This window comes from Amblyomma mixtum, chromosome 1 (genome assembly GCF_055824585.1).
Source record: "Amblyomma mixtum isolate Tamu chromosome 1, ASM5582458v1, whole genome shotgun sequence".
Taxonomy (NCBI): domain Eukaryota; kingdom Metazoa; phylum Arthropoda; class Arachnida; order Ixodida; family Ixodidae; genus Amblyomma; species Amblyomma mixtum.
The window spans coordinates 212,358,131-212,646,488 of record NC_143012.1 but is presented as its reverse complement, the minus strand read 5'-3'; the positions used below and the strand labels follow the sequence as shown (position 1 = coordinate 212,646,488).

Here is a 288,358-nt window from a genome sequence, read left to right as displayed (position 1 = left end):
ATTTCAGTGCACGTATAAGAACCCTTGGTGGTCAAAGTTGCCGGAGTCTTGGCGGCCCTCATAGCCTGAGTTACTTTGCGACGTTAAACGCCTATAAGCCATAACGTAGGTTGCGTTGGCTTCCGCAGAGAGTAGGTTGAAAAAAGTAAGCACCTCTCAAAGTCACAATTATTCTCGACTTTTTGACCTGAACCCGGTCTTCTTCAAGGCGGCCTTGAAGAATGCCGGACGCCGGTCGAAACGTTGAATCATAGTTGACTTAAGAAAGAACCGTGCGGGTGCAAAATAAGAACATTGCAGGGACCGTTGGCCGGAAAGACACGAGAGTTTGCCTCTGATCCCGTCAGTGCCAGTAGACTTAGTATTCAATTCCAATATCAGGTATGGTTCACAGGCTTTCCTGTTGTAATGTGTCCGGAAGCCAGATTGCAGTATGGTCGCCTTGGTGCCTTGAAATGGGTGGCCGTTTGTGGTTACTAGCCTTGAAAGAGGCAGGTCTGGCAGTTGTCATGTATGTGCACCGTGATTCTTTATTGTTAATAGGAAAACAGTTTTGAGTTTGCCGAATATACTCAGCACAGAACACTCGAGAAGGTAGACTACGCTGCTGGTGTCACATTTGAATTGTCCTGGAATTTTAAATAAGAAAGAAGACGCAGAGCACCGGACCTGTGTGTACACATTGTTCATCGGACAGAGCTTATAGCACGGTTTATTGCGAGGTGTACGTCCTCAGACCTCGCCATTGTCTAGTTTCATGGAAGTTACGGCATCTGTTATTGTTGGCCTCATATACTCGACGCGGAGTGGTTCGGGAAGCAAGTGTTTTCTTTTTTCACTCTGCAGGAGAATGTTGTAATGCTTATTTAGAATAGCATTAACATTAGTTTGTATTGGCCAATAGGTCAATATCAGATTAGTTAGTGGATTTAACTGCGCAGGCTTGTGCGATTTAAGAGTGCATGGCGGACTTGTTCTGCAGTTTTTTCAAGGCATCGTTCGAATTTCCTAACTAATCTAATATTAACCTACTCGCCATTAGCACCGAATGTTAACTCTATTTTCAAAAGGCATCCCAAAATTCTCCACAAAAGTGACAAAATGAAGCGCTGGCTTCTGGAACCAACCCGTATGGCATATTGGAAGGCAAGAAACATAAATGATGCCATAACCTTTTCGAGACTGAAAAATGGTAAGTCTCAGTATGCACACGTTGCAATAAACCACACTGTAAGCTCTGTAAGAGGTTCGCTACACAGCGTCATCTTTCTTATTCAAAATTCGGGAGACTTCAGGTCCCACATAGGCTACGCAGTCTACCTTCTCGAGTCTGAGGTATGCCGTGCACAGCATATTAGGCATACCGAAACTCCTCTCCGATTGAAAACAACCACAAAGCACACATACGATCACTGTCAAGGCTGCCTCTTGCAAGGCACGTAACCACAAAAAGCCATCCTTTGGACAGCGTCGAGGACACCGTACTGTAATCTGTCTTCCAGAAACATTACGGGAGGGAAGCCTGTGACTCATAGCTAATATTTAAAATTACCCGTTTACAATAAATTTACGCTTGATCGCGATAAGTTTCGCGACTTACACCGTATACGTAAGTGCAGTTATTCTTCATTTGCGTCTGTCGATTACCTTGCGCAAGGTGTCTTTCTCATTCCTCTTCATCAAAAGCGTCTAGCGCAGCGAACACCTTCTGAATATTTTCCAGCGGTGGCTTTTAACGCACGTTTCTGGGTGAAGCTGCGGCAAAGCTGCTCGTGAACAAAGTCTGAAAATGTGAGAAATCGCTGACACGTGTCAGAAAGTCTTTCAGAGACCAAGCGATTCCCCAGCTACGTCTCTGGTGAACGTCGTGCAGGGGAAGCGCTTGAAAATGCGCTTTATCGCCGTTCGCCGAGCCGCGTCACGCGATGCTTACGGTCTACAGCACGCTAGGGAAGTTCAGTCTAATTGCCGCTGAATACTCTGGGACAATGTTAGGTGCTCTAGTGGCAGCAGGGAAGTGCGCGCTCCCGTAGGCGAACCATTGCGAGCCTCTGTGTGTACCTGGAGCTACGGTCTTGGCATCCCGTCTATTCTTTACTTGGCAGTTGCGCGCTTTAATAGGACGCTGCACGTACGCTACCTCGAACAGCCCACAGCTGGACGTTCGCACTTTGGCTGTTCAGTGCAGTGTGCCGCGCACGTGCTTTCACGCGAGAGCGTATGAAGTTCGTTTAGTCGCAAATCCGTCAGTGCAGTCAGCACCGCCTGTCGGAAATAATCAGGGGCTCGTATAAAAAACCGTATTATGCCAGCTGTTTGCCGCAGAATGTTCCGAATAGTGTCAAACGGTTCAGCGTTTCGTGCAGCTTAAGCTTTCTAGTTAAATAAAGCCTAACTCAGAGCCGGGATTCGAACCAGCGGCCTATAATCAAGGCCCTAGTAAACAAAAATGGTAACACGGTAATTTGTTGTTCTAGTGATTGATGAATGATTGCTGTGTGATAGTATACTCTATGACAAATTGAGGAAAGCATTGTAGTTATTTGATTAAATGGCTAATAAAAGCAGCGAAATATGAAAAAAAATTGAAGAAGGGCGATTCAAAGGTGGCAAAATATCCTTTTCCTTATTTTGTGCCAAGACACGCGAGCGCACGGCTTCTAAAAAGTATGTGTGTGTGAGCTCTATAAACTTTTTGTCGCCAACTGTATCCTGTTTGTTAGTGTTGGGCACTACAATAATATCCCAGTGGGGGAGAATGCAGGGTCTGCATTTTTTTAAACTGCAGTACAGCGCCGACTCCTAAAAGCCTCCTGCATTGAACGTAACAAGTGTATTGCAAGAAATTTGTTGAAGGCTTTCGCTAAACTATAAAATAAACTTCCATAGCTTTTAAATAGCTCTTTCGGGGATTGTCACGAATCGGAATGACGTGGTAACTAGCGAGCTGGCAACAGATATCTAGTAGTCTCATTGCGATAGTTGTGCCTCTGAACAGTTGGCGAAAATGCCGGCGTTCACTGTTAGAAGCCACGGAGAGTAAAGCCCGCACCCACCGGAAGCCACACCCAGCAGCCAGCTTCACAGCGCACTGCCTAGCTAAAGGCTTTTATTTTTATTCTTTTTTATTTTTTTCTAAGAGTTTCCACGTTTCCAGCAAATGGAGGACGGCAAGAAGCAACATTTATCAGGCGCGCGTCTTCTGAAGTAAGCGAGCGACACAGCGCCGACTGAGATGTTGGCTGGCCGTGAGCAACTCTGCATACGCGTATGATCATTCTTCTAGTGATTTCGTCATAAGCAGCGATATCATTTTATCAACCTTATATCTTTTTATCTTTTTATACTTTTATAAGCGAGCCTTTTTTCTGTCCGCTTAAAATCTCTGAGACTGAATTGGACTGCCCTGGCACTCTAGGTATAGAATCGCAGCGCCGTGATCTGCCATTCCGCCACTGCGCAGATTTATCACTTGAGGGAACTTTTTTTCTCTACACTGTAGGTCTCCGTCCCAAGCTTGGAGATAATCCCGGGTTCGCTGATAATATACTCGCACGCTGCAAATTTAGAGCGTAGCTCTCAGGCACCCTTTACCGTGTTGAGCTAACGAACACGGCGGAGCATGAAATAGTGCGAACGAGGAGCATAGTGGAGAATGAAAGCAGACGGTGATAGCTCTCAGGGCAGGAGGACGGAGGCGAAGGAGGAGGGCGCGGAGGGAGAATGACGAGGAAAGCGGAGGAGGAGGGTATAGTGGAGGCAGGGGAGAGCAGTGCCGTTTTCCGTCTGGGGAACGCTGCGGCCGAGTGGAAGTGCGCCTATAGGAAGAAGCCGAAGCCTAGCGCCCCCCAAGTTGCGCGCTGCGTGTTCTGTGAGCGATCGCCTACGGCGTAAATACCTCGATAGCTTGGCTCAAACTTCGCATCACGCAATATCTTAATCATCGGGTAATTTATTAGTCCCAAAGTACTACTCCGGATACTCAGAGCCAAGGCAAATCGTCTCGTGCCTATTAGTACACCTCTCGTGCATAGCGAAAAGAAGATTATAAAGCTCATGAATACAGATAACAGTGAGTCGAACCCGCGGTGGCTCGAGAAGGTCAGCTTCAATGGCCGCTGTGAGAGACCATTATGCAATCGCCGAAGGCCAACACGCCTCGTGTAAAATTGCACCACATTGGTTGGTTGGTTGGCCTCAAGTAAAATGGCACATACCCACTACGGGGGAGTGGCCAAGGCACAGGCGGTGAAATCTCAGGCTGTGCATTGCAAAGCGTCGTCTTCATCAACTTATATCTGCTCCGTCCCGCGGCACTGCCCATTCATCGTCACCTTCCACGTGTCAGAAATCTATGCTTTCGTGCTGATTTGAATGCAGCAGGAATTCACGGTAGTTTTTTTTTTTTCAAATAAAATATTCGCAAACAATCATTCTTGAAGAATCTGAAAATTGACGGTTTGAAGGAAACGAGTGGAATATACTGCACCAAGAAAACAGAACTCACCTTGTTCTGATATTAAGAACTACCACATAAAAAATCAGATTCCAGAAATGATTTCGTTATTTGGTCTGCAAGAAAAGAGAAACGTGATTTCGGTTAGCTTATTCCCGTCCGCATTATATCGACGTCTTGTAATCCCAACATATTAAATAAACGAGAACATATCAACTGCTGTTCCATTAATCGCAGCGCCGGAAAAGCTGCAGCTGCACAATGAAAGTGAGCACTAAAGTCGAAAAGCGGTCCTAGGACGCTGTGTCCTTGTTAATAAAAAAATCTGCTTTTGTTGGTATTGATTCTGCACCAGATATTAAAACGACGAGAGTTCAATGAAGTTAGGCTTGTGGACTCTGCTTTATCAATTCAAGGAAGGAACTGGAGCGTGTAATGTCTAAATGAAAAACGAAATGCCCCTTTTTCTGGAGGCCGTCGTAGTTCCCTCCCTCGAGCGGTATAAATTTGCTGCCCACAAAGAAAGTTTATCTTTCTTGCCTTTGCTGTAATATCGGAACATAAGAGCTTAGCAATTATCGAGAAGTAATCAGTGGCTGTCATCTTTCCACCGAAAGCACAGCACAGAAGCATGACCCGAAGATTGATGGCAAATAAATTATACGGTGCACGAAACATAAAACTACAGGAAAGGTTCCGGAAGCACTTGAAAGTAAGACGTCAAAGCACAAGCACGCTAGTCATGGATTTTTATTCATGGCCAGGAAATTAAGCTTCTGACAGCTCTTTTCTGACAGCTTCTGACAGTCGCCGCCGCGGTGGCTCAGCGGCTATGGTGCTCGGCTGCTGACCCAAAAGACGCGGGTTCGATCCCGGCCGCGGCGGCTAGAATTTCTTTGGAGGAGAAATTCTAGAGGCCCGTGTACTGTGCGATGTCAGTGCACGTTAAAGAACCCCAGGTGGTCGAAAATTCCGGAGCCCTTCACTACGGCGTCTCTCATAGCCTTAGTCGCTTTGGGACGTTAAACCCCATAAACCAAACCAAACCAGCTCTTTTAAGACGACGGCCTGGCTTGGGCGGGATGTTCGAGCGGTTCACGCTAGCGCAGGTAATGTACATACAAGATTTGTTTCTTGGTTTGATTATGTACAGTCTTTGTCAAATGTTTAGAGCCCAGGGGGTTTGCTTCTAAGCCTTGTAGTGGGACGCCTGAAGCATTCGTGGCAGCCCTACCCATTGGAGGAGGCAGGACCAGAAATCATCTTACCTTCAGGAAATTTGGAGCGCTGGAGATGCATTCCGAACCACACAGTGAGGCTCAGAAGCAAATCCCCTGGGCTCCAAACTTTTGACAAAGGCTGTACGTGGTACAGGGAATACTAAGTTGACTTTGCGTCCCATCATTTCGCTTCTTGCTTGCATGTCCGTTACTTTTTTGCGCTGTCCTCTGCGCTTTTGCACCTCATCAATATCATTATGTACATATTAGTTGTAACAACCTAATTTAGTTAAATACGATTTGAAAGACTGGCGCTTTTGTACGCTATAAAGTGCCTATCTACAGATGGTCTTCCGGGGAATAATATTCACTGCATGCGTGAGCAGTTCACATTGGATATGGCTGTTAAACGATGGAAAATACTCACTTGCTGAGCACAAAATTAACACACGAAGAGCTTATGTTCATTTGCTGGCATGGAGAGTGAACATTTTTTTTAGTTCCAGATATACCAGCGTTCTCCGTTTCCAGTTGTTGCTTTTGCACTGCATATTTGCACGGCGAGGGTTCAATGGGGTATGGCTTGTGGGCTTCGCTTTATAAACTAAAGGAAAGAACTACAGCATGTGATGTGTGAATGAAAAACGAAATATTCTTTTTTTTGGTGGTCACCGCAGTTCCTTCTCTCGAATAGTAAAAATTTGCTGTTCGCAAAGGGAAGTTTATTGAGCCCGATTCGTACTCACCAACACTCAGTTTTGTGCTAGATGATTTCCCATTTTCTGAAGAAAAGGTCTCCTCGCTCAAGCCTTAATTTCACGAGGGTTAGGTTACTGACAACATTGAGTGTCACATTGCAAGACAAATCGCACTCTAGCTTAAACGATTGCTCTGCTGGGGAATAATTGTGACAGTGGTGAGCGGTACGCGCTGAAGAAAGCAGGTCTAATGAGGCGACAGCACAATAAAGATAAGCACAGCGTGCCAAATAATTGTCAGTTGTTAGTTCAGCGCTCTGTTGTCCGTTTCCTCCTTTCGTCTGCTCTCTTCTTTGGCCTTGGGCATTTCGCTGTTTCAATTATATCATGCCTAACCAACTGGTCTATCAGTTAGTGCTTTCAAATAACGATAATGGATGCAGTAACCCGATAATCACGAGCTGCAACCGGCGCATATGCAATATACGCGAGAAAACCCGAGGTAGCAACGGCCGACCTCGCAACTGCCGATATAAAGTTACTGAGGGCACTTAAGTCTGCCAAAGTGCTTTGCATTTAAAATCATCATTTTATTTTATTTCATTTTTATTTCTTGTTCATTTCTATTAATTGCTAAAAACACACCTGTCCATTGGAATACAGCCGCAAGGCGACGCATACAGTAGGTTCACCTTTTTTGGCCAAAAAGCAACGCGGATTGCTAGCCTTTGTATCTCGTGATTGCCTCGCAGTAGCAAAGAGGCACGCTATCATATTTGCTTAGTATGAACCCCATTGATCGCATCTCAATTATTATTTTCACATCTAGGGGGTCCTCAATTTTCAATCGAAGAGTATAGTATTTGCCGGCAGTGCAATGGAATCATGAAGCATGAGCGTGCGGAATTCAACATTTTCGGCCTCTCCCTTAGCCTCAGTAGTTTCGGGACGATGAATCCGATAAAACAAAACTAAAAACAAACTTATATGCTACTATTTTAATGGGACAATAATACGACTCTTTGAAGGATACATTGAAGCAAACAGACGATGTGACCAGATGCGTCAAGGTTTCGCGATTATCAAAAGCTTACCGCACTATGCATCGCGTACTCATTTTGATTAACTGCACAGCAGTTGAAATGCTGTTTATTTGATGTGTACAGAACGAAAAGATATGAAACCTCCAGGTTGACATGTGGGTCGTGTTTACGGGTTTATTTTGATCGGCATGGTAATTGCATCGGTTGTAAGAAAATCAAAAGAGTTGATGATTTACTGGAAACAAAATTCTAGTTCGAGACCTATCCTACAGAAGAAGAGTATTCCCAAAGAAAAATATGACTAAATAATTATGTAATTTCTTACTAATTTGCTTGATGCACAGAACTACACAAGTCACGGTAGCCAACAGTCACCAAACCAAGGACCATAGGGCATGTTATTTTTTAACAATAATTTATAGGGTTGGCCTAAATGAACGGTAATGGGGTAATTAATTATTTTTTACATAATTGATTAGAAAGGAGAAGAAAAACCATCACCTGACGCCTGTCGGATCCGAACCCACAGCCGCCGAATTTTGTGTCTGGTGCACTGCGAACTGAGCTCCGGCGACGGCTGTCCAACCTTCAGCTTTTGGGGGTATTAATGTGTAGTCTAATGGAACCTTGCCAGTGTTCGCCAGCGCCACCCTCCCCCATAGCGGCCGACTTAGTACGTCCTGGATTACCGCGAGTGCGATTCGAGGTCCTCGGTAACTATTGAGCAGACAGGGGAACGAAAAAGAGGGGCTTATTATCGCATATACCTAACGTAAGTAAACAGTACCAAAACCAAGGAGAGTAGGTGATATTTTTAAAAATAATTTGTGCTGTTCGTGAAATGGAGATTAATAGGGGAAATCCTTTCTTAGAGATAATTCATTAGAAAGCAAAAGATAAAACAACCACATGCCGCCGGTGGAAACCAAACCCAAGGCCTCCAAATTTCGCTCCCGGCGCTCTAGCATCTCTGCCTGGGGCAGCCGGGAGAGGCGCTCCGTCTGCGGGGATGAATACAGGGGGCCGTAACCGAAAGTGATGCTCGATTGCTCGTTCTGTGCTTCGAAGTGCGTCGCCTTGGCTTGCGTTTCGCGCTCGCGCGCTATACCGCCGCCGGTCGAACTGGACGGGACTTCGGTACCGAGGAAACGCTCGGTGCTTTACCTGGGTGTGCACATCGACGCGTGCCTTACGTTCCGCTCCGCGGCGACCAAAGCCTGCACGCAGATGAAGAGGATCACCGCCGCCGCACACAAGCTCACCGCTCGAGGCCAGGGGACCGCGCAACAAGCCGCGCTGCTACCCTACATTGACGCAGCCCTGGCAGCCGCTCTCTACGCACTCCCGCTCGTCACAGTGCGCAAACCGAACTGGAAACAAGTCGAGGGGCAACATTGGAAAGTCCTGCTCGTATGCCTTGGACTCCCCGCTAACTCACACTGCGCGGAGACACTTGCCGAGGCAGGTGCGTGGCGAACACAACTCCAGCCTTCGCACCGGGTGTTGCACCACATCCACAGACTACATCGAACACCGGACAGCAGAGCGCAACAGCAGCGCTCTATCAAGTACCCACGTTCGCTGGTCGGAGAAGCAATGCTCGAGTTCGAGCAGCTAACCAGGGCCAAACCCCCATACGGCCTCTGTTCGCCCTGGCCTGCTGCTTCGGAGGTTCAGGGAGACATCGTCGGCATCGCGGGAAAGCGGAGCACCCCACTCTCTGCAGTGCAGCAGTTGGCCGGTGACGTCATCTATGATGAACTACGAGACCACCTCCTCGTGTACACCGACGGCTCCGCGGCGAGCGAAAGGTGCTCGCTCGCAACGGCGGCGACCATTCCCGCCCTCCACCTGCACTGAGAGCAACACGTCACCTTTTTGAGCTCCTCCACCAAGGCGGAGCTTATGAACATCCGTTCGACGATCGACTTGCACCTCTCAATTGCTCGACCGCCGCCAAGTGCTCTGCCATGCAACTCTCGCGCCGCTCTCAGCCTCCTGGCCGCGGTTCCCCTCTATTGTGCGAAATACGCGCGCGCCTAGAGCACCTAGCGCATCACGGCTGCGCCATTCGCGCACAGTCGATGCTCGGTCACTGCAGAATTGCGGGCAGTGAACAAGCCGATGAACTCGATTCACAAGCGAGTTCATCAACAAGCCGATGAGCTGCCTCTTAGCTGTGCACGACCCCGCATCGGCTGATGAACAACGTTTATTCCCGATAAGCAGGGATATATTACAGTGTGCTGACGTATTGGGTCATGCGCAGATTAGGCCGGAGTGAGTGACGTCAGAATTGCCCACCTCTGCTGAACTAGCGACCCGACTTTCGTGCTGAGCGACATGCCAGCGGTCATCTGCGTTCCCCTCCGACAGCAGCATTCAGACCCGCGCTTCGCACGAGGTGGAGGTAGATGAAAACATTTATTCAGGGTCAGTATGTACAAGGAGGTATGCTCGGCGTGGAGCTTTAAGGGCCCCGATCTTACAAACACTAGGTGGAGTTCCTAGTCAGGAACCCCGTTGGCGGTTGCCGCCGCCCGCTCACGCCCTATTAAGACCGTTGGGACCTGTAGGTCACGGTAGCCGAGCAGGGTCGCCTCCTAGTCCTCTCGGGAAGGTTCAGGGATGAGAAGAAGAGATGGGTCTTTTGGCAGGCCCATACCATTTAAAAGGGGTGAACCACCTTCCCAAAGTAATGGGAATGTACTGGGCCCAGTGAATTGAAAACCGAAATGTTTGAGCATTGCCGGGCAGGACATTCATTCGATGCTTTTCGGGTGCCAGAGCTGAAGACATAAACAGCTCCAAATATCTTTACTCTGTCGCAAACATATTAAAAGCCTTTCGTGTTTTTCGTGCGGAAAAGGAATGATGACGGTGTATCATTTTTTTTTTTTTTTTTTTGGGGGGGGGGGGGGGGTAGCACTTAGCAATACAGCGATAGCGCCATGCCCAACCCAATTTTGTTGGCATGCCTCACGATATACCAACAGTTGTGAGAGCAAATGAAAATTTTGGTGATGGAGATATTTACGATATCGTCACGTGAGGAGCATAGCGCTGTGTACAAGGCGCCAGCAGACTAACGTGGCACTGAAGCAATCTTTATTGTGGGGGCTTGAACTGGCAAAGAAATGAACAGCTCCGCAGCAACGATAGCAACAGTCGTTCTCGGCGGTCGTCGAAGAACAGAAAAACTGGGGCAGGCGGCCACGCTCAATCTAAATGTGAGGAATATCTTTCGCATAAAATGGAATGCACCATCAATTATGTGAATCCACGACGAGGTAGTTGCGAGCATGGGCATCATTTCTGATATATCTGGTCTGATCTCGCGCCACAGTGATAAACTCGAGGGCCGGTATCTTTGAGCCTCATGAAACACTGCAAACGTTAACGGCTGCACGGAGCAAGATTACTGTTAGTTGTCTGTAGGACTGGGTCGAACAGCAGAATAAAAAAGAGAAGGCAGAATTCCACACTTACTACAAAGTGGTGAACACCATCACACGAATTCCCGGGCTAATAGAAACTTTCACACGGCAGAGGATGGGCTTTCCGTTCATCTTTAAGAGATCTTTAACGATGATAATTGAACGCAAAGCCATACGGCAGGGTCCAAAAGTAAAGCCCTTGGCCTCTTGTGTTTTGTCAGAGGCTGTAAATTGCCAATGCCGATGAATGGGAACAAAACTAGAAGGACAGTGAAAAATGTAGAAAGAGACTAAAAGCAAGGGCGGGTAAAATAAAATTAAAATTTCTTGTGTAGCTATCAAAGCCATTTAGAAAGCAGCCCGTTTTAGAGAGCAAAAGTGGATAGCATTGAGGCCAAAACTACGAACAAATGAACAATAGTTGGATGTAAAACGCGTAAGCCGCCAGACATGTGGCCTCTAGGAGTACAGTGGTGCCCTCCATAGAACTCAAGAACATCCGCACGTGCTGGAGTATGACATGAAACGATAACATTGGGTATTTGCTTTGTGAAAGAAGCCACGAATGGAGCGAAACACGGATAAGCAAGGTGCACTGGTCGAAAATCCTGACACAGCATTCAACTGCACTCCTAAAGATCGCTAGGAGTGAACGCATTCGCAGTTACCCGTTGTGTGGTCGCATATTTTACTTAACGCGCAAGAAAAAGCGAAAGAGTGCTTGATATTGAATGAGTCACCATCCTCCCGCAAAACTTTTCCTTCTAGCTTATAGAGCAGCAGAGATGTCGAAGGTAACAAAACGACAATCTTCCATTATGCTCTCAGCGTCTTCACCGGAGGGAGCCATGAAAAAGATATAGAACACCAGTCGCGATGCTGCTTCGCTGTCTTGGCTGCCTTGGCTAGATTAACTTTTTTTTTGCTCCAGTCAAATCAAAACAGAGGGGAGACTGGAAGGAAGCAGCGCGTTACCGTCTCCAGATGGGCGCAGCCCGAATTCTTCATGTATGGATGTCCTTGCGGTTTCTGTCGAGCCACACCCCCCCACACGCGCGCGCACACACACACACACACACACACACACACACACACACACACACACACACACACACACACACACACACACACACACACACACACACACACACACGCGCACATCGACGACGAACGGAAATGTCGTCGCCAGGCAGAATGCACGCAAAAGACCGACGCCAGTGGCCGTCGCAGGTGCGGGAATGGGTATTTTTGAAAACTTTTTGTGAATTACCGGCTAACTTTTAAGTACTCGTACTAGGCCAGGAGGGAGCTTAATGGAGTTTACTCTACATAATGCACGGATTTGATAGCCAGATTCAAAGCCTGAAAATCCCGAATTGGCCCGAGTTCTCATCTATGCTGGTCCAACAGCGAGCAGTAGGACATACGTCTCCAAACGGGCACCATTAATACAGGTAAACACCATTAAGGCAGGCCGGCTACTAGGGGTCCCAAAGAATGCACTCAGCCTTTGTTTACAATGAAACGGATTGCTCTAAGGAACCTGAACGCGAATATGGGTCTTTCTATGCGTCTCTCACGTTTAAAAACTTCATTCTGCGCCGCTTAGATTTATGGCATCCATTTGTATGAGGACTGAAGGCTTCGAGAGTGCCTATCTGCATACACTGGTGCTACGGCTCAAGCTGAGAAAAATGGCAGGCTTTCCACTCCATTGTGCATGTTGAACGTTGAGCTAAGAGAAGAGCTCGCTTGACAAATAGTTCTGTCCGAGGCGAGGACGTTTCTCGAAATAGGTTGCGCCTTTGAAACCCAGTCATTTGTCTTGGAATGAAAATTGCGTCCGCATTAGCTAACGTTAGGGTTTGCTTCCTCGTGCGTGAAAGGCTGTGGAAAAGCACCTTTACAAAAAATGTGTAGAGCCCAAATCACGCGCATGTCAACTTTTTATCTCTCAAAATCTAGTAAGAAGGCTAACATAGCTAATAAAATCTATCCCACTTATAACGCCCGCAGTTATGCCGAACGCTCGGTTATTAGGTAGAACTACCGCTGAAATATTTATTACGGCTATGGCATTGCGTCTCAGGTAAAATGAACGTCCATGACCGCACTAAGGAGATCCCGTAAATTCACCCCAAAAGTTGGAAAACGCACTTCTAAGCAGTGTGGTGATCAGAGATCATCCACCAGCTTCAGTGATGCCCCCCTTTCCCTTGCAAAAACAAAAACAATACAAATACGCCTTGCACCGACAGTTAAGCACTGACAAAGCGTGCCCCAAAAGACTAGAAGGGCATGTAGTGGGTGTGTGTATGTCTGCTGCGAAAAGAGTCTAGAGCAAAACGAGAAATGTGGTAAGGGAAAAATACGGGCAGCGTTGAGAACAAAATTACTGCACATGGTCAGTGATTAACTGAGAGCAGTCTGAGGAGTTTGAATTCCGGTCACAAGGTGCGCCTTGATGGCCCACCCCGTCATGTCGTGACTGCGCTGTCTGCACAATCGAACCTCTGCCAGTTTGCGCTGATGCCCATGCAGAATGCGCGCAGAACGCAGAGAGTCTACATCACTCTGGTGCCTAGCAGGAATTCCACACCAATTAACGAAGGCTCAAAGCTTACATGAGCTGATTGTGCTCAGGTGAAGTGCAAGTTCCCATCTGGTTTTTAGGTCTTTTAGCGCCTCCTCATCCGCGGAAACAATGTTCAATGTATGGCGTCTATATAGCACGCAGGATTCAGGAGGCTTAAAAATTTGTCAATTAGCACAGTATCCTTCAGACACGCGAAAAAGAACTCAGTTCTTGGGGCTGCTCCAAGGGGCAGGTTGACTAATCTGAAACAGCTCATCGATGGATGCACTTTGCCAAGGTTTCTGTCCACTGTCCGCGATAAGATATTCAACAGTTGTAGACCAAATCATTTTCTAACGGAGAAGAGTTTATGTACAAAATTGTTTCATATATTGTGAGATTTCACTACAGTAATCAATATATCCACAGATCTCCTGCCTGTAGGATTGCATTTTTATTTTGCAAATGGCGTTATTTCTATCGACATAAGCGTTCCCCTTTGGTTTTCTATTGTAGTTTTAACAGCTAGCTGCAAGTGATGGCTAAACTTTAAAAGAAAGTCTTCGCTACAAAATGGAACAGTGAACCCGTATCTTCAATATTTCCATAGCAGTACCTTCTAATTTTCTAATATTCAACACTTTTCTACAATAAGGTTGAACATGTTCGGGAGTTAGGCAGACATCCAGGTACTTACAGAAAGCTACAGCTCATTTCGTTGTTATTTGCGTAGTTATGAGCAACACTTCGAGATGTCAAGAAAAACTGATGAGCTTAGTTTGTTCGGTGTTAATAATCATCTCCCGAGCTCGGAAACACTCCTGAAGTTTATGTAGATCAGACTGCAATTTCATGCAGTCAGCATAATTAAGTAAGGATCAATAGATAACTGCATGATCACACAAGAGCATTAGCGTAGACTTCATATTAGTAGAAATGACATCTACATGTATTACCAATAGTCTAAGCCCGAAAACGGTGCCTTGGGCGACTCTCGACTTCAAATGACCGAACGAAGACATCGAGCAATCATAACAGATCATCAGAGTCTAGTGAGTAAGTAATATTCAAGCAAGGAATTTTATTTCTTCTGTTTTTGGCAGGTCAAATTTATTTATCCGCCGCTTATGAGGAACATGATGGAAGCGCTTCACAAAATCTATCAAAGAGCGCCAGACGGTTCATGTTCCTGCAAGCAGCGCTGAATATGAGAAGTTAGTTCAGGGTGGAAATTCAGAAGAGAGCCCACGTTGGAATCCGCTCTGGTTCACCAAAGGGTCTTGTTATTTGATAGGTTCGTGCGTGTGCGTGCGCTTGCGTGCGTGCGTGCGTGTGTGTGTGTGTGTGCGCGCGTGCGCGCGTGCGTGCGTGCGTGCGTGCGTGCGTGTGCGTGCGTGCGTGCGTGCGTGCGTGCGTGCGTGCGTGTGTGTGTGTGTGTGTGTGTGTGTGTGTGTGTGTGTGTGTGTGTGTGTGTGTGTGTGTGTGTGTGTGTGTGTGTTTCACACACACGGACGGCCACCAGGCAGTAGGAGGCCTCGCCAGGATGCGGAGTGTCGCAATGCGCATTCTGAGGGGAACACTTTAGTCGCGAAAGCAACACTACGCGAGTCTACGAGCCATTTCGCGGAGCTCACGAAAGGCCATACTGCGCATGCGCGAGGAGCAGTGACGCCACGTTAAGCACAGCTGGCACTCCGCCACCGTCGCTTCGCGGGTGACTCAGAGGTGCCGCCGCCGCTCTCGCTTGTAGCGCATGCGCAGTAGTGGCGCATAGCTAGCGTGCCGGGGCCGCCGCCGCTGCAGCGCGCTCTCCATTGCCTCGCTCTCTCTTCGTTGCTTTCGCAATCCTTCAGGTTCAACGAGAGCTAAACCACTGGCAATTTTTTTTAATAATCTGAAACTGCTGATGAATCTGTGCTCATTTTTCTTCATAGCTGTATGAATGTCCTCTCATCGCTTTCTTTTAAGCAAGACAAGCTAGCCGATGAAAGAGCAGTCACATAAAGGCTGCTAATAAAAGTAAGAAGAATAAGCAAAACGTTAAAATCCTTTAAAGCATCACTATGTTACGATCCCAACGACCGCTTGCCCCTCCAAATCTTCTGATCTGTACGCGCCCACGTGCGCGAGTTTTACAAACATTTCATTGCTTAAATCGCCAGCTTTTAGGCATAATTTTCGAGACGCGTGGTTGAATAGGTCATTAAAGGGCAAGTAACGAAAATAGGCTCTAGAGTGCAGCTAGAATCAAGAGCCAAGCACAAATATGTCAGAGTTAAAATCAAACAAATATACCTAAGCCAAGAAGAACTGCTGGTTGTATCCGAAGGGCGAATAAAAAGCCGAAATTTTTATTTGCGGTAGTCGACAATCATGAAAGAAACCGCTGTATCAATGTGTCGAGAAATTGATAGTTCAACGCTTATACAATCACCTAAATAAATTTAAGATAATATCCCCCCTCATTTTTTCCGTCTGGCAACTCGACTAACTTAGCTCTGATCTCATTGACAGATTTTATCAAGTAAGGTATTGATAGCGACGAATTTGTTGGCTCTGTCTTTTTAGATTTCACAAAAGCTTTTGATACGATTAATCGCTCTATATTGCTTGAAAAACTCAAATTTTAAGAAATCAGGTACCATGTCGCGACTGCTGAAAAGCTAGTTGCAAAATCGTCAACAAATAATCAATACTGGTGGAAGATTCTTCCAACCTAAAACTATTAACCAAGGTGTTCCTCAGGGCTCTGTTTTCAATATTGGCGGAGGATGCTCCCAAGCTAAAACTTCTAACCAATGTGTTCCTCAGGGTTCTATTTTAGGACCCTTACAGTTCTTACTATATATTAATGACCTTCCTAAAGCTATTAGTCCAACTCACTGTGTTTTATTTGCTGATGAAACTAACGTGTCACTATCTAATACGTTCATAGACGATCTGACTTTTCAACTGAATGCCATTCTAAGTATTGTGGCCAAATAGTGCACTGATAATCAGTTAGTGATTAAAACCGCTAAAACGAAACTAAAAGTTATCGAAAGTTGCCAAGAAATCCTTTCGTCTCTTCCTACGTAAACCCTTTGCTCTTGTAATGTTCTGGCTTCTGATAAATCCAATTTTCTCGGCATTATTCTTGATTCAGCTCTTAAATTTTCCGTTCGTATCGCTCGTCAAAAAAATCTGTTTGGCATCAAAGCGCTAAATAAGGCGCGCCGATATTTCTCATGCAACCTACTCCTATCTTTGTATTATGCCTTCATGCATAGTCACATCACTTATAGGGTATTATGGAAAAACTTATCATTGACTTTTATCATGTCTGCAACACTTACAAAACCAGGCCATCCGCTTTATTACCCGTACCCCTGTATGCCTTAGTCGCTTTGGGACGTAAAACCCCATAAACCAAACCAAACCAAACCTTTATGCACTAATGCTCGTTCACAATATTTTACCAGTCCACCAGCTTTTCCAGTATGGCCTTGGAATCATGTTCTTTAGGCTACAACATGCGCCCTATACGTTCAGTCTGTAGACCCCATCCTGCTGAACAATCAGAACTCTACCAGATTTGAAGCAAGAAACGATTTTCTGCTCCCCAAAGTCCATACCAATTGTGGTAAAACGACGTCGTTCTTTGAAGCAATTTCATTTCAGAATACATTGGCGCCCACTCTAAAAACATCAATTTCCTTGCCTGCATTCAAGAATAAGCGGCCGGTATTTTTTTGGAATGCTGACGTTTTATTCTCTTTTTATGTATGTTACCTGTGTTATTGTGCTTTTTGACTGATTTTGTGGCGAAGTATTGATTTGTTATTTTCTATATTTTATAATTATCCTCTAACTATGCTGTAATTATTTCTTGTATTATTGATCTATCGAGGGTCCCGGTACAGTCTTTGGCTATGGGATCCTGATCTCTACATTTATGATGTTTTGTATATAGCTTGGGGCCAACAGTCATTTTACAAGAAAAAAAAATAAGATTCATCTACGAATATCTACGAATTTTTCAATTATGTCAACTTTAATTTTACACACAGCTACGAGATTGGATTATACACTCGGCTACGAGATTGGCTTAAACGTTTTTAGCACCTACTGCCTGTACAATAGTGAATCGTCCACACCAGGCTTTAGAAATATAAACTTTATGTTTTCTTTTCCTTGAAATGCGTCTTGGTAGGAGTAAATTATCAGGCGAAGTTTCATGGCGTTCGCTGAGATCTGCCGATATGGGACTGAAACCTTTCAGAGGCAGCTGAAAGGAGCGACAGATCAACGGAATGAAAAATGGCCCAGCATTCACGTTCTCAAGCAAAACCAATCTGAACAAACATCGAACAACAAAAGACACGCTTGTGGTTTCACTTGTACATATAAAAAGAAATGTATACAGCAAAATGCACAATCAACGCAAATAAAAATTAGAAAAACGAATTAACTTTATTCTCCATAAGTGTGGCCTTTAAATAGCAACTGAAGACATTTTAGAATTCGATGAGCTTACATAAGGGTTCAGTTGTGCGGAATCTACAGGTAATGCACGCGGAGACGTGTTTGGTGCCATTTAAAATTGCCGATGTAATCATGAAACAAATTTGCGGTGGAGCACATACTTCTGCACAGTGCACAGCGACGGCTATAGGGAGGCCGATGATATCGTCACCAGGGGCGCTGCATGTGCACCGCAGAAACGTTTTTTCGGAGAAGAAAGCCAACGCCACTCAAAGACGGACCGCGAAGAGTTCCTTGACAGCATCGGACGACGCAATGGTGCAATGCGGGAGAGCGCGACGCAAATCTGAAACGTCCCAAATATTACCGTGTTTTTCTGCACTTCTTCGATGCTGTGAGAAGCCAAAAGATCGCCGCAACTTTAATTGGCAATTTCTTCATGATTTTAAATGCTAGCCTTAAACACATTTCTATGCTTAACCGGCAAGCATAATAATACTTTACAGCCAGAAATCGAGACAACTTCGCGAAAAAAGCATTTCAGCTTCCATTTAAGAAGTGAACTTCGCATGAAATTCCAGTAACCAACAAATGACCGTGACGGACCCATGTAACCGACCGATAATCACGGAGACGGTAATGGAATTTGGGTTATAAATCCTACATTCATTCACTTCTTGAAGTTACAGAAGCCGGTATCTTTCACAAAGCCTAACAAGATAGGTTTGCCTTGCATGGCTGCTTTATTCGCGTTCATTGCAAGATAATCGCGATTGCCTTTCACACTCGTAGCTACAAAATCAGCGTGTGTGAGTGGAAACCGGTAAACCAGAGAACGGAACCATGTGCTGGCTGCTCCCTGGCTTCTTGAAATGTACGCACAGTGAATTCTTCCCTAGACTGTGTTCGAACCGCAGATTGTTTCTAGCGGGAACAAACATGGTGATGTTCGTTGGTTTTTTTTTCTTCGCAATGTGGCGGATTTAGTACTTTTACGGCTCTCAAAACACAAATTGTGCTCCACCACACAACTGCGAGAATATTGGAGTCCCTCCACCGGGGTCGTCAAATGCTTTGTTTTTTTGGAGGACGATGCTAACGCGCATATGGGAAATATTTGATTGAAATGTTTGGTTTTGGTCAAAAGCCTTCTGTACAAGCTGTGTTGCGATAAAAATCCGTATAGACCAGCACTTACCCCACCCTCAAAGATACACTGATGGGAAATTGAAGGTCGCTTCTATCTAGAAACTAGAGCATTCCAAAGGCCTAGAGACTACTTTCACGGTTTCACGGAAAATGGAGCTTTTATAAGTTAAAAAAATGGAAATTTAGCAGTCACTATCACGGACTGATCTCGAAAGTAAACTCCGCGCTTAAACACCAAACTTCCGTAGCGGATCCCGGAATCTTTGCTTCACCGACATGGACTTCAAAACAAGTACAGCCAGTCTCTCTTGCTGTAAACGTCACGTGTTTAAATCGATTGCGCGAAAATTTTAAATTCAAGTTTCTCAGCCATAAATGCATCTTTTCTGCTCGACAGAGGTTAACGCACTCAGAAAAAAACAGACGTAATTTTACCCATGCAAACAATTCGCCTAAGTTGTCATTCTTGTCTCTTTTAAGTCCTAAAAGGCATAAAATGATAGGGTGAGAATCCTGGCCTTACGGAAGCTCACTGTTTGATGGGTGCGTTGAGTGTTACACTCGGGTTAAAACAGAATTCTGTGGTCTGATCATTTGAGACGGGGGATGTGCGTCTAACAGCGCACGTGAAAAACAGGAGAGTATTCATGATGAGGAAACACATGCATGCGCGTATCACGCACCAGTTCAAAGCAATTGAACGAAACGCAATCCTCACCGGGTCAAGAAAGGCGCCAGTTAGCTCATTATTACTAATAAGTTCAGTGAACGAGCACATGCTTAAGAGCATGACCACAGGTATGCCTTGCGTCCATTTTTTTCCTTGAAATTGAAAGTGCAGCTCGTCAGTCTCCTGCGAATGATAATGTAAAACTGGTGGTCAGCATGTCAGTCTTCTGCGATTGATGTAATTCGCAAAGACTGACGTGCTGACCACCAGTTTTGCCTCCAGACTGTCCACCAGTATTGCTATTATATTCTACGAAAAGTTTTAGGGGTGCTTGTACAATAAATAGCCTTCGTTATGTGCAACCAAGAGATTCCATTACCGCACAGTCAGTACTGTACAAAATGAGGCGAGGTCTTGTCGAACACCTTAACCTTCCGAACTCTACTATAGGCAACCATGACGACTTCTTCGCTTTTCTCCTGTATGGCTGAATAAAATTGAGTGTCCGAAAAGCAGGCTTTTGTAAACAAAGCAGACAAGCAGAACCCCTGGCTATAAACGTAAAAGAAAAGATATTGACGATTTATACCTTGTATTCCTACACGCGTACTATTTAGCAGTGATGACCAAATTCCTAGCAGAGCCACAAAAACATGGCTTTAAAGAAAATTAATTCAAAAGCAACTGTTCATACTTGTGATAACAAAAGACGGTATTCATCAAAGCCGGTGCTTTTTCTTGAAGAAAAAGAATACAACCCAGTTGCTGTCACAGACATTCGCGAAAATAAAGGCTCATAATCAAATCGTGTCCAGAATAAGAAAAACGAACAGCGGTGCACAACTAAGTCGTCTACGACAAGAAAACCTTGCATTTCATTTTCAAAAAAAAATAAAAGATTCCCAACAACTGACCTTCGTTACTTAAATTCATTTGGAACTAACGAAACGACGTGTAAAGCTGAATGCTGGCCCTGTTTAAATTTCAGGCGGAAAAGAAAGGAACCAAGCTCACCAATTGCAACCTTCATTACCTGAATGAACTGCTCAGTTTTCCCCCTCTTGCTCACAATAATTGCAAATAAAGCCCTTAAGCTCGGCGCTGAATCATAATTCTTTTATCTAAGCTGCTCACTGCCCGCATTCTTACTATACAGTAAAAATGCAATAGGGCAAGACTACTTGCATTCCTTAAAGTAATCGCCTACTTTCTACCGCATGGGTTCAGCTGAAGCAATCCGGCTCAGGGCAAACTCTCTTGTTAATTCTTCTTTGCAGTGGTCGTTTCAGCGTTGCAGCTTTGAATTTATGAATAGCGCATCACTGTGCTTCATTAAAATGTCTGATTATACCTATAAAGCTTTGGCTCTGCTCCCTGAAATTCTTATAAACCTGAATTCCGACAGCTTCAATTATGGGTTCTTTTAAATCTCTCTTCATTGAAATGTCTGATTATACCTATAAAGCTTTGACACTGCTCCCTGAAATTTTGATAAGCCTGCGCTCAGGCAGCTTCAATTATGGGTTCTATTAAATCTCCGCTCAGGGCGCATTCCATGAGATATATGCTAAATGAAGCTTTTCTTATAAACCATAATCACATTGAGTGATTTTGCATTTCGTCTTTCGTGGCACAGCTTCGCGGTTGAACATACCTCCGGATAATGACACTAATTTTGCATAAAAAATTCTTATTCTTAGCACATCCATATAGGTTTTTCTGCTCTTTCTTGTATTAAATGAAATCATTTCTTCCTCTTGCACACATATAAGCTACATAAGCTACCAGTCCTTCAGTTCTCCAGTTTCATTTTTGTTCGCGACAATCTTGTGGTTTGTTGATGTCACTCGCTTTTATCAATTTTACAATCTCAGTCTTATGCCTGGCCGGGCTGAGAAAGGAAAATTTGAGAGTATTTAAAGCAGGAAGCTGAAAGAAAGGAGGAACAAAGAAGACATACTACCTTAATGTGATAGATGTGTTTTTCTTTTAATTGAATGCCATGATAAGGTCGAAAAACAGCAGAGAACGACCATTAGAAAATTCCGACGTGAATGCAGTTCTTTGCGGTGTACAGCACACCTTGTTAACCATTTATGTTGTAGTATACCCTAGCCGGACCAAGTGGTGCCAGAATCATTTCACGCCGGATTACTCACGCTTTCTCTATTTAGTGATTTATCTGCAGGTATTCATGCGTCTCCTTCGGCACTTTTCTCGCACCTCCTGGTAACTATTTGAGACAGAAATGGTAATAGCACTACAGCAAGACGTACACAAGAAAGGCTGACACAGGACATGCGCTAATTGAGACAGAAATGGTAATAGCACTACAGCAAGACGTACACAAGAAAGACTGACACAGGACATGCGCTAATTGAGACAGAAATGGTAATAGCGCTGCAGCAAGACTTACACTAGAAAGGCTGACACAAGACATGCGCTAAATGAGACAGAAATGGGAATAGCTCTACAGCAAGACGTACACAAAAAAGACTGACACAGGACATGCGCTAATTGAGACAGAAATGGTAATAGCGCTGCAGCAAGACTTACACTAGAAGCGCTGACACAGGACATGCGCTAAATGAGACAGAAATGGGAATAGCTCTACAGCAAGACGTACACAAGAAAGACTGATACAGGACATGCGCTAATTGAGACAGAAATGGTAATAGCACTACAGCAAGACGTACACAAGAAAGACTGACACAGGACATGCGCTAATTGAGACAGAAATGGTAATAGCGCTGCAGCAAGACTTACACTAGAAAGGCTGACACAGGACATGTGCTAAATGAGACAGAAATGGGAATAGGTCTACAGCAAGACGTACACAAGAAAGACTGACACAGGGCATGCGCTAATTGAGACAGAAATGGTAATAGCGCTACAGCAAGACGTACACAAGAAAGACTGACACAGGACATGCGCTAATTGAGACAGAAATGGTAATAGCGCTGCAGCAAGACTTACACTAGAAAGGCTGACACAGGACATGCGCTAAATGAGACAGAAATGGGAATAGGTATACAGCAAGACGTACACAAGAAAGACTGACACAGGACATGCGCTAATTAAGACAGAAATGGTAATAGCGCTGCCGCAAGACTTACACTTGAAAGGCTGACACAGGACATGCGCTAAATGAGACAGAAATGGGAATAGGTCTACAGCAAGACGTACACAAGAAAGACTGACACAGGACATGCGCTAATTGAGACAGAAATGGTAATAGCGCTACAGCAAGACGTACACAAGAAAGACTGACACAGGACATGCGCTAATTGAGACCGAAATGGTAATAGCGCTGCAGCAAGACCTACACTAGAAAGGCTGACACAGGACATGCGCTAAATGAGACAGTAATGGGAATAGCTCTACAGCAAGACGTACACATTAAAGACTGACACAGGACATGCGCTAATTGAGACAGAAATTGTAATAGCGCTGCAGCAAGACTTACACTAGAAAGGCTGACACAGGACAAGCGTTAATTGAGACAGAAATGGTAATAGCGCTGCAGCAAGACGTACACAAGAAATACTGACACAGGACATGCGCTAATTGAGACAGAAATGATAATAGCGTTACAGCAAGACGTACACAAGAAAGACTGACACAGGACATGCCCTAATTACCATTTATGTCTCAAATAATGCACCATCTAGCCCAAATTGACGATCTTCTAAGCCTGATAACTATGTGTGACCGAAAATGAAAGGGCCAGTTTATCTCGCAGTATTTCTGTAAGTCTAGCTCAAGAAACATGCAAATGGTCTTAAATCCTTCGTTGTAAATGTGCGCAAGGATATGACAATTTTCCTGAGTGCTGCACTGGTATCCATGACGTTTAGCATCTTTGCAAATACATCTGATGTTGTTTTCGGAAGAGCCAAGCTTTCTCATTTTCGTTGTCTCTGTATTTTGTTTACTATAACATATCTCACCGGCTTTAGTCATGTCAATATTGCTGCGTATTCGAAGAACAAATTGCAGATAAATAAACTGAAACTACAATCCATCAGCGATCCTAAGGTTAGAGGTTCTTTCAGCTGAAGATAAAGAAGCCTCGAAGCCTTACGTGTTGCTACGCAAATAAATATAGCAGTAGCGTCAGATAGGACGCCCCTTCCGTCATGTTCCTTCTTTTTCTAACGGTAGTAATTGTCTGAATGGCCTCAGCCACATACATGAGTCGAGACGGGAAAGATACGGTTTTCGGGTGTCCATACGAGATTCAATCCGAGGAAAGGAGCTTCTGGGGCGAAGAAGTTCTTATGCAATGTTTTCCAAAAAGGTACCTGCACAAAGCTACTTAGTTTTCCCGAAAGAGCGAAAGCTTCTTCGACGCGCCTCACGATGTTTTTAGTTTATTTGTAGTAAATAGTGCCACGTAGACCAGCAAAAATAAACTTCGAAGGAGCAACCTGGGTGTAAGACTTTCTATTTTCATTCTTTGAAGAGGACCTCATGCAGCCACCTACGGCTCGTTCCAAGTGTCACACGTTAGCGATTGGCAAATACTGCCTACAATGCGCCAAATTACAAGATCTTTCGAAAAGGTTGCAGACACAGGAAACGCTCCAGAGTTCCATGCAACTTGACGAAATAGCCGGAATTTGTTGAGCCACAAGGACTGTGGCAAAAAGTTTTTTCCACATTCTAGAAACGGAAATGAATATTAAATCATGGCAGGCTACACGCATCTCAATAAATAAGCAGGCAACCAGCAAATGTTAAAAGTTAACTACTCCATTAGTTCACCACCCTACTATTTAGCACGTCTTAGCTATGTTCTAGTGCACTACACGGCTGACAATGTTATGCCGAAGAAAAGCACCCTTCCCACTCAAAAAGGCCATTTTTAAAAATATCAAAATGGCTTATGTGAAACACCCTGTATTTTTTGGTGCAGGGCCATCTTTACATGTGGTCGAGAAGTACTTGCAGCTGGGCTTATTGGTGCGTATTCGCGAAGACATTAGAACGCAAAATTGCAACACGGACAAGTAAGGCAACGCTCGTCCTGTTCCCTTACTCGTCCGTGGTGCGATTTTGCACTCTCTTGTCTTCACGATTACATTTGGTCTCCGGCGAAATAAGGCTTGGGCAAAAAGAATCAAGCCTAGAAAATGATGCTCAAGAACGGAATCATTTAATCAATGCGACGACGTTTTGCACAAGAATCATTATGTCCGTGCAGTCGTAGTCAACCTGACTGCAACACATACTAAAAGTACATTATTGAGTAGTAGGTTTATTTTAATGGAGAGCAGACCACAAGGAGATTATATTGACGTGAAATTTCCTTCATTTGTTCTGTTAGCTATATTGCTGAGAAGCAGGTGTGGTTTACTTGTAAGTGCATGCTCATCAAAAGTGCACGGACGGCCGGCAAACACGTGCTATGTGCACGCACAGAGCTGTGCCGCTCAGGTCACAAGAAGCTTCAAAAATGCTTATTCTGCATCACGGGTTCGATTCCGGCCGCGGCGGTTGAATTTCGATGGAGGCGAAATTCTAGAGGCCCGTGTACTGTGCGGTGTCAGTGCACGTTAAAGAACCCCAGGTGGTCGAAATTTCCGGAGACCATCACTACGGCGTCCCTCATAGCCAGAGTCGCTTTGGGACGTTAAACCCCACTAAACCAAACCAAACATTCCTGACTAGAAAGAAATTACAATGCTCTCGAAATAGTCTTGAAAATGCATGACTTTTGCTTGTTATATAACAATAGGCGTTGCGCTAACTATCATGCTTCGGTGCTCTCAGAAAAATACCGAACATGTGAAATCATATTTTTACAGCAGCGACCTACAGGTGGGCGGAGAACTGTAGAGATATTTTAATGAGCTGGATGACAAAATCGGTTTCGTCGAACTGCGCTGCATTCTTGTAATAGCTTGCCGGTAGAAAAAAAAAGAACTTTCCTTTTCTTCTCTCCTGCCTCAATCCGAGCTATTTGCATGGTGGAGGTTAAAGAGGCAGGGAAAACGCAAGACTTGCCAAAACAGAGGGTTCATTTCGCATGTGTATATGTCCCCTTCTAAAAAGCAAGAAACCCATCCCTTTCACCTTCCTTGACAGCCCGAACCCCCAGCAGAAACAAAAAGGCGAATGCAAACCCCTTTTTCTTTTCTGTGAATGAACATTATCCAGGTACAGTGCACATCATTCTCTGGTAAAACCGTATAGCCATATTTTGTCACAGGCCGCGTGTGCGCAAGATTGTCTAGGTCATTACCACCCTTTCTCACGTTCTCCGCAACACACGTGCCAGAGGGCGATGTCCGGACCCTCGGTCAAAGGAACCCGGAGTCAGACACGTCCAACAAAACAGGGGCGCCGAAAAGAGGTAACACGTCGGCGGTACAAAGAAAGAAGGAAACAAGTCGACCAGCGATCTATAATAACGGAGAGAAATATCTTTGCTCCCTTAGACACGGGGGCCGAAGAAAAGCGGCAACGGATTTATCTTGATATCCGAAAGAGCGGGAGCTAAGGAACCAAGCAAACGTGAACGCCCTTAATACTAAGCCGCGCGTGCCGCACATAGTTGGGATTTTTTGCCAGCGAAGGCCTCAACAGTTCAAAAAGCGCTGCCGAGTGTGCCAGGCCGCGGGTTCCTTTATGGTTTTGATCATTTGGCGTTTTGTCAGCTGTCAAGTTGCGTCGAAACGGCAAAAGTCCAACGAAACCTCGAAACTTGGTACAACCAGACTAGTCCCGATGAGTTTTTGTAGTTGTTAGTTATATCCAGGAAAGCAACCGCAACTGCGCTTTCATACTTCGTACTTAATTGCGCAAGTCCCATACAGTGCTGATGAAGGACACTCAACTTGCAGTATTCATTTGTTTTGCCACATTTTTACGGAACAGGACTCTTTCCGTAAGAAGTTCATGTGCAGAACATATCTCCCAATCTTGTGGCGGCCTCCTCTTCCCGAGAAATACTATATTGGACGCTTCTTCCCGGTGGCTGCAATGTCAATTATTCGCACTCGGGCGCGCTTACTATTCGGCAGAAACGAGTGCTTTGTAGAAGCTTTGCAGCACATTGCCGCCTAGATTAATTGGACTAAGAAGGTAGACAGCGAGCGCCTAGTCCTAAGCTGTGGTGGAAGCTGTCTGGGAAGAAGCGCTCCTTGAACTAGGACAGAGAAGAGGCGGTGCCCGGTGAGCACCACAGCATTTTTATATTGGTCTAGGAGCCTCGACTCACAAAAGCCATATGCCTCTCTTCCTCTTCATTACGACACGGTGCTCGTCGTGTAGCATTATCCTCTAGCTGACTGTAAGCGCAAGACTGAAACGTGGAGTGCTAAACTCTACTTATTTTTCTACGCGTAGAAAACAATCAAGGCCTTCGTGTCAAGCTGTGCGGAATCCAATGGGCATGCCACGCTAATGTGTTTCTGTTCAATCTGACAGCTCTTTCGCTTAGGCAGGCTAACGCTGTTCCTTTCTTTCATCTCGGTCGACTCGGTAAGAAAACTTTTCTTGCCATCCGGCTCACCAAGTAGAGCGATCTTCAGTGAGACCAGCCTACAGGCTTCAGTGCTCCTCAGTGTTCGTCCCACTCGATGTTGAGTTTGAGATGTGCATTCGGCCTCTTCTTTACCAAGGAACTCCTCCATGCAATCTTGAAAGAGGTATATTGCCTTCATTTCTTGTACTTTGCTGGTTGTCGTGTGCACAAATGAAAAATCTCTTAATCGTGAGAATTTGCGGGTAGACCAATGTGTTAGAATGTGAAATTGGCAAAACGCGAACTGGCAAGATGATCCCCGTCATAAAGCCAAATTAAAAACGTGATCGCCTTTGTTAGCACTGCCAACGTTAATAACGTTCTTTCTGCTCTTGAGCATTAAAAACAAAGGTATTGAACCGTTTGCTACCGTCATGCGCAACCAAGGACTTGGTTTCAATAAAGCAGCATATTTCGGAAACAATGAATGCGCACGGTATACTAGACAGTGGCTTTTTAGCACCGACATCAAGTGCAGAGAGTTTGCGCGTGATTGCACAGATGCACAAGTATGGTAGACAGCTTGAAAATAACCTGGATCGGGTCATATGCAGGTTTGTGCAAGACTAGTAACATTACAAATGCTGGCTGTAAAAAAAAAAAAAAACCGGTGAAGGGACCTAAAGGGCAAACGCAACAGAATCGTAATACTAGGCAAGTTGCAATGGTTTCGTAAAAAGGGATGCAGCCCGATGACTTAACGACGAACAGAAAGCTATCAGATTTTCATTCAGGTAACCGTTTGAACCAGTGGTTACATGACTATATTCGTCTTGTCGTAGCTGCTATTCTTTCTTTTTTTGAGTTCACATCATACAGCATATACCGTTCAGCCAACGGAGCCTTTGCTTCTACACTGTAAAAAAAATTTTCTTGAAAAATACAGAACTTTTCCGGCAGCTGCGTTGCCAGAAAATGTCTGTAGTATGTTTTCGGTTCTTAGTTTTTGTGTATAGTTTTTGTGTTTTTAAATATACGTTTTTTGTTTTGAGCATTTCTGTTTTTTAACATTAGTTTTCTGTTTTGAATACAGAAAACGTGAAAAATCTGTTTTCTGTTTTTTTCCAGACTTTATTTTTGGCTTACAAATTTTTTCAGGTTAGATTGTTTTTTGTCGTATTTGGTTGTTCGTATCCGTTAAACACCCATTATTGCACCAGGCGGTTCGTGCAAAATCATGTTTATTTGAAGAAAGCAGCCAAGGGACTTTGAATACATGAAGCTTGTAAGTGGGATTATTAGCACAGGAATTCGTGGTGCCAGGCCGTGGTGGCCCTTGCGGGCTTTCTCCTTTGTTCCGCTGCCCAAAATCCGCAACTTTCAAGGCTCTGCTGGAACGAAAGGACAGCCTGAAGAATAGCATACTAAAACTATCTTGGCCATTTAGGTCAGATAATAAATCCGTAACGAATATAACTCTACAACAATGACGGAGAGTGGTCCAAAGACAAAAAATCAGAGTCATATTGTAGGCGTCTGTTTTAATAATGCATGAATCCAACACTCTAGAAATTTGTAACTGCTGTCTGAGGTACCAGGATTGTGTATCAAATGGCGACGTTTATAATTTTAAATGTAATAATTAGCTACTCAGGCCAATCTCACTCAAGAGAGCACTCCAGATTCGATGTAAGTGCTATGCGCGGTACTTATGTGGAGCGGGGAGTCCTCTTCTATAGGACTCACCTGCCATCTGTTGTGTACGCGTCAGTGTGGGGAATATGAAAGTCTACTCGCAAAGTGTGGCACTGCGGGCCGGCCACACGCTGGTCACAAGCACGACGGAGTTCCCTCAAATTTCAAAAACTGGTTCCCAAGACAGAAGGCTTCGATCGAAACCTCAGGCGTTTACTGCCACCCTGCATTGTCGAGTAGACAACACACGGCTGCGGTGGCACTTGCCTTCGTCCTAAGAGAGGCCAAAGGCATGCGGACAGCTGAGAAAGCAACGCATTTTTATGTTACATTTCATCTTGCACGCATCTCTTCTCCCATTAAATGGCAACTGCAGCACTTGTTTAGGAATTTCGTGATATTCAAGGATTCAAATCTATGTAGGCTCTAGAAAAAGCATGCCAAGTGTCATTGCTCTAGCATTTTAAACAGTGACGTAATCGACGATTGAATTCTGAGCTTCTCCTCAATGCACCGGAGTAGTGCAGGGAACCTCAGCGTGACGTCACGGAAGGTATGATTTTAAATTACCGCTGCCGTCAGCCACACCCTGCGCTGACGCTTTAGGCGTTGCCAAACAACCCTTGGCAGTGTTCGCCTTCGGTGGCGTTAGTTTTTTTCCATCAAAGCAGGCGTTTGTGTGTTGGAAACGTACCGATACCTTCAATGACGTCATCATGCGCCCCCCACTTGGCGTAGTGCACTGCGGAGAAGCTTGAAGGGCGTCCGGATTTTAATCGGCGATTACTTCACTCTTTCAACTCTTAGCACAAAAAGACTTCGCATGCTTTACCTGCAAGTTTCCCAGATTCGACCCTCTTAAGCTCATTGATTTCTAGAACCTATGCAGCTTCCCTTTAAATCCGCGTGAACATAGTTTGATCGGCCTTAACGCAGCCTCTCGCAGGTTGGGGCTTTTTTAAATGGCGTCGGCATCCAGTATATGCATGCAAACAGTAAGAAATATCTGATAAAGGTTAAGATCACAATGACTAGCGTGCACGCGTGCACTATATTATCATTCAGTGTCAGGCGACGACAAATTCAGTAGGGCAGTATCATGCGCTGTTTACACAATAGCAGTATCACCTGTTTGTAAATCATTCATAAAAAGCATAATAGATTGTCCATGCCAAAAGGAGGAATTAGCACCACTTATCTTCTTTAGCAAACAGTCCGGTCGGTAAAACCACGCAGAGAACGCACGTGCTGTGCGTCTATACGACGGCAACCATCTTGAACAGACCGGCACCACAGAAAAACGAAGGACCGCACAAAACACAATGCACATTAATCCATGCGGAAAATTCGCTATGCTCGCTGTTTTGTTGTAGCAATATACAAATTGAATCATAATGAGTTGCTTGCATTTTTAATGCAAGTTTTTCTAAAGCGGAATGCCACGTGACTGTTAGTTTGAGCGCAGCCGCTGTAAGAGCAGAAAATGTCTTTTTATTCATGAACAGGTATCTGTCTTGGGTCGCTAACAGACATTTTCTGTGTGGCAACCGAAATTCTCTATAAAATGTCTGTAATTTTGCACACATTTTTTACAGTGATATGGTTCCTCAGAAGAACTCCAGCAAGCTCTCAGATGTCCCTGCCAAAGGAGGTGCCGAGGTACGCATGAGAACGGCATGCTTCCCTGTTGAACAACTTTGCACACAAGCAGCTCATTTTTGTTTCCGACGTGGGCAAGAAGACATCTGAGTTGAATTAACCTTAAAAACACATTTATCGCACTCCCTGTCTCCGCATGCGCTTCTGTCCTCCTTCGCACTCTTTCGCACTTCGAAGGTTGAAAGCAAACCTCCAACGTGCATCCAGAATGCGCAGTTCCTGTTAGTCAGAGACACAAACACACGCCTGTCCCTTCACATTCGCGTTCGGCACCGTATGCAGGAAGATCACGCCTACAGCGAGCAGAGCGGCTACGACAAAGATTTGTTTTGAAGAAGCTTTTCTGTAGGTATCGACGAATATTTCAAAGATTCGTCATGCCTGTCGAATTGGTCTCTATTGCACCTTCGCTTCAGCAGGATGGCCAGATTTCGACCGCACAGAATTTTTCGGCGTTCCCAAATACTTCGACCTCAAGTTGAAAATAAACAAACTGAAATTCAGGGCATGTGTCCCGACTTTGCTAGTTTGCCTATCCATCATGCTGTAATACCATTCGTTGCTGTTGCCATTATCGTAACCATCACAGTTGGATTAAATTTCAAATAATTCATGCCGCTGTACAGCAGTGGTGCCAAAATGTGCTTTCTGCTTGGGCTCCACTAACATATTTGTCAATAAATCCAATTTCAGGAAAGAGAATATATTTTCAATTCTTTTCTGATCGTCCTTCTATACATTTATTGTGCACTTCATTTAACGTCACCGGGGCCAATAGCAGTCGCAAAAGCGAGAAGTGGGGTACCTAACTCTATTTTTTACCATAAGCAGAAGCCTGACTACGCCCACTGCATGGCAAAGGCCTATCGCATGTGTCTCAAATTAACCCTGCCCTTTGCCAGTTGCGGCAACCGTACACCAGCACACTTCTTAATCTCATCCGCCCACCTAACTTTCTGCCGCCCGCTGCTACGTTTACCTTCTCTTGGAATCAACTCCGTTACCCTTAACGACCAGCGGTTATCTTGCCTTCGCACTACATGCGCTGCCCAAGCCCATTTCTTCTCCTTGGTTACGGCTAGGATGTATTTAAGCCGCGTTTGTTCCCTCACCCACTCCGCCCGTTTCCGATAGCATTCGAGGCTCTGGGTGCCCTTGCCAGAAGTGCCTGGTGGGGATTATGATGCACAGGCTGCTCTTCTCGAGCAATAAAAAAAATGGCTGAGGCTTAACTTGGTTAACCCTGGTCAGATGCGAAGCATATTGATGGCCAGGCTTGGTAATACATGGCTTTCCTTGGTTATTGGCGCGTGACGGCGATCTGTCGTGACGTCGTGTGTCACGTGGTATGTCACATGGTGTGTCGTCACTGTACCACGTGGTCTGCACGGCGTGCAACCACAGCGACGGCGCGAGGTGGACCCTCATCTTCCTCTGTCGTGACGTCATGTGTCACGTGGTATGTCACGTGGTGTGACGTCACTGTACCACGTGGTGTGCACGGCGTGTAACCACGGCGAAGGGCTGTAGTGTACCTCCGTCTTCCTTTGTCGTGACGTCATGTGTCACGTGGTATGTCACGTGGTATGTCACGTGGTGTGACGTCACTGTGCCACGTGGTGTGCACGGCGCATAACCACGGCGAAGGGCTGTAGTGTACCTCCGTCTTCCTCTGTCGTGGCGTCATTTGTCACGTGGTATGTCACGTGGTGTGACGTCACTGTACCACGTGGTGTGCACGGCGGGTAACCACGGCGAAGGGCTGTAGTGTACCTCTAGTAATATGCTTCGCATAAAACAAGGAATACCTTTCGGAATCCTCCTTATAGCAAGAGTGGTTCATCTGGATACTGCATATTTCACACGTAGGCCTACTCTTGTCTGAGCCGTACTGATATTCACCGAATATCACAAATTGCTGCGACAGTAAATTTCAATACACATTTGGTCCTACTCTTCGGTACCACATTGTAACGTTTGCGCACTGCCTGGAGAGCGGAACATCTTGCAAAAAAATCGAGTTACATACTGAGTATCAATACAGATCAGGTATGGTTGACATACCTAGCAGTCAGGCTATTTTCGGACTGCTGCTTTCAGATAGTGTGTCCTACGGCTACAGAGAGAGGTGTTTCGGTTCTTTCCGTCCAGATTTTTCTTTCCAATTGTCAATGACTGCATTCCTGGGAAAAGGCTAAGTACGTGGCTTTTACCCAGAAAGGCTAATGAAAGACAAATCGCTTCGAGCCCAAGAATCCTTCAGTCACACCTAAAGTACGCTTCTTTTCTCCTGTCGGGTGGCATAATGCTCGCTGCAACCCTCTCCTATACAGACACGGCTCTAAGGCACTCAGCGAACAGCTTTCCAAACATATTCCTGATGGCAGGAAGTTCTTGAAACGCTGATATAATTCCTGCTAAGAAAGAGCTGGCCTTAGAATGCCCACCAGTTCGACACGAGTATCGAGATAATGTGTGTCGAAGAATACACTATAATCAGCCTGATCGAGAATTGAGCTTTCATAGGTATCAGCTTTGCCGAATAGCTGCGTTAAGAAGGGGCAGTCACACGCAAAAGGAATAGGATAGTCTACTGGGTCGCTTATTGACTCCTTACTGTACTCATCGAGAAAGTTTGTGTGTGCAGCGGACAGTTCAGAACAGCCACGCTATTTTTTTTCGTCCTGTGCACAATGCACTTGGTGAAATAAGAATGGTGACAAGCAGAACGAAACACAAGGGGAGTCGCCACCGCATACAAACCCTCTGCAAATTGACGGCGATATGCGCCTCCTAACGATGACAAACGCAACATCATCGCGGTAACTAAACGGCGAGACGCCGGCTGAATGCAAGGGGTATTGTAGTTTTTTGTGCATTTGGGGTTTGGGTTACTTGACTGCGTCTTACTCATGGAAAACATATTTCGTTGAGCATCCGTTGGGAGCCGTTAGTTTTGTTTATATACTTTTACAGACTGGTTTGAGCAAAATATTCTCCAAGACCGGAGACTAGCAGACCGTATTTCCATGTCGTGAATTCTAGCCGCCGGCAGAACTTTTTTTTCAATTGCGCTTGCAAAGCGACGCCACAGATATCTCAGTAGTATCTGTCATGTGCCCGAGAGCACGTTCACTGCGATTCCCAGCGAGTACAGATTTCTAAACGGAATTGCTTTCTTGAAAAACAGATGCGGCGAACGTCGGCCCGAGCGTACTTGAAAGTGGTCCCAGCAGAAGTTGCCGCTGATCCTACTGGCACTCTGCTGAAGACAGCAGACATATTTTATAATGGGCAAGAAAAAGAAAGAAAAACATTCACAAAATCTAAAGCGCATGTGCCCATTGTGTATTTCTCTGTCTCGATGCGCAATTGCACTGTATCGCTGCGCCTTATTCACTTAGCCATGTGATGAATGCAGGAAGGAAACTTTAGGGATTTCGATTCGTTTCCTGTTTGCCAAACAACAAAAAGACACCGTCCGGTAGGATTGGGCTGGAATTAACAAGGATTTCTTCCTATTGTGCGTCACGGTTCGCTATTCTGTGAATGCAAAAGAACCTATAACTGCCGTGAGCCAGTTTGGTGCGCCCCTAAGCAGTACATCCCACTACGGCAGGATGTCGTCAGGAAAAGAAACCAGACATCTTGGCTCATTGGAGATACTTTGCGTTTTCATTGTTTACTGAGCCAAGACACTTCTCAATAGGCACAATGTTTCGCTTGGGAAGTATCCACCTGCTGCTACCCTATGTAGGTTCCATTACGGGGCGAAGAAATTGTAGCGCCAAACATGTATTGACTCGTCTGAGTTCGTGAGCGCAAGTGGCGAAAGAATACATTGTGTTTAAGTTTTATAACCACACAGTTGTTTGAAAAACTCGGCAACATCGTCACCAGCATAATATGGCACAACTTTGAAAACTCCGAGCTGTGTTCAGTTTGAAGCATTACATTTGTCCACCTGCCTTCCCAATGGTAAGTGAGCCTGTAGGCACGCTCCCCACTACTCGGCCACCGCTCTTCATGGCACCAACATGTGGTTGCCTACTCCATCTAGTCGTGGACGTGACGCCGAGGTGCAGCACAAGCACGAAAGTGGATTGCCAGGGTTAAAAATTCAGTATTTATTTCCAACAAAAACTAGAAAATATTTGCCGTGTAATGCGTGGTATCCCTGGGTTACCCACTGCAGGAATGCTTGCAATAATGTTCCTTGTTTTGCTTTCGTGCATACACAGGGAATGTTGTCACTAATAAAAGCTTTGTCCGCTCGTCTCGTTACCGCGGTACTCCGCAGCCCCATGGCAACGACGGTGACGTAGCTACTCTGTCATGCTTACAGTGTTCTCGCCTGTTATCGCCATTTCTACACAAAGAGTAGGTTGGGGCAACCGAAAAGGAAATAAAAATAATATGCCCCTGCCTGCACCACATACGTACAACAGGCTTAACCCAATTCGAAAATAAAAGAATAGGCCCGTAGGCAAATTGTAACTTCACCACCCGTAGGTGGAAAAGTAAATGAAAAGGGAAAAGCTACTATAGCGACCCACAGCCGGGGGAGCGGGCCCGGGGAGACTCCCCTGGGAAGTAGCGGAAGGGAAGGGCAAATGGATGGGAAAAGTGGTTGTAGGGAATGGGTTGGGACAATGGTTGGGAATGGGGACAGCGAGGTTTTTGCTCAGATCCTTCGATTGTCTCGACTCCATTGCTGGCCTGCCTGGCCAGGGCAGGGAGAGCATCGAGATTGCCCAATGGTGCGGCCCCACTCACGGGATGCCCGACCACCCACCATAGCAACGGGCTCCGACCGTCGCCATTTCTACACAAGCATTTAATTTTGCTATTTTTTTATTTCCGCTGCAATGATGCATTCTAGGTGCGCCCCCTCACAGAAATAATGGAAAGAGGACGCCAGCGTCCGCAGAGGAAAGTACATCCAAACAAACAAAACCTATCACACAGAAGAAGTACAAACGCGGACACCGCAACCTGGTGGGAGCGTGGACGGCAGCTCATGCGTGCGAGGCGACAAACCCGCGCCGAAACACTGCAGAAAATGCATAACAAAGAAACTCTGGCAGTTTCAATAGTTTAGATAGGCAATAAACATACTAAACATACTATGATAAACCGATGGAACCTGAACGCCAAGTGAAAGCAAAAATAAAAATCAAGTTCCAATGTCAATTTGCTCACGGTGCGCGCCGTCAGCAGTTAGATAATCGAAGTGTACTGAAGAAGCAGTAGTCGTTGATGTACTCGGCGAAAGTGAAATATCTCCCTGGCTAAGGAGTCTGGTATGAACAGTCAGTGCCGCGGATGCAACATAAAGCCTCCGGAACGGTGACAAGAGAGCAAAACCTCTTCGCACCATTAAAAACTAGCCCATACCAAGCTGCTGCTACTTACACAACGCCGAGTCACTACGCTGCTGAAGCGGCTTCATTCGCTGGCAGATGCTGTATGATCATCATAACAATGCACCCTTGTGTGCATTGTTAAGCCCCTTGTACAGGACGAGCGTACGCCAATAAGTAGCCCTTTAGCCTTAGTACAATTAGAAGATTTACTTCATCTACTGCCACTCTCCAAAATTGCTTGACCCGATGTCCTTGAAGGAAAGTTTACAAGACATTTACCTTTGCCTCGTCCGCTGTTCTACTTTCTGCTCCAGGTTATCACAATCAGTAGTGATGCGGAATTCGGCCACAGGTATTTAAAAAAATCAAATAGTTATAATCTAAAAACGAGTATTAAGAACTGCAATTTATGTATTGCTACAGACCTATCACGCTTTCTTTTGTAGACCGCCGCATTTCTGCAAAAGCGCTATCGAATCAATTGCAGTTCGGACTGCGTGATTTAATAGGACCTCGCCAAACCTGTAGCTTGAGAAACGGACACATAAGTTTAGTTTCTACGTTGCGCGTACAAGTTTTCAGTATTTTGACGAGTCTCAGGAACAATTAGCAATCTGCAAATCCACTTAGGAAATGCGTTTTATCCCGCTCCCTGCATTTTTTTCGTTGAAGCTTGTCAATGTGGGTTAAGTTGTTTTGCAACAGAATACGTCTTCTTAACAATAGTTGCTACAAATATGTGATTTTAAATGGTTATTTTTCGTAGCCAGTATCCGTTATATCGTCGGTGAAATAAGGTTGCTCGTTTTTTCCACTGCCCTTAATTCTGTACGTGGAACCGCTGTGCATGATTATTCTCAATGGTGGTGGCATTCGTCGTTTTCTTCTCAATGTCCAAGACAAAATTCCCTGATTGTTCTAGGCAGTCATGACATCACAGGTACCACGTGACAAAAAAGGATGGATCACAGCGCATCGCCAAATTTGAAAGTCATACTATCGGAGGAGCTGGGAAACTTCGACAATACCGACATCGCTAGCGGAGAGGGCAGGCTTCTCAGGGGACGTCAGAGCGTCAGCTGGACGAAAGTCGGAATAAATAAGCAAACGAATAAAAGACTTCATGACTGCCAGTGGGATTTCAGCCCTCTGCGGCCCAAAAAAACCAGCTGCGCTGCCCGCAACATCAGACCACTACGTAATCGCCGCAGCCGGACATCCCGCAAATTGAACTACGTGTCTCTCGCTCTGGGACTTGGCTGTCATCGTCTTCGTCAAATTTCATCCATTTGCAAGTCAGTCCTCCGCCAAGTGGTGTACACTCCGGCACGAGCAATCCCCATTTCGAGCGCGTGGCCGCTTTGGGCGCTCGAATTGCGAAAGCGAGATTGAAGGCACCGCCATCCCCTCGACAGTTAGCAGCTGCTCATGGTTGATTAAGGACATGCGTCTCCACGCACAAGTGTTTGCAGTGGGTCCAGAACACACTGTTATCCCCTCACTCTTAAGGTGACTTAAGCGCCCCCATTAGCTTATGCAGATGACTTCACGTCTTTCACTCCTGACAAGCCGAGCAAAGGCGAAATTCTTAGTATAACGGAGGAGTTTGACCCAGTTTGATGTTCACGGATCAATATTTCTGATGGTTGTGGTCTCTTTCGTATGTGGGGGTCTACGCCTCCTGAATATGCTGGATTTCCATGGACAAGTAAGCTATCCCAGTTCAATGGCGTCATATTATTTGGCTCTTACCCCAGTGCACAGAAATGAAAGAACGCGTGCCATTTCTGTAACGTTGCGCTCAAGCGTTTGTCCTTCATGGTCTCTCTCGGTATTCGGCAGAGCGACGGCCTGTAGAGAAGTTCTGACCACTAAAACTTAAAATGTACTGCAAGATTCATTGTCATAAAGTTCAGAGCAATTTCGCACGGCTATGGAATTCTTGTTTAAATCTGCATGCCGTGATAACCTTCTCCGGCATGTCAGCAATGGCGGCCTTAGTCTAGGCCATATTTATGTGCGACATGGAGTTTCGTGTTGTATATTTTTCCGAGAGCCTTCATACCCCATAGTTCGGGCTTTCTTGCAAGCAAATTCAGTTAATCTTTGGCTGCCCCTACTGTGTGTTCTCATCTGTGTGATTGTCTTTGCTTATTTGGGTTAATGCACGAGGTTTATTTCGCTTTTCCTTTAATACCGATTTTCTTTCCTCCCGATTTCTTGTTAACAGTGTCACTAAAGCAACTGTACAATCATTTGATTTCTCTTCTTTTCCTTCCGCCTCTCTGCTGCTCCGTATGGCTTCACCTGCCTGCACAAGACGTACTTAAACCAGGAAGTGAAATGCCTCTCGCCCCGTGTACAAACAATTCTTTCTGCAATGTACGCACTTAGATATTGCCCGTTAATACAGGGCTAGAGAAAAAGGGTATTTTCGTGTATTTGATAAAAAGGCACATCTATCATGTTCCAGAAGACATTGTATATTGCTTCATCAATTGAAAATACGCAACACTTTTGGGGGGGGGGGGGGGGGGGGGGTGTCCTACAGTGGGAATCGAAAAAAAAAAAACTCGTACCAGGGATACCGCTGCCTAACTTGGAATTAAGGTACAGCTTCCAAGACATTTTATTTCACCATCTATTGAGTTGGAGTACTTGAAAACGACATGTACATACAGGGTGATTTTTGCGATAGCGTAACGGGCTCAATCTGCTGAAAATCCAGCGACGGCCGTCATCCTGCATCAGTGCGAAAAAACCTGAGTACAGAGTAAATCAGAGCACTCAAGGAAATCACTAAAAGAAAATAGCCCCCAGAGGGCTTGAATCCATTCCCTCCGCATACCAGGCTTACCAGGTTTTGTTTATTTGTTTCTTTCCAACGTGGTTATGTATGCACAGGCAGATTATTTACAAAGCGCGCAGCTAGTGGCTTCACTGCCCTTGCTTGAATGAAGACAACACCACAAAAAGGGCGCAGCGATAGACACCGCAACAGCGAAAACGGTCCGGTAGAAAGTCTCACTCATCTTAAATGTGCCGGAGTTGGAGACTCATTCGTATAAAATGGCGTCTGGGTGAAACAATAAGTTCAGCCTCGTGGTCTAACATGCAGGCTTTCCACAGGCTATGAAGTTCAATGCCTGCAAACTCGTCACAGGGTTCGTTATCAGGTTGAGTAGCTACAAAGAAACGTACACTGTAGAAATATAAAAGGAAGCCTTTCTTTAGCGTCCCTTGCAGCACATCCGAAAACAAAATCGGATGCTTTAAGATAATAAAGCACATGCTTAGTTGTTTAACGTACACTGTTAACAGAATAAGGTACAAAAAATGTTTTTTGATGGAGCCATGTGTAAACAGAAAGAGCTTCGGTGGGTATTTAACACAAAAATGTTTAAGTGTAAGAATGAGTAGGCATTTTGCAAGCTCGCGTTAACACATCATGAGCCTTGATGCCAAAGTACACAGAACAATAGAATGGTTGCGAAAAGAGCATCGCTATAAAATATCTCTATAATCCAATACACGAAACAGAGTCTAAGTAATGGTCAGAAAATCGAAGTTTCAAAAGCTCCACAGAGTGAAAACTTCATCCATAACCCTAATAAGGAGGGACGATCGGTGTACTTTGAAGAGACCACTAACTTTAGAAACGGGGTTATGAAATTAAATTGGAAAAATGCTCTAATAATCGGATGGGAACAATCGCGAAAAAAGAAGAAGCGGCCGATTACCTGTCTCACATACACGTGAACAAAGCCAAATCTGCCTACACAAGCCGGCCTGAAAAGATATCACGTCACATCGGCTAAAAATTTGATGCCCAAGTAAAAGTCAAAATATTCGATGAAAACGCTGGTTGTCATGTCTAGCGGAGTGCAAGACCTGGAGTACATAATAAATGTTTGTTGCCAGAAAGGTGCTGCAGGCGTGAGCACGACCAAAAATCAAAAGCCCATGTGGGGGACAGCTGGGACAGCAGAAACCCGCTCCTTTCAGCAATGTGAACTTTACTTAAATGTCTGTAGCGGAACGCCAATATACTGAGAGGGCACACACGATCATCATATTCCGGCATTACGAAGCGGCGTTGAGCCCTATGTGCAAACCACAGGCCAAAAGTTTAGACCATGAAGGGTCATGGGTTAGAGCGTGTTAATGGGGCTCTTAGTGTATGCGCTGTCGTTTTTATGAATAAGTAACGTCTGCTTGGGATGTGTATTGATATTAGAGTATTTTTAAAATAGCACCATATATTAATGTTTTAATTAGGCGACAGATGTTGAGCGGAATGTAAAGGCGGTGGTACGGGGTTTAAGTGTACTGAAACAAACTATGAATATGTGTAAGATCATGCAGTGGCGTAGTATGTCGTAGATTGTAACCAACATGATGATTGGATATTGGTAATCGATAATTGTGATTGGTGATTGCTATTTCGTAAAGTTATTGCGCTTGACGATCGTGATCGGCAATACGATTTAGAACAGGTAATCACTGAGAAATAAGGAATAAAAGGAGCAGAAAAAGGAAAAGGGAGGAGAATACGCTGCCGCGACTACTATTATGGTGAAGCTCAGGCGTCCTCCTATTTTTTTAAGCATTCAGAAATTTTAATTCAAAAACTCTGAGAGATACGTCCGCATGGTCTGTTGAGATTCATGGTACTGCAAGCGGACCTTACGTACCTCTTACAGATTAAGGATCAAAGAACTCATTAAGTAAAAGAACTAATGAACATTTTATTTTTTTACGGGGCAAAGTTGTACTCCGAAATTTAAGGCAGTCAACATCGAAATTTGAGTTCTTCTCCGGCCTTGTCGAAACGTTGGCGAGGAACCTGAGGCTTTCCTCTTCCTTGTTTACTTTGTGATTATCGAGAACAATATGCTCACCTTCACTCACCATGTAGTTATAGTTAGTTATATAGGTTACCATACCCTCACTGATTAATTCTTGTAGCTCAGCCAGTTCTATTCTATCTATGCGGTTAGTGGCTTTAATGTCCTAGCTCTTCTTAACGGTATCCTTTAATTCCTGAGAGAGCTCACCTCACCCTGTCTAGTTTTCCTTTCCAGTTCTTCTATTGCGCACTCATTAACGATATCTGTGAAGTTATTAAGCATTCCTTGAACACTACCATCCTCCTCGTTGCCTAGAGCACAATATTTATACTGCAGAATTACTCTATTGCGCTAATTTCCTTATTTCCGCTAAGTCGATGATCGGCTCCTGCCGTACTGATTTCCTCCGTTCTCTCGCGAAGAGTAGGCTAATAACGAGACGTTTCCTTCCCACAGTAAATGTGGCCCACTGCGTAGGGTATCTTCGCATGCTGCTTGATGTGAGGATGCAGAATATGAAGTATATTTCATTTTCAGTCTTCGCCATTCTGTATCTTCAACATTCTATTCCAGTTATTCCGATTCTATTCGCCTTATGCCAACATGAAGGCGAAGACAACGTTAAAGGAGGGATCATAGAGGTATCCCCATGGAAGCTGGAGGGGGCTGAGGTCCACCACGCCGGGAGGCAATGCAGTAGAGCCCCCTCTGATGGCATCGTTTTTACAGGCTGTAAAATATTCCATTGCTGCTGCTACTATAGCTTATACTGCAGCTACTATAGTTCTCCATAAAGTCAGCAATAAAATTCCAGTACGGAAAGGTGTCAGGCACGGAGACACGATCTCGCCAATGCTATTCACCGCCTGCTTGCAGGAGGTATTTCGGGACCTGAAATGGGAAGAGTTGTGGATAACAGTTAATAGGGAATACCTGAATAATTTGCGATTCGCTGATGACATTGCCTTGCTAAGCCACTCAGGACAAGAACTACAAAGCATGATCAATGAGTTAGACAGGCGGAGCAGAACAGTGGGGCTAAGAATTAACATGCAGAAAACCAAAGTTATGTTCAACAACCTAGCAAGGGAACAGAAGTTCGCAATTGGTAGCGAGGTGCTGGAAATAGTAAGAGAATATGTGAACTTAGGGCAGGTGGTGACCGCAGATCCGGATCATGAAATGGGAAATAACTAGAAGAATAAGAATAGAGTGGAGCGCATATGGCACGTTCTCTCAGATCATGAATGGCAGTTTACCAATATCCCTCAAGAGAAAAGTATACAACAGCTGTATTTTACCGGTACTAACCTATGGGGCAAAAGCGTGGAGGCTAACAAAGAGGGTTCAGCTTAAGTTAAGGACAACGCAGCGAGCTGTGGAAAGAAAAATGATAGGTGTAAAGTTAAGAGATGGGAAGAGGGCGGAGTGGGTTAGAAAACAAACGCGAGTTAATTATATCTTAGTTGAAATCAAGAGGAGAAATTGGCTTGGGCAGGGCATGTAATGCGAAGGCAAGATAACCGCTGGTGCTTAAGGGTAACGGAGTAGATTCCAAGAGAAGACAAACGTAGCAGGGGACGGCAGAAAGTTAGGTGGGCGGATGAGATAAAGAAGTTTGCGGGGATACAGTAGCCGCAACTGGCAAAAGACTGGGTTAATTGGAGAGACACAGGAGAGGCCTTTGCCCTGCAGTCGGTGTAGTCAGGTTGATGATGATGATGATGAAAATAATCTTTTATCACTTTTCTTGCTCGGAATCAGAAACTTTGCTGGCCGTTCATTTCGCGTTGCTTAGGTTACGCAACAAAGGAGCATTAACGTAAAGGCTGAAATTGCCAATAAGACTAATTATCAAAACTCGATCACAATTTGAAACGTCACTCTGCAGTTTTCATGGTCTTGAGCTAGCGCCCTAGTAGCTCCATTATGATGGCTTTATGGAGGATTTTATCAAGTGTTAGCCTAAGTAAAGTCGTAATTTTTATAAAATTTTACAAAAATCTTTCGCTAGTTGGTCAATGATGGTAACCTCATGTGAGCTAAACTTTCGTTTCCTAGCAGTGTGATCGAAAAATAAAGAGTGGTAAGGAATAAATCGCTGTGTCGTGCCTAAAAACGTCCCCATGGAAAGCGGAGCTGTAAATGGTGGATGCGCGCCTTGGCAATCATTCCGAACCAATGAGATGAGTCGAGCTCACTGTGTGATTGACACGACAAGCAGCGCATGTTTTTTTTATTCAACACTGGAGAAGAGCTGCGGCTTACCCACTGCCAATTTTTCCTAATCCTCATAGAAAAGAATCCGAAGAGTGTGCAAGTAACTTTCGCTTTAATTCGGACCGATAAAGCTGAGCTCTTTCGTGGTTTTTGCGTGCTCAAGAATTTCAGAAGCACGTGTTGTCACTACGAATATATATTTCTAGGGGTGTGTACATCTCAATAAAAAGAAGAATGTGATTACATTTTTATGTACAACGTATTCTGCTAACAATTAACCACCGCTTGTTGTGCGCTCAGTTTGATCGCAAGCATTAAATTGGAGGTTTGTAATGATTGTAGGGTTGCAAGGGGTCAATTTTTTATGTCTGATTATTTCTGATTCTTGCCATCGGCCTGTTTGTCTGACTTCTTATTCCAGCGCCCACGAGGGCATGGGGCGAGCGAAGTGCAAACAGAACCGGAATGAAATTAGATTTGAAAAAAAAATAATTACCTATCCTTTCGGGGAAACAGTGCAACTCATTACCGTGCACACATTGTGTAATGTCTGAAATTATAGAGGCACTGAGCACAAAGCTTTACGCCCTTGAAACGTACTCAATAGATAATTTTGGTCTGCGGTGTTTATTAGAAAACACAGTCTCGTGTTTACATATACCTCTGTGTAAACAATACATCACAATACTATGTATGCATTGTGTATTAATGCCTACAATTATAAAATCGGCGAGCACAGAGTTCTTCACTCTTGAAACGTACCCAATAGACAAGTTTGTTGTGCAATCTTTATTTGAAAACTTAACCCCGTTTTTACATAAGGCTTTCCAGTCCGCGTGAATTATCTATACAGAAACATAAGCTGGGTGCGAAATAACGGCGATGCTTTCATCCTGCAAGAGTTGCCCTACATTCTGTACATTTACCGATCGCATGCTCTTTGTCTATTTTTGGCGCAGGCAAACTCAAACGACGACGCTGAGCCGCTCTTTAATCTCGTTACTCTGCAAACACCAATTTTAACAGCGCCGTCATGGTATGCTTTTGAAAACAAAACTTTCAGAATAACGTCCAGATGCGCCGGCGAATGACATACGCAGCCAAGCAAGCGACGTACAGCCTTTGTCAGAAGTTTAGAGCCCAGGGGGTTTGCTTCTGGGCCACATTGCTTTGCTCGTAATGCGCGCTCAGCGTCCCAAATCTCCTGAAGGTAAGAAGATTTTTCGTCCTGCTTCCTCCGATGCGTAGGAATTCCATGGGTGCTACAGGAGCGCCACAATACCGCTTTGAAGCAAACCCCCTGTGCTCTAAACTTTTGAAAAAGGCTGTACTTCAGCGCGCGCCGATCTTTCTTGGATAAACTCGTGATGCCGCCGCTGAGTAACGTCGATTTCGTGAAAACTGCGAACACACAAACTCATGCAAACTCCTGGAACTCAAGATGTCGTGCTTTGCACTCTGCATGGTTATCTTAAAAATACGGCCGCTTGTACCACTGGTTTTTAGCCATTGTTCTGAACCGCCTCGCTTTAATACGGTCATTCACCTAAAGTTAAGGAAAGAATGTCCTACGGCGCCGCTGCAGTGAGAAACCAAGCAAATGTATCAACCTTAAAAAGGACAGTCCCCAACGCTAGCCTGCAAGAGCTGTTAGTGTTTTCCGAAGGACGAAGAAAGTATCGAAAATGTGCATTGCAGCAGTGTGCTCTAATATCGAGAAGAGCAGGCTGGATGAACGCGTCAGAAGCTGATCCCTGTTTTGATCTGTAGCAATCTTCCACTTATTTCGACCTTATTGCTACATACGGCTGCGAGAGAGGCTTAAACTTTTTTTTTCAATGATATTGCCTTTAGAACAGTGGAATGCATTGTGATGCGATAAAAATCAAAATTGATGTTTTCGTTTAAATTAGTTGTGTCTCTGCAGGAGTGAATTACCTGCTGAACTTCAATTTTCTTTTCTCAGAAAAAAAGATTCCGGGCAAGAAGCTCTGAAAAATAGTTTCACAGTGTGACGGCCCCTTTGCGAAATTTGAGCACCAGCGGACCGTAGAAACACCAACGTTCACGTCCATGATCAGAATCCTTGTTTTACTTCGAGAATAAAGAAAACCTTCGCTAGATTCAATAATATGACGAATTTTACATAATATACCACAAAGACAAAAGTAAAACATAGAACACGGTGAATATTAAAAGATGAAATTCATACACTGGCAGAAACTTTACGGTAATAGCAACTGTTGTCTCCAAAAAAAAGAGACAACATGGCAGTGAGGGCACACAACCTCATTTGAAGCCGGCAATACGTTACATATTTAATAACTTATTTATGGTATTTAAGATGCGGTACAAAAAGAAGTCGATGCTTCCTTTTACCTTTATAACTTGAGATGTCGCATATTCTCACTAAAATAATTCCAGGAAAACCAGATAAGGAATGGCCATTCTTTAAAGAGATCTAAGGCGACTTGATCATTTCCGAAATGTGGGGCATTGAAAAATAAATTTCACGTGAAAGGTCGGCAATGCATAAATCATGCCGAAGCACACAGAATACAGGCCCAAGATGATGGACCCAGAAAAACAGCTACTATGGAAAAATTTATTTCCTTCAACTTTTTATCTCTGTTAAATTTTTTTAGTTTTCATTTGTTCATCAATTAGAAGATGGCACCTTTTTACAAATCCTTTTGTGGTACATAACCTTACACGACAGCTTTCAACGAGGTTTCGTCTCTTTCCTCTGGTTCATATGCTGCCTTAGTGGCAGCAGATGAACTAGAGAGAATTTAAAACGACACCTGAGCTTGTTGCTAGCGCAATGTGAAATAATGCTCTAAATATTTTTTCCTTTTATTCTTATTCCTCTCTTTTTCTGCAGCATTTTTATTTTTTTTTATTTTCTGGTCTTCTATACTAAATCTTATGTGTTTTGTTCTAATTGTCACTTTATTCTTCACCACATATGCGGACTTACAAGACAATACTTCTAATATTTGGTACTAATACACTGCAATGCATTTCGAGCAGGTTTGTTTTGGCGTTGTGCTGTTCCTTCTTTGTGCTGAGGCCCCTTTGCGGCTTCTTAATTTTGGGACGCACTATGGTATTATTATAGAACTAAACTGAAAACAAAAACTTAAACCAAAGCAAGCAGCCTTCGCGTGTTACGACTTCATTGGCGTTCACTGGCTCCCGGAGCAAATTATACCCTTCAAGAAAACTTTGCGCAGATTAACACAAGACGGAGGTACATCTCCTCCGTTCCACGGTTGTTATCGGGAGGGCTTCCGATAGGCTGGCCTGGGAAATTGTTGAGGTCCTCGAGATATCTGCTACTGAAGGCTGCGTGAGTAAGGCATTGGTAGCCCTTCTCAAAAAAAATAACTTGATTTTCTTCGCGATCGGTAGCCCTCTTCCTTCTTCCTGGTTTCTGGGAATTTCCCCTGAGTTCCGGTATGAATTGTCTTATGCCTATTACTGATGCTATATTTGGTTTGGTTTGGTTTTATGGGGTTTAACGTCCCAAAGCGACTACGGCTATGAGAGACGCCGTAGTGGAGGGCTCCGGAAATTTCGACCACCTGGGGTTCTTTAACGTGCACTGACATCACACAGTACACGGGCCTCTAGAATTTCTCCTCCAAAGAAATTCAACCGCCGCGGCCGGGATCGAACCCGCGTCTTTCGGGTCAGCAGCCGAGCACCATAACCACTGAGCCACCGCGGCGGCCTGATGCTATATTTGCTGCACTAGTGTGCTCCCACACGTGTTGCACTGCTTATTGTACGATTGTGCCCTTCCTGCTTCATAAGGCGATGTATCGTTTCTGAGAATACAGCTGTAAGTTTGCGCTCGTGTGTGTGTGCGTGCTCCTCCCACCATCTTGTGTTAATCTGCGCAAAGTTTTCTTGAATATGTCGCTACACTAACTGGACCAACGTGTTACTCTACTAAATTATACCCTCCAACACGCAGGTCCCCGACCGCTCCTACCCCACAAAGAGAACCATCAAACTTTTTTGTTTTCCACTGCGAATGGATGCATCCTGACAGCATGTTGAAGCACATGACTCCAATTGGACAGGCTCGAAATTGGAGATCATTTGGGTCATAGTAAATACGTTCACCAACGCGCATGCACAACAGCTCAGAGAAGGCAGTTTCTGGGTGACTATTTGCTCATGAAATAATGGCAGTTTAGTGAGTGCTTTTTGACTTTTTTTTTAAGCTGTTCGCAGCTCGTATAGAAAGGCCGCAATCAGCACCGATTCTCTGACAATTTTGCGGTCGTGCACAGGTCTGCGGCTGGGACTAGAAATTCCTGTTATTACGTTTTTTTTTTATTTTTGTTGGAAATGAAAGTGTGGCTCGCTATTTTTCTGTGGCGAACTGCTGATAAGCATGCTATCAACGCTCCTGCTCTGCGTTTCTGTTGGCCTCTAGCTGCCAACAGCAGCTGCCAAAGCCTCTATGACCAAAAAAGGAAAAAGTGACTTTGAAATCCTGCGAGTTTAACTGCGCATGTTACGGACTGATATCGCGTGGTCGGGCCGAAACACATCCAGAACGTGTTATAGACAAGCGTTTTGCCCTTTGTACGTGAGGCTCCACGCGATGCCACGAGGCTTCGCGGTCAAACCAAATTTCTTCGCCAGATGAACAAAGCACATGTGCGGGAGAGTTAAGCATCGGTATTAGCTCCCCCCTTGGCGGTGCACACTCCTTCTACGGAGAAGCCGGCTGCTAAATGTAAGCTACCCTACCAACAGCGTGCTCGCAATGTCAAACAGCAGTGGGAATGCCTCCACGAGAACTTTTTGTGGAACTGTACGAGCTAAGTAACAGCTTAGCACATACAAATGGGGCCGATATGGCCGAGATTCGACCGCGCGACACTGGGGTCAGTAGCCGAACGCCAAAAGCACTAAGCTACCTCTCTGGTCAATAAATACAGCTTTGCGCAGCATCGAGTGACATGCGGGCGTGGCATTGGAAAGACACGTGGTGGAGATCAGCCGCTCCATCATTTGCATCCGGTCTCAAACCATACTGCAGGAGCTTCCTGAGGGAAAAGAATGCGCTCACTCTTCACTCGTTCAGCGAGATTTTCTCGACGAAGCTCCAGCGGGAGGAGAAGGGCAAGACATGCACAACCGCATGGTTCGCGGCACCTTGTCCTATGCCCCCTTCTGATAAAAAACAACCTGCCTACTTCCCCCATACTTTCGAGCCAGATCCCACGAGAAATAAGGAAACGAGAACGCAATAGGTTTCTTTTTGGGAACAAGCATAACCGAGCACCACGTGCACATCATTCTTCGGCTACGCCATCCAGTTATATTTTGACAAATTTCGTGTGCACTCCAAACAGACTCGCTCACTCAAGATATTATCTGTCGCTCTCCGCAGCACACGTGCAAAAGGGCGATGCCCAATCACCACAAAAAACAACCCAGTTCACAAACGCCGAAGAAAAGAAGGCCGACAAAAAGAGGCAACACGTCCGAGATGCAGGGTAAAGGAAGGCACTGCCCGCGATCGATATTAACGACGAGACAGTATTTCCCCCTCCTCCAGTCTCGCGGAACAAAGCGCTGCGACGGATTTATTTTTACGACCCGAAGGGACGGGGCGACAGAACCAAGCAAGCAAACGCTATGATCTTAATTGGCGCGTCCCGCAAAAAGCTGAGATTTTGAGAAAGTGCTCCGGATAATCCCCAGAATCCAAGAAGCACTAGAGAGTCTGCGCAGGCCACGTAGCACAGCACGCTTTCTGATCTTATGGCGTTCTATTAGCTCAAAACGTGTGTTAAAATGGCAAACCTCTGCTGAAATGTCGAAACATGTCCTTACACCTGCCGGTGCTTAATGAGTGTCCTGTCAGTAAAGAGGTGGGCTACGTTTTTTCTATCTCTCAGTCGCCCTCAGTATTAAGGAAGAGTACTAAATAAACGGTAATCTTTCTTTAAATAGTTTTTTTTTTACGACGAAACTGTTTCCTCAAGAGTTAGCTAGAAACTCGCCGTTTGATTCAATGGAGTCTTGCCCTTTGTAGAGGGTCTTGAGGACGTTGCTAACCCGGTGACTGCAATCTCCTCGTTTCGTACCCGACTGCTTGCTACTCGGCAGTAACGAGCGGCTTCTAGGAACCTACAGCTCTTTGCCGCTTAAGCTAATTGGATGAGTAAAGTTTTGTGCAAGCGGTGAGGCCCCAACGACGGCAAAAGTTGCCTGGATAACAAGCGCGACGCGAACTGGGAGGGTCAACAGGCTGCGCTCTCTGAGTCTAGGAACGCTTCTCGGTCGAGGAACCGCGAAGCACAGCAGTCGTCCGCTTGAGTTATTCTTCACTACGCAGTGATTTTAGCCGTATAACGTTTACGAGCCGCAGGTTGTCGACAAAAGCTTTTTTTAAAATGGGCAGAGTAAAATAGTAGTTGCCTTGAAAACAAATCAATGTCTCTGTCAAACTGTGCTGTGTTGAAAGCGCTCGCCTCTTTTTATGTCTTCTAAAATGACCAGTTTTCTTTAAAGAACCTAACGTCGATCAACTCAACAAATTGATTTCTCTTGTCTAGCCGGCGTGCAAGTAGAATGACCGTCAATAGGATGAACCAGATGGCATCTGAGGGTCTTTTTGTTCGTCACTCTATGGTTCAATAGGAGCTGCCCATTCGTCCTATTCATTACCCTGGTACTGCTCTCTGCTCTCTCTAAAGGCTTCCACTGTTTTAGGTTCTTGTGCATATTCTGGTTTTATGCTACAGAAAAGAAGGATTCGGCTAACGATTTTTCTTTTCGCGTCGTTTTTTTGCCAGAGAAACGTGTTCAAAGTGACAAAATGAACCCGCCAACTGATATTAAAAAATCAGCGCAAAACTCAAAGTAAATATTACTGAGTTAGCTGAGCTTTAAAAGGGTTTCATATTGGGCTAGTTGGTAGTTAACATGGTCAAACATAATTGCGCTTTTGAAAAGACGGGACAAAAGAGGGACGACACAAACTCTCGTGCGCAAACTGTCAACTGTAAAACTTCAGTTGACAGTTTGCGCACGAGAGTTTGTGTCATCCCTCTTTTGTCCCGTCTTTTCAAAAGCGCAATTATGTTTGACCATGTTAGCTGAGCTGTTCTTTCGGTTTTGGTAAAATTAAAGCGAGCGCTGCGGTTAAGGTATAATAGAGCTATGGCGTAGCTGATTTGTTCAGCTATATGACGTAGCTTATTATACCAGGAACTGAAGAGCAAGTACTGGCGGCAAGTATTTCATCCTTCATCTCCGGTATTCTTGGACAAAAAGTTCGAATATTGGAATATTTTAAGATACTGTTATGTGAATATTGAACCTATTATTCCATTCTTGCAATGCGTAGAAAAAATTTTCTTTTAAAGTTTGTTCATGGCTCGCATCGAGCCGTTATGAATGCATAGAAAATCAACTTGGAACATTTTTCCACAATAGCAAGCACCTTAGCAGGAAAAAAATGCAAACCTGCCGAAGAGAGATCAGGGCATGTATTGATTTTTATAGAAAATATTAAAATATAAGAAACTAGCGTTCATAAACTCTTTCATGTTGAAAAATGTTTTTTTTTTCCAGAATTGCTAAGTATGTTTTTTTAACAGGGTTATACTTAATTACGACACTAAAACGTTACTGTATGGTCACTCACGAGGCGTACGCACCATGCGCTTGGGCGCTCTTTCCCCTGGCTTGAGGCGCGACTACACGGTACCGCCTTGGTAAGGGACCGCTGCTGCTTGCCCGTCTTCCCCGTAGGCCACCGTTATTGATGGAGAGAGAATACGTGACCTTTTCTCGTCATCACAACCTTCCCGTCGGCTTGTTTATGATTTACGGCGGTTCAAAGCGACTCATCCGGAAATTTCGCCCACCTGGGGTTCTTTAACTTCCAAGCGCATTGCACAGTACAGGTGCCTCTAGAAATTAGCCTCCATCAAAATTCTACAGGCGCGACCGGGGTCGAACCCACGTCCTTGCGGTCAGCAGCCGAGCGCCATAACCGCTGAGCCACCGCGGCGGCTCCACTGGCTTGCGAGCAGATAAATTCTAGACAGCAACCTATTGGGAATCGAAATCGAGAACCAAAAAAATATGATGTGTGCAAATGTCGACACTTTCACAGCATACCGGATACCTGCCACTGTAGCTAGGAGTCCGCATATGTCGACTGATGGACGGGTAATTGCAAAAGAAACTGGCCCAAACACACAGAAGATGCAGCAGAAGCTGTAAAAAAATGTGAAATATGATTGTATCGCACTCCGCTCTTAGGTCAGTTAAGCATTCCCATAGTTTTTTCTCTTTCCTTTTCTTCATCTTTCACATTTTTATGTTGTTGTTTTTTTAAGACTGCTGCTTCAAGAGAAAAGAAAGTAGAGTGATTTGGAGGCTGCTGCAATGCGTTGTGTGCGCAAACTACGAAGATAAAGAAGACACAGGACTTGCGATTTTCTCCAAATTCTTTATTGGAAAGGAAGCGGGTACTAAACTACGATACAACTAGGACAACAACTAAAAAATAGCAGTTATCAATTGAAGCTAAAAAAATGAAAACTCTCAAGACAGCCTCCTTGTTTCCTACCCCGGTAGAGGCGTCGTTATGCTTACTGTGACGAACGGTGAACCACCTCCCAGTCAGGCGCGCATATGCGAGTCCGTAGAGGAAGGGAATCTAGTGAACGACACGAGATACGCAAGCAAAAACGTCGTTTTGTGTTTTATTTGACAGGGAATGGATAAGAGGTCTGGATTTTACGCTTTACTTGGATTAGCAAGATTATTAGGAGGAAAGCGGAAAATGGGACAGCGTTTCCAGCTACTGTCAAGCAAAACACGAAGTCATGCTGTGTTTCGTTTACGTAACGCGGCACGTAATGAAAACGCAACGCTGAAGGGTCTCTCGGTTACTGCAGCTATTGTGCCTTCTTTTTGGCAACTATTTTGTTCATTAAATTTTCGCCCTTCTCGGTGAAGCGCACATCTCGTTTCGCAACCTTTAGACACTTTAATCAGCATCAAATGCTCTTAGCTTCCATTCTCAGCCACCTCAGGCAGGATCGGGTGAAATGAAAGAAAAATAAGAAGCCGAACCTGAAGAGCAACACGCTGTGAAACTTTCAAACTTTCAGAGATCCTTCCGCTGGTATGGGAAGCACCACAGAGGAAATGGCAGGAAACGTAGTTCAAGCCTCTACCGACGCAAAAAGGGCAGCGTCGTTTTCTACTGCCTTAGGGGACTTGACAATCGACGCTTTTTTTCCCTCAAACTTAAGATATTATACACTGAAATAACGTTCTATCTGCATAAAATATTGATATGGATTTTACGAACCAATATCAAGTTCGTCTCAAAACACTGACACGCCCATGCACTCAAAGCACTAGAATGGAAGCAAACCTGTGCGCATCTACAAAAGTATTAGGCACTCCGGATTGAAGCCAGTATGACGTGCTGTCGTGAGCGATACGATGTGCAGCAAAGGTTTTTACAAAACAGCCAGTTTTCTGGTTAATCCTCGACTATGAGAATGAATTTGGATATTATACAGCAAGAGAAAAGCTATCTACAAAACAATAAATCCGTGCTTCTTACACATAGTTATGAACTCATCAATAAATGAATTCTAAAAATCTTATTCCTTTCACATTGCTGACGACTGTACACTTCCGCCGCCGCGGTGGCTCAGTGGCTATGGTGCTCGGCTGCTGACCCGAAAGACGCGGGTTCGATCCCGGCCGCGGCGGCTGGAATTTCTTATGGAGGAGAAATTCTAGAGGCCCGTGTACTGTGCGATGTCAGTGCACTTTAAAGAACCCCAGGTGGTCGAAATTTCCGGAGCCCTTCACTACGGCGTCTCTCATAGCCTCAGTCGCTTTGGGACGTTAAACCCCATAAACCAAACCAAACTGTACACTTCCCTGAGATCAAAAATTATTCGCTTGACAAGCAATTTCCTAGACTCAACAGATTCTCAATGCCGGTCCATCATGCGAACTGGCTATTAGCTGTGCATTCCAATAAGAAAGAATATGTTTGGCGGTCGGTCACCGCAGCCTCTCTACCAACGCATTGTCCAGTACCTCGAGCTATGCGTTCAAAATCCCCATCTTCCGCTTTCATTCATTAAGTGTGCTACTAAATTTTTGTTTTTTCAGCCTGTCATCATGGCAGAGCAACTGAGCTGGTGGAGGGATGACAAAAAAGATTACAGGACAAAGAGGCGTACAACATTGTCGGCGCTTCTGGAGGATTGAGGTGCGGTGGGGAGAGCATGGCTGTGAGTGGATGTGCAACTCTCTAACTGTGGATGTCGGGAAGGGAAGTAAGTGGCTAGTAGATGATGTGTACAGAGGGCAGCTAGCTTTCCAACTATACCTTTGGATTTAAATTCGCTGCCTTTTTGTTCCGCTGCAGCGTAGCCTTGCGGTGGGCCTTGTTGAAGGTATAGTTAGATGGGTTTATGGCGGGTGGCGCTTTTGGAGGGTGCAGTTTGGTGGAGTTGGGGTGTAGTTGGGTGAGAAGGTAGACTGAGGGGGATCAATGGAGAGGCAGCCTAAAGTTAGGGGGGCGATGGAAAGGTGGCTGGTGGATAGTGCTTCCGGAGGGTATCCTTCACTCTTCGAGGTGTTCCACAGAAGCGCCGTTATTTTCACCCAGTGGCACTGAAACATTTTATTGGAGTGGAAGGGTAACGCATATATGCAACGGCGGCTTTATGATGCTACAAACGAAGCGGATAACACTGAGCGTCCCGCCGCGCAAGAAAAAAGAACCAAAAAGCAGCAAGAGAAGGCAGGTGCGCTCTCCGAATAAGCATAGCGGCTGATCGTGGAGGCTCTTCAAGTCTCGAAAGCAGCTGGGGGATCACGCGCGCTGTCGGCTAGAAGAACAGAATATGGCAGACACGGGGCACTTTCAACAGCCAGTGAACTTGCGGACACTTGAGTGCAGCTACCAGCATCTCTCAGCAGTCCTAAATGATATGCGCATTCCCACAAGGGCGTTTTATGGCCACACCTGCTCTCGACGACGAGATTTACTATATTTTTTTGGTTCGAAGACTTTCATAGAGCACGCAAGGACACGGAATTTTCCACCACCGTGGCAAAATAGAGCTTATTACCTTGGAAAAGATCCTGAGTGCACACAGAATTTTTTATTTTAGGTGCTTCCACACAGCGGCGCCACAGGTGACAAGGAAGACCATTTGTCATGCGTTGGCTTGCCCGTTATTACTGTTCAAACCATATATTTCGAAACGATATTGCTGGATGGAACACGACGGGCTGGTGATTTCGCTTGGCGCGTCTGCGCGCCGAACTGCATTGCAGAATAGTCCGAGAAGTGCTGCCTCTGCTATTCCAAGACGGTAAAGAGTAAAAGGTAAAAAAAAAAAAAAAACACGTCCCTCGTATAATTTCCTTGCTCTGTGCAAAAGCGCACAACGTCACTGTGTCGGGTTTACTCTGCCGTGTAATGAAACTGCCTTCCTAATCCTGGGGACTGGAGTTCGCTTGCTGTTTGCCAAAACCTAAACGACAGCGTCTAAAATGTCTCTGCTGGTTGTCACAAGCATTCAGTCTCTTTTACGCAGTCTTCTGGCACGCAAGAAGAAAAAGCAAAAACTGTCTCAAGGCAATCTGAAAGCTCGTGATACCTGTGCACTGCCTCAATAAGAGGCACATCCATCAGTTGCAGGGTTTCGTCAGCATTAGGAAGCATCCAGCTTGGCTTGTTTAGGGTGTTCTTGTTTCTTTGTTAATTACGGAGCACTTAAAATTGCAAACAAAGTTCCTAATCCGCACTATTTAAAATTCTCCGCAGTCACAAACACTTCTATACACCTTCTTAGTTCTATTCCAGTGCCAAAAACCGAAACTTATCGATTGATACGAATGTGGGCTTGGCGAGCCCCCCAACCCCCCCCCCCCCCCCCCCCCCCCAAAATCCCCAACTGTTACATTAGTTAAGTTGCGGTTAAGTAAACCTAGCAACCTCAGCATAAGCCAAATGTGGCATAACTTTGCGCATCCGAGTTGAGCTTGAGTTAATTTCCAAAAGTTATTCGACAGTCCCTTGCATCATTTGGTCTCCCTGCAATCGAGCCCCACAATACTCGTTCGCAGCTCATTATATTATCGCCAAGTTGGTGCTCGCTTCTATCCCGTAGTGACCGCGACGTTGAGAAATATTACTGGCGGGGAATTGTTATGCGACACCAAAAAACTGTTAGCTACAGAACTCGCAAAATAGCTCAAGCAAGAAGCGCAGAGTGCACAAAAATGTTACTACTTTATTATTGTTTCGCTCTTTGAGACGCTCCACTCTTATCACTGTTCGAAATTAAAACGCATGGCACTTGCGTAAGTAGTACTTTCGTCACAGCAGATGAATATAAAGGTGCATTGCAATTCCATTTAAGTCCATTATAAAGCAGCGGAACGTAGCCTTGCATCCGCGGTTGAATGAATGTACAACCTTATTTTTGGAGCTTAACTGAATCTGCACTGGCCGATCGATTCTGCGTGTTAAATTAACGATCGATATAAATCAGCTTTGTTTCACATGACAGTTGTGCAACATTCGCTTTCAAAAGAAGTTAGTGTGAACGAGATGTTATATTTGTTTGTTTTTTTCACCTTGGAAGCCATATAAGTTTCCATAGTCGCTGACTGGAAGACCTTTTTGTTCTCTCTACGCAGAATACAGCAGCAACCGTTTTGAGGTTTCTGAAATGCGTCCGAGAAACGGCGTATATGAGAGCATTAAATGACACAAACTGATTTGTACCTACTCTTCCACAACTTACGTAGATTCCAGGAAGGAGCGTTGTATTGAAGGTATCTTTGCAATCTCGCAAACAATACCGTCGAAAAAAAATAACCAGAATTTCTGTATTTAGGGATGATCAGAGCTCGCTGGTCCCTTATACTGAGTGCTTTGGTATTCATGAACCTAGACGTCGCCCTGCCGCTGTGGCTTCTGTCTTTGGCCTTAGACTCGTCAAATTAAATATTCTCGCTCTGTACCTGTACCAGTCGTATTGTGCAAAGTTTGGTAATCAATAATCTCATTATTATATCAACTGCTGTACGTTTGAAACGCCGCCCATATAACTCCCGTGAGTGAGTGAGTGAGGGAGGGAGTGAGTGAGTGAGTGAGTGAGTGAGTGAGTGTGTGAGTGAGTGAGTGAGTGAGTGAGTGAGTGAGTGAGTGAGTGAGTGTGTGAGTGAGTGAGTGAGTGAGTGAGTGAGTGAGTGAGTGAGTGAGTGAGTGAGTGAGTGAGTGAGTGAGTGAGTGAGTGAGTGAGTGTGTGAGTGAGTGAGTGAGTGAGGGAGGGAGTGAGTGAGTGAGTGAGTGAGTGAGTGAGTGAGTGAGTGAGTGAGTGAGTGTGTGAGTGAGTGAGTGAGTGAGTGAGTGAGTGAGTGAGTGAGTGAGTGAGTGAGTGAGTGAGTGAGTGAGTGAGCGAGTGAGGGAGGGAGGGAGGGAGGGAGGGAGCAAGCGAGTTGCTACTTGTCTTTCTATAGCCATTATATTTTGTCTTCTTTCGCGCTGGAAACAAGGAAACAAAAAGAGCAGGAATGAGTTCCCTCCCCGCCGATGTTGCCGCCATCATGTGCCCATCTTCATTCTTATCAGCTGTAACCACTTGTATCATAATGTAATGACATGTATATATTATTGTTGAATATATTAATCCACCCCTTATATAATACCCCCTGAAGGGGGTCTTTAAGTGAATAAAGTGATGTAAAGTGAAAACAGTTGTTCAGAATATCTTTCCTTTAGTGCAGTCAAAGCTTAATACTGGATCCATAAATGGTTTAATCGCTCACCAGTTTTCGAAACCTTTTCTCCTCTTATTACCAATGCCCTATTTTATAAAGGTCCGATCGTTGATTTGCAATTTGAGACCCATTCCACGCTCTCGCAGTGGATGTTATTTCAGAGACAGAGCCGCGGCTTCCAAACATGTCTGGTAAGAGACCCGACCTTCGCCTTGTGTGCGACCAGACCTCATTATTTACGGCATATAGCAGCCATTACAAAAAATTTTTGTTTTTTTTTTATTTTGATCTCTCTTGATGCGATTTAAATTTCTTTAGTTAATTTTATCTTTGTTATTATTTTGTAATTTTTTATTATATTTATTTTTGTTTTGTTTTCATAAACGGCGCCGCTCTTTGACATGGGGATGAGTTATGTCGTGATTTTCCTACGACTGACGGCTTGCGTCTTTCCCCGTATACTGCCGTCACGCAAATGGAGCAGGAAAAGCACAAAGGAACCATTATAGAATATGGCCCCAGCTCTAGTTAGACGCGCTTTGGAACTCCCTGAAAAGATGATCACAAAGAGCAATTTTCAGCCATTGGCTGCGTTTTCGCGAACTGACGTTAACGACTAGAGTGCTTGAGGTGCCACACAGAGGCGCATGGTAATTACACCGTGCGGGTTAATGTTTGCAATCAAGGTTTCATCGCATTTTCAGACCAGCAGATTAAGCGGAGAAAAAAAGTATTCATCTGGCAGGGTTCATTGCAGCATAGTTCATGAGGATGCCCAAGGCAGTGAAAGGCCGCTGACATTAACTTCAGCGGTGCAGGTCAAGAAGTCATCCGGGCAGCAGCAGAATGCGGCTGCTGGTTCCCAAATTGAACGTGCCCTATTGAGCTCTGGATCTGTCGTGCTTAGAGCTGCTCCTTTTCTAGCGACTATTGGGCTGAGTGGTAGTTTCAACTCATACCCAGTACTGAATGTCACTGCTTTAGATACTTGCCGTACCTGGGTTAAATACATAAGATGTTGCAAAAAAAAACCCTGCTTGAACTTCTGCCCATCCTTCGTTGACCATATGAGGGCTGTACTATTGTTTAAATAGTTAAATAGACGCTTATTGCATGGATAAACGCATCAAGGTGATCTGCTTATAAGACAGCGCTAACCATAGGTGATTGGGTTTTTCCGTTCACAAAACATTCTCTGAGGTTTTATACACGGGACACAACCGGCTGCTACGGCAGTCAGCAGCATTGATTAGCTTTAATTTCACCTGTTTAATCTTTCCGAACCGCGCCATAGGCCGTCGGTCATATATTACCAACGTTTTGAATTGGCCACCAAAAATTCAAGACGGCGCTCCTGGACAAGCTGCGCAATCTACCATTTTTTTTTCAGTTTTTCTTTATTTCATTCTATAAAGCGAGGAGGCAATGTGAAAAATGAAATTTTGACCAGCCGTAGTCCGCCGGGAGCTCCTCAAAGGCAAAGACTAAACTGAGCGCTTTTGTCGGTTCTTATGCTGCCTTTTCTTAGAGCAGTAGTGGTGCGTTATACCACCTCGCGCAATTGTTGTATTCAGCTTCGATAGCGAGACTTCGTCTCAGAGGCCCTTGACATCAGCGAGTGCTCCCATGTATTTCATTTCATCTTCTCGGTGTATTTTATGCATTGCGCTTAAGGGCCTGCATTGCTTAAGGGCCTCTGCAACGAAATGCCAAGATATTTCACCAATTACACTCACGCCGCAGCAGGCGACGACCACGGCTATGCGGTACTTTCAGCTGAAAGGGGCCCTTCAACTCTGTGGCATTAAAACCCTCCTCTTAGCCCAGGTGTTGGGGCACGGTATGAATGATGTCATGCGCTTGCGGGATATGTCTCCACAAGTCCTACTTTATGATGCGTGAAGTTTATAACAGTGATTAGCCTCTCGAACCAACAAAGGCATCAATGACCTAGCGTCAGCTAGAGACGTTAGCTAGATAACAAAATTAAGCATTTTCTAGATGCGAAAACTAATTTTCAAATGAAGAACAAATTTACCATGGTTCTGATTTTTAGGAGAAGAGAGTGGCTAGCGCTTTTCGAGTCGAAACTTCATTACAAATGCTTCCTTTCGCGCTGTTTTTTTTCTTTTCTTGCTCTTTTAAGAATACTATCTGCGTGTGCGCTCTGCCAAGAAACAAGAAGAGGAAAAAGTATTTATTTGAAGTGTCTGTAAATACACTTCAGGAAGGAGGCCAAAAGGCGTGGTTCCTGACGAGGGCCTTCCTCCCTGGGGTAAGCCAATCACATTCGGCGCATACATACAAAATAAAAAAATACAACAAACGTAGCGGTCACCGTGACATTTCTTGCCTTGTTAAAAAAAGCAAGAAAACTGTACAGAAATGTTGCAGGAGTTTCAGAGTTGTTGAAAAGCATGCTGTTGGATTACAGGGAGGTATAAAAAGAAAAAAATATAATTGTGTCAACTGCCATCCATTTACAGTATATCACAGGATGTACCGGAAGTCGTGCAGACAACAGTGCAATCACGTTTCTCTTGTATATTTTTCGACTTCTCCATTGATATAGGAGGTCATGAAAATTTCTGTTTTTATGCAAAAAGCTATTCATTTGGTATCTAATCGCATTGAGCCAGTAATTTGTTCTTGCTTTTGGTGCTCTTATTGCATTGTACCGAAGGTCATATGGGTTTTGTGTTAGCTCTGGTGTTGCAGAAAAATAGAGTTGAAGGTGAATTCTTTTGTACATCTTAAGAGCTCGCCGAAGAGTTTTTAATTGAAAAAGTGTCAAGAGCCCCAAGCTGTTCCACCACAGGCTGGTGCTATCTAATTTACCTAAATTAGCAGTTGCTAGTATGGCCTTTTTTCTGTAGCAAAAATACAGCATTTAAATTAGTCTATGTTGAGTCTCCCCATATCAGCAAACACTAGTGAAGATGCGAATGAATTAAACCGAAATAAAGTTGCTTTTTGAGCCATATTGGAATTAGAAGCATAAATTTCTTACCAAGGTCCACTGATCACGAATTTTGTTTCTTACTTGATTAATATGGTCAGTCCGCAGCAGGCATTCATTAAATATAACTCCAAGAAATTTTATTGACTGTACTCGTTGTAAATGTCTTTTGAATTGTATAATATGATAGGCCCATCTCCTATGACTTTATTTTTAGCTCCGAATATTACATACTTCTTCGCGATGTTTAATTCTAATCTGGTGGCCCGCAACCATAATGTAAGGTTTTCTAAGCAAAGATTTGTTCTACGCTTGATTGCTTCTAAACTCGCGTCATTAAAGAAAATATTTGTTTCGTCAGCGTGAACACCGCTCCATAACGGCACAAGCGAGAGAAAAAAATGGGTCCATTTGCGCTCCATGCTCGGTTTGGTGACGATAATTCATATCTTGACTCTTAAAAAGAGTAGTGAGTTTTCTTCGGCCCTTTTTATTACGCGGCTAATTATTAACCAAATGCAAGTTTTAACCTTTACAGCAATATGCACAGTACACGTTTTTCGTAATACACTGTTTCCAATACTATACACATGTTTTGGCAAACACTGCCGACAGGAAGCGAGACAAATCTTGTGAAGGGATTCTGTTCTTCAAGAATATATTATTGGCACTGTACACTTTTAGCTGCCTCACTCTGCTACGTTTTTTGAGTAAAAGTTCGAAAAAGAAGGAATACTGAAACTGGTTTTGTCATAAATTGCGCCTATTGAGCTCAATATTTCTTTAAAACTTTCATGTACGGAGCATTCCTTCACGCAAAGCACTTCTACGGAAAGAAAAAAAGACGAGTCAATTCAACTCTTAGCGGAGCATTACTAGCGGATCTGAAGGGCTCTTATAAGAGTCTGAATAAACTAAAGTATTGCCACGAGGCCTGATATTTGCGGGGAAGCATGAGTAGGCGTGTTAGCTGCGTTGGAGCCAAATATAGACTTAACGTGCGGGACGCCATAGCTGTCTTGTAATAGTGTGTCCTTTGTCACCAAAAATTTGTAGCACCCATCCTGCCATCCACGGTCCTTCTCAGAAACCGCTGTTGAGGTGCTGGTTGCTACGCGATACATAACAGCTATACTGCACATCAAGCAGCTTAGCCGTAATGCCACAGGCCGCGTAGGAATACAGTCGTGGCGTCAATGGGTAAATTTTCAAGCTGTCGGATGTCACCCGCTTGTAAGCGCATTCCATGGTGTCTTACACAACTTCTTCCAGCTGAACTCTTGAGTAAGCAGAACAGAGCGTGATAAACATCTCCCGAAGAAAATCCCTGCCAATAATGAGCGCTCTAATACATTGTGGTGCATAAAATTTGCACTTAACACTAGCGTCTACTCTTTAAGAGCCACAACATTCATGAGATTCCTCCTACGTCAAAGTTGACTCCAGACAAAGTTGGAGGGGATGTGCTGCCATGATAGCGGCCTCTCGAAAGCCGGTTTCTTTGCCCACAGATTCGTAATGAGAGTGGAGAACCGAGCTTGTTGAAGGAGGCGTAATAAGGGTAAAAACAGTCACAACAGGGTTTACCTGAAGTACTGCATTAGGCATTCTCACCAGTGAGAAAACGGTTAGGGGGCAGTGAAGGGAAATGTTCGCGACTGGTTTCTTAGTGGCAAAGACGTTGTAACTGGAGCGGCCCGCGTGAAGTTAGGAAGATTAACAGCGAGTATGTGTCTCTGATAAGGTCTCGTATAAACTATCATTTCCCAAGGAACGCACATGAACTAAAGGGCATCCTGAAGGACGTTAGTTCTTGAGTGTTGCCGAAAACTTGCAGACCTTCGGTGTTTCCGTCTGCGCAGGCCATTGAGCAGTTGTTGTCCATCGAGCCCCCGTCCACGTAGATGAGTCAAGCTCTAGACGACAAAATTCAAGGTAGAATTAAACTACACCCATTCAGTCACAATGCAGCGTACTAAGTCGAGGCTGTACCGAAAGAGACAAAATAATGGCGATAATAATTGTTTTCCATCAGCCAGATCACGTCCCGCTGCGACGAAGATTACGCTTTCGATTATCTTCAGTCATCTTTTCTCTGGGCAAGCCGCAGCAACTCTATCTCTACAAATTTCCCTCAGATCCCCTCCCCATCGTTTTCTTTCCCATCGCTAGGCTAAACTTTTGCTAGGCTTCTTTTTTTGATATTCAGTGTTCCCATTATGGCCTCCCCAATATATGCCCTGCCCCTGCTCATTTTCTCCTCAACATTGCTAGAACACCATTAACCTACGCTGCTCATGCTCTTCTCCACTTTCTAAACGCTTTCCTTAATAGCTTTCTTTCAGCAGCCCACCGCGCCACACTCAAATCAATTTAAGCCGCACCCCGCTACACTCTACCCCAGCCGCCACCCGCCGCCTCCCACTCTCTCTCTTCGTCTTCCATTTCACTCCCTCTCTGCTTTTAAAATAGGCAGTGGCCTCTTCTCCCCTCCGTTTAGTCCTCTGCTAAACAAGGTTACAGACGGATGGACGGACGGACTGATAGAGTTTTTCACCTTCGGTGTACACACCTTCGGTGCGGCCTACACGATAAAATTTTTTGTAGAACTAGGAGAGCATGACAGGGCCTTTCTATTGCTATTGCTTCATTGTGAGACACAATCGGTGACTTAGATAACGGTTCGGATCAGCACTGGTCTTTTTTCTTGCTACTTGTCTAAGGAAAGAATAGCGAAGAAGAATGACAATACTGCTTTATTTAACGACATTAAACACAGAAAGGAGTTGTCGGCAGGCGATGGTTCGCAACTAGTACAGGCGTTATCAGGCTTCTCTACAGCAGTCGAGCTGGGACCGTCAAAGAGAAATGTGCGTACATTTAAGACATGTAGCGAATTCACGGGCAATCATTGAGCTCAAGAACAGCCGCATAGCTTCACAGATGATAAAAGCGCAAGCACAGTGTCCGCTGGAAACTACCTGTAATAAGATTTCGTGTTATTGGGCTCGCATCCCACCGCTTGAATGTTCTAGACAAGGGTGCTCACCTGTGCACTTTCTCCAGAAAGCAGAGCGGTACAAAAAGAATGCGGCAGAAACGTGGTGTATTAGGCGAACACAGAAGAGAAAACACTGTCAACTTAATTCCACACTTGTCATTTCAAGGAGATCAAAATATACCCAAAACAAAGCGCAAAACCGGCAATGCATTAAAGCACGCATTCAATAAACAACCAAAAGAAGACACACTAAAACAAGATGATGACTAGATGTTGATATCAATATTACATTTTAGAGCCTAAGCAAGGAGTGCAACAAGTTATACTCACCTCACTGAACCACAATTAGGCTTTAGAGTGTATATATTTAGAGCTCTGTGCTTTTGGACAAATGAAAACAGTTACCACAGGAAATTCGCCTGGTCAGTTATGAGGAAGCCTGAATTATCGCAGAGGCTCAAATTCTTTTCCGGAAGTCAGGCTTTAAAAAATATAGTTCATTTTTAGTCTTCGCATGAAATACGTCGTGAACACCAGAATGCGCAGATCTGCAACCATTTTTGCAGAAAGCAGCAGAATAAGGAAGCTAAGGTAAAATCATGTGGCCATCGAGTATCGCGCCGCTACTAAAAGGATAATGTTTACACCTGATAAGGAATATCTTTCAGACAACAAATCTTATCCTGTTCGCCTCTTTCTCAACTAACACATCAACTGGACTGTTTCCATAAACTATCATAGCAAACGAGGTTTTACGGACCAAAGGTGGGTTAGGAGCTCGCGTCGAAGTGTTAATAAAAGTCGGAAAATTTCTTCTGTACTGCTTTTATGCAGTTGCTGGCAACCGGAACTATACTATTAAATGATTCGTTTTCACTGACTTGCATTATATTATTGAGTTTTTTTATTGAATTTGAATTTGAGACCCAATCGTGAAAGCTGAACTAGCTGAACATCTGAAGCTGAACATCTAAATCGTAGGTGTCATCATTTCTTTTTGTCAGAAAATGGGGATATCCTCGTCTTTCTGCACAATATATTCAGCATGAAGCGTACGATGTCACAGAAGTTCTTCAATAATTGCCGTTCTTGCATACGCATGTCACGCATAGTAGCCTGTCTTTAGACATTGCGCACTGAGTCTCCAAGTTTATTTGCAAGAACGCTCTAGTTCTCCTTGTTGCTCGCCGTTGTATACAAGCATCATGCGGCAGCTGAGGACGCAAACATTGCAAAGCGCACCGGTGCTGGACACTGCCTACACTGATGCAAACCTGCCACAGTTCAATATATATGCAATGTCCGCCCAGGGCCACAGTCCTCTGCACATGAGCTGCGGACTACAGTGCTGCCTTGGTAATAGGAGCAGGATCAGAATGAGAATTAGAATGTTCCTTTCGGAGAAAATATTAGAGAAAACTTTCAAGAATCATCTGTTGTTTTCCCGCTGTGGCTAGCAATTCATCCATTACAAACTTTATCAAATTATAAAACAATCCTTATCTGGACCAGTGCTGTGAACAACCGTAGTTAGTCTTGTGTGTTACATCCCTTAAAGAAATGGTAGCGTTTTAATGAGGAAACGAAGTTCAGTACATGATTTAGCTTACACGAAATGTGTTCGCTACTTTATCCACGATGACACTCCAATAGAGGCAGCGCTCATCCCGTTCCCTCACAACGTCCGTGTTGCCCTTTTTGCTGTACTAAGCCCTTCCTGAACATGTGCCAACATGGCTAGCTGCAGGTTTTTCTGATAATAAGCGCCGTCTGTATATCTAATGAGTTTAAGGTAACGCAAGATTACTTTATTATGCGTGCCTAGTGTCACGTTTAGGAAATGTGAATATTTATGAGGGGTGTAGATTAATCATACAAATTATTCGGTGGACTTAAACGGCTTTGACTCCCGAGCTCTTTGGTTTCCGAGCAAAAGTGATCGAAACGTGATTGGTTTATGGGGTTTGACGTCCAAAAGCGACTAAGGCTATGAGAGACGCCGTAGTGGAGGGCTCCGGAAATTTCGACCACCTGGGGTTCTTTAACGTGCACTGACATCGCACAGTACACGGGCCTCTAGAATTTCTCCTCCAAATAAATTCTAGCCGCCGCGGCCGGGATGATGGGAACGTGAGCCGTCGTGGCTAATTTAACGTGAACAGTAAAAAAAACTCGCGTTCCGAAAACAATATTATGACTTTTACAGCAGTGCTAATACGCATGATCAGGATTGTCTGGTTCACTTCCTCGTTTTGCATTTTTTTTATTTTTTTTTAGCAATGCATGAGTGTGTGAAAACTGTGTTTCTTTTTTTCGGAGATTTGCAACGAGTGCTTTATGACGTCAAAAATGTAATTGTACCATCGTTTAGTGCAGGGCGTTTGCGGGCAGCGTCCTCATAGCGTTCGTTCGCTACCAGGATGCTGTACGTCGTGCTACATTTTCTAGGGGCCGGCCTCACGCATATACGAAGCATACATAATGAGTTATAGCGTGAAGTGATTCTCCTACCGTGATCCGCTTCCACGGGGCCCCACTGCGTAAGCGCTGATAAGTCGAGACGCGGCAGGCGTCCATAGAGCTGACTGGCACTTGGCTCAATCTGACACCCTTTGGGCGTTCTGAGCATGCGCAGTGGATTCTCGTGGTTGCGGATCACCGTAGCGGATCACGCTGTTCTCAAACAGCATCACGTTTCACCTCGGCTGTATTCATGCCCGTCCCGCAACGCAACTTGCTGCGCTCGACGCTGGCAGCTTTACCACATATCCAGGTCCTGCTCCTGCGTAGACGCGAAGATTGCTCCATCTCGCAGTTATTCTGTGGTGCTTTCTTTAGTGTCGTTTCAAGGCGTTTTGTTCCAACTCGGCGCCCCACCTAATAACGACCAAGCCGGCGCAAGGCACGAGGGGTTTGCCTGGTTTTCTATATCCTTTCACCCACGCATTGTGTTCCGCTATCGGGAAAAGTCTGAGCATTTCTGCGTGTATAGTTTGAATCCCCAGTGTGAGAGTTTTCTTCGAAGCCATTCATGCAATACGGGAAATGGTATGAAGCATGGTACTCTAAAGCATAGCGCCACAAAAGTATGGCTATCACACAGACATTTATACTTTTGCACGTTGGTTCTCTGGTGCCCCGCACTCAAAATACAGGCGGCGACAGACTTAATTCCGGAAGTCCAGGTTTTGTTTCAATTGCTGTCCGTATTACAGCAATAAATATACATGAGCCCCAATGGGCTCGGCGCCTTCTCAGCCTTTCCCATGTGTGGGCGAACAATTTTCATGTCAACGAAGCATAAACGCATAGAAAACGGTTTGACTCAAGAAAAACCGCCGAAAATTTCAGTCATGCATATAACGAATGTTGTATTAATAGAACACTATTCTACATCGAAAAGTGACCCTCTACTGCGCAGGAGGAACTTTCAAAATTACTTTCAGTGCCACGCTTTTTGATTTCATCCCTCAATTTCACAACCTCTTTTTAATTGAAATCAAAACTTCGTCCAGCATGAAAACAATTACTGAATATCCCCAGAAACTGCGATGATAGAGGTGCTAACTCCGGTTATCTGAATGATTGCAGTAGTTTCCACGCAGAACCACCCTTCTCTCTGCTTTTGTGGGTAGATCCTACCAACAAATGTAAGACTTTACGTCAAAACTGTAACCTGCAAAGGTTGACCAGGTGCGTCAATGGAACATGTACGATTATGAACGCACATGTAGTCTTTGAGAGTTTAGCTTGAGTTATATGTTGAGCTGCGAATGGCTTGAACAAGCACCTGACTCGGAGAGAATGAGCTCATGAGCCGAATGTAGAATTTTTAGTTAATACAAAATGGTTACAATTATGGCTGCGACCCCATCAAATGGTCCCCATTTCAGCAGGAGAAAACTGAATGACACCTTGAAATAAAATTTAGGCACATTGACAGCGCTCGAGCGCTTATCTAAATTGTACCGAGAGTTGAAAACGGGATATATTTTCCAGGTATTGGGCCAAATATTGAAAATTTTTAAAGTTTAAATAGCTCAAAGTAAGACGAGTGAACGCGCCGGCATCATGAATCGAGCCGTGTCATTAAAGACATATTGCACCAAATAATGCACCAAACTGTGTAGAGATAATAGTGCATAAAAAAGAATCTTTCGGGTATTTTCTTTTGTAAAGATATAATTCCAGTAAAAAGGCTGTACAAGCGGAAGCCTCGTCAGGCATCGCGGGCATTGAAAGAATTATCGGCCATCTTTACGCAGCAAAAAGGTGCCTCGATGTGCACCAAGCGGGAAAGAAAGGAACACACATGCCTGTCTTTCATTGCACCCAGGGAAATGTTGTGAAAGTAATATTGCTGTGAAGCTGCTCAAGACAAAGGCAGAGAGACGCAGAAAGGCGCTGCGCTCCATCCGACGGCTCGAGCTTTCGCAACTCTGCATCGGACTTGATTATTACTGGGTGCGCTGAGCGTAAAAGCCGCGTTACGGTACGGTGCATCTCACGCAGCGGCGCGCATCCCTAGTGCGTAACGAGTGGGGATATAAACGCCCCTTCACCGCTAACGGCGAGATTCATGCCAGTATCTACGCTTCAAATGGCACGCAAGAACGCCATAAACGTTGCCTCTTTTCTGGTCTTTAATCTAGTCTTGAAACTCTGCAGTGTCTCAAAAAGATACAACGAACAAAATAAAGAACAGTGGAAGGCGAGTAAGAGACAGGGGGAAGGAGGGAACCACGGAACGAACGAACAAGTGCTGGCCGAACACATATACTATACAGCAGCACATCCATTATATCTTGTTTTCAAAATCACTTCCATGCCAGTGACGCTTAGTGAAGCACCCTTTTATTGGTGCTGATCCTGCACTGAATTTGCTGGCTGCTCGACTGCATTGGTGTCGTTAAACATCCCTCGAATAGCGGAGAGTTTAGGCGCAGGAATTAAGGTAGAATACCTCAGGATGGGGACCTCTCATATCGCAGTTTCAGCGACAGAACGACAGATTAGTGGTGTTCAATCGCTTGTTTCTTCTTAGCGTTCATTTGGCGGCTTTCCATGGACTAGTAAAAGCTGTCCACGACATCCTGTTCACCACATCTGCCATGGTGGTGATGACATGAACCGGCGTCTTGCCAGGATACTGTCCTGGATTACAGAAGAAAACGCAATAAAGCTGAAAACGCAAAATTCTGTGTGAAGAAATAGTCTCGCAGTAAATATAAATGGCCAAAGAATTAAAGGCTTGCGTGAAACGATTATGTGTCCTATGTGTTTTACTCGAATGGTATCGTCGACCATCACGCCTGCGGTATATTCTTTGCTTAAAGTAAGCCAAAAAAGTAAGCCTAACTTATTACTCTGTCCAAACGTAAAGCAACAAAATATGCAGCATCGGAACTCCGCTACCCATGGAGCTGGTCTTGCATATCGGTGCTCGATCAGAGACCAATTATGAAGCAATATTTATTGAGGTTACATAAAGCAAACTTACTGTATGTATTCCATCACTTCTCGCACCACAGCAAGATTTTTAGTCCGAAAACCATTAAAAAATGAGCGTTGCATTTCTAGTGCCATGTTCACGCATTCTTTGTCACACATTTAAGTCCCATACCGAAGTCAGTTATTCATGTCTTTCAACAATGGAAAATCAGAAGAGTGTCTTTTGCAATGAAGCTGTAAGGTATCGGTAGCGTTCGCGGGGGTAATCGGAACGCGGCTGGGGGCACTCAAAGCGGAGCGTCTCCTTTCTTGGAACGCGGCCGCTCGCGAACGCGCTGGGAAGTACGGGTGTCCACCCCACCCGCGGTATCGATTCGCACACGTGCTGACACGGATGTGTATTTGTGTTTGTTCTATTTTTATTTTGTGGTGGAGGGAATGTTCTCTGCACGTACTGGCACGACCGTGAGTTTGTATTTGTGGAAAGGGCGTTTTGCCCTACGGAAGCTGGAGGGCTGGCCAGGCTCTTGATAAACCAATCATGTGAACATTGTGACATGATTGGAAGCTACGAAATGTGGGCCGGGCCTTTAGGGCTTTAAAACCGGGCCCCGGAGGTGGAAGCGGGGTTCTGCGCTAAGGTGAGATGCAACGCATCTTCGGCAACGCCGAGTAGGGGCCTCCCCTAGTATTAGCCAGATCCACCTTTTTGTTGTTTGGTTTGTCCTTTTTTCTGCTTAATGTGTCTAGTGCCTTAACTTGTATCTATTGTAAATACTGTACATAAACCTCAGTTATTGCCTTTCTTTATCCCTGCGTGTCAACACATCTTGAGACCGTCTCTGACGGGGCACCGCTGGTGCAGAGATCAAGCTTCAATCTTCGAGTTGGAACAAACCGTCTCTGGCGGTGCACCCCTGGTGCAAGGAAAGAAGATCGAGAACCTGTGATCTTTACTGGCGCAGTCGACGAGGATCCTGCGGCCATCGGAAGACGGCGCAGGAAGAAGACAAGGCAGGGAGAAAGGTGACGACAAGGCGACAGGTCAGCGTTCGTGAACGGACCTGCGGAGACACGGCGGCAAGGACGCAAGGACCACGGCAGGTGTCCAGCGACGCGGGACTGCGTCCGGTCAAGGAGGCAGCGCGTCGAGAACTCGACAGTCACCGGCGGGTCGCAGCAAGGCGACAGCAGCGGGCACAGGACCAGCGGCGTCCGACAGCTCATCGCAGCGTGCGGTGAAAGTGGAGGTGGACTCCGACGCCAAGGAGCTGGCAATGCGGATCGACGCATCGAAACCGTGAGTTTCCTTGGTCGCATTGTTCACGTCCCTGTGTTCGAGCCGGCAGGACAGTTGAGGGATACAGACGGCGGTATGGAGGGCTATCCATGCCGGCCCTCACTCGATATGAGGTACCAAGTGCAATTAGCGAAGGCGCGCTTAGCGTACTTTCAGGCCGAACTTGCGAAAGTGAATAGAGGAAAGGCGCCGCTGTGCGAGGAGAAAGCACAGGATGTTAAGTGCGTCTTGGATGAATTAGAAGCAAAGCGCCAGCAGCTAGCGCTGGAGCTCGCTGAGCTCAAGGCGTCTAGGAAAGCTAGTGAACTAACCAGGGAGAACTGCTCCGAGTCGCGAGAGGTGAGGCAGCCTGTGCTGGAAGACAAAGGATTATGCTTGTCATGCACAGGTCAGGGAAAAAGCAGTGAAGACGCTGAAAGCAATCAGCCGGTATGCGGGAACGCATCTTTCTTAGGAAACGCCGCGAAAGGTTCAGGAAGTGAAAACAGGATTCCTGAAGGACGCGAAAATACCACAGCTTTTCCGCCACCACGGGCGTCTAGCAAAGAACAGGAGCAGCCCAATTCTAGTGATCTAGGGCCAATCGTGACCAAGGTGTCCGATAACAAACAGGACAGCGGTGGAATTCCTGTAGGCTCTAAGATTGTGACCTCTGACGCGGAGCTAGTAACAGCCAGTGAAAATCTGGCGTTGCCGCAACCGCACACTGTGTCGGGTATGGAGCATGAAGTGCCCCGTAGCGTTTCTGGTGGCAAGAGCCCTTCATCCGAGGCAAAGAGCGGAGGTGGGCCTGTTGGGCCGACCGGGCAGAACGCCGCGCAGTTGAACGCACCCGGTGTGTGCCCGACCAGGTCAGTTGAGGACCCGGAAATGAGTGGCGACTTGCCGCAAGGCAAGCCCGGGTCAAGTGACTGTCAGGGAGCTCATGGAGCCTCGGAGTCAGACTATGCCACGAAATCGGCAAGCGCCTATAATGCAGGGAGCGGAAATTTCATTGTTTGCCCGTGCAGGAAGAATGCCAATGGCTCCAAGCGAGGCAGAGTAACAGGAGGCAGGTGCGTGGCTTTCACGTTGAAAGGCGGCGCAGGGGACAGTACGTTCCGGGCTGCGGTATGTCAAATTAGATGTAGAAAAGCCGGCCGCACTGTTACAGTTGAACTAGGCAAGAGATATGTTCCTTGTGCAGCACGCGGTTCGCACCGGCGCGCCGGAGAGAGCGTGCCCTTAGGTGCGTTGTGTGGTCAGGGGTTTAGACCCATCGAGAACCGGGACGTGTTTGATCCTGGGGGGCACCAGCTGTTGGGTTCTTGCCCCGCTGTGGCGCCAGCCTAATGACCATAGCGACCATTCGGGGTTAATCGTGTCGAATGAGGCACGTGTGGGCTCGAACGCGCACAGGGACGCTCGGTGCGACTAAGGAGGCTCACGTGGCCCGTATCAGTGCTACTGTACGCTCCGGTTGCGAGTGTCGGTGTGTGTGTGTCGAGCAGGACGCGGGTGTGCATGCTGGTGAACTGGGTGCAACGCACCAACTTGGACGCTGTGTTACGGCGCACGGCAGGCATGCCACTGTGTGTATTTAAGTGTGCATTTTGCGTAATGTTGTGTGGTGCCCGTGTGCATTTTTTTGTTTTTGGTTTTGTTTGTGCCAGTGCTAGTGTATCCGCGGCATGTAACCCACAGGGTGGTTTTGTGACCCGTACCGATCCCTTTGTTATAATTCTAAAAGTGCCATTTGAGCCCTTTGTAGAATCTTGGGAAGGGCGTGTAAGGTATCGGTAGCGTTCGCGGGGGTAATCGGAACGCGGCTGGGGGCACTCAAAGCGGAGCGTCTCCTTTCTTGGAACGCGGCCGCTCGCGAACGCGCTGGGAAGTACGGGTGTCCACCCCACCCGCGGTATCGATTCGCACACGTGCTGACACGGATGTGTATTTGTGTTTGTTCTATTTTTATTTTGTGGTGGAGGGAATGTTCTCTGCACGTACTGGCACGACCGTGAGTTTGTATTTGTGGAAAGGGCGTTTTGCCCTACGGAAGCTGGAGGGCTGGCCAGGCTCTTGATAAACCAATCATGTGAACATTGTGACATGATTGGAAGCTACGAAATGTGGGCCGGGCCTTTAGGGCTTTAAAACCGGGCCCCGGAGGTGGAAGCGGGGTTCTGCGCTAAGGTGAGATGCAACGCATCTTCGGCAACGCCGAGTAGGGGCCTCCCCTAGTATTAGCCAGATCCACCTTTTTGTTGTTTGGTTTGTCCTTTTTTCTGCTTAATGTGTCTAGTGCCTTAACTTGTATCTATTGTAAATACTGTACATAAACCTCAGTTATTGCCTTTCTTTATCCCTGCGTGTCAACACATCTTGAGACCGTCTCTGACGGGGCACCGCTGGTGCAGAGATCAAGCTTCAATCTTCGAGTTGGAACAAACCGTCTCTGGCGGTGCACCCCTGGTGCAAGGAAAGAAGATCGAGAACCTGAGAAACTTTACTGAAGCACAATGTTTTATTATGTAATTAGCCTTCAGACACTTAAGAAAGATTTCTCTCGGGTATCAATCATGCAGTAATATATCACAAAAGACTCAGATGCGACTTCACACTAACCTTTGCCATGTCTTTGCACATTAACATCTCACTTGCAGTTTTCATATATTCTTTATTGGCACGCACAAATCACTGCATGAAACAAATGGAGCATGCGCGGTGGCGGTGAATGGGTGCTGCGTAAACGTACCCTTCTGTGATACTGCTGCCATTTTGGAAACAGAGAAACTGGACATTGGTCAATGAAGATTTTCTCGAAAAGAAAAACATTAAGGCTTTGTGGACTTCTGAGTACACATTTCACGAAAAATTTTACACTTCTTTTTGGTTTTCAGTTCCATGATGAGCGGCCGCTATCCTTATCTTTACCTGGCGCGGTGGACGTGACAGGACGTTCATATAACGTTCATATCAGCGACTAACGAACGACGCGGTGACGTAGATATGAGTGACTAACGAACGTGTTACCAAGAGGAGTGATAAGAAGAACGCAGATTTTGTCGCCGAAGTGGAAAATGTATGCTCGAAGACCCTAAGATGCAGCTATGAGCAACAAAAAATGAAAAGTTCACTTAATCGCAAACGTCAAGCGCACTATCTTCATGCACTTTCTACAACTATGAATAACAGAGCAAAAATGAACGTGACAGAAATACAAGTTCACGTGCAAATGGTGAACCTATGAGCAGAAAAAAAAATAATACAGCGCTTCTTAATATTTCTCCTGATTTTTCCCTCTCTCGCATGCGCTGACTTTCCGAGCTGCCCATCTTCATTGACCTCGTAAGTGTGTTTACATATCTGAAATGTTTACCTGGATGGGAGATATGGATATCGCTGCTATGCTCGAAGGTTGTGTTAATATATGTAATATTCGCCGCGCAGAGCAGTGTGTCTCAAGAGTCAGGACTACTAAGAGATTAAAACGAACAGCAGGCTTTCTGAGACTTGCAATTTTCCTAGAGGTCTGATAAGGCGAATGAACGCCATGGTAAAACTCTGAATATAGTGCACATATAACAAGCCTGAAAGGACTTTCTCAACGACGTTATTTTTTCTTGTGAGCATATGGCTTTGCCTCTATTTGTATACCAAATAGAAAAAAGTACGGAATTAACTGCAGCTACGCATATCACTGCAAATAACCGACTGATTTATTATATCTCGTAGTGATGTTGGTTGCCGGTTCGTGACGCATATGTATGCTTCCTGCAGTTTTGATGTGCAAGTGGAGTGGAGCGTACGAAGACAGGTGAATGCGTATCTGCATTGCGGGATCGTGTGCGTGTACGTAAAGCATTTGGTAGCTCAGCGGGATTGATTTCCATGCAGTCAAGACAGAAAGCACTCTCGCCGTGCTGTAGTGGTAAGGGCAAGCGCTGGGAGTTTGAAGATTGAAAGTTCGAATTCCCAAAGAGGGAAAGTGTTCTCTTTCTTTTTTGATATTTCGTTGCTCATTTTGCAGCACAGAACTGATTATTAACGCCGTGTTTTGACACGGCCGCTAAGACATCATTGGGTCAAGATCCAGACATAAAAAAACTATTCATTAGGGACACGCTAGAACCACGGTGGGCAATTCGTTTAAGAATGCAATTCCGAATGCATCAGGAAAAGTCACCAGAAAGTCGTGAGAACGGCAAGTGAGAATATGATAAAGTGACTACACTTTCTGAAAACAGTCATTACGCTTCTTCATAAGGATTGGAGCAGTACGACGGAAGGAGAGGGGAATTATGCACGTTCGCCGCCCTTTCGAGTCGACCCGCGCGCCGGGCGACCACCGATATCGCTCCGATTAGTCGCTGCTGCCGTCGCCGGCGCTCAGCAGTGAATTTGTACACAGGGCATATTTGTAGGGTCCAAAGCCCATCGGGGTGGTCACTTGAAGTCTTAATTCACTTGAAGAAATCAAACCTTGAGATACGGGCTCATGAAGCGCTCGCATGGCATTTATGAAAGGCACATAAACGATTGTTCCGATGGATTCGGTCAATGGAAGCAAACGAAGTGTATGTCGACGCATGACGAATACGCGGGTGGGGCGAAGTTCAGATGGATTTCTTTATTGGTCGGGTACCCTTTACTCTACGAGCTAAGGGGGCCGCGAAGGAGCGTCATTTTTAATCGATGGCATCTTCGGTTTTATGAAGCTTTCTCAAACAAAAATGGCTGGCAGCTAAGCATCGTTAAACACGAAATATAGGACTAAAGAACATTTTTTTTGCAGGTACACACCACTGCAAAGTACCTGACAGCGCGATTAAGGCGCCCACTAACCCAGTGAGGAATTGTGCGTCTTCAACTTCTTCAGCGTCAATCAATTTACCCGTTGCGAGTTAGTGGCAAAAGTTTTTGCACAACTTCCACAATATTGCAATGGTCAGCCACAGTGTTCTGTGGAAAACCTGTGGTAAAAGACCGCAAAAGCGGCCAATGGCCCGCAAGTCTGATTCCTACGTTGTACGGTGCGACGAAACCCAAAAATCTGTAATCACGATGCGCAGGTGTGAGAGCAGTAACGAAGCTTCCTTCCTTTGAATGTGAAACGCAAAATGCATAAGGTGAGTTGGTATAGGTGCTTATCCAGCAAGGAGGAAACGATCCCGCTTCTTTCTGTGATAAAGCAATTTAGCTTAAATGAAATAACAGCTACCTTAAATAAGTATGAAACACGGACACACGCAAGAAAGCCTCCAAGCGTTAAACCAAACGAATATTTTCTTTGAAAGCAATAGAAGTTACCTCGCGTGCACAAAAAGGTGTCCCGAATATATGAATAACACAGACACATAACAGAAACCATTATGGGCGGGACTAACTGAATATTTTCTTTTAAAAAGCAACTTAGCTTGCCTTAAAAAACAGGCGGAAAGAGCACTGCGAAGATGGGATTAGTAGTAGTAGTAGTAGAAGACGTTTATTCGGCCAAAAGTTACAGGCCGAGCATATCGACCGCCTGGGCGACCAGAAGTCGCTGTTCTTCCTCCCCTTCAACGCCAAGCCAGTCGAGCCAGGTGGTGATGGATAAAGAAGGTGGGGGGTAGGAACCCGACTGCTGAGCAGCCGGGCAATAGAAGAGGCAATGGGCAAGGTCCGCATAGTTACAGGGTCAGTTGGGACAGGAAGGGTCCGATCGATAGCGATAGAGAAAGAGGCGAGACGGGGTGATGATTGCATTCATTTGAACGTGCCGAAGAAGGCGAGCCTCCGGCACTGTGAGTGATGGATGAGGGGGAGGGTAAAGGCGTTTGTCGAGGCGGAGCTCGAGGTAGACCTCTTTTATGGTGCTGCGAAGGGTGAGTCTCCCACCGTCCTCCGAGGGCTTGGGCCAGGGGATCAACGGTGCCCGGAAAAGTGTGTCACGGGCGAGCTGATGAGCTAGCTCATTGCCGTCAATCCCTGAATGCCCAGGGACCCAGCGGAGGAAAATGATGGAAGGCTGCAAAGCGGAGACCGCTCGTTCGACCTCCTGTTGAAGAGAAGGGGTTAGGGTGCGTTTCTGTATGTGGTGTATAGCGGCTTGTGAGTCTGAATAGACTGTGTATTCTTGAAGAGAGGGAAGGAGGGCAAATGACTGGAGGGCATGCGCAATGGCGAGGACCTCGAGGGACAATGCATCCGGAGGGCGTAGAAACGGCCCGCTGGTGTGAGTTTCAGGAGCGGGGAGTTGGGGGTGGTACAGGGCGTAGCCGCAGGAACCTCGAGGAGCCACGAAGGAGGCATCCGTGTAAGCTACACCCTGGGTATCAAAGAGAGGGGAATGATGCTGTGCGGCCGCATGACGACAGCCGGCGTGCAGAACGGGGGACATGTTGGACGGAAGGGGGAGGATCCGAAGATTGGGAGCCGGGGTGGGAATAGGAGAGGTAAACGGGGCGCAGGGAATGGGCGAGATACCGGCTTGAGTCAGTAACCACTGACCCTGACGGGTAAGGGAAAGCCGGGCAATCTGCGAGTCATGATGGAGAGAGAGCAGAGAACGGAGAGGATGAAAGAGGCCTGTTGCAAAGATCTTTGCAGTAGAGGTAGTGATAGGGAGGTTGAGAGCTGCCTTGTGGAGGCCCACAAGGGCAGTCTCAATAGCGTTAAGTTGAGTCTGATTGAAGGAAACGTAGGGTGCAAAGTACAAGACCTTGTTGAGGGCCAGCGCGTGGGCAACTCGGCACGCATGAGCCTCGTTGAGACCTGAGCGCCGAGTGACCACGCGCCGCAGGAGGTGAGTTGCGGAGTGGCAGGTGGTGACAGCACGGTGGAGGGCTTGCACGTTCTTGGCTGCATCCAAAGGAAAGCCAAGAACTTTGCACTGCGTGACGACAGGAATGGGAGAGCCAGAAAGGAGGAGATAGACGAATTGGTTGTGTGAGCGCTGGTATGAGGAATGGTTGAGGAGAAGGAGCTCGGATTTTTCTGGAGCAGGAGAGAGGCCAGCAGTGGTGAGAAAGGAGTCGATGAGATCTAGGCCACGTTGCAGGGTGTCCTGTACGTAACCGGGAGAGCCAGACGAACACCAGAGAGTGATGTCATCGGCGTAAAATATATGATGCAGGTCGGGAATTTCAGCTAGCTGGGAGGCGAGCGGGGCCATAGCAAGATTGAAACGGGTAGGAGAGAGAACAGCACCTTGAGGAGTGCCTCGGGTGAGGTTGTGGGGGCGGACAGATTGGTGTCGACTCGAAAGCGAGCGACACGTTTAGAGAGGAATGAGCGGATATAACAGTACATGCGGGAGCCACAGTCTAGGGAGGCGAATTGGGAAAGGATGTGGTCGTGGCAAACACCGTCGTAGGCCTTGCGAACATCGACGGTCACAAGTGCGTGAATTTGAGTGGGGGTAGGGGACAGAAACGTGTGCTGGAGAACCAGAAACATGTCCTGTGCACAGACGTGGCGTCGGAAGCCGATGAGAGATTGAGGGAAGAACTCCCTCGTCTCGAGAAAATTGGAGAGGCGAGTCAGGGCCATTCGCTCAAGGGTCTTACCAACACATGATGTCAGGGAGATTGGGCGGAGGTTAGAGAGAGAGGGAGGCTTGCCCGGCTTTGGAATCATAGAAATGAGGGAGGAGGTCCAGGAGCTGGGCAGGCAGCCGCTGTCCCATGTATCATTGTAGGTTTTAAGGAGGAATTCTTTGGCGCAGTCAGGAAGGTTGCGAAGTGTGGTGTATGTAATGGCATCCTCACCGGGAGCCGAGCGTGTAGCATTAGCAGCCAGAGCCGATTCGAGCTCCCGGAGAGTGAAGGATTGGTCCAGATCGGGGTTAGGTCCACCGCAGTACACCGGGTAGGAGGGTGCCAGAGGGGGCGGGGGATAGAGAGAGGCGAGCTGATCAAAAACATCGGAGGGAGTTCCTTGAGTGAGGGCTTTAGCTAGAGTGGGAGCAAGGGCAGGCTTAGTGCCAAGGAGGGATTTGAAGAGAGACCATGTGGATCGCGAGTGCAATGCAGAGTCAAGACCGTCACAAAGAGCACTCCAACGAGAGTACTCGAGTGAGGCGCAGTGGGCGACGATCTCGGCCCGCAGAGCAGTGATCCGGGAAGAAAGTTGGGCATTGTGGGGTTGGCAGCGGAAGGAGCGTTGAAGACGTTTACGGCGACGCCATAAACGGAGTAGGTGAGGATCTGGGTCTGGGACTGGGTGACAAGAGCGAACACGACGGCTACTGGACGTGAGCGCTGCAGTGATGCGCGACGTCCAGTCGTCGTAGGATTGAACGGAGTCAGAGGCGAGATTAGCGCGGAAGGCGTGCCAGTCAGTATGAGTGACCGGATGACATCGAGGGATGTGGGAAAGAGAGGTGGAAATGTGGACAAGATAGTGGTCACTGAGAAGAGTTTCGGCTGTCACTTGCCAGTGAAATGAAAGTGAACCGCGAGAGAAAGTGAGATCGGGTGTCGTGGGACGCTGTGAGGCAGTGCCCGCTCGAGTAGGGGAGCCAGGAGTATTGAGAAGGGTTAGGTGGCGTTCCTGGGCCAGACAGTGGAGGAGGCGGCCGGGTTTGAGGGTTTGAGGGTAGCCCCAGAGTGTGTGAGGGGCATTAAAGTCACCACCAAAGAGGAGATGGGAGTTAGAAGGAAGAGAGTGAAGGAACTTGCCCAGGGCGGAAAATAAAGAGGAGGTAACAGGGGGGTTGTAGAAAGACAAAAGGGCGAGTGAGACGCGGGAAGAACGGTGGTAATAGACCACACCAACTAAATATTTAAGAAGGACGGAGGGGATATCAAGTGGCTCCACGAGCACGTCGCTACGTACATAAATAGACGCAAGTGGTGTGGCCGTAGCGGCATGGTAGGCGCGGTACCCTGGGACAGTGAGGGCCGTCCGGGTCTCCTGGAGAAGGAGAAAATGGGGCAGGGAGGGGCGGGATTAACTTAGCGCACTAGACGTACTATTTTGGTTCTTGGCGCAAACGGGTTCCCTAAAGAGACAGTAGCTTGGTTTGGGCAGGAAGGTAGCAGTTCGCGCTATGTTATCGAAAATCACTAAATCAGTAACTGTATAACTGTATACGCTTGCCAACAAATGAAAAGATTCACATGTCATAGGGCTGAAAACAAAATGGAGAAACTACTTTAAGGTAGCAATTCGTTGTGGAATTAAGGGAAAGGAAAGAGCATGTAAAGTAGTCGTGTGGCTTGGGCTGATAAGCAAACGGCAAAAAAACGCAATCAAAACTGTGTAGTAAACTTCTGCCCACCTTTAAATTGAACCACGCCTAACTTTCCCCCTCTTCGTTTTTTAATTTAAAGTGAAATTAGTTTTCGAGGAAAGGGAGGGGCGTAGTATGTGTCTCATGTCTCGGTGGTGGTGGTGAAAACTTTATTTACAACTGGGGAGTTTGGGACACACAGGTCCGTGGGCCCCCGCACGGCCCCACTGCACTCAAACGTTCATGTCCCGGAGGCTCATGACGCTGGCAGCCCGGCCGGTGGCGATGGCTTGCTTGGCCGGGTCCTCAGAACGCAGTAGGGTCTCCCAAGCCTCCCAAGTGGTAAGGTGCTCCAGGCCCTGCGGGGGAGGATCCGCCGGGCAGAGGAAAAGGATATGGTCTAGAGTGGCTTTGTGGTGGCGGCAGAGGGTACAGGAGGGGTTTGTGTGGACTTGGTGATAGCGCGAGCGTATATAAGGGGAGGGTAAGGTGCGTGCTTGAAGCCGCCTCCAAAGTGTCTGATGATAATGGTCGAGGGAGGGATGGGGTGGAGGGTAGAGCCGACGCTCGGCTTTGCAGGCCTGCGTCATTTCACTGAATGAGTGGATGCGCTCCCGCGAGAACCCCAGGTCGGAGGCCGCCGGTGCCCGGTTGAGAGAACATCGGGCTAAAGCGTTGGCGGTCTCGTTTCCGGGATTCCCGGAGTGGGCAGCTACCCATATCAACTCCACGTGGCGGGGTGGGTGTGCGGCGAGGGAGTTCAGTATGCGAAATGCAGGGACGTGAACTCTCCCGGGAGCAAAATTTAATATGGCAGTTTTAGAGTCGGATAGAATATATCGGGCCTCCGCGCGTGTGATGGTCAGGGCAATGGCGGCCTCTGTGGAGACCTGAACTATGCTATGAAGGAAGGAAAAAGGAAGGAGAGAGAGAACAATGGATGAAAGAGGTGGCGTAGTGGAGGACTTGAGAATAATTTCAACCACCTTGGGATCTTTAACGTGCGTTGACACTGACCAACACAAGGGCGCCTTTTGCGTCCACGCTTTGTGCGAAGTGAGCGCACACTAATTCATTAAAAGTTAAAGCCTTCTGTAGCACCCCGCGCGCTCACCATGTACAGCGTAATTATAGGTGATCTTATCAGGGCTGTCTACCAGTGCCTCTTGGCAGTGCCAGATTGCCTTCAACTACTATTGAGCTGCCTTAACTTCCTATTTCAATGGCACAAGATGCCGTCCAGCTGTTTGAGAAATAACTGAAGGAAAAGGCCTCAGGTGATTCCTGTTAGACGGTATGTGCATCCATAGCTCTAAGAAATACTTTTTCTATGTCTTTACACACTCCTTCTTGGCCTCAGCATAACCAACTTCCGACGATTTCTAGATTTAATATTTGTGGTTTATTTGTTGGGCTGCCCGGCGCGGACACATGCTCGCGATGTATTGTTTCTGGTACACAGGGTGTTTCACCCAATATTACACAATGTTCAGAAATAAACTTTCTGAGTTAGAAGATCGCTTTTTTCGGCATTGCAGTGTCATAAGTGTAGCACATCAGAATACAGGTAAGACGTTCTAACTAACAGGCTGGTTAAATAATATTAAAATAGTTAACTTTTCAACTGTTACCGTTAGTCTCCTGTATTATTTCGAAGCCAGCATCCGAGTGGATTTCGGTTGGATCTTTCGGGTCGTAATAGCGAAGTATGGGCGGTGAAAGTAAGGAGCCGGCGTAGTGCAGCGAAAGCATCATCACATTTGGAGAACCATGACGACAAGAAATTTTGGGCTTGTAACAGCGTCAAAGGTGAAAAGATGGTGGCGAAATTCCGGAAGAAGCGCCGAAAATAGGCGCATAGGCCAATGAAGCTCTGCAGTTCTTTGGGCGTCGACTGCATCGAAAACTCGACGACCGCATTCGATTAACCTCCATGCCTTTCCTCTTCTACATCCTCCTCCTCGGCGACCGCACGAAGTTTTGCTGGATCCGGAAGGATGCCATTTTTAGAGACGGCGTGACTGCATACGGTCAGTCGGCGAGCTCTGAAATGGCATTTTTTTGAAATTTAATTTGCAGCCCTGCGGTTGTGAGGCAAGTCAGCACTTGGCTCAAGCAAGCAAGATGTGTTGAGAAGTCGGCCGAAAGCACGACGACGTCGTCAAGGTAGCAGATACATTGCGTCCAGCGTAGGCCACGCAGGACATTATCGATCATTGCATCGAATGTAGCAGGGGTATTGCAAAACCCAAATGGCATAACGTCAAATTCATACAACCTATCAGGCGTGACGACAGCTGTTTTCTCACGGTCACCGGCGGCTATAGGTATTTGCCAATATCCAGATCTCAGATCGTGCGAAGAAAAAAAGTTGCTAAGGTTTAGCTTTGGTTAAACCTGGTAGGTTGCGTAAGCATCCATAGCGTTCCATTCGGGATCATCACCGGTTGTAGACGATTCGGCTTCGATAGAGGCACGGTGCGCCCGTCTAGCAGCGTCTTGAGCGCGCCGCTTAGCAAGGGGCTGTTCGCGTTCTTCATGTCTCCGAAGCCCGTTGTCGTTTCCTGTCTTCGGCAAGCCGACGTAGCCTCCCTTTCTGTTTTTGAGGCGGCATAACGATGGAGCCGGCAAGCGAGCGAACGCATCTTATACCCCCCCCCCCTCGTTCTCCAGCCTCCTCTCCACACTCCGCAGCTGACGAGAGCGCGGCGAAGGCAGCGCCTCGCGCCGCCCTTCAAGGTCAAACGTGCCTCGCGGCCGCCCCGACGCGAAGGGCTGAAACCGGTCGTAATATTGCTTTCGCAATAAAAATTCTTTCCTTGCACGCAATCGAGGGCGTCATCTATGTGCAGCAGAGGGTAGACGTCTTTCCGGTGTCCGGTGCTCAGCCTTCGATAATCCACTCAAGATATTATGTAGCCGTCTTATTTCCGAACGAGCACGACCGGTGAAGACCATGGGCTCTCCTAAGTAATTCACTTCAGTTTTTAGAATTTCGAAAACGCGGTTACTCTCGTCGCCGTGGCCCGGTAAATTTTGGCTACAACCTGCTAAGCTACATGCGCGTTCGGGAAGCTTGCAGGCAAAGCAGCCTCTCCAGTCCACCTAACTCGTCGGAACAGACAAAATTTGTTTGGCCACAGCGCTGAGGGTAACGTCATTTTCGAAATTCTAAAAACTCATATGGATATTATTAAAGGTGGGCTGCAAGCCTGTGGATAATTAAGGAGTCAAAAAGCAATAGTTAAAACTAACTATTCAATATCAATTAACTAGTTACCATGTCTTAGCTGCACTCTGATATGCTACACCGCTGACAATCTGGCGTCGAAAAAAGCGTTAATCTAACTCAAAAAGCTTATCAAAAATGTGTAAAGTTTTAGGTAAAACACCCTGTATATATATAATTTTAGCATACCCTAACGTCATGAAGCTATCGCAAGCTGTGAAGAGAAAATAATACGCCTCGAGACTGAATTCGTTGACTTAGTTACCCTGACGCCCAGACAGTTCTAGTATTCATCACTACGATGGTGTGAGGATTCCTTTTCGAATAAGTGGCTGCGCCTTTGTTTACGCTATAAGAGGGATTTATTATCGATACCGTTCGAACTGGCCTCTATTTCACTATTTTTATATTTCAGTGTTTCTCTTTTTCAGATTCTGGCCAAGAAATTTACTGCGACAAATGCCAAAATAATTATTCCCCCATAAAGTTTTCTACGAGCACCCTAATTTCTAACTTGTGTGTTTGCAAACATTATTTCATTCCGCGTTTTATTTTAAAAAAAAGCACTCTCGGTCGCATGTCAGAACAACTGCCTTTCACATGTTCATACCAAACAAATCTGGACAAAAGCATTTTGAGAGGACAACCGTTGATGACGGCAATTTTGATATAATGTAAGAGTTCACTATAAAAACCAGTATATCCGCAGATCACGGATACGGCAGCCTAGACGGCAAAAGAGACGGTTGCCTAGTACTTTTTATTTTCTATTAACGTTTTCCTATCGTCAAAAGCGTGCCGATTCGTTTTCTATGGCTATCGTAACTGTTCGATGTGACGGATGGAGAATGTATAAAAAGATATTTCTGTACGTATCAGATGAATGGATCATTACCTTATGTATATCCATAACAGTATCGTAAAATGTTTCAATTCTGACATTTTTTGTCTGAGAATATTGGACAAGACAGAAAAGAAACAACAGATTACGATACAAAATTGCTCTATCTGAAAAGCCACTGAGTACAGTAAGGTCACCAAGGTACGCGGCTGTTCTCGGACGGTTGTCTGCGCGCTTGCCGCTTTCGGTTACGAAGGAAGCGTTATTTCTTCCTTTAATATGCCTTCTTTTTATCAAATCTCAAGAGTACAAATTTTTCCCCTGAAAGTTTTCGTGCTGGCGCAGCGCGCAATGCCCCAGCACCGGCAGGAGCAGGAGACGCTTTGCAAGCACCCTTGGCAAACATCGCAACTAACGCAAGCCGTTGAACAAAGGCAGCCGCAAGGCCGTTTCGCGAGCCACCGGCGTATTCATGACCGGAACCGCCTTCCCGCAAAGTCTGCAGAGAACTAGCGGCAAGCGCGCAGGCAAAGCAGCCTCTCCAGTCCTCTAACGGCACATCTCGACCCAGGAGTGCCTCGCAATCCAGAAGCAGGAGCAGAGAGGCGCCACCTCGATCCCAAAGGGAATCAGGACAAAACTCATGGGCGGAGAAGACCAAGCTCCAGGGGAAGAAGACACCGCCAGGCGAGGCGCCAGTAGCAGGTAGGTCGGTTAGCTTCGCGGGTGTGGTCTCCAACCCAAGTAAAACGCTAGAAGCGCGAGTAGATGAGAACGCAGCAGCCATACGGCTACTAAATGAGAAAATAGATAAAATTTCCGAGGCAATTCATGAACTTGCGCAGCAGTTTCAGCAGTTGAAAAAGCCGCAACCGCTACTCAGACCAGCCACCCCGATGGCAATCCGCAAAGCAGGTGACCTCAGCGACTCTGCTGAAAACATCTCTGAAGAGATGAGCGTAGACCAAGTTAGGCCTGCCAAACGAAAGCAGGATGAAACGATAACAGTTGAGAGCCAAATTAAAAGGATAGTAGCAAAGGAAAATGAAAAAATGGAGAAGTCATTCGAAGAGCTCAAACAGCACGGGGCCATCCTCGGCGCTAGACTAGAGAACCTCGAGTCGGTAGTGTGCAGACAACTCGAACAGCTGACGAGGCACATCCAAGTCATAGGCCAGGCCTGTAATGTTAACATCCAAATTGATGGCCAATAGCACGTCGAAAATATGGCAATGGAACTGCCGCCATCTTGCCAGGAAACGATCGCTATTGCAACAGTACATCCTCAGCCAGGACTATCCGCCTTTAGCAATTGCAATGCAGGAGACGGGAGGGAACTGGAATATATCGGGATATAAGGGGTACGCTGCTAAGGATGGCAACGACACCAAGGTAGTAACGTATGTTAAAAGCAACATCGCGGTAATCCAACACGACATTGGAAACCAGGAAACGGAGACAGTATGCGTAGAAATTTTAACTGGAAAAAAGAATAGGGGTAGCATATTCCTTCTAAATATTTACAGCCCACCAAAAAAGATGAAAGTAAAATTTGGCCCCATATTCAGAAGGGCAGCTAAACTCGCGGGGAAAAACCCCCTGATCATAATGGGCGATTTCAACGCCCGGCACCAGGAATGGGGTTACGTAAGCAACAACGCCAAGGGTCAAGCCCTACTGGATGATATAGTGGCATCCAATTTCTACATAGCCAATGACATCTCCTGTCCCACGAGGACTGGTAACAGCGTTACAGCGGACACATCTCCCGACCTTACGCTATGTAGGAAGTGGTATTGTGAAATGGCGGAACCGACAGGAAGATTTGGGTAGCGATCACTTTCTGCTGGAGCTCGAGCTCAGCAGAAAAGTCAGCGTGAAGCCTACAACCTACAGGCAAGAGAAGCTTACGGATTGGTATAAATTCAGAGCTCTCAGAGAAGAACATGAGCATAGTGACATAACCTGTATCCAGAACTGGACGGCAACGCTGCTTGAGCATGTGGAAAGAGCAACTGAGGAGGTTCAGGTAGATGACTCCCAAGATAGAATGGACAGCAGGCTCTTCAGCATGTACAAAAGGAAGGAACAGCTAAATAACCAGCTGAAGCGCCAAAGGTGGAACAGAAACCTAAGGAGGGAAATAGCTAGACACAATGTAGAATTAGAAAGGTATGCTCGACAGTTGGAATCTCAGAGATGGGATAATAGATGCGAGGAAATGGAGAAAAGCATGGGAAAATCTAGTACATGGCAGTTGCTCAAATTTCTTATAGACCCAAACAAATCTAAGACGGCTATGAGAACTGAGCAAATAAAAGCTAGGTATAAGTTTAATGGCACAGATGAGCAACTTATTGACACGCTCAAGTCACTGTATATTGCTCCCCATGGGGCCGCTAAATATGACGACTATAAGGGACAACCAAATGAGGAGTTGGATGCCCCCATATTAAGAGCCGAGGTCAGGATGGAACTGCTGAAGCTAAAACGAAGGTCAGCCCCGGGGCTCGACAGAGTAGAAAACAGAATGTTGAGAAATCTGGATGAAGAATCAATAAATAGCCTCACTAGGTATCTCAACCAAGTGTGGAAAGCAGGCGCTGTCCCCGAGGAGTGGAAGAAGGCCAAGATCACGCTTATACACAAGCAGGGCAAACCTCCGAGCTTGGAGAACCTCAGGCCAATCTCACTAACATCATGTGTAGGGAAACTGCTTGAGAAGGTCATCCTGACCAGACTGACCAAATACATGGAGGATAACGGCCTCTGGCCAGATGAAATGGTCGGATTTAGGCCTGGGCTCACCACCCAAGATACAATGCTAAGACTCTATGGAGATATAGTAGATCAGCTGGACCTCGGCAACCTGAAGGCGATCTTAGGTATAGATCTTAAGAAAGCCTTTGACAATGTCAGCCATGACGCCATCCTTGATGGGCTAAATCAGATAGCTGTAGGAAAAAACACCTATAACTACATCCGATCGTTCCTTAGGGACAGGACTGCTATCATTACCTTTCAGGGCATCACATCCGATGAGTTGCCCATGGGATGCAGAGGAACCCCACAAGGGGCTGTCCTCTCCCCATTTCTCTTTAATCTGGTAATGAGGGACCTTCCCCGCAAGCTTAGAAGAGATAGAAGGCTTAAACATCAGCCTCTACGCAGATGATGTAAATGTCTGGCTAAACAAAGGAGGCGAATCAGAAATTAAAGAAAAGCTACAGAAGGCAGCGGATATCATTAACGAGCATGCGAAATGCGTGGGTCTCAGCTGCTCTCCGCAAAAGTCGGAGCTATTTGTAGCAATGAGCAAGCGCAGTCAAAGGATACCGGCAATCGAGGTTACACTTGAAAATAGAACGATACCAATTGTCGAGGAAATAAGAATCCTAGGCATGTATATTAACAGAAAAGGGAAAAACAAAAGTACGCTAGACAAGCTCAAAGCGCAAGCTGAACTTGTCGTCAGAGCCTTCAGAAAGGTATCTAGAAGGGGGGAAGGACTCTCAGAGTCCAGCAAACTAAGGCTCACGCAGGCCTTCATCGTTAGCAGGATATGCTACGCAACCCCATTCCTGAAAATAAACAAAACCGAAGAAAAGGCATTAGACACAATCATCAGAAAATGTGTCAAACGAGCGCTAGGGCTGCCCATTTCCACGTCCAATGATATACTGGAGAAAATGGGCCTGCATAACAATTGGAGAGAACTGACTGAAGCGGTTAGAACATCGCAAATCGAAAGGTTAACATCCACACCCGCAGGAAGGAAATACCTAGAGCTAGCGAAATGGGCAACCGTAGATAGCACAGTGAACACCAGAACAGATCTGGGAAGAGAAATAAGAGAGCATCTTATTATCGCTCCCATACCTAGAAACATGCATCCCATCCACGACAAAGGCAGAAGGAAAAGCAGGGTCGCACAGCTGACTGCTAAGCTAGGCAAGATGCCACAGGGAACCGTGGCCTACACTGATGCCGCGGTAGGCACGCTAGGAGACACCGTCTCCGTAGCCGTCGGGGACTCAGGCAGAACGTTACGCGTTGTAAGACACCTTGACTTAAAACCCCTTGTGGCGGAGGAGGTTGCCATAGCGATCGCTCTAACTCAGCCAGGTACCAAATACGTAGTAAGCGACTGCAAAGCCGCAATTAGAAATTACAGCAAGGGACGCATCCACGAAATGGCGGCTAAATATCTAAAAGACTTTATCCCAGCCCACAATATTCAAATTATCTGGACCCCAGCCCACTCGGGTCTGGTTGGAAACGAGGCCGCCCACAGGCTCGCCCGCTCCTCTTTACCCCGGGGAGCCGTGGAAACCTCATACGAATTCAGCACTAAAGAGGAAACCAATACCTTTAATAGCATCACAGACATTCAGAAAAAGAACAAAAGGATCTATCCTCCTCCGGATAGATCGCTTAGCTCGGCTGAGGCCTATGACTGGAGAAGACTCCAAGCTAGAAACTTCGCATCCCCGCTCTGGAGGAGCTGGACAGGAGGTGACACGAGGGAGGATGCGGAGGTGTGCGAGTTCTGCGGGCATATCGCTACACTCGAACACATACTATGGAGATGCCCCAGTGCCCCAGGATATGGCAGAATCAATAATGCAGAGGAATGGGAGACCATACTCAGAAGTGCCGACCTTAGCATACAACGATACGCTACCCGCCTGGCAGCAGAAGCTACGCGACTATACCGTTGCTAGTCTTCCAGCTGCGACGCTGCCCCTCCCCGGACGCCTGCGTGCGGACCCGGAGGGGCACGGGTCTTCTTCTGGCGGAAATAAAGTTTCTTCACTCACTCACTCCAGTCCATGTAACTGGTCGAAACAGATAAAATTTGTTTGGCCACAGCGCTGAGGGTAACGTCATTTTCGAAATCCTAAAAACTGACATGAATATTATTAAAGGTTGGCTCCAAGCCTCTAAGTAATCAATGAGTATATTAGTTAACTAGAGTTAGCACGTCTTAGCTGTGTTCTGATATGCTACTCCGCTGACAATCTTGCGTCGAAAAAGCGCTCTTCTAAGAGAAAAGGCCTATTTTAAGAATTGTGTAAAGTTTTAGGTAAAACATCCTGCATATATACTAATCCTAACGTACCCTAACATCATGAAGCTATGTCAAGCTGTGAAGTGAAAAGAATACGCCTCGAGGCTGAATTCTTTGACTGAGTTACCCTCAAGTCCACACAGTTGTTGTATTCATCCCAACGATGGTGTGAGGATTCCTTTTCGAATAAGTGGCTGTGCCTTGGTTTTTGCAGACACATGAGCCGAAAGAGGTATCTATTATCGATCCCATTCGAACGGACCTCTATTTCACTACCTTTTTTTTTTAAATTACAGTGTTTGCCTTGTGCACATTCTGGCCAATAAATTTACTGCGACACAAATAACCTTTCTACGAGCGCCATTATTTCTAGGTTGGGTTTTCGCAAATATCATTTCATTCCGTGGTTTTAAAAAAACAATCTTGGTCGCATGTCAGTAAAAGTGCCTTTTATATGTTCATACCAAACAATTCTGGACAAAAGCATTTTGAGCCGGCAACCGTTTATAGAGGCAATTTTCATATAACGTAAGAGATCACTATAGCAATCAGCCTATCCGCCGATCACAGATACGGCAGGCAAAACGGCAGCCAAGTAGTTTTTATTTTCTATTAACGTTTTGCTATAGTCAAAAGCGCTACCCATACATTTTTTATGGCTTCGATGCGATCAAGGAAAACTTAAAAAAAAAATATTTTCATGCATATCAGAAGAATAGATCATTACCTTATATATGTGCATAACAGTATCGTAAAGTTTTTCAATTCTTGTAATTTTGTCAGGGAATGTTGGGCGAGAGAGAAAATAAACAACAGGTTACGATAGAAAATGCTCCATCTGAAAAGCCACTGAGTACAGTAAGTTCACCACGGTATGCAGAAGAAAATGAAACTGCAAAGATAACTTATGATTGCATTTTTTCCCCTTATAGCAGAGTCTCGGAGATATACTTACGCCCACAACGAGTGAAAATGCTAAGCCATGTTGCTATTTCAAGGACTTTCAGCACCGGCCCCTGGCCGCTTCTGTCACTTTCCTCAGGTAGTAAACGGCCAGGTTCCGACAATTTGTGTCTTTTTCCTTTCTTCCAACGTCAAGATTTATGACACCTCTGAGGGTGACCCATTTACCACCTTTCTTTTCTCCATAACAACCTCCACCTTATCAAGAACTAGCAAGCAAACGGCGCAAGGACAAAGTCGTGATTTCGGGCACCCTGGCGCAAAACTGAGCGTCAATACCCTGTTTATTGCTTCCGTCGCGGAAAAGCGCAGCTCCTTGAGTGAATAATAAAACATTGCGCCGCAGTTCTCCCTGTCGAGCAAAGCACGCCTTGCAGCCCCAAGGATAAACGAAACAATATAATTCTAAAAGAAAAAAAAAAGAAGGAAGATAGTGAAGGCACTTTGCAACACAGCCTACATTGAGCGTCTCGCACGGGCCAACCTATCAAGGTAGTTTAGCCCGTTGGACCCAGCCCTTCTTTGAACATGATAGCAGCCATGGTCTTGAGCAAGCATAGTGGGTCTTCCTCCTTTCACAAGCACGGTATTGATCAGTCACCAGCCGCTGTGATTGAAATAACAGAGCCGCACTACCCAGCTGTTCTTTTCTCGCCAGTTCGACAATACGTAAGCGGCCTTATTCCAACGATAAGAACATTCTACTTTCAATGGTTCTGCGCTAAATGCAATAGTACGGAAAGTGATGACGGATCAACGAAATTTTTTCCCGTGGAGCATATTCCCTTCGGGCAAAAGCGGGCTAACTCTTGAATAAAGAATAAAGAAAGAATCGATAAGAATACGCCAGCTTAGTCAAGAAGCAGATGCAATGGCCGAGAGTGGAAATATGTATTTCGAATCAGAAGAACGAAAGTAATACGTCAGTGGTTACAAATTGAATGCGGGAATGCATATTAGAGGAACGCGCTTGGTATATAGTTAAGAAGAATAAGGTGACGAGGAGTGGTTTTTGATATTTTTGGTAGAGAGCAGTTGGAAAATGGAGTTAAAACCCGATCGAACTAAACGCGATTTTGCGAAGTTCGCGATTTAAGGACCAAATTTTGAATTCTCTGGAAGCACCCTTATGGTCTATTGGTCTCATCAACCCGAAATAACAAATCAATCTTGTCCACAATTCCGATTTTACGAAGTAAGAAATGAGTGTAAGAGTAAAAAAAAAAGTGGTGATTTGTTCCTTATTTTGAAGCAGCGTATTGCAGCTTCTTGGTAGCGTGCCAGCAGTAACAGCTGTGCTTCCTAGTTACGCCCTGGATTTGTTTGGAAGAGACTGGACGTTGGGCCTCTGCACAGAACAATGGACTGAACAATTGATAGGGCTTCACACCTTGGCTTTGAATTCGTTATACATGGTGGAGATTTCAAGCAGAGGGGATACAGGCGACTGGAGCCGCTTTTGCGGAGTTCGCGTACCCGCAGGTGCAGGTTAGCGGCAAATACGATGCAACGGTAGCGTTTGGAGACAGCTACGTTGCAATTTTAGACTTTGAAGGGACAAAAAAAAACAGTTCTCGATTTTACGAATTTCCTGATTTAACGAAATTGAATGGGTCTTACGTTCACTTCGCTACTTCGAGTTTTAACTGCATAAGGAGAGGAAGAAACCGGGAGACTTCACGGCGGCAGTCAGGTGAATGAAGCCTGCTTGTTCGATGGCTTCGGGCGAATAAGCACTATGAACAGCTCTTGTGTCACAGGCATAGTGGAACCACTTGGGTTGTTTGTAAAAAATTCAAACGTCAGATTAGCTCGGAATGAAAAAAAAAACGTACTCCTAATCCACAAATTGAAACAAACCTCACAAGCATAAGGGAGAAAGTTCCGCAAATTAAACAAAGAGTCTTGGATATATTCCGTCGCAGACATGATACTCTTACGAGAGATTTGAACTGGCAATATGTAGAAAAGTCTAAAACGCTTAAACGTTTTACTGAGCTTGCCATTACATGGCTTTCATTTATTTTGTTATTTCGAGTTTTTTTTCGTCTTTTCCGCATCACTTTTGTATCTTAAAAACGACAGCGCCTTTCTTCTTCTCTAGTATTCTTCTCACAAGGTACGGATTCCTCGCTTCGTTTCGCTTTTCCCCTGTTCACTATTTATTTTCTCTCCATATGTCCGTGTTCGGTATACCCTTGTTGCTGTTTTTGTTTTAACTTCGTTGTCTTTTCGGGTTGGCCCGGCTACGTGCTAATGACACAAGCAGTTACTGCCTCCTTACCAAAGAAAAAATTGATGGGGGTTCAACCCGGCTAAATGTAGTTTACAGAGCAGAAGCTTCATGAGCCTCGCGTTTTTCTTCGGTTTCTGATTCAATCTTGGCACGTATCCTCGCTCTATCCTTCGCCAACACGCCCGTGGCGACGTTCACGATCATAAAAATAATCACATTCAATCAGCCGTCCACGGCACAGTGTCGTAGCACTGGTTTCAGCGCGCGACTCCTCCATGGTTAGCTCTTACTATTAGACCACTGGCTGTTAAGCGCCTATGTCTATTTTAGAAATTATATTAAAACTTTCCCAACCTACTCGAGTCCCAACAGCGCCATCTGTGCACAAGCCATCCCGCTTATTGAACTCCATGAGCACCTGTCAATTACATGCATCACCTAACGGCGTTAACAAATCTGTTTTGCCAGCCAAGATAAAAGAATGAATCAGCTACCAGACTATGCTGGCATCTAACGTGATCCCTTGAGACTAAAAAACACCTAATTGTTTATTTTCGGGTTAAAGTGCTGTTAGCTACGCCATATCATGGCAGCGCCTTTTTTATGTAAGCTTTAGCTCACTTTTTGCGTAATGTTGATGTATGATTGCTGTTGTTTGTCAGCATATTAATGTGGTAGTTTTGTGTGCTACTCCATTTTCACCGCCCCCCCTTTCCCCCCCCCCCAACATCCCCCCAGCTTATGTAACCCCCATTAGGGGCGCTTAGGGCACAATGAGTGATGAGGATGATGATAAGACCGTTTCAAAATTTCAAAACAATTTTTATCGGTCAACAAGTCCTCCACACGGGGTTGTGGTGCTCTGTTTTCTAACTGTCGTCTTCGCACAACGTGTAGAAAAGCGAGAAGTGTGACTGAGCTTGATGAATTTAGGTGTCACCACGGGTGTGGTGAACTTGTTCTACGGTCTATTTAGACTTTCTTTTTGATGCCGTGGAGCACAACCAGTCAATGCACGCAAAAACGGTTAGTAAACACATAAGCGCTGCTTTACTTGTTTCTGTAGCATGAGAAAATAGATTTACTATAGCACATTACAAAAAAAAAGATAACACGCCGACACAAAGGAACCAATGCCACCTGTGTGTTCGTTCCTCACCGACAGTGTACCGTCTGTGCGTCTTGTGTGAGGGCGTCTTTACTGAACTAAGCCGTCCCTGCATGTCGCAATTAAACCACTATCCAGCCTCATTTGGTCGGCGAATTTTGATTCATTGCTCATTCGCATACGTCTGGCCGCTTCAAACGCTGGGAGAAGAGCTCCCAGCAAACACAAAGGTGCGTTTTGGCTGCACGTAAGATGGAAGTTATTGTGGAGTGTGCCTTTTTTAAAAAAAATTGTTTTGAGGAAAGGAGAGGCTCAGTAACTGTATCACTTGTACGTGGACACCTCAACCATGCCGTGAGGGAAGGTAGGAAGGTGGGACTCAAAAAAAAAAAGAAGAGAGAAGGAGGCGCCGTAGTGAAAATTTTCGGTTCAATTTCAACAACCTCAGCTGTTTAGCGTACACTGACACGTACACCACATGGGCGTCTTCCATTTCGCCTGCATCTAAACATGACAGCTGCGGCCAGAATTAACCTTTCGTCGTCGGGCTCAGTAGCCGAGCTCGGTAACGACTGAATGACTGCGGCTCGTTGATTACGACGGCGTTATAAACCCGTGAAAAGAAGTTACTTGTCGCGCACTCTACCACCGGTCAAGGGTGTTATTACCGCAAGGGACCAATAGAAAAAAGCGTGACTGCGAAATGTTGCTGCTTTGCTACAAAAAAAAAAAACGCCTGCTGCCCGACATGTGCTATAAGGGAAAAAAAATCTTCAGAACGCATGAGCGGCAACCAGAGAGCATAGATTTGTCATTGCCGAGTGGTTCGAAAGATCACCGTCTGAGGTAAAAACTGGGCTTGGTTTCTCCAGTGAGCACCATTAAGCTCAGATATTGCTGCCAAATATTTCTACAATACGCACAGATCACTATTTCAGGGTCCGTAATACTTTTGCCCCGGATGGTACATTTTTCTTTTTTTGTGAATAACATCCTTTGAGTTTGCATGCGTCTTGCTAACTTTCTTTGCCTGAATGACACCACTAAGAAAGACATGGAGAGAGAATAGCGACAAGAGCTACCAGACGTTGTCTTGTTTGGCATAGAGTTAACTTTACGCAAAACCTGAGCAGTTTCGACCGAGGGGAGAAAATTGTTGAAAACTTCTAGAAACGCCCCGCCTGAACAAGGTGCAATACCGTCAGCCTTGGCAATTTTTTGATAAAACTACCGGGCCTCATATTCAAATAGAACAAAGCATAGCAACAAAAGTGACGCAGATATAATTGTCCATCCGAGTCACAGATTAAGTCACATTGGCAGCAAATGCATATACTCATCCGTTGACCTATGGGACCTGATGTTGCATGTGTGCGTTGACGATACTCGGAGGTTATCGTCTAGGACGTTGGCCAAGAAGGCACATACGACTGTCTGCCAACGTGGATGTATCGTAATCATTTGTTGAATCTTTATGACAAAGAGGGACACCCGCTGTCGTAAACGCTCCTGTATAGCACCAGTAGGGGCGACGACACTGTGCTGGTATATGAAGAGACCTCGTGCTATAGCTGAGGTGCTCTTCCCCAAGCAGCACAAATTGATTGGTCCAACAGTGGCAAAAGAGTGGCGGAAATTGGCATGAATATTGGTCCTACACTGGCATTTGAGCAATCCGAGACTTTTTCCAACAATGGCCCTTCATTCATGCCAAGATTGTGCCTATACTCAGCCAGTCTAGCTACCAGCATTGACCCAACATTCAGCCAGTCTATCCACAAATGGCCAGCGTTCGTGCCAAGACAATGCCCATGTTCAGCCAATCTATTAATTATGGTCCGACATTCGTGCCAATACTATGCCCATATTCAGCCAATCTCACGCCAATAGTATGCCCACATTCAGTCGATCTGTCAATAATGGCCCGAAATTCGCGCCAATAGTATGCCCACATTCCGCCAGTATCAATAATAGCCCCAGGTTCGCTCTGACTTGTGCCCAGTTTTCCACCCTTGATCTAACTTTTATAGGTGGCATATCAATTGCAAGGCCAGTGGGAAGTTGTATGCGATCGGGGGTCCCACCTAGTTTTGTACCACACCTCTTGATGGCCAGCAACAATGCAGACATATACGGCTTGTTTTCCACTAGCCGGAGCTTGTATGTGTAACATTTTACATATAAGCAGTCAGCAGACATACAAAAAAGAAAGAACGGATTCAAAGAACGAAATTTATTGCATCTACGGTGCCAGTACATCGTGAAATGCACACTGCCGGAGCCGCTGAATCGATCAGTCATATCGGCACTAATCGTTGCACTCCTCTTGTAAGAACTTTTGCAGTGCCTTGAAACAAATTCCTCGCCAAGCTCTTGCACGATGACCTGGCTGTACATCGCAGCTGCAAAGAGGTGCATGATGTGATCATGAGTGTAAGTACAACCATCGCAGAAAAAAGACAAGAAATAAAATAACACATTGATATTAGTGGCGCGCAGTGTGCGAGAAGGTACTCGCAACATATGTTGAAAGTATAATTTCTAAATGACTCCTAATATAAATCCCCACACTAATAGCAAAATGCTGAATTGAATTTAACAATTTTTTCCCACCGTATTGCTAATTTCTAATCTCAATTTGCCGTGTCACACCCTCAAATGCATATTAAAAGTCACAAAAAGAGATAGATATAGTGTTTAATACAAATCAATCTATTTTTGTATTTCCTATCAAAATCATATGCCTATTGCGAGCTGGTTGTTTGCCTTTTTGTTCCAGCAAAGTATGGCACAAGTGGTAGCAGCTCCTCCCCATTGAACAGCTGTGAGGAATTTTTTTTTCGCTATGAAATATAATATTCCATTGCAAGACGGCTTGCACAGTTTTGCGAAATGCGCTGAACGCAGGAGACCGAATACACTTTTTTTAAAACAAGCAGATTATCGATGCCGCTTGGCATGCATGTAACGGGGCAGACGGAAATCTTACTTGAAAAACACACGAAATCACTCTTCCGATAGTCCATGGGTGATTAATTCCGAGACAACATGGATAAAGTTCGCTGGGACCAGGAATTCCGCTTTTTCTCGTACGCCTGCAACTGTCCAAGACAAAGGCACCCGGCACGGGAATATTACACGCGGCCAGAAAACTGCTGCAGTGGAAGAATAAGCGCTTCTGGTACTCATCTTGCACAAACGATAGACGACCAATGTCGTAATGAACGCAACATGAGTCGGGCCACACAACACTCCGCCACGGTGATTGAAGAGATAGTCAACGTTCGGTAAATCCATTTTTTCAAAGCTGAAAAATAAAGTTCCAACCATTCTGTGCATGCCTTTGCGCTAGACATTTCGCTGTGAAAGGTGGCATTCAGAAGTTGGCGCCAGTGCTTTGTCACTTTCTCTTTTCCTGCCGGAGAAAAAAAAGGTCGGCGCTGATTCAAAGCGGCAATTACGCCAAGAACCATATTCATTTCCGAACACATTTCAATATAAATGTATGGTGGTACTCACAAATAGAATCTTGCAGGCCAGGCTACTGAATTCCGTCATAATTGTCAAATCGTATCGGGTGCGGATTCTCGACAACGAACGGCGTCAGCTTGAGCGCGCATGCTTCGTCGGCACGCTGGTTGTGTGGCTTTTCGCCGCCTTGCTAGCTACAGGCGATACTCTTTGGGCGAGTGTTCGAGAAAGGAGGAGACGACGATGGGACAGGTTTCTTATATTTTTCGGAGAATTTGCTGCAGCAAGAGAAACGGCAGCTGGAAAAGGGGTAGAAGAAAATCTAGGGAGGGTGGATGAGCGGCGTGGCGCTTAGTTGGGCGCGAGGGGAAAACAGGTTAGAGAAGGTCAGTGTACCTAAAATCACAAAAAAAAAAAATAACTCCTAGCATGGTGAGGGCCAGCGCTCTTCCAACAAAGAGGCTCGGCCCGGCAAAAGGCGGCTGTATGGGACTTCAAAAAAGGGGTGGAGAGGGGGGGGTGAAATGAGTGAAAGAATTCCGGAATGTCCGGAGGGCGCGCCATAGGCAGTTGAGCACGTGAAAAGCGGCAAGGAAACGACAATGCGGAGATGTTGGAAGTGGAAACGTGGAGCTTGGGCATGAATTTCGTCAAAACGGCTCCAATCATTACCGTAATCTCTGCGGTCGTGTGCCTCTTTGGTTGAAGCTGAGATGAATGTGTTACTATGAAAATACCGGAAATATAAAACAATAAATAAAATTAGCGGGAACAATGCGTGTTCTTTGAGTGTTTCATATATGATACTTGTGGCGGACAAAGTAGGATGACATACGTCCAAGCAACACCATTCATCAATATAATCCAATGATTCGCTTCTAGAGCGACGAATACCCTACATTTTATACACACCAGTGTAGGCAGGTCGGTCTAAGCTTTAGTCATGCGGCCCACCCGTGCGTGTCTGCGCTAGCTCGAAATGACGCGGCGCGCTACTCAGCAATGCACCTGTTATGGCTCATTGGTATTAAGGATACGCGCAAAGAAAAGGCAAAAAAAAAACTAGTGGAAATGCGACCGGGAAAAAGTTCTGATCTTTAATTTGATAAACGTGATAATTTAAAGCAAAAACGTATGCTAGAGCTGTCGTTATAGAATACCCAAAAAGCACAGCAGATTAACAAAACAATTTGCGACATTAAAAAAACCTAGCCACCTTAGCTTCGCGGCTTCAGGAAGCAGAGCCGTTTGTTCGCTTATTATTTTTTTTTAATTTAACATACATCTACATTTTCTTTCCCGTCTGCTGCTTCTTCACGCAGTAAATGCGCAGCAAGTTGTTCACGTCAACTGTTTATTTGCGATAAAACCAAAATCCCGTTTTACTCACATCGTTTCTTCTCTCCAAACGCGCCGCGCAATAATTTATGACCTAGTGGAAAAAGCGATTTGTTTGTTTTTTTCTAGGGTGAGCATCCTGTGGGTGAGGCATTGTGTTCCGGATTGTGTAATACGATTCAGCGTTTCGTGCACCATAAACTTATTAGTTAAGTTGAGCCTATATCTTGAGACACGAATTTGAACCGGCAACCTATAATCGGAAGCTGTGGTATGCGAGAGATATGCGAGGCAGCACGTTAATTAGTGCGTTATTATACCATTCCTCGAACCGAAATTTCATTTTCTTGATTGTGGCACCTCTTTCTCTCTTTCTTTTTTTCTTTGCATACCATAATTACAAAAGACGCCGCTTTTCAAAATTCGTATACCTTCGTGAATGAATCTGACCTCTGCTCACTTTCGCGCAATCAATTACATCGCGCTTTTTATTGTAATTTCGCGTCAGAGTTCGACGCTAGCGCTGTTGTTGGTCATAAAAAATAAATAAATAAACAAGTCCGAATATTGAAAAAAAACGGATTGAGAGAAATATCCACAGATAATCACAGGGACATCCTTTGGTGTGTCATGGAGCGGCCCTGCCAATACAGGGAAAACAGCGGACAAGTAGGGCCATCGTTGCGGGTGTAATGAGGCGGCACTGCCAATATGGGGACGACAGCGGACATTTAGGGCCATCGTTGGAGGTGTAACTAAGTGGCATTGCCAATATGGGGAAAACATCGGACAAGTAGGGCCATCGTTGGAGGTGTAACTAAGCGGCATTGCCAATATGGGGAAAACATCGGACAAGTAGGGCCATCGTTGGAGGTGTAACTAAGCGGCATTGCCAATATGGGGAAAACATCGGACAAGTAGGGCCAATGTTGGAAATGGCACATTGTGGCAGTGCCAATATGGGGACAATGAAGGCAACATTGGTCCTGTATAGGGCCACACATAGCCAACAGACTGCCAATATTGGGCCAACGGTTTGTGCTGCCTGGGCGTGATCTAGTCCGTGCACCTTGTACAAGTGTAGTGCGTGTCGTGCAAGATAGCACTCTGCAAAACTGCAACAACTTTGCAAAATACCCTTTTGAACGTCCTCCATATACTATTGAGGACAATATTAACTAAGCCTCCCTTCAAACTACGAACTATGCTGCATTTCACGCGGGTGCCACAGGCTGATGCTGCCAAAGGTGGGAACTTAAGAGGAGGTTCAGTTACTTTCGTCTCCAGGAATACACATTTTGGGTCCGTAGGATTCATTACATAGTATATGTTTGCGATAGTGTGAATAAGTTGCCACTGCTTGCCTCGTTAAGGGCTTATAGTTAAAATAGGTGTGGACATGTTAAGCCCCGGTATAACTCACGAGTTCCGTACTACCGTTATGCGCGGGAAGAGCTCAAAAAATGCTTCCAGTGGCCGTGCGAAAGACCTATGACGTTTCAGGCTCCATTAAATTCAACGTTAAAATCCGACACCACGGCAAATTACACAGTATCGCTTTCATTAACAACGTTAACAAACAACACTACGTATATGCCTCCAAGTGCACTCCCTCGGCAGTAAATACTGGCAAGCACAACACTACTCGTTTTTCTGATAGATGGCGCGACGAATCTGGCGCTGTGTAGCCTGCAATGAGTGACGCGGAAGTTGAGGCACAGTTAATTGCATCGGCGGGGAGACCATTAGCGCCATCCTGCCTCTTCCGCAGATCCAAGTAAATGGCGCCTCGTAACCGTGGTAAACAAAGGCCATTAAAGTAAAGGTCAACCTCGGGAGAGAAAGCCGTGTAGGTATTTGATCAAATATTTTTAACTGGTAAACGCTGCTGCAGTTGATCGAGATGCAGCTTTCTTAGTTGGACTTGCGCTGTTTGCGTAGTCGCCCATCGTACCGAGGAGCAGTGAAGTAAATAAGTGTTTTGTTTTTGCATTTGATATTGTATTCAACCTTTCCAATAACAACTTCAGTTTTGTCTTTGAAGCCTAAAGAGAAAATTTCGGTTACAATGAGAAACAGTGCGTGGTATTAAGTGCCAGCTGCTCAAGAAACACACAACACGTGCACCGTGGCCGTTCTTCGTTCGCATCAGAATGAAGTGAAAAAAAAAATGATGTAACGAACTCCAAGCTTTGTTTTCAAAGAATAACGCTGCACACCACTAAACAGAGGTGGCCGACCATCATCAGCGTACGCTACTGCTCATAACCTAGTGCATTGTTGTGGTCTCTGCAAAGATAATTTCTTGCGGCAAACTTCAGCATTTAGGATAGCGGATGTGAGACCAAATTTACGCTAAGACAGCGACACAACAGAAGCGGCTAACGGCATATGATCTTTATTTTACTGAAGAAAAGAACGAGAGAAAACCTTGAGCAGTTTTAAAACAAAAATGTTATGAAGAACTCAAAAACTAAAACGTATTCATTCCTCGATCCTATCACCCACCTAAGTCTACAGTCATCGCCTTCAGAATTTCGCTAAATCACAAAAAAATCAAAGCATCAATAAATTGCGGATTCCGGCCTCATAAGTATTATTGAAGCCCAAATCACAACCAAGGCAGCTTTTCCCATTCTTTACCATCAGGTTTTTTTTTATTACTCCACTGCTTTTCATCTGGTTATCGTCTCAACTGCGCTATGGCATCTCGAGATCCTTTCCATTGCTCGTGCAAGTACGCAGCGCCCGCGGTAGTGATCGCATGCCATGGCTTTTGTGCGTTTCCATTTTGTTTTGTTCCTTTTTGCGCCTTTTTTCGCACATTATTTCGTTTTGTCTATATTGTATGACAACTGTTCGCGCTTTTCATGTATTTTGTTCCGCGCACAATAACCCCTAGTCGCTTGTCAGCATCCATATTTCATGTTTGCCTTATGCGTCCGTCAGGCCCGCTTTTGCGTGACGTGGCAGAACTTTATCCTCTAACGAAGCTTCAGCCAACACTCGTTAGATACCGTTTCAAGTAGTGCGATTTATACATTTCCCCCCCCCCACCCCCTCTCCCGCGCTGCGAACCATTTCCAAGGGTAGGGCTGAGCCATTTCTCCTGTTGTGTTTTACCAAACACTATGGCCACTTCCTGGTGGCCTATATTGCCCACATTAGGGTATACCAGGTCACCAATCTAATACTGAACCTCAATTCACTCGCTTGAAGTAGTCACCCGAACCGGAGATGCCGATTAAGGCTTTCTTTCTTCCCCTTTCCCCCACCCCGCTTCCAGCCAACTGCAACTTGCCTAATGCCTTTTAGGCGTTAGGAATAAAGCTGCCTGCAGAACGCCATCATGTAGCCAATCAACGATAATGCTGCAAAGATGCCACTTACGAAGGGCTAAAACAAAGGGCGATGGCTTATACCAATTATTTGTCATTTCTTTAAGTGGCGAATATTAAAACCATAATCGGATTTAAAAACCATAGCATGCCTGTTTACCCTTGTGTGCACATGATTCAGCAAATAAAGGCAGCGTCTGTTAACTTCATTTCAGTATGTTTGTAGTGATACATGAAACGACGGATTACAGAGCTACGACGATTACAACAATGTTGAAAAGATTTGTGATCTTGTTCTACTTTCCCAAGCACAAATTAAATGCAGCCTTGTCAAAACACACCTTATGACTTTGATGTTATTTCTTTCTTCAAATATCATTACATTGAAATGCACAGTTCATTATTTCTGTGAATATAGTCCTCAAGCACATACCCTAATGATTTGAACAGTTGAAAGAGGAATGTTAAAAAAAGCACTCAAGGCATCCGCCCTTGTCCTTCACGAGGTTTTCTTTGGCGTAGGCCAAATTTTATGTCTGCATCGACATTGCGAACTCCTATACATACTTGGCAAGTGTGTAAGCATCCCCTTTGAAATGCATAGTACCGCTTTGTGGATGCTTAATTAAGTGATAAAGTGCCCGCACATTGCATGCTCTTAAACATTTTATCGGAAAACAGGTCCTCTTGCTGGAGCACATTCACGCTGAAGTAACCAGTAGCGCTCAGTGGCCCATTTAACATAACCCCAGTAGTCAACCTCGAGAACAGAAACTTTTATTGCTTGTTTCTTGTGCAGGTTCTATGCTCATGCAAGTGTTCCATGTGCAGACACGTTCGCAATAAACCCCCACGATTTCTACTGTATCAAACCGTCTCATCTGTAAACCTGCATAACTATGACCGAAGTCCGCAAATATTACCGTATCTAACTCAAAGCCGGCAAATACTCCCATATGAGGCGACAGAAGCACATATTACTGTACGGCAACGGACGCCATTGCCAATATGCACCATCTACCGACAGGTGTGACACACACAACACGCGCAGATCTTTTGAGTCCGGAGGATTTCCGCATGCAACGGATCGACATACAAGCTAGCACTTTCACAGCATCCCTTTCAAACCATATTGCTACTGGTCGACTCAGAGAAGATGAGGCCGACGAAGTGAGAGGGCGCTTAGCGCGTGCTCGGGCTCCGAATCCTGGACGGTGGCCTGTGTTTTGGCATCCGGTGCGCCCTGTGCTTGTGTTCTGTTCAGCGTGAGTGCACCAGTGTTCTTCGTGGCGTGAACGCCTCCTGCCACGTAACATCTTGGTGGAGGTGAGGACTTTCCCCTTCCTCTCGTTCTGGACTATCCCAACACGGAGCTTCGCAGCGGTCGCTACACCGGGACCGCTACAATGACGAAGCCCGGCGACTCGCCAAGTGCCACTGCCACTACATTCATGGTCATGGCTCATCCCCGTGACCCCGACATCTTTTCCGGTGCCTCAACTGAAAACGTCGAGAGATGGATCTGCATGTACGAACGTGTCAGCACCCATAACAGGTGGGACCCCACCGTCATGCTGGCAAACGTGATTTTCTATTTATCTGGCACAGCAAGGCAATGGTACGACACCAACGAGGACGAACTAACGAGTTGGGACATCTTCAAGGAAAAGCTTCGCGCTCTGTTCGGACCTCCGGATGCTTCGAAGCTCGCAACCCAAAAACACCTTGAGTCGCGTGCTCAGTCCTCCAGTGAAGGTTACGTCACGTACATACAAGGCGTCCTTGCCTTATGCCACCAGGTTGACACCTCCATGTCGGAAAACAAAAAGGTGGGCCACATCCTGAAGGTGATCGCGGACGACGCTTTCCATTTGCTTCTGTGCAAAGGATGTGATACCGTGGATGCCGTTATTAAGGAGTGCCGTCTCTTCGAGCAAGTCAAGAGCCGGCGCATATTTCCACAGTTTGAACGACTTCCCCATACGGCCGCCACATCTACGTGTGTTTTGCAGCAGCCACCACCTAGCCCACCTCCCACTTCGTCTCTCAATATCACCGACGCAGTCACCCGGATCGTTCGCCGCGAAATGGAGGCCTGTGCACCTGCGGCCCCTCAACCTACCACCCCCAGTCACCCCTTGCCCGATGTCTCCCTCATTCAAGCCGTCGTGCGAGAGGAACTCGCAAATTTGGACCTCTCACATGCTATCTGTTCCATCGGGAACTCTAGCGTCCGACCACCAACCAGGAATGTTTTCCGTCCAAGGGCTTCGTACTTTCGTCGCTACCGTAATCCAGCAGAGTGGCGGACGCCTGATGATCGCCCAATATGTTTCAATTGTTCCTGTGTCGGCCACATTTCCCGGCACTGCCGCAATAGATGGTTTCCGACTCCTCGCACCGAGCTTTCCTATGCCAACCGTTCAGATATGCCCCCCCGTTTTCCGCCCCGACCACCTCATGACCAATCAGATTCGGCCAATGATCTCGCCAGCTCCCGACCACGTCGTTCTTCCCGCTCTCCATCTCCCCGAGGCCGGCGTTTCCGATCCCCGCAGCACCTTCGATCCTCGGCAGCCTCATACGACCGCTCTGACTTGGAAAACTAGCTGATGCAGCTCCTGGAGGTGACGCTGCATCCACGACCAGGCCCACAAATCCTCTACAGCCCTCCCACTTGAACCAACTAGACGTTTGTGTTGATGGTGTCCCCGTGCGTGCGCTTATCGACACTGGTGCGCATATCTCTGTCATGAGTGCACAACTTCGTCGTCGTTTACATAAAGTTCTCACGCCGGCTCGGTCTCGAGTGCGTGTCGCGGACGGTGGAACAGTTAGTGTTGACGGACTCTGCACTGCACGCGTTAGTGTTGCTGGCCATGACCTTCCGGTGCAGTTCACTGTTTTGAACCCTTGTGCTCATGACCTCATCCTCGGCCTCGATTTCCTGTCAGAACACTCCGCCCTGATCGACTGCTCGCAAGGCGTCCTACACCTCGATCTCCCAACCATCGATCCTGAACCCTTGCATTCTCCCCGACTGTATTCGCCCGACCAAGTTTCTCTGCCCTCACTAGCCGCCTTATTCGTTACCCTACGTCCTACCTCATCAGTGGCCGATGGTGACTACTTAGTCGCCCCTATTTCAGATGTCTTGCTGCACCGCAACGTTGCACTGCCCCATACTGTCGCTACAATCAGGGGAAACAGCGTGTCACTACCGTTAATTAATTTCAGCTATTCAGCCCAAGTACTTCCACCTGGCATATGCGTGGCAACGTTCTCCCCTATTGGCTCCTGCCAAGTTGCCCCATTGGACCCTGCCCATGCATCAGCTCCTGCAGATCCTGTTCACGCTCCTACTTCGACTGACGCGATCACGGCAATGATGCCCTCCGATTTGCTCCCTGCTCAATCTTGTCAGCTGCGTGCGCTTCTCGAGTCCTATTCCGACATCTTCGACCTCCATAACAGCGCCCTTGGCCAAGCTCTTACGTTACGCACCGCATCGACACCGGCGACGCTCCTCCGATCCGCCGCCGACCATACCGGGTCTCCCATGCAGAACGACAGGTAATCCAGGCGGAAGTGGCAAAAATGCTGGAGAAGAACATCATTGAGCCCTCTCACAGTCCTTGGGCTTCGCCCGTCGTCTTGGTCAAGAAGAAAGATGGCTCGTGGCGCTTCTGTGTGGATTACCGTCACCTGAATAAGATCACTAAAAAAGATGTCTATCCGCTTCCTCGAATCGACGATGCCTTAGACTGCCTCTACGGAGCCAAATTCTTCTCCTCCATAGACCTACGCTCTGGCTATTGGCAAATTGCTGTGGATGACCAGGATCGGGAGAAGACTGCTTTTGTTACTCCTGATGGATTATATCAGTTTAAGGTTATGCCTTTCGGCTTATGTAACGCCCCAGCACTTTCGAGCGCATGATGGACTCCTTGCTGCAAGGCTTTAAGTGGTCCACTTGCCTCTGCTATTTAGACGATGTAATTGTGTTTTCTCCCTCGTTTTCGTCCCACATGGACCACCTCTCACAAGTTCTTTCCCTCTTCCGTCATGCCGGGCTGCAGCTCAACTCTTCAAAATGCCGTTTCGCGCGTCGTCAGCTCACTATACTAGGCCATGTCGTCGATGCTACAGGGGTTCGTCCCGATCCAGACAAGATCCGAGCAGTAAAGGACTTCCCAGTACCCCGTACGAGCAACGACGTTCGAAGTTTTTTGGGTCTTTGTTCTTACTTTCGTAGATTTATTCAAGATATTGCCGACATTGCTCAGCCGCTCACCGATCTTCTTAAAAAGGATGTCAGTTTTTCCTGGGGGTCCTCTCAAGACCACGCCTTTGCCCACCTTATAAGGAAGCTTACTACTGCACCGGTCTTGGCACACTTTGATGTGTCAGCTCCTACGGAAGTCCGTACTGATGCTAGTGGCCATGGAATCGGGGCAATCCTTTCCCAGCGTCAATCCGGCACACATCGCGTAATTGCCTATGCTAGCCGCTGTAGTGCCGGAGCCCACATTTCGCTGGCGGGCCTGTCTAAACCAGCGCTGCGCGCCCGCCGGCGCTCAAAGCAGGCCCAGACTTTCTCGGACAAGTCGCGACATGCAGCGTGACTCATCCCGCCGCCGCGGCGCCGACACGGACCCTTCCTCCTCTCCTCCTCTCCGTCGGTGCGAACTCCTCCGACGCTCGCCGGCTCTCGACCATTGGTCTAATTTGAACGGTGGCCAGTGATTGGAGAATTTGAACGGCTGGCTGCCGTAACCGTTACCAGCGGCTATAAAAACGGAGCCGCGCTGAACCCGAGCAGCAGACGGGCAGCAGAAGAGCCATCACGCCGGAGCTACGCTCGCCGCCGGGGCCGCCCTTCGTCTTTGTGCTGCCCGTGGTGCTCTTGGCCCTTGTATCATGTAAAAGCCCTTGTACGTACTGTACATAAAGTCCATTTGACTCACCGTCGCCTCGACCGTTTCCTGGCTCGGACTCCCAGTCCCAACAGTGGTGGCAGAAGTGGGATGCCCCAGTCCCAACAGTGGTGACAACGGTGGGTTGCCAAAGACACAACAGTGGATGGCAGCTGCGGGATCGACCGGCGTCAGCTACCTCGGCGCGGTGAGTGCCTGATGTTTTCCCCTCAATTCGCCAGACTGCTCTAGCACACGTGATTGTAGTTTAGAGTAGGGCTGTGTGTTGCACTGGAGAGAGCTTTGCTGTTTCGAGCCAAGTCGGAGCGCTTTGAAACGAAAGCTGGTGCAGAGGGAGTAAACGAGGCGTTTTGGAAAGAATTACTTGCGCGTGTCATACTAGTAGCGCTATAGTAGTGAACGGCAAGGAAATTCTAAGAAAGGGCAAACTACAAGAGGTTATTGTGCGCGATGGAGAACTTCAAAGTGAAGGAACTCATCGAAATTTGTGAAGAGTTGGGCATTGATTAGGGCCCCGCAAAACGAAAGCATGCGATTCTTGAGATCATGCGGAAAGAGGAGGTAGCGGCTGAGGAAGCCAGTGAGGCCTGGGAAGAGATCACAGAACGCCGTGAGCACGAAGAGGCTGAAAAACAGAAGCAGCTTGAGCTCGAAGAGGCAGAAAAACAGAAGCAGCTTGAGCTCGAAGAGGCAGAAAAACGGAGGCAGCTTGAGACGAAACGGTATGCTCGCGCTAAGAAACTGATGGACCTGGAGCTTGAAGCGCATGAGACCGATTTCGAAAGATATAAAACATTGTCCGCTCTGCATGAGACTAACGGCCAGAAGCTGAGAGACAGGCCGCAGCCCTTCGTGATCGCCGAAGATATGGCGAAATATTTGGCGGAGTTCGAGCGCGTCTGCGAGAGAAAGCGCGTTGAGCGGAATGGTTGGGCACAGAAGTTGGTAGCCCTGCTTTCCAGCGAAGCGTATGACGTTGTCAAGCGCCTGTTGGACGACGGCTTGGCGGACTACGATGAGCTGAAAAGCTTCTTACTGGCGAGATATAACGTGTCACCGCTGGACCTTCGCCAAAGGTACCTGCGAGAGAATAGCACCCCATCGTTTAACGATTTTCCCTACCAGTTTAAAGCCGACATTTTAGAGTGGCTCGAAAATGCTGAAGGGTCGGAAGATCGGGACACAGAGGTAGAGTGCGTAGCTGTAGAGCAGAGCTGCCAGTGCGGCACAGAGGAACGTAGTCCGTACTTGGCAGATCTAACTGCTGCTGTAGCAGTGGGAATTGTCCCGCATTCGCCAACCGAGAAAACCTCTATGCCATCGGATAAGGTACTCACAGCATCGGACGATGCATTTACAGAGGTCTCGCCCATTGAAATTGTGGCGGAGTTACCGGAAAGCGAATCTCCTAGCGTGTCGAAAGCAGGAGAAGTTGCCGAACAGGGCAGAGAGGACGCCCGTCTGGACATGAATGAAAACGCCTGCGCCGACGCAAGCGAAGTAGATGAGGTCGGCACACCGCGTTCGGCAGAAATGCAGAAACCCGACACTTACGGTCAACGAAAGCAGGCGCATGGAGAGTTTGCGGACGCTGAGTTGTGCGTTGGTGTCTCTGGCGAGGAATGCGAAACGAGTCCCGTGCTTTCGCACTGCTCTGAGCTTTGCGATATTCCAGAAAGCAGCTGCAGTAGCGAGAACACCGCGACTGAGAGCAGAGCCGACCCTCATCCGCAATCGGCTGAAACGCGTCATGAGCACGACGCGAGCTGCGTGTCAACACTAATGTCAGGAGTAAACACTGGTTCGTCCGCGCCTGTAGAAGCCAAGGTGCTGGACGACAGTGGAGTACAGAACCTCCCAGACGACATGGGAGCTGTAGACGTCGTTCCTTCCGAGAAAGATGAGGACGAATGCGCACTCAGAGACGCTGAGCAGGAAGAGCGCAGCTTTGAGGAACTTAGTGAAGGCGCCAAAGACAGGTCTGATCTAGGTAGCGCACGTGAATCGGCTGAGAATCATAGTGACATTGTCAGAGAACAGGAACCCAGGCGACGAAAGCAGCATGTGCTTTCTCAGGAGAAAATGAAAGGCAAGCACAAGAAAGAAAGCTGCAACCGGAAGGAAGGTAACAGCCAGTTCCGAAAAGAGAGCTACCGCCACAAGGTGATAGCGAAACAAGAAGAACAGTGCTGCCGTCGAAAGGAGAGGAAAGGCAAGCTCAAGAGAGAGAGCTGTCACCGAAAGACGATGGAAGGCAGGCAAAAGAAAGAGTGGTGCCGCCGAAAGATGAAAGGCAGGCAGAAGAAAGACGGGCGCCGCCGAAAAGAGAGAAAGGGCAAACGCGCGAAAACGGGTTTCCACCATCGGAAGCGCCAGCGTCGCCGGCAAAATGACTTCAGTAAAGTCAGTCACGTTGTCAGCCCTGAAACTAGCGTCAGAACCAGAGCTAAAGAAATGTGCGAGGCATTACTATCGCGAAAAGCGAAGCGCGTAAGTGTGTCGCGGCACATAGGTCTGGGCAGTAGAATAAACTGCAAAAAGAAATCATACCAGAATTCGCGCGGGAAAGTGTATCCAGGGATGAAACCGAGATACAAGAGAGCGCTGCTCAAGAAGCTCAAAATAAAGGAGCGAGGCAGGGGTGAATCTTGCCCCGAGCACAGAGAGAGCAAGAGGCGCAAAGTCACATGCTCTCATGCGGGCTCTCTCTTTCCGCTGCAGTCACGGGAGCAACCGCGCTCCCACAGAAAGCGGCACGCGCGCGCAAGGAAAACACGAGAACGGCTCAAAGAGCGAGAGATAGTACGAGGCCGCAGTGACAGGGGCAAGAAAATTGCCAAGAAGAAACCGTCGAAGCGCTCGGCCAAACACAGTTATCGCGATAGAAAGCCGCGATTCGAGATGACGTCACTTAGTAGGCGCAAAATCAAAAGGCTAGGTAGAGGCGAACTTCACATTCATTGGAGAGGCAAAAAGTTGCGCGAGAAATGGACAACTCGTGGGAGGTCTGACTTGCCCCCACGAACAGAGAGAAAGAAAGAACGGTCCCATCGGAAGCGTTGCGCACTCGCTATGGGACGTCGCGACTGGCGCGCGAAGCGCAAAGAAAGGGGCAAGTTGCCAGTCTATGAAAGCGAATCGCTCTCGTACTGTAGCTCCCGTAGAAACTGGAAAGACAAGTACGGAGAGAAAGAAAAGCGCGTATACCGCGAAAGAGGCAGAGACATTAGCTACCGCGGTAGTAGAGAGAGAAAGAAAAGCGCGTCTACCGCGAAAGAGGCAGAGACGTTAGCTACCACGGTAGTAGAGAGAGAGAGAGAAAAGCGCAGCACAGCGAAAGAGGCAGAGTCACTAGTTTCCGCTGTAGCGGGTGTCGTTTACCGTCCGTTAGAAGCGAGGAAAACGCGAACCTAGAAGCACTAAGCCGTGTGTTCTAAGCAAGGCTGGCTTCGAATCCTCGTGACCTACATTTTGTCTCTTCGCGGTCAGCTGTTAAGTTCGCTCGTAGATCGGGGAAAAATTGATATCCTCATTTGTGGCCTCAGCTGAGTGTTCTTCTGGCCGAGTGATCTCAAGAGAGCGAATTTGCTTTGCATTCATTTCATTCCGTGTGACACTTTCAGTTTATTGCTTTGGAGTTCTCGTCTCCCACATGTGTCTCCTGTAGAAGAAGGAACAAAAAGGGGACTTAACTAATGCTAGCGGAGTTTTTATGACCTTTAAGTCTGGCGTTTTGACGGGTGACGGAGGGCACTTGCTCGTGTTGGGTGTTGCCTGTTGTCGGTCGGTTCTTGGCAACATGCAGAACGATCAACGGCCGATGCTGAGAAGCAAGCTCTTTCGAAGGACCGAGCGAGGCTGATCCAGTCACCTGGGCGACAAAGCTGCGGAGTAGTGATCGTGTCCTGGCGAGCGGGACCCGTTCTCGGAAAGGAGCCTGGAGCTACCTGCGGCTGAACACCGGACGAGAACTTGGAGGAGCCTGGCGTACGAGCGCGCCCCGCATCCGAGCCACGCGGAAGTAGCTCGTCTTCGTGGCGCATTGTCTGGCGGCGGTGGTGCTGTAGTGCCGGAGCCCACATTTCGCTGGCGGGCCTGTCTAAACCAGCGCTGCGCGCCCGCCGGCGCTCAAAGCAGGCCCAGACTTTCTCGGACAAGTCGCGACATGCAGCGTGACTCATCCCGCCGCCGCGGCGCCGACACGGACCCTTCCTCCTCTCCTCCTCTCCGTCGGTGCGAACTCCTCCGACGCTCGCCGGCTCTCGACCATTGGTCTAATTTGAACGGTGGCCAGTGATTGGAGAATTTGAACGGCTGGCTGCCGTAACCGTTACCAGCGGCTATAAAAACGGAGCCGCGCTGAACCCGAGCAGCAGACGGGCAGCAGAAGAGCCATCACGCCGGAGCTACGCTCGCCGCCGGGGCCGCCCTTCGTCTTTGTGCTGCCCGTGGTGCTCTTGGCCCTTGTATCATGTAAAAGCCCTTGTACATACTGTACATAAAGTCCATTTGACTCACCGTCGCCTCGACCGTTTCCTAGCTCGGACTCCCAGTCCCAACAGTGGTGGCAGAAGTGGGATGCCCCAGTCCCAACACCGCCTCCTATCCCCTTCCGAGAACAACTACTCCATTACCGAAAGAGAGTGCTTGGCCCTCGTCTGGGCTGTTGGCAAATTTCGACCCTACCTATATGGCAGGCCATTCACAGTTGTTACAGATCATCACGCACTGTGCTGGCTCTCTTCTCTGAAGGATCCTATCGGTCGCCTCGGTCGTTGGGCGCTACGACTCCAAGAATATGACTACGCTGTGATCTACAAGTCCGGACGGTTGCACAAAGATGCCGACTGCCTCTCTCGTTACCCTGTTGCCCACACTAATACTGTGACGAGCGCAAGCGCTATTGACCTGTTCTCTCTATCGCCGTTTATAACTATCGGCGAAGAACAGCGTCGGGATGCGGAGCTTCTCTCCATCATCGATCGCCTAACGTCCGCCCACACTGACCCTTCACTGAACCGCTTTGCTCTCGTTGATGGTATTTTATACCGCCGGAATCTTCAACCAACTGGTCCTGACCTTCTCCTCGTCGTCCCGAAGCACTTACGAACAGTCGGTCTCCACGAACTCCATGACCTCCCGACTGCTGGCCATCTAGGCGTTACTCGCACCTACGACCGCATCCGCCGTCGGTTCTTCTGGCCTGGCCTCTACCGCTCAGTGCGCCGTTACGTTGGTTCTTGCGATGAGTGTCAGCGTCGCAAGCGCCCTGCATCTGCTCCCGCTGGCTATCTTCAGCCCATTGACATCCCTCCGGAGCCGTTCTACCGTGTCGGCTTGGATCTTCTCGGCCCCTTTCCTGAGTCCACTTCTGGGAACAGATGGGTTGCAGTAGCCACAGACTATGCCACCCGGTACGCGATAACACGTGCGCTCCCCACGAGTACTGCCGCTGATGTCGCCGACTTTCTTCTTCAGGATGTCATTCTTCATCATGGAGCACCCCACCAACTGCTCACCGACCGAGGCCGCACCTTCCTTTCAGCAGTGGTAAACGACATTCTTCGCGCGTGCTCAACTAAGCACAAGTTGACGACCGCTTACCACCCCCAAACTAATGGCCTCACTGAGCGACTCAATTGCACGCTTACCGACATGCTCGCCATGTACGTCTCCTCTGATCACCGAGACTGGGACGTCGCACTCCCATACGTTACATTTGCATATAATTCATCCCGCCACGACACTGCCGGCTACTCTCCGTTTTACCTCCTGTACGGCCGCGAGCCTCAACTGCCGCTTGACACATTGTATCGAACATCTCGTCCCCCACATTCTGAATACGCCCGTGAAGCCATTGCCCATGCCGACCATGCTCGCCAAGTCGCCCGTTCCCGCTTGCAAGCCTCCCAAGCTTCTCAGCAACAGCACTATAACCGCCGCCACCTGGACAGTGCCTTCTTGCCTGGGTCCCTTGTATTGCTCTGGGTGCCTTCTCGCCGTGTAGGGCTCTCGGAAAAGCTTCTTTCTCGATATGTGGGCCCGTATCGTGTGCTGCGCCAAGTCACAGCCGTCACATACGAGATTGAGCCTGCCTTCCCCGAGTGCACTTCCCGTACTCCACCCTCCGATATTGTGCACGTGTCGCGCCTCAAGCCCTACCACCTACCTTCTTCTGACACTCGCTAAGCAGCACCGCGACGGTGCTTTTGCGCCCGGGGGTCATGCTACGGGTCGACTCAGAGAAGATGAGGCCGACGAAGTGAGAGGGTGCTTGGCGCGTGCTCGGGCTCCGAATCCTGGACGGTGGCCTGTGTTTTGGCATCCGGTGCGCCCTGTGCTTGTGTTCTGTTCAGCGTGAGTGCACCAGTGTTCTTCGTGGCGTGAACGCCTCCTGCCACGTAACAATATTCTTCACACAAGTCGAACCGATTCCAAATTCCTTGCCCAGCAAATGACGCTTTAAGTTCGCTTTTGTAGCTTTGTACACAATGCCCACTGCGTAGCAATGACTAATGGACAGGACTGATGCTGCACGAACTAGGGACTCTACTCGGGGAGCTTAGCTTCTCGTCATTTTGATATAATATAGAATGTTAGCATTACTGCTAGTCGCCGTCTGATGGTTTCCGTTGGTGAGCCGCAGGTATTGCCATCGGTGCCTTCAGCCTAGCTCTGCGTGCCGCTCATCTACCGACTGTTTGGACCGTTGCACTTGCCTCGCTTCAACTACGGGCCTAGCACGCTGCACTGTTACAGGCAAGGCCGCGACGTTCTGCGAGTGCATTCCGGGCGCTTATATCGTATCGTTTTCCTCATGTTCATGCAGTCCGTTGCGAGCGCTGCTCTTGGCTGTGCGCTTATTCTTCGGTGAGAGCAATCCGCCGCACACGCTGTATACATGGACCCGTCACCGCCTTTTTTCTAACGTTCGTGCTGTTCGCCCATATGCACTTTGGCGGCATTGTACTCGTCCTTTCTCTCTCAATACATTCCACTCTCGGTCCTTGCGCTAAGCACATTTGAACACAGGCATGTACATTCAACCATGAAATAGCGCAGGGGGCAGTGTTCTCGTACAGGTGGCAAACGAGAGCCTAAGCAGCGCATTTACTTTCGGCACGGCGCTCATGCCCCTATGGGCCAACGATGTGATATGAGAAAATGCTTTTGCAAAGTTCATTTACATCCCTTTCCATCGGCTGCTCTCCCGCACGGTACCCTTATTCCGGGGTAGTTTCAGCACGAAAGTAATGAATTGTGTTAAAGATTTTAAAAGTGTAGGAAACTGCAATTTGGGGAACCAAAAGGCATATTGTTTGCTGTAATGTGGCGGTCCTCAAATGTTTTTCTGTTGCACCTATTTATTTATTTAAATAATGTTATTTGTGCAAACTCTTCATTATTAGTTTGGAACCAAGTGCATTTCACAAAGTTCTAGGGGGCTTCAGACCCGACAGATCAAGTTTTTTGTGGCCACGTAAAGGTCCCTTCAGAGCTTGGCTTTTGGCACGGCTTCTCTACCATCATGCAGCAGGTGAGAACAGTGCATTATATTTTGTATCATGACGGGCAAGAAACAGACACCGGCATAGTTTTCGTAGATTTAAAGCTTTGTACATGGTTAATCATTAAATATTACGCAACTGAAATCTCTGTTGAGAATTACTACCATTTTTACCTGCATTGTATCCGCCAAAACAAACCAACGTTAGTTTCTAAATATCCTAGAGAATAAGCCAAGTATAACACATGCAAATCTAGGGGTACCGCAGGGCTCTCTCTGTGCTGGGTCTTACATTTTTCTAGACATGCACAAGAGAACATTGTTCAATTTTAGCTGGCGTTAGATGCGTTAAAAAGCAAATATGTCCTAAAGATTTTTTTCTCAAAGCCAGCCCAGAAATTCTGGACTTAATCACTTTTCAATGAAAAATATTGTATGAGCGCAATTTTTTCACATATTGCGAGATTTCATTAAAAGAGTTATTGTACCCGCAGATCTCTCGTTGACAGGCTTGCATTTTTTCGCGTTTAACGATAGTGCGATCGTCAAAAGCGTTTCAATGGCTCGAAGGAATGATTTGGCTACACGTCGGAAGAGTGGACCATAACCTTCAATATTTTTTAACAGTACATTACAGCTTTTCAATATTGAAACTTTTTGTGTGAGAATGTTCGAAGTGCATTGAAAGCTGGTAAACCCGAAGAAATCAGTGAGGATGAATATATCATAAAAATATCAGCCATTAATATTTGATTACACATTACAAGGCAACATTCTTATTCAATAAATAATGCAGCTATTTGAGAGTTGTAATTTTTTTTTCAAAACTGAGCTGGCAGTCACATAATGTAAATGTAATTGCTAACGCCAATATATGATTAGGCTGTGTACGACCAACACTTAAGCTTTCTTCTACTGAGTGAAAGCTGATAGATTACAGCGCACTGGTGCACTTATTGATAAAATACCTCTGCTAACTACATTTTATGTACCCACTCCAGCCCCTAGAATGGGGCTGCACTATTTCCAAACAAAACTGTCGGATCCGCCCGTTCAGTATTTGGTATCAGCGTTGGATCCACTTTAACGACGCGCGCTTTGATTCATTTTTTCTCGTTACCGCAAACAGTATGCACCTTTGCTGCTGATAACAAGCAAACCTACCCCCTCCGTGCTCTTATGGCGTGTATGCTTGCGATCAAACAACTCCTCTCTTGTCCCTGAATAGGGCTTTCAGTGTTAAAAAATTTACTGTACATGAAGGGCAACAAGGTCTGATCATTCAGTTAAATCCCATTGTATAATAAATTAGGAAAAAAAGTCTTTTTCTTGTTTTTAAATTTGCCCTTCAAGGCTTCTAATATCTCAAAGCCATTTCGACCTTTAGTGAAGACAGCAAAATTCGCATTTTTCAGAAAATTGGCTCTTTCCTTCTATCTTAGAGGGAAGTGCACATGCTAATTATTTCACTCTCGGGTTTAAATAAAGTCCCCAATGCAACAAAAACAGCAACAAATGCTCATGAATATGCAACAAAAACTCCATGCCTGCGCTAAGGAGCAACAATACTGTAGCCTTACCATCCGTGTTTTGAGCGAACTCAACTTGCGCCCTGACCGTGCCCAAGTGAGCGGCTGCCGCTCAGATCGACGTGCTACAAAATGATGCAAGCAATAATGCGGAGGTTGCTTGGAACTATGCGACCTCACTACTTCCTGTTGCTTTCTTGTTTCTTCTGTGTAATGGCTGAATAACAGCTCCGTCCTAATTGTCTGTCTCTGCCTGCCTTTCGGCGCGTGCATTCCATGCTGGAAGGAATGTGCTGCCGCACTTTCGAGACTTTTTTGACAGCGGTGTCGACCACTCACATGTATACTCTCAGCGAGCTCGCTTTATTATTTCAAAAGACTTTTTGCACCGCTACCATACAGTAGGGCAATTGCGCAATGGCGTTCTTAACATTTTCTTTTATTATACTGGAAATGAAAGACCATGTAGGGCACGCGTTAAAGAACGACTACTATATGACTACGACGCGACAAACACCAGAATACCACTCTGCTATAGCTGTCGGTGTAAAATATTCGCTAAGAATGTTGGAGAACATCAGGATCTCTTTATTAAGATATTGAGTACGTCACTTTTGAAGATGTCTCGATCAATGAGATTAGTTTAGAAAGGCCTAATGTATTGATCGCGGCGGAAGAGTAACTGATTTGACCGGACGTCGAAATCTTTCACTTTAGCCGTAGCTACCATCTTCAATCAATCAATCAAATCTTTATTTACATCATCCAGACATTAGGGGCGCAGACAAAAAGCTCTCACTGGAGCTTGATTGCGCGCCTGCGCCCCCGTACAAGGTTTCAAGGTTTGTTTAACTACATATATTGGCAGCAACTAACAAAATAATTGCGTTTGAGGAAAAATAAGCGAGACACATCTGACTCGGAAAAAAATAAATAAAAAGAGATAAAAAGAGACAAAAACAGCAAAAGAAATAGGATGCAAAAATACTGGTTTGTAAGACTAACACAAAGCATTTAGCAATAATGGCAAGTGGTAGCTGAGCATTTGACGTCCATACTTAGTTCGTATTTGGGGAATGAACCTTATATCGCGGTTTCTTATGGCATGAGTGTGTTCACTAGGTGTTAGTTGAGACAAAGTTTCAAGAAAATTACGGTAGGTATTACTTCTCCTATATCGTTTTATTAAGTAGACATTATATAGCTCGTGTATTGGAGTTATGTGGAAGGCATTAAAAAGGGGTTTTGTCGTAACCTCGCAGGGGATGCTTGCAATGCTTCTTATGGCTCGTTTCTGGATTACAAGTAACCTGTTTAAGTTTGAGAGTGTGGTAGTTCTCCACACATTGAAACAGTAGTTTAAAAAGGAAGCAAACATGGAATTATAAAGAATTAGTTTCACTTTTTGTGGCAGAAAATAGCGCAGCTTACTTAACACACCAGTTATTTTTGACAGCTTGTCCGCTGTTTTATCTAGAAAAGGGATTAATGAACGGATGAAACGTAGACGTAGAATAATTGTCAACTTTGCAACTAAAAATAAAGTGCGCTGTTTTTTCCACTTATCAGACTGCGGCCCCACTGCACTGGTCTTTACTGTTACCTAGGCTTGCATGGACAGGAAGCCTTGCTGAGGCTGCCTGTGCTTGTTTCCGGCAGTAGCGACTCGGAGCTCGTAATTTATAAAGATTTGTGCGAAATTATGGAACAAAACTCTTGCTCGCAAAAATAACTTTATTAGAACACGCAAACCGCGGCGCACCACACACAACTATAGGATAGAAGTTCAAGTTCTCGGCAGCGGGACTGAGGACAAGCCTTTTGTAAACCTATAACCCAGAGATCGCGCCAGGTAAGACGCTTCAATCTAGGAGGAAACTGAGGTGGTTAATTCCGAGGTGAACGGCAAATCGCTCAGCAGAAGCACTAGCGTAAAACATCAACCTGAAATAGGGTGGGGTGTGCTCACACCAGGACGCGCTACTAAGACCAGTAATGTCAGATTGGGTAGCGCAAGGATTAAACTCCATGAAAGAAGGTAGCATAATGCAGGTAACCATGGAGCGCACTTCTGCACACGCATTCATGGAATAACCTGCGCTGAATGAGGCAAGAAGTAGCACTTATAAGGCCAACACACGTTATCTCTGGACTGCAGACGAACCGATACGGAATGTGAACGACTGAGGAAAATCATCTCTCTGCAACGAATTACCTGTCAATTTTCTTTTTTCTTGCACCATTGCACGTACTAAGTGCGTTAAGAGAACGCCCGTTTCGACTCCTAAAACACTCGGCACGTCCGCAATGAGGTTGCTGTTTCGAAGAAAGAAGTCATTACGTTAGACTGCTCAATCGTTGCAGTTTTCGAAATATACCAAGGCAGGAAGTACGCCTCTGTGCGCATTTTAAGTGAAAATCCTGAAGCTTGAAAAAGAAGCTGCTTGTAGGCTTCAGCTAATGAGAACCGTAAAACATTTTCGTCTTCAACAGACAATCACAGTAAACAGGCAGCCACTAAGTGCCAATGATGATAGAAAGCACGGCTATAACTCAAACGCCTGGGAATCACCTAACGTCCCTGTCTCCAAATTCCTTTGTGAAATCATTGACTGCTGAGAGAAGCCAGACGTCCCTTCGGTAGCGCTCAGTGAATGCGCTAAGTCACAACTGGATTGTGGCAAGTTCGCTAGTGGTTTTGACTGCTATTCAGTTTGCATCTTGTGCATTTGCGGTGAGTTTCAGAGCCTGCCGTATGAACCCTTACGAAAATGGCAGATATGGGCCAGATATATTTTATATATGGCTGTATATACTCATATATGGGATCATATACAGTTAAATAGGTCCATATATGGTCGTATATACGGCCAGATATGACCATGGGAAACCTGATATGCCGCAATATACGGCTATATATGGGTGTATAAGACCACAAATACGGGCAGATACGGCCATAAGGTACCTTATATAGTGCCATATACTGCTATATATAGTGGTATTTGCGTCCTTATATAGATGCTCTTTCTTTATATGGGGACCTTCAAATCCTTATATGGAAACAATCTCGCATATATGGAACATATCCGACCTCATATATGGGATTCTTGTGCCATATACTTCCGAACTTAAATAATTAACTTTGTGTCAAACATGATATTATTGGTTAATTAAGATGGTGAAACACACCGCACAAGATACTAAGCTTTTTATGATTGCGGCTTCAATAAAATTAGACTGCTATTACGTAGTGGTGTTTAATTAATGTGAATTAAAGTACAGTGCTATAAATCACATTAAACTTTGCTATGATTTAAATGCACTAATACATGCATATATGCGCTTTCTATCTTCGGTGGACTTCAAACCTTCCTGACGAACTGAACCTTCCTGACTGGGTCTAAATAAGCGGATTACAAGTCCAGCGAGTTGGTTGCGATCGAAATCATAGTTTCTAGGAACATTGATAGATTATAGAGTCCCGAACGTACAACAAGCGCTTGGGGATCGAACTCAGCCCTTTCGCAAACATGATGAATACTCAAACCATCAAGCCGGTGGTGCGGTGTACGTTCCTTCTTTGGGCGCTGTTCCCCAAAACTATGTCGTTCTTAAGGAAGGGGAAACCTGCATTGTTTGCGGTAATGCCAGACTATAAACGTTTGCAAAACCGCTGCAGCATACAGGCATTTCTTGTCCAGGAGCCTAAATAACACATCGCTGCTTGCGGCACAGGGATGAAGATTAAAACGCTCTGGTATAATTGTCAGAGAAAAAATACAAAATGTTTGGAAATTCATCTATCTAGAGTTGCCAGCAAAACGTTTACAATGCAGACGAGAAAAACTCCACAGCTGCACGCAAATCTTTTACCCATCGCCTGTTCCGCGCCGCCGAGTCTCCGTGGTGTACTGACCAAGCTCGCCATTCTACTCCGACTGTTGTGCCACAGCTGAACAGTTTGTAAAAAATCTTCTGCAAATAGTTTTTGATACTATGCGCGTTGGTCTGTTTCTTTTCACCTCAACTTTTTCTTCCCTTCATAATCCACCCTCCCCTGCCGGCCGATATTCAGATGCCAGTTCTGAGACCGGCAGTCACGGGGAAGCAAGACATACTTTATTTGCGTAATAAATGAGTCGCCGCTGTGTCCACGGTCAGCCACCACTCACGGCAAAATGTTCCTTACCCTACTGAGCGAGAGATGACGCTGCTGAGGCGGTGAAAAAGCGGACCCTCGAGAACCCCCCTCCCAGAACAGCAGAAAAGCGACACATTGCCGCCTTCGGCAGTGCTCAGTTAGAAGATAGCTGGCGGGTGGCTAGTCCAGCTCCGTGTCACTTTCTCTCTTTCTTTCGCTCCGGAAGGCACGCCGAGGGAACCAGAGCTTGGCAGAAGGGCGCTACAAGCGCGAGTGAAAAGCAGCGTCTCCCGCGACTCCCCACAATTGACCGGGCAGACCTGTCACCCCTCCCATTGAGCCCTTTCTTTTGAAAAAAGACCAGTTCCGCACATGCTTTACACGTGTTGGACTGCCTGGAAATCTGTTTGCGCTGACGCTTGCTTTTTCCTTCGTGCTAGAACGCAGACGAAATTAAGAGGACTAGGAAAATGTACAAGGGCGATAGAAAATAATGTGGACAGCATGTTGCCTACGCACTGCGAAACTGGAATTCATGTCTGTAGCGTACTTATGTTCGAATTAGGCGCCGCGCTGTTCGCATTTCCTTCTATCGCGACAGTACCCTCTCAGGTGTAGGTTTCAAGAAAGAGTGGTCAGCGATTTTTTTTTCTGCGCCGACTTGAAAAAAAAAAGAGAACTGACAGTGCATCAGGTCCACTTCGTGGAGCAGATTGTTCACGAAACTGCCGTCACCGTTGCGGCGAAATGTGTGTCGCAAGAAAATGGCAAGTTTATTTATGACGCGGAATTCGAGCTTAATACCTTTTTTTTTATGGCAGGGAAATTTTCGCAAAATACTTAATTTTGTTGGGTAGCTGAGCAGTTCGATGTACGCAACTTTCTTTGCCAAATAGTTGGAATTTCATTACGTTTTTCGCTGAATAATAACGAGTATGTGTTTATTTGGACGTAAAATAAAGATAGGCGAGGCTGAAAAGAAAAACAAAACACGCGCGAAATGCGTTTACCAGATGCTGGCTGACGGCTAACAGAAAAAATGCTCTAGTTTGGTCAATTACTATGCAGTGGTTGTTACATTTAATGTAATGCCGATTGCAGCGCACGTGCATTCCCAAAAGAATTTATTTGCAGAGCCATCTCTCATATTCAAACGCTCGCTCATGTGCAAGCTGATATCTTTACTACTTTTACTTTGAGACATTTTTTACATCTAGCAAAATAACTTCGGAAATTGAGCCGGGCGTCACACAAAGGAACAATGAGGCGATCACTGACTTTGCCTCACACGCGTCTGCCTAACGCAGCTGTTGATGTCAGCCTCCAAAATATTTGTTTGAGTTACCTGACCGGCGGAGGGCTTTACTGGCAAAAAAAAAAAAATTGTTTCCTTAGCGCGAGCTGTACGACTAAACACTGCATGCTTAGTGAATTACAATGAAAATTCGTCAGAAATAATACACACGCGCAACATACCAAACCAATTTAGCAAGAGAAAACCGCCTACTTCAGCTTGCGCACAGAAGTTATCCAGGCTTGCCGTCTCGTTCTCAATCATTTCAAAGACAACAATTCCAAGGAAAACCATTTTTGAATGGGAAAAAGTGTATGAACGCATTTTTTTTATACACTGGAAGATTTCACTATACCAACCTCCCGTCGACATGCTTGCATTGTTTTTGTTTTTTTCTGTCTTGCTATTAAGGTTTTTGTTATCGCTCGATGCGAGCGATGGAAAAGTTCTGCAAGATTTTGCTACACATCGAAAAGATTCACCATTACCTCCAAAATTTCCTCGGCAGTACATTACAAATTTCGAGTATTGAATTTTTTTTTCAGGAATGTGGGACATATGTCCAGGAAATCTATAGAGTTCCATGGGCTGCTGTTGGCCGTTGATGTTGTGAGAACTATTGTGGCAGCACCCGACACAACAATACGTTTCTTCACTCCCTCAACGTCGCGGCATTCCAGTCATGACTCACAACGAGCGGCAACCCCTCTTTTGTGCACCCACGAGCAGGATGGCACGTGCTCACAATGAAAGAGAGTGTCAGCAGCGCGATCACCACGGGTACCAGTCGAGGCGTTGCTGGCTTCATGCGCTCCGCCGGCGACGTGCCCACACAGAATTTCGAAAATGGAAATGACAAGCAGGCATGAAAAAAGTGCAATATAATCGCTGTTTTACATTAGTTACAAGTCCGGATAGTGAAGCTGGCTGACTGGTTTCAGCATTGTAGTGAATTAAAACGAGGACGCAGCGATTATATCGCAGTTTTTCATGCCTCACTCACTGACGTCCCACTCATAGTTGAGTTATTGAACTTTAAACAGCAAGAGAAAAAATCGGTAATAAATTATTTAGCAGTTGTAGGAACACCACGTGGTACTCCATGTATAATAATGCCTCACGCATCATTACAAAGAAGAAAACACGCACCCAAAAGTTAGGTGTCCATACTCCTTTAAGTGCCCTTGCAGATTGAAGGACAGGTGTCTAATTCACTCACATAATGAAATCAGCCGCATACCTAACATCCACATACATAACATGGTCGGCTGGAATTGCGAAAAACGCATCGTTACTACACACAGACAATGGTAGTGCTATATACTAGATGTCTTCAGGATGAACACTGCTTTGTTTTATGTACATGTATTCCGCTCAGAGAAGCATTGGTGTAAGTAAACAAAAAAACTAAGCATTTCTTGCTGAGTATGTTACAGGACTTTTGTGTTAGGTATTTCCTCAGGGCATTAATTTAATTAGGGACAGCAAAGGAATTTGGCCATGATGTATCGCATTGTGATGGTAAACTTCAGGAAGGGTTTAGCGATGTAAAATTCAATAAATTACGTTACAAAATGTAATGTATTTTCTAGTTTTTTTCTATTGATCCAGAAAAGGATTTTAGATGGCGGGAATTCACCGGTATCAATATAAAAATTTTAAATCCGCTCTATGCAACGTGATACAAACCCATACAGAAAAACTTATAAGCGAAACATCGTGAAAAACTGCATAAGCACGCTCAGAAAAACTACATCGTACCCACAACGCGCACGCACGCATGTAAAAGAAACTGCCCTAACCCGCTGAACCACACAGATGTATAAAAAACCGTAGTCTGAAACTAAAGATGTCCTCTCCAAGAACGCCCCCAAAAACCACTGCCTATTATTCAGCGCATTCCCTCTCTTTACATAAAGAAACAAAACAACTCCTAGGACTCCTACCAGTGATGGCACCTTGAAAACACCTCAGATTATGTAAATCCGCTCCCAGTTTGCACTCATGAATTTAGCTCCAAAATAGACTCCGTTCCAGTGGACCCTCATATGCATGCGCAAGCATGCATGGTCTCCATGAAAAGAGATGAAATTTTAATTTTGATATATAAACACAGCAGTAGGTCGAGCCTCCCATCATTAGCGAAATTTGTTTACCGTTTGGGAGGGAATATCTTGGCGCTCTCCTAGCTGACTGCAAACTGAACGAGAGAGCAACGTCCACCTCCCCCCCCCCCCTTCCCTGTTACCCAGATGACGTCACTCGTGCTCGCCAAACTGCAGCGCATGGTGCCTATACTTAACTTCGACATCCCAGCCGGCTATTAAAACCCCATTCGAAACACCATGAGAGAAAAAAAATGCAATGTATATTATTTACTGGTCACATGTTAATAGCCCATTTTGTTCCGTCTACAGCATGGCAAGCGAACAGCGCATGTGAAAAAAACAAAATATTTTGCCTGTCTACTTTCAACTGTAGTGCAGAACTAGCCTGATTCCTGTGTCTGGGTGAAGGGTCTACCGAAGTACATATTTTTAAACTGGCTGCAAGTGAACACCTCTCTGCAATGTAGAAAAAGAAGGCGATATGCGTGTTCGCGTTTCATTCCGGCTGGATTGTACAGCCTGAACCTTATAATGAACCTGACGCTCACGATCCTTCTGTTTGCGTCTTAGTATGATGACTCCCCATATTACTGCAAAAAATACTAAATCAGAGAAAGATAGCTTTTGTCTCTAGAATTGAACTCCATTGTGCACGCAACCAGACCATATCACGGCGCTTTCCGAGCTCTCCAGCGCCGTCATTAGCTGCTTCGATGAGACCCTTGCTTTCGACGAATAAGCGCTAGTCCGCATTGTTCGCGTATGTGGTCTCGGCTTTTGTGGAGAGCGAATACACAAGTTTGGCGAATGCAAATGGTCATAAGTGAAGTTTTGGAAACTGCAACCCTTAGCGGAGGATTGCTGATATCGCAGGACGAATAGAACGAGCGGGAAGCACCGGTGTCACCCGGCATGCCGAGCATTGCTTTAGGGAGCCGTCAACAGTCGACCACTGGCGCCGCTCGTGGATAACAAATGAGATCATTTTCGTCGATGCGATTAATCGTCGAACATGCTTCTGGATAAAGCAGTTCAGCACCGAATATTTGTGGTATGGAAGAAAGCGGATCTACCACGACCGGAAAGCGCCAGTTCTCCGGCTATCAAGTGTTTCGTCGCAAACATCCGGTCTTCTTGCAGTGATCATGCTCTGTAAACAAGTACAGTTACAATCCGCGCATCAGAAAGGGAATATTTAACATAGCTTGCGTTTTATGCCATACAAACGATCACAGGTATGCAGACAACGGTGGTACTGCAGTGCAGTCGACATTTGTGTATTCCCGCTGAAATTTCACGCGCACGCTGTAAATGCTGAATGACGAGTCATTAACTTGAAGCACTAAATTAGCGACAACGCAAGCAGTGTGCTAAACAAAGAGGAGAAGAAACAAGTGAGCAGCAGATGTCGAAATCAAGAGGGCCGAAGCAGTTGCGGGACGCGGCTCTGAGGCAAGATAACGGCCACCGCCAATCACAGGGGCGGTCTCTGTTCGCATTTCGTAAGCATTTGAAACCGTCGAATGTCGGCCGGACGCCGAAGAGTGCTCAACTTTCCGCTAAGATATCTTTTTCTCAATCTCCGCAAAGCTCCGTCGACTAGAGTGGCGATCGGTTCGACGGGATTTCAAGCAACGACGCAGCAGGGGTATCGTTAGTTATATTTATTTTGATAAAGATACACGCGATATAAAGCCCCATCTCGATGGACACTTCTAAGGCATACACGCGAAGCGCCTGCGCGCCCAGCACGTGCCGCGACGGGCGTCGAAAAGTGGCATGAAACTCCATGCTCCTGGTGCTGGCTCGCTCCCCCTCGGGAGCCGACTGAAAAAAATGTCAAGCCGTGAACAAGAGATGGTTGGGGATCTGCAAGGATTCCAAGAAAATTTAGGGGAGGCTGAAAGAGCTTCAAGCCATGAAGAAAAAGAGTCCCCGAGAGCCCCCGCGGTCCTCCCATTGTTGTAAACCGGACTCCGCTTCTGACGCGCGCGTGAGCGCCCGTGCGCAGGTGCCGATGTCTGACATGCACAGATATGCACAGATATCTGCTAAGGAAGGCATTGGTGGCGCCACCCTTGACTGTCGTCTGTTGCACAGAGCTAGAAGCCGGAATCTGCAGTGTGCTACGCACTTTCCTGCCGGGCGAGCAATTTCCGGTTATACCCGTTGTTGCATCCACTTGTTTTCCCTTTGAAATCATGGTACAGCGCCACACTTGTGCGTTTTGAGGAAGAAGACACTTTTGACGGCGTTAAAATGACCTGCGCCAAGCATGCATGGGATGATGAGCCATCGGAAGGATCCAGGGTGCAAGTGAGCGGGAAATACCAAGGTTTCTGTGAGCCTGCAATAATCAATATTTCAGGTAAGCGTGAACAACCATTTACTGTTTCTCCCGTATTGCTTTGTTGTTTACCTTTGCCAATGCTGTCGGCAGTTTTCGATGATAGGGCTATAAATTAAGCTAAATGGTATCATAATGCATGATTTATTTGTAAGCTGGGCTATGTGCAGTCGGAGAGTAATCTCTCATTTTTGAGTAGCGAAATTTTTACCGCCACCGAGTTGCGTTCCTGCCAGCGGTAGTTCAAGTGCATGACATGAATTGTGTAACGCAAAAAACATAGACTAACCTCGCTAAGCACATTGCGGGGCTAGTTAGGGATGTATTTTCTAAGTAACGAGACGTAGACAGCAAGCTGTAATGGATTCTCTCATATGCACGTGTCAGGAACTGAACCCTTTTAATTGTCGTAAGTAATAGTGCTAAGTCTATTTTAACACGGGATCAGCATTGCTGCGTTCTGCGTATCAATTAGGTTACAATGGCCCCATTACATTTGCCACAAGGCTTGCGCTCTACAGCTAAGCAGGAGCAGTGGAATGAAGAGCTGGTACGCGTTTTATTTCGGGTAGTTAGTGCGAACGAACGTGTTTCAGAAACAATTGGCGTATACCTGTTTCTGTTCGCGGTTGTGCCAGGAAACTTTAATGGTAAAGCCCGAAAAAGGGGCATCGCGATGATTTGCTCTGTACCAGTTGATATTATTAAATAGATTCATCATGCGTTCCAGAGACCAGAGCAAAAAGAATTATTGAAATCGGGGCATGCAAGCGAAAGTTATTCCACTCTGAAAATTCGAAATGAAAAGCTCAGACGAAAACGCATTTCACTCTCCCATTTCACTCACCCAGTACCGACATTGGGCGCTACCAATCAGAACCGCGCCTAGCGCCCACGCAGCGGAAGCGTGCATGCAGTTGTTGCTTTGTCGGGGCTGTAGACAGCCGCGCATTTTGACGGCGTCTTCCCCCCGTGTACGCGGCGCTGTAGTAAGGGCAGGGGCGACTAACGACAAAGAAAGCTCCCCGAATTTACTTTTTTAGTCGGACTGTAAGGCTGTCAGCGGTAGCCCCCCTCCCCCCCAAACTCGACTCCCGTCTCCTGTCCGGCCTTTCTCTTCACATTTTGGGCAAGGTGTGTCGACTGGCTTTTTTTTCGCTGCCGTCTTGGTATGGTCACGGCCGGTCTCGACGCGCGCGCTTTCTGGTCTGAGCCAACGTTTTTTGAACAGCGCTGGCCGCCATGAAGGTTTGAAGTGGAATCGAAAGTGTCGCCCCTAGCTGTATTCTTGTTAGTTTTCGTTCGCTTTCCCTGCTTCTTTCCAGTTTTTGTGGCATGCGAAAAAGCTTGCAGTACTCAGAGACATAATATTTTGGATCCATTTCGCAAGTATGAAGGAACAATATGCAAACTGGACGCCCAACCAATGAGAAAGGCAGCACCCTATCTAGATGCCACCTCATTTCCGCTGCCGCAAATGGCCGCCGCGTTGCGACACCATCGGCTCGAAACAAGCATTTCTAGCGAAGATTAAAATATCAAATATTATGATTTCGGTGATCTCATTGCGCGTTCGGGACTCACAATGTCCCTTACTCTGCATACAAAGATTAAAGTACCCATGCTTTATGTACGTCGCAGGGCACCTTTAATAGCCCACAATGGATTTTACGGTAGGCTGTCTCAGATTCAGTGCATAATTCTGCGCAGATTTATATCATTATCGCTCTAAATTATCTCCCACGCAGCCTACACAACGGCCCTGCCGACCAAGAAGGCGCGGGAGCTCTCCGGAAAGCTGCTGTTGCTGGCCGTGGGCACTAAACTCAGCGAAATAAGGAGCGAGAAAGAAAAGCATCCACGATAAGAAGCATACAGAACTATAGAACCACAAGAGCATTAAATGTACCCCAATAAAATTTCCTGCGCAATTTCTGTGTGGTATTTGTGTTACTTGTGTTACCTATGCTATATGATTATCAGGAGCTTTAGAGCTGTATAAAACCGAGTGGTTTTTCAATTTAAAGCAGCGCTTAGAGATGTATTGGATGACATTTTTTAACGTTTACAGATTTTTATTTTACAAAGTGCGAGAGATATGTTGGTTTGGTCAGTGAAGGTGGGCCGTACAGCAAGACGGGCATTATGTACGTAATAAAGCTCAATAATCTGAAAAATGATTAATTATATTTAACTAATCAGCTTTCATAATTTTGATTTTGGAACGTAAGTCTGTATCGCGAAAATGAAGGCCGTCAGTAAAGAAAGATAACCTTAGCTTTTAAATTTTCGTAATCGTTAATGTGGTTCGAAATACTGAACATACACACTTGCAAGCTCAGTGAATTGCCTTGTCCGCTTCGCATATTCATAAACGCGTCGCTGCGCGTCGTATCATCGCCGAATTCAAGGAAACTTTTTCTACATCATAAAATACACAAACGGTGTCCGTGTTTGATGCATAAAAAAAGTGACCGACAGTTTTATGCATTTTCAATGCGGGTAAACCAACTCAGCGAGCTTTGAAATGCGCAAAATCTGGCGCTCGATATTTCAAACTCCTATAGCAATTTAAAAAAAAAAGTTAGAAACTGGGCTCACCTTTTACGATGACGGCCTTTAATTTCGGAACATAATATCGCCCCTTAGAATCAAAATAAAATGTTCATTAGTTAATGTTAGTTAATTAATTGTCTATTAAATCAGGTTTATCGCTTACATAATATTAACCATCCTGTATAACCCCCCGACACAGCACCAACGTATCTCTCAAAGTTTTAAAATAAAAATCTACGTCAAAAATTTAAGCTGTATTACATATCTGAAGTAGTAGCGGTAAGGACGTACTGCACAGTCGCTCACGTCTGCATGTGGCGAAAACGGCATATGTATGACAGCATTCTGCAGTGGTTGTAACTAATTTCATTACATCTTTTGTTTGGCCGCCCTCCATCACTGTTTGGAGACGCCGCGCCCCAGGTTCACTCTTTATTGGCTAATGTGATAGTAGCAGCCTGCAACATTGGAGAAGGGGAGCCTAGGTGCTTGCAGAGATTGCAGATGAAGCGCGCCGCAAATCGTTGGATTTCTTCAATTTTTTTTGTACCGTCTCCTTCGGTAGATCTCGCCGTATGAGGGCACATATACATAGGCTGTCATTTATTATATATTTCCGTATGAAAGCTTATAAGGTTTTAATAAGGGAGTAATCACTCATTTTCATTCCGCCAAGCAGTCACACGGCTACAAAGGGACCTGACACAGCTTCCACAGAAACTTTTGCTCTTTCTTAAAAAGATTCGTCCTGGTCTGGGGACATGGTGTATGACTGTGCTTGGATGGATGCGAATAAGTAATTAATACCTTAATGGAAGTCTGCTCTGCCTTAGGGGAAATTTCCTCTCAACATTTAACCAAAAGTATATAAGGTTATGTGCAGATCTGTCAGTATATGTTCGTATATAGAACTAGCTCCATATATAAGCTCCAGCCAAATATGGACATTACAGATTTATCTATATTTGGCCATATATGGCCCATATAAGTATATTCATCCATATATGACTGTTCGCAGATATGGCTATATACGGATTTGGCCGTATCTGGGTATATAAAGACCATATATAGAAATCCCATATATGGGCTCCATCAGATATGGTCATATAAGGATAGGACATATCTGGCTATATAAGGACCATATATACATATATTTCCATATATAAGTTCAATCCATATATGAATATATAGGGAATTGGGCATATCAGGCTATATATGCCAGATATATCCATATATGAGTTCAATCATGATATGGATATATAGGGAATGGAGCATATCAGGCCATATATGCCAGATATATCCATATATGAGTTCAATCATGATATGGATATATAGGGAATTGGGCATATAAGGCCATATATGCCGGATATATCCTTATATGAGTTCAATCATGATATGATTATATAGGGAATTGGGCATATCAGACCATATATGCCAGATATATTCATATATTGTCATATATGAGTTCAGTCATGATATGGATATATAGGGAATTGGGCATATCAGGACATATACGACCATATGCACATATATGAGTTCCATTCACATAATGGTATATAGGGAATTGGGCATATCAGGCTATATACGCCAGTATATTCATATAAGACCTTATATGCCCAATTCCCTATTTGTTCATATCTGGATTTTTTCATATCAAACCAGATATGACATTTCCGTACGGGAAAACTCACAGCTTTCTTTGGCTAACGACAGGTGAAGGGCATGATGTAAAAGGTGTGACCGCGGTAATAGCGGCTACAGTGATAAGTGTACTAAGAATGGAAAGTAATGAGCTTTATGTCAAGCGTATATAAATAACACATCTTGAAAAGCGTTGAAGGTGGGGAAAAACAGCACTAAATGTAATGCAACTCGAGCGAGCGCGGTGCAAATAAATGGCACAGTAACGATTATTATGTAGGCTTCGCAATAGGCAGCTAAATACCTGGCTTCGCAAAAATACCTCACTCTAATTTAGGCTTCTTTTTTTTTCTGCATCCGCCCCATAGCACTTCGGGGATTTGCAGGCTTTTCTGTGCTGCTTCTGAGCTGCTGAATCTCAAAGAGAAGCCACATTGTTTGCTACCTGCAAACTGAGCAAAAATTTCTCACGTAACAAGCATCATTTAATAAAAATTCTAAAAGCTTTCCATTCTCTTTCCGACTTTATCCTTGAATAGAAACATTCGAAGATTTGTTATCTATTACTGCTTTATCAGCCTCGTTTTAAGAATAAAATGTTTTAGCTTATACCGCCGGCAAGCTCAGTTAAAGATGGTCTTAAATCGTTTCTAAATGGACAGCAAAACAAAGGCCTCCAAAGCCGACTTCTTTCCTCAGAATAGTTTCTATAAGAAAAACAGTTGGGCAGTGTTTAACCAAGGTTATAGCTAAAGATCGAGCGATAGCATTTTGTCAATGGACCGCTCCAAATTTGGACGTCGTCACTGTGTCGGGGGTGGCTAATTAGGATTAGATATTGATTTTGGTCCAAATCGGCCAACGTCAAACTTTGGGGGTGGGTCTAATTTTACCTGTGAAATCAGTGTGAAAACACGGATTTGTTCTACGTAGAAGGCTACGAAGAGTGAGCGGTGCCGCTGGATGGAGCAGACGGAAGTTGATGAAGTCAATGCTCTGCAATGCACAGCGCCAGAATGCTCTGCAACTTAACACGGGGCGTGTTCGGTTGTGGCGATATCCTAGTAGCTTCACCCGATGAGGATATTGCAAACCATCATGCCCCGTATTAAGCTGCACAGTTTTCTTTCAGGGTATGACAGCTCTTCCAAACTGCACAGCTTTCTTTCAGAGTATGGAAACTCATCTAGACTATGATCGGTATGTAGTGTGCATGGGTGATTTTACCTGCGTGTGCGACCCATGCAACCGGAAAGGTACAGGTGGAAAGGCCGATAAGAGCGCTTGAATTTTATCGGTTATCACAATTACCGCAGAATTATTTTATGCCGGATTGTCATCCGCATTCACAATTATTAGTGGAGCCTCGAATTCGCGTCTTAACAGGTGTATTTCCTTAACAAGTGTATTTCAAGTGATGTCACGCCTGTTTCTTTCTCTGTGAATGTCATGATCGTTGCGCGGATTGGAGAATGTGCCCGTCCCAAACTTAAGCCACAGTGGTCACTGTGGAAGCTTAAGTTTTCGTTGCTAAAGGAAGAGGACTTCAAGCAGCGAGAGTGAACACCTTTGGAATCTTGCTTGAGCATGGCAGTACCATTCTTTGCAGCTTGGGAGATGCTTAAACGGGAAGTTCGTGGCATAGCTATTATGATCGGCTCCATGAGCATAGTGAGGAGAAACGGCTGCTTCAGAGCCTTTATAATTTGCACGCACTTGAATGCGAGGCTCCATGATTGCACACAGAGAAAATTGCAGCTGTAAAGTGCAACCTTCTTAGGTTCGCTGCAGTACACTCTCGTGCGGCCCGTGTACAGTTCAGCAGCAATCGTGCTTTTCACTCTGAGGAGGCAGCTAGACAGGCCTTGCGGTTAGGGAGCTTCTTCTTGGTTATGCGGTTGTTGCCGGCGGCCGCGGTGGTTTTAATCTGGTTGAGGGCGGCGCGGACTTCTGCCGTGATGTCAGCATCCATGTTGAAGGTATGGGGATTTCAGTGTAAGTATTGATGTATTCGTCTTTCAGGGTGGCGAGCAGTTTCACATTTGTGCCGTGAAAAGAGTGTATGGCGCGGATGAGGTTTTTGTAGGATGTGTATTTGGTGTAGGTTGGTTCCAGCAGATGTCTGAGCAGGAACCACAAGTTTTTGCATCCTAACTGGCCGTTAAGACGATAGCAGATTTGGTGCCATTCCTCCTGATTCAGTTCGACGGAGTAAGCTTCGGTCTCACGCTTTAGGCGAACGAGACGGAGCTTGAGGGGTTGATTGTGTTTTTGGCAGAGCCAGTGAGAATGAAGACTGCGCTGGGCCTCCCACATGTGAATGAGTTTGGTGTCGGGAGTAGGACCATCCTCGTCCTGGGTAGCCGTGGAGGTGGCGTGGCATTAGCGGTGTCTTCGAGCAGTCAGTTTCCCATGTGTTCAAGTCGTCTATGGGGGTTGAAGTGCATTTGGTGCGCACGTATCTGAAGTCATGCCAGTTAGTGCGCTTGATTGTTCGGTTTGGGGCATTGCTTTGTGTAGGACTGGCGTCCGAGGTTTGTCGAGGTGGAGTCAGTATCGGTGTCAGTGACCAATGGGGAAGACGGGTCGGGTGGAGGATGTGAAATGGTATTTGCAGCTTCTGCTGCCAGTAAGGCGGACGCCTTTGCAGACGATAGACGAGGCTTGGCACATGTGTGGTTGGCCAGCTGGGGGAGGGTCACGTGTCGTGCCACAGCGTCGGCAGTTTGGTTGTCGTGGGTGGGGGGCACACATCTGCCCTGTGGCCGAGCTTCCTGCAGTTGAAGCACGCCTCCGGGTTGCTTTTGTAGGGAAAGACCTGAAAAGTGAAGCCGAGATACCCCACGTAGAAGAGTGGCTTGGTGTTAGCGACAGCGACCACGAAATGGGGTCTGCGGCCCATGCGGCGTGCGGCTACTACGGGGAGATCGGGGTTGCGAGCTCGGAGCTCGACGAGGGTCACAGCGCCATTCTCGTGAGTGTAGGCTCTCCAGATGACTCCTCTCGCAGAGTTATCCCGGGCTGGGGCGTACGTGGCTACCGGAGTGTGCTTGAAATCATGAGTTAAAGTGTGTTTTTTATTAGCATACAGGAAGGCCTGGTTTTTGTCCGATGTGCTGATAGAAGGAAGCGGTTCCGAAGTGGAAGGCTCGGGTATAAGTTAGAACACCTAGAATTGATAACAACCTCCTACAGTGCCTTCGAGGATAAGATACGGCGCAATAATTGTTTAACTTCTCTGCGGAGATTTCAACCCTGCCTTGAGAGAAAGGAGGAAAGTGCGAGTTACAGACGAAAGACTTGGTGTACTGACGGGAGGGAAAAGATCGAGGATGAAATGAAACAAAAAGGAGAAGAAGGCGTGTAGCAGATGGCTTGAAAATGGTTTCAACCACCTGGTGATCTAGCAGGGGGTGTCTGAGCGCGCGATGTGAGCAGACATGTGTGTTTCGGCTCCGCTGGTTTTCGGCTGGGGCCGTAACCCAATTCATCCTACCCCGGCAAACTGGCATCTGCTGATTCGAAACCTCGAGCGGAACAAGTGGATATCATATTCGTACAGGTGGGCCCATTTTCTTCAAATTTAAGGCTGCTTTTCGACCCACCACGTCGTTACCGTCCTTAGGCCTAACGACAACTCCGACGCTCGGCCGGTTCGACTCGGCCTCCAAGTAAAAATGGAGAACTCCACTCTTTAATTACGCGCTTACGACACAGAGGCGATGGCATGGTCCTCGGCTCCCACCGTTGGCGACACAAATTTGATGCTTTCTCCCAAAATTTGGAGTCAAGCTTTGCTTCAAGCGGCTGCATGCCGCACCCAGGAAAAAGCCCTGATGGCAGCGTTCGGCGCCGGCTCGACCGCTGGCACATCGGTCAGAAAGGTGAAAGCTCCCGTCACGCGTGCCACGGGAAGCAAGGGCAAGGCGTTCACGAAGTGGAAGCCGCGTCCAATGCCAAACCTGCTCCTGAAGACTACGTTATAGTCTCAAAGCCCCGAGAACGTGTTTCTCTTCACGAGGCGTTCATGGAAACCGGCTGCGGTACCGCTACTTCGGCGTATACCTCGGGCCGGAACGGGCCCGCGCCATCTCCGTTCTGCCCTCGCGATGCCAAAACACTATCATCGAGCATACCCCGGACAACGAGGCGGCCGACCGGCAAATCGGAGACTTTGCAGTTAATACCAAGAAGGGATCGGTCAAGCTTCAGGGTTACCTGAGACAAGACGGCAGGAACACGTGCCGCGGAGTGATCGTGGTCAGTAACACGGAAACCACGGAAACTCTTCAACAACGAGCGTGCTGGCGCGCCGGCACCATCTTGGAAATCCGGAAATTCGGAACATCCAGAAAGGCAAGCATCACCGTCACGGGTAAGGAGAAACCTCGTTACGTGCATTATGACAACGTGCTCAAGGTGGATGTAGAATGGTGGCGAAGGCTGTGCTCAAAAACGGTTCAGCGCGACTGCAGCACAGCCGCTTTGGGGGGCCGAAACACTTATATAATGAAATTCAAAAGCACAGATAAAAATAATATAAAATTACAAAAAAATTAATATTTTAATGCCACGTTTTATAAAATAGGTGAATTATTTCAGCAAAACATTACGCCGGTTTTTTGTAATTTTTCGCAACGCTCTTGTTGCGACCCCTGTTGATGAGTGTGCGGTGCATTTGCAGAGCGACTTTGCAGGCCTTGTTTCGGTGCCCGGCCACAAAGGCCGCGGGACCGCGGGAGCTTACGAAGCGATTTCTTATCACCAGCTGTCTGCAATGGCGCGCCTTGGAAAGCGTGTAAATTAAGCTCGCCGGTCCCGAAGTGGCCCCTTTAAGAAGTTTTTGTCGTCCTTGCTCGTCGCTTCTCTGTCAACGTTTGACAAGATTTGCACCCCGATGCACGCCTGCAGCAGTTTTATTGCTTCTATCGTTTCCTTCGGTGTACGGCCAGTGCGAAACCTTTTTCCGAGGCTTCGCGCTCATCGTTTCAAGCGCTTAGCTCTTCATTTCAAGATGAACTTGCGGCATGTGAAAGAACCTTGCTCCGTTGCACATCGTGAAAGCGTGGTTGTGCCGTGGGTGTCTCACCAAGACTACACCGCTTCCCGCTGGACTTTCGCAGCTGAGCTCTTGCCGTTGTCGTCTGCTCTGTATGCTTTTGTCGGGCTTTTCGCGCCTGTTTCGTAGCTGTAACCCTTTCATACGTACTTGGCTTCATGTTATCGGGATATTTAAGTAAACTGCAGGGCACGCACTTGCAGTCATAAGGTGTGCAAAAGAGACCCATCATTTGTCCTATTTGTAGTTAGTTTCGTGCAGCCGACCGTCACCAACGTGAACTTGTTACCAGGCTCTCATGAGCAACCACGTGCCCTCTACTTCCCGCATGCGCCACCGCGGTGGCTCAGCGGCTATGGTGCTCGGCTGCTGACCCAAAAGACGCGGGGTCGATCCCGGCCGCGGCGGCTAGAATTTCTTTGGGGGAGAAATTCTAGAGGCCCGTGTACTGTGCGATGTCAGTGCACGTTAAAGAACCCCAGGTGGTCGAAATTTCCGGAGCCCTCCACTACGGCGTCTCTCATAGCCTTAGTCGCTTTGGGACGTTAAACCCCATAAACCAGCCGAACCAATCATCTACTTCCCGCATGCAAGGCGCCGCATGGTCATTTTAAAATCAACTGCGCTGCCTAACAGCTCTGATCATGACATTAATGGGTTTTGCAGCACCGTGAAGCCAATTCGAGGATCCCCTCGTAACCTACTGTATCGAAACTCAACCATATGTATATGAGCCGCATTGACTGTGCCTTAGCTGAATTCGGTTAGCAATAGTTACTGCCGTAGTACGTATACATAACCGTCCATGTAGTTTTAAACTCATTTCGCTGCATCACTCTCGCCACTTTTTTAGCACACAAAAGCAGCTAGCCGCGTGGTATCAAGCGAGCGTAACCGTACTCTGAAGCGCGGAGGCTTGGCGCGAGCATTTTCTGCCTTAGTTATAACGTACGGCATTTAGGTGAAATTAATCATGGCGTATTCACGTTTGGAGTATATGGTATTCATTTGTGTGCAGTTGTATAACGCGGACGCTGCATCATGTCCAGGTGCAAAACCTGGGTGCAGTTCCGCCGCAACCTCAGCCTGGAGAAGATGCCGTGCTAGCTGCGAAACCCGAGGGTTTGTTCCAAGCACTTCGAACTGTCTGCGTATCTGCGGCCAGGATGGATGCGTCTCGATGCTTTGCCTACTCGAGGAAATTGTGGCCGTATTGAATGCCCTTGCACTTCACGTATGTTTTAGTTTGATTAGAATTGCTTCAAATTACTTACGTTAGCGACAAGGAGGTCACGAGGTTGTGCGCAGGCCCTGTTATGGTGTAACGCTCTAGCGTTCAGCAGGTTTGTTGATGCTGAAACATGTTTTTAATATTCTAATGCAGGTGTAAATATACCTGCTATATTCTCAGTTGAACAAATGAATTGTGAAGAGCAATCCCAGTGTGCAGCATGGTCTATGTGTTGATGCGCCTACTTATGTCATGTCATGTTTGCCTCAATTGAAGCTGTCGTAGCATTGTTTTCTATACTTTTCAATTTCCTACCTGGCAACGTTCGTGGAACTTCAGGACTTTTTCCTATCTGCACTGTGACCATTGAGATGAATAGCCAGCTTAAAGGAAGGAAGGAAGGAAAAACTTTATTTTACTCTAGTCCTTTTTCCTGCGGTTTGGGAGCATCTTCAGAGACGTTTTCTCCTTGATTTTACCCCCAGGAGTCTTCTCTGTCGAAGTCGTCCGCCTCTAATCAGTGGTCGGTTGCCCTCAGTCCAGGGCTCCGCTGGCCACTGCCGTCCGTTGAGCTCACTGTACCAGACCTTCTTGGTCTTCACAGCGGTCGCTGGACAGCAGAGTCTCCCACTGCTCCGCACTCGGGTTTTGTATTTTGGGGACCACGTCTATCTTTTGGCAGGCCCATGTGATGTGATAGAGAGTAGGTTTTCCGTCGCACCAGGGACATTTGTCCGCGTATATGGTAGGGTGCATTTTGTTTAGTATATGTAGGTTTGGGGAAGAGCCTGTTTGTAATTGTCTCCAAGTGACAGCTTCCTCTCTGCTGAGAGATTTGTGCGGTGGGGGATACCGCAATCTTCTGCCTCTGTAGTTTTGTAGTATGGCCGAGTAATCCCTGGGTGCTGGCGCGAGTTCCGCGGGCACATCGGATGCTCGGAAAGTAATGTATCCTCGAGCTATCCTGTCGGCCTCTTGGTTCCCTGCCACCCCCGTGTGCCCCGGTACCCACACAATTTTGTGTGGGATCTTGTCGCTGTGTTCTTCCTGGTTTTTAATTCTGTCGCTCGCTGCGAGGAGTATACGGAGCGCGTGACGACCTATCCTGCCATTCATGTAATTTCGGCAGGCTGTTTGAGAGTCGGTGAGTATTGTTAGCGACCGCCCGGTTCTATAGCCCTCCGCCACCGCTAGAGCAACGGCTACTTCCTCGGACTCTGCAGCTGTGCAGCCTCGGAGAGACGCGCTGGTCATTTCGCGTAAAGACGAATCGACCACCGCCGCCACAGCGATTTTGGTGTCTCCTCCTCTCCAAGACGCGTCTGCATACACGGTCGTGGCTTGAGGAGCGTATGTTCTTTCGATGAAGTCGGCCCTCGCTTCTCTTCTGCCTCGATGGAGGTTGGGATCCATGTTTTTTGGTATTGGCGCTACCTTGAGGGTCTTGCGAAGCTCGTCGGGGATCGTTACCGTCCTCGTCATTTCTCGCATCTGCTCGCGGTATCCGAGCCTCTGCAGGAGCGCTCTTCCAGTCGTTGTCTGCAACAGCCTGAGTTTTTGCGACTCAAGCTGCGCCTCTCGTAGCTCCTCAAAGGTGTTATGTAATCCCAGGGCCATGAGTTTTTCGGTTGACGTGTTGCGCGGAAGTCGGAGCGCTGTCTTATACGCTTTGCGTAGCAGGGCATCCGCTTGTTGTATTTCGTTTTTGTTGAGGCACTGGTAGGGTAGGCTGTACGTGATTCTACTAACTACAAGGCTTCTGACTAGTTTGAGTGTGTCCTCTTCACGCATGCCATGTCGCCTGTTGGTGATGCGGGTGATCATGCGTGAGACTTGTAGTGTTGTTGCTTTGAGCAGGGTAAAAGTGTGAGTACTGCGCTGGTTGGATTGAACCCACATGCCTAAAATTCTTATTGTTGTCTTTTCGGGTATGGGTGTCCCGTCAAGGTAGACGTTGAGTTTTAGGTCCTCGTTGGTTGGGACGGTCCGGTTTTGCTTGCCTGTCCAGACTCTCAGCAGTTCCGATTTCTCGGTCGAGCATGCGAGTCCTCTTTCTGCGAGGTATTGCTCTACACAAGAGGCCGCTTGCTGTAGCCTTTCTTCCTTCTCTCCGAGACAACCCGTGTTTGTCCAGACTGTTATATCGTCAGCATACATTGCATGCCTGATGCCTTAAAAAAAACTACAGCTTGAGCTGCCTGTGACATGTGTGGTGTCCGGCTATCGCCGCCGCCGTCGCTAATGCGCATGCGCGCCAAAAAGTAATAAAAGGCGTGCGCCGCAACCTACTGGTGGGTTATTCTCGTCCAGCCACGCACCGACGAACATGCGGGAATAAACGCAGCGTTCGCCCCTGGAAACTTGTCTGCTCCTTCGCATGAACGCGCGCTCATGAACGCGCGCGTCTCATGAACCACGCGTCACAACAACGTGTATTTTTTGTATGTGTGCTTTATCACTGTATGTGTTTGGTTGCTGTAATAAACCATGAATATAAAAACCATACTTGCCGTACACTGTGTTGCAAACTGTGCACTTGAGCCTGTGCTTTGTGCATCATAACTCGATGAACTCAAAAGTTTGGTTTGGTTTGGTTTGGTTTATTGGGGTTTAACGTCCCAAAGCGACTGAGGCTATGAGAGACGCCGTAGTGAAGGGCTCCGGAAATTTCGACCACCTGGGGTTCTTTAACGTGCACTGACATCGCACAGCACACGGGCCTCTCAAAAGTACTCGCACCAGTATTTTCACCAATGTTTCCACTACGAATCATGCATGCTTAGCCAGCGTCTGAAAGTGTATGCTGCCTTTCTATGCTGCCTTCTTTGCCAGTCACTTTCATTGGGTTCCTAACTGCACATAATTAAGGCCATAGCTCGAGCACATTTGACTGCAAAGGTTGGTGCGCGCTGAAAAGCAACCTTCAAGAGATACCGGCTCGAAAATGCGGGTTCTATAAAAAGACCCCTTTATAATTCGCGCCAAAAGCATACATATGCTTGACGTCATTTAACGTCACTCATACGTAGGTTGCCCCCCAAAATGGGGGCGCTGGGGTGCCCCTTGAGCCGCCATTTTTTGGACCAATGGGCGTCTATGGAGCCTTCGCTACCACGGTATATCTACCTTGACGTGGTCGTGTCTCTGCAAAATTATTACAAAACTATACCGGCCTGCAGCCAATGTGCGGCCGTCGGGCATCACGCGGATGCATGTCCGAACCTGAGCCGGACACGTGTGGACCCTGCGGACTGCAAGCCCGGCTAGTGGAGAGGGTGCGGGCCCCTCACAACTGTGTACCCCGGTATTCTGTGTGCGGTACCGCCCATGCCACCAACTCACGCGACTGTGCGGCCAAATTTCGCACATACAATATGGTCTTCCAAATGGGCAAGAAAAAAAAATCGGCGCCCAAGAAGAAAAGCTTTCATTTTGTGCCTCCAACCTCCAACACCCAGAAGCTGGCGCCACCTCCCGGAGGCGCTGGGAAGCCACCGTCGACCTGGGAAGGTGTCGTCAAAACGGGACACCTGTTGAGTGGTTTGGACGGGGCTGCTTCTTCCTCCCCCTTTCTGACTCCCCTCCCAGGGGCTATCAGTGCCGAGCAGAATCAAATACCAGCACTCAGCGCCAAAAGGAGATACTGCTACAGAAAATTAACGAATTGGAATCTGAAATGCACAAGCCACCTTCTCCACCTCTCCTCCCGCGGCAGAGGTTGAGAGTGAGCTCGTGGCGCCGAAGGCGGCAGGAAGCGCGGAGTCCGCACTGCAGGCTCATTTCGAGGCCTGTTTCGGGCCAATAGACGAAGGATTCGCCGCGATAGAAAACCAAATCTCTATGGTGACCAATACCATCTCCAATTTGCAAGACCCGCAATAACTGACCAAAAAATTGCGCATTCCTCGCACCCCTCGCGCAGGCCCGGCGGTCCCTACAAGGACGTATCTGGACGCCCTCTCAAACCACCGAAGCGAATCCCGGAGGTAGACGACGATGACAACTGCTCGCTCTCAGGTATGGAGGACGCCTCCCTCCCCGCGAGTGCTGGCTTCGGAGCAGCGTCACAACAACCCGTCCTTAACCTAAAGGCTGTAGCGAGCAGCCATAATACCAGGCGCTTTCCAAGAACCAATTCGGCCACCCCCGTCCAAATTGTCCAGTGGAACTGTCGGGGCTTCCGCTCCCGCGCAAAGCGGGCGGGTCTCCGAATTTTCCTTTCAACTCTCGACTCGCGTTTTGCGGTGGTTGTCCTCCAGGAGCCAGGGAGCGGCGCAACCCTTAGAAATTGCATCACCTCCCAGCAGGACCCCTCTTCTTGCGTCTGTGTGCATAAAAATTATACGGCTAATATAGTCGACTTGGAACTTCGCACTGAATACTCGTATGTGAAACGCGATGCAAAACACCATATACTCAACACCTATTGTTCCCCAGACTCAGAAATGTAACGTTCGCCGCACTCTTTAGCCGCGCTCAGAAGGCTGCGGGCAGAGACCCCCTTTTAATTGTAGGCGATTTCAACGCCCACAGTACGCTTTGGGGTTACGTGCGTTAGGAGAAGCGTGACGCAAGCTAGCGCAACTTGCATCCGCGCTGTACCGAACTCTTCACATCGGCCCTGCATATCCAACGCTGGTGGGCAACTCCGTGACCCGGGATACGTGTTCGGACTTTACCTTTATCAAAAACATTACACACGCAGAGTGGGCCAACATGGAGGAAACCCTCGGTAGTGACCACTGCCTTTTCAATATCACCGTAAGGATTAAACCATTGTCAAGACGTCATGCACAAGCGCGGCTCCCTGACTGGAAAAATTCAGGGGGCACTGTGGCTGTCTAAAGTGCTGCAAGGCGAAAGCGTTTCCTGGCACACTGTTTTTCTTGTATTTTTCATATTCTAAGTTTTTATTTTATTTTTATTTTGTTTCTTTTTCTATCTTTAATTGTCTTTATTTTTTAAACCTTTTGTTTTGCTTATCAAACCCGTGCATTCACTAGATACGCCTTCATTCATGCCCACCCCTGAGCTTTTGAGGCGGAGTGGTAGCATTCCCACTTGAAATCCCAAAGTCTCTGGTTCGATTATCAGCCTCGACAGAGTTTGTTTTTAAGTAGTGATGCCGAAACGCGGACACATTTGCTAACATTCCTTGGTCACGACAGTATGAGGCATTAAAAGCTTTCGCCTTAATAAATTCCGGCAAAGATACATCCGGCAAAGCTTTCGACAGCCTTAATCACGAAACGTTACTCAATAAACTACACCGCTATGGTATACGTGGTACAGCCTACTTCCTTATATCTTCTTACTTATCCAGTAGAACACAATAGGTCGAAATAAATGGTTTTTCCTCTGCAGTGCAGCCCGTCATCTCAGGAGTTCCACAAGGAAGTCTTTTAGGCCCCCTTCTTTTTATTCTTTGCATTAACGATATTGTCAGCGTAGATCCATCTGCAAAATATATTACTTACGCTGATGATACCAGTCTGTTTTTCTCTGGTCATTCAGGTATTGATCTATCGAGCCGTTCTAACACGACCTTGGGCAAACCTGATCAAAGGGCATGTAAGAAAATTTTAAAACTTACTGTAAGTAAAACGAAAGCCCTACACTTCCACCCCAAAAACAGATTATTCGAGTTTTCCCCACTCCTACTCAACGAGAGACAAATAGAAGTTAAAAAATCTGTCAAAACTGATCAATGGGCATGTAAGAAAAGTTTAAAACTTAGTGTAAGTAAAACGAAAGCCGTACTCTTCCACCCCAAAAAACAGATTATTCGAGTTATCCCCACTCCTACTCAACGACAGTCAAACAGAAGTTAACAAATATGTCAAAACGTTAGGCTTCTATTTTTCAGATCATGGCATGCACATGTAGAATACATATTACAAAGCTCAAAGCTCTCGCGCACTATAGGTTCCATACGTCCATCTTTCAGTATTTCCTCTCTCGATTAATATTCTCCTATACAATGCACTCTTTTCCTCTATTTTAAACTATTGCTCACTAGTGTGGGCAACCACAACTGGAGAAAATATCACCAAGTTATTGCTGCTACAAAAAAGAGCAATCAGACTGATTTCTAAATCTCCTTTCGCCGCGCACACAGGGCCAGTATTTGAGCAACTAAAAATCTTTAAAATGGCATATTTGTATATCTACAGGTTTCCCTACTGTATAGACAATGCATCACCAAGAAGGACGACACGCTGAGCGGCGCTTCAACAAAGAACCCCAGGTGGTCGGAATTTCCGGAGCCCTCCACTACGACGTCTCTCATAGCCTTAGTCGCTTTGGGACGTTAAATCCCATAAAACCAAGCCAAACCAAACAAAACATTAATACACATAACGTCCGAAATCCAGAACGTTGGCATATCACTGGCTGTCGCACAAACTATGGCAAGCAGATGCTTCATCACAGGCTTCCTGTTTTACTCAATCTGCACTCACGCCATAGTCGGAAAGATTTTACAGGTGTTTCCGTACAAAAGTTCCGTCAAATGTTTTTATGAACAGTGTGTCTATGTCCTCATTTAGTGCTTTGTACATGGTGTACTTTGATTTCTTTTGTGCTTTAGCTCTAATTGCATTCAATTTTATTTATTGATGTAAAAATTGTCAGTTGATTTATCCTGCGCTGCCAAATGCCGTCAGTAAGGGCGCAGTCGCCCGGTCAAGCTGTTCTCTGAAGCAGCTTTTTTGCGGCTGCTCCTTTCCTTGTAAAAGAGGAAAAATAAACTATTATTATTGTTATTATAATTTGGTCTCTACCCACGAACAAAGATACCACGCGTGGACACAAGGATTGGTTCCACACCTTCGTTCGAGGTAAACTCAAATTCATATCTCAGAGGCAACGCCGGAGGTGGAGAATTACCTTCTGCACCTCTGGGAGGCGCGGCACAGCCTCGTCCGCAGATGGCGCCGCCAAAATCTAATAGAAAGCTTAAAATTAGTATCGCCGGGCTCACCCAGCGGGCTGCACAGTACGCGACCCAACTCGCCGACTCGAACTGGGTGAACCGCTGTAAGACGGCGGCCAGACAAAGGCGGCGCGTACGCATACCCCAAGTATGAAGATACGCCCTGCACGTGCGTCCTCTTCCGACCAATATGACACGTGAATACCATAGTGGCAGGCGCCATGCGCGGACGGAGGCACTGACCCGTCACTATGGAAACAAACCCGGAATCTTCTGCGTGGACGACTCCGGCCCTCACCATGGGGGGTGGTAGACGGCCGCAGTCGTCCACCAAAACGTCGTGGTGAACGGCCTAACGTTCCGAGCTCGAGACGTAATACATGCGGAGGAGGTCGCGATTGCGCTAGCCGCCGCAGCCCAGGATTCGCCAGCCTTCATTACCGACTCGAGAGGGACCAGCAGAAATATGCAACAGGGACACATTCCTTTCTTTGCGTATCGCATTCTTCAAAATAACAACTACCTCGGGGCCCCCGCGTCTCGAACGATCGTATGGGCTCCTGCTCACATCCGCCTCTACCTTGAAACTTTCGAGTCCTTACCAGCCGTGGTTGCCCTCCAAGAGCCAGTCCTGGGCGCCACAATTTCACATTACAAAACGTTCCAACAGGATCGCGCGCCTTGTCTTCTCGTTCACAAAGACTACACAGCCAACCTAGTGGATCTCGACCTCCAACTAGAGTACTCTTATGTAATGGTGACCCTCCTACCAGTCCGCCGCAGGGACCCACCGTTGCATATACTCAACGTGTATTGCTCTCCCAAACTAAAGCGAGTGACTTTTGCGGACCTCTTTAGCCGCGCGCTAAGAGTAGCGAGCCGCGATCCCCTGCTGATTGTGGGCGACTTTAACGCTCCCAGTCAGCAGTGGGGGTATCGCAAGGAGGAGTCGCACGGGCGTAAGCTGGCGGAGCTTGCGTCCACGTTGGGCCTCACCCTCCACACAGACCCTGTCCAAACAACCCGGCTAGGAAATTCCGTGACACGGGATACGTGTCCGGTCTTAACCTTCACTCGCAACATACGACACGCAGACTGGCTCAACACCGAGGATACCCTCGGTAGCGACCACTGCATCATTAACACTACACTACGCACACGCCACCTCAAGTGTCCCAGAACACAAGCCCATATCCTAGATTGGACGAAACTCAGGCAAAATTTTAACTCACTTGATAATACACTCCTTTCCGCGCAAGGCTACACAGCATGGTCCCAACAGCTGCTGGCACACCTTTCCTCGCATGAAACACACATCCAGCCCTCAGAGGCGGTCACGGACGTGGATAACCACCTTCTACACCTCTGGGAAGCCCGTCGCAGCCTCGTCCGCCGTTGGCGACGCCAGAAACACAATAGAAAGCTTAAAGCTCGAATTTCCGAGCTTACCCAGAAAGCGGCAGAGTACGCGGCCCAACTCGCCGACTCCAACTGGGTAGATAGATGCAACACGGCCGCGCGACAAATGTCCAGCCGAAACACGTGGCGTCTCTTTCGAGCCCTAATCGACCCAACCCAAACACGAACCGAAACACAAAAACATTTGCAGCGAGCCATGCACGCTTTTCATGGCAACACGACTCAACTGGCACAGAAACTTCGTGACCAGTATCTGTGTACAGCCCAAGACCCCCGTGGATCTGCGTACTCTTATGCAGGCTGAGAGAACACGGAGCTGGATCTACCTTTCCAGCTGCATGATCTGCGGGCGGCTCTCGCCAAAATGAAACGGGGCACTGCGCCAGGACGGGATAAGGTCACCGTCAAGCTTTTGACGAACCTGCCCGACTTGGCATACCAGTCCCTCCTGGAATACGTCAATGCGATTTGGCGCGGGGACACCCCCCTGCCAATCGAATGGAAAACGGCTTTGGTCACTTTTATTCCTAAAGCTGGCAAACCAATTGGCACAGATAACCTCCGCCCCATCTCTCTCACCTCATGTGTGGGCAAACTAATGGAGACGATGGTGCGGGATCGGTTATCTACGTATCTTGAACACAAACAAGTCGTTGCGAGCACCATGTTCGGATTCCGCCCACACAGATCCGCACAGGATGTCCTCCTGCAACTCAATCGGAAGTCCTTGACCCCCTCGAATGCCCCCATAATGACCGGGTAGTACTCGCCTTGGATCATAAAGGGGCATTTGACAATGTAACACATGACATCATACTCACTAACCTAAGTCACACCGACTGTGGCCTCAACACATTCCGATACATAAGCCAATTTTTAATGGATCGTCAATCCTACATTCGAATTCAAGATAGAGACCATGGTCCGTACCTACTCGGCACGCGAGGAACCCCTCAAGGCGCGGTACTTTCCTCGCTACTCTTCAATCTGGCCATGATGCACCTGCCGGCCCAGCTGAGTGGTGTCGCCGGCGTGCAGCACGCCCTGTACGCCGATGACATCACTCTGTGGGCCACGCAGGGCAGCACAGGAGACATTGAAACCAGCCTGCAAACAATGGCGACGATAGTAGACCGCTACGCCCGCCGCTGCGGTCTTCAATGTTCCCCTCAAAAATCGGAATTTGTGCACCTCCGCCCCTGACAGAAGTGTACAACTACAATATCTCTCTCTCTCTTGAGAGTGGTCCCATACGCGAAAGTGATTAGATACGGGTACTCGGACTCTACATCCACAATCACAGGTGGCCAGACACTACATTGGCCAAACTCCGTAAGGTGGGGGACCAGGTGGGCCGCATGGTCCGCCGGGTTTCCAACAAACGCGGAGGGTTACGAAGTAAGAATGCCTTGCGGCTGGCAAACGCCTTCGTAACTAGTCGAATTCTCTATTCGATTGCTTATCTCCACCTATGGAAACAAGAGGGGGATGCCCTTGAGGTCATCCTTCGCAAAATTGTTAAACGTGCCCTTGACCTCCCCATCACTACTTCAAACAGCCGGCTTATGGCTCTTGGGGTGGGGAATACTTTCCGGGAGCTCCGGGAGGCGCACCTTACAAACCAGTACACGCGCTTGTCGATAACGGAGTCGGGTCGCCGCCTTCTTGCTCGACTCCATATCCAACACACCCCTCCAATGGAAGACAGGTTCGCCTCCCGGAACTGTGGAGACGTGCCCTCCACGTGCGGCCTCTTCCAGCAAACATGTCACATGAAGACCATAATGGTTGGCGCCTGGCACGAGCGGAAGCGCTAGCCCGATATTATGGCAACAAAACAGGTGTATACTACGTGGACGCCTCCGGCCCTCACCACGGGGAATGGTACACGGCCGCGGTAGTTCACAACAGCAACACAGTTAACGGCCTCACTTTCAGAGCCCGCAGTGCAACACAAGCAGAAGAGGTCGCGATTGCTCTCACGGCCTCACATTCCAATTCAAAATACATAATCACCGACTCGCGAGGGGCCTGTCGGAACGTCGAACAAGGCTGCACTCCCTTCCTAGCCTATCGAATATACCATAATTGCATACGGGATACGGACCCCGCATACCGTTACCTCATATGGGCCCCTGCTCATCAGGGGTTTGCAGGAAGCGAGGCATCAGACGCAGCCGCCCGCGCGCTCTCTCACCGGGCTGTTTTCTCCTCCCCATCCAATGAGGAAACCGATCTGAATCCGGCCTATACATTCAAAGATATTACAACATATTATCAAAATTGTCATCGCCTTTACCCTAGCCCATGTAAAGGCCTGAAGAAGGCGGATGAGCGGCTCTTTCTCCGCCTTCTCACCAATACATTGCTGTGCCCGGCAGCGCTAAAACATTTTGACCCCTCCTTTAGCGGCAGTTGCCCACACTGTAGTGCAGTGTCTTCTGAGACCTATCACATGGTGTGGGCCTGCCCCTCCAACCCCGCTATTCCCCCCATCCCCAACCCAACCCAGGAGGACTGGGAGGCGACCCTGCTCGGCTGCCACGACTTACAGGCCCAACAAGCCTTAGTCGAGCGCGCCCGGGCGGCGGACACCGCCACTGGGGTCCCCTACTAGGGACCTCCACCTAGTGTTTGTAAGGATCGGTCCCTTACGGGCTGATCCAAACATACCTCTTGTTCATTCGTAATAAATGTTTTCACCACCACCACCACCACATGGGCCTCAAAGGCAATGAAACGGCAGGTGCCACCACCCGCGCACTCACTCTCCGGGCAGCGCTTCAGACCCTTCCGAAACGAAATGAATCCTGAACCCAATCCGGCCCTCATTTTTTAACAAATTGCTGAATTATACTAATCCGGCCACGTAATTTATCCTAAGCACTGTAAGGGCCTTACAGAGACGGAAGAACGCACACTCCTCCATGTTTACACGAAAACACTGCTCTGCCTGGCAGTTTTAAAGCCTTTTGATCCTGCATGTACAGCAAAGTGTCCGTACTGTGCATGGAAGTCCTCAGACATCTTTCACATGGTATGGGCATGTCAGTCAACCCGAACCTCGCCCAAAAACCCAACCACACCCGGGAGGACTGGGAGGCAGCCTTTATCGGCTGCTCCGACCTGGTGAGCCAGAAGGCCCTGGTCGAGCGCGCCCGACCCGCAGCGGTCGCCAATAGGTTCCTGCACTGAGGAGCGCACTTAGTGGCTGTTAGAGTGGCCCTTTCGTGCATACATCAAGCTTCCTCCCTATTATGTAACAATAATAATGTTTTTCAGAGAGACAGACAGAGTGATCTAGCATCCAACGGGCATTATTAACCCGTACCATGGATTGCCTTACTGGTTTCATAAAACTTGTAACGCGGCAGCGTTGAGGAGCTAATGTCGCAGGAAAGCCGGGGTCGGCATTGTTGGCACTGTACCATGAGGGCCTTGAAGTGAAATCTTGTGGAGGTATGGACAACCAAACCCAAGTCTTTCAGAGTCCGAGCCGAGCACGCTCGGAACACGCTACGAAGGCTCGTTGGTTCGGACTGAATAAAAGTAGACTGAGTGAAAGTGCTGTGGTGTTTGACTTGTGAAGTGTCTTTGTGTGCTGATGCGACTCCCTGGCAGCGCTGCAACACTCTGTCGTGTCCCATTCTTGAAATCGAAACTTATGCGTCTTGTTTATAAAAAATTTTATTTACATATGTACACATGCCAAGGCTACCAGATACATTGACATTTACAAAAACACATGAGATTAAGCATGTAAGGGGAGCCAATTGAAGAAGTACCATATACATCTCTAAGTAACTAACAAGAATTGCTCGTGGGCGATGCAAAAGAGGATAGCATACCTATTGACAGAAGGGTGAAGAGCCAATAATTTGACATTGACACATTGAAAAGGAGACTTTAGCTCCACACGCCTCACACATGAACACATTGACGATCCCGACACCCTTTTAGACACACTTCAAACCATGTACACATCTCCAGGCGGCCCCACACCTCTACCCCACTACACAGGACAACCAAATCCCACACTCGACACCGACATCACGGAGACGGAAGTCAGAGCGGCCCTCCTGATTCTCCGCGCCAACTCCGCACCTGGTGCAGACCAAATCACAAACTCCATGCTCCGTAATCTGGATGACCGATCGATCACCCATATTACGAAATACTTCAACCAGTGCTGGAGGGAGGGTAACCTCCCGCAGTCCTGGCGCCACGCGAAGGTAATATTTATACCAAAACCCAACAAACCACTCATCATTCTAAACCTTCGCCCGATTTCGCTAACCTCATGCCTCGGGAATCTCCTCGAGCATGTTGTGTTAGCGAGACTCACAAGTTACATGCCGGATAACAATCTTTACCCGCATAGCATGGTGGGATTCCGCCCTCATCTATCCGCACAAGATGCCATGCTGCAACTCACACACGACCTTTTTGACCTGCTTCTTCCAGGTCACACCAAGGCAGTCTTAGCTTTGGATCTCTCCAAAGCTTTTGATCGCATTGAACATCAGGCGATCATGACTGCTCTATCCCCATTGAATGTGGGTGTGCGCACGTACGCCTACATTCAAGCATTCCTGACTGACCGCACGGCTGAGATACACTTCGGCCCTCTGTCTTCCCCCTCCTACACACTTCAGAGTATCGGCACCCCTCAAGGGTCCGTCCTTTCCCCCTTTCTCTTTAACATTACCCTCATACTACTCGCCCGGAAATTGGCAACTATTCCCCACCTCAAGCACACTATTTATGCCGACGATATCACCCTGTGGACCACCCACGGCAGTGACGGTGACATAGAGAATACCTTACAGGAAGCAGCCACCCTCACCCAAAATTACGCACGGACCATCGGACTGTCTTGCTCCCCAGCGAAGTCCGAACTGCTCCTCATCCGGCCTAAGAACCGCCGCTGTCCCCGCTCTCCCATTGCCATTGAATTGAATGGTTATCCGGTACCTGAGGTTGGCACCCTCCGTGTATTGGGCCTGCACATCCAGAACGATGGCAAAAACACCACTACCCTCAAGATCGCACCTCATCCGCAGGGTTTCGGGACATCATAGAGGCATGAAGGAGCGCGACCTATGTCGCCTCATTCATGCCTTTGTCCTCAGCCGTGTACTGTACACTACCCCATACTTACAACTATCCAAACATGACATAAACGCTTTGGATGCTTTGATTCGCAAGGCATTCAAAGTAGCACTTCATCTTCCCCTCAACACACCCACAGACAGATTACTAGGCCTGGGCCTCCACAACACGATCGGGGAACTGGTGGAGGCCCACCGACAGCCCCAATACATCAGGCTCACAAAAACTTCCACAGGTCGGTATATCCTGGACTCCCTGGGAATCAAAATACCGGCCAACGACCCAACCCTCCTCGCCATCCCACGAACCCTTCACCGAGAGCTTCTCATCAGGCCGCTCCCGAGGAATATGCACCCGTCCCACCATGAGCAGCGCCGCAGAGCCCGTGCGAAGGCACTCCATCGAGCGTACGGCCCCGAGCCGGACGCCGTATGGGTGGACGCTGCCTGCACGGGTGATGAAGCGACAGCAGCTGCGGTGGACTCCTCTTCATCCACCCTCCTCACACTACCTCTCCCTCCAGACACGTCCCCAAAGGCTGCAGGGGAAGCCGCCATTGCACTTGGTATAACCCGCACGGAAGCCCGGTATATTTTAACTGACTCTAAAACTGCGATTCTAAATTTTGCTCGAGGCCGAGTTCATGTCCCTGCTTTTCACAAATTAGACTCGCCCGATGCACCCCCGCCCCGCCAAGTGGAGCAGATATGGGTGCCTGCGCACTCCGGGAATCCCAGAAACGAGGCCGCCAACCTATTAGCCCGAGGTTCTTTAAACCGGGCTCAGGTGGCCTCGGATCGGGGATTCACGAAGGATCGCATGCACTCATTCAGTGAGCTGACCCAGGCATACAGAGCCTCTCGCCAGCTCTACCCCCCGCCCCACCCCTCCCTAGATAACAGACACGCAACACTCTGGAGCAGATTACAAACACATACTCTCCCCTCGCCCCTTACCCTAACCCACTATCATCCCTCCTTCCCCACTCCTGCTTGCGCCCTATGCCCAGAACCCTTCGCTTCTTCCCTCCACATCCTTTCCCTCCTCCCGGCGGACCCTCCCCCGCGAGACCTAGAGAACCTCAAGACCTGGGAGGACTGGGAGACCCTGCTGCGCTCGGAGGACCCGGCCGTGCAGACCATCGCCACCGGCCGTGCTGCCAGTGTTATGAACCTTAGGAACATAAACACTTGAGTGCAGTGGGGTCATGCGGGGACCCTGGGGCGTGCCCCGAATTCCTGTTCAATTAAAGTTTTTCTCTCTCTCTCCAGTTTGGTCTAAAAACCAGGACAAGACGACCGTTATTTACAGAAATGAATGGGCATGACCATTGCCGGTGAAACTCTTCCTCACCCAAGAAAAAGAGTTGTTCGGACAAAAAATTGATCAGCTCCCATCGGAGTCGGCCGAGAATCGGCCACACAGTACGGCCATAGAGTAATATAGAAGTAAAGAGCGGACACTCCCGTAGGTCCCAGCGGCCGACTTTTGTGCACAGCGCACCTAGCGGACCCGGGGAAACGCACTGGCCTCAGAGATGATAGGATCCAACAGGAATCTCGGAGGCTCTACTTTCATTGCGTCTTGTGCGTTCTTCACTCTCGCGGAGGAGGCGGTGTCACATTGCCCAGCTGAGCAGCCGGCCACCAGCGTGACGATTACGGAGCACGTAACGATTATCCAGGTTTCGACGTGCAACGCTCGTCAAAAGCGTTTGGCTTTGATCGCTTGCCTGGACGCCGCGGCGAAGACGTCACCCACAAGCCGCAAAGGCGTTATGCCACGCATCGCGTGCGCTTGGCAAGCGGCAGTGAACCTACTACGGAAGCGAACCATACTCTTTTTATTTTTTTTTATTTGCACGACCAGTGCCATCTGGCGGAAACGGGGAAGCGCCGAACTCGGCCGCGAAAGGGCCCGAGTGTCCGCTCTTTACTTTTATGTTACTCTATGGTACGGCGTCGAAAGCCACCAGCGACCGCGGCGCGACTGCGCCATAAAGCAAAAATACCTCGAAGAGAAGTTTATTGGACTGATTATTCATACAATGGGACCATAGTCCCTCACAAAGACAAAAACAACCTTGAAGAGAAGTTTATTGGACTGATTATTCATACAAAGGGACCATAGTCCCTCACAAAGACAACCTGTGTTTGAAGAAAAACTTGTCTATCCTACTGAAGCCAAAGTCACCGGCTCCGCAATCTGGCCTTCAATTAGAAGAGCGGTTGAGGTGGGGCAGCCACATGGCATCTCTTCTCTCAATTTCTCTTTGTAACCTGCTTTTAAGGAGCGGTTCATGTTGCCACCAAGATGTGTGACCGACACTGCGCATTTCCTTTAATCAAAACGCAATTTCAAACGTTCAGTTTCCTCTTTGATCTTTAACTCCCTCCTTGATCCCTTCCGTTACGGCTCCGTTCGGGTGTCCACCCCGATGTGACAGCTGCGATGTCATTTACTTTTTTCTCAAAAACCGAACCAAAATAATAAGTGAGCGCCTGCTTTCGTTGTGTTCATGGGCGTTGCCATTGGCAACATTGTCTAAGAGTCCGTTGATTTTGACAAAAGGAAAGGCACAAAAACGACTCATTTGGTCAATGGGCCCCTCAATCTTGCTTTCGTGTATGTGGCGTTAGTGTCCACCTGCAAAAACCTGCTTTCGCTCAATATTCCGTGCTTCGCAATGCTTAACAACACCACCGTCGCTCGTATAGGCGCTGGCTGGAGCCAGTTGGCAGGCCCGTGCACTTTCCTTTTCATTCTTCTTTCAGTCGCAACAACAACATAGGCGCCGTGCAGTGCGGCGCGCCGCTTACTTTCGCTAAGCGCGATTTCCTCAGCACACTCTGGCGCCCGCTCAAGACCAGCGCCGGATCATCTCCAGGGGCGGTATTACGGAACTGTCAAATCAAAAACTTGTCAAAAACGCGTCAAAAACTCGTCAAAAAGCCCCGCCGTAGCCGCGCTCCTATTGGTCGGCCGTGGCCGGCGGCCATGTTGCTTTCTTGCGTCATGGGTGGCTGTCGTTTACGTCACGGACATGACAGAAGTGGCGACGTTGCACGCCTAATTATGCAGGCGCATTTTGACGATTTTTTTTGACGGCTTTGAGGCGGTCAAAAGTGGACCGTTCGTTTTTGACAGAAAATGGCGGCGGCGGCAGCGGCGTCGTATGTGGCTGAGGCGGCTGCGGCGACGCGAGCAACGGCGAAGGAGGGCGCACGAAGACGCGTTTGACTTGCCGGACGAGCTGTTCCAACGCCTTTTTCGACTGGAGAGGCAGACTGCGGTGCGGCTATGCGACGAAGTCGCCGATGAATTTGGAGGTTTGCGTGCGAATGCGCTGTCGGTGCAGCAGCGGGTGCTGTGTGCACGGCGGTTATTTGCGACCGGCGGCTTTCATGCAAGCTTCGGCAGCCGACGACACCTCTGTGCCACAGCTACATACAAATAAAACATGCTTATGCTGGCAAATAACTTTATTTTCCCCTGCAAATCGCACTTCGTGGCCGTCTTCTGTTTACCGGTCGAGGAAAAAGAAACAGACGACCACACATCACATACAACGCTTCACGCTTTGACACTTTTTTCATCGATCGTAAGAGCCGAACAACACAGACCTTAACAAGTTGGCTTCGTCAATTTTTGCGCACTTAGAACAACCGCACAGTACCTTGATTTTCGTCGCCACGTAAGAAAACAGTATCAAGGCGTGGAACAGCTGTTCACGTGCAAAGCGGCTTGTTGACGTTTTACCGCCGTCTGCGCACCCCCGCGGCAGCAAAAGTTACCCACCAGGAAGTTTAATAGCCTAACTTCTTGCGCTTCTTGTTTTTCTTTATATTTTTTAGCTTTAAACATCATTTTTTGGCAAAATAAAATAATAATTATTTTTATCACTGCGCATTTCTTTACTCTTTCAGCAAAAATTTAGCAGACGGTCCCTCGTCGTGCAGGCAAATGCTTCGGGGCGCCGCTCTGCTGTAATTGGCTGATTCCTCGTTGCGTCAATTTTGCGTCAAGCGTCGACGTCACATCGTTTCGTCATTTTGACGTCACTGTCAATAACTTTTGACAGGTTTTTGACAAAGTTCCGTAATACGGGTCCAGCGCTCACAGAAGGATTGCGCTCCAGGGGCTATCCTTCGCGTTGTAAGGGTGCCTCCTCCTCACATTGAGGAGGCATCCAAGTGCCATGTAGGGGGCTTCGTCCCACGATTTACATCATTCAATAAAGGTTTCCACCACCACCACCAGGCCGCCGCGGTGGCTCAGTGGCTATGGTGCTCGGCTGCTGGCCCGAAAGACGTGGGTTCGATCCCGGCCGCGGCGGCTGAATTTCTTTGGAGGAGAAATTCGAGGCCCGTGTACTGTGCGATGTCAGTGCACGTTAAAGAACCCCAGGTGGTCGAAAATTCCGGAGCCCTCCACTACGGCGTCTCTCATAGCCTTAGTCGCTTTGGGACGTTAAACCCCATAAACTAATCCAAACCACCACCACCACCACCACTCTGGTGCAGACTACAGACACACACTCTGCCTTCACCCCTTAACCTAGCCCACTATCATCCCTCCTTCCCCACTCCGGCATGCACTCTATGCCCAGACCCCTTCGCCTCTTCCCTACACATTATTTCCCTTTGCCCGGCGGACCCTCAAGACCTGGGAGGACTGGGAGACCCTGCTGCGCTCGGAGGACCCGGCCGTGCAGACCATCGCCACCGGCCGTGCTGCCAGTGTTATGGACCTACGGAACATAAACACTTGAGTGCAGTGGGGTCGTGCGGGGACCCTGGGGCGTGCCCCGAATTCCTGTGTAAATAAAGTTTTCTCTCTCTCTCGCTCTCAGCATCCATAAGGCGCGGTACCACATTTTAGTTCGTCAACAATCGCGGTCAACAAGTAAGGCGCTCGTGCAGGTGAGACCAGTTTCATATCCAACCGTGTTAGGCCAGGTACGAGCAGGCAGGAGATTCCGGCTGAACGTGGCGTGGATCGGACGCTGGCGCGAACGCTCCTCGCTTCTCCCATGCCCACCGCTAAATTCAGCGACGGTCATCACCGCTCTCACCTGGATTTCGTTTTTGAAGCTCGGATAAGGCCGTCGGACGCATCGGCAAGTACCTTTTTGCCTGTTTCTGCGGACTTTTCTGCGTTTCGGCTCTTGTCGGTACGCATGGCGCGCTAGCCCTACGCCAGGCCTAGCGTCTGACGGCGCTGTGCCGCATTTTCTGGGTGGGATTTTCGCCCAAAATTGGACATGGAAGTCACCGTGCAGGGGACTGGTATGGCCCATAACGAGGTTTCGCTCCAAAATGGTTGGTTCACCGTCGGTGAATCGAAACGATCGGGTCACGAACGCCAAAGGAGTAACCAAGCGGCACACAATGGAACCGATCGCGCCCAGGGACAGGGCGGCATGCGGCGCTCTGTCGACTCCTCTGCGAAAACGCTTGACCGACGACTTGCTCGACAGTCTGTGGCGTCGAACCTACCTCGCCTGCCCAAGGGCCTAACCAAGGTGATACTCCGCCCATCGGGCGGCCTCCGTATACTCGAGAGCTGTGGCCAACTCGACATCTTTCAACTGATTCGTGACGCCGCAGGCCTCACATTGGCGGAATCGTCGGAAGACTGCATGCTACTCAACTTCAAGCAACACACCATACTGGTGGCTACCCATTCCCCGGCACGAGTGGAACGCTACTTAAGCATCCAGGAGCTCACCTACGGCGAGAACAAGATCGCCATCACCTCTATGTCACCACGCCGGACGGCAGTGGTAAACGAGTGATCCAAGGCGTTCCCAAACATCTATCAGATGCCGTCATCCTAGCGAACCTTCAGCATCCCAGGAATCCTCTAATATGTGGAGTACGGCGCATGGGTGCGCAGTCGCAGACGGTCCTCATTCTCTTCAACGGTGAGCGAGTTCCCGGTTAGATCAGCTTCGTCGTTGGCATGATTCGCTCGCTGCTGCCTCTACAAAAAAAAAAATATGAAGTGTGTTCTTTGTGCGGACAACTCGGACATCGCAAAGACCTTTGCCCGGCCCGGACCCAAAAAACGCTCGTTGCCGAAGATGCGGCATGGCCAGCCCTCTCGAGGCACATATCTGCGAGCCTAAGTGTGCCTTATGCGGTAAGGGCCATGAACTGGGCAGCAAGAAATGCCGCGAGATCTACCGCACTCCATAAGAGACGCCGCTGTGAACAGAAACGCCAACTTCTGACCCAGCATAGCCAAGAGACACCGAAGTCTAATGAGCGACGCAGCAGCTCCAAAAGCAGGGGAAGGACTAACTATAGACATCGATCCAGCTCCTTTCCATGATTGGAACAGAGAGGCCGGTCTGTCTCTAAATCCAGGACTCCTTCACGCAACGGAACCCCGGTTTGAACCAGGATGCCGTCGGCACGCAAAATGTAGGCTGGGCAGATAAGGCCTCCCAGATATCTAACTCCAACCCCTCTCACCTAGAAGACATGAAAGTACTGGTAGGGAAATTACTTCGTGAGGTCGAGGACCTAAAGAAAGAAAATGCCGCTCTAAAACAGCAACAAATGCAGACTGGGTCACCGCCTACGACCGGTGGCGCCAATAACCCTACCCCTTCTACCTCTGCTGGAGCAGACGTGCATGTTGAATAAACGCGGGCACCCCCGCCTAAGCGAAATGCAGGAGGTTCCCTCTCCGAAGACCAAAAAGTAGCCGACAGCATTAAAAAAATTGAAGAAGCGCAAACGCAGACAAACAACGCCCTCATTCAAATGCAGCTTACAATGACTGCCATCATGGAAGAATTATGCAGACACAGGCAGGAATTACTTAGGCAGCTGGCAGCAGGAAGCAGAGAGCAGGTTCCTTCACCTCAAAATTCGCAAATCCGCTTCTTCCGAAGCGGTATCAGACTAGCATCAATATGGCGCCACAACCAAAGTACACCATCTGGAAGTGGAACTGCCGAGGATTTAGCCTCAAACGAGCTCTACTCCAACAATTCGTCCACAATAGAGACGGACCGGATTGAATCGCACTACAAGAGACACAAACCAATAGCAAGCTAGCTGGATATCAATCCTTTTCATCGGGAGGTGAAACGCTTGGAGTCACGACTCTTGTCAAACGAAATATTACGGTTGTACAGCACGATACCCCAGTCACAAATGTCACACACGTGCTAGTTGAATTAATTCCGCCTAGGAAACCCGACTACAGTCTGTTTGTGCTGAGTGTTCTCGGGGCTGCTGTAGAGCAGCCTCGAGTTACAGAAAGCAAGCTTTGGCCCGCACTTTCAGGCGACCCTGACACTTGCAGGCAATCACCCCGCCATTTTTGCGGGAGACTTGAATGCCCAATACCCGGCTTGGGGGTACGCACAGGAGGACATTAAAGGTCGAAACTTGTGGCTCACCGCACAACAGTGTGGAACCAAACCAAAAGTGTAGGTTGACTCTTCTTACAGACCCAGTTGTCCTCACCCGCTGCGGTAACAGTGTTTCCAGGGATACGTCTCCCGATCTGAATTTGCTAAAAATTCAGGCACTCCTACATAGATAAGCACTCAACAAAAGTTTGGCCGCGATCACTACATATTGGAAATAGTGGCCTCAACTGGCCCCAAACGTCGTAGCGCTCGAACCCCCACCCTTGTCGATTGGGACACGTTCCGCACTAAAAGAGCCACGCGAGAAGCTGATACACCCGAAATACTGACATATATGTCTGGGCACAGGACCTTTGTAAAGATGCCTAGGCAGCCACCTGTACGTTAGAGCAGGCTGATCACCTGGAGATTGCGGATAGCCGGCTTCTTCGCCTATGGGAGGCAAAGAGAGGACTACAGAACCGACTCAAACGACAGCGGTGGAACCGCAATCTGCGCAGAAGAATAGCTAGGCGAAACAAGGAGATCGAGGATCATTCTGCTAAACTTACTCAGCAAAATTGGGAGGACATCAGCAACCACATGGATCGCAATATGGGAGCCTCTAAGACTTGGAACTTGCTCCGTCAACTACTTGACCCTACAGGTAGTAGAACCACCCCGAGGCAGAACCTGCAAAAGCTTGTGCTTGCATACGCAGGCACACCAGAGGAGCTTTTCCTTGAACTTGAAGACAGATATATTGTCAATGCTTCTATCCAAGCTTTTCCAGATTATACTGGTCTGGAAAACACGCAGCTCGACTCCCCCATTACTGTGGAGGAGGTTAGGGCAGAGATTGCCAGGCTAAGTTGGGAGGGGTCAATCCCACAAGCATGGAAAACGGAAGAGATCATTCTTATTCCAAAACCAGGGAAGGCACTCACCTTTGAGAACCTCAGGCCAATTTTGCTCACGTCTTGTGTAGGTAAGCTCATGGAGCACGTAGTTCATATCCGCCTCAACCGGTTTATGGAAGAGAACGAGCTGTACCTCCCCACCATGATTGGATTTCGACCAAACTTTCTATGCAGGATGTAATGCTTCGGCTCAAAGAACAGATTATTGAGGTAAAAACGCAGGATACTAGAATAATTCTTGGACTCGACATAGAAAACGCCTTTAACAATGTCAGACATGATGCGATCTGAGAGAACCCTCATGAACTGTGGGTGGGAGACCGCACCTTCAACTATGTCCACGACTTTCTATCAGGTAGAAAGGCGCATTTTCAAGTAGGAGGTCTCCACTCACACGACTTCCCCGTCGGCAACAAAGGCAACCCACAGGGATTGTTCCTGTCGCCCTTTCTCTTCAACGTTGCAATGCTGAACCTTCCACACCAATTAGCGCAGATCCCGCAACTCCAATACAGCCTCTATGCTGACGATATCACCTTGTGGACGGCCGAGGGCAGTGATGCCGAAATCGAGGAGAGTCACCAGCTTGCCATCGATATCGTGTTGAACTACGTAGACCCCAGGGGGCTGCGGTGCTCTCCAGCCGAATCTAAATTTCTCATATTCCGCGAAATCAGATCCCCTGCGCAACCCCCACCCGCCATCGAACTCAGTATTCGTGGAGTCCCATTCCTCGAGTACCCAAAATTAAAATCTTGGGCCTAATTATAAAAGAACACGGCTTCAATGGTGGCATAATTCAGAAGCTTCAGGGACCTCGTAGCAAATCATGCGACTCATTCGCCGAATTAGTAACCGCCACTCGGGCTTGAGGGAAAGCAATACTCTCCGTTTAGTACAAGCCTTAGTGATCAGCCGCATAGCTTACATATGCCCTTACCTACATCTCAAGTCAGCTGAAAAAAAATTGGCGGGGGCTTAGCTTTGGTTAAGCCTGGTAGGTTGCGAAAGCGCGCAGCGCCTCCAACTGAAGGAACGCAGTGCGCCGCGTCTACAGGTCACGCGTGGCTACCGGCTTTTTGATGAAAGGAAATGGCGCAGTAATTCTCTGTCATCACATCCAGAACGATGGCAAAAACACCACCACCCTCAAGAAACTCAAGCATGTTGTAGGCGCGATATCGCCCCTCATCCGAAGGGTTTCGGGACATCACAGAGGCATGAAGGAGCGCGACCTATGTCGCCTCATTCATGCCTTTGTCCTCAGCCGTGTGCTCTACACTACCCCATACTTACAACTATCCAAACATGACATAAATGCTTTGGATGCTTTTATTCGCAAGGCATTCAAGGTAGCACTTCATCTTCCCCTCAACACACCCACAGACAGATTACTAGGCCTGGGCCTCCACAACACGATCGGGGAACTGGTGGAGGCCCACCGACAGACCCAATACGTCAGGCTCACACAAACCTTCACAGGTCGGTATATCCTGGACTCCCTCGGAATCAGAATACCGGCCAACGACCCAACCCTCCTCGCCATCTCACGACCCCTTCATTAGGAGCTCCCGAGGAATATGCACCCATCAGGCCGCTACCGAGGAATATGCACCCGTCCCACCATGAGCGGCGCCGCAGAGCCCGTGCGAAGGCACTCCATCGAGCGTACGGCCCCGAGCAGGACGCCGTATGGGTGGACGCTGCCTGCACGGGTGATGAAGCGACAGCAGCTGTGGGGGACTCCTCTTTATCCGCCCTCCTCACACTACCTCTCCCTCCAGACACCTCCCCAGAAGCTGCAGAGGAAGCCGCCATTGCACTTGCTATCACCCGCACGGAAGCCCGGTGATTCTAAGTGATTTAAGTGATTATAAAACGGCGATTATAAATTTTGCTCGAGGCCGAGTCCATGTCCCTGCTTTTGGCATACTTGACTCTCCCGATGCACCCCCGCCCCGCCAAGTGGAGCTGATATAGGTGCCCGTGCACTCCGGGAATCCCGGGAACGAGGCCGCCAACCTTTTAGCCCGAGGTTCTTTAAACCGGGCTCAGGTGCCCTGATCGGGGATTCACGAAGGAGCGCACGCACTCATTCAGCGAGCTGACGCAGGCCTACAGAGCCTCACGCCAGCTCTACCCCCCGCCCCAACCCTCCCTAGATAACAAACACGCAACGCTCTGGCGCAGACTACAGACACACTCTCTTCCCTCACCCCTTACGCTAGCCCCCTACCATCCCTCCTACCCACTCTGGCATGCGCCCTATGCCCAGAAACCTTCGCCTCTTCCCTCCACATCCTTTCCCTCCTTTCCCTCTGCTCGGCGGACGCTCCCCCGCGGGACCTAGAGAACCTCAAAACCTGGGAGGACTGGGAGACCCTGCTGCGCTCGGAGGACCCGGCCTTCAGACCATCGCAACCGGCCGGGCTGCCAGTGTTATGGACCTTAGGAATATAAACACTTGAGTACCTTCATGCTGGGTACATCCCGACAGCCGTTTTCCTAGACATCAAGGCCACCTTTGACTCTGTCTTTCACCATGCAATTCTCGCAGCCTTTGGCAGTCTTGGCCTTGGAGGAAGGCTATACAAGTGGATTGGGCATTATTTAAAAGAACGGCAAATTTTTATGACCACTCCAGACGGTCCAACACGCTTTCACGCTTTCACGCAGTGGAGAGGGGCGTACCACAGGGAGCGGTGCTCAGCCCTCTCTTGTTCAATATTGTCCTTATTCACATAACAAGAAACCTTCCGCGAGGGGCCGCATAAGAATTTATGCTGATGATATCTGCATCTGGACCGCATCACGTTCGCGCTATATTACCCAGCAACGTCTTCAGAGAGCGCTATTGCACGTTTCGATGTACCTGGCTTCCAGAGGTCTTCGTCTATCGCCAGAAAAGAGTGTTGCAATGGCGTTTACAAGAAAAACGATGACCCGATATCCGCTGCTCCTAGGCGGACGATCGCTGCCATATGTACGATCTCAGCGATTCCTGGGTGTTGTAATCGACTACAATCTGTCATGGTCACCTCAGATAAAAAAACTCCGCCAGAGGATTACTGCAGCATCGCAAGTGTTCAGGTTCATGGCGGGAACAAGGTGGGGTAGCAACTGCCTATCAATGCTTCTGCTTGAAAAAGCCTACGTTGAAGGAACCTTGCGCTACTGTCTACCAGTGCTTCAAAGATTATCTACATCAAGCAATAAGACTCTCAATGCCGCACGGAACAACTGCCTGCGAATATGTCTTGGCCTCCCAAAAGGTTCCTCTGCGTCAGGAACAGTAGCGGAGGCAGGATGTCTCCCACTAGAGGTGATTGCCGCCCAGGAAACTATGCGTACCCATCTCCGCCATGTCCTGCAAGGGAAGAAGCACTTCCTACACCGCGTCCATCTAACTCACAGCAACTCCAGCTTTGGCCAGGCAGTACATCTCCTGCCCCTTCCTACTATTAATCAGCCACAGAAGCTACTACCTCTGGCCTTTCCTCCATGGACACTCTCTCCTCTAAAGGTGAAGAAGTCTGTTCCAGGTGTGAATGCAAAGAGCCGCATGCCACAGGCAGCGCTTCTGCAAACTACTCTCGCCTACTTAACGGAGGAATATACGCAGCACATCCATATCTTTACCGATGGTTCAACTACTAAAGAAACCTCTTCTTGTGGCCTTTATGTGCCCTCAACAGACCATGCCCTTTCTTACCGGCTGCAGCGGAGGACATCCTCTACGACAGCTGAGCTTCACGGCATTAAGGAAGCTGTTTCTTACATCCTGCGCCGAACCGCCGGCCGTTGGGTTATCTTCACCGATTCAAAAGCATCTATGCAGATCCTGGCCAACCTGCTGAAGAAAACGAATCACCAGCCAGTTTCCCTCGACATCGGGTATATACATCATTTAGCTATTGCCGCAGGCCACTGCATAACATTTCAGTGGGTACCTGCTCACTGTGGCATTCTGGCTAATGAAAAAGCAGATGAACCGGCCCGTAAGGGCCATCAACATCGGAGATACATTCGAACTTTTTTCACGAAATCGGATGCGTCCCAAATGGCTAAAAGTTTTGCTTACGAAGAAACGTATCGGCTTTGGAGTTTGCCGACACATGATCAGTACAAATTTCTTCACTCAATCGACCCACATCTTAGATCAAGACTCTCACCCAGAATTCCTCGACAACTGGAAACACTTTATCACCGACTTCGTCTGAATGCTGCATATACAAACCGCTTGCGATACCGTTTTGGACAAACGAACAGTCCGCATTGTGACAATTGTGCCTCGATAGAAACTGTGGAACATATCCTACTTGTGTGCCCTGCGTATGCTAACGAGCGTGCGTACTATGAACATTGCATGCAGAAGCTCTGCCCAGTGCCCCTAACAATGGACAAAGTTTTAGGTCCCTTCGCCTGCTTCAGGCAACAGAGACTTGCAATGCACTTTCTTTTTACATATTTAAAAGACATTGGACATCTAGATAAGCTCTAAATTCACTTGCACGTTACCTTCATGCATTCTTCATGCAGTTAACTTCGTCAGCCCATTTGTCGGACTATGCGCTCCATCACTCCATAGGTTACATCAATACTCGCCATTGCATCCTTAGTACCCATTTCATGGCCGCATTTTATCTTCGTTTTTTTTTTCTTTTACCTTTTCCACGCTGTTCTCCTTCTGTCTTTTTCTCCCAAATTCCCCTTCCTATGCAGAGTAGCATGCCAGCGATTTTTAAACGCCGGCTAAATTCTCTGCATTTCATTAAAGAGTCTTTCTCTCTCTCTCTCTCTCCTGGGGCGTGCCCCGAATTGCTTGTGCAATAAAGTTTTCTCTCTCTCTCTCTCTCTCTGTCATCTCGGTGGACACCTTAACCGCACCGTAAAGGAAGGGAGGAACGCCACAACCCGTTCGGCGTGATGCCTTTTTTTTTGCGACTGAAAGAAAGAGAACTAGTAGAACGCCGCCGGGCTCGCCGTTGTGCGGCATAGGCGCGTTGCTTAGCCAACCGCTCTTGCCTTTCTTCATCTGTCTCCTCGGCACGGCGCCGGCGTTTGCGCGCAGCACGTCGCTCCAGCAACGCGTTGTACAACTCCTCAGACATGACAGCGGAGCGCGCCTGCGGCGCCCCGTTTATCCTCTCCTGGCGAGCGCCCTCACGCGGCGGGCCGAGGAGGCTGTCACGTGTTAGCCTCAGCGCCGAGCGAAGAAACGACTACGGCCCAACAGACGAGTTGGGGCCCCTGCTCTCCTCTGGTCGTGACGTCACGCTGTCACGTGAGCGAAGGAACGACCTCCACCGACGGCAGAAAAGTGCTAGCAGTATTGCTTTCGCAATAAAAGAGAAAGTGGAGGCTATAATCAGAAAATGCGTCAAACAGGCAGGTAGGCTACCCATGCACACAGCGACTGAGAAAGTGTTAGGTCTCGGTCTTCATAACACCCTAAGTGAGATTATTGAAGCGGTAATCGTCTCGCAGTACGAACGACTTTCGGCCACACCAACTGGCAGACATCTCTCCACACTAGGCATAACATACGAACGACAAGGCGGACCATCAACTGACCTTCCCAAACATATACGCCAGCTTCTGGCCATTCCTCCACTACCTCGGAACACGCACCCAGATTTCCACGCTGAACGTCGAGCAAAGAGAGCCAAATCATTAGGCAAACGCTTTCTTAATGATACCTCTGCGGTATATGTAGATGCTGCAGATTCTTCCCAAATATATTCCAGCTTCTGCTCATTCCTCCACTACCTCGGAACATGCACCCAGACTGAATAACAAAGAAGGACACTCTGCGCGATCCGATAGGACAACAGCCGTGTCGTCAATAAATGACAATGTTTAATTCCTGATATCTCATCTTTAAAGTGGTCCAAAAGAGTTTAAATGCCTTTTTTTCCCAAGGCGCGGTTGAGCTACCATAAACAGTAAGAGCGTTCTAGTACGTCGTAGGAGCAGACGTCGGTGGCTTAAACGCTGTGGGCAAAAGGTCTGTTTCGGTAGCGGTCGCTATCACTGCCTGGCTTGCTTCAATGGGCTGCAGATGTTGCAGAAAGAAAGAGGACCAGTCCATTGCCAGCCGAGCCTCTTCAGAGCAAGGTTTTTCTATGCCACTGATAACAACACCGCACTGAGGACGGTCACGAGGGTCTGCTTTCTTATGATGTTGGATCTCGAGGGCTCAACGTCACCGCAAGTGCTTTTAGAGCCGCTACTTTGCCTTTGCCTTTTCTCGCGTAATTTTCTTTTTACCAATTAAGTGTTCTTTTTCCCGCCTTGTTTTTGTTCCTTACCTGTGTTTCTATTTTTCCGCTTCTTGAGTTTTCACAAGCGTCTATATGTAAAGCCTCCATTACCACTTTCTTATTAGGTAGACAACTGCCTGCGAATATGTCTTGGCCTACCAAAAGGTTCCTCTGCGTCAGGAACAGTAGCGGAGGCAGGATGTCTCCCACTAGAGGTGATTGCCGCCCAGGAAACTATGCGTACCCATCTCCGCCATGTCCTGCAAGGGAAGAAGCACTTCCTACACCGCGTCCATCTAACTCACAGCAACTCTAGCTTTGGCCAGGCAGTACAGCTCCTGCCCCTTCCTACTATTAATCAGCCACAGAAGCTACTACCTCTGGTCTTTCCTCCATGGACACTCTCTCCTCTAAAGGTGAAGAAGTCTGTTCCAGGTGTGAATGCAAAGAGCCGCATGCCACAGGCAGCGCTTCTGCAAACTACTCTCGCCTACTTAACGGAGGAATATACGCAGCACATCCATATCTTCACCGATGGTTCAACTACTAAAGAAACCTCTTCTTGTGGCCTTTATGTGCCCTCAACAGACCATGCCCTTTCTTACCGGCTGCAGCGGAGGACATCCTCTACGACAGCTGAGCTTCACGGCATTAAGGAAGCTGTTTCTTACATCCTGCGCCGAACCGCCAGCCGTTGGGTTATCTTCACCGATTCAAAAGCATCGCTGCAGATCCTCGCCAACCTGCTGAAGAAAACGAATCACCAGCCAGTTTCCCTCGACGTCGGGTATATACATCATTTAGCTATTGCCGCAGGCCACTGCATAACATTTCAGTGGGTACCTGCTCACTGTGGCATTCTGGCTAATGAAAAAGCAGATGAAGCGGCCCGTAAGGGCCATCAACATCGGAGATACATTCGAACTTTTTTCACGAAATCGGATGCGTCCCAAATGGCTAAAAGTTTTGCTTACGAAGAAACGTATCGGCTTTGGAGTTTGCCGACACATCAGTACCAATTTCTTCACTCAATCGACCCACATCTTAGATCAAGACTCTCACCCAGAATTCCTCGGCAACTGGAAACACTTTATCACCGACTTCGTCTGAATTCTGCATATACAAACCGCTTGCGATACCGTTTTGGACAAACGAACAGTCCGCATTGTGACAATTGTGCCGCGGTAGAGACTGTGGAACATATCCTACTTGTGTGCCCTGCGTATGCTAACGATCGTGCGTACTATGAACATTGCATGCAGAAGCTCTGCCCAGTGCCCCTAACAATGGACAAAGTTTTAGGTCCCTTAGCCTGCTTCAGGCAACAGAGACTTGCAATGAACTTTCTTTTTTCATATTTAAAAGACATTGGACATCTAGATAAGCTCTAAATTCACTTGCACGTTACCTTCATGCATTCTTCATGCAGTGAACTTCGTCAGCCCATTTGTCGGACTATGCGCTCCATCATTCCATAGGTTACATCAATACTCGCCATTGCATCCTTAGTACCCATTTCATGGCCGCATTTTATCTTCGTTTTTTTTTCTTTTACCTCTTCCACGCTGCTCTCCTACTGTCTTTTTCTCCCAAATTCCCCTTCCTACGCAGAGTAGCATGCCAGCGATTTTTAAACGCCGGCTAAATTCTCTGCATTTCATTAAAGAGTCTCTCTCTCTCTCTCTAGAGAGTGGTTACGCGCGTCTTCCAAGGACACTGGTTTGTACCCACTGATGCTTAATTTTGTTCTATGTATTTATTTTTGGGAATTTTCCAGTGGTGCGAACAGACAGATACGGACAAAAATTCGCGCAGAAGGAAGGTTCAAAGGCGGCCGTTAAATGCAGCCCTGCATTAATACGTTTTCACTTCGCCAACCCGAGGCGCCAAATCTCTTCTCGTCTAATCGCCATGGCCACCCTCGAACACTTCCCGCCCGGTCTCTCTTGAAGAGCACGAACAGGAACGAAGACGACGAAGCGACCGCTATGCAGTCAGACAGGCCGTAACGACAGGGGGAGCCACAGCAGTGCAGGTGACGCCTTTTCATTTGCACTGCTCGGCTGCCGGCTGCCTTAGCTACTTCTGGAGGTCAACATTTTAGAGATTCCAATAAACAAGAAGCTGACAAAAACACAGTTCTGCATGTTAACTATTTTCCGCTGCGGCTTGCATTGTTCTTCGCGGCCTTAGGTGTGGTAGGAGCTAGCAAAGGGCTTTTTGTTCCTGATGCTGTTCGGATGAACCATTATCAATGGCAACAGTGAAACATGCCAATAATAATCGATAACAAGCTATCATATGCCCAATCCGCAAATATTCCTACGTGTGAGAATGGTAGTAAGCAGCACGAACTGGACGAAGCACCAGAGAAGCAAGAGCGCACGCTTCTTCTTTGCTACAGTTAGTCACCCCTTAGCTGCGATGTCCATCGACATTAACGGGAATCGTAATCAATGAATGATTTTTGTCCTGCTCGCAGGCGCGGTGAACAGGCGGAGGCGGCAGGAGGGATGATCAGTCGCCTTCTGGCACGCGTGAAGAGTCTCTTTGTTCGAGAGTTATGGTAGATGAATCAATGATACCCTACGAGCTCTGCGAAGAGTTCGGGGCTGAAACGTGTTTGCAATGCAGTTTCTGGGTCATTCACCACCGTCAGAGGGACAGTTCAATATAGCTTTCTGATCCGCAAAATTCAGAAAATTTGTTTCTCTTCTACAAGGCCAGGCGCACGAAAACAAACAGACTCGAGCAGCGAGCGCGAGGCGACGGTAGCGATGAGGAGGTCACTCATCCCCATTATCGCGAAATTGAGAGGGAGCAGTCGCTATGTTGAGATGAACACGGTGCAAAATGGGGTTTTCCGCTAATCCGTACGGGATATAGGGACACTCGAGGCTAAGAAACCCGATTTCAAAATAGGAGTTAGATAAAAGAAAATTCGCAATGTCTGTTTTACCGCGCCGCAGTAAAATGGGCATTTTTTATGTTTTTGTTCCATAATGTTGCAGTCAGTGTTTTATCAAATGTGGCTTAATACGAGGTGTTAGCCGTTTAAAACTACCTCAAGGATTGGCTCTTCTTCACGGTTCATCTGAAAATTTATCTCCCCAGAACGATAATCGCGAAATGGTTTTCCCACCCTTACCAACGTTACTTATGATAGTGTTTTAATGTAGTTAAAGCGAGTAAGGCTAGCGAAATCATGTGTTTAGCCTCGAGGTATTGCTTTCCTGAGCTGTCGGCTTGTCTAGCGAAGATATTAGATTCAGGTTAAGCTCTGATTGAGGTTAAGCTGACCTGATCTGTTCGCGTCGAAGATAGAAGTTCAAAAACGCGACGATGTGCCATGCACAGTGTGAGATTGTGTTGCAGTGAACCGGCAGGCGCGACGGATGCGATAGTAGCAGATGTTTCTCGAGCAGTGACTATCGAAGCTAATTTTCTCACGCCACCACGAGTTTGAATCGCAGTCGTGACAGTATTTATTTTCTTTGTTAATCCAACGTCAAGGTCAGGTATTCCGCTGTGAATCGGTTTTCTGAAGCTTTGGTCGTGAAGTAGAACTTTTTTCTTAAAATATACTGATGCCGTTGCGGCGGTCCCATTTCGATGAAGGCGAAATGCTAGAGCCCCGTGTACTGTGCGATATCAGTGCACGTTAAAGAGCCCCAGGTGGTCGAAATTCCCATAGCCCTCCACTACGGCGTCTATCATAGCCTGAGTCGCTTCGGGGCGTTAAACCCGATGAAACCAAATCTTAAACTGCACTAATACTCATTGATTTATTTTGGTCTATCTTTATATTGACGCGCAGGAGTCATAGTACCCACTGAGGAGCACAAGGAAGCACGCCATTAACCTTTATTACTAAAGAAAATATTACTCTGTGTCGGCATTTAGACTTTCAACTGTCGCCTAAGTGGCTTAACTGGCAACAGAGACTTGACTTGAAAGCCAGAATTAAGTGTATTTAAATGTTCCAAAACATATCCCAATGACGTTGGCCACACACCCGCGTCTAGTATTATATCTCACCAAGCAACGTCTACATAGCTATATCTATGACTTGAGCAATTTATGGTGTGCCCCAGTTTATAACTTCTAGACGAAGAAGCACGCCACCGGAAAGCGCGCAGACCAATTTAAAGCAGGCTACCTAAAGAATGGAATATGAAACAGCTGTTCTCGCGTTAACTTTTATGTATGTTTTTGCATTCGCCTTTTGTCAGTCAAAACGGAACACTTGTCTCTGAAAAAAAAAAAAACCTTTGCTCACTCGAATGATTCTTCTTGCTAAGGCTCCTACATCAGACACCGAAAGCCTTTTGTTTCTCTAACTGCAGCGCAGATCGAAAAAATATCTATCGCAACAAAGGCAACATCCGCGTTCAGTTTTAATGCACGCTTGAGCAGGTTTTAGGGAGGCAGCACTGGACGCCGTACCGCTATTCGAACTGTTCGTAATAAAAAGAATGGCATTCTCTCACAAGGGTTAGTTACTGCGGTAATGACTCGAACCAGAGCTCGATCGTACTGACGTAAACGAAATGTCCTTGCTCTTTGCGAGCGTATTCAAAGGCGTCGTGAGCACCTTTCAAAGGAAGTATGCACGCCTTTCCTGTTTCGTTTTCCTTTTTTCATTTTTGACTCCTGTCTCGGTCTAGTAACAAAGTGGGTTCAGGCACTGCATATCATTAGCTTAATTAGTGCAAAAACTGTGGCTGAAGGCTCTTTCTTTTCTGCGCTTTCTATCTCAGCTTAGCAGTTACATTCAGAGCATCAAATACGACCCCGAAAACTGTTTCTTCTTTTGACATCGTGTTGTCATTATGCGCATCTGTCCAAATATAGACTTTATTGTGAGCGAATAAGACCTCCGGAGGCACTCACGGGAAGCCTCTTGAAAGGATGTGTATTGTCTTTTAGAAAGTAGGTGCGCTTGACGAGGTCTACTATGCCGGAAAGTGAGACGAGCACACTATCATGTTAGCTTTGACATCCACTCATATTACTGATCTGAGCTTTCTGAAACATTGAAGGTACTAAATTTACGCTTAATATTTTAAAACAAAGGTATTACATTCAGTTGATAATGAATTCTTGCACAGGCATGTGCCTACAAGCGTGGTCAGCCGGCATACAGGAAGCTCGTTTCGGCACTTTGTACCAGCTTTTGTGTCTGAAAAAGGGTTGTGAATTTGATGACAATATAGTTATTTAGCTGTCTAATGCGAGAAGTAACTGAACATCACGACCGTCACACTGTGGTCACCCGGTGATAACTCTGCGAGTGCCGTTTCCTTAAAACTCGGTCACAAAGCTGTTTCAGTAGCAAGAACTTTTAACATTGCACCAAGAACTACTACGAAATTTTTTACTTCAGAAACGTCCATTAGCACGGGTTCTCTGCAGGGTGCCCCTTTTATCAAATTCGATGCCGATTTCATTATCATTAGCTCCCAGGGCACAACAGTGCATAAAATTTCTCCTTTCCCGAGAACAATAAAAAAATTCTAGTCCCGGACGTCTTTTCATATTTATGCTGATTTTGTCGTATTCTCTCTACACTTTTTTTCCCCACTTCCTCGTGCAGTATATGAAGTCGAATCCCGCGTGGAGAGAAACGACGTAGGATGCTAAACCTGCCACCATGCTTGTTTATTTTATGTAGATCCTTGGACCAAAACACAACACAGCCCAGAACTTAGTTCCGTAAGCCTTCTACCTTCTGTCGATTTATTTCCATGCAGTTTCGCAAACACCTTTAACTTCCGTGGAAACAGCAAACTAGTCCGAAAGGTTCCATGATTACTACCTTTCTCTGTGAGAACCATGGGATCCGAAGCTTTTATTCATCAAGTGCCAACCAATGAATCGCTCAGTAAACTCAAACAGACAACTATGCAATGCAAATGCGCTCCCCTGGATCGCAAAAATCCCGGCACTTCAATGAAAAAGCGAGCTTGCTACTCATAACGGCATGCTGTATAAATACATCACGATCACTAGTAGCTACTCCAGGGCATCCAGTAGAAGCGCATAGCTGCGGTTTCATGTTGTGTTTTTCATGAGTCACTTTTGTTTACATCGTCATCATCGCCTATTCTCTGGTTTTACTCCTACTTCCATTTGTCTTGCAACCAATAGCAGGTAAAATACTTGCTAACAATGCATCCCTCCTTGTTTTTCTGGTCTCTCTCTCCCAAAATCTCTCGCTAAAGACGGGCGCAGTTTAAAATTTACCACTATCCTGGTTTTGAAGGTAAACTGAGTGAGACTATAGTCAGACGGAAATTGAGCATGACATGGGAATTCAGACACAAGATTAAAGCATCGTTTAGCTGCAGCCATAGCTTGTACAATGCTGCTCAGAACTGTAAGTGCGGATTGCACTACACGGGATAACAACCTCGCTGCCTATTCGTAACCGGCCAACTCTCCCTGACCGAACTTGTCGTCAAGGGAATGGCCGAATGCAGTTCGGTGGCGGAGCGTAAGCTAGGTGTTCCACAGCGACGTGTTGTGGATGGTGTCAATGCCCTGACGACAAGGGCTTATTGATTATCGGTGAACGCAGGATTCCCAAAGGGTCGTCGTGCGGGACATGGCTTTGCCAGTGATGTAACGGCTGCTGTTAGGCGTAATAACATGACTCCACACCTGTAGTTTTACTTGTTGACGTGGTCCTCCATGAAAAAAAAAATGTACGATTCAGTTGCGTTGTTACACTCCCGTTCCAATGCACGGGGACAGTAGAAAGGTGAATGAACACATGAGCGCTGTGTCGCAACTAGTGCCTTCATTGCGTAGGAAACAAACATCAAACATAAGGGAACATGAGAAAATTTTGAAAGAACGCGAGTACAGAACAGACGCGGCACACACGTTATGCAAAGAAAGTGACAAACAACGACAAATGCTGCCGGTATAGATAGGCTTCCTGTACCGCTGCTGGAGGTGCGCAAGTTTCTTTTTATTCAGAGTGACGGATTGCTCTCGCAGCTACCACCGCCTTTGGCCTCGAAGTCAGCTATCTGAAATCAGAAAATGGTCTCTCCCTTAGCGAGCGCCAGGCTCTCGCTGATAAGTAGGTGGCATTTACATTCAGAAGAATGCTTTAATACATGGATTCTAGTAGCGAATCAACGGACTTTGCGGCGACGGCTACTTTCACCGACGTAGCAATCGGCACAAAAATGTGTAACCTTGTACAGCACTTCCATCCTGGGCGGAACAGTTTGGCTTCTGTTTATTGTTATATCGCTTCGAAATTCGCAAAAGTATGCGCTTTCTCCTGCACCAATTAAAATAAGGTTGGCGCATTCATGAGAAATGACCTAACGGTTCCCACACCATGCCATGTTTAGCCATATTACGCAGACTCTGCGAAAAACGAGTACTGCATGCGCATTGTAAGAGAAGGCTGTTTATTGAACCAACACTGGATTGTTATCATGGCCGCTCCACCGTCCCTGTAAAGCAAATTTTTTACGCATGTTCTACAGAACATGGTGACCGGACAGCTGAAAATGCAGTGAACTGCTACGCGATGTAATTAACAGCCTCTATATTCGACATCCTGCTACAGATATTTTATTACTCGATGACTTTGTTTCAAATATTTTAATACTAACAACATTTTCAACATTTTTAATGTTGTCTGGTCCTCTAATCTGCCTATTCTTGATCTTTCCTTCACTCATTAGCCACCATTGTGTGAACCATCGATGTATTACTAACTTCATCCCTGGAACTCGTTTCTCATTAACATACATGCTCGGGACAGACGAGACAGAACTCTCCACCCAGAAATACGTGTCCCGTCTTAGAATACAAACAGGGTAATTAAAATCATCAGAGACAAGAGTAAAGTTATCTTGGAGGCCAGTACCAATGAGCTGTTTCTTTCCCTTATTTTTTCTCGGGTGGTTTCGGAAGTCGGCAACTTCAGACTATATGGACAACCTCCACAACGAAAATCAATCTACTAAACGGTAAACGCATCTTTTTATGAACCATTCGTTGTAACTCGTACGCGAATTGGGGCAACTATCACCTAAAAGTATGTCAAACAAGAAAAAAAAAAGTTTGTTCCGTAATACTACTCGATCCCCAGCAGACGCCCGTTGGGAAGCCTAAACGGTGGGTGGTACTGAGCAACTAACGACCTCAAAAACGCTAAATTTAATTTGCTGTAAAATGCCGTCACTTTCTATGGTTATCAATAGCCCCCAAAAATTTTTCTGCGCAGTTAAACCAAGCAAAGACAATTCGGTTTGCCTTGAGGGGCCCTGAAACCTACTGGCTCATTCAGAGTGCCATGACAGCTCTAACAAAACTGTCTGTAATAACTTATTTCATTCTCTTACAATAGAACTACCACCGGCCCTGTATTATCACCAACACATGATGAACCCAATGTTCATTGATCCTAGCACTATCCACAAAGTTTTCTGACACGTTTAAAAGACCATGCAGCTCCGCCGTCATCTTAACTGAATCCAAATTTTCTTGAAGCACATGAATCTGCCCCCCAATTATGATTTGCAAAATTTAACAGCAGTCCATAGGCACCAGCACTATCTATCCTTACTGGAAAGTAGCAGCAGCTGGGTCTGTCTCATAAATGGGATTACAAAAATTCACTTCTCGTTTGCCATTCAGTATCACTAAATAGCCTCTCCTGCGAATTACTAGAACACGTCCTGTATTATAACATGGTACACTTTCTGGAAACCAACACGATGTTTAGCAAAGAGCAACCTTGTTCTCCTAAATTATTTTCACGTGAAAGGTAGCCGGGATCATTAACTAACAGTATTAAAGTTGTCAACAATCGAGGTTCAACAGCTGATTGGATATTTCTTGGCTTAGAAAAAGCGTTTATAAAGTTTTTCATGGAGAGCTTTTATTAAACTAGCAGAACTAAATCTTGAACCCAAACTAACTTGGCCGCAACACTTGCTAGTAAACCGGATACACTTTGTATCAGACAACAATCAGTGCTGCAAAAATTTGTTAACAGCTGAAGATTTTGCGGCAGTGATTAAGTTAACAGTTTTGATGATTCTAATTTCTAGCAACATGAAATTTATGCTATTTCGGATGGGTGTCGCTTGCTGACAATGGATCTCAATGGCTGTAAATGCAGCACTCTGACATTTCCCTAGAGCTCCCTCCACTCCCAGCCACTACTTCTTTAATAATATAGATCTTTAACGCCATCATTTCTATCGTTATCAGGCACTGAAATCTCTCCTCGTCTCACTGGATCCCTTTACATCAACGGCAAAATCAGCAATGCCATTTCGATGCTTCGCTATCTTCGTCATAATTTTTCTGCTGGTCGTATATGACTGAACCCCTCATGCAGAAAACACATTTTAGCAGAAAACTTTTGCATGCGTCATCCATCTGGGGTCCCAAGTGTGCCCAAGAAAGTAAAGCACTCGAAGATGTTCAAAATAACCCTGTGCGAGTCATTCTGATAGCAGTGACCATGCTGCCAGTATATCATCAACAAAACCAAAACTAAACCATTCTTCACTCGCTACTCGTCCAATATTTTCTCGTACCTTTTAGTTACAAAATATTTCCCCATTTTCTCCATTTTCGTGCCGTACTGATTCCTCCACCTTCGTGCGTCTCTTCAGAATAGATACACGAGCAGTAGGCTACAATAAAGCCATGTATGGCAAAAACCTGCAGTGAGTCTTCCTGTTCACGAACCTCCACGTATTGCTAGAACCTCCCAGGATCGATTGCTAACATCGAAGACATCCGTCATTTTCGAACCACCTCAGCTGACAATGACAAACGCAGAATTGGCTTTTCTGCATCTCATTCTTCTTTTTTATTGTTGTTTTTTACGGCAAAAACTTCCTTCTGTAATGCCCCAGTCATGAGGGCAGAATAAAACAAAATAAAATAAAAACCTGAGCGTCGTAAAGAGCAGGTATTGTGTGTGATCAGCTCTGAGAGCTCATACCGACTATGGGGCCATCGACCTAGGAGTTCTCATACTTCGTCAATCGTTGACTGTCGGGGCTATGTGTAGGGCATGCCACCTGAGTTTGGACGGTGAAATACTGAGTGCTCAGGCAATGTGTATCGCAAATTGCTTCATCGCATCCCACCACTCACAGGTAGGGTCTTCGACCGTATATCGATAACAGAGGATTGCTGCAACGCGAAAGCGCAGCCGATGGTTAAGCGTCGAAGTAAAGCTGCTTTACACCCGGCAGGCCATTCACAGCACTTAGGGGTGAGGTCCGCAGAATGTAAATGTGAGTTCGTAAAACCCTCCACGCTGCACGCGACCAACGTTCGTTTTCCGGCAAAAAAAAAAAAACGGTTTTTGGTACAGCAATATTGGACTGGTGTGTTTTTATTTTTCTAACGCACAAATCCATTATTCAGTGACACGTGTTATTGACTGTCCGTACAAGAATGTGCAAAGCTTTCGTCTACAGAATGTTTTTACTCTCGCTGGCTCCGCCTCTCTGTTGATGAGACAAGAAAAATATCCTCCCAGAACAGGCATGTCCGTGTATACAGGTCCCTATAAGCAATTGTTTCCCGCTCTCTTTTATGTAGCCGGTTGCAAATTCAATACGCAATAGTTTACACAGTTTACAATTCGCAGTATTAAGTGCCTGTTATATTGTTCCTCAGTGTCAGTCATATCCTTATTGTATTCCCCCTAATAGTCTGTGCGAACGGACAGCCACAGGATGGGTGCGCAACAATCACAAACGTCCTCGAAGTTGCCTGCAATAATAACCAACATCGCTAGAACTTCCAGCTTACGCATGTTAAGATCGAGATAGAATGGCACATATACTCCATCCTTGAAACTGGCACTTTTCTCTGGTATTGTTTTTTCAGGGGTCTTTTCAGCGAAGCCGATGAAGTCCGTTCAAACGCACACGGCACGGGTATGACGACACAGCGTGGAGAACCCGGGGCGACTGCGCGCTTGCCGTGACGTCGTACCAGCTGTATTATAAGAACTGAAGTGGTGCCTGCGTGTGTGCACGTCTGTTACCGTTGTCAATTAGCACGGATGAATCGCGGCAGCAGTGGCAGCAGGAGGAGCAGAAAAGCTAATACTTCTTGTTAAACTAATCAACTATACCTCATGAAGGAAGCCAACATTAGAGCGTTTTAGTACAGTGTTAGCGAGATAGGGGACCTAAGGGAATTTACGTTACCGTGCCACAAGCAACTTGTCCCCAAAGACAGCTTTACTTTAGCGTTCCGAAAACCCTAAACGCGATCTACGTGACATGGAGGAGAAAAGTCCTTCTAAAATGATGGCCACTGCCGCTAACTTGACAAAATATAATGTTTCAGAGTTCTTTGAGCCAATTAATAAAGCAGCGCTTATTTACACCTGCCGAATGACTTAGAAACTGAAATAAAATGAAATAATAAACGTATAAGAGTGGCGCCGTCTAGTCAAGACAACGTTAACAACAAAGCGTTCTAGAAAGAATATTTCCCATCACATTGCATCTAATGTTCAAAAAGCTTTCGTAAATTTATTAAAAAGTGTTGTGTTACATAATTTATGTACATAAAACTCCGTGACGAAGCTCAAAATCTATTTTTGTCTTCTTCCGGACGTTTGTGTTACGTTCCCGGCAGTTGCAGACGATAGCAGTGCAGCTTGAGATCCTATTAGGCTTGAGTGCTCAAGAGTCCAGAGCGTGTCTCAAAAACTGGCCTCAATTGCAGCTTATACTTTATCATCACAGGAAGGTAAATCATAGCTAAAAGCAAAAGCACCAGTAGCTGTCAATAAACATATCGATCGGAATCGCAGGGACTGCTGAATCGGCTGAAGCGGGCGGCTCTCGATTGGAAGGACGCCGCATGTTTTCAAAAGGCCGCAACGCCAACTTCTGAAAATTTCGTGCGTACGCTGACGCTATTTCCCTGTGATCGTTCTGCGCATGCGCACTCTGAATCCGCTATTCCGCTATGCACGCAATTACGCAAAGCCGGCAAATTTCCAGAGTCCTTCACTGCGGCGTTCCTCATACCCCGAGTCACTTTTGGACTTTAAACCCCATAAACCACCAACCAACCAACACTCACCAGAACCAAGACGAATACAAGAATTTTTTAATGTTTTTTTGTTGTGTTGACCAATGCGAAACCTGAATGATAACTGACTACAAATAAGAACAGAACAACCACATGCATCCGATGGAATCCGAACACAGAGCCTATGAATTTCGCGTACGGTTCTCTATCGACGGCGCAAAGACGGCGGCTCTGAATATTATACTTCCGGGGATATTTACACCTCGTCCAACATAACCATGGTAATGTTAACCGGTGCCACTCTCGTCCTTACCAGTGGACGTAGAACACCCTGTATTACTTCCAGTGTCGCGTGGAAGGTGATCGAACGGTCAGGGCAGACGCTTTGCAAGAACTTTTTTTTGCTGCTGTAGAATACATAAACACAGCTGTCGGTCGAATTTAAACAAAAGATAAACTAGAGCTTAACCTACCGGCATTTTTTTTTATTGTGATTGTGTTTTGAACGTTATCTTTGATAACATAAAGAACAAATCTTCAATGCTTCTCGTCATAGCTAAGACAAAATTCTCTAATCCAAATCTAATCCAAATCCCAAATTTCTAGTGGATATAGCTCAGGTCTGCTCCTTTTTTATTATCTTGGTGGATGCTTAAAATCCAGAATGTTTCAGAACTTTTTCGATAAAATGCACTGATGGCACGCGAAATCTATTACACTTAACTTTCCCAAGAAAATAGTAAAGGATTAGTAACTGTTTCTGAATGGCTACACTGCTAAATTTACCTACGCCTGCCTCCGTGATGCTCTTCAAATTTTATGATTTTTCACTAAAGCGTCATACCTTGTTCGGTCTCAGAAAACTGGCGTGCGAATTCTTTTTCTCTGCTCAACGTTCATCCACATTGAGTAGCCCCATTCAGATAAAGATTTACGTCTATGATGAGTGTGTCTTAATCTGGACTCTATTTCCATGCATTTTCTAGGCGGCTGGAGTAAGTTTGTCCTCACGAGAAAGGTACAAAATGGCATCTATAACAATGATGCATGCTCATCGGAGAGTAGATGAAGACTACAAAGGGGACCTGTGGACGAGCCAGCCATCTTATCACTGAACGAGAATGGCGCCTGGACCAAGATTACTGGCATCGATATGAGTTTCGGTGGCAGCTTGTTCATCATAACGGGCAAGTATAGGGACAGTATGGAGCCGCCCGCGTAGCTCTTTGAAGGTGCCATCTTGATCCTCGCGCCATGCAAAGGGGACATTATCTCTGGTAAGTAGTGCGCGGAGCTCGGCAACTATTGAAAATTTTTCTACCAAATGCTTGTAGTAGGAACAGAGGCCCAAAAATCTTCGTATCTTCGGAGTTTTTGTCGGCCGGGCGCGGAAACTGTGCCACAACAGCCGTCTTCTCGGGGTCTGGACGAACGTCCTCAGCACTGATCACGTGACTAAGCCGGAGCTCCTGGAAACCGAAGTGGCATTTTTGTGGCTTCATCATGAAGTGCCCGGAACGGATGGCCTGCAGCACCATTCCCAGCCCGTTGAGGCGTTCCTAGAAGCTAGGAGCAAAAATGACGACATCGTCAAGGTACACTAGGCCCGCCTGCCTTGTCAACCCGGAGAGAACGGTCTCCAGAGAGAACGGTGTCCATCATGCTTTGGAAGGTTGCTGGCACGGACAGATGCCGAAGGGCAACACTTTGAGATGATAAAGTACGTCAGGGGTCACGAACTCTATCTTCTCTCTGTCCCTTTCGTCCACATCGATCTGCCAGTAGCTATTCTTAAGGTTGAGTGAAGAAAAATATTAAGCATTACGCAGTCCATCCAACGCGCCATCGATACGTTGAAGTGAGTATACGTCGCGTTTCTTGACTCGATTTAACTTCCGATAATAGACTCGGAATCGAGAAGTGTTGCCTTACTTCTTCACCATAGGCGAAACTCAGTGGCTGGTGGTCGGCTGGATACGTCGTCGGTAAACATTTCTTGCACTTGACTCCGTATAGTCTCCCGTTCCATCGGCGATACTCGGTACGGGTGCTTCGATATCCAGCTTATCTCCTTGACGATAATGCGACGTTTGGCTACCGGAGTGCGCCCTACTTTTGAAGACGTGGCAAGGCACCTGGCGACATCCTGAACGAGCTCTAACAGGCGCTGCCTCTGACCCGCCGACAGGCCGGAATTGATGTTCATGGCAGACAGAACGTTGCCTGCACCTCGTCCTGCTGGCGAGGGCGATTCCAGAGCATAACTTTCTGCAGCGTCAACAAAGTCGGTAACATATGCGATGGCAGCTTCTTTCGCAATGGGCTGAAACTCGGTTCCGAAATTGGTAAGAAAGTGTGTCGCACAGCGATCCCGTAGGTGAACTAGGCCTCTTGCGGTGCAGATCCCCTTCTCGAGTAGAAGGCGCACGTTTCTTACCGCCACAACATCCCGATCACCGCGGGAAGCAATTAACACTTTCGTGTCATTCGCCTCAAGGCGCAGCTTGTGTCCCCCAGATTTTCAGTAGTGATGCTGGCCGACGAAAAAAAAACTGCGCATAAAGAGTGGTGAAAATGGGCCCCGCTAAATGCATGTCTGCATTTAAAATCAACAATCTACAATTTTCTTCACATCACTGGCGCTCCTAGCCAGTTAGAGCCGGTGATAGGAGCTGAAGGTGGCATCTGGCAAGAATACTGCAGGTAAGATTTCACATCCTTTGGGCTCACTGTATACAGCCAAATAAAAGTACGTTGAAGGCTACGCCAGAGCGCGAATGCAGAAAACAAAAGCAAGAAGTTTTGTTACTCCAGCGGAAGCAGAGTGTTGCATGTTTTTGACTCTATAAGAACTGCGATTAAAGGCAACATTAAGGGCACCAGCACTAAGAACAAAAAAATACGCTTTGCTCTGCTTAGTGCGTAAAGATCTGTCACCCCTCCCACCTCAAAAAATACAAAAAAAGTCACGTACCATTTTTAAGCGGCTGCTTCTGAAAGATTCATTCAATTAAACATGGTACAAGGGCCCAAAGAATAAATTTCTAAGCTTTCGGGTTCTCTACAGATTTTGCTACGACGCTATTAATACAACGAGCCGCTATCTTGAATCAGTCATAATGGCGCTCGGCTGCTGACCCGAAAGACGCGGGTTCGATCCTAGCCGCGGCAGTCTGATTTCAATGGAGACGAAATGCAAGAGGCCCGTGTACAGTGCGACGTCCATGCACGTTAAAGAACTCCAGGTGGCCAAATTTCCGGAGCCCTTCAGTACGGCGTCCCTGATAGATTGTGTCGCTTTGTGACGTTAATCAGCATAAGCCACGAACAATAAAATACAACTGAAATGGGCGTTTTCTTGCTATTCAGCTCACAAGTTCTGAAAACTCCGTTCTGTTTGTTTGTGTATGTGCCTGGTAAACACCTTCTAGCGCTGGGTTTTTTTCCCTGGTACAAGTATGTGCGGTCACCATGGGAATATTTCGTCTTTGATTGTACTGTTTCCTAATGTAGAAAACGGAAACGCAAAGAGAGAAATGCGTTGAGATTTTCCTGAGGGCAATTCTGCAGTGGCGCATTTTCAGAAGCATTGGACCTTCGCCTGGCTGTCCGTGTCGATGTTACCTAAGCATTCAAATCCTCGTTTACCATTAGATGACAACAAAATTATGGCCTCGGGAACGTTGTTTACGAAAGACAATAGTTACTGTTGCGTAATACAACGCCTAATTATGGACTAGTTTGCTTGAAAATTCACAATTCTCAAATTGGCGAAGTATTCGTATTAACTGGGTGCGTATTAACTTAGGCTGAACCAAAGAAGCGGTGGACTAAAGCGAGCATGCTTTATTGCCACAGTCAGTAATAACCTTGCAAAGGCTGAGCTAACATGCGTATGCTTTCTCATGATTATACATTGCCGCAAAGATTAGTAAACTTTCTCCGCTATGGACATTTCGTGAAGCAGGTGACGCGTATTGCCTTGTTACGCATTAGGTGACACTGGTTCTGTGAACAGACGGAAAAACGTAGTCTACCAGTCTACCATGTCAGCTGATAATGTGAACCTCTCATATACCACGGGCCTGTTTGTTAAAACTTAGCCCACTTGACTTTTTCTCTGTGGAGAGTAGTCGAGGGAGTTGTCGGTAGGCCAATAGACACGGCAGTGCTGAAACAACTGATCTCTGCCTTCTTTTAATTTCGTGCAAGCAACGCTGTACACTAAATGATGGTGAACGTATGAACATTTGATTATTTGGAGTGGATCATGAAAGGGCTAACTAGGCATAACAAGTTCCTGAGAACCTAAGCACCATTTTTTTTTTTTTTTGCTGAAGAGGTTCAATGGAAGCCTGCAAAGACACGCCGCCTCAAATCCAATGTGAGTGGAGGACGAAGTAAAAGAAAAAGGGCTATCCAGGGTTAATACAAAACCAGGGAAAACCGCACCATCTCTCTTCAATCGCACCCGTCGTTCAGGGCGTACAAGCACTCACGCTCCGCAGAGTTCAGCCTAGTAATTTTCGCACATCAATAATGCTGTGCGACTTCGGGTGGCACCAAACAGCGCAGTGCCCCAGGATGTCGCGCGATCAGTCGAGATACACACTGTTCAGTCGCGATACAATGGTATAGCGTTGTCATTGAGTTCCATATTTCCAGCACTCATTGCCGTCATTCAGGACCGGTTGCCTTAGTTTTATTTATATTTTTTAGTTTTAATTTACTTATCGAAAAATATTGGTGGCCAGTGACATGCACCCAGCAGGACCAGGACTCAGTGGGAAAGCAATCGACCTAGGCGTTGCGTTCCAGAAAACACTGCATCTGCTGGCGTCCTCCCTTGCCCTCCATGCATCGTCGGCCCTCAAAGCGGCGCGTGATTGGCAGACTGTCGGTGCTCGTAGTATATTTCGTGGGCATGACGTCGCTGTACGTGCTGCACACGTGCACCGTGATGGACGCACACGCCGCGTACAGCACGTGCTGATTGGTGCGTTCACCGCCGTCCATAATCGTACGTTTCATCGTGCTACCCGTCCCATCACATACTTCTTCATAGAAGAGAAATACCGCCTGACCGTCCGTAAAATTTTCTCCGTCTGTGATGGTCGTCGACCAAGAGCCCCAAGCGCCTTGTCTCCCTCGAAAGAATTTGGAGCAACGGCGATAACGCCAGCCGTAAGCTTCTGTTTCTTCCCTCGATGGCCGTTAAAGGCGCTAACGCACCCGCCACTGCGCCTCTCGTCCCCCTACACATGCATTCGTTCTCAGAACGTTTTCCACGCTTGAACTGCCAGGGCTCCCAAGGAAGGCATTCAACAGACTCAAGATGGGCACTCAGGACAACGGATAGACTGTCGTCCTGACGTTCCCATTTATACCCTGCTCCATTGACCCTTTTGACAGTTCTAACAAAGATGCTCCAATTGGCTTAAAATGGAATGTGATACGAATGTTTTTTTTTGTAGGTATTGAGCTTCGCGCCGCCGCCCTTCTATGGCGGAAGCCTTATTCAGACGCCCAGCTCGCTTCTGTTTCCGACTGGCTCGCTGTTATCGCGATGTTTTTTTTTGCTTTTGCCAGCGCTTGCCGGCCGTTCTTCGAGAGCACTCCTTTACGCCTTCTCTTTGATACAGGCCGGGAGCCCTCTATTCACAGCAAGACTTTCTGCTTGCGTCTCTGAATCTCTGTTTTTCTTTTATCTAGTTTCATTTCCGGGTGCCGTTTTCATCTCGTAATCTTTTGTTCCACTGTTTGTGCTGAGCTTGCTTTGTCTTTGTTATCAAAGAGATTCTTTTATTGACATCCTAGATTATACGTAGTAGGTTATGGTTCGATGCGCAAGTGACGGACCTGTGTGTTCAGATGTCACAGGGTACAGCTGAGGGGATTCAGCAAAATGTGAATGTGATTGGCGCGGTTTGAATAGGGTTATCCCTCCAAGAAGGAGCGCCAGGGTCAGTATCATGAAGAATGTCACTGAGGGCCCCACAAGGCTGGCAACACCTCCGATGTCTACGTGCACGCCATTAATAGTACTACAAGGCAGGTAACGGCTCACGAATGAAAATTTAACGTTCAAGACCCTTTTTTACGTCCGTCCTAATGGGTAATCTTCGCTGAAGGTTTTTCAGTTACTTGTGCCCGTATGGAAACACACTGATTTGACCAGGATGTTATATGCACATTCTCCTCAAGGTCGAACTAAATTAAATGAGCAGTCAGTTACCTTTACGCGTAATGTAAATGGAAGTTGTCTGGATTGTGTTTATTCCCCTGGACTATCGAAGATCTTTGCTTGCAGAAAGGAGCCGTGCTGATAAAGATAACGCAGAACAACTTTAAAATTCCTTTGTATGATAACACGCACAATATACAGGCAAATCCAATTTCACTGCGTTCTGCCTTGCTGATATATCTCACAGTCCCTGTATCAGGACCACAATGTGCGGACAAACGACATGGTCATGAAATTGATCCTCCGGTTCTTCCCAAACAATTAACCACTTTTCAAACAGCTTTCTCCTTAGAAGAACGTTACTTGCATGGATCGCCTGTCGTTTTTTAGTTTTTGCTTTTCTCACGGCATCAAATCTGCATTACTTCTGTATGTGATTTTATACTCAAGAGTGAGAAATGCAGAAAAAAAAAGATATCATTTGTATAAAATAAGTTCAAAACCTGTGCTTCCTAACCCACTCAAAGCTCGCCGACTTTCGGAAGCTAGTGCTGACCTCTTCAAAAAAGCTTGCAAATAATCTATATATAACAGCATTGCTATATACATTCGATTCGTGGCGCTCTGTTCTTTTCTGATGCGTTTCGTCCTTTGTCTTACTGCGCAAGAACTTACTTTTCAAATTTGATTCAATGTCGAGTTACTTAATCGAGTTCATCATTATTTTTTTATCAGGCCTGATCCAGTTGTATACTCTGTTCGAATAGAAATTGGCCCTTCGTAGTTAGGTGGCACACACTGTTTACACTGATTAAAATCTTTATCACCGTCACCCCCACGAGTTTAGCAGTCTGTTTGTTATACCTTCTGCGCTATGGCCACGAATAGAAGCAGCGGGTTGTAGCAGTACTCGGATTTCAGCGGTGTAAAGGCAGCTGTGGTCATAGAACACCAAAAAGCAGAATATCAAAACGGGCTCAAATTAAAATATGTTTTCATGTTGAGAAATATATGTGCTGCTTTATCAAACCTTCTGGCAGAGAACCTTCACTAACCTCTATTAGTTTGCTCGTGCTTTTCGAATTAGGCTCTTGATTAACATACGAACCTCAACTGTTTCTACACTTCGCAGTTTAAATAAGCAGGACACTGCTCATATAAGTACTTACTAATAATCAAGCCAAATCAAATTAAGTTTGATTTAAACATTGGTGCATTGCTGATTTCCACCTGTCCAAAAACCGTGAAGACAGCTTGACAAGGCCAAAGAACCATTTTGGAGCAGCAAAATATGCACAGTGCAATGCATTCAAAAATGGTTCAAATGCAATCGAGGAATGCAAATAAGATGTATGCCCTCTGTTCAACAACATAATTTACAGCTACAAAAGTAAAAGAGGAAAGTGAATAATTTACGCTGCAAAAGCAGAAGAAGAACGCGAAAATTATAAAACTGGTACACCAACATATCGCATTAGAACTCTGAAGCGTTGTACAATGAGATCCAGAGGGAAAGGCAAAGTGTATAATACAGCCACTCCGAAAATTTATTACCATGGTCTCCACAACGCTTAAGCAAAACTTAAGTATTAAGAAAGATGCCTAGCAACATATATGTCACGCAGTGCTGTACAAGTTACGTAAATGAAAGGAGCAAAGTGATTTTCACAGCAGCATATCGCTGTGCTAATCCGTGAAAGAAAGAAAGTGAACCAATTTTACACGAACAAAATTCTCACCAAAATGTATTATCAGATTATTCAGAACAAATTCAGGGGGGCACTTTAATGACCTAAAGTGCGGTGAGGCGAAAGCCTTCAGCGCGGTGTTGCTGCTTGTGTCACTGATTATTTTGTTAAGACGTTAAAGTTCGCCCCTAAGAGTGAAACGCGACAGCGTCTTGCAACGCTGCCAGGGAGTCCACAGAACGCCATCGCCCGTTCGGTTCTACGCCTTGCTCATCGGTAAATTGGTTTTTGAGGAAAGGAAATGTATCTGTCTCGCATACCTCGGCGGACACCTGAACCTCGCCGTAACGGGAAGGGAGGAAGATCGGAGGGAACGAAGACACCGTATTCTCTAGACGCGCCTTTGTTTATTCCAAACCATCGAGCTGGCATGGCTGAGTGGTGAGCGTGCTCGTCTGGCACTCCCGAGACCGGGGTTCGAATCCCGAACACGACCAATTGCCTACTCGGTTTTATTTATTTATCTGGCCCGATTAGAAAGGGTAATTGTTAATTAGGCTAACTGGGTAATTAAGCAATGAACTAAACTCATCCACACTTACTTGGAGCATCACTATACGATCCCTTTAATTGGTTGCACAGTCATCAGCCAAAGTACGATTGGCTCCGTTTGAAATTCGCGCACTGTGACGTCACGACTGTTTCGACCAATTGAAAAGCGTGACATTTCTGTCGACAACTCCTGCTTACAACGATGAGGCATTAAAGGCTGCCGCCTTAAAATTGGCTGGGTTTTAACGTAGTTAAACCAAGTAGACGAGCTAAAGCACCTGTTTATCCTGCTTCACTCATTGTTTTCTTTACTGCGTCGTCGGCGCGACTGGTGACAATATTTAATCGATAAAAGTAATAGTTGATGAAGACGGGTATGTGTAATGCATCGCGCGAGAGTGTGTACACTACGTCGATAGCAATATTAGATCGTGAAGACGACATGCAATGCACAGAGCGAGAGTGTGCCAGTTTAACACCAGGTGTGATCGGCCGGGGCGATAGGGTGGTGCTCTCGTGCAGTGGCCAGCGAAAATAATCTGTTCGTACTGGGAACTACTTGGAGCTACTGGGACTCGAATACGCGGCAGTATTTACTTAATTATGGATTGGCCACGGTCACCCTCAAGTTAACGATTCGGTGGACGAACTCGGTGAGCTGGTCAGACCTCGTGAAATAGTGCTTTCGCACTAAAATTATGGGGACACTTAACTCCGCCTTAAGGATAGACGCGGCAGCGTTAATGGGTATACGCGACTTTCTTTATTCCTTTCCTTCCTTCTTTCTTTCTTTATTTCCTTCTTTCTTTCTCTCCTTCTTTCTTTCTTCCTTTCTTTCTTTCTTTCCTCCATTGTTTCTTTCTCTCTTCCTTTTCTTCTCTCTCCCTTCCTTTCTTTCTTTCTTTCTTTCTTCCATTTTTCCTATCTTTCTTCCACTCTTTCTTTCTTTCTCTCTTCCTTTCTTCCTTTCTTTCTTCCATTCTTTCTTTCTGTCTTTCTTTCTTCCATTCTTTCTTTCTATCTTTCTTTCTTCCATTCTTCTTTCTCTCTTTCTTTCCTTCCTTCTTTCTTTTCTTCTTCCTTTATTTCTTCCAGTTTATTCCTTTCTTTTTTTCTTTCTTTCTGTCCTTCTTACTTTCTTTCCTTCCTTTATTTCTTCCATTCTTTCTTTCTCTCTCTCTTTCTTCCTTCCTTCCTTGCTTCCTTGCTTCCTTCCTTTCCTTCTTTCTTTCCCTCTTTCTTTCCTTCTTACTTTCTTTCTTTCTCTCTTCATTTCTTTCCTTCTTCCTTCCTTCCTTTCTTTCTTCTTTGCTTTCTTTCTTTCTTATTTAGACCATCTTTGTAATTGCACACACTCAATACCATACACCAGTCGGCATACAGGACCACGTTGTGCAGCACAAAATACATGAGCTCCCTTTAACCAAGTCGAACTAACGTGCCGAAGTAGCCTGGGCTTAGCGTGCCTGACTTTAAAAACAAGGGTCATTTTGAAGTTTCAACTAAGCGCCCAAATTTTCTTTACAGCGTAATTAATTTACGTTATATTCTTATACAGTACATCATAACGAAATTTCAGTTAGGCGTTCATGTCGCATCTACAAAAATTCAGGGGGCACTTTGACTGTCTAAAGTGGGTAGAGGCGGAAGCGTTTTCCGCACCACCTTCGCTGTTTCTGTGGCACTGGTGGCGTCACATGTAATTGAGTACTAATTACTAAGTGATGACAAATCACTAATTAATAGTTAATTACTGATTAATGCCTGAACACTAATTAACTAATAATTAATCACCATTAAGCTTCGCCTTTAGGAGTGGAACACGACAGCGTGTTGTAGCGCTGGCAGGGAGTCCACGGAACGCCACCACCCGTTCGGCGCGATGCCTTGCCCTTTGAACGCAACGCTTTTTGAGGAAAGGAAATGGCGCAGTAATTCTCTGTCATCTCGGTGGACACCTGAACCGCACCGTAGAGGAAGGGAGGAAGCGGGAGTGAAAGAAGACAGATAGAGAGGAGCCGTAATGAAGAAAATGAAAATTGTATTTGAGGAAAGGAAATTACGCAGTAACTGTGTCACAAAATTAAGGGGGGGGGGGCACTTTTTTGACCTAAAGTGTGGTCACTGATGTGTGGTTAAGATGTTAAGCTTCGCCCCTAAGAGTGGAACGCGACAGCGTCTTGCAACGCTGCCAAGGAGTCCATAGAACGCCATCGCCCATTCGGTTCTACGCCTCGCTCGTCCGTAAATTGGTTTTCGAGGAAAGGAAATGTATCTGTCTCTCATTTGTCGGTGGACACCTAAACCTCGCCGGAAGGGAATGGAGGAGGATGAGAGTGAGTGAAGACACCGTATTCACTAGACGCGCCTTTTTTCACTCCAAACCATCGAGCTGGCATGGCGGAGTGGATAGATGCTCGTCTCTCAGGCCGAAGACCGGGGTTCGATTCCTGAGCTCGACCAATTTCTTAATCGGTTTTATTTATTTATATGGCCTGACTAGTAAAGCTAATTAGGCTAATTGGGTAATTAAGCAATTAACTAAGCTCAGTCCCACTTACTTGGAGCATCACTATACGATCCCTTCAATTGGTTGCATAGTTGCTAGCCAAAGTACAATTGGCCCCGTTTGAAATTCGCGCACTGTGACGTCACGACCGTTTCCACCAATTGAAAAGCGTGACATTTTCTGTCGACAACTGCTGCTTACAACGATGGGACATTAAAGGCTTCCGCCTTAATATAACATGAGCTTTAATCACTTTCATTCCACAGCTGAACTTTTACGTCAGAACCGCCTCGACCAATCTTTAATTAGTGCGACAACGTGCACGGATTTTCCACCAAACGCTCGGTAAAACGCTACCATTTTACAAGATATGGTAAGCTGTATGTCAATGCCTGTCGAAAGCAATTTCTGTGCGGCCCCAGCAGAAACCATTATCCAGCTGACCTGGTTCACTGTGTATGAATTTGCGATGTAAGAGAACACAATTTCTTTATGAGCTCCTGGTAACGCATGGTTGAAAAGTTCAGTAGATGCGTAATTGTAAATTTCCTGTATACTAACTACCTTGAATAGAGCAAGCTATTCAGCAGTTTTGTGGCAGCTTGAAACATTAGCAATGCAGTACACCTGTGTAGTACTGCTATGTTTTTAAAGGAGTCGTGGCCGAAACTCAAGGGAAATAGTGAATATAGTACCGATTTATATTGTGAAAAGTTTGAGGTTTAGTGTTTCCTTGAAGAATATCTCGAGATTGATTGCGGAAACAAAAGCAGAAGATACCTTTTGACTTGCCGCCTAATATGAGCATCCCTACTCGCATCGACAGGAAAGGTTCCTAAGCGAACGCCGCCATTCAAACTTACAGGCTTTTTTTGCAGAAAACACTATAGCTTCCTAAAATGCTTTTTCTCGACCAGTCGAGTTAACTGCCGAGGGTGTAAACTGCAACTGAATCCTCACAATTTCAACATTTATTTTTATAAATCCTTCCTAAGTTGGAAACTAGACCAGTTGTGAGCTTTCGGGCACATGGCTAGTAATAGAATAAATTGGTAAATTCGTTTTTGAGGAAAGAAAACACCGCTGTACCTGTCACATATCTCGGTGGATACCTGAACCGCGCCGTAAGGGAAGTGAGGAAGGTGGGAGTGTAAGAAGAAAGAGAGAAAGAGGTGCCATTGTGGAGGGATGGCACCAAAAACAACAGGTGTCTGGAATATTTTCGACCACCTGGGGATCTTTAACGTGCGCTGACATCACACAGCACACGGGCACCTTTTGCGTTCCGCCCCCACCGAAATGCAGCCGCCGCGGTCAGGTTTTGAGCCCGGGTACACCGGCTCGGTAGAAGAGCATCTTAATCACTTAGCCACCGCGGCGGGTACATGGCTAGCTTCACTTTCACGTGTGCTCCGAAATATCTTACAAAAAACTCGCTCAAATAACTCTCGTTTAGCTAAACTTGACTTAAGTATCAACCAAGTTCGCCTAGTCTTCATTTGAGACAACTGTTGACGCTGATGTCTTTTCACTTCCTTCTCTCCCCCACTTCAACCAGTCACCCCCCCCCCCCCCTCCGTTCCAGTCCGCCCGATTTCAATTTTTAAGAATCTTTCAACTAGATTACTACATTCTCGCAGCGACCACTCATTCAAGGTTGAAATGCTATCAGCAGTAGCAAGAATTTATTCTGACTTCGTACAACTCACAGCCACCGAGAGGACCCACTTTCCCCCTTCCACTCTTGCAGTGACCTATGATAGTGCGCTGAAAAAGTCAGTCCCCGAAAGGACATATCAAGGACTTCATTTTCCCATGTTAATACCCTAGAAGCCGAAGATTTTTACAGTGTATGAATAAAACATAAAAAAAGTTGTGGGGAGCACTTTGCTCTTAAGTGCGATGAGGCGAAAGCCATTTCCGCTGCTCTTGCTGCCTCTGCTAATCTGTTGATAACGTCATAGGTGACGTCACGCGCATGCGCAGGCAGCTGCCGAGGTGGAGTCGGAGGGGTGGTGCACGCTCCATATATATACACAGTGGTGATGACGTCACTGCTGACATAGGAAAGTGCATTTCCGGTTGCGAAATAATCCACCATTTGATCGCGTTCTCAGTTTTTCTTAATTATCTTTAATTTATTTAATTCTTAATGAATTAGTTTTCTATAAACAATTTCGTGTTTCGACATACTACGGAATGTTGATGACGTCGTCAGTTTTTATAAATTCTTTGCTTTTTATTTAGAATATATTTAATTGATTTTTTTATTACTTTGTGTTACGACATATTACGCCATATTGATAACGTCGTCAGTTTGATTGTCAGCTAGGGTGGGACAACAACTGTGGACGCACTCACCGGCGAGTCAGGAAGCCTATAACGGCTTTCGCCTTATTAAAGCCGCAACCTGCTCGTACCAAAAAAAAGGAACGGAGTGAAGTGCTGACTTTGAGGAAATTAAGTCTCTAGTGCCACTTACCTCGCTTTTTTGCCCGTAAAGAAAGCACTCAAATTAGCTCAACTAAGTGGTTTTATGTTGTCTTTACTAATGGAAGCAGCAGGTGATTGCAGTCGGCTAATGCATGTTTATCGTTCGTTGAAGTAACATGGGCACCCACTCTCAATCTCAGCCCGTCAAAATTTTGCACTTCTGTGCAGATGTGTCGTCGACCGTCAACTCCGCAAAAAATGTAGGCTACTGAGACCGTTTTGTTTTGATACCGCCTTATGCGTTCTTTAATTAAGGCACAGCGCGTAAATATTTTTGTCGTTTATGGTGCGCTAAAGGGTACGACTTAATCAAAATACCGGGGTTAACGGCCGTAATTTCGCTTGAAGTTGGCGCTCCAAAGGCCGCTCTGCCTGAAGGAAAATTCTCAGTTTCCCAAAAAACTAACCGGAGTCCGTTAAATCTCTTTTTCGTGTTATAGCTATGCAAAAGCTAACTGCTCACTCTGCGTTTCTTACTAAACTAGTCAGACTTTAATCAGACCTCTCGGTTGTATGGCTTCAGGACTGACTATAGTCGTCTTCGATAAGCGAATTAATACATTTTACAACTGCCATGCTGAGAGGGTCCCTGTTTCTCTTGTGGCCGCGCTGTAATTAAAACGAAAAAGAAGATGAAGTTACTTATAGTTGCCACGTATATCTTGTGGCTTCAAAGAAGACGGTTAGCTTTTCTCACTATTTGCTTTATTTAAAAAGAAATATTTTTAAATATTTAAAAGGCGTTATTAGATTAAGGAATACAAGAGAATTCGCAGAGTTAACGCAACAACAGGGACATCAAGAATTTCTATGTGAACAACCCTTTAATCATATGAACAAGAAAGGAGATTAGCTATAGCATTCCCTTTGAAGGAGTTCTCAGAAACAGATTACTGAATAATGTCCGTGGCCTGTGTATGTTTACTTAGAGGATTAAGAATTAAATATGAAAGCATATCGGTCCCATAGTTAGTCCTTATGAGTGGTACTCTGTAACTGATGCGCCTTAAGACGCGTCACTACTGGAGTGTAGTTGTACATATTTAGTGGGATGAAGTTTGAAATATAAGAAAGTGATTTCAACTCAAATAATTCGTTCACTTCTAGGATAGAACGCTTGGAAAAGTACAAACATGTATGATCATTGTATGCAAAGTTTTCGGCATCATATTGCTTTCTTCTCTAACGTTATAAGCCTCGTGAGGTTAGTTTTCGTTGTAGATCCCCAAACAAGTAAACAGTAATGTAGATTGGATTGAATTAGGGTATAATTGGCACGTCAGCCATTTCGGAACAAGGTCTCAAATTTTATATAGTACACAGAGTGACCTTGATGTGCTGGCATGAATCCTATAAATATACAAGGTCGAACTCAAGCGTTCTTCGAAAATGAGGCCTAAAAATTTGTGGAGAGAAACACGCTCGATTGCACTATTTTTGACTGTAAGCTTAATTTCAAAATCATCAGGCTTTTTGCGTGCCTTAATTACAATAACCTTTGTTTTATTAACATTTATTCTAGTTTATTTACATTCAACTATAAAGAGAATTCTTGTAACCATGCATTTGCTTCAGCCTGAATATTACCAAGATGCACGCCGGAAAAAAAATACACTGGTATCATCGGCACATAAAATTATTGTTAGAGTTCTTGGGATGGCTAATATATTATTGCCATAAAGATTAAAAATATTGGACACAAAATAAACCCTTGTTGAAAACCCTATAATAATCGGCTAGGTTGTGGCTGACGACCATTCAAATATGCATACTACACGCGACCGGAAAGATAACTACGTATCAGATTTAAGGCAACTCCTCAAATTACATAAAACGACGGCTTATAAAGTAAATATCAAGTTTAATTAAATCAAATGCCTTCTTGAAATCTAAAAAAAAAGTCCCACCGTGAATTGTTCGTCATCCATATTAGAAAATGTTTTTTTCCTTTATGCTAAGCAGTGTCATTCCGTTGACTTCTTCTCACGAAACCGGAACTGTTATTTAACAAAAATTTGTCTGTTGTCGAAGAACTCACACTGTGTGATTTTCATCTAATATTCCAGCAGTTTAGAAAACAAAGGCAGTAAAGATATAGGTCTGTACTTGTTTATATTCCCATAAGGGCCACCTTTGTTTAAAACAACCACTCAGGCAATTTTCATGCTGTTAGCGAAAAGACCTTGAACTAACACTTTGTTACATATATGTTGCAAGGGCAAGCTGATTAGATCAGTAGCAGCAATAGTAGGCTCAGCCTTAATTTCATCTGCGCCTGCCGCAGTGGATTTGTCTAGGCTTCTTAGGAATGTCAATCCTTCATGTTGACTGCAGGGATTCTAAACTATGGAACTTTCAATTTCAGAAGCAATATACTGAACAATTTCACGATTTCTGTCCTGTTTCTGAGAGCTGATATGATTCACCAGAGGATAAGAAATGTGCATTAAACTTGTCTCCCAAAGCAGCGCCACTGTGTTCAATGCCATTGAACGTTAATGTGCTACTAATATGGGATGTCGCGTTTTCCATGAGGTCGTTAAGACAATCTCCGATTTTCTCAGCTCAGTTGGAGACTACAGGAAATTTTGTCTTACAGTATTGTTTCCTTGATTTTTTAATATCAGAGACTAACTTATTTCCAATTATCTCGTACCCACGACTTTTAGAACTACTATCTTACTGGAGCGCTGGATCGATACGAACAAGCAAAGAGACTAATCAACAACTCCGCATTGAGGACATGCACGGCGTTTCGTTTCACTATTTATGCTTTTTTCATGTTTTCGCCTGTTATGTGAGGCGATAGAGAAAGGAATTTTAATGCGGAAAAGGTGGAGAGGTCGGCCGGTGGTAACATGGCCCTGGCCTGCTACTGCACACAGGGGAAAGGGAAGGGGAGGAAAAGGAAAGTGCGAATGAAGGTCGATGATGGCATAATACAATGAATTTCACGGGTGATGTCTACACACACACACACACACACACACACACACACACACACACACACACACACACACACACACACACACACACACACACACACACACACACACACACACACACACACACACACACACACACACACACACACACACACACACACACACACACACACACACACACACACACACACACACACACACACACACACACACACACACACACACACAACACTGGCTAGCACTCGCATCGCGGTATGTGAAGCGATTGCGTGATTTGAAAGGCGGATCGAAACTCATGCATTTTGCGCTTGGAATGTTATTAATCCCAAAAAGTATGCGAAGCATTTACCAACGCGTGTGTACTTAGCTAGTTATGTTACGCATTACATAAATTCATTTAGTTGACAAGGAAAGGTAAATGAGGGGCTGGTTTGACACGTTCGCTCAGAAAATGACCTCTCCCCTTGATATCTAATCAACCCTTGTAGTAATGTTTGCATAACCTCCTTATAAACGGTATTAAATTAGCGCTAGCCAGTTTTATATTATTTTACTAGCTCCCTGAAAGAGCGATATTAAGACCGAGAGTTATCTGGGTTGCGTAAAGGGGGCTGCTTTCTATCTTATCCTTTCCTTCTTTTGAAGCGCTCATGGACACCTTTTCTTCTTTTTTAAGCGAACAAAAAAGAAACTAAACACATTTTATATGTTCGCTCCATAGTTGGCAGCTGGAGCCTTAGGTTGGTCCCATACTGCCACTCTGCAGCAGCAAATTTTAAGTCGCTCCATATGGGGTGAAAGTGAGGTGGAGTAAAGCAAATGAACATTTTTTCAAAGCAACCATATTGGACACGTTCAGCTTCTAGTTTGGAGAGAATAGCTGCGGCGCGCCAGATGTATACAAAACGCTATAATGGCACAGAACTTGTGCGACAGCTAAACGAGTTCCTTCGATGCGTTATCCAAAAGTATCGTGATTTATGGCGTCTAAATTGGCAAGACGCAGTTAATGATATTTTCGCTCAAGTAAGTGGCTGCTGCTGGCACTGATATCGCGGGGTAATAGCTAAGCCGACTTGCTTCTGCCATGTCAACTCGCTCATTCTAGAGAGTGAGCCTTGCAGTGATTTGTTACGCAACAATTTTCGTTTAAACGTTAGTGAAGTATTTAGGCTACCTCCAACATTTTCAAATTCAGAGCGTATGAGCTCAGTGCGCTTCCGGGCAAATTTGTGCGCAATGTGAACGCAGTACTGAGTTGCCTCTATTTCCTTTTCTTAAGTATCACTTAAGTTTTCTTCATAAAGCAGACTTCGGGTTTAGGCCTTTAAACAGCGACGTAAATAGCACCAAATCCAGATTTGTCTGTTTTTGTAACTCGCATAAAGATGTACCAAGTTCAGGTTCAATATTTTTACACACCTCATACTGATCTTTGTGTTCTTGTCAACCTATAGTTAGCGTCCTGTCGGTTAAGTATCTTGGTATATACATAGACAGTGATTTGGCATGGAATACTCCGGTGACTCTCATTTGTAAGAAACTCAGAAGTGCAGCATGCTTGTTGTTTAATTTGTGAACTTTGATGCCATTTTCTATTAGAAAATTAGTCGCCCAGGATCTGGGGTATAGTCTCTTAAGATACGATATATGTTGTTTTTTTAACTGCTCTCTCACATGGAAATGTCGAAAAGGATTTTTAAAAACATTGCTACAAGCGGTCTTTACTTGCCGCAGGAAAATTTGTCCAACAGTGACTTTACCGCAGCCGGTTTTTCTTCTTTGACAATCTTTTTAAACATATTGTAGTACTGAAATATTTTTGGAATAGCGCATACAGACACATAAATACCAAACCGATACCGTTGAGACATGTTCCTCGCTATCATAAACTGAGAGTGCGCACTTACTAGGGCAAAGAAACCAGAAAATATTACGTGCTAGTTATCTTTAACGAATTGCCGAACGATTTATTTTCTTTAACCACCCGCAAAAAACTGCGTGTTGCTGTTCAAGCGTTAGAGAGCCTTTAACATGTATAAAAATCTTATCAGTGCTTTTTCATTCTTTCCTTGTCAAAATTTTTATGTTCTTCATATTTACGTCTTTTAATTTTCTCTTGCCTCTTATGGAGCTCTGATGTAGTGCGAAGATTGCCGCGGCTGCCGGTTGTCGTCGCACAAGCCCACTTGTGGCTTCGGCGCTTCCATTTTTTGTGTGTTCAGATTATACTGAATAAAGGTTATTATTATTATTATTATTATTATTAATTAATTAATTAATTAATAAATTAATTGATTAATTAATACTCAAAGTTGAAGAGAGTTCAGGCATTTGATGCGCCGAACTGAGAGTAAAATGAAAGGCGCTAGAAAGCAGTTGACCTTAAAAGGCAACTAAGAGGCTGCCCGCCAATGGACGGCGAAATGCCTCTACTTATTTCGTTTTCGAAAGTGCTCTTACAACAACCGCTATGCATAAATAAATAAATAAATTAAGGCGCACGAACTAGCCTTCAAGGTGAGAGTGGTTCTAAACAGGTATTCTCTGCATAGGCAGTATGCATTGCTCTGTAATTTACATTGATCGCGAGGCAATGTGCGATTGCGTTGAAAGGGAATTGCCCATAGGAAAGGCAATGCGTTGAAAGGAAATTGTTTTTATGGAGCGCCGAAAATCTCTTGAACGAGTTAAAGTTCAGCGGTACAGTTCAATGAACCCTCGCCATAACTGCCGTTTTAAACGTGCGCGCTCCGTTTGAGTAGTGTGAATTTATATCAGATTCAGCGTTGTCCGTGTGCATACTCATCCCGGGACTGCAAATTTTTTCTTTCAATATTATTTCTGTTATGGACGTCTCGCAGGAGTGCGGAGCAAAAATCCGGGCTGGAGAGGGTTTATTTATTGCATCCATAATTTTTGTCATGAACTCAAAATTACTGTATTCCGTAACCGCTCTAGCGCGTCGATAATGCTCCGTCAGCTCATCGAATACACCCTTTTTAGGTGGTGGAAGCATTGCCCTGATGAAACACCAGACAAGAAAAACAAACGTAAACGTCGGCGGGAGACATGGCAGTGATTTATCTGTCTAAATGAGCACTGATCGCGTTCCTTTTCGTCTTTGGTTTTGCACTATCTACTGAGAAAAGATCTTTGCACTCGTGAAGTGTGTTAGCTTGAGCGGGCTTCTCTGGATGCGCACGATGATAGCTCGTACTACAAGGCCCATTCGGACAGGGTTCACTGTTGTCACGTGACAACATAGGGCATGTTCAGAAGGACTATTACGTAGTACCTCTCAATGCAACAGCTTCCACGGCCATAATGGGGCAGCATCTGTACAAAGTTTTAGATCGACATCATGGTGAAGTGGTGTAGGCCGGCGGCCTCAACCTCAATTCAGCAGGCGCCGCTGGGCTGCCAATAACAGTTGTGGTTTTAAACCTGTGCGCTCGCAGCGGCAACAACGTCGCGCAAATGGGGGTTACGCACTGACAACACATGGCATTGCTGCATTTTCTGATTTCTGCCCTACGACATTAATCACAATTCATCACGTCAATTCATTGAAGCGAAATCTGCACTAAGGAAACTCCGGCTGTAATCGCGGGGCGTGCAAATTTGACCTTCAGCTGTGTTAGAGGTCAAACCATGAAAAAGAAAAAAAAATTAATACCCATGACTGGGAGTCGAACCCACTGCTGCCGATGTCAGGTGCTGCCATCGGTGAGCAGTGGCGAATCACTTAACCACCGCTAGGAGTGGTACGAGGACTCCCGAGGATATATGAATGTAAATCACAGAATGACTAATTCCGCATATGTATACATTATTAATTATCTCTATCTCAACAGCTTCCATCCCTGAACAATCAATCCGAACACAGGAACCGAAGTGAAGTGCTGTCGCAGCAAATTTGCATTCGGCCTTCAACGTAAACACACTGCAATTTTACTTTCTTTTTTTACCGCTTTCAAAGCAACCAAGTTGTTTTGAAAGCGGTTCATTCAAGTGAGATAATGCAAGAGGTGGAAAATTTATCCTCTGGAGCTCGCGCTCAAATTCGGTTTAGGCTGCACTAAAAAAACCATTATTGTAGCTGCAATCGATTACGTGATGAATAGAAGGCCAGGGAGCACATAGAAAGAAGATCGCGAAGGGCTGGAACGGCACTGAAAACAAAAGATACCATTTCAGTGACCAGCTTAGAAGGCAACAATATGTGCACGAAGCCATCGAAGCTCTTTTTTGTGGAACACGGAAGTTTCGAAAGTAATGTAACGAGCTCAAAAGCTGTTCTTTCGTCTTGTACTCTGCTGCGCTTTCACACTTTACCGCCGTAGCCTTCAACTCTAAACTTTCTGCATGTGACGTGCTTCGTTTTTTATTTCCGTTTGCTTGCATTGTGTCCTTGTTGATGTACAAATCAAACCAGTGGGCTCTAGACACTGCTTGACATTATTAGCATATAAATGAGGAAAAGTTGTATTATAGCATCAGATTGCTACAAATTGATGAGGGTAAAAGCTGAAATGAAGGTTAGGAGAAAAAAACTAATTTCTTGGCTTTTCAATGGGCTTTAAACTCATCTCTAACTGGCCTTGCTGCTCCTCTACTGCACCAGTTTCCCTCCCGTACTCTCCTTCTGTCGCCCTTTTACTCTTTTCTCCCTGGAAAGGACGGTTTTACTGAGACTTTGAGTGCCAAAATGCGGATAGCCCCGATCCAAACCCAGTCCCTTTTATTTTCTCTTGAGCGAAGCAGGCTGCAAAAGAATGTCGGTTATTATTTGTACTTTCGAGCCACTTTAAGTGCTCATTGTTTGCTCCACTGCAAAATCAGTTCATTCAGACTACTTTCAACTAAAACATTGTACTTCTGCTCTCTATCAAAAAAAGAGAACTCTTAAAAAGTTCGGCAGTTTTAAACCCACAATGCGGCAAACACACCTGCTATATTAGATGTAGAATTGTGTGTACGCTAGCAGTGTTCCTTGAAATAGCATGCCAGGGGAAGTTATTTTTCCAATTGACAAAAGTAGAGAGCCATTCTAGGCGTGAGTTAGCAGCCGGAGGGCTCCCTTTCTGTTTGAAACAGCGGATATCGGACCGTGCTCTGGGGCTTCAACTTCAAAAGAACTCCTGGTCTCTGATCACAAAATGAAGAAGGGAGAGGAAAACCTCAGGTTGCTTGAGCCAACGTTTCGACAAGTGGACTTGTCTTCGTCTGGGCAAAGCGTTCATCATTGGCAGGGACTAAATACGGCCTTCGCTCCGAGGAGGAAGGCCCCGGGGGTGGGGAAGGAAAGTGGTGTGAGAGGGGATGCGTGTCTAGAAGGGGAGGGAGGTGAATCTTGATTCGTTAAGCTGCAATAGTGGAAAAACTTATATCCCGAGGGTGTGTAATGAACAAAGGCTTTGCAGGGGCTGCGACGGGGGGGTTGGCGCGGGGTGGACCTGAAAAACTCAGATAAGAGGATTAGTCAGCGTGGTACAGGGAAATGAGAACAAGGAGAAGGATGGCATGGTGCCTTGTAAGGAAGGCTCACCGCTGGCATAACCCGCAGCTCACATACGTAGTGAGATTCCGGGCATTGTCAGTGGTGACTCAAGACCACCGTGGGAAGCCCAATTCGAAAGCTTTGGACGTGGTAACGAGCAGAGCGTTCGCCCTTGCGAGCTCGCCGTGACACACAGGCCCTGGAGGAGTGCGCAGTGCGAACGCCCAGTTGCACTGAGAGACCTCTTTGTTGCTTCGATTGCGTCACCTGGCACCAAGAGGGGTAGCTGAACGTGCTGAAGAAAAAGATCAAGAGGAGGTCGCTCTGCAGAATAAAACGTAGCTGCTGCTGATTCGCTGTGCAAGGGGAGTTAGGTCCCTGCCACGGTCACAAGCAGGAACGAGTCTGGGATTCTTAGACTCTCATTTTAATGACTGAAATGTTCTTAGATACTGTTAAGAGACGATTGAAGGTAACTGTCAATTATGCCGATGCGCAGCACAATCTTACGCTTGAACTTTCTCCATCGCTCGCACCAAGTAGTGAAGCCGGCCATAAAAACCAATGGGAAACGTTTCCATATATGTCTTCTGCGGGGAGGCTCCCATAAAAAAAACGTGTTGAGGGAAGTTTGATTGTTTCAGGGGAATCTTACGATATATGAGAGAACTGTCTTTAATAGATATTTTCAGTTCAAAAACGAGCTTGTCAAAATTTCCTCGGTACGATGATTCTAATGGGTTTTTACCTCATTTTATTATCTGATTGTCATATCAAGCAGTGGCTCTTTAGCGTCATGCGGCACGTATCATACGACGAAACGTTAGTAGCGAAAGGCCGAGCTTGGACAACCTCCAGCACTCCTCATGATATTTTGCTGACAAAAAAATTGTTTCTTTAAAGAAAAAAAAGCGCCTTCCCGTGCGTGTTTTCGCTTGTATAGAAGCACCTTTCTTTCCTTTTTCAAGCTGTTGGGGTTATTCTAAACGGGTGAAGAATGTACAGATCTAATGCTAGCTCCGATTTTGTGCCTTCGTATTTAAATACAAGCGCGACCATAGGCGTTGAATAGCCAACCTTTTTTTTTCAGGCTTCATAATAGCAAACACTATACCGGACGTAACTTTATGAAATAATTATATTTAGGCCCGCATGAAACCGCTCTATTGATTATTTGATGCTTTCGCGAGGATATGGGTAGGTTTAGCGCAGAAAAACTGTCGACTGGCTTTGTACGTTATTTAATAAAATTTGTTTTATTTATTAGTCCCCGCATCACCTCTTAACTAAAAAGGAAGAGCGCCTGCGTCGTGGCAACACTAGCTTCAGAGAGCGCGTGACTTTTGCGGGCGCTAGGAACACGGTTCTGCCTTTCTTCACCTGTGGGAACTCGTCGCCTGCGCACGTTTCCGCCCTGCGCTCCACTCTTCGCCAGCAGGCTGCAACCTTGCGAGGACCCTTCCCGCGATCCTTTTTTTAGTGGCCACTCCTGTGTATGATGGCGCAGTCTTTAACTGGGCCTCGCTTTGTACCTCCTAAGCTAGCATATCCAGGAATTCCGCACAAGCGCTTTTTTCAACGAGAATTATTCCACGAACATAATTTATCGTATATCGCAAGATTTCGCGATAATAATAAATATATCTGCAGACATCCCCTCGGCAGGCTTACATTTTTGCTGTCGTCAAAATCTTTCCCCATTTAATATTTATGGCAGTCTTAACTGCTGGACGCAGTCGAGAGAGCAGATTTAAAAGAAATGTTTTCTTACGCATCGGAAGAATGGACCAATACCTTCAATATTTCCATAACAGCACCTCAATATACTCCACAGTCGCCTCAGAATTGAAACTCGTATCCAAGAATACCAGACTCCAAACTGATGATGACTGGAATCCAATGACATTGCCAGTCATTCCTGCTGAGACCGGCGCGTTGTCTTCTGTGCACCGCGTAAGTCTGCATAGACCCCAATCGCACGACCTCCGCAGTAACACCTCAAGTTCATGAAGACCAGGAGACTTTTTCACAGGATGGGCTCGCAGGCCATAGGATCTATTTAAGGCTAAGGAATGGACTCGCTCCTCTCTGTGCCCTCCGGCACATTTCCCCGTGATGAGTCTTCCCAAGTTGCATTCTATAACGATGGAGGGCGCCCGCGTCTCAGCGACCATAGCGAGAAAGACGGCGTTATTGGCGGCTGCGGGCGGGGCAGAGAGCTTTATTTCTCTTCGGTTCAAGCAATCCTTCGAGTGAGCACGTTTCGGCGCAACGCTCCGGTATCGGACAGCGGGGCTAAGCCGCTCGGGATCGTTTCCCGCCAGCTCGTCCACGGCTACTAAGTATTCGTGTCAGTAAACGGGCGTGATTATCCCGTGTTATGCTAGGTGACCTATCCAACCCGCGCTAGTACTGGCAGTCAGTGCAGTATATGAGGGCAAGGCGAGAGAAGGAAGGGAATGGAATCACCCTGAAACAACCTGGCTTATATGTCTGGCTGGCCACACTGCACTAAGAATAGAGATACCGGGAAAAAATTACCGAAGAAAATTGGGAGGACAGAAAAAGCGCATTGCATACAGAGCAAATGAAGTCCGTAAGATGTTAATCAAGTCATTTTGTTGAAGGTACTGCAGCAGACATCTAATGGCTTTGTGGGCTGTGGAACAGAGACAAGATTTTAAAAGTATTATAACATCCGATAAGGGTATTGCATCAAGGGCAATTATACGCCCCAGTCTGAAAATGAACATGTTCGAAAAGTGAACAGAGGTAGGCCACAGAACTAGGGTTACAGCGCCAAGAGCAGCTTGGGCTGTTGTTGTGATTTTGCCAGTTCCACTTCTTTGTCTCAGGCTTAAGCGGAGGTGTCTGGTGGCTCACCTCCGAAGACCTTGCGCCTTTTTGTCTTGCGCAGCCCCCGTGTGCAGGACGCCCGCGACACCGGTGGCCGACGGCGAGTCCTTATCTTTATGGTACGCGGCCACTTAGAGCGCTCGGTGCGCCGATGATACGAACACATGTGACACGGAGTCTGAGTGGGCCCGTTCCCGATTCCACCGAAAGCTACCCTTTGTTACAAAAGAAGATGGCGTGACAGAAGTAGACAAAAGGAGGCGCAGAAAACGGCAGGACTGGTGCCAGTTGCGACTGACAATTAGAGACGGCGGTGAGGTTGATACAGAGAATGGCAGGTTCAGTCCGGAAACTTCTAAAAAGTAAAAGGTCCGTTGAAGAAAGAAATGTTTTCAAGTAGTGCTTTTGGATGGGCGAGTTGGTAGATGATGTCATGTCATGTCGGCCAAGTCTCATGTGCCAAATAGCCCATACAAGAGTTCTACTTGAAAACATTTCTTGTACAATGGACTCTACTTTTTCGAAGCTTCCGCACTGAACCTGCCACTATCTGTCTCATCCTCATCGCCATCTTTATTTGGCAATCCGGAGTTTTCAGTGCCTGTTTTTTCTCTTTTCTTTTAGCCGAGAATTTTACGCACTTCCATTCAGAGTCAAAAATCAACTTGCCCCATTATTTCCTTGCCATCTCAACAGAGTGTACGTTCAAAGGAGTGTCGATATAAGTTGATGCCTATGCGAGCTTTCGTGTCAGTAGTAGTATGGACCTGCTAAAGTACCCCAAATTTTTCTCGTGTTTCGCATTATTGTTCCCTCTTGTATGCGTGCCCAGCCTCTTGACGCGAGAGTTCGTGGGAGCGTTAACATGCGCAGAAAAGATGCCCGAAAAGTACAAAGAGCTTCCATGTGAACACAAATATCCACGAGGATAAAAAACACGGCAATATTTGGCGCACATATGCCATAACGAACCTCCTCTACATTTGAAGGCGTAGTGAACACACACAGTTCTGGCTGAGAGCAGCGGAGCATGAATACATTAGGATATCACGACTTCGTGTTCACTAAGGTATACACATGACGAGTTCAACTGTTGAAGATGCGCACTGCGGTGCTCTCGGCTGTCTTCAGAAATAGCGCTGCACTCGCTGCTGAAGCATTCGCTAACGAATGCTTCTTCTTTCTTGTGTCCTACACGCACTGAAAAAAAATTCTTCGCGAAAAAGAAAGAGTATCTAGATACGTACACGTATGCTCTATAAAGGAGGTACTCATTTGTACTTGTTTTCAGTTTTCTTTTCACTGCTGTTCAAAATTCCGGCATCTGAAGGAGCGCACAAGAGATGCAGATTCGTGTTCGATTGCACGTAGGTTTCCTAGCGGGAATACACAGTGGAAGCCTTTGCTGGTGTTGCTGAGCATTTTTGAATACATTTATATCGAGCCCCTGTATGATATTAAGGTAATGTGAAAAGCATGCACAGTGCTCGTGGCTGCAATGGAGTGTTGTTTGAGAGTCAGAAAACTATTTTTTTATAAACGGGGGACTCTATTAAAATCACACAGTCGGCTTGCAGAAGCCATTAAATATTTTGAGAGCAGGAATGTTTGATTTGAATTGCACCGTAACGCAATAAAAAACCATATACATAAATAATAATTTGCATGCGCTCGACATCCTGAGTGCTTGATTTCCACCCTTATGCGAGGAAAATCTGTGAAATTTTATGAGGGAAAATCTGTGAAATTTTATGAGAGAAAGCCAATACCTAGACTATCTCTGTGAGAAATATCAATACAGTAGACTTGTTTGCTAGCCTACCTGCGAATCTCTACAGGTAGGACTCCTGACTGCAGCTGGCAAAGACAGGACAGCAAAGTCTGGGTGAACCGGTACTTAGCAGAGAAAAACAAGCAGAAAAAATGTAGGGGAAACTCAAGTTCCTGTTTAAAGGTAGGACACGATAGTGCCACGGGTTAATTCCTATATATGCAGAAGGCGATTCTCTACTTTACATTCATAGATCCCTATGAGTGCTCATATCCCTGCTGGCGCCGTGCTGCTGCGGCTAAGCGATGCGCCACTGCTCTGCAATGGCAGGTGCTTTCAGCGGTGGGCCTTGTATTGCTTATTATCCTCTTACTGAGTGACTAATTATTGATGTCCCTGACACCTGTGACGCTGGGCAGCATGCTCACTATCCGGTGGGCAGGTTGTGATGACGCCGCCAGGTCACGTGACCTAGATGACCCACCTGCCTCCCAGGTTGCTCTCTGGGCCACCTGCCAGAGCCATGCTCGCAATCTTTTGCTCATAAAGGTGACGGCAACAACGCTGACAGCGGATGTTGTGAACAACTGGGCTTTCAACGCTATCACGTTAAAAATAAAGCTATGCCAGTCATCACTGTGTGAAATTCATTGTTCGTCTTTCTTCATCTTGACCGGTTGTAATGCAGAAAAAAAGTGAGGTACTAGACTGAGGGCAGTTAAATGTCTTCTTTTAACTCCCTTCTAGTCGCCGCGGTGGCTCAGTGGCTACGCCGCCCGGCTGCTGACCCGAAAAACAGGGGTTCGATCCCGGCCGCGATGGTCTAATTCCGATGGAGACGAAATTCTACTGGCCCATGTGTTTCGTGATGTCAGTGCACTTTAAGGAGCCCCAGGTGGTCGAAATTTTGGGAGAACTTCACTACGGCGTCCCTAATAGCCCTCATACCCCATAAATTGTAAACCACTTATATTCCTTCTAAAACTTCCTTTCATAAGCACACGATTCGTCACCGTTTGGAAGTGCGTTGGAAATTGGGAGCTAAGTGCTGTATTGAGGACCAGACTGTAGTGCGGAGATGGACACACTGCGCTTTCATCCAGTACCTCTGCTCCCTTCTGTGTTTTCGTGCTTTACTCTGTGCCCATAACAAAGTGGTGTTTTTCCGCGTGGTTGAGGACAAAGCATGCATTCCTCTTTCTCCTGGTCAACTCGCGACGTGTTGTGTCTTTATTATTCCACGGTACATCTGTCGTATGCCCTCAAGAAAACTCTCCCTCTTCTTACAGAGTTTTTCTGGTCAGGAAAGCAGAAGTCTTGCAGGAGATCTCTCCAGCTTTATTCAGACAGTCATCATAAGTTAGAAATACTGACAGTTTTGCCGTTTTTGTGCGCTCGCTATACGTCGAACTGAAAGCCTTGATTTTATTATTCGTTCCAAGATGTAACATTCTATGAGCGCAGAACACATTTTTCAGTATTGCTGGTGTGCTTTAATCAAATTGAGTGTTGGCACTGAAGCAATCAACTTTTCAGAAAATAGCTGTCAGCTTATTTTTCAATATCCTACCTTCGGTTCCACGCTGACATCCCTTCGTTCTTTCCCTTCAGTTTCCGTTCACGACCAGATTACATTTAACCTAAGAAACATCATCGATCGTCATCGAAGATGCACCTGCAATTGTCTCATGAGAAATGCCTTTAAAAAGCTTCTTGACCCCATGGTCAGTACCTAAGCCTTTGTGAACGGTCAGTGCACTGCAGTCGCCAGTGGTGAGGAGACAATGTGCAAGACAATAATTTCAGTTCTACAAAAACAGATCGCGAACGAAAATAATGGGCCAAATCTGAAAGTATTTCGTATACGATTGGCTATGAACACGTGCTTGATCGTGCTATGTACCGCTGTTATTTCCACTAGATCCTCTTGGTCTTAGACACAATTACTAGGGCACAACCAGTAAGTTTGCCTGTTAACGAACGCTTTAGACAAGTCTTCGCTGCGCCGTTACCGGACAGTGAGTGAAGTGCTTTGGACTCGCCAAAAGATTCCCTTTCTGCATCTTAGTTTCTGCAAAGGTGCACTGGTTTAGGAGAGAGGGCATAGGGGCGCGTGCTAGTTGTTGATACCAGTTCAATACACTGAGCAGACTGCACCACGGCTTGATTCATGTTGCACCATAATCTCCGTGGACTGAACCTGCTGTTAATATATGGAAAGTAATTTTTTATTAATGTTACATGTTACAGATGCCAGAGCACTTGCTGCGGTTCCGCTATTCTAGCTATTACTGTGAGGAACTGCGAAATAATATTCATTTTTTTAGGGGCATGCAACGCGTGCGTGACACCTTCAAGAGTGTGTTGAATTGAGGCTAAAGTGAAGTGTCCTCAAGCCAGCGCCACCCCAGTTTAAGAACCGAAATAGCAGAATTTCTTTAAACGCACTCATTGATATTACCAGCAGATTTTTGAAGGAAGAGACGTATGAGGACTTCGAGGGAAGTCACATTCTTCAGATTACTGCGTCAGTAAATCCAACCAAAACGTCTCTCCTCGGGCACGTGGCGGGAATTTTTCATGGTAGCAAAATTTGTTTCCTGCTTTTTACGGTTTCTTAGGTGCATGAGCGTGCTCCCAAATTGCTTTCACAGGCACACTGTGGTCTCCGTTTACAAATGTGCAGATCTCTTCCAAAGGAGTATTTAGTGACAATTTTTATACCTCATAGGGTGGCAGTGCGGGTAGTTTGTGATGAATAGGGGATGTAACGACCGTCTTAGCTTGCCGTGCCTCCCCACTTCAACCCTATTCCATATTGCAGACTGAGGTATTGCAGCAGTGTGCGCATTGACATACTTTACCGAAAATGTTTTTCTTACAATGCGATCTATTTTGGAGACCACAACGTCGAAGTTCTGCCTTTTTTCTGCGCTGTAAATTATTCTTGCTCATCTATATCAAAGGGCACGAAAGTGCAGATATGAAGGCTTACAGCGATGAAGAGATAGGACACATTAAGAGACCCGCTGCCGAACACAGTGTGTCCTGTCTTTCCCGAACTGCATCTCTTCTCTATTTGGCACCAATTGGCCCAATGTGCAGGCTTGACAAATATGATGGCTGCCGGTACAACAGTGTATCAATTGAGGTGCAGGAATAGGGAAATAATGAAAATGTAAATGATGAAATGTTACATTTTTTCTCACTGCCTTGCATTTACCAAAGGCAGTCAGGATTTTAATTTCGACGGAGTGACGCTTCATGATCTCGAGTGAGTTAACAGGAGGTCTCTTCTTCCATTTCCTTCCTTCACAGATGTTTTTATTTGATCTTGGATAGCCGCAGAAATGAAGATGTTAAGTAGTAGAGACGATTTCGGCTAGGACTACCAAGGCTAGACATTAAGCGCGGTTTGTGTTAATCAGAACTGCGACAGGTGATCATATTGATATTATATTAGAAAAAAACGCAACAAACATTGGTCTTGAAAATTCTTGCAGAAAACGAACTTTATTTTTTTGAACCGCACATTTCCAGGTAATACGATTGCTTTTCCGAAACAGGAAATCACGACTACACGGTTTTATTTGTCTGCTAGTACAGTTTTTAGAGCATAGCCGCAGAGATGAAAACTTGTACTCTTCTATGCGCCTTATATTTTGCAACTGGCATTTATAACATAGACCGAAAACGGCAGATTGACTGAAATTTATCTCGTAAAATATTTTACAGGCGGTGCAAATGCTTTAATTTTACCCGTTAAACTATTACAATTTTTTGAGACCATGGGTAGAATAAAAAGAAATGTATATCTATCTGAATTATTTTTCTTGGTTCTCTTCATAAACGGGCAGCAAGATGAAACTCATCAAAAACGAGCTTTAAAAAATGCCTTCGCAAATAACGTCTGCCATCTTTCGGAGTTCTCAGTGAGAACTGTACTGCGAACGGAAATCTAATTTCCCTCTGCCACGTTCGCGAAGTGCCAATATTGGGGTCGCTTTGTCTTTCGTAATGAAGTCGTTTGCACAACTTCTCAAGATTCTTTTGCTTTTCTTAACTCTTACCAAACTATACGACACTGGCGAGGCACGTGGCAAACACAGGAACCATGCATGACACTTGCAATACGCAAAAGGCCGATTTAGAAATCAGTAATAGAATAGCTTCCGCATAGAGAGCAGTGCAGTAAAGCAACGTAAAAATAAAGAAGACATGATGAAATAACGCAAGTTGCTTACATCTGTTGTATGTTCTTGTAAACGGCAGATTGTTCACACTGCATTACAACGAAGGACAAAAAAGTAAAAGCGCTTCTGGTAACTTCTCCTCTTAGCTGTCCAGTAATGTTACCATAGCAAAGCTAAAAATGTTCTCGAGTTTTTAAAAAATAAAGCAGAGTGAGGCAAAATGCATCATAGGGCGAAGCATCAGATTTTTTAAATGCTGTGTGCGATGGCTTGTGGTCGTCTCTTCGGGTAGCATCAGCTCCTGGTACTAGGCACATGGTTCTGGTGTCATGGTGTGAGAGCTGAAGCTATCATGAGTCAGTAGTGTGTAATTACTTCTCGGCGATTGGCCGAGAAGATAAGAGAGCCGGTAGTAAAATTTGGGTGCGTTCTTTACCGCCTTGTATTACAAGCACAAAAGAACATCATCCGTCCTCTCAGGTACATGCTGTGTTACTAAGGCTTGCGATTTGTTGCTGAGGTTTGCAATCACTCTGACGGAGCTTGTCATAACACGTCTGATCACTCCGGCGGCCGTAAGAAGAACTGGAACTCCACCACAGCACCAGCTGGAAGATACCTCATTTCATGGTATCAAAACTGCTGCTCAAGTTGTACGCTGTTGGGCTGTTTACTTCAAGGTCAAAGTTTCGAGCAGGATTCTTGTTGGGAGCGAAGCACTCAATGTGGTTCATTTTAAACCCCTCGGGAACGCCATCTACCATTAGGTATCTGTCAGGCAGTGCATTAGCAGTTTCCTCATGTTTTGTATATATCTTCCACGGCGACAGCTGTTGAGACTGCTTCCTCAACGCACATAACTCCTGCTACGCACACGCAGTTCCGCCACTAAAATTCCTGCCGTAATGCGACATAAAACTTTATGTCCAGTTAACGGTGCGGTAATTCAAAGAATAAATCTCCTACTGGAAATCTTAGAAATGTAAACAAACAGGCTAGAACGGAAATCTTAGCTTGATACATAACGCAGGAAAAAGCGCGAAAGTATACAATTTAGGATCAAGCGTGGTATAGTATTTTCACTTTTGCTCGGTAAGTTATTCGTCAATCAAGTACTTCTCTGTTGATTGACCTTGAAGACGTAGGAAGGAAGACGATCTGTGTTTCATTTCAAGGAAGGGTAGAGAGTCTACTAAATTTCTACCTTTTTGAGTGAAACAAATTACATAAAGCCTACATAAAAAGGAAGTAGCAAGGCAGAAGGTTACACGATAAACGAAAAAGAGATTTTGACTATTTTCTGTTTATTCGACTATAAACAAACAAAGGTTATGTAAGTTTCTTTTATGAGAGACGAAATAGTGTACTCGCAAGTAATTCTTTGATTACGAAAAGATAATTAATCATGGAAATTGAAGGCAGAAGAAAGCGCACAGAAAAGTAAAATGAGTGACTTTCTCGCGCTTTCTATTTATACAATGACAAAGGGAGGAAAAAATATGTATTGTCTTCAAAATTCTGAAGAAATTGGGCTGAAATTGGGCTTCTTACTGCCAGAAAAGAAGACAGTATGAACAGGTACGTGAAAGTAAACTTCTTTCTGGAAGAAAAAAAAAGACTAAGCTGATCCAGCTAGAAGTAAACTTCATTGTATCGCAAGAAAGGAAATGTCTATAAGAAGTCTCTTTAAAAAAGAGAACTTGAAGACGAAAAAAAAGATATGGAGGAAAGCAAAGTTCAAAATAATGTCTCTGGCGCAGAGTACGGTCGACAACTAAGAGTATACTTATGCTTACAGTGCCTTTACGAAACCACGTTATGTCGGGCTACTGCAACATGCATGCGTTTAGTCAGTTGAATTGCATGCTTAAAGGGCCACTGCACCACTTTTTTGACAATTTCGTGGCATTCAAGGATTCAAATATATATAGCGCGTAGGCAAAGCACGGCATGTTTTTTTTCTTTCCACGAGTATTTAAAATAGCGACGTAATCGACGATTTAATTTTGCGTTTCACTTCAGTGCAATGTTGGAGTGCGGGGAAGTTCAGTGCATCGTCAGGAAAGGTTTGATTCTAAACCGCTGCCGTCAGGCACACACTACCGTGCCTCGTTCGACGCTGCCAAATAACTTTTGTCGGGCTTTGCCTTCGGCGGCGTTGGTTTTCTTTCTAAAAAAAAAGGTGTTTAGACTTTTAAAGCCTGCCAATACCTTAGATGACGCCCTTTACTTGGCTTTGTGCACTGCTGAAAAGCTTGAAGGCCGTCGCGATTTTAATCGGCAATTACGTCACCATTTCAAATGCTAGTCCGAAAGGACTTCGCATGCTTCACCTGAAAGTTTTACATATTCGACCCTTTTAAGCTTGTCGATTTCCAAATTACATGAAGCTGCCTTCTAAGCAAGCTTATGACATCGCATAATGATTGCCCGAATAAAAAACAGAAAAGAATTGCCTCCTTATTAGAACTGTAATGAGGCGTAGAGAAGTAGCTCAAACCAAGACAAACTAAAAACGGCGCAGGCGCAATCGGTGTCAGACTGTGCAGAAACAGAGAAACTGGCTGGCATTAACGGTAGCAGTAGCCATCGTGCCATTAACGGCTCAACAATACAGAAAAAGCGCGTGATTATTCTCATTTATCGAATAGCGGAGATACTCCCGCGATTCACCCTTTGTGAGCAGAAATACAACTGCTCTCGGTAAAGCTCTAATAATTAGCTTCTAATGACAACATTTCATCTGGTGTCCTGTGTCACCCACGTTACCATCCAATGTCGATTCAAATCAAAGCGCATTAGTGGAAAAACCGTATTTTTGGAAAGTTCTAAAGGTTAGTGTTTCGTAAACCCAAAAAGGCGGACAGACGTTAAAGAGGCAAAATGCTATACTTGTATGGCATGTGTCTGGTAGAAGCTTTGAGCCCAATTACATGCAGCAGATTGTCTTGATTACGACTGCAAATCGGTCTGTTTGTGGGGCATATTCGCCATGAACAAGGAGTACACTGCAGTGATGACTGCAGTGCTCGTACAACTTTACTTTGCGAAAAGCGCTCCACGGTCTTGGCGACCTACCAGCCCAACCAATTATGCATTTCCATGTTCTTAACCTGATTCGTACTTGTCGGTGACCGAGATTCTTGCCTTGCTATTATCTATGAGGTGGTGCTTCACTTAAACCAAAAGTACTTCTTGTGGTGCATGCGGGCGCGTTCGTGTGTGTGTGTGTGTGTGTGTGCGTGTGCGTGTGCCTGTGTGTGTGTGTGTGTGCGCGCGTGCGTGCGTGCGTGTGTGTGTGTTTGCGCGCGCGCGCGCGCGTGTGTGTGTGTGTGTGTGTGTGTGTGTGTGTGTGTGTGTGTGTGTGTGTGTGTGTGTGTGTGTGTGTGTGTGTGTGTGTGTGTGTGTGTGTGTGTGTGTGTGTGTGTGTGTGTGTGTGTGTGTGTGTGTTGCGCGCGCGTGTGTGATGTGTCTTTCTGTGTGTCTGTCGTGGGTATCTTTATGCGTCTTTGGGTGTCGGATTCGCTTCAACGCAGGCTGAGGTTTATGGTTCAATAGAAGTGAGACAGTTGTTCGCGAAGCGCTCCTCATTAGGTGTATGGAAACATGGTTTACATTCTTTTGCTTCTAACCACTGTCATACCGCTAAAGAAATTAATTCCTGCACAATAATAAAGCAAACATATGTCTTCCGGCCACAGTGACCAAAAGCGGTAATTTATGGAATGCAAAACAAGTGAAAACATTTCATGGCATTAACAATCGATAGTTTTCGCTTTAGTATGGAATTCTCCTAAACACAATTTGTAGTATGTACATTTTGCAATTTATAATAACTGTATGCAGAGCCCTCTCTTGGTGACTAGATGAGGTGCTCAGGAGCTCGTCTTATCCTACAATATGAAGCGGGAGAAACTTCCTCTCTTCAACCTTTTTCCGCTTATGTTTGTTATCCTCCTCGTCATGCTGGTTCTGATCGATACCCATTTTCTTTTACATTGTTTAGTTGTTTGTTTATTGTTAGTGGTTTGCTACGTGCAGCGGTTAAATTGTAAATGGCACAGATGTTTTTAATGCTGATGCGCCTCGTCCTATTTTGCGAGTCTATCGGGCATTCAAGTGCATCGTTTGTTTGCTTTTGCATTTTTCGAGGAGCATGTTGCCGTGCCTAACTTTGGCTTAGTGACAACGCGGAATTGAACGTTGGCACTTGTGTGTGTTTTTTTTCCTTTGTCCACGCCTTTCCTTGCGCGGAATTCCTCCAAGAGCATGTCCCACCAACTTTCCCAAGTCTTTATGCGGCTTATCCTGACAAGCATGCCTCATCTTTGGACAAGTATTTTTTTACCGAAGCCTGTAGCTTGGTTACAGCGGAGGCCAAAAGAAGAAAGCGTTGAGCAATAGCCGCACTGCACGCTGAGATGTACTCCTGGCGCATTACCCCAGGGACGATCTTCCACCGTCCACTATAACTTCCTCGCGAACTCCTCCGGAGCATGTCAAAAAGCGCCAGCGTACGTGAATCGCCTAACGTCACGGATGTGCGCTGAGGGAGCTCAAAGTGCGTTATACGACCCTCATGGGAGCCTCTCCCCGCGCTCTATTGCTCTGGCTAGCCCACATTTCCTCGCTAAGGGATTACCAGCGGTAGGTCACTCAGCAAAAAAGAGGAACTTTGTGTCCGTTCCGGCGTATCGAAAAGTCGCTTTAGCCACGGCACCAAGGCTAGCCGCAAAATATGGCAGCGTGCAGTTGTATCTCTTGCGTTCACTCTGCACAGGCCCCTGTTTTCAGAATGCGTAGAGACATTAACACTTATCTGAAACCGCCTTTAGAAGAAATGCCAGCGCATTGTCATTAAAGCCATCACGTATTGGGAAGAACAATGCTAATCGTTGCACATTCCTAATATTGTAGAAAATATTTAATCGCCCTATCTTTTACATGCGGCATAATTACAACGGGGAATCATTAAGCTGAAAAAAAAACTAAATTTCAACGCAGAACTTTCATGAGCAGACGTGCTGTGAATAGCTTGCATGCATGCCGGCACGAAGTAATAAACATTGTAAAGAATTCTAGACAAAAATATTTTTTGAGCGGGACACCTTTGACAAACGCAATTCTTTCGCATAACACAAAATTCTACTTATGCAATCAATATATCTGCAGATCACTCAAAGGCACTTTTGCTTTTTTTTTCTACTAACGTTTTTGATATCGTCAAAATGTTCCCAATGGTTTCTATGGTAGTCTCAATTGTTCGATGGAATCGATTGACCCCCTTTAAAAGAAATATTTTGCTAGATATGAGAGGAATGGACCATTACCTTCAATATTTATACTACAGGATCTTACAAGTTTCCTGTTTTCAAAAATTTTGTCGCAGCATGAAGGAAGTGAGAGCTTCAAATGCCTGAGGGAAAGTGCGAATTATCAGCAAAGTAAGTGAACAAAGCGCTTCTGCAGTGAAGCTGAATATTGGGTAGTGGTCTCACAGACCTCGCTCTCGTGACGCCACCGATGTCGCAAAGGAGTCAGGCCGAGTGGTGGCGCTGCGTGCACCTTTAAAGATTACAGGGAAAAATCGTTGAGCAAAGGCTCTCAGTTTACTGTATATGGACAATATTGTAATGCTAGCTGATAGCCAGGAAGATTTGCAAAATTTGGTTTATAGGTGTGGAGACGAAGGAGACACTCTAGATTTCAGTTTGACGCTATTAAGTCAGGGGTGATGCTTTTCAACGATAATACTAATTATGCGCTTAAAATACATGGCTGTCAAACACCCAAAAGGCTGAATGCAAATACCACGGGATATGGGTAAACGAACAACTGGTCTACACGGAAAAGTACGAACAGTCTGTTAGGGCAAACAGGGCGAAGAGATGAAAGAAAAATGAAACATAGTTCACTGTGGTGGTGCAACAAACATGAAGCACTCAGAGGTATTTTTAAAGAAATAATGATGCCAGGGCTTACTTTCAGGAATGCGTTTTTGGGCTTCACTCGCAACTAGAAATAAATCAGCGAGCTGTTGGAAGGTTAGCACTAGGTGCCCCATTAGGACTTACGGTGCAGTACAGGGCGATATGTTCTGCGCATCGTTCGAAGCAAGGGAAACCACTGCAAAATATTACATGAAGAACGCCTGAGGAAATTGGATGATAACCGGCGGGAAGCTCAGTTATATCAATACCTATACAGAATGAACATCGACTCATAATAGCGGAAAGAGACAAGGAAACTAACTAGTAAGTATGGAGGACATAAGGATCGAGAAATGAAAAGCGTTAAACAAGTAAACAGCAAAAAAGGTAAAAATTGGATCATTTGATTCTAAATCAAGCACAATGTAGAACTATATAGAAATTGAAAAAGGCACACCAGGTAGGAATTGTTCTATGATAACTCGAGCGTGAGTGCCCTACATTTTTAAAGCTAGACCAGTGTATCTCAGAACGCGCACCGGCAAAAAGAAATAAAAACCAAGAAGACGATACATGTTTAGTGTGTGGTAAATTGGTAGAAACAATTAAACATCTTATTCTCGAACTTGGTGGGACTCATCCGCATGTTGATGCACGCACAGTCACTCTGCCTGAGTCCCTAGGATTTAGAGATAAAAATTGTCTTCTGAATGAATCTGCTGTGGAGGCTACCAAATAGTCGTTGTAAGATTGGAGGCTCAAAAACAGAGGTGACATGATGTAGGAATCGTAGGTTTAAAGTTGTAGTTAATTCATTGGGGAATATATGGACCGATTTATAACACCGCTAAAGAAATATAACTAAAGAAATTAAAGCAATAAAAAGCCGAGTATGCTGGCAACTATCCCAGCCCGTCTCCAACGGGACGTTCTTCCATCCATCCCTTCTGTAGGGTGCATCCATGCGCGCGTATACTTCACTGGTAAACGAGCGCTCCTTCCGGGCGGCTCTTATGGGGCCAGGCCCTCAGATATAGCAAATATTTTCGCGGTATTCTAAAGAACCTCACTAAAATCGCGAAGTGCGGGCTAGCGGAAATTGATTTCCGCGCTCGATCCTCCTTCATAATAGGTTTGGTTGGTTTATGGGGTTTAACGTCCCAAAGCGACTAAGACTATGAGAGACGCATAATAGGTTTGTTATAGCGGCAAGATCGCGTACACTGCTTTACTCCTGTCGATTACGCGTTTTCCGTTCGCTTTTTCTGGCGAACACACATACACACACGCACGCGCACGCGCACGCGCACGCACGCACACACACACACACACACACACACACACACACACACACACACACACACACACACACACACACACACACACACACACACACACACACACACACACACACACACACCACACACACACACACACACACACACACACACACACACACACACACACATCGCGGCTTCAGTGAGCCCACTGCCCCATTCCAGGTCAGTTTAGCAACGCCAATTAAAACAGCGATGAACACTTCTTCCGTTAGTCATTGCATTTCATAGCTTTCTGAGCTTTCTGTGTGCATGTTCTGATCTGCATATTTAGTAACGTATAATTTAGAGCAGTCATGTTTCATTGAAGTAGTTTTTCCTTTACAAGGTACATAATTAGGACTACATAAAGCTAGCGAACGGAGACGTTTGGATTCAAAATATTTGCATCTTAACAGCATTCCACTCTGAGCTCTAAACGTATTTTTGTGCTCACTACTAATATCTGGCCTAACGCCGGCAACTACAACAAAGTAAAGGTAGTAAAGTTAGCCACATGTGCTTCAATTTGCATCAAAAAGAAACTTTTTGCAGCCGAATTGTACCCTCACCACCCCATTATCATGGACACATCTCTCCTCAGGTCTCGCATTCCTGGCTGCTAGAGCCATTTCAAGTCTGTATACTTGGTGCTTAACTCTTGGGGTCCGCTAATCGCGGTTAAAGTCCTGACGAAGAAATTAAAAACAGATAAAAGAGAACCTTTTTGCCGCACGAACTAAAATGTTCGTAAAGTGAAATGGCAAAAAGGTTCACTTTTCGTGCAGGTTCACTAGACTTCTTCAGTAGAAACGGCAATTGAACTTAAATGTTCGTAAAGTGAAACGGCAAAAAGGTTCACTTTTCTTGCTGGTTCACTAGACTTCTTGAGTAGAAGCGGCAATTAAATTCCGCAGAATTCTATAGACCTACATCAAGCCTAAAAAAGAAAGGTACCTCTATCAGAAAAAAAAACTGAAATGGAGATGAAATTCACATTAATGCGCCACTTTTCACCTGATGTCTTAGTGGAAAAATCAGACACGAAATAGGAAACGAAAGAGAAAACTTAATAACAGTAACTCTCCGGCATCATTTGTGGCCGGTGGCATTTCCTCTCCTTTCTGCAAAACATTTCTACTCTCAGCGTAAAATGCTTTTTACCGCGAATTTGCTGCGTAGACTTGTGACACTCAGCGGGTAGTGACAAGCCTCTGGCTGCACTTTTTCGATGAGTCGCATTATGTCTATTGAGCAGAGTCGGTAAAGACGGTTTTAAATATTGAATGCCTCCATAGCGCACATGGCGATGCAATTATTTGCGTAGTCTGCAGTCGAGAGCTGAAAGGAGGCAGACAATGCCCATAATCTGGCGCATCGAGGCAGCACGAAAAAGCAACGAGGATGAAAATTCTGAAAGATGGGCAGGTACGGTCTGAGAGGTTTTTGGTTTAAACAACGTGGAGCGTATCCACTCTATAATGATTCTTTTGCTGCATTGAACGCAATGATGTCATACGTTTCGACATCTGTAGTTGTTCGCGCAGTGTGCTGCTACGAGAAACTGCGATGCGCCACTATTGACGTGGCACGCAATACGTCCTCCCGACGCATCGAAGGCAGGGATACAACGGCCACAAGGAACGGAGAAAAAGAAAAATCTAATCTATACTTTCTCGCTGTCTTCCACAGCGCAATGGTGTTTACGAAATTTTCCAGCCTTCACGCAATAGATTTCACTCTGAAGGGCTCATACCACATTGGACCACGGTTCGCAAGGAAACTGACGCATTCCATTTTCATGGAATCAGCTCATACGGGCTTTTCCGCGAACCTTTCCTATTTCTCTGACATTCGTATCCTCTACCGTTTGAACAGGGAAGCATTTCGCTTTTTTCGAAAGCTTGCCTAGGTTCTCAGTGCGCTCTCTCCCAATTCTCGTATGTTTTCTATCGTTCCTAAAGAGGTGACGCTGACACAAAAATAGTAATTGAAATTGTTTTATCGGTCTTTTTTGGATTCCAGCAAGATATTCTTCCTGACAAAGGTAATTTGTTTCTGTTCCCCAGAAGAATATCGAGGGTTGAACTGCTTAAGGCTGTACATAGCTTTCATGCATTTGGACTGTGCCGCGCGTGCACCACAGGTTACCTCTCTGGAATACGCAAAATAGATTGAGGCTGCCATAACCCGCAGTGAAAATGTTTGTGCACTTGTGCGGAAAACTAGGATTGGTTTATGTATTTAATGTACTGCCACGAATGCGTTGTGTGCAAGTCGCGCAAAAAGGCTATATTCTCTTATCATATTTCTTATCATAGTTATTCTATATCACACACGCTTTTGCCTGTGTGTCCGCAGCACTGATCGATGAACAAGACACTAAATGAAAACCTTCCGAGAAGACCAGATGGCTCGCCATTGGAGCTCCGACGAAAACTCCGAGCCATTCTCGACAAACGTATTGGTGCAGTGAGGATAAATGCTGGGTTTCAATTTGGAGAAGTTAAAGAGGAAAAGACAAGAAACAATGCGTCTTAAGAAATAAAGGCCCGAGGTGAGCAATATTTTTTTACAGGCAATATATTCGGAGCGTTTAAGTTGACAACCGCTAAAACATTCCCCCTACCCTCCATAGAGAGGCCCAAAATCGTCTGAACTTGTGTTTTGTTACAGCACAACAAGAGTTTGTTTACGTAGCAGCAAGCTGTAGTTGAATTATAATGCTTAATATTTGCGTGATGCAAAATATTATGTATTAAAATGCATGATGCAAGCTTTTTGACCAATGACTCGAAATTTGAACAGTGTAGCTCAGGTGTTTAGGGGAATTCCTCTAAGGCGAAGTAGATTTGCCATAAGGGAGCAATTACTTATTGCCGTCCACCGTGGCACCGCTATGCAGCTACAAAAAAAGCTGTACGACTTCCACCAAAACTTCGCAGTTAATGAAAAATTGCTTCAAAATTCTCGTAGTCAAGGAAAAGATGCTGTTCTCGGAGGTTTCAAATAGTCGCTTCTGTTATAGACAGGTTATATAGAAAGTTTGTTCTCACTTTTTAATTTTCTACTGCTGAGGGTGACGTACATTCAACTATCGGACGCAACCAAGTACAATCTCGGCCATCAGCGTCATCCAGCTGCTAAATATTTTGTGAGCGTGAGTTCACCAACGAAGAGTTTGTTTGAGTGCCACGCCACCGTGCTCTTCATTTGCCCGCTACATCGTCCCGGTATCTCCATGTAGCCACGTGCAATATTTTCTAACAGGAAGGGTACAACGACGCCTTCAAGTTGCCACGTTTATCGAATAGAAGGCTTCCAACATTTCCGCGGAAGAAATCAATGTTCCATATCCTGTTTTCAAATTTCACTGATGTCATTTATAGCAGCCTGCGGTAACCGAACCGCGCAATCCTCTCTCTTCTTCGCTGTGCACAGGTGGATTTTCTATCAATATCGACTGGTGCATGCCACCGAGCGGAATTCAATACCAACAAATCGACAGGCAGCTTTGTAACAAAATTGAGTTTTACAACTGCAACACAGGGCATTTGTGAAAGCTACGAATGCTGTTTATATGAGAAAAAAAAACCAGCACTCGTTAGTTTCGTAATGTTTTTGCAAGCTTATTCTTACCAATTTAGCACTGTAGTATTAACATGTGGTCACTCACGTATCCGTCCTGACGAAGGCGTGGTATCGCTCCTCAAATCATATTCTTGTTACGTTTACAATACGTTTGCATTAACAGGCTAAGTTTACATTAACAAAACTATGAACACAGGCGTGATGCTTCGCTGATGTCCACTATACAGCGCTAATAGCGCTTTGCATGCGATTTCTTTCTATAGTGTCGTCTTTGCCGCCGAGGTGGCTCAGTGGTTATGACGCTCGGATGCTGACCCAAAAGACATGGGTTCGAACCCGGCCGCGGCGGTTGAATTTCTATGGAAGCGAATTTCTAGACGCCCGTGTACTGTGCGATGTCAGTGCACGTTAAGGAACCCCAAGTAGTCGAAATTTCCGGAGCCCTTCACTGCGACGTCTCTCATAGCCTGAGTCGCTTTGGGACGTAAACCCCATAAACCAACCAAACCAACTCCTCAAATCAAATTCTTGTTCAAACATCCGGCTTGATTTTCTAGTTTCTTCAATTGAGATAAAAATCAGCCTAAGTTACTGCGTTCACGTTCTGCAAAGCTAGAACTTCGCCTTGTGCCTCTATCACCCGCCTGTCCTGCATCTCATGTGATTCTGACCAGAAAATTACGGCCAACGAAGGCACCACTCCTAATCTACAAGGACGCCTTGTTAACTAGAGAAGTAGTTTTGCAATCTATGAACTATGGGACACGCTAGCAGAATAAAAACTATTTGAAGTAAACTGTTAACAGAGCAGAAATGAATGCAATCGCCGAGGTTGAACACAATCCCCCATGCATAATTCGGTGCTAAAGACACCAAATTTGGGTCCTCTCAGACGCAACACTTAAGAGAAAACACACACACACACACACACACACACACACACACACACACACACGCACGCACACACACGCACACACACGCACGCACGCACGCACGCACACACACACGCGCACACACACACACACACACACACACACACACACACACACACACACACACACACACACACACACACACACACACACACACACACTATGAAGTGTTAATGCTTCCCTTTCTCCAAACCGGGCATGGTTCATGATTTTAACCACGAAATTAGTTTGTAGTTTACTAAACCTGTCTTAGGATAAATGTCATATAGATGTAGAAGGCCTGATCTTTCCTTTGAGCGACTTGGGCGCTAGAACGCGTTCAAATAATATATCTTTACGGCCATTTTGTCAACCTTCGCCTAATTTTTATCTCGTGGAAAATTGCACGGCACCAGAATTCCACTTTCAAGCGAGTGGAATTCGCCACCTCCAAGAAATTGCTGCGGTTTTCCATGCTATATTGTGTCAAAGTATTTAGAGAATTGAATTAAAATACAATTATAAATTACACAAGAATCGATAGCGGATTAAGATTATTTCAGAATATTTAGAGCGAAATGTGAAACAAATCGTATTTTAATTTATTGTCCGTTTCAAGAAAAGATGTTCAATCCTCTCGGCCTTCCTTGGCTTTCGTTATAGTTTGCATGATTCCTGACAATGTACGCACTTTCTTGAACATAATGACCCTGTTACGCGCTATAAGCCACCGCAGTCATGTAATTATGGTAAAAAGCTTTTCGATGAAACCAAGGGCAACCTTCGTTCAAAATGTCTCCATTCCCTGCGATTGCTTCGGAGACTATAAAGAATGGAGGCGTCATCTGGAAGTGGCAAATAAAAGCTGCCGGAGTTCGTTGTTCATAATTTCAAAAGCTCTAGTTTGCGTTTCTGTTTCTAGCTTTTAACTTTTGCGGGACTTTTTTTTTTCATTCGGAGTTTAACTGCATAAAGTTACAGAACCATTCCAACAGAGTGCAAACTGGGTGTTGAGGATGTCCGTCCCGCGGTTTGTAACTGCCGACTAGGTAAAACCGTTGCTAGAACGTGGTTAGCACCACTGTCGTTTCTATGTCGATGCATACATTACGCGTGCCCAACCGGTAAAGTTGCCCCTGCACTGCGCTGAGTGGTCTGATAGGTCACGCTTGAACGGTCTGCGACGCGGGATCCTAGCCTAGTCCCCAGGCGCCTGAAATCAATTACGTGTGCGTTCCGTGACCTCCCATTTGTCACCATTGACGAGGGCAGCATAATGTACGCTGACATGACCGACTGCGGGGACAGACATTTGCGGGCCATAAATACAATTACCTCACACCGTTTGGCGCTATGGCGTTTGGCGCTACGGTGACCTGTGTGAGCTGCCACGGACCCTAAGAGAATCAGCGATGTGAGCAGCAGAAGCGGAAGCTAAGCAGAACGCAAAGATCCACTCATGCGAGCAGCAGAACTGGAAGGAAGGCATAGAATACTCGAAGCGAAACCGCAGGTGGAATGGTTGCCACCCTCATTGGTTAGATCTGACCCCGTGTGTGCATAATTGTGTAGCGTCAGCTCGGTATTCGTTGTCAGTCAGCTCGCACCGGCTTTTGGTCACCAGTAGCGGTTTTTTCTCCGATTCTGCAGCATTGTGACTATACTTTTAGATGCAAGCGAGAGGTTTGTGCGAAAGGTGACGTTCATTCGTCGGGTTTAATTAATTAGCACAGTGCGGAGTGCTCCGCCGTGGTCCGATTTACAAGTGGCCGTCTGTAACTTTCGGGTCAAATTGTTTTTACACACACCACCTCGATATGGCCTGTTTTCCCGTGTTAAGTGTTAAATTTAGAACATAGTGCTGATTCACACAGTGAGAAAAAACTAGTACTGCCTCAAGAGTTAGATTCGTTGTCGTGCACAAATGTATATGAAGGCAATACAGAGGGAAGTCAGCGTGTCTCGATTTCACTGTTCCCCTAGAAGAGCAGAAGCTGCTCAGGCAGAATTTTCATGCAGTCAAGTAAAAAGAGTTCCAAGCTGTGGGAGCGTCAAGTAAGAATGCAGAAAAAGTTGTACAACGCTAGGTAAAAATATTTGGAAAGAGCAAACAATAAATGAGACAGGACAATAAAAAATTCTGACCCCGCGGTGTTTGCGTGAAATGGTTTATTCTGGAAACAGCCAGTGGTGCTTTTTCAAGAACCACGCTATGATATGGAGCATTACCCATGACAACAATGCTATTGGCCGGAATGTTTGGCAAAAACTTGTAGGTGAACCACTTCTTAAAGTAGTTGCCATCCATCTCAGAGTGGTAGCCAGCGTGGTTTCCCTTTTTTGCTCTGAAGAAGTCAGCAGTGTCTTCCACGAATCCTGTTACACTGCTCCCACCATGTACAAGAATCAAACGGGCCCATTTGCCCGAAGGCGCAGCCAATCCCGTTGTTAAACCTGTGACCACCCACTGAAGACATAACTCACTCGGAGATTCCAACGTAACATTTCTTGAGTGCATTTCAGTCGCCAAAGTCCGACTGCTGCAGTCCCTTCTTTTGATATCACCAGCTACCTATGAAGTGAGAGGTAGCTGAATATGTTAGATTGAAGGTTCGGGTCTCTGATTAAAATGACAGTCATAACAACTACACTTGGCGCGCAGAAGACGACCCATACACTACCGATTTCGGATTCACACTGACTTTCTTTGTAATGTTTACGTCATGACCTGCTCTCACTTTTTGTTCATTCGCAGAAACGTCTCTCATCGTTTGCAAAACACAGCTTCCAAAGTTCTATGTGAAATTCATGAAAACCCCAGATCAGGAATCGGCGCAAGTTTATACACCGTGTGTGGCTATCCCCCCAAAAAACAATAATTGTCAAGGGGTTCGGTTCCTATGGTTCACGAAATAATGGTCGCGAATAATTTATCGGACATCGTCATTTTACGTAAAATACTTTTACAATGGCGACACAGTTTCGAAAAACGGGGTTTATAAGCTGAGTCGTCAAAACCAGGTCTAGAATTTCCAGCGTACATAAAAAAGCTGTATGCAGAAAGTGCACTGAGCTTGTTTCAGGCAGGCGCTAGTGATTCATGTTTGCCTACAACATGAGGGGTGGGGGGGGGGGGGGGGGGGTGTTGAGGCTAGTTTCGAGAAACAATTAGTCCTGGCGGCGGAATTTAGACTTTCTCCACGCCACCAGTGGGCACGGTGAATTCGACGCATCCTTAAAGCCTTGTACGAGTGCATTCTTTTTATGTCAGATAAATCTGAAAATTTTCTTTTGAGGGAAATCCTAAAAGTCAGCTGCACAATTTCTTTTTAGGGCGAAGGTATTTACTGCACTGAGTATAGTTTTTTAATGAGTACTGTGAATTAATTTGTCACCAGAAACACCGATGTCGCCGATATCACCGGAGGAGGGATATATTTGTTTCGCAACAGAGAGGATATAGAACAACTGCTAGAAAAAAATTACACCTCGACACATCGCATTTCAATTAATAATTTACGTCGCCAAATTTTTCGAGAAGCACGTAACCGTAGGGGTTAATCGGCCGCCTACAGACTATTTGCAGGGTTATCTTTTTTAACGTGTATAGATTTTTATTTTTTCAGTGTGAGAGACATTGGTGCAACCTGCTGAGCTCGATTGTACACAAAGGAGGACATTGTGTGCATGATATGTGTTAATATGTAGACGATTAATTAATAGAACTCTATCAGTAAGCTGCTTTATTTTTCATTTTAGGAGACAAGGCTCTATTGTAAAATCCATGGCCGCCAACATCGAAAGTTAGCCCTGTTTTCAAATTTTCTTAATCGCCGAGTTGAATAGAGTTAGCGAACATAAAAAAAAAACCTACCTGAAAGATCACTAAACTGCGTCTTCCGAAATTCTTATTGCCACCTAATGGTACCAGGTGGCACCACAAGACAAGGAGTTTCAGGTTCCACGCGTATTAAAAGCTAGAACTCTGCAGGGGAACGGTGCCTCTGCTCTCCGTTCTCTGTTATGAACGGATAATGTTACAGTAAATAAAGGACACTGTCCTCGCTGGCCTCAAATCTCAAACAAGTAAAGTTTTTCTAGATGACCTGGATGACGTGGTTGTGTTTTCTGAAACATTTGACCAACATCCTGAATGCATGCAGACTGCATTAGGTGCGCTGTGATCACGTGATTCAGAGCTCGAGCCCGAAAAATGCTGTTTTGATGCCTACGACTCACCGTTCTCGCCATGTTGTGAGCGCCGACGACGTCAGGCCTGATCCCTACAAAACTGCCGCCGTAGCCAAATGCGTCATTTTAGCTGCTATAAAGAAAACGCTCAACGCTCTCTTCGTCTGTGCGCCTACTACTGCCGCTTTATCCTCAACTTCTCCCAGATTGCTGAACACCTTACCCATTTAACGCGTGACGGTATACCTGTCGTCCAGACTACCGAGAAAAAGGAGGCTTTGACAGAGCTGCGCCGACGTTACACAAACCCTGGTTTTGCTCACTTTTACGAGGACGTTGCCACCAAGATCCACACCGACACCAGCATCATCGGCCTTAGTACTGCCCAGAACCAGGAAGGCCTGGAACGAGTGATTGGGCATGGGAGTCGCGTTCTGTTTCGTGCCAAAATCAATTGCTCTGCATCGAAAAAAGAGTACCTGACGCTCGTGTTGGCTACGATTAACTTTCGGCTTTACCTCTTCAGCCACCATTTCAAAGTTGACAGGAAGCGATTCCTTGTGCTGGCTGGTCAAACACCGGGGCACGTCGGGTGGCCTAGCAAGGAGGACCCTTCATCTGCCGGAATTTGATTACACAAGTACATTTAAATTTAGAGGCAAACATGAACACGCCGATACGCTCTCGTGCGCATCCGTCGAGCTGGCTGATGACAGCACTGAAGTTGACAGTCGTTTCGTTGAAGTGATCAGTGATTCCGGCGTAATGGTAACGTAGCGAGCTGATGTGGACTTGAAACCTGTCATTGACCACCTGCAGGGTCGCGCTGCTAACCTATCCCAACAGCTTTCCCGGAACCTGTCCTCTTTTTCCATGAACAATGACATCCAATATAAAAAAAAACTCCAGGAACAGTAACCAAGCCTTTACTTCATAGTCGTGCCGTCAGATATCCGCGACGACATTCTTCTCCACTCATGACGACTCCACGTCTGGCCACGCGGGATTTACATGCACTCTCGCTCGAGTGCGCCAAACTTTGTATTGGCCAAAAAGTTGCTGCCACCATCCGCCGCTACCTCAGAGATTGCTGTGAGAGCAGCGAATCAAGTCACCTCCCCTAGAGCCCACGAGTTTGCTCCAACCAATTGAACCGCTTCGAACACCATTTGACCAAGTTGTCATAGATCTTATGAGTACATTCCCTATATCATCGCCCAAGTTGTCATAGATCTTATGAGTACATTCCCTATATCATCGCCCGGCAATAAGCGGACCATAGATGCGGCCACTCTTTGACACGCTATGCAGAAACCAAGGCGCTGCCGTGTGGCACATTCTCTAAAATCTCACAGTTGTTCATGCACCGCACTATTTTACGATCAGCGATCTCGGCCCGTTTTTACAGCGCAGATCATGTACGAGTGTTCCTATTGAGATTGGGCGGTAGGTAGCCGCAAGATTGCTACCTACCACCCGCAGTCCAATGGGTGCCCGAATGACTCAACAGAGCCATACCTAATATGCTCTCAATGCACGTATACAGGTACACAGTAAGACTTTGGACGAAATCCTCATGTGCGCGGATTTCCAGTAGAATACGGTCGAACAAGAAACCAGTCCCTTTACTTAGCTCGCCTCGTTAATAGATGTGAACTCTAGAACTCTGCTGATGTACGATCCCTCTGAATTGTTGGGTTGTTGAAACTGCGTTAGCGACATCGACGCAACCTGCTTGGTGCCATGCCCGGGGAAGCGCAGAGTAGAAGTTCTGGAAGACGAAGAGCTTTATTTACAAAAGGCTACATCTTGCAAGGTATGTGCACCAGATATGGTACAATTTGGTGCTTGCCCTCTACGAGTAGAGCAAATTTTCTTCGGGTCCCTCCTACATTGTCGTTCTAACAAAACGTCATGTGAAAAGCCGTGTGAAAGGGTCGGGAGGATGGCCTAAAGTATCGAAGGGCAGCTTGGTACGGGTTTGCTAATGATCTGCGCAAGCGGCGGCTCTTCAGAGATGACATTTTAAGCTGCTGCTAACTGGCCAGGCCACTCGTCGCGTTCCATCAGCTGCTGGCAAAATGGCCCTCAGGCCCCGCTCGGCCATGGCGCAAAAAAAGAAAGCAGAACAAATCCACGGCGCCAACAAATTTCTTGTCCGGCCGTCGCCCACTGCTCTTATTTTCTTTCGGTTCTGGATATCGCAGACAGTCATAAACCCACAAAACTAGGCTCGAGTGCATACGCTTTCCGAGAGGCTGTTTACTGCAGCTGCGTGGGAAGCACTTTGGACTAGACCTAGGGTTGAAATCGCTGCCCACGCAAAACAAACAGTGTGCGGATTGCCTGCAGACTAGAAAAAGCACGGGCTGCACCATCAGACAGCCGTGATGGGCGTGTGAAAATGAATGTGGAGTGCTCCGCTAGAATCGACCGATACTGAGAAGTAGAGTACCCTATGTCAAAAGCAAGACGTGCAGCCTTCCCGAAATGCTAAGTGTTACCACAATCTGTAAGCTGATGGGTCGTATGAAAAGAAGCCTGAATAGTGTGTTGTCGGAAGGAACGCAAGAACACTAAACCAAATACCTGCGCTTCCAAGGTAAGTACATTTAAGAAAAGCAAGAAGTTGTGTTCAGTTGAGAAAATTTTTATCAAATCATAAAAGGGGCATAATATCTTTGATAGGTCACACGGCATAACGACACTAAATGTGCTGGTTTCTAGGATTCAAAACAATAGGTGACCTAAAGGTTGAAAAGGTGACAGCTTTCTATTAGATACAGCCTCTTCCTGTACATCAAGTGTTTCGGGTGAAAAAGATCTATTACCATATACTACAACACTGCTACACCAAAGAAAATTATTAAAACAGGAACTCCTAAACTTTGAACTCCTCATGACTATTAAGTGAGAGCAATACTTATACCGCAGTAAGGTGAAAGTTTGGGTGAGTTAAATTGTATTTACAGTGAAGGTAGCCGGAACAACGATTATAAAACGAAGAGACAAGACATGACACGAGCGCGATTTTGCAACTCAATATTTATTGGAAGAGCAGAGAATATAACCCTACCTGGTGAAAGATTTCTAAAAAAAAGAAATAGCAAAAGTAGGCACCAAGAAGATGAAATGAATATTGCTTAGCAAAGAAATTAAACTGAAGAGAAAATCCGAGTAAAAAAAAAGCATATGTGCTGTACTGTCTTGAAAACGTCGTTGTCACATTTGTCAAGGAACACCAGAAGTAAACTACTTCCTTCTGTGGTCTAGATATGTTATTTCTTTTGTAGTCAGAGCAACTGATGCTGAGCTAAAACAAGATTCTCCCTGCCTAAATATTTAAAGCTTGGATAACAAAACGTGAGATTCGCTCTATATACGTTGCCAATAGTAATTCTTCTTGCTCCTTCAGTTGCCCACCACCATTCTATTCCTGGAAGGGGTCCACCAGATGTGAGGTCTTTGGTCCTCAGAGGGGTGCCTGCATCGGCTCGTGCGTGTCGTCTTTCTTGCAGGTGCATCGTCATCAGTAGTGAGGATGGTGTCTAAAGGGCAACCTTTACTGGCTCTGTTAATCTGCATTCGTATAGGCGGATAACTACCTGATGTTTATGTGCAGTTCACGCCTTACAGAACAGGTCGTCAATGCTTAAAAGGTCTTGCGTGAAGGTGGGAGTGGCCTCGACTTTACCTTTGTATTATCGGCTGAGGATAAATTGCAGTGTCTTGACGTTTTGCTTTGTTTCAGATCAATGTATGTCAGCGGTATCATTCTAAATCGTTTAAACCCCTACTACATACAGCCTTGGGCTACTCATAAGTTGTGAATGGCAAAGTTCGTGCCCTCGTTCAGTCCTCATGAAGTCCTGCGGGCATGGCGTGCCACAAAGCTTCTTTGAACAGGTTAAGATATTAAAGGCCTCAGGCTAAACGGACAGTGCCATCAGATCTGCGGTCGAAAAATTTATGTCCTGGGTAAAAGGAAATCCACCGAAGGAAGAAAATGGCGACTAAGAGACAAAAAGGCCAATGCTGGAGCTGCCGTACAAACACCGGCATCCACACAACCTCAGAAACGTGGCTAAGCGCTGTAATTTCCAAGTAATATTTTCGGCCCCCAACAAGCACCCAAAATTTTGCGGCCTGGCGAGTAGCAAAATAACCAATCGGAACCGAAAAAGAACACAAGAATCTAAAGTCATTCCTCAGGGTATGTTCACGCAAATCACGCGTCGTGTAGGAATTTTCAGTTTCCGGTTGCAAGACCTGCGTAGGAAAAGGAGGACTGTCTGAATGTGCGACGGAAAGAACATAAAAATTTGCTCTCAGGACCAAAGTCCTCGCATCTGGTGGACCACTGCTAAAAATGTAAAGGTAGTGGCTCACATTATGAGCAAGCTGCCCACATTATGAGCAAGCAGCCCACATTATGAGCTATTAGCAACACATATGGAGCGACTTTCACGTGATATTATCCATGCTTTTTACATATCTCGGCAGCGTGAATCTTGTATAAGCACGCCATCAGTTCCTCGCACTGCGCAACAACTGTCATATCAAGACCACAGGTGGAACTAGTTTACTTCTGGTGTTCTTTTCCAAATATTAAACCGATATTTTCAAGATAGTGTGCCACGTGTCTAGTTCTCAGCTTTTCAGTTAAACAACTTGCTCAACGATATTCATGATATATTTTTATCCCTGCCTTTCCCCTTTTCGTTTTCTTTTTATAGATCTTTCACGAGGAGGGTTTATATTCAGTGTTCCTCCAGTAAAGATATACTTGCGTAGCAGCGCTCGTGCCACGTAATTCCTTCTTCTTTTCTTCCTCGCCTTCCACGCTGCCTTCACCATTAAACTTATACCGCCCCCGACCCTTCTGTTGGGCGGTATGAGTGAACCTGCTCCCGAGGCATATTACCCCAAACGGCGACAGATAACACATTCTAGCGATCACCCCCTCAATGAAGTGCACCTTCTTACCTTCATACGTTAATGTGTATTGGACAACTGCGCTACCATTGTTTTCATTACGCGGAGCAAGAAGACAATATGGGTTTGAAGTTCACATGAAACAACATTTGTTGGTGCGCAGATTGTCAGTGCGCGACTATTTCGCATTCTTCTGAACACCTAAACTTCTACAAAGCTCAAAGACACAATGACGACAATCTAAATTGACCTGTATAGATTCAATACCGCGCACTAGTAGAGACTGCTGTCACTGAAATCGTATGAGGTGCGCTCGTGTTGTAGTTTCTGCAGCAGTTCTCTCAGGTACCAAGGTGCTGTTTTGTCATTTAGATCCCGATACTTTTACCAAGACATATCTGTGCAAACTTGTAAATCCATATTTTCGACTAAAATCCAGAGCCAGCATATTCTGCCATAGCTCACCGATAGAGGAGTGTCAGGTAATAGAGAGGCGTAAATAGACCATGGCGAAAACATGACAGAATTCCTTATATTTTTTTTTTTGAAGATGGAAAGCAAGGACGTGGAAGCGGCTAAAACGCCGCTTTAAAAGCTGGGTGGTCCGGGATAGAAGGAGTCGGATAGGATTTTAAAATGAATATTGGAATCCATATAAGGGCCTACTCTGATAACAGCTTACCAATTAAAAAGTGGCTTTCTGCTGAAATTTTACACTCCGATGTAACGTGACAACTGCGTCTCACGGAGCGCACACCAGCTTCCCAACCATGATAACACCTACCTAGTTGTTTTCCAATTCACTGAACTAAGACATGCACCTTATTCGCGAAGCTCTAGTGTATGACCATGTAGCCTAACGTTTAGCCAACTTTCAGAGATTTTAGACAGGAGCTCTTTTGACACCGTTTGTTTTTTTTATATATATATATAAACATTTGCTGATTTTGAGAGGCTAGGTCTTGTAACCGAGCGGAATTATGTGCATTATCGCAAACTGCGCTAACTCATCATCTTGTGGAACACGGAAACACTGCACTTTTATCGTCACGACAATTTGAAATCTCAACGAGATTGGCCTCGGCGCATTATGCCACTGAAGTGGTTTTGTAGCCATACTAATCAGCTCTAAGCGGATGTGAATGAAAGAATTCCCTGCCTTCCGCATCAATAATGGGATTATATTTGCAATTACCAAGGCAAGCTTGCGATCATTGCTCATGCCTCACGGCATGGAGAGGAGTGACGGTGAACACATCACAGCCTTCAGTGGACAGAGAAAATAATTCATGGTTGGCACTGCCTGCGATGTTTACGAAAGTCGCCCCCGGTCTGTCAACGGTGTTAACCAGCTGTACAGGGTCGCATTGCTTGGCATTTTCTTGCTGAAGTACTGGCAGCGCCCACAGTACGCAGGGCAGCATGCCATTGACTCCATAAGCTGCCGCTAGATGAAATTTTTGAGTTCGAGCTCTGAAAAATCCAAGCAAAAGAATGAGCCTCAATTACAAGATACTAAAACTGGCGTTAAGTTCGTATGTGCGTCTCATAGAACATGTAACATCTGCTCTTATGGTCGGTGATAAGCTGGGCTTAGCGCTACGCTAGGGCCACGGGCAACCAACAGATTTAAGCACGCATTTTAAAGTGTGTCATGCGAAATGCCGGATAAAAACACTCCACTTTGAATTACGCGATCCATAGAAATGGAAAGCGGAAAATGAAAATATACTGTTCCTCCAGCGGCACTGCGCTCTTTAAAGCTAAGAAGAGATAAATGACTTTCAGGAGATTATCTTTCAGCAATAGTTTTTCTATGTTAATAATTGTCCTTGTTCTTGTACGTTAACTTTTTGGTCGAACAACGGTAACAATAGATAATGGGTCAAATAAGACGTGCTCGGGGATGCGAAAGTTGACGGACGTTCCATGCATTAGCCTGCATCTATGGTTAGTGAACGCTGGGTAATGCAACTATCCAAAATGGTGCTTGCTCGGATACCCTGTAATGTCTTCTTGGGTATTGTTTCCTCCGTAACTCAATAAAATGGAGCCGCCAGAAAGGATCATTGGTTATGGTGCTTGGCTGCTCACCCAAATGAGGTAGGTGCGACCCTTGCCCCGGCGGTCGCATTTAGACGGAGGCGAAATACTAGACGCCATTGTATTGTGCGTTATCAGTGCACGTAAAATACCCGAAGTTGTCTAAATTGGCCCTTCCGGAGACCTTCACTACAGCGTCCCTCATAGTTTTACTTGCTTTGGGATGTTAAACTCTATAATCCTTACCATCAATAAAAAGGAAAATAACTACTTCATGACGACCAGTTGTCATTGAATATGGCTGGCACTCCTGAGCTCCCTAGCGTTTATTTATTTGTGCATTTATTTATTTCCCTGTGTGCGTGCGTGTTTTGTGGTCTTGGTGCTTATAGGGCACCGCCTCTCAGTTTTGTCATCACTAAGGGGTGGCCCACGAAAGAAAAGCTTTAAGTGCGCTATTCTGATCAAGAGTCAGACCGAGCACACAACATTAGGCTGGAAAAAATATTTTAACAAGACGTGTCTCCCATCTCTGCAGCGTATTAATTGTGCGGTATGTGTGAACATAGGCTCTGTTTGACTGCAGAAAATCCAGCTTGTGTTGTGGGAGTTTTTTTTTCTTTTCTTTCGGTGTTTTTTTCACTCCATGTACTATTTTAAATATGAATGTAAACCGACTAACCAGCTTCCCAGCCTACTTTAAAAAGAAACACACAATCCTGCGAACTAACCACTATACCATCAAGTAAACACCTCCCAGTCCCTCAGTAACACACAGCGTAGGGAGAGGAACACGGAGTCCTTGGCGCAGCCGTAGTACCTTCCCAGGCCGCCCGGCTACGCCTATTGGCACGAGTGGAAAGAAGACACGCAAGAAATGTTATCAGGCAAACGGCGCGCCGCTAATGGCTCAGAATGTGACCTCGCTTTTGTAGCGCTATAAGCTCCTTAAGCAATCTGTAGTGCACAGGGGGCGAAGCAATTGTTCCAATGTGCGCCTACAAACTGCTGCCGTCAGGCGCTTATTGAGCGAAAAACAGGAGGCCACAATCTGACCATTCCGAGGCGTGCCGTCTGGCTGATAACACTGCATGTCTAGGTCCACTGAATGCCGACTAGTTAGCTGACGAACGCCATGTGTGCCATCAACACAGAGTGAAAGCTATTTTTCAATTTACCAGGATTGGGAGCTGTTCTGCGGCGCAGGCATTTTCTGCCGACTAGGGCAAATCGATGAGGGTGTTTCTTTACGGACTGCGTAGCTACGCTAGCTCCGCGACCACGCCTGCAGGCAAGCCGTGATTAAGTACCCTTCGGGGCGAGGAAAATTTGTCGAGCATAGTTGCACAGAGCAGGCGCGCGGGAAGGATGCCTGGGAGGGGGGAAGAACGGGGGGGGGGGGGGGGGGAAGAACGGGGGGGGGGGGGGGTTGCAGCAGATTCTTGCGTATTCATAAAGGTGAAATCGATGTGTGGCTGATGTTATTTTTTTTGACATTCAAATTAATCTTCCTTGTGTGAAGCCCGCTCTCCAGCTTTGTTGCCGTCTTGGTGCTATATCATTAAGAAAGCTTTCCTGAACCATTGCAAGGAATAGGCGCATGGTTCGCACGCTGCGACAACTCCACTGTCCTCTTCACCCTTCCTGTCAGCAGTAAAGAGGCCACAGAAGGAGAGATGTGTTGCTGCTTGCGCGGAGGTGCCCCTGTCGACGTACAATTCATAGTTGTGAGCTGACCTCAGTCGCAGAACTAACACAAAATTTTTGTCGTGCACTGTCGAAAAACCGCTGCTTTAGGATCGATTCTTTTTATTATCAGCAAATTGAGCCCTTCACAAACTATTTCGCTTGCATTGCGCAGGATGCATGGCCCAATTTTTTTTACACTTGGCACATACTATTTTAGCAGGTAAACCATGCCAGCGGCTGCAAAACAATGTAGTCTTGCTAAGCCGGCAAGTAAGCATTCAAGAATTCTCCGGACAGTTGGAGAGTTTATGTTATGCAAAGTATCTTGGTGTCTGTGACAGCGTTGCGTTCCCGTTAGAACCAGTGGCATATATACGGGGATCGTTACCCCGCACCTCCACCAAGAGAGGTTGCGGAGATGTTACGGGGAAGTCTGCATTGACGACTGCACTGCGATGGCCAGCACTCAGCTCAGACTCCACGGCCCAGCTTCACACTGTCATCGTCGCCGTCGTCCGGCGCACCATCACTTCGTCGTTCACGATTCGTTCCCGAATCATGCACGAGTCGAGTCTACTTATACAGTAACCAGTTCAATGCTAACAATATAACGAAGTCATGTATATTTTTGCTAACAGCAGAAAGGTGTAACGGTCAGCCCTTCGCCTCTACCTTTGCCCTCTTACATATTGAAACAGCCATTTCAACTAGCTAGCCCTCATACTTACATTCCCGTTCATGAAATCGACCACGATCGATAACGAAGACGAGCAACCGGCAATCGAAAACACTCGTTTCCGCCGAACAACCCGCACTCTAGAGCCGACTTACATGACCACTTCTTGCATATCACTACCCCTTCCAATGAAATCAGACAGTCTGCATCCTTATGGATAAAGTCGCAAACAGGTGAAAAGCAAACAACGACACAAAAACGGGACACACTGCTGTCAGCCATTTATTCTAAAAGTTAATTGGCTCATTTGAACCCACCTCTATAGCTTGACAATCACATCAAGTAATGTTCCGCAACATTCGTACGGTCCTCCTTCTATGTCTTTTTATTGCGGGGCCCAATAAGTAATGCCGTGTTTGCTGTACTCAATCAACATCTAAGAGGTACTAGACAGAAAAACACATGATTCTTAGCTGAGCATTAAGCTCTGAGCGAGACGGTGGAAATCCAGATTAGCGCCAAGTGATTGTTCATGTACACTGCATTAACCAGAACAACAGACCTTTCTTGTACTTCGTAGTTCTGTGTGATATACAATTTAATTCGGCACGAATTAAAACGAACATTCCTCTTGACGCTGAAATCATTAAGGGTTTTTATCCACAACTTGAACAAAATTGCTTCTTTTTTTGCATTGCCCTATGCAATATGGAGTGTGCTTGCTGATTGCGCAGTAGTCATAAGGACTGACATCGGAGATCTTAATAAAGAAATGGTAGTGCTTACGACGTGCAATAAGAAAAATACACGACACACGCTGTGCACTATAAGACGGAAGCCAACAGTGACCAAAACAAAGTAGCGCAGGGTGCTTTTTTTCTCTCTCATTATGTGTTGTTTATCAATGACAGATTAATAGGGAAATTGTTTTAAATGTAGCTGATTATAAAGCACAAGAAAAATCTACAATGCAGCGGTTGGATCCCAACCCACGACCTCCGAATTTCGAGTCCGCTTCTCTACAAACCATGCTACGGCGACGGCTTTCCCACCTTCGGGAGTATTTATGTGTAGTGTAACCAAACCCTGAGCGGTCATCAGTGCCACCCTCGCCCATAGCGGTGGACAGCTGCTACGGAATATTCGTCTTCGTTTCTTTTTTTAGTGGCAGAAGTGAATTATGAGTATCACTGCCATCGGTAAAGAGGGAAGCATCGCGCAGGAAATTCCTGCATATGCTGGCAATTAGCAGCAAACGTATTCCCCTACTGTTGTCCACGAAAAGTACTTTGTCTTTCTCATTGCATGTTTTCAAAATGAGTTTCCTTATTTCCTTATTATTTTCATTGTTGTTCGCATCTGTATTTTAAAGGCATTTCAAACCTCAAGCAAAAGAATGAAAAAGGGGAGCAATTCAGCTCTGTATGAAGCAGCCATGGTTCACTGCGGCAGCCTAAAGCATACAGCGGCTTCTATGGGCATGGTTGTGCTATGTTCAACTGAGGCACTGGCTGGGTATTGGTTGGGCAATACTTCAATCTTTCTCCGCATCTAGAGGTATAGAAATAGATTACAAATTGGATGAAAAAATGGCTGAGGCTTAGCTAAGGTTAAGTCTAGTCAGATGCGAAGCATATTGATGGCTAGGCTTGGTAATACATGGCTTTCCTTGGTTGACGTTCATCCCGCTCTTCATCGGTCTCTGTGGCACGCTGAAGCTTTCGCTTCTCGTTCAAATCAGCCCTGCTTCTAGGCGGCATCCCAACACCTGGCCGCCTCGTAAGTGCCCGGAGAGCGAGGCAAGCTCAGCTTTATACCGCTGCTGTAGCGTCACGTGGTCAGCTGCAGCGCCTCTGATGTGGAGCCTCCACCGCCGCGGCCGACCGCGCGAGCCGGCAGCCCATCTCTCCTCTGCTGTGACGTCATGTTCTCACGTGGTCACGCTAAAGGTCAATGGTAGCTCCACCGCCGCGCTCGACGGGCTGTAGTGTAGCTCTAGTAATACGCTTCGCATAAAAGAAAACCAGGTCAGTGCACGTTCGCATGATCTGAACGGCACGCAGTGCTGACAGTGCACAGCAAACAGGATTACGGCACGTACGGTCTTCAGGAGAGGCTGCCCAATCGCGAGTCACTATTTATCAAACCGGAAGTGCGCTTAACGTGCTTGGGTTGCAGCTGTGCGTAACAGAGTAAGCCCCCCGCGAGGGTCCAGGATGTTTCGCTCGAGATATATGGACAGAGATTATGGCAGCAAGCGGGCAGGAGCGTTTATAAAGGAGCACGCGAAAGCCATTCTTTCCCTAGTGAGAAACTGATAACGTTAGCCTACTACGTGGCGGCATCCATTGTTCGGACGGCCGCCGCGGTGGCTCAGTGGCTATGGTGCTCGGCTGCTGACCCAAAAGACGCGGGTTCGATCCCGGCCGCGGCGGCTAGAATTTCTTTGGAGGAGAAATTCTAGAGGCCCGTGTACTGTGCGATGTCAGTGCACGTTAAAGAACCCCAGGTGGTCGAAATTTCCGGAGCCCTTCACTACGGCGTCTCTCATAGCCTTAGTCGCTTTGGGACGTTAAACCCCATAAACCAAACCAAACCATTGTTCGGACGTGTGAATTATGTCCAGTAAACAGGACGGTTTGTCACCGCGAGCGCGATAAAAGTACATCATGCATTGCATGTCATATCGCGAAGGGTTTCCGGTAATTTCAAACCAACCACAAATCAAATCTCCGGCGCAGAGAGCTAAGCCAGCGAGAGGAATATCTTGGACATCAGTCTTGGGCTACAGCTTCAGTACAGACTTTAGTGAGATCACGTTCATGGCCTGGGCGAGGTGTTTACACTGTTAGAGACTGTTTAGCTAGCTCAGCCCTTTACACCGCCCCTTTTTCCTTGCGTATTAAACACAATCCACTGTTGTAATTTTTTATTCGGTATAAACTTTCTAGATCCGTACTAGATGACTGTGCGCATAGTGTACGTTTGAAATGAGCATCAAATAGGATGCAAAATTCTTGACTGCACTGGACTAGTTTGTTCAATGAAGAATCGTGCACTTAGCAGTAGAACTCAAAATCTATCTTAGCTTTGACATTAGTATGCATGCCATGTTTCAGTCCGATGCTGTATCTTGGTTACAATGTCTTCCCACACGCTTTCCTGAAATATCACTAATTGTGCGTGGCACTTAAACATGCGCAGCAATCCGAAGGCATTTCAATTGTAATCCTATTCCAGCTCAATTATAATTGCATTCCACTTTTATTCTGTCTATTTTTTGTTGTTGATGATGAAGGAGTAGTTTTCATTATTGGTCACGGTGGGTTAGCAATTCGCATTTTCTCGCGTTTGATGATCTAACACCGTTTCGAACACTAGCAAGTTTTATAACCCAACCACGTTTTGAGCATCAATTGGTTTTCGTATCGCTGAGCCATCTAATTCTTTTGAATTAAAAACAGGAGATGCAGTCAAAACTACGTGTCGCAGTTTGTCTGTTGCTATATGTTCGCGAAGCTCTCCAAGAGGCCTATGTTGGGGTCTGTGTAACAAGTATGATAAAACCAAAGAAATTTTTCAGTAGCTAAGTTATTTTTTACAACCTTTTGTGATACTTGACACTTCATTGCGAGAATGACTCTGTTTGGCAGCTTTAACATCAATTAGTATTATTATACAGGTGCGGTGCCCTGTAAACGGAAGCTGTGGACAGGGCGCGACACCTAAGAGAAAGGTGTTTGTTAATGGGGTTTAATGTCCAAAGTCCACTCAGGCTATCAGGGACACTATACTGCATGGGTCCGGACGGCTCTCTAGCATTTCGCTTCCAACGAAAGGCGGCCGTCACGGCTGGAATCGAACCCGCATCTTCCGGCTGAGCATGCAGGTGAGGGAAAGATTTTTTCATTAATGCTGAGCACATGTAACACGAGAAGTTGCGGTCGTGTTCCCTTTTATTCCGAAATGTGCAAATAAAGCGAACACACTCGCTGAGAGGGGAAAGCCGCGCCCTGTTATCTACTTCTGATTGCAAGGCGGCACAGCGGGTGTTTATCGCTGCCTGAATAACACCAACAGGCTTTCAAAAAGCCGGCGAGCAAAAAAACAACCACAGGAAGTCGCACAAGCGGTGCTGTTGATGATGAACTGTGCAAATAAATATACAACGCACTCGCTGAGAGAGGAAAGCTGCACCCCGTTATTTACTTTTGACTACAAGGCGGCACAGAGAGTGTTTATCACTGCCTGACTAACACCAACGGGTTTTCAAAAAGCCGGCGAGCAAAAACACATCGCCAAAAATCATACATGTGATGTCTTGCTCAGCTGTTCCTACTACTTATTACAACTAACGCTCTTTACTTGCTTTTTTTTTAATGTCACTTACTTTTATTTAGACTTTCCAAACTCAGCGGTGAACGGTGTCTTTCACTGTAAACATTTTTTTTCTGTTGATTATATGTAAAAAACGTATACCTCATAGGTCAAAACTGACAATCATTAGTATGCCGCGAGAAAAAGCTTGGGTCGAACGACAGCGGATCAAAATATGAGCTCTAACTGAGAAAAAAAGGGAGGTTGTTTAGTAGAGAAATCAAAACACCCGTGCTCGTTCCCGGTCGCTATTATACGATGACGCCGACTAGGTCCCAACTTTTGAGCTGTTTATGCAACCTTGTTTTTCTTTCCCATTGAGAGGACTTCCGGCCGGCCTAGTTTTCCAAGAGAGGAAAAGGATGTTTACAAAAGCAGTGGCTCATGTTTCTTCAAGGATATTGCAAACAAAGCCCCCGTTTTGACAACGTCAGCCAGGGGTGCCATTCTTCGCGCGAATGAGCTGCGCTTTCCATTTCATTCTTTATTGGAGCTGCAGTATTCATTGCAGAAGGCATCTCATTTTGGGCGCTTTGAAATTCTTACGCATGTGCGAAAACATCACGTCAAGCTACATTTGTTTTTGTTGTTTACTTACTTTTCAGCAATGTGTTATCCGACAGGCACAAAGAAATAAAAAAAAGGGAAGGCACGTAAGCATACAAGCACCGCGTACACAGCTTGCAATGAATAGACTGTTTCAATGCAATGCTTGTTTTCACTCTGAAGTGTATGTTTCGGACACAGCTCTATGAATACCATAAAAACTTTGCGCCGCTAACATCTGGATCATGTTAGCATGCATTTGACCTGGTTAGCACGAATAGCAGTTCATGCTCTTATGTGGCATTAATCAAAGAGCCCGCTGCGAAAAAAAACTAGCCATTTCACCAAAGTATTAACAGGCGATTCCGCAGCCAAACTAATCAAACGTCCATTTTATTGGAAGCTGTTTTCAAATCCAATGTTTTTATAACCTGCTTTGAAGCTTGCTAGCTTTCTCTATAGCAAAACCTGTTTCACTCAGTGGGACCACAGTATTTTAACGTGTGTCTTTGGGCTGATGTGGTTCCGTGAATTCCTTCAACCCTTATATCATCAAGTGCCGACTGAAAAAATTCTGAACTCACTCATCGCAATCCAGCCCTGCCATCAAAAGCCTCCAATGCACACAAGGGTTTTGAAGTTTTGCAGTATGTGTGCTCGCTCGGCTTTCAGATGGCCTGATGTGTTTGCATGCGTTCAATATGTAAGTTAAATAAGGTAACTAACGCAAGCCATTGTCTTGTTTACGTAAGTTTCAGCAATGCTCTATACCGTGGAAACAAGCTGTGTTTCTAGTCGCGTCGCTGTAGCATCGAGTCCATTCTCCCAGCGTAACAAAGCCGTACGATTGTACGTGAATACGTATGTCCTTTATTGGGAGACCTGTGTGCGTGTTGGTACTGGCTTAGGAGCCTTGTTCTAGGTACTAAAATAGGTTGTACGAAGTGTTCAATTAATTAGCCCTTGCCTGCACTCAGGCGAAAGCTGGTGTCTGTTAGTCTGCCACTACCTACGTCGGAAAGAAAGCAAATAGGCACACAGACAAAAAGATAGCCTAGCTCATTCAAAAACTGACTAAGAGATTGCTGCGAACCAGTCATCAGCAGAAAAAAGTAAAAAATAACGGTAAAGCCACGCAAGGGAGCAATGCAGGCGGACTCTGAAAGTTTGTAGTCGGATACATGCACCGAAGCCCATACAGCCGTGATAAGCACAGAGTATGACGTAGTTCGCATTCAAATCACACCTTTGCACCTGTGGAAAGTTTCCTTATTTACTTTCACTCATTTAATAACGAAATTTTCACATGTGGCGCAGAGTTTTAGAGAGCACATTAGGTTTTAGATGACGCGCAAGAAACAAACTTACCGTGAAACTTTATCTAGTGGCAACCTGCGTTTCAAGAGTGGGAAACTTTATTTTATATCTACAAATCTCATTTGACGTCCACTAAACAGTAAAGGAAAAACGCCTCTATCGCGCTCTTTGTGGTACTAAAAACATGAGTTGAATTACACTTGCGGAAGCTACATTCACATTTCTAAAAAACAAACAAGAAAACAAAGGATGAAAGTTTTTTTTAACGTCAAGAAATGTTCTCGTTTCTTTAGCTTTGTGTACACGTGAAACTTTCGGATTTTTTTTTCGCTCCTCAAGCGCTCTTTTAGGTAAGGGATATCTGTTTTCGTCCTGTCCACTACTCCATTGGTCAGGCCATATGCAGCGAAAGCAGTAACTTGTGCTTAACCGGATCGTGATGTTCTTTGGTGAACTCAGAACACAGGGCAACAAATTTACGTAACAATTCCTCAGGACGAAATGTAAGAAAAAAAAATGAAGGGGACACTTAAGTTCCGCCTTAAGGGTATGTCGCGGTATCGTTATTGGATTAATGCCCATATATGTATAATTGGTCATTCTCAGCTTTACATTAATATGTCCCATGGGAGTCCTCATACCACTCCTTCCGCAAAGATGCAGCGGTTAAAGGATGCACCACGGCCCCGCGACGGCAGGTGGTGAGCTAGTGCGACCTAAGTTCCTCCTCCCTAGCAACCTCTCGCGATCAATCATTAACATCCACCTGCCAAAGTGGTCAGTTTGCTCTCAATCCGGTAGGCAAGTTGTGATGATGCTACAAGGTCGCGTTACCTAGGTGACCCACCTAGGTTGGTTCTCCGACGGGTGGCCGGCTGGGCCATCTTACGCCACAATATTTTTCGCTCACAATGCCCACAATGCGGACAAGACCAGCGCCGGGTTTTCTGGGTAACGGAGCCGATGTGATCGGCTGTATTTTGGACGTTCCATCTTTTCTGTGCTTTATCGGAGCGCTTACAGGAGAAATATGCTGCTGTGTGCTTGTTTTCAACTACTTTCAGGATTAGGTAAGCAACAATACATATTCAGTGTCTAAATTTGTCTTTGTTCGCATGTCAGCACATTGAATATCACACAGCTTTAAAGTTGTGATTGTTCAGTCTCGCTAATGAAAAATGTGCTATTTTTTTTCTGTGTGAGATTCTCGAGTTAGCTTATATATTTTCATGAATTAAGAGGGCAGTATATTCAAATATCTATCACAGACTTTTATGTGAAATTTGAGATAATTCATGAGCATGGAAAGCATTTATTTGGCTTTTGGAAATTTATTTTTACATATGCAGGGTGTTTCACCTCAGAGCTTGCACAATTTTTAACAAGAGGATTTTTGAGTTAGAAGAGCGTTTTTATGGCTTAACATTGTGAGTGGTGTAGTACATCAGAATACACTTAAGGCGTGCTAACAAGTAGGCAAGTCAACTAATATGGCGCAGTTAACTTTTTAACTGTTACTGTTAGGCTCCTTAATTTTTGAGACGCTTGTAACTCCTGGCAAATAATATCCATATCAGTTTTTAGACGAGTTAAGCGCACTGAAGAGGTAGCTTTGCCCGCAGGCTTCTCGAAAGTGCATCTATTTTGGCGCGGTGAACCCAGCACAGTGCGAGACTATGTTGCAATTTAACACCAGGCGCGATCGGCTGCGGCAATAGCATAGTGCCCTCACGCAGTGGCCATCGAAGCTGATCTCCTCGAGCCGCTGCGGGTTCTGAATCCAGTAGCGTTAATATTAAGGCGAAAGCCTTTAATGGCTCATTCTTCCGTCCGTCCGGCGTTACTTCCAGCGCCTGGGGTGACTCATCGACGAGCGCAGCTGATAGGAAAAAACGAATGGGTTGACCAAATGTAACCCCGTTGCAAATTTTGATGACTGTAGAGGGAATAGTTAATTGATTATAGCTAATTATAGCGAAGAAAACTAAGAAAGCGACGAAATGCGTCGATATAATGCAGACGTTGATATAGCGACGGGAACGGTGTGACGTCACATCCAGTGGAATTCGTCACAGCATAGTGAAAATTATCAGAGAATGGCTGGAAAAACAACGGATTTGTATGAAATTAGATTTAAAAATGTAAGATCTATAATTTGGGTAAACATTGCTCACAACCGAGGAAAAATGGATGATGACGTCACATCGGTCGAAAAGATGTCGAAGCACTGTGATCCGCCGCCAAGCAACAACTGCCGACGCGCTGCGCATGCCCAGTGTGATGTCACCGGCTCCTCCCGCCATGCTCTCTCCTCTGTCGTGAAATGAATTCAAGCATGGCAAATTGAAATCTGTGCAATCAGTCGCAAACGGTTTACGCCTTCCCGCACTTAAAAATCAAATCAAATCAAATCAAATCAAATATATCTAAGTGCCTCCAACGAATTTTTTTTATTTCTACAGGAGCTGTTGCTATGCTAGGATTTGCAAAAGGCCACCTTCTTAGGTCAAGCTTGACACAAACTAGGTAAGCCGGTTAGACCTCGTGAAGAAGTGCTTTCGCTCTACAGACATTTGAACGACAGTGCTTCTGAAGACTCCATATAAATTGTTCTTTTCTGTCTGTGTGCTCGTTGTATGCATGCGTGCATACGCATTTCTATATAGTGTCTCGTCATCTTCCTTCGAAGTGCATGTAATGTTTGCGAATTTAGTTAGTCATTGTAAACACACAACCTTATGTCCCTCCAAAGCGGTAGTATTACCGTCGCGCCTTAAATTTCCGGGCTCCATTTTTGACATGATTTCGTCAGCAGGAGCGGGCTCCATCTACTTCAGGGAAAGGATAAACCAACCTTTTCGTTCTTTAGAAGCAACGGCTTAGATCGTGCACGTTGTTTACCTATTGCTCTATTTTAGTTTAACAATAATCAAACAGCAGGTTAAGATTTCTCTTAGAGGCATTTCTGCGCGCGCTGCTACTCAGAAAAATTGACCCCCGATTTGCCTGCTTCAGCTAAATGGGGCTGAAGTGGACGTTTGACCACTTTTCACTTTGGTTTGCTTTTTGTTTTGGTTTGTGTATGTTTGCTATCTTTGTCTTGCTCTCATTTGCTTTATTAAACATTGTGCATTTGAATCTTCGGTTTTTGCAGCGAATTTACAGCGAAAGCTGTTAGAAGTGTTGCTGAGCCACAAAGCTCCGAATTCTATCGTGGAATCTGCAGGGGAGTTGTGAAACTTTAATTACTTAGTGAACCAATTAAGTGCCATCTGCAATGCACTGCACAAGGCAAGTAAATAAAAAAATATTGCCCCTTCTAACCTTGCCAGGGGCGTCCTGTGGCTTAGTTGCTTCACCAGGCCACATCGCGACTTTTTTGCTAGTGGTCTGTCTATTGAAAGTGCACTAAAGATGGTGCTCTTGTGTGCTGGTCACGACACCGCCCCCCCCCCCCCTCCTCCACAGTCTACCCCCCACCCCACATAGCCTAGTAAATAAAAAGTGTTGTCGTAGTTATACTTGCCAACTAAATTATATATATTTTTTTACTTGCCTACTTAAACATGTTTGTAAATGAGGGATTTTTGTTTGCAGTATAAAACTAGCTTCCAAGCCTATTTCAGAGTCTCAGCAGGTAGGCTATTCAAAAGAAATATTGTCCACTCTTCTAATAGGATGACCGACTGTGCCGATGAAAATCGGGTCTGCAATTAAGTGAATATTTCCTACGCTAACGAAAACAATACGAACATCTATCAGAGCGAAAGTTACTATCACTGCTCATTTGAGCCCGATGTCAGAGAACGCTTCTTTAGAACGGTACTGCTGATTTAGATAGTGTACTTTGATACTTTTCTGACCGATTAGTTCAACTATTAGATTAGTTCAGTATAATAAAAAAGAAAAAGAATTTAATTCAGCTAATAAAAATTGAATATTTTTGCTCGTTTCTTCGCGAGCGGAGGGGAGAAAGAAATATGAGCATAGGCCGATGTAACCATGAATGAAAATATCCGGATTCACTAGGCATTGCACTTTTTTATTAGATCGCAATAAAAACCGCCTTGAAGTGCAATGAACTACTTCTTGCTTATGCGTATTTTCTACGCACAGCTCGTTCTTCAAATCCTTCTAAGAAGTCACTTAAAAAAGTAACGAACCATACTGAGCATCGTTACCTATAACGACGTACCAATCGATACAATACCGTCACAAAGCCAATGATTTCACCGGTGTTGCACTAGGTTCATTGCCTTATAGGCAGTCAGCGAATGATTAAGCGACGCAGTTAGAAAGAGGAGAGGAAATAACGTAATGTACTTTGCGCGCTAAGAATGAGGCAATGCTTCAATTTATCCGGCTGCAGAACAGAAACACTGTTTCTTCCAGTGGCTGCACGGACCAGTGGACTTTTGTCAGTAGAGACGTAGATTTTTTTCTTCCTTGCGTGTTCTTGCCCCGTTATTTATTGAGGAAATGTTTCTGTGGTGCAGGACAATGAGTGAGGTCAGTGCCCCTGTAAGTTGTGCGGGGCTGTGCTGATTATCATTGTACAGTACACAGCACAACGGAAATTGGATCAGGAGTGATTTGGTTAAGCTTATTGAAAGAAGCACTGAAAATCCCCACACTTTCTGGATTTCGCCATGTGCTTTTTGTTATGGAGTGGAGCTGACATCTCTAGGGGCAATTATATTGTTTGGGTTTTCAAAGCTAAAATTAAGTGCAGGGTTTAGCAACCATGCAAACATAAAAGGGACTGTAGACATGACACTGTATGTAATAACAAACAGGCCGGCCGCACTAATATCAATTTCTTTCACAGTGCTCTGCAGTCAAATTTTAGTGAAAATTTCGGCAAAGACGCTTAAGACTGCTACGTGACAGAATGCGAACGCATTGCTGCACTCTTTACGCGGCATGTCCGTATATGCATAAAAGTTCTTTTCTACAGCTTTATACGTTTGCGTGGCGCTTGCGCATCTCACCGCAAACGTTTGTACCCTCTCGCTGCACGACATTGAAGCTCGCGTTGTTTCCATGTCGTGGGTTCAAGACGTGGAAGTTTGGCTATTTGGGGCGCCCAGATACCACACAGAATGCTGTACGACGAATGGTCGAATCACAACTTTGCTGCGAATGCCGCGAAAAGTGGCGCCACACGTGCGTCATACGGCCGCTTAATGACGTCATCCTATTTTTCTTACTATCGCTGCGATTTTCTTGTAGCATCGGGAAATACACACAGTCACTCACACACATTCACGCCACCATTTTTTCTGGCAATGGAAGAAGTAATGATTTCGCATTAAAACAAAAGAAGGATGGGATAAAATTTCAGTATACCCCAACACCAAGGCTAGGCTTAAGGAACAAACTACTCAGACGATCGCGGTAGCTATCCTTCAAGGGATGAGTAAAAGATAGCGCTAGCAACACTATAGGATTTATTTCCACTGTTTGCTACCAATAACTACTGCCTATATTTGCGCATGTTCCGAAACTTGTTTGCGATCTTCATGTTTTCGCTGTTTCGTTTGTACTCTAAATTTGTGATTTTGTGATACTCTAAATTTGTGATTGTGCGTTTATACTCCTTGTGACAGGTTTATTTTCCTGTGCCCGCAGTTTTAATCTTGCTCGTACCAACTCCATCTAAACTGCAAGAACTCTTATTTCTTTTTTAGTTGATGAAATACAGCAGATTTTGTGCGACTGAAGGAAGGCAGACATATGGATGACTCAACAGCGGATGCACTCCGTCTGTCCAGACGTCCCTGTGTCTGTGTCTACGGATTCTCGCAAGCAATCAGGTGTGTTGTCCGCGCTGAATGCTTTCGATATACGGCGGCAGCACTTCAAAAATAAATTCAACGGACGAGGCTCAATATTTACAAAAATCCTATAAGAATGAGTGTTATTCTTTCTTTACTCGTATTTTCATCGATAGGCAAGTATTGTCCGTTTATTCAATAATCGAAAGGACATGATTCTTGCTGAGTATTGGAGCATCAAGAAATGCATTCCCAAGCTGGAGTTTTCCTGCACTACGTGGGGTAGACTTAGTGGCACCTGCAGCGGAAAGCAATACTGCGGCTCCGAGTGCTGTCGTGTATACCAAAAGATTTCTTATTGGCTGAATATATATATACGCTGTTTCAAGTGGAAAGGTTTATTTTGGTAATCTGCATTATGTCGTTATGACATTCTTGCGTTAAAAGATTAGGGCGTTAGCACATAAAAGATGGGACATCATTGCGTTCGCAAGAACACGAAATATTTCTTAACATGCGAAACTCCTGATCCGAAATACACCTCTCTAGTTTAGACTTCGCTCATTGTTCAGCAAAAGTTAATGTCTTAGCTTGCAAGAAGAAAATGCTGAGTGAAATAAATTTCTTAAACTTTCCAACATGTAATATCTGTTTGACAAACTGTGCCGTAACCATGCGTGTGCAAAAGAAAGGTGTCACGGTGTCACAATTGTGCTTCTGACTTGACTTTGTTTAGTCACATATTGTTCAAAGAGGCCGTGCCGGAATACAACTTCAAGAACTGTATTATGAAAATGCGCTGGGCTCCTCTGGCGGGGACGAAATTAAAGTGTAAGCATTGTGTGAAGTGCCTTCTCCGTCTCATGCTCGGTGTCCTCTTTGGTACATTGGCATAAGCAAAGGTATGACAGATGCTGCTGCAGAAAAATATAAATGACAAAACAACCTGTCCAGGGTACGTGCAATTGAACATGCCTGATTTTAAACACGGAGCATTTGGCAACGCGAGCCTTATGACGTACCACATTCGTTGTAGCTTAGAAATTAAGTCACTGAAGAGCAATTGCACATTGTATGGAATGATAAATTACGGCATCTCAAAAAAAAAGGAATTCTACTTTTGCTGACAAAGAAATCTCTACAAGCTTGGAAAGACCAAAAAGAATGAAATAGAGTTGTCGCCACCGTTGGCAGATTTCGCAAGTAAACAGCATTTCGTCGGCACAGTTGCTTTTGTGTAAAACCCAGAGGTTAGGTTATACTGCTAGTCAGGTCAAATTATAAGCACGGACTCCTTTTCAGGGTATGCGTCACGAGTTTGAATAGAGTGAGCGTGAAGTTTTTACTGCGAAAGGTGTAGTACGGTCAATGCGTCTAAACGCCGGCTCCGTAGTTGGAGGCTGAAACCTCATTCTAAGTGGGAAAGGAGGGCGCAAGAAGGAAAAGGGGTCAGCTAGAATGAATAATGAAGAAGGGAGATAGAGGAGGATGGTTGCAACAGAGCATACCCAAACGGAGCAGGTGAGTATTCAAGGAAGAGTGAGAGGGGGAAGCAAACAGCTTCTTAAATCCTCAATTCACGATCAACCTTGTACAGGTGTGCCAAACATCACAAGGCAAGGATAACCTTCTCGGTTACCCGCCTTCCGGCTACGGAGCTTTGAGACGCACTAATTTCATTATGCCAGTCAACTTGTGCATCGCGTGGGAGTCCGAAGAAGGAGTTCGACGTACTACAGTTTTCAGACAAAAAAGAAGCGAAATAGTTATACAAGACGAACATTTAGAATCTTATAATACCAGAATAATGCCGGTTAAAAAACTGGCATTGAAGAAACAACTTCACGCAACGATGATGGAGGGTGCAGGCAGCGACAGCATATGCACACAAAAAATAATAAAAGGCAAATGAGCTGAAACTAAATGTTCAGGAACATTTCAAGACAAAAAACGTTCTCAGTCCCGGTAACACAGAGGAGAACCAGGTTGACGGCGAGGAAACTAGCAGGATCACGAAGGAAGGATGGCGGAGGGTCAGTTTCGCGGGAGGCACAGGAGAGGCTTGGCCACTGGAATAAGCACTGCCTTGACTGGGCGAAGGCCGTCTTTTTATCTTTATCTTCGCCGTCAGCGTTGCGCACCGCGGCCGTCCAGGCCACCAGCCTACGGGTCAGTTCCCCGACTAGCCCGTGGGAACAAGTCCGAAAGTCCGGGTGACAGGCCCGCATTTTCCTGGATTTAGGAGGCAGCTTGTGACTACTTTTTCATTAGCCTGTCACCTCGGCATTAGTGCAGAAGCACTAATGCCGAGGTTCATAGCTTTACAAAATCTTTCCCTTCTTGTCCGGCCCGGAGCGCGAGCCTTGTGCCTAGCCTGGACTAGGAGGCGTGCTCCGTGCCGTGGCACTGCCCGCTAGTCGTCTTCTTGTACGTGGCAAAAATTCAGTGTTCATTACTCTTGTACGCCGTGGTTACGCTCTATATACGAATGTTGTAAATATTCTTGGTCATGATGCTTCTCGGCCTTTTGGCTAAGCACAAAGCATTCTATATTATTAACGTATATTAGAGGGCGGAGTGGGCATGTAAGCAACCTTATGAACAATTTGGCGGCAGTGTGGGAAATAAAAAGGCAATGTTCAAACCAAATCTTTATTTTCCTTGGAATAAGGATGGGGCAGACGCAAAAAGCTGCTCCAAGTGGCAGCTTGACGAGGCGACTGCCCCTACATCTTCGCAGCAGTTGACATCACATCATGCATAATTTTCATACATTTGAAAACGAAATGACAAACGCACTCAGTCAAAAAACAATCACTATGGATAAATGACATCAGTGGCTATGTAATGGTAAATCATACTATGTAATTAAGCAGAAAAGAAACAACGAATAGAATAACATACATGAAAACAAGAGCAAAGAAGGAAAAATGGAAATACAAAAAATACATGCAAAATATATGCAGACAGGAACTCACGCAGGCTTCTGCGTGTTTTGAACACTTGTAAATTTTACACAAGATAAAGAGGGAGGTTCCATCACAAAACATTCTTTCACAAGAACATTCCCTCCAAGCATTTTTTGTAAAGGCAGCAGACATCTATTCTGGAGTTATTAAACTTGTTTAGCACCATTCAGAGATTACATCTTAATGACTGCAAAGCGTAATTACTTTTAGGCTTTTTGAGTGCACCATTGGTTTGTCAATCGAGTTGCATACGTACTTGGGTTGGGGCTCAATTGTGACCAGTCTGTATAAAATGTATTTGTGTTCTTATTTGCTCTGCAGTAGGTCTGGAGTAATCTATATTGGTATAAATTACTTGCTTTAATTATTTTATATTGGGTGAATAGTTCCTGCGTGTGTGAAGCAAATGGTGCATTAGCAATTATCCTTACCACTTTCTTTTGTGTTCTTACTAATTTGTCAATGTTTGTTTTTGTGGTGGTTCCCCAAATCAGATTATAATAGGTCCAGTGTGGAAGAAAGAAAGCGTTATAGAGCAGGATCTCTACCCGTTGAGGCAATATATAGCGAGCTTTGTTTAAAATTCCCCTAACTTTGCACAGCTTTTAGTGGATTTCATTAACATGACTATCGCAGCTAAGTGTGTTTGAAAACTCAACACCCAGCACTGTAACTTTATCGACTAGGTCTACAGTTTCTCCACCAAGTAGTATATTCAGTACAATCTTGTTTATGGGCCGGTAAAGCACAGATTTTGTCTTCGTGGTGTTTATATAGAAAGCATTTTCATTAGTCCGCTTAAGGAAATTAGACAAGACCTGTTGAATTGTTCGTTCGATATCTACCGTAGTCTCACCGGTTATCAAAAGAGTTGTGTCTTCAGCGTGACATATGAAGCAAATATGAGGATGATTAAGCACATAATGTAAGTCATTTATACACAATGTAAATAATAGTGGCCCTGATATACTGCCTTGGGGGACTCGTGCTTTAATGCTTTTAAATTCAGATGAAAAATTACCGAGCGATATGTACTGTTGCCTGCGCTCCAGGTAAGAAGCCATAAGGTCAATAGCGACCCCATGTATTCCATATGACAGTAATTTAGTGAGTAAGATTTCGTGGTTCAAAGAATAAAATGCCTTAGATAAGTCAACATAAATTTCTAACGTTAGCATGTTGTCACTGAAGTTTTTCAAGATTTTTTCTTTTTGGTTTAGTAACGCAGTTTCGGTGGAGCAGCCCTTTCGGAAGCCATGCTGAAAATCGTTTAATAAGCTTTACTTATATAGATACTGTGATACCCTGGAGTGAAGAAGTTTTTCTACAGGAACAGCAAAATAACAGGAAGTGACAAAATTCATAACATGAAACAACATCAACAAAGTGGGATAACTGCAGTCGAGACAGACATATTCGAAGAATACAAAGCAATAGAACCAACAATAAAAGCGAAAGCAGCATTACTACATATGCTTCAATCGAGGCTGAACAACTGCGAAACGTAGGCACTGAGAGGTAAGCAATCGACGATATGGTCAGGCAATAAATTGCAGCTTCGAATTGCCTGTGGAAAAAGGAAAACTTAAAAGTACCATTGTGTGCTGGATATGCTCCAAAATGTTTCGAATGTTTTTTCCTATCATTTATAGTTGCCCAAAGTGCTAAATATTGGTTAGAGTTAATGTTTAGGGCTCCAGCCATAAGAAAATAAACAAATCTTGGCAAGCGTTTTTCCCGAGAATACTAACAGGACTGTGAACGCAGAATATTTCTAATAGGGCAGTACGGCTTTCTATGGCACAGTGTGATTCCATCAAGCAATACATCATCAATGTTTTAATGTTCCAAAATGAAACGAAAAATGATGAGACGTCTTATGAAAGGCCTTCGCAAGATCACTCTGCATTAGAGCAATCCAGCTAACAGGTCTTAGCAGTTGCTAATTCCAGTACCGAACGCGCAATATGTATATAACTTGGGATACGGAGGCCTCGAATACCACATGTTTGAAGGTGCCAGATTAAGTCCTGTACCACAAGGTGATAGCAGAAAGAAAGGATATCCGCCAATATTTTATAGTGTACTTTAGTCAATGATACACGATGGTGCCCGTCAATACTCCCGGACCCGTTCGTATCTGCTCCTTTTGGAGTTATTATGAAATGTCCGGAACAAAAAGTGATAGGCATAAAGCCAACAACGCAGGCAACTCTACGAGCGCCAGGTAAGGCTATCAAATTGTGTAGAATGCGCAAATAAATATAACAGAACGTGGAGGTTTCTGGCCATGCGTAGCGGATATAGTTGATTCGAATTCATCCAATGATAGAGTGCCCTCGATTAGTATGCGCTGCGCTTCGCTGAACTTCGGTGAAATTGGCCGAAGCGCTTTAGCATAGTCCGAGAAGCCATTCGCTTGAACGGTCAGTTTGTTTTTTCGTTTTTTTGCTAAGCAATGACACCCGGCGGTTTCTGGGCCTACGAATCATTACTGCATTGAAATGTCAGGATGTAAAATAACTCTTAAATAAGGTAGTTGTTTGGAGAAGTTAGGCGTCGGCCAGGGTGAATCTAGAGTCACAAAAGCAATCCCAGTGAATGCCGTCAGATACTCGAATGGAGGCGATAAGGCATGCAAAGAAAATGGAATTGAGGCGTAGATTATAGTACAGATGGGGCTGTCATTTCCGTTCCACATAGCCGCTGAGACAAGTGCGACCAACGAAGGTTCCGCCAAAAGACGGCCTACACAAATAACACAGAGGAGGCGACATAACTGGAATGCATTGACAAATGCCAGAATTCTGCAACGAGTGACTTCTCCTCTCGGGAGACCCTTCCAGGACATCCTTTTTGTCACGAAGAGCAGGTGCCTTAGATTGAACACCGCAAGCTGACGCGAACGAAAGTGTATGGAAGTCGAACGGAGTAGCTCATCAATGTGGATTAAGGTTAATTCAAGTGGTGTTCCATGCAGCAGATGGTATTTATTGATCTAAACATGCTGTACTTCAACACATATGATCCATGCAGGGGGTTGTATAAATCGTGTAAATGAAGAACGGCAGAAGAAAAGGCTGTTCAAGAACTTGCACACAGTAGTACAAACGAAAAGGTTCAATACTCATTCATTCTAACAAATGCTTTTCAAGAGCTTTACTGAAAATACAGGAGTACAAAATGGCCCCCCGAAGAGAGTTTCAGTCGAAAACGGCTGACGGGATACTGTGCTTGAATGCCTTAGTCCTCAAAGAAATTGGTTCAAGCAAATGATTTCTAGTCTAGGGCGTTCGTCTTTACGGTAACTGTTCGGAAATTTCGGGTTGAGGTAAGTTTAGCTTATGTGTTTAAAGATTATGCAGAAACAATGAACAGAAATTTTGTCTACGTACTTCAATTGGCGCGATATTCTTGGTTTTCATAATGTTTCATGTGAATATCGCTTCCTGTACTTGTTATAAATAAATTTGATCACTGCACTTTGGACCATGTGAAGTTGATAAATGTCTTTCTATATGAAGGGATCCCATAAGACTGAACAATACTCTAATTCTCATTTAACAAATTTTGTGTATGAAAGAAGTTCCAGCTAGCTTATTGCATCTCTACGCTTTAGGCTTAAGTAGCACAGCTTCTAAAATGCTTCAGCACGTCCGGGGCGCGATCACCTGGCGAAACACGGGAACCGACCTCGGCAGCGACCACACCATCGTGGAAATCAGCATACCGGAGCACAACGACACCAGCATCAAAACACACAGATGGGTAGACTGGGATGCCTTCCGAGACGCCAGAAGCCAGAAGACAGACGCTGACGGCGAGATCGAAGACATAGAGACGTGGACGGCCGAAATCACCAAGAGCGTACGCGACGCGACCAAAGAAATTGAAACGGACGCTGCGATTGATAAAGTAGACAGCCGGCTAGCGCATCTCATCGAAGCCAAGCAGTCAATACTCAGTCGCTGGAAGAACCAACGGCTCAACCGCAGACTCAGAAAGAAGGTGGCGGAGGTCAACCGAGCGATCGAGGAGCACTGCTGCGCTCTATGCACGCAACAGTGGATCGAGATCTGCAACGCGGCAGACGGGCAGATGCATAACGGGAAGACGTGGAACCTGCTGCGGCACCTGCTCGACGAAACCAAGACCAAGTCGCACCAAAGGGACAGACTCGCCAAGCTCATACATCGGGCTGTCGCGGTACAGGGCGCCGATGCTGTCACCAGGCGCATCAATGACAAATAACTGCCCACTACGCCCACCGAACAACACGCGCCGTACGGCGGCCTACCCAACGCGAAGCTCGATCGTGACATCGACGTCGAGGAGGTCCGCGCGGCCCTGCACGCCCTCAACAGCCGGTCGGCAGCGGGCCCGGACCTCGTCACGAACAAGGCGCTCAAGAACCTCGACGACGGCTCGATTGAGAACCTCGCAAAATACTTCAACAAGTGCTGGAGAGCGGCCGCGCTACCAAAGCAGTGGAAGACAGCCAAGACTATCCTGATACCCAAGCCGGGGAAGCCACCGGACACGGACAACCTTCGGCCCATCTCGCTCACGTCCTGCGTGGGCAAGGTGCTGGAGCACGTCCTGCTCAACAGGTGGCAAGACTACCTGGAACGAGAAGGGCTGTATCCGGCCACGGTGATCGGCTTTAGACAGCACCTCAGCACGCAGGACGCGATGCTGCAGCTCAAATACCAAATCATAGACAATGGCGGCAGCGCCCGCGACAACACGGCAATCCTTGGTCTCGACCTAAAGAGTGCCTTTGATAATGTGAAACACTCGGCGATTCTGTCCCAAGTCTCTAAGCTCAACATGGGCGAAAGATCCTACAACTACATCAAGGACTTCCTCACGGACAGGACCGCCCAGCTACGAGCAGGCGACCTACAAACGCAAGAGAAGAAGCTCGGGAGCACCGGCACACCGCAGGGATCGGTCATTTCGCCGATGCTGTTCAACCTGGTAATGATCGGAGTGGCCGAGAAGCTCGCGGACATCGAAGACGTCAGGCACACCATCTACGCGGACGATATCGCACTGTGGGTGACCGGCGGCCGCGACGCCCACATCGAGGGCGCTCTGCAAGCCGCCGTCGACGTGATAGAAGACCACCTGGAAGGCACCGGCTTGAGATGTTCGCCGAGCAAATCGGAGCCCCTCATACTCTCACCTACCAACAATGACAGATGCAAGACCAGACAACGCGAATGCGAAAAAATCAGAATCGTAACCAAATCCGGCAACGTAATCCCCGAGGTCAGCAAAATCAGGATCCTAGGCATGGTCATCGAAAAGCATGGAAGAAACGGCGAAACCATCGCCCGTCTCACGGCAAAAGCGGCCAATGCTATGCGACTCCTCAAAAGAGTCACTTCCTGGAAGGCTGCCATGAGAGAGGAGAGCCTAATCAGGCTCGTCCAATCCTTCATCATCAGCCACGTCGCGTACGTTGCAGCCTACCATAGATGGCTGCAACACGAACGCAAGAAAATTAATGTAATCATCAGGAGAGCGTACAAGGCGGCGCTGGGCCTGTTCGAGTCCACGAGCGCGACCCGCCTCTTACCACTCGGGATCCACAACACGCTCGAAGAAATAGCCGAAGCGCAACGGACCTCTCAACTGGAGCGGCTGTCCACGACCAAAGCCGGGAGGAAGATACTGGACGACCTGGCAATAAGACACTCGAACGACGCGGAGACGAAGCTCCCCGTCCCCGAAGAGGTCCGACGCTCGACCAGAATCGACCCCATACCCAAGAACATGAACCCCGAGTATAACAAGGAAAGAAGAGCGGCGAGGGCCAAGGCTCTCATCGACCTGCACGCCAACGACGAGCACGCGCGGTACGTGGACGCGGCCGAATACCAACGGAACGCCTTCGCAGCGGTCGTCATAGAGGCGTCGACCGGCGCCACGAGGACGGCAGCGAGCGTGAGAGGCGCCGGAGCGGAACAAGCGGAGGAGGTGGCCATCGCCCTGGCCATCGCCAACGCAGACTGCTACACGGTGCTGAGTGACTCGAGACAGGCGGTGCGAAACTTCGCCAAAGGCCAAGTCTGCAGGGAGGCCGAGCGCGTACTACGAGCGACTAAACTGCAAGACAGAAGAGTAAGAATCAAGTGGTTTCCGGCGCACGCGGGCGACGCGTCGGAACGCAGTGCGAACCACAATGAGACGGCACACGCAGCGGCGCGAGCGCTAACCAACCGCGCCCCGGCAACACACCGTCCGACGTGTTTCGGAGCCAAGCACCGCATGACCGACTACAGCGAAATCACGAAGGCCTACCGCCTGGCTCGCAGGACTCTCCCACCCCAGCACCCGAGGCTGAGTCGAGCGGAGGCGGTACTACTGAGACAGCTCCAGACCGGATCGCTACCGAGCCCGGGACTGATGCATCGCATGTACCCCGAGACCTACCCGACCGATACGTGTAGAGTCTGCCGGAGGGAGCCGGCAGATCACACGCACATCTTGTGGGACTGCATCAGAAATCCAAAGGAAGCAAGGTCAGGAACAATCCCGCCGCGGCTGCAGGCAGCAGCGAAGAGCAACGACCATGACCAACAGCTATGGGCCGTCCAGCAGGTCCTCGGGGCGCTCGAAAGGCAGGGACCCAGCAAGCCGGCAACGGCGAGCGGAGACCCGCGCCGAGTAACGGAAGCCTCGTAGACGACGTAGGCCCTCGTCGGAGCGCGCGAGCGCCCAACTGCAGGCACAAATAAAGTTTACTCCAATCCAATCCAATCAGCACTTCTGCCTGCCTTCCGTTTTTGTTCCGGTACATGTTTTAAGGTGATTTCATTGCTCGAACTCTGATATTGCCACGTCTGCAACAATAGCCTTTCCCTAACAAATTCGCTTCGCAGCACAGAGTAGCATGCAGCACAATTTTTAGACACCGGCTAAACTCTGTTTTTTTTTTTTTCATTAAAGGGCTTCTGTCTCTCTCTCTCTCGCAGGTCGGCGGCTGCTCGGCACGCAGCTCGTGTGCCACGCTGGTGTTTTGGGTGAAGAAACTGATGTTCCGCTCTGGCTGCCTCTCAATGCTGTTGCAGCTTCTCAGAGCTTCTTAGTGTTGGCGTTTCTCTGCCATCTAGGCGCGAGTTACCAACACGAACTGGTACATGACAATATGCATGTTGAATTATTTACTTCAAAATCGTTAGCTGTTAGCAAATTATGAAAATATAGAAACTAATGTACACTTACACTCACAAATTCTGGATATTCTGGCAATACAGGCAACAAATTGATATTCTACAACTCGACACGCGCCCAGGTGGCAAGAATAGTGTAAATCTCCAGCGTGTTAGTCTTCAATCTAAAGGTAGCAGGAAAGGAAAAAAATGTTCTGAGCTTTTAGTATGTCACCGCACTTCATTGCAAATTTTCGCGAGTTCTGAAGGTTTAAAGAAGTGAATTCAATTCAATTATTTTAAACTCGAGGTTGAAGGTACCGAGGCGAAAAAGAAGCAAAGGACTGCCGTAGTTTGGACCCTATTTTCAACTTCTGTACCTCAGAACAAAGAACCACCGCATTCCATTCGTCTTCCTTTCCAGAGACTGATTTGCGCAACGTGCAGTGCGAGCTAATAGCAATAATTCTTGATTCTACTTTTCTTCAATTGTCTCAAAGCGCTAAAAGCAACTAAACGGTGACAGACTGGCACCACTTGCCTCCTTGAAGTTTTTCACACCTCGAACTCGTCATCAGACTGAAACGCTTCCTACAGCAATTACAGCAACACCGAGTCACTCATCAAGAGACTAGCTTCATTTTTGCACTTGAACAAATGACGGAGGGCCAGAAAAATATTGAATGCTGTCATTTTAAACTTTCAGCCACACTTTTTTTTTCCATCTGCTCATTTACCTTATCCGGGTTGTAAATAAGTAGACTGTTCCCTTCGATGCTGCAAGCAAAAGGTGTAGAGCAATCTGCTTCTCGAACCGACTTACCCGTTAGTTTGGTTGCCCAGAGATTAAAATGATAGTTTCATCCGCGACGATCTTGATATTCATCATGTTTTCAAATACAAGGGCAATGACATCTCTATAGGCATAAAAATCGTATTCTTTATCATTGCGAGCATGGTATCGTTGGACGCATCTCTCGGGGGCAGGTATCTTGATGTGAAGGCGCGGGCTGTGTTCGCCCACCCGGCTTGGGGACACACCCGCGCATACACTGTTCATATCTCCGACTGGTCATTGCGTTGAAAGCAGGCAGAGGAGGGGGAGGGGGGAGGACGGAGCTGGCACAGCACAAGAGACTGAAAGTAGCAGGAATGTAGACTTAATACTAAGCTCCCGACGGGCTCCCTTAGGGAGCCTATATCATAGCTCTACTGGAATGCTGTACCAACCATTATGTTCACAGGCGCGGGCTGCATTTCTAAGCGTTTGTGTCTGTGTGCGCGTTTAGCGCACTTTTAGTGATTGTTTTAAAGAAATATATCGGCCGTTGGTGCGGAACTGAAGTTTAGGTCAGTTAGTATTTGGTCAAGTCTGTGCGAGATCTTTCTCAAAAATAACGCGTGCTGAAGAAACAGCACATGCAAAGCTCCGACGCAGCTTAGGTGCTAAATGAAATTACGAAGTTTATTTAGAGGAGCCGCCGCGGTGGCTCAGCGGTTATGGTGCTCGGCTGCTGACCCAAAAGACGCGGGTTCGATCCCGGCCGCGGCGGCTAGAATTTCTTTGGAGGAGAAATTCTAGAGGCCCGTGTACTGTGCGATGTCAGTGCACGTTAAAGAACCCCAGGTGGTCGAAATTTCCGGAGCCCTTCACTACGGCGTCTCTCTTAGCCTTAGTCGCTTTGGGACGTTAAACCCCATAAACCAAACCAAACCAAGTTTATTTAGCAGACACTGGAATACTGAAAAGGTGAAAACGAGTCAAATTGATTTTACACGCCAGACAAACTAAAAAACCTGGCTCGTACTCACACTACACCAGTCGCCGCTCGTAGCCCGCAATCAAAGGCAACTTCCATCGTGAACACAGACGTAACAAGAAACACATGCTCTGATGAATTGCAAATACGCCTTATAGCTAATAAAGAAGGCGACCGGTGTAAGTGGAAGTATAAAAAAAAGATGCAAAGCTTGCAAAAACATATTCTGCGAGGCTGCGTAGATTTAGGAGTATTCGAGGAATAGCGAGACGAGGTGGGGGGTCAGAACGAGTGCCTGGAAGGTAAGCAAATACCACAAGTGGGATTGATCTCTAATGTGGATGTGGGGGAAAAGAAAAATAATAGAAGAATGTATAACATAATAATGAAAAACAACAAAACAAAATAAAAGGTTGACACCGCGCGAGAAGGACTGCGCGAACACAAGAAAAGGAGACATAGCACTGTCAACTGTACGTCCGGCGGCAAAATGCTTTTCCGGATGCAAAATCCTAGTGTGTGTGAGAGGCAAGCGCCGCTAGCAGTTAGGCCGACACATGAAGGGATCTTAAAAAGAAAACTGAAATTGCCCGTCGGATTAAAAAACAAATTTAGGAGTGTGGAGGTTGTTGCGAGATGATCGCTCTTGTAAAGTTTGGTCCAAAGTGATCGCAAGTTCCACAAAAAAAACAGCGAAAAAGAAGACGCAGGACAATGAGAAGAAAAGTACACTGTCAGCGGACTTACAAGTGATTTTTTTTCTTGCTCTTCCCCGTACTTGTAGCCACTGTCTTGCGCAAGCGCACATCTGGAACGAAGAAGGAAAAGAAAAAGCACAGTGAAGTTCGGCCGTCATTCCATCGCGATAAAAAGCGCCAATCTTTGTGACCCTTCCTTTCACTAAAGAAGCAGTTCTTGCAGGCGCCGGGATTTACCCCCGTCGATACTGCTCGTGCGTTGAAAGAGGGGCCAGCATGTGCTGCAATCCTTCACACGCAAATCAACATTGCATTTACCCCTCCAAAAAAAAGCTTCCTTCTGTTCTGGATTCTAACGAACGCCGACACGAAGGCCATTCAGCCACTGGTGCATATTGAGAATAGTGCACTAAAAAGGCGGCTAAAGAGAAGCGGCAAATTAAGCAAGAAACTACTATATTATTCTTTGCGAGCACTAAACCGGTTCTTCTTTTCTCACTTAAAAAGTGGTGCGAGTTGGGAGAAAATGACGGAACAAATTCCCGATGCCGTCGTACATTCACAAACCCTTGCACCCGGGGAAGACAACATCATTTATGTGACGTGTGTTTGACAGAGATCTTTGACGAAGCAGATGCGCCCCGTCTGAAGATGAGAAATGCCGCTAGGAACAACTACGTTGCGCTGGGCGGAAAAAATGAAAACTGTGGCGGGACTGTCTCCACCGCTGTCGTTTTCCAGGCGCATTTTACGGCTTTGATCTCTTTCAAGTGCACATTGTTTCTGCTGCCGGGAAAGAAACTCTGGGCAAAGAAGCCGGTTTAGACTTCTCGTTTCAAAACGTACTGAGAGCGAGATGTTTCTGAGAACTCACGCCGCTATGGAACCTGCGCGCGACGACCTTCAGGCGACTGCAGCGGTGCCTCGAATTCGACACTGCCTGAAACGGTGAAAGCGGTTGTGTTGCGTCCTTCTGCTGGTCGACTAATTTCTTTTGCTTTATTTATCACTTTCCTCACATTCTTCGCTCTGCGTGATGCGCTGCTTTCTTTATACTTCTAGAAAACGTGCCCACTGATAGTGAAGGAGCGTTCCACAAGAAAGGGATAAAATGGTAATTTCCGGCGAGAAATTCACGTCCCCAGGCGCACATGCAATTGTCCGCGAAATGTGCCATCACGTGCACTTCACTTTTACGAAACTGTCAGGTTTTTAGCAAGGCTTGTTTCTTGGTCAAAATGACAATTGATATCACGCGACGCTAATCTGTCATCCAACTTGAATTACCCTTCTCCTTTAGTGTCCCTTTGTTTCTATACAGTAACAACAAACACTAAAGAGTACGTTCCGAAGTGACAACACGTGATATTGTTCTAGCGGAGCTGCAAGTGGATGCATCTAGGGAAAAATAGTGTTGGACATGACATGTAACCAAAGAGTGAGGGGACAAATCAATGTCATTGCCATGGGTCACTCATTTTGTCGCTCCTTGTCTACGCGCTCAAAGAAGATTTTTGCGTGGCCGTATATGCTGCTACATTAGTGCTCTAACCCGTTTATAAAGCGGGAAAACTAGCAGTGTCTCCGCCTTGCGCTTGAGGGTCTAGATCCACGCCCACTGACGGATGTGAAGATTCTTGACTACAGGCCGCGGCGATCGTCGGCAGTGAAGGCCTCCAAGGACCAGTTTTGCTTCTTGATAACTTCTCGCCCCCAGGATAGGCTGTGCCATTACCGAATGTGTGCTGACTTTGCACACTGGCTTCATTTTCGCGCTGTTTTTTCTGCTTCATATTTACATCTCCTCAGCCCTTTCCCCCATGCAGGGCAACAAACCAGGTTATTCTTCCGATTAACCTCCCTGCATTTCCTTCTCCTCTTCATCTTCCTCCTCCTCCTAGCAGGTGCATTTACAATGCAAAAGGCGACATGAGTTGAGGGCTGGAGCAGATATGTGCCGCTGATAGTCCGCGCTCAAACACGAGAAGCCGGCCACACGTGCCTCGAGAAGAACCTGCGGGAGAAAAGTGAACCTAGGCGGCCTAAACTACTACTGTGCGAGACTGCTTCAAATGGCACACCAAGGACTATGTATGATCGAGAGTATCTCACTTTATGATACGCCCGCCCCGGAAAACATTTCACTGCAGAACTTACTAACGGCGATGAGACATCAAGACTCTTCTACGCTCAAACTTGCCATCAATGACGTTCCTCTGCTATTATTCTCTATGCCTGCTTTGAATGTCGACATCATCCCAAGGGATCAAAGCTGCATTGGAGCAGCTTGTCGTCATCTCATTCGACGAGACTCTGCACTCATCCCAAGGGATAAAAGCTGCTTCGGAGCAGCTTGCCGTCATCTCATTAGACGAGACTCTGCACTGTAGCTTCGACGTTACCCAATGAATTGTGTTAGAATGAGTACATATGTTGTTAAAAGCAGTCTTTTTCTTAGCCCAAAAAAATGGAATTTTCACGTAACAGAAGCGCACCTGTGGATGTCGCCCTCACGGCTCTCGTAGCCCTGGCGATAATCAGTCCATTGAATAACTAGTCAGCAAAACAAAACGTGACTAAATATTGGTTAAATTCGCTAGTATGTCTGAATTCTTAAGACAGTGGGCCGAGGAAATGAAATCTGTGTATGGAGGCCTTATTCGTGAAGCGTCGACGCGAACTCGCCGAGTTTACTTTCCAGACGAAAAACTTTCTCTCCGTTAATGCTAACAGTATCTCTTTTTCTTATCGAGTTTCGTCTGGATACTTCTGTGCATAATTAACGTTTGCCAAGCAGAACAAGAAATGTCACAATGGAAGGCAGGCTTCTAACTCAGACGACGAAAAGCAGTAAAATATCGTTCACAGTAACTTCGTTTTCTCTCAAGCTTGGTGGCTGCGAGTAGCGCTTTATAGCAGCGCATGGGGAAAATGCGTATTTATTCCTTTATAATTTACGAGTTTGTTTTAGCGTGTGCAGCATGGAGGAGAATGCACACTCAAGCAACAACGCAGCCATCCTTGTTTATAAACACCGGTAAATCAAATTTGGAGAGGAACGACTGCGGATTATTCCGTTAAGTGGGTGCGGAAGTTCTGCAGCGACTTCATGGCAAACGCTTTAACTGCGCCCTAACAGGTCGGGAAAAAAGAAATATCAGTGTTGCACGCGCGCAACAATTTTTCACCGAGATAAATGAAAAGTTTTGCAGAAGAGTTGAAATCTGGGTTAGCTGGTACATACTTAAGAAAAACCAGCCAAAAAGACAAAGGAGAGACGAGGCACACACAACGACTGGGATCGTTGTGTGTGCCTTGTCTCTCCTTGGTCCCCGTCTTTTTGGCTGGTTTTTCTTAAAAAAAAAAAGATAAATGAAAAATTTCCTTTATTGCTGGACGTAGTAATGCTGTTCATATAGTGCCTTTAAATGCATAAATCAATTAGGATATCTAATACTTACAAGAAAACTTCGATTGAATAAACCTGAGACGCGCAAAAATTCAAAGATATAATAAATATATCCAGCCACGAAATTAGAGAATAAAAATATTTAATACGCGTTTCATGCGGCAATTTATCTGAAAAAAGTATTCAAAGTTACAGAACTTCTTATTAAAACCTTCCGACTAGTAAGAAAAAATTAGCGAGTTGCACAAAGTACATCTGGCTACTCCTCAGTGTCGTCCAAAGCCACACTCGGATAATCTTGAATACAAGTCGATTCTCTTCAGTGCTGGTGGCACGAAATCATTCAGAACATGCTCGATGCCATCAGAGAGGCTCTGGAGGCAGTGAACTTCCTCGACAGCGGTGAAAACGAATGTTACAGATGACTGAGGGTGCTATGACTGCGAGTTCTTAACCTTCGTGCGCAGTCGAAGACGGAAAGCGACCAACTGGTTGCTTAATTCATAGTCAATGCGAAGTTAACGAAACAACCGACTCCGTTTCGCTCACCGCGCACTGCATGATCCCTCGTAGCGGTTTTCCTTTGCCTTGATAACTGAGTTAAGACCCGGCTGTCTATTAAAAAGGTAATTTCTTATTTTGCCATTGCGAGCTCTAGGTATAGGGTTTACGCAGAGGAACACTTACCACTGCGATGGTGCTCGGACTGAAAGCGCCACATAAAATTGATTGCATACACGGTGGCCGTCGTATGTGGAACGAGGCTGCTGCGATCTTTGATCGGCCTCTACAGTTACCACGCCAGTTGTCATGATCCTCCTGCTAGGCGGCGCCATTGTTTTTGCCTTTGGCAACCGCACCCTTGCCAGTGCACCACTGCGTTCTGGATGTGGACCGCTGGTTCTCCGTCTCTTTAGCTCCGTTGCTGAGTGCACTGAAGTGAAGGGCGAGTATAGCGTATCGTCAGAGTAGGGCACGGGTGCTCAACTTGCTCAATTTTCCGTTCTCTTAAATAAAAAGGCATTCCGAATAACCTTCCCGCAAGAAATTATATTGAATGGTACTGTGCGACGTGCCATAATATTGTTACTCGAACCACCTCACTCAGCAATACTGAGCTGAATATGCGGAAAAACAATTTTGTAAAGACTGTATTTGTTTTCCTACATGTTCAACATTCATCATCATCATCATCATCATCATCAGCCTGACTACACCCACTACAGGGCAAAGGCCTCTCCTATGTCTCTCCAATTAACCCTGTCCTTTGCCAGTTGCGGCCACCGTATCCCAGCAAACTTCTTAATCTCATCTGCCCACCTAACTTTCTGCCGTCCCTTGCTACGTTTGCCTTCTCTTGGAATGCACTCCGTTACCCTTGAGGACCAGCGGTTATCTTGCCTTCACATTACATGCCCTGCCCAAGCCCACTTCTTCCTCTTGATTTCAACTAGGATATCATTAACCCGCCTTTGTCCTCTGACCCACTCTGAAACATTAGTATCGGCTTCTTTGCCTTCAAAAAATTTTGAGAGTATTTGAAATGGCAGCTGTGAGAACATCATATTTATAAAACAATTTTAAAGCAACATGATTTCGTACATTTATTGGTGCTGTATTTTTGTGAAGAAATATATTCTTAGTAGTTTTTTAAGTCTTATGAATCGAAGCACGATACCCTTTATTCCAGAGAAAAAAATCATGATCATTTCTAAAAAATGTTTTTACAAATTTTTGCTAGACCACGTTCTGCTGTCACTCGCTAACTTAGGGCGCCAGCCATGGCCCGAAAAGAATTTTTTTCTCAAAAAATGCACAGGCTGCATATGTCTACCACAAAAATAGCATGCACCGAGCTTTAAAGTTAATCTAGCGCGAAGTCTGGACAATCTGGCATAATCTAAATGTACTTTAATGGTGATATGCCAAATTAACGACATTTTTATTGTGAGAGCATTACTAGTCCTTTTACTAGCAAAGTAGGCTGCCTGTGTGGTAATTCAAAAGATGCCACTGAAAATCCGAGTGTTGGGAATAATAATAGGGTAACGTCATCAAACGTCCGCATAACTCACGCAGCAAGTCGAGCACCGCCAATTCAGACAACCTTATACATGTCGTTATACATGTGCCACTGGTCGATCTCCCTGTGGCATCAGTTTTCCCGACATTCGTACCAAAATTATGGTGCAAACGTTTGCCGTACAGAGTTCGGGTTGGTGTCATAACATTTCTCGTTGCAAATGGTTTATATGTGCTAACCAAGCTGGAGTGTAGTTTGCTGCACGGATTCGAGCCGTCTGCATATGCACCTTGAAATATATGCTTTCACCGATTTTCATAATAAACGTGGTATGCAACCGTTCGCAATGCAGAGTTCAGAGTGGTGTCATAACATTTCTGCTTCCTTACACCTTACAGGCGATAGTCAAGTCAGAGTCTAGCTTGCGACAGGGACACGAAGCGATCACATATGCACTTTGCATTGAACGCCTTCACAGGATTTCATATCGAAAATGTGACGCATTCATTCGTCGTACAGCGTTTTGGGTGGTGTTACACGCTCGCGTGTGTTTGGGTGGCGTAATATTTCGAGTAAAAAACTCATCGCCTCAAAAAAACTCAGTTCGAAAGCCGCCACCAAACGTCTACGACCTGCGTCCACGACATGCATTCACACACAGAAGCAGCCCTAAGCGCCTCTGCCGAACAATTTGTCTATGTGGGATATTTGAAAAAAAAAATCATTTTTTCCCCACAGCCCATTGCCAAAGATGAATAAACATATTCAGAAAAATATTTGAGTAATGATTTTGTTGACTTTCTTTGCTCCAAATATGCCAATACACCACTATGATCTGTAAAGGTATTTTGCTTCAGGGAAATCTTCAATCCCAGACACTGTCTTATATTGAACGAAAACTCGGTTCTCAAAGATGTATTATTCTATGTGTTTGTTTTCTTCTCCACTGTCGAACATGTTAGGAATGAACACGTGCTCAGTGTGCTGAAAAAAATGGGTAATACGGCATGCGAAAGCAGTACAATTGGTTTTCACATACGCTGTAAAAAGACGGTCGGAATAATTTCAACCACCTTGTGCTCTTTATGTTCTTTATCCGGCGACAAACCATCGGCACACTTGCCTTCTTGCATTTCGCTCGGATCGGAGTGTGGCCGTCGCAGGCGACTCGACGCACCGAACTCGTTCAGCAGCCGAGCACCTCAGGCAATAAGAAGTAAGCTTTATCCTTCTTTTTCTATATTTAAAATGTAAACATCATGATTATACGAATATGCTACTGTAATTAAATGAACAAGCATCAACTTGTACGCGTTTAGAGGACAGTGAGCCAGCTTTTCGATCTTCCCTTCATAATTTTTAGAATAAAGCTTTACTCAGTGGCATTAAAAAGAAAAAAAAAATCAAATAGATCGACAACCGAATGAAAGCTCGCTTTAGGTATAAAGCTACCCCTATGTAATTTTCAGATAGACTTTCTGATGAAGGCACTTTATTATATATTTCCAAATTCCACAGTGTTTCAGAGCGTAGCTATACTCAACCGGGGTACATCTTCGGAAGAAGCCTCAGGTCGGTACTTTGAACTTCAAGATCAAAGCGGGATTTAATCGAATTTGCTACTGTCTAGCAAGGTGTCTAAGCTTAGCATGCGTACCATGATCAGTCATGAGTTTGTCCATTGGCTAATTGTGCAGTTATGTCGAATAATTACTGGATCGAATTAATTACAGTTAATTAGTTAATTGCCATTCAAACCAAGCTTTGCGCTATAGCATCAAGTCATATACCGTTAAAACGCTTAGGTCAAGTGTAAATGCACTGTTCCAGTTGGCGACTCGAACTTATTATTGCTACGTTTATCATTTAATTAAAATTAAAACCAAACTTTGCGTATAGCATCGAGCCATATACCATTGGAAAGCTTAGTTTGAGTGTAAATGCGATGTGCTACTTAGCGACCCGAATCAATTAGTGTTAATTCGTTAAATACACTTAAAACCGAAATTTTCTCTATAGCACCCGTCGTACATAATGTTGGAAATCTTAGGTCAAGTGTGAATGCTGCTAGTTAGCGACCCGAATGTGCTAGTTAGCGATCCGAATTAATTAGGGTTATTAGGCAAGTGCAGTTATAACCAAAAGCACCAATAAGCACGGAGCGACGCTCTACTGACTAGACTTAAAAGTTTTACCACTGCCAACTTTCATCTTTTCTTTTCCGCGCCTTCTGTCCGTAATATCATCCGCTTGCGGCAACCTTTACCTCTGTCACTCCTGGAAAGCAACGTTACCGAGATCCGTCTGGTTTCTCCCTAAGTTGGTTTCTGCCTAAGTTTCACAAAGGTGCGTTCGTCCTTACTGGTACATAACTTAACACGGGCTCCTAACTCCAGAATTATTTTATTTTTCGGAAGAGCATGCGCCGCAGTACTTCAGGTTACCCAGCAGCCTCTAAGGTATTCTACCTAAAGTAAATGTATGTCTTTAAGCGCTGCTCGAGAGCAGGGTCTCTGGCCGATGATCCCCACCCCGAACTTTCACCCTCCTCCCCCACCCAGACCCCCTTCGACTTACTGTTGATCCTCTACGAATCAAAATTTCTCTGTTGCAAAAAAGCGTGACTATGGGCTTTTTGACCGTGGCACTGGCCTAGTGTTTTTAGCTTGCACCTCACAGGCGGGAGGTGCCAGGTTCAATCCCAAGACCCACCTGATACCCACCGGTTTTTCAATAGGTGCTGCCTTCCCTAGGATTCGTGGTCGGCCTTGAAGGGGACACATGCCCTGAAAAGATTCTTTGTCTCAATCTGGCTTTCGACGGTCTTTTAAAGGGCCACTGACCAGGGTCCGGACATTTTTGAAAAACAAGCCCACTGCATAGATGAGGCATCGAAGATAACCTCTGCAAAATACTAGAGCCATGCGCGCCCCGAAAAGCTGCGAAAATTCAAATCAAAGCCCGTTCGTTCTTTCCTTCCTTCAAAAACGGGCCCGGCCCACTACTCTGCACCCCGCTGACGTCAAGGGGGGCTACTTTCGCTAAAGGCACTCCATTGGTGCATCGTTCTGACTGACGGGAGAAGGTTGGGCGTAGCCTTGGCGTCGCGTCGTCTGCACAACGCTTTCCGCAGCGCCTTCTGTTCTGGCTCATGCCTACAAACCCGCATGAAGGAACAAAAAAAAAAACTGCGGAGGGAGCGTGCGGCGACAGCCTTGAACCCTAGCCATAAAAAGTAAAAAAACAGTAAAACTGAGGGAGTTGGCTCGCCCCCCCCTCCCCCCCCCCCCCCCCCCCCCCCCGCCGTGATCCCGTCACGAGACGCTCTGCGTGCGCGCTCCCTTCTCAGTTTCTTTTCTTCTATGCGAGCCCCCCAAAACAAGGTTTTAATTAGTAGTGCAGCAGAGCCTTTCCCTCGCTCGCCCACTTTACCGCTCCGCACACATACCGCTTATCTTTCGTGCATCTTGCGTACGCCTTGACTCCAATGAATGACATATGCTTTGCAGCGGAGAAAAGACACAAACACACAGAACACAAACACGCATGGAGAAAAGCAAACGGGCGGTTGCCGGGTCCGCGCTTCGCCGTGTGTTTCGAACACAACCGACTTCCGCCCCTCCGCTCGTGAAACGGTGGGGAGGCCTAAAAGAAAATGAAAAGGTGGCTCGTTAACTGGGAATGACAAACAGATGTATGAAAGGATGCGCTCGCTAACAAGTCTAGGTGGTCGAGCCGATCGCGCCTCTCGATCGTTCAGTGTGCGGAGAAAATGCAAAAACCAAGAAAAGAATTCTATTGAAGGCGGGGCCATGACGTCGCCCTGTGACGCACTCCACAGACACCACGCCTCCGGCTTACACCGGAGAAGGAAGGGGTGATTTTGCCTTGCCGAGCCTACTCGACGAGGAGCGGGAAAGAAAAATTTCGAGGAGGGAATGGAAGGAGAGGAGGCTCGCTCAAAGTGAGGTAGAGAGTGTCTGCTGGCCGCGGGTGGGCAGGGGGCCTTTAACGGGTGGAAGCTGCAAATCAGCCATGTGTGGTAAAGCCCATTTAACGAATACCAATAAGCGCATGAAAAATGTTCTCAGGGAAAAAAAAAATGAAAGAAGAAACTTATGCACCGCCAAGACTGGTGGTTGCAGCTTGAAATTTAGATACCCAACAAAGAGCAGCAAACAACAGTGCTGAATGAAAGGAAAGAACTGTATACCTTTCAATCTCTAGCGCCCAATAAGCACTAAAATTGGGCCACACAATTCTAAATTCACAAAGCATTGGCATTACTTTCAGGAAAACCATCTATCATTTCTACGGGATACAAACGAGTTAGCGGTTGCTATAGCACTGAATTCATTCTTGTTTTTCAACGCACTCCACTTGTCTCTAATATCACGGTGCGAGAATCGTAGTTTGTCGCAGGTTTACGGAAACAAACTGCGTTACCTTAAACCAAGAGAAGGTTAACTTGAACATTTATGAAGAAGACAGCGGCACAAACAACGAAGTGAACACGTGTCCGATGAGAAAAAAGAAGAGAATAAGAAAGACACGAATTAATGAATCCATTCAGCCTAGAAGCAAGAAAAGCATAATTATTTCAAATGGTATTTTTTTCATCGCCCGCACGACATGTGCTACCTTCCGAGCAGGTTAATACTTGCGTTGTGAGTGGGGTAGAAAGGCCCTGCTCCGCTAAGTGCTAATGTCTCGGCGAAGCTCGCTTTCTATATAGTGAGAGGTTATTTCTGTCTCTGTCTTTCGGTCCTTAACGAGTTAAGGCTGGTGAGAATATCAGGGAAAGGGTGAAATATAAAGAAGCAATGTTCTCTGGGACATTAGGAAAATGTAGTCGCTAATTACCGCCACGTGCCTGTGTTCACAGCACAAACAACTAATCAATATGAATACGGCATAGGGGTACAGAACGACTGAGGCGAAACAACGCAGTATTCGTGCAGAGGTGCGGCGATCCGTAGACGACCCTTTTATGGAGCTCTCCTCATCGACTTCGGCTCAGAACTATGAGCGGGTTCTGTCGTTCGCATCATTTTTTTCCGCGTCGCAGCCCTATATCAGTGCGTGAAATGTGGCTGACGTATGCTTCAGCTGCAAATTAATTTGCGACGCTTTTTTATGGTCTCACATTGGCGGCTTCTATCCTTTGTAAGCAAGGAAACACTGATTTTGCTTTCACTTCCGCCGAGACTTTTCAAGAAAGAAGTATGACGACACGAAGAAAGTTTTCGTAGGAATATCCTAAAAAAATAAATTTCAATACGGTTTTCAGCTGCATTGAGCAAGAAAATTACCCAACCAAAAAAATAACATAATAGTTGCAGGCATTGAAAACAATATAGATCGCAGCAAATGAATTGTTCTTAAATTAGTGTCTCTCATTGTAACACCTTTGTGATTTTTGTTTCTGAGACGCGAACTGCATGGCGTCGTACTGATACTTGTCCACTATAAACTACAACCCTCATTTTGCTTGTTCTCGCCGATTTGAGGGGGGGAGATAAGAAGGTCAAATAATCGAGTGTATAGGGTAGTCACGCGACCTCTAAACGGAGAGCACGTCCGGACGGCTGCATGCTCAAGAAAAAGTCACTATGTACGTTCACTAGGCCTAGCCGATCCCGTGGCTGGCTGGTGGTAGCTATCGTAGAACGGCGGCATAGTCATGGTGACATCACTGCACAAGGGCGCTTCACCGGTGCTTATCGAACTCGGATGGCTGCAAAGCTCACGGCCATGTAACGGCACAAGTTGACGTGACGTACGCTGATCATGTGTTAGGTTTTCATGCCGAAAATACCTAATTTGGGTTGTTGACGAAAGATTATTGAAAGCTACGGAGTATAACTACGACACATTACTAGTGTGACGACCGGGATTGTTACCTTTGAACTCAGGTAGCGTCAAGGAAACAACTTTTGCAAACGGAAAGAAAAAAAAAAGCAATTAAAGCATTGACTACATGGACCACTCTTCTGTATATGCCTTTCTCTACATAGCCAAGCCCCTTGATGAAGCTGTACTTCGTGGACGCAGGCAGTGCTATCCCTCAAATTCCTCAAATCAAATTCTCTATCCCTCCGCACAGCACGCGGTGGTTAAATCATCGTAAACCGCCTGCGTAGAAGTAATAAACACGTGAATCTTTGACTGGCTCGTGCTCTGTATATCATGATCGCGTGTTTGTTCGTACACATGCGGTGCTTCATAGGAGTCTGATTGAAGTTAATGAATAATTGTTGTATAGACAATGGTTTATTATAACGATATCGTGCATATTATGTAGACGTAGCAGGGCTGTCGCCCACGAGATTTTACAAGGCAACTGTCGTTCACCAGGAGATGCACGTTAATGGACTCTCCTTCCGAGCACCGAATCCAATGCGAGAGGAGGATGTAGCGATAGCGTTTGCTGACGCTCACGCCAAATCGATAATCATCATCGCGGACTCCAGAAAAGCATGCGACAATTACATGGCAGGGGAGATCTCCTCCTCATTAGCCACTTGTCTAGGACAGAGAGAGAGAGAGAAACAACTTTATTGCCACAGATTGGCGGGATTTAGGGCAGGTTGGCTTGGTGTGGCCCCCAGGTGGGGGCGACTTCCTGGGCCCACGAAATGAGTGCCAGTTGGATGCTCTTGTCTGGCCTTCTGAGGAGTTGGTTCCATCCGTCTTCGGAGGGAGCTGGCAGTAAGGTTCGAGGGGGCGGATTTCCCGCGCAACCGCAGAGGATGTGAGCCTGGGTGGCGATTTCTCCCTGTAACAATTTTGGCAGACGGGGTCGTATTCCCCGTCTGTGATGAGTGAAAGTCTAGAATGGCTAAGGATGGAGTGTGTCTGCAACCTGCGGAGCAAGGTGGCTTGCACTCGATTCAAGTCGGGGTGTGGAGGCGGGAACTGGCGTCTCATCTCTCTGTAGAGGTTGGTAATTTCGGCAAAGGTCTGGGGAGCCTCGGCAAGAGCGTCTGGGTCCGTGGGGCCGGCCGGCCACCCGGTTGGTTAGTCCTCGGGCTAGTCGGTCGACCCCTTCGTTTTCAGAGTTTCCCGCGTGGGCGGGTACCCAGACCAGATTGATCTTATGGTCGGGAGTGCAGCCGCGAAATATGCGTGCAGCGGGGTGGCAGATAAAACCTGCCGAGTAATTTGGTATCGCTCTTTTGGAGTCGCTGAGGACTGTGCGCGTACGTGGGTCAGTGATGGCCAGCGCGATGGCGGTTTCTTCTGCCGCTGTCGGAGAGTGAGCTACTACTGTGGCGGCGGTGACGATAGTAGATTGTGGCGTGGTTGCACAAGCCACGTATGTGTTTGCACTTTGCCGTGCAGCATCTACGTATATTGCGTGTTCGTCGGCAAGGTATGTGGCGTCTAGTGCTTGAGCTTTCAGCTGACGGCGCGTATCATGGCGGCCAGGTAGCATGTTTTTGGGGATTGGTTTTATAACTAGGCGACTATAGACCCCTATCGGAGTGGGCGTCGTGGGGTGGACGCCGCCTATGGGGTTGATGTTGAGACGGTCAAGTATGAACCGCCCGTGTTTAGTGCGTGAGAGGCGGTGGATTTGGGCGGTCTTGTGTGCCTCTATGAGTTCTGTGAGCGTGTTGTAGATGCCGAGTTGGAGGAGATGCTGTGTGCTGGCGTACTGAGGTAGCCCCAGTGCCGCTTTGTACGCTGAACGTATAATGCTGTTCACAGCTTCCTCGTCCTTCCGGCGGAGGTGATAGTAGGGGTAGGAGTAGACTATCCTGCTAATGAGGAAAGCTTGCGTGAGCCGACAGAGGTCATCCTCCTTCATACCTCTCCGGCTGGTGCTGATGCGGCGGATAAGGCCGTTGATCTGATTGGCTGTGGTGCGGAGGCGCTGAATGGCCTGCGAGTTTTGCGTGTTGTTCTGTATTAACATACCCAGAACGCGGATGGTGCGGACCGGAGGTATGGGATGGGTGTCGACTTGAAGCACAATAGGTTCTTGCGGGTCGGGCACGGGCAGGCGAGCTCGTCTGTCCCTGATGACTAGTAATTCGGACTTCGTGGAGGAGCATGTGAGCCCGTTCGCCTGTACAAAGGAGTGTACTTTATCGATTGCTGTTTGGAGGGAGTTTTGGATTTCCCCGTCAGAGCCAGAGTTGGTCCACAGGGTAATGTCGTCGGCATATATTGAGTGTTTAATGTGAGGTATCTCTTCCAGGAGCGGAGGGAGGCCTTTCATTGTAGTGTTGAAAAGGAACGGAGATAGGACTGCTCCTTGTGGTGTTCCTCGGGTGCCTAGTGTGATCTTCTCGCTGTGGATGTCTGCAATGTGAAGTTCTGCTGTGCGGTTATGAAGAAAGTCGGCGATGTAGTTGAAAGTGCGGGTGCCTACATTCATTTGTGAGAGGTTTGCCAGGATGGAAGCATGTGACACGTTGTCGAAAGCCTTGCTGACATCTGTACTCCGTTTCATACATAGCTGTCAACGCTGCCAAAGGTACGAAAGTAGTCCGCTGCAAAAAACAAGCAAAATGTATCCGTCCGCCTCGCGTCGTGGCTGAGTGGTACGAAGCGCGCGTTTCTGTTCATTTTACAAAGGGCCTAGGTTCGACTCCCGGCTCGGGTGGTGTTTTTTATTATTTTTTTATTTTTCTTAAAAGATTCATTAGGTAGAAACTCGAAACTGTCAAACTCTAATACCTACTTTGAAAAACACAGCGCTGTTTACTTGTCTCGAAGGGAAAAGGCAGTGTAGTGTATTGGCGACGGACGTGATTGCGAAGTGCTTCTCTCGGGTACTGAACGACTTTTTAGCATGCGGCACACAATGAATCATTGTGTGGTGATAGAATTCAGTGTGGCGTCGATTATTCGGAGCAGCCTCGGCTAGCGGCAACCTTGTATTGATCGGTGTACTCGGCGGCTTTAAAGTGAGGAGCGTCTGACTCGGGTCTCCTCTTTGAGCTGTTGTCACAAGGAAAATTCTTTGAAGTCCTTCCGGTCGTAGTAATGTTTTGTATTAGATGTCGGATTCGGTGTGTTATGGGAGTGAGCTAGTGCAGCGAGATGGGGATTGTTGAAAGCTCTGCATTTTTAGGCCCTGAGCAGAGATTCCGCTGCACAGGCCATCGAACGCAACAAGTGGTGTCGTATATTAGCGCACTTGCCGCTGCAGGTGACATTGTTATTGTGAGAAGACGACGACGAGGTACCGTGGTTCATTAAGAGGGCGCACGAAGAAGTTGACGAAGCTCGCTGTTCGTTCTCCTCACGGTAGCTCGTATGTCGCGTTCGGCATACATACGATGTAACTTGAGTCGGATGGCGTTGACTGCAAAGCTGTCATATTTAACACTGCGAGAGCTAGATATGGTCACCTGGCTAGGTCGTTTTTGCGGTGATCTTATTCCAGTAGCGAGACCTTCCTTCTTGAACCTCGCAACTGTCCGAGGGCTCACCCCGGTCATCTCGCCCACAGTTTCGAGAACTTCGCGCACAGACTTCTCCAAGAAGCGCTTCCTTACGCTAGAGTAAACGTTGACAATAACCTGCTTGGAGTCTTTCGAAAATTTCGGAGACTTCAGCTTGGAGAACAGGCGAGCAGGAGATGTTTTTGAAGCCGCAATGGGCGAAGAAAACAAGCGAGTAGGCGATAGCGGTGCCATTTTCTCCATACTCGGAAACCGAAAGACGAACGCGGAAGACATCACCGGCCGGCCTAGCTGCGAAAACCTGATACAGGAGGAGCCGAAAAAAACCCAGAAAACTAAGGCACTCTGTTTTGAAGAACATTAAAGAAAAAGCAATCTTTTTGCAAAATAAAACACCATTATTATTATGCTGCAATATTAACCAAAAATAACTTTAAATTTGAGTTCATTACTCTTGTCACTTTCGACGCACTACATTACGATGCGGACGACGAGCGCGAACAGGCGCCGTAGCCTTGGCTGCGTTGACAGCTATGTATGAAACGTAGTATAGGCTTAGGATGGTTCGTGTAGCTCGGATGGGTCTCGGATCGAGGATGTCGTGTTGGATTTGCCACATAATGTCTTGAGTGGAGAGGCCGGTCCTGAAGCCGATCATAGTGGGGGGGAAAAGGTCCTCTTGGTCTACGTGAGTGTGGAGTCTATTGAGTATGACGTGTTCCATGACCTTTCCCAGGAAGGACGTGAGCGAGATGGGCCGTAGGTTGCCCAGCTCGAGTCGTTTGCCTGGCTTAGGTATGAAAATCACTTTGGCATGCTTCCAAGTGTCTGGAAGGCGACCCTCATTTCAGTGTTGGTTGAAGAGGTCCGTGAGTGCTTCGACGGACTGATCTTCGAGGTTACGAAGCATCTTGTTTGTGATGTGGTCGTCGCCAGCGGCCGCGGTGGTTTTAATCTGGTTGAGGGCGGCGCGGACTTCTCCTGCCGTGATGTCGGCGTCCATGTTGGTGTTCTGAGCACCCGTGTATCCTGAAGGGATGGGAATTTCAGTGGAAGTATTGATGTATTTGTCTTTCAGGGTAGCGAGGAGTTCCTCATTTGTTCCCTAAAAAGCGTGTATGACACGGGTGAGGTTCTTGTGAGATGTGGATTTGGTGTGAGTTGGGTCCAGTAGATGTCTGAGCAAGAGCCACGAATTTTTGAATCCTAACTGGCCGTTAAGACGGTCGCAGGTTTGATGCCATTGCTCCTGACTCAGTTTGATGGAGTAAGCTTCGATCTCTCGCTCGAGGCGAACGAGACGGAGCTTGAGGGGTCGATTGTGTTTTTGGCGGAGCCAGCGAGCGCTAAGACTGCGCTGGGCCTCCCACATGTGTATGAGTTTGGCGTCGGGAGAGGGGCCATTCTCGTCCTGGGTAGTCATGGAGGTGGCATTGGCGGTGTCTTCGAGCAGCGAGGACAGGCTGCCACTGATCTAAAAGCCAAAAATTCAGGGGCACTTTGACTGTCTAAAGTAGGTAGAGGCGGAAGCGTTTTCCGCACCACCTTCGCTGTTTCTGTGGCCCTGGTGGCGTCACATATATTTGAGTACTCATTACTAAGTGATGGCAAACCACTAATAATTGTTAATTACTAATTAATGCCTGAATACTAATTAATGACGCTTAAGCTTCGCCTTTAGGAGTGGAACGCGACAGCGCGTTGGAGCGCTGCCAGGGACTCCACGGAACGCCACCACCCGTTCGGCGCGATGCCTTGCCCTTTGAACGCAACGCTTTTTGAGGAAAGGAAATGGCGCAGTAATTCTCTGTGGTCTCGGTGGACACCTGAACCGCACAGTAGAGGAATGGAGGTGGGAGTGAAAGAAGATAGATAAAGAGGAGCCGTAATGAAGAAAATGAAAATTGTATTTGAGGAAAGGAAATTACGCAGTAACTGTCTCACATATCTCGGTGGACACCCGTCAAAATTCAGGGGGGCACTTTTTTGACCTAAAGTATGGTCACTGATGTGTGGTCAAGATGTTAAGCTTCGCCCCTAAGAGTGGAACGCGACAGCGTCTTGCAACGCTGACAAGGAGTCCATAGAACGCCATCGCTCTGGGTTCTACGCCTCACTCGTCGGTAATTTGGTTTTTGAGGAAAGGAAATGTATCTGTCTCTCATATCTCGGTGGACACCTAAACCTCGCCGGAAGGGAAGGGAGGAGGATGGCAGTATGTGAAGACACCGTATTCACTAGACGCGCCTTTGTTCATTCCAAACCATCGAGCTGGCATGGCGGAGTGGATAGCGTGCTCGTCTCTCACGCCGAAGACCAGGGTTCGATTCCTGAGCTCGACCAATTTCTTAATCACTTTTATTTATATGGCCTGACTAGTAAAGCTAATTAGGCTAATTGTGTAATTAAGCAAATAACTGAGCTCAGTTCCACTTGGAGCATAACTATACGATCCCTTCAATTGGTTGTATGGTTACTAGCCAAAGTGCAATTGGCCCCGTTTGAAATTCGCGCACTGTGACGTCACGACCGTTTCCACCAATTGAAAAGCGTGACATTCTCTGTCGACAACTGCTGCTTACAACGATGAGACATTAAAGGCTTCCGCCTTAAAAGAATCATTTCGACTCCTGGCCACGAGGGGGCTTACGAGGTAATGAGGCCGCTGACGCGGCTGCACGAGCACTTACTCACTGGGCTTCTCATCTCAGCTGTTCTGCGGCGACAAACCAGCCACTGCTGCGGTTATTGGAAATCATAACACATTATAACGACATCCACCGCCTTTTCCCGGCCCCTGCACAGGGGCTGAGTAAGACGGAGGAGCGAGCTTTAAGGCACCTGCAGACAGGTACTCTACTCTGTCCTGCAATCATCAAACATTACGATCCTAACACGGATGGGCGATGCCCGCACTGTGGGAAGACAAGTGATATCTTGCACATGGTGTGGGCATGTACTCAAAATCCCCGCCTCCCCCTTCCCCTACCGCTTCCCGAGAGGCATGGGAGACTGCCCTCCTCAACTGCTCTTCGCTTGAGTCCCAAAGGGCTCTGGTGTAACGGGTGCGAGACGAGGCGTCGTCATGCGCTGTCCCGGACTCGGGACGCCGACCATGTAGCGGGGCCACTCTGCGGCTACCAAGCTCTATCTCACCAAATAAAAGTTTTCACCACCACCACTGCCTATGGAGCCAGTAAAGCGCGTCTTCAACTTTTTCATCGTCAATTACAATTTGGCCAGTGCACGTCGGAGGCATATATCTGTCCCACTATCATGTTTCCGCCACAGTGTTGTCCACGTCAAAGCTTGCAGCGCACGTCACCCTGTAAGTACCGCCACATAACTAAAAGCGGGAATATTACTTTGGTAGCAGCATTAGCCCATGAAGAAGACAAAGTGTAATGCAGAGAGCGAAAGTGTGTTGCAGTTTAAAACAAAGTGCGGTCGGTTGCAGCAGTAGCCTAGTGTTCTTGCCAATAAGGAAAAAAAAGATAGCCTAGTGCTCTCCCACATGTGCTACGTTACCGCGGGTTTCGAATGCCAGCCGCGGCAATATTTATTTTTTTTTTCACTTGCCACCAACCCACAAGCATCGCAAGCAAGCCCACCTTCCTATCAACAGCATGCTCGTGGTCTACCGATGGGAATAGTGCTTTCGGACTAAAATACTTGGCGAGGCGCGGCTATATAGTACGGTATTCTGAGGTACTGCGCATTTCCCGCTAAAATTAGAGAAGGGAAAGTTCGCCCGCAGTAGATAGCCGACCAGTCGAGAGAGAAAACCACGTCAGAGAGGGCATGAAATGAGATTAGCGGGGTGAAATCGCTTGATTTCGGCGGCTCTAACTCCTGTAAGCTTGTTTTTTTTAACGGTCAAGGAGTTAGGCAGGGTTTAACCGTGGTTTACCGAAATGTCGAACGATAGCATTTTGGCAACGGGCCGGGCAAAATGTGGAGGTCACCATCCTGGCGGGTACGCTGAACTATGGTTGGACATCTAATTTGCCCAAATCGGCCAATGTTAGTCCTTGAAAGTCAGTCTGTTGATATGCTGTGCTTATCATGATAAAACCAAGGTCAAATCAGACACGGAATGGTGAGCGACTTTTGCTCTGAATAGAACTACCTCTGTAAAAATCTTACTGTCGCGCGTTCTAACGACGATGCTCACAACCATTGGGGTATAACACAGTTTCAACCAGAGGGTGGTCAGAGGCTTGTTAAGACTAACGAAGTTGAGTTGTCACGAAGAGAAAAAACACATTCAAATTGAGCCTATGTTCATTGTGGCAAGTTGCGGTGCTCGGCTTGCTGTGTGCGCCATATGGCGTTATTAGCCTGACTTCAGCTCTCCCTATATATCGTCCAAAGAGTGATCGATGTCTTTGCCAGCCGAATCTTTAAAGCTCCTGTGAGTATCGTTAACCATGTTAATCGAGGCTTTACGCCTGTTTTCATTACTGATTTCAGTGCCGCGTAAGAGCGTCCACCGCAACGCTAATATGAATGAAGCTTGAAAAATGAAGGCCGTAGTTTTGGCCCTCTATTCACAGGAGTTTTCTTCTTTATCTAGCTGGCGATATAGAATTGACCATTTGGGCTTCTGACGTTCACTCAAGAAGCCGGTCACGTTCTACAAACGCGGGCGAAAATTCCCTGATGCGTTGATACTTTCTCACACTTTCCGCACATTTAAGAAGGATGCAGTGCAATCCTTTCCCTTCATGACTTACTTCTGCTGCCCACATTAGCCGGCGCGTCCCATGTTGAAATATATTTCGATCGTTTATCTTACTTTTCAAAGATATGCCTCTCACGTACCGGAAGCTTTATAGACGAGGCCCGAGCACGAGTATTTCACGACCCTGAGTCGATTAACTCTATGGTGTCAAAATAGAACGTCTCTCTTTCTACAGGGAGAGCAGTCCTGTGATTAATATTTAAGCGGTCTAACGATGTGATCGACTCCTCAAAAAAATTAACCGTTTGCGGCACGGCGTGAACGGTTGTGCACGCGACTGGTCTATCTTTTTAGAAGTGTATAGCGCTTTTTTCACGAAGTGAGTGACGTCGGTTACATTTAAAACTCTAGCTGAGCCAAACTGCAGGGCGACTGCATGTGCATGAAGAGTGTGGTGATGGTGGTTACAACATCATAGTGTACAAGAAAGGATCGCTTTTGCAATAGATGATATAGAAAGAGAGGTCGTGAAGTTCTATGTGCGCGTAGGAAGTGCTGTCAGATGTCATCCCCTCTTTCTTTCATAAAAGAGTGAAATGTTTTCCTACAGGTCACCGTAGCTGGGTATTTGTTGCGGAAACAGCTTCAGATGATAATAACATTAAATAATTGGGCATAAATGTATTTGATACAAGAGTATGGCAACAATTCCTGGAGCATGTAAGTGTAAGGAATGTGTGAATTCCTATATCTTTTTGAAATATTTATGTTGTTTTTGCGATCTAGGGGCTTCTAAATAGACAATAGGGATGATTTTCACTCATCCACAGGGTGTAGATTGTCTCAAGGATAGACAATAATTTTTCTGCCGGGTAGCAATGACCAGTGCCATTTGCCAGTCTATGATCGTTCCACTATCACGCGTGTTGCAACCTGAAATGTGTCGTGAACGAGAAGGAGAGAAGAAACTTTTATTGTCCACTGGTGTGGGTTAGAATAGCGACAACAGCACATACATATTGCAGTACATACCACTAATAACTCGTTCACCATCGCCACCATAAGCCAAGAGACCGCCTTCAAGCTAGTTAGCATCAAGGAAATCAATCTTCTCGACCAGAAGTTTCCTCTGACTTCCCTACATCGCACCACGAGCCGGGGCGTTGCGCGGCGTCAACACGAACGCGTGAGATCCCCCAACGAGGCCATCAAAGACACACAAGCCGAAAATCCCGAAGCTCCTATCACCGCTGCCCGACGTATGGGGACAAGAGGTGGATTGTCACTACCTTTGCCTACGTGCCAGAAACGCGCAAAATTAACTACGGTGGTAGAGTCCACTTCTCTGCAGTCTAGAGAGAACGGCCGAAGCCTGGGTGAGTTGCAGGAAGTCAGGTGTTAGAGAAAAGGTATGTACACTCCCTTAACCACACCGATGCTCCAGAGAAGAATCTCACGAACGAGTAGGCCCTCCAGCATGTGCCGCACAATATATCCTGTACATTGGAAGACACCTGAATGGAACAAGAGGACGCAAATTAACAGCAAGGGCTTCTGCTACATGCCAATCCTGGTCCATTCAGAAGAAAACAGACATCATCAACCCCATCGACCACACTCAGCCCGTTTCGACTCTCCGACAGCACCACCTCTTGATGCTCAGACGCTCGACAGCTGTTCCGGTGTTGCCAACTGGAGGGCAAGTAGCTCGCAAACGCGGGAAGCCTGCGTCTGAGACGTCGACCTCGGGCAGGGTAGCGGTGAGAGTCTCGGCCATCCGACACACGTACCGGAAGAACCCCGGCTGCTGTTCGGCTGAAGGACCTACTCATCATCATCAGCAGCAGCAGCCTCACAACGCCCACTGCAGGATAAAGGCCTCTCCCATGTCTCTCCAATTAACCCTATCCTTTGCCAGTTGCGGCCACCGTAAACCCGCAAACTTAATCTCATCAGCCCACCTAACTTTCTTCCGCCCCTGCTACGTTTGCCTTCTCTTCGAATCCACTCCGTTACCCTTAAGGACCAGCGGTTATCATGCCTTTGCTTTACATGCCCTCCCAAGCCCATTTCTGCCTCTTGATTTCAACTAGAATGTCATTAACCAGCGTTTCTTCAATCACCCACTCCACCCGCTTCCGATCTCTTAACGTTACACCTATCATTTTTCTTTCCATGGCTCGCTGTGTTGTCCTTAAGCTGAACCCTCTTTGTTAGCCTCCACGTCTCTGCCCCATAGGTGAGCACCGGTTAGACACAGCTGTTGTATACATTACTTTTCTCTTGAGGGATATTGATAAACTGCCGTTCATGATCTGAGAGAACCTGCCATGTGCGCTCCACCCCATTTTTATTCTTCTGGTTATTTCCCTCCCAACATCCGGATCAGCGGTCGCCACCTGCTCGAAGTAGACATATTCTCTTACTACTTCCAGCACCTGGCTACCAATTGCGAACTGGTGTTCCCTTGCAAGGTTGTTGAACATTACTTTGGTTTTCTGGACGTTAAATTTTATCCCCACCGTTGTGCTTTGCCTGTCTAACTGATTGATCATACTTTGGAGTTCCTGTCCTGAGTGGCTTAGCAAGGCAATGTAATCTACGAATCGCAAATTACTCTGGTATTCTCCATTAATTCTTATTCCCAACTCTTCCCATTTCAGGACCCGGAATACCTCCTGTAAGAAGGCGGTGAATACCATTGGCGAGATCGCATCTCCCTGCATGACACCTTTCCTTACTGGAATTTTAAGCATGAAATGCTTTTAGCTCCCGTTGTCGGCAGTGTGGTGACGTCACGCCGAGACCGAGAGCCATCATCCGGGCACTGAAATCCACTCATCCGGGCACTGAATTCCAGTCATCCGGGCTCTGAAACGAGAACATCCGGGCACCGTACGAGACAACGAGATTTAACGAGACTCTCTAAGCCCTCCTACGCGACCGGCATGCAAGCGCCGGTTGGTCTCCAAATGAGACAAAAAATAACTGCTGCTAGTGCCTTCTCAATGTTTATCAAGATATCAGTGGAGCTGTGGGTTTGATAATGCACGGAATTATAATTTCCGATTTCTAATAACGCATGCAAAAAGCACATAAATGCCACATTACACTTCGTTGTCATACGTGATCCGGGGGAGAAGCGCTGCGTTCAAAGGGCAAGGCATCGCGCCGAACGGGTGGTGGCGTTCCTCCCTTCCTTTACGGTGCGGTTCGGGTGTCCAGCGAGATGGCAGAGAATTACTGCGCCATTTCCTTTCCTCAAAAAACCTTGCGTTCAAATGGCAAGGCATTGCGCTGAACGGGTGGTGGCGTTCCTCCCTTCCTGTACGGTGCGGTTCGGGTGTCCACCGAGATGACATTAGGCCCGTAAACATTTCATGCTTACTCTACTCTCGTTTACGGGAGAGGCAGAGATTTTTTTTTATTGCTGACTATTATTGCTCAAGGACCTACTACGTGACTAAAAAAGAGGCGCCGCAACGAAGAGAAAAAGTAGGCGAGGAGCCCTCTCCCCGGGTAGTCGCTGGCGTTCACCAGGTCACGGACGCCTCCGACAGCGAGAACGCTGGACATTGTGTTCAGGTTGGGCAGGCTACACCCGCCCATGCGCGTGGGAAGACGGAGGAGACCGCGAGCGACGGTCTCCGTCTTTCCAGCCCAGAAAAAAAATGGCTGAGGCTTAACTTGGTTAACCCTGGTCAGATGCGAAGCATATTGATGGCTAGGCTTGGTAATACATGGCTTTCCTTGGTTGAATACTTGGTCATTTTAATACAACCACTAGAAGCCTTCGTCGTGGGGGAAGACAAGGGCATGGCTACAGCGGAACGCCGACTAACTCCGAGACGCGCGTTGGGTGGGCGCCTGGATTGCCACGGAAGCCGCGTCCGCCTGCCCGGTGGAGCGAGCGTTTCACCTACACACGAGTGTGAACGCGCGTTCGAAATGCGCGGGAATGCCGCTCGAGAAATTCCGGTGTCTGTGCGATGGCATCGTTCTCCCTCTCCCAGCGCGTGACGGCGATCTGTCGTGACGTTATGTGTCACGTGGTATGTCACATGGTGTGTCGTCACTGTACCACGTGGTCTGCACGGCGTGCAACCACAGCGACGGCGCGAGGTGGACCCTCATCTTCCTCTGTCGTGACGTCATGTGTCACGTGGTATGTCACGTGGTGTGACGTCACTGTACCACGTGGTGTGCACGGCGTGTAACCACGGCGAAGGGCTGTAGTGTACCTCTGTCTTCCTCTGTCGTGACGTCATTTGTCACGTGGTATGCCACGTGGTGTGACGTCACTGTACCACGTGGTGTGCACGGCGTGTAACCACGGCGAAGGGCTGTAGTGTACCTCCGTCTTCCTCTGTCGTGACGTCATGTGTCACGTGGTATGTCACGTGGTGTGACGTCCCTGTACCACGTGGTGTGCACGGCGCGTAACCACGCCGAAGGGCTGTAGTGTACCTCTAGTAATATGCTTCGCATAAAACTGCCACTAAGTGTGGCCAAACGACGCGAGAAAGTGCGCGGCGGAATAGCAACGCAGCCGAGTGAAATAGAGACGCGCACAATGAGGGAGTATAAACGCGTGCTCCGACAGTGAGTGGCGGAAACGCTTTGCTACTGTCAGACGTCTCACCGCGGTTTCCCTCATCTCAGACCACGGCTCGCGGGCTAGCTCCCCTGGGGAAAGGAACGCCACGCCCAACACTTTCACTGCCGAGACCCACTTCACATCGCCCGGCAGGTCTGACGCGAAGGCGCGAAGCTCAGAGCTTTCCTCTTGCCCCTGTTAAGCAGGGCACCGGAAAAATCGCGGTAACACACCACCAGCCGTAAAAACGCTGTGTAGCTGTCCTTGTCCCGCAAAAACAGGGACACCTTCGCCAGGCCTTCACCGGCAAAGGGAAACCACCCACTGATGGGCGCTCTGCTACATAATACGAACATGCGTGACAGGGTACAGTCCTGGCGAATGCCACGCTAGTTGGCGAAGCGCGCTTACAGCCTATCGACTGGGGATTCAGTTAATCACATCAGTTACTGGACTTCACGTTCCCTCACAGAGCTCTCGAAAGCACACCGGTTGCTTGGTAATACAAGTGTCTCATTGTCTGTTTACACGGCGGACGCTTGATACCAGTGCATTAAATAATATTGCGCTCTACAGGGTGGCAAAAAGTTTTACATCAAAATGTGCAATTTAAATGTTATAGGAAGAGATACATGTTGAAATTGAATATGCCGGAATTGGTGTAATGTCGATACATTGGGTTCTTAAAATAAAATCTGTTTTTTGAGGAAAAGAAATTACGCAGTAATTCTCTCCAATCTAAGTGGACACCCGGACCGCGCCGACCGGAGCAAAGTGGGAGCGAAAGAAGAAAGAAAAATTACAGATAGGGAGAAAACTTTATTTACAGAGGAATTCGGGGCACGCCCCAGAGGACACTTTGGAAATTCTAAAGTGTGCTTGATCTCAGCCGTGTGCTGCACACTACCCCATACTTACAACTATCCAAACATCACATAAACGCTTTGGAGGCTTTGATTCGCAAGGCATTCAAGGTAGCACTTCATCTTCCCCGCAACACACCCACAGACAGATTGCTAGGCCTGGGCCTCCACAACACGATCGGGGAACTGGTGGAGGCCCACTGACAGGCCCAATACATCAGGCTCACACAAGCCTCCACACGTCTGTATATCCTGGACTCCCTCGGAATCAGAATACCGGCCAAAGACTCAACCCTTCTCGCCATCCCACGATCCCTTCACCAGGAGCTCCTCATCAGGCCGAGCCCGAGGAATATGGACCCGTCCCACCATGAGCAGCGCCGCAGAGCCAGTGCGAAGGCACTCCATCGAGCGTACGGCCCCGAGCCGGACGCCGTATGGGTGGACGCTGCCTGCACGGGTGATGAAGCGACCGCAGCTGTGGTGGACTCAAGTTCAAGTTCAAGTTTATTACACAGGAAAAATATACAAAGTTTACGGTGAATGAAGCATCCGGATCCTTAGCCAGTGGCTAGATTCGGATCCATTACAAACATGTTATAAATCTAGGCAGTTGAACAAGGCTTAACGTACAAAACATATAATTAATATAATGAAATAAAATAATCAATTCAACAGTAAGGGGAGGTGTATTGTTCTAATAGCATGTACCCTTTTAGAGCAGGTGCAATGTTCGAGATGGACTTAATGCTGAATGGGATGATATTCCAAACTTTAGCGCTGACAAATGCTATGCTTCTAGGTCCGTATACAATGTGCATTGTAGGTCCTCTTTATCCTTCTCTTTATGCACACTCCTCACACTACCTCTCCCTCCAGACACCTCCCCTGAGGCTGCAGAGGAAGCCGCCATTGTACTTGCTATCACCCGCACGGAAGTCCGGTACATTTTAAGTGAACCTAAAACAACGATTCTAAATTTTGCTCGAAGCCGAGTCCATATCCCTGCTTTTGGCATACTCGACTCGCCCGAGGAACCCCCGCCCAGCCAAGTGGAGCTGATATGGGTGCCCGCGCACTCCGGGAATCCCGGAAACGAGGCCGCCAACCTTTTAGCCCGAGGTTCTTTAAACCGGGCTCAGGTGGCCTCGGATCGGGGATTCCCGAAGGAGCTCATGCACTCATTCAGCGAGCTGACGGAGGCCTACAGAGCCTCACGCCAGCTCTACCCCCCGCCCCACTCCTCCCTTGATAACCAACAAGCAACACTCTGGGGCAGACTACAGACACACTCTCTCCCCTCACCCCTTACCCTAGCCCACTATCATCCCTCCTTCCCCACTCCGGCATGCGCCCTATGCCCAGAACCCTTCGCCTCTTCCCTCCACATCCTTTCCCTCTGCCCGGCGGACCCTCCCCCGCGGGACCTAGAGAACCTCAAGACCTGGGAGGACTGGGAGCCCCTGCTGCGCTCGGAGGACCCGGCTGTGCAGACCATCGTCACCGACCGGGCTGCCAGTGTTATGGACCTTAGGAACATAAACACTTGAGTGCAGTGGGGTCGTGCGGGGACCCTGGGGCCTGCCCCGAATTCCTTGTACAATAAAGTTTTTTCTCTCTCTCTCTCTTATGAACGCGTGGCTCAAGCTACATGTCACGCCAGTCGGTCAGCGAAAGGTATCCCACACACAGTCGTATGCTACATGCCACGGTGAATACCGCGCCACATTGACTTGTAATGGAGGCAGGAATTTGTGTATAGTACTGCCCATGCCGGTGGAGGAAACGCTTATAGCTGCGCTGGCAATTGAGGAAAACGAAGTAATTTTCTTCGTTCCGTGCTTCATGTTTTACCTCATTTTACATTAAGTATTTCACCGCCTCGCATCCTGAGTAATTATTTATGTTTCTTTCGAATAAAGGACACCTGAATAAGAAATTCAGCCAAATATAGCAAACATAGCGGAAATTTCTTGATACCTACCGTAATGCTCAAGGGAGCAGCGAAATTAAAAAAGACGAAGATGGATCTTGTAAAGACTGCTCAGTGGTCAAGGCGGTTACCTACTGAGCAGGAATACCGACGTTCGAATCGCCTCGGCGCCTGCGTTTTGATGGAGGCGAAACGCAAAAGACGCCCGTGTGCTGTGCGATGTCAGTACATGCCAATGATCCGCGGGTAATCGAAATTATTGCGGAGACCTCCACTACGGCACCACTTTCTTCCTTTTTTCTCTCACTCCCTCCTTTATTCCTTCCCTTACACCATGGTTCGGGTACTCACCGAGATCTTCGAGGCGTTTATTGCGTCATTTTCTCTCCTCAAAAGCAACTTTGAATTTTTCTGTTATGATGGTTCATGAAGTATGTTGTTTTAGAGCTCTTGCATCGCTTCAGTGACTGATTGACTGATTGATTGAGTGACTGATTGATCGATTGAGAACAATTGGCGGTTACCACTGAGTAACGCGAGATTTACGACAGTTCCTATTGTATATTAAATTTTAAGTATTCGGACAACTACCACATAGTGTGGGCCTGCCCCTCCAATCCTCCTATCCCCCTCACCCCAACCCAACACGGGAGGACTGGGAGCGACCCTGCTCGACTGCTCTGACCTGCAGGTCCAACGGGCCTTGGTCGCGCGAGCCCAGGCGGCGGCCGAAGCCACTAGGGCCCCGAACTAAGGACCTGCACCTAGTACTTGTAAGGGCTCGCCCCCTCTGGGCCAGCTCATGCATAACCTCTTTAACTGCATCCGGATATAAATGTTTTCCACCACCACTCCCAGCACCAGGGCTACTGTAGGTGAGCGGCGCCAGTGATGACCCTTCCCTAAGGGAGCGCGCTTCACAGCCGGTTCAGCAGATAGCCCATGCTACATTTCTTTGTTCTCGCCATACTGGCCCTCATGCTTTCACGGTAACCACACTTTGAACGTTTGTAGTGGTAACCAGCCTGCGGTTACGCATTCATACGCTGTACCCACACCAGCCTCCATAAACAGCAGCTGCCCTCCTGGTGGTTCCTGTGGCAACAGCCCACGGGTAACGACTTCTACCCTCGCGCTGTACACTCCTCTGTCCACGCTAAACATTCTCCAGTTGGGGATTCCTCCGCTCTAGTGGTACCCTCATCCATCCATGTTAACCACCCTCTGGATGACAGCGGTGGTACCACCCAGAGGCTACCATTCCTCCAGTCACTTCATGTTGTCCTCCTCAGAAACCGCAGAAGAGGCGGCTATTTCTTTTGTCGTGAGCCTGATGTATTGGGCCTGTCGGTGGGCCTCCACCAGTTCCCCGATCGTGTTGTGGAGGCCCAGGCCTAGTAATCTGTCTGTGGGTGTGTTGAGGGGAAGATGAAGTGCTACCTTGAATGCCTTGCGAATCAAAGCAAGGCATTCAAGGTGGCCTCGGATCGGGGATTCACGAAGGATCGCATGCACTCATTCAGTGAGCTGACCCAGGCATACAGAGCCTCTCGCCAGCTCTACCCCCCGCCCCACCCCTCCCTAGATAACAGACACGCAACACTCTGGCGCAGATTACAAACACATACTCTCCCCTCGCCCCTTACCCTAACCCACTATCATCCCTCCTTCCCCACTCCTGCTTGCGCCCTATGCCCAGAACCCTTCGCTTCTTCCCTCCACATCCTTTCCCTCTGCCCGGCGGACCCTCCCCCGCGGGACCTAGAGAACCTCAAGACCTGGGAGGACTGGGAGACCCTGCTGCATTCGGCGGACCCGGCCGTGCAGACCATCGCCACCGGCCGTGCTGCCAGTGTTATGGACCTCAGGAACATAAACACTTGAGTGCAGTGGGGTCGTGCGGGGACCCTGGGGCGTGCCCCGAATTCCTTTGTAAATAAAGTTTTCTCTCTCTCTCTCTCTCTTTTGTCGTTAGAATCGTATGCCTACTCTGAATTCGGCATACGCAATTATGCGAGGGGTAGAATTTCTCAGGCCACAATGAACGCATTTGGTCAAACAAAAAACAATCAGTTGAGTGGATATGGGTCACGACACATTTGGGGAACCCTGGTAACGAAGCGGTGCACATCAAAGCTTGAGTATTAGTCAGCCGAGCATGGGACACGGCACTCACTGAGAGCTTCTCGAAGGACGGCCTAGCATTATCTCATGATATTACTAATCATTTTAAACTAGAAGGGAGGAAAGGAGGAAAACAGGAGACCACCTTCAGGCGACTCCAGACGCTATCCTCTATTATGACTGCTTATTAACTACAAAATTTTTACACCGGTGATTACGAGCAGGAATGTACAATATGGGACGAAATATCCACTTAGGATCACATATTGTGGAGATGTAAACAGAAGCCGCCACCGGAATCTCTAACAAGAGTTCCTACTCTCGAGAACAAACACCATGCTATCCACTGAGTCCTGTTGTGCCGGCGCCCACATTTCGCTGGGTGGCCTCTCTAAACCAGCCCTGCGCGCCCGCCGTCGCTCAAAGCAGGCCCAGAATAGGGTGCCTCGATGCCAGCGCCGCCGTTCAGGGTGGTGCCATCCTTTGACCGCTCCAACGCCGCCTCTCTCTCCCTGCGGCGCCATTTTGAATCACAGCGGTCGGTCGGGCTGGCCTCTCAGTTGCGTGGTGCAAGCAGCTGAGCTTCCGTTTTTCTAGGCCCAGTGGCTGCGGACGATCGCTGGTGGCTTTATTAAGGCGGAAGCCTTTAATGTCTCATCGTTGTAAGCAGCAGTTGTCGACAGAAAATGTCACGCTTTTAAATTGGTGGAAACGGTCGTGACGTCACAGTGCGCGAATTTCAAACGGGGCCACTTGTACTTTGGCTAGTAACCATACAACCAATTGAAGCGATCGTATAGTGATGCTCCAAGTAAGTGGGACTGAGCTTAGTTAATTGCTTAATTACCCAATTAGCCTAATTAGCTTTACTAGTCAGGCCATATAAATAAATAAAAGCGATTAAGAAATTGGTCGAGCTCAGGAGTCGAACCCCGGTCTTCGGCGTGAGAGACGAACACGCTATCCACTCCGCCATGCCAGCTCGATGGTTTGGAATGAACAAAGGCGCGTCTAGTGAATACGGTGTCTTCACTCACTCTCATCCTCCTCCATTCCCTTCCGGTGAGGTTTAGGTGTCCACCGACAAATGAGAGACAGATACATTTCCTTTCCTCAAAAACCAATTTACCGACGAGCGAGGCGTAGAACCGAATGGGCGATGGCGTTCTATGGACTCCTTGGCAGCGTTGCAAGACGCTGTCGCGTTCCACTCTTAGGGGCGAAGCTTAACATCTTAACCACACATCAGTGACCACACTTTAGGTAAAAAAAGTGCCCCCCTGAATTTTGTGAGACAGTTACTGCGGAATTTCCGTTCCTCAAATACAATTTTCATTTTCTTCATTACGGCTCCTCTTTATCTATCTTCTTTCACTCCCACTTCCTCCCTTCCTCTACGGTGCGGTTCAGGTGTCCACCGAGATGACAGAGAATTACTGCGCCATTTCCTTTCCTCAAAAAGCGTTGCGTTCAAAGGGCAAGGCATCGCGCCGAACGGGTGGTGGCGTTCCGTGGACTCCCTGGCAGCGCTACAACGCGCTGTCGCGTTCCACTCCTAAAGGCGAAGCTTAAGCGTCATTAATTAGCAGTTAATTAGTCATCAGGCATTAATCAGTAATTAACCATTAATTAGTGATTTGTAATCACTTAGTAATTAGTACTCAATTATATGTGACGCCACCAGTGCCACAGAAACAGCGAAGGTGGTGCGGAAAACGCTTCCGCCTCTACCCACTTTAGACAGTCAAAGCGCCCCCTGAATTTTTTACCACTCTGTCTAGTTCTGCTATTCGTGGTTTGCATCTTTTTTTATACTTTGTGTTCATGTTCGCGGCGAAAGTTACACCACACTGTGCACCACAACATTTTTTCTCCTAAGTCTTGCCGACTCATTTCGTGGTTTAACCTTCTTTCATGCTTTGCTTTTATGTTTTCGTTTAAGGTTACACCCCACGGCACATGCCCCACTTTTCTGTCCCAATGTCTTGCTTACTTATATTGTAGTTCGTGTTTTTTTCATGACCTGCAGTTAAAGTTGGCATTAAATGAATAATTTGCATTGTCTTTTGTTTTGTTCTCTGTACACTCTTAAGAGGGGAGGCTGACAAGCTATGTTATTTATATGTCTTTATCAGTAATAAAGATCAACTTTTAGGTAGGAGTTATTTTTCGAACAGCCTAAACCATCACCACACAATTTTGTAGACAGAATAGGAAATACACGCATAACCAACGTTAAAAACCGCGTTTTTTAACAAAACCCTCTGTGGTCGATTTTTTTTTGAAAAGCGCGACTTTTCAATGTCGATTAATTCGATTTCGAATTTAAAATTTTCAGAATCACTGCAGTTTTTAATGACTAAAATCCATCCTTTTTTGAGCATGTTTACATGCATGGTTTATTAATGAATACCGATTGGCTTGAATAAAAAAAACATGACAAAATATGTGTAGAATTGTGTTTCACAAACTGAGGAATCGCAGGAGAGCAACCGGTGCGTATGTCCATGGCGCAAGCGAAGTCTGCATGCGAGCGCACGCAAGAGCATCCGGTGGTTGTGCGCCCCTCATAAAGATGAAACGAGTGAGAAACTTCCAGTAATCCTTTATGCTATCGCCAACGAGGGGCGATTCGTTTTCTTTGGCATCGAGAAAGAAAACGCAGGAGGAATGGCAGCGTCGGTATACGGCGGCATCATTTGTATATACCAGCGCCCGCCCCACAAGCAGATGTAATTGCACCCTTGTGAGTAATAAACGAGCGAGCAACTCGCAGTTACCTTGTGAAAAATTAGAAAGCAGACAGACGCCAGTTTTTGCGAGCAGAAGAAACAGAAACAGCCCGCGCGACGATAGCGAAACCAGCCGCAGCGCTCGAGCAGCTGACGACACGCGGGCGTTAGCAGAACATGGGAATTGAAATCCAAAATTTTGTGCAAAAAATAAGAGGAAGCAATTTCTTCTATCCGCATGGAGCAGCAGCACTTGCCCGGCAACATATCTATAATATATTAGCGCGTTTTTCAAACCAAGAGACGGAACAGTAAATCATATTTGCTAGCGCTTAGTGAACACACAGGACAAGAACACAAACACACAGGACAGACTCTAGCGTCTGTCCTGTGTATTTGTGTTCTTCTGCCGTGTGTTCACTAAGCGCTAGCAAATATGATTCCAAACGCTTTCCACTAGCCCAAGTTTCGGCCTTAATAAGGAACAGTAAATGTTCAACCTCGACCACCTGGGGATGTAAAATTAAGTCATGCAATTACGTCTTGGACCCTCGGATGTTAAAATGGCTATTATGATTAAAAAGATACGCAGTGCGATGTCGATGAAAAAGGCTGTTCTAGTCAAAAGCACTCTCACGCCTACCGAGAGTAAGAGTGGCGCCGTTTCACAACCTAGCGCAGCTGATCCCGTGTGATTCAATACGGCGGCGCCCGCGATGTTGTCTCCACCCTGAACGGCGGCGCTGGCATCGAGGCACCCTAGCCCAGACTCTCTCCGAGATATCGAGGCTTGCAGCGTGAATCATCCCGCCTCGCCGGAGCATTCTTACACCGTGGCCGGAGCCTAGCGCGGACCGTTCCTCCTCCTCCTCTCCGTCGGCTCGAACACCTGCGACGCTTCGCCGGCCGGCCGTTCCTGTCGGCGAGCCTTCAACGGCCGGGCGCCCCTGGGTCATTCGTCTAATTTGAACGGTGGCCAGTGCCGTGAGCTGGTTGGAGGATTTGAACTGCTGGCTGCCGCAACGGACACCGGCGGCTATAAAAACGGAGCCGCGCTGAACCCGCGCAGCAGGCGGGCAGCAGAAGAGCCATCACACCGGAGCTACGCTCGCCGCCGGGGCCGCCCTTCTTTTTGCTAGCCCGTGATGCTCTTGGCCTTTGTATCATGTAAAATCCATTGTACATACTGTACATAAAAGTCATTTGACTCACCGTCGCCTCGACCGTTTCCTGACTCGGACTCTCAGTCCCAACAGTGGATGGCAGCTGTGGGATCGACC

General features: G+C 46.4%; 2 pseudogenes; both read left to right on the top strand.

The window, feature by feature from the left end:
- The first annotated feature begins 80,798 nt into the window (after positions 1-80,798).
- LOC149370789 (uncharacterized) lies at positions 80,799-252,369 on the top strand (annotated as a pseudogene).
- On the top strand, positions 131,238-153,905 carry LOC149370790 (uncharacterized; annotated as a pseudogene).
- Positions 252,370-288,358: the final 35,989 nt, after the last annotated feature.